This window comes from Notamacropus eugenii, chromosome 4 (genome assembly GCF_028372415.1).
Source record: "Notamacropus eugenii isolate mMacEug1 chromosome 4, mMacEug1.pri_v2, whole genome shotgun sequence".
Classification (NCBI taxonomy): Eukaryota; Metazoa; Chordata; class Mammalia; order Diprotodontia; family Macropodidae; genus Notamacropus; species Notamacropus eugenii.
In genome coordinates, this window is record NC_092875.1 from 183,575,870 (window position 1) to 183,864,227 (window position 288,358).

Genomic DNA, 288,358 nt, shown 5'->3' on the forward strand with positions numbered 1-288,358 from the left:
ACCTCAGATTCCTAGAGTACAGATTTGGTTCTTATAACCTTACAGGATGGCTTAGAGTCCACAATCAGTCAGCAGTATTCTGCAGCAACTTAGGAGAGAAAAGTAAAGCATCTCACGAGAGAGGGATAGAGAAAAAGTTGGATCAGCCAGATTTGAGTACTATATTTGTCTGAATGTAAAGTGCTAGAAAAAAAATATTGCTTAACACATAACACATCTCAACTTATATTCACAGTCATAGAGCACAGGGAATAAAGACTTAGGGTCCTTCATAGTTAGAATGGACAGACCATCCATCCACTTGTTTCAAGCTCCTCAGAAACGATGCCTCAGGGAGGCAAGAACAGGGATGTGAGGTTATACCATTTTTAAATCTGCTTTAAAAGGAGAAAATAGTAGTATTTGGAATGCAACTGGCAGAACTTATCATAAGAAAACATTCCCTGTTCCAGGGCAGGAGGCAAAGACAAATGATCAAATACATTTACAAGTTTGAAGTTTAGACAAAACTACAGAAACTCATCCAAGGACAGCAAGTAGTTGTTTCAACAGTGGATTAGACCATCTGCTTTACTATGTCCTTACATAGTTTGTTATATTTTATTCCATTTTCAGTAGAGATTGGGAAAGTTTCTAATATTAAGCCACCAGGTGGTTTGGGGGATTATTCCATCAAGATGTTGCAAAATAATTCTGGTTCTTATTTTCCCCAAAAATTGTATTCCAGGAGACCGATACTTAAAACTTCATCAGAAAAGAAAGTTGTTTCCAGGACTGCAGACTGTTTTTTCATTTTACCTTGGCTCTTCATAGCCTCTCTTAAAACAGGTTTCTTCTGGCAAACCATGCCAGCACTCAAGCCCATCCTTTTGTTAGCAGTTGACATCTCCAAGAGCATGGTGTAGCCACCATGCCTTCCTCCCCAGGTTTTCACTTATCTCTGAACAATAGGACCCAGAACTTTCCTACCTCTCAAAATCAAGCCTGGATACATCCATTTAGGGGTATATGTTCATTCAATCTAAGATTAGGAAAGAAGCAAAAAAGAGGTAGGCAGACCTGAGTCCCATATTTGTCTTAATATAAGTTAAAAGAAGGAGAAAAAAAAGATTGAAAACAATTTAAACACATCTCACTTTTATATTCATAATCAAAGTCATCCATAGTCATGGAATAAAGTTTTAGAGACCTGTGAGTCTTTAATGGCTAGGATAGACAAACTCTTGCCAATTGTTTTAAACTCCTCAAAAAAGATACCTCAGAGAGGGACAAAAAAACTGGGATGTGTGACTAAACCACTTGGAAATCTGATATACATACATATACACATATATGTACACACACACACATATACAAATTTGTACATGTATATTTCATATATATTTCTTCATTTTATAAATATATGTATACACACACATACATACATATACACATACACACTTGCTTGAGACATATATTGTAAGAAAACTCCTTGCATCAGTCTTCAGATTTGACTGAGTTTCTAGTCAGCATAGCCCAGGGCCTTAGTTAAGGATCTCTAAGCAGTGGGTAGAGACAGTCCAACTTCCAAGCCATGCAGGGTCAAAAAATGGAATATGGTTTTCTCACAATTCTCACAAGTGAATAAGTTTTCTCAGAATACAGAAATTGGACTAGACTCATAATTGAATAGAATGAAACTGAGCTAGCACTAGAATTGAGTCACATGACAGTCAGTGTGGTTCACTCAATTCCTACTACTACTTGCTATTCTTATTCCCTCAAATCCTTACTCTAATAGTTGCGACTTTTGATTTTGTAGAACCCTGTACTACTAAGTTGGTGTGCTTCTTTATGTTGTATACCTAATCAGTTCCACTGATACATCTTTTTTAAGAAAAACATGTTAATGCTTATTTTTTTGTAATAAAATTTGAGATCTGTTACTCATAGACCTCTTTGCACTTTTTTTCATTATTATGCTTGAAATTATTGACGTTTTATTCCCCCAGATGAATTTTATTACTATTTCTTGTTTTATAAAATATTCTTTTGGCAGTTTGGTATAGCACTAAGTAAATTAATTTAGATAGTATTAGCATTTTTGTTATGCTGACTTGACCTGCCCATGAGTAATTGATGGCTCTCCAATTATTTATGTCTCTATTTCTAAAAAGAGTACTTATAGTTAGATTCATTCATATCCTGGGTGAATCTTGTAAGATATTCTACCAAGTACTTTATTATTTCTGTAGTTATTTTGAATGAAATTTCTCTTTCTAGCTCTGTTAGCCTATCTTTTTTTTTTTTTAAGACCAATGCTCTTTGCAAGAGGATATATGGATGAGAATCAAGGAAAATTACAATCTGAAAAGAATAAACATCTCAGGTGATTCAAAAGGCATGATGTGTTAAATAAGCTGCATTCTAACATCAACAACAACTTGCATGTGAAAAGAGCCAGGAAAGACATCATCCAGGGGATATCTGTCCAGAAAAGGAGGTAGGCCAATTATGAAGGAAGAATGGGATAGAATACAAAGACAGATATAAAGTAGCTAAAGACAGCATAGGTTACCAAGGTAACCTAAGACATACTGCTATTTACAAAATGCCAAAAGTCCCAGAGGAAAACACCTAAGGGAATATGTGGAATATTTATGGAAAGACATCAACAAAAATCTTACAACATGAGAAAGCATAGATACATTACCACCTGCACCAGGGAGAGAGCTACCCACCATGGTGAGATCCCTGATATAATGAAGTTTTGAAGCACAATTAGATATTTTTATATTTAATATTTTTTCTGCTAATTTTTTTCTATTTCACTTTTTAAACATTTATTTTAGTTTTTAATATTCATTTCCACAAAACTTTGAGTTCCAAATTTTCTCCCCGTCTCTCTCCTCCTCCAACCCAAGACACTGTGCATTCTGATTACCCCTTCCTCCAATCTGCCCTCCCTTGTATCACACCCCTCCCTACACTTATCCCCATCTTCTCTCTTTTCTTGTAGGGCAAGATAGATTTCCATACTCTATTACCTGTATTTCTTATTTCCCAGTGGCATGCAAAAATAATTCTCAACATTCACTTCTAAAACTTTGAGTTCCAACTTCTCTCCCTTCCTCCCCACCCATCCCCACTGAAAAGGCAAGCAATTCAATATAGGCTATATATGTGTAGTTAGGCAAGATTTCCATAATAGTCATGTTGCTAAAGACTATATTTTCCTCCATCCTATCCTGCCCCCCATTTATTCTATTCTCTTTTGATTTTGTACCTCCCTAAAAGTGTTTACTTCTAATTACTCCCTCCTCCTATTTGCCCTCCCTTCTATCATCCCCCACACACCCCACTTATCCCCTTCTCCTCTACTTTCCTGTAGTGTAAGATAGCAAATTGAGTGTGTATGCCAAATGTGATGAGAGTAAGCTTCACTTTTTCCCTCTTACTTCCTCACTTTTCCCCTCCATTGAAAAACTTTTTCTTGTCTCTTTTATGTGAGACACGATTTGCCCCATTCCATTTCTCCCTTTCTCCTCCCAATATATTCCTCTCTCACCCCTTAATTTTATTTTTTTAGGTATCATCTCTTCCTATTCAACTCACCCTGTGCCCTCTGTCTATATCTATATAATTCCTCCAACTACCCAAATACTGAGAAAAGTCTCAAGAGTTACAAATATTATCTTTCCATGTAGGAATGTAAACAATTCAACTTTAGTAAGTCCCTTATGATTTTTCTTTCCTGTTTACCTTTTCATGCTTCTTTTGATTCTTGTGTTTGAAAGTCAAATTTTCTATTCAGCTCTGATCTTATATCATCAAGAATGCTTTGAAGTCCTCTATTTCATTGAAGTTCCATTTTTTTTTCCACTGAAGTATTATACTGTTTTGCTGGGAAGGTGATTCTTGGTTTTAATCCTAGTTCCTTTGACTTCTGGAATATCCCACATCCTTCAATCCCTTAATGTGGAAGCTATTAGATCTTCTGTTATCTTGATTGTATTTCCACAATACTCAAATTGTTTTTTTCTGGCTGCTTGCAATATTTTCCTCTTGACCTGGTCACTCTGGAATTTGGCTACAGTGTTCCTAGGAATTTTTCTTTTAGGATCTCTTTCAGGAGGTCATCAGTGGATTCTTCCAATATTTATTTTACCCTCTGTTTCTAGAATATCAGGGCAGTTTTCCTTGATAATTTCATGAAAGATGATATCTAGGCTCTTTATTTTTTATCATGACTTTCAGGTAGTCCCATAATTTTTAAATTGTCTCTCCTGGATCTATTTTCCAGGTCAATTGTTTTTCCAATGAGATATTTCACATTGTCTTCCATTTTTTCATTCTTTTGGTTTTGTTTTATAATTTCTTGGTTTCTCATAAAGTCATTAGCTTCCATCTGTTCCATTCTAATTTTTAAAGAACTATTTTCTTCAGTGAGCTTTTGAACCTTCTTTTCCATTTGGCTAATTCTGCTTTTTAAAGCATTCTTCTCCTCATTGGTTTTTTGGACCTCTTTTGCCATTTGAGTTAGTTGTTTTTAAAGATGTTATTTTCTTTAGCATTTTTTGGGTCTCTTTTAGCAAGCTGTTGACTTGATTTTCATCATTTTCTTGCATCACTCTCATTTCTCTTCCCAGTTTTTCCTCTACCTCTTTAACTTGATTTTCAAAATCCTTTTTGAGCTCTTCCATGGCCTGAGACCACTGCATATTTTTTTAGAGGTTTTGGATGCAGAAGCCTTGACTTTTATACCTTCCTCTGATGGTATGCTTTGTTCTTCCTCTTCTGAAAGGATGAAAGAAAATATCTGCTCACCAAGAAAGTAACTTTCTGTAGTCTTATTTTTTCCCCTTTTTTGGGGGGCATTTTTCCAGCCTATTACTTGACTTTTAAGTCCTTTGTCAAGTGGAGGATATGTTTTAGGGACCTGTAAATTCTCAGTTCCTCCAAGGTGGCAGAATCAAATATAAACTCCTCTCCTAGTGTGGAAGCAACTACAAGTACTCTTTTCTACCCTGGATCTGAGCCTCCACCAGCTCTACCACACCAGTGCTCTTCCTTACCCCAGGGTGGTCACTCAGGGCTGAGATCCAGATCAGCTGTATGATTTCCCCAGGGTCTTTAAGTTGAGGGCTCCAAAAATGGAAGCTGTGTTGCAGGGGCTGCCATTGACCTAGGGCCAGGGCTGGGGTTGAACCCTGCTCCCTTCTCACCCAAGTGAAAGAGCTTTCTCACAGACCTTTGAAGCTGTCTTTGCCCTTTCTGGGTGAGAACTGCAGCTGCTACCCAGGATTCTGCACCCTGAAGCCTGCTTCAGTCCTGTCCATGCTGCATGGCCCAGACTGGGCTGTGTTCTACTCCAAGCCCGGTGCAATAGACCTTTCTTGTTGGCCTTCCAGGCTGGCAGGGCTTGGAAATCTCTTTCACTCCACTGTCTTTTGGCTTCTGAGTTTGTTTAGAGCCATTTTTTACAGGTATTTTGTGGGTTATGGGGGGAGAGCTAGAGTAGATCCATCCTTCTACTCTGCCAGCTTGGCACCTCCCCTCTCTGCTAATTTTTTTTTAAGTGAGTGTCATTTCTTTGAAATAAATTATAGAGCATGCTACTTTGTGATTAACCTTAATCATCACATTCTTACTTCAATATTTCAAAAGATTCATGGCATGATTAGTGATGATATTCCCTCCACTGGAACAGACCATGACCTCATCTTTATCTCCTCATTCCTTGTAATTTTTGTCCATATTCTTTAAAAAAAAATCAAATAAAGCAGTGAAAAGTGGTGAAGGGGGGGAAAGTCTGCAGAAAGCTTTGTTGGAGCTTCCAGGAATATTTAAAGATGAAAGTGGAAGGGTGACCACATAAGCAAGTGAAATACAACAGATCTGCCAATCTTTCTATAGTGGTCTATTATTATCAATTACAGTGGAAACATTCCATATGTGTTCTTACCAACTCAGTAGCAAACCACAGGATCATAGTTTCAGAGCTGGAGGGAATCTTAGAATTAGACACCTCATTTTCATATGAGAAAACTGAAGCTCAAAGAGAAGGGACTTGGCTCAGGTCACATAGACAATAAGTATTAGAGCAAAGTTTTGAATCCACATCTCTTGACTCGAAATCCAGCACACTAGAGGCACTAAATAAGAAGGAATAGCACTCAAAAAATGAGTTTGAAAAAGCAGCAGGACCTGAACAAAACATTCAAAGGAAACTTGCAGTGGAGGCACATTCACCAAGTAGATTCACTTGCTCAGATACAAAAGAGCCTGTCTTAAGTTAATAAGAACACTCATGTGTCAGTTTTCAAAATATCTCAAAAGAGAAAAAATTCCAAAGTAGGAAAAAAGCCACAAAGGTATTAATATAAAAAAAAAAGATTATGGAGAAGTTATCACATGTACTGATTCATAGGTTTACTTTTTCATCTATGTAGATCTTTATGAGAACATCATTGTGTTTTAATTATATATTATGAAATATATAATGTAATATGAAATGTATATAATATGAATATAAATTTGTATCTAGAGTTTCTTTACTGAAAATACATAAAAAATAGGTAGACTGTGTAGACCTTGTTACCATATTGATAAAATTGACTAAGTATAGAAAATAGTAGAGGGGGTTGGTTTTTTGTTTTATTTTTATTTATTTGTAAAATTATTTTTAAAATTTTATTTATTTTTATTTATTTTTTTATTTGTTGATTTGTTTATTTGTGATAAAAGTATCCCAGCAGAAAATATATAGCATTTAAGATTCTCCTCCCACAAAGTATCTCCTATGACTATGCTAAGATCATAAATAAACCTTGATAGATATGATCACAGAAACAATTTTGGTCAATGATCTTCTGATTGTAAATATTAAGCTGGGCATATTAAAGGAAGATGTGTGTTGGCCAAATGTACATGATCCTGTCATAAAGGATATCCTGTGGAAGGCTTCCCTATATATAGTGGTCTTCAAGATGTTCATATGTGTGGATGTCATTATACTGATTGCATCAGGTCTCAGAACGACATATAGCCTGAAGTAAGTAAATATTTCTTAGTGTTCACTTCTGGTTTTGGATGTGCATTCTCTTGATTTATTGGTTAACTCTTTTATCTAGAAAATCAGAGACAGAAAGTGAAAAAGTTATAATTTTAAAAATTCTAATAGTACTTTTTTGTCTGAGTATCATAAAGGTTTACTGTCAGTCATCAATTAAATGTTCTTTTCTGTAAGAAAAATTAAAGCTAAAAAGGAATAATTTTGCCTATTATTCAAGATGAAGCATGAAAATGCATGGAGATACAGTATGTTGATTTTTACTGAATGGTGAAACTTTGTCATTTATATGAGACTTCCATTCAATGAGGTCAGAATCCATAGGAGCCTACAACTAAAAATTCATGATAATGCACAATGGAAAGACCTGCTCCTCTGCTTCAGAGCAAGCACAGGGGTTCTGTGACTATTTTCCTGTTGGCTTACTGCAATAGTGTTGAAGAACATTTTTAATGATTGCTGATCCCAAACTGAGTGACCACATGAAAGACTCCACTGCAAGAGTACTATGACTCTCTCATGAAACTTTTGAGTGGGAAGGTAAAAATGTTGGCCTCAACATTTTTCTTCTGTTTTTTCTGTTTCTTCTGTTTCTGTCTGTTTATTCTTCCTTGATCCTAGATGAATGTGTGTCAGAGCTACCTTATAAGCCTGCAAAGTAAGAAATGGTAGCATAAGTCCAGTGACAAGAGTGCCTAGCAGAGTGCAATAACTGCAGCACTGGAACCAAGAGAATTGGCAGCCCTAACAGACAAGCTGATTGGCTCAGCCCAGCACTAGTTTGTCCCCCACCCCCTTTTTTTTGCCTTTTCACTGAAATGTTGTGTCACAACTATAGGAGTGACATCCATCAACTGCGCTTTACTCAGAAGCAAACTGAGTGTGAGATTTTAAGTTTGAATCTACTTCTCCCAGGGGCCAGCCCAAAGGAAGAGGAGAGTGCTTCACGTTTAAGGGGAATGTTTTATAGCAACATCTCTAGTCTACTCTTCCAGGGATCCTGGTGTGCCTTGGTTTGGGGAGGCGGAGTGGTTTGTACTCTAATTCTTAATTAAATATACTTTTATAATAATATTAATTGGTTATCAATGATATCAAGGAAATTATCAACTGATTAAAATTATATTAGGGCACTAACCAGGGGTCAGAAATATACCCTAATCCCTCAAGGGTACCCTAGAACCATGATGGGAAATGTAGCATTGCTCTAGGAACAATGAGAGTGAGAGTGGGAGTTAAGAAAGTCAATTTAGAGTGTATGAGTGTGTGTATATACTCGCACATAAATGTATGTAAGTATACATATATACATACAAATATAATTAATATATTTTTATATAGGTATGCACATACTATATACTTCTAAATAGACAATTAACAAAAATAATTACATTATATATAATATACTACATGTATATTACATAACAATATGATATATATTATTTAAAATAAAGATCATTATGCTGTAAATATACAATCAAATGAGATAATATTTGTAAAGCACTTAGTATAGCACATGGCACATAGTAGGTGCTCGATAAATGTTTGTCCTCTTCATTACCCTTTCCTCCCCTTCCTTTTCCATCCCTAATAAAGAAATCACATTAGGATTCAAAGGCTCTAGGATATAAACATGTACACTTAACAGAAATATTTATAGATTCTCTGAGACTTTGACTATTGGGTACAATTCTGATCACCAAACCTTAAGAAATAACAAAGTAAGGGAAGTCCCAGACAAAGACTATAATAATGAAGAAAACAAGTGGCTTCTACGTTAAAGTGTGTTATGGGAAACACACTTGAACATAAACATACTTCCCATAACATATGTTATGGGGAAAGAAAATCCATTCTCATTTTTGGTCAAGTTGGAAAAAATTGTTCCAAGGATTACAACATTATGACATCGTAAGGACCAAAGATTTAGCTAGGAATTTATAGGTTAGTTCAGATGATAGTAAGGTTGGGTACCACTGATTCTATGCTGGGTAGATTCTTTTATATGAACTCTTGATTGGCTTCAAACTCACATCAGTCAGCAAGCATTTATTAAGTATCTATCATGTGCTAGGCATTGTGATTAGAGCTAAGAGATATACAGAAAAAAGAAAGACAGTCCCAAATCTCAAGGCACTCCTAGTCTAATTCACAGATTTATGAATGTATATATTCTTTTTTCCTTTAAAAGAAATTCCTAGAAAAATAGGCACTGAATTTTGACAATATGCTGGCAGGGGGAAGAAGGGAAAAGTGATAGGGTATTGGTGCTTTGGTGCCCAGATTCAGTGACAGAAAAGGGTGATTAAGTGAAGCAGATTTTTAAACCCAAGGAGTCTGGAGAGCTCATGGACTAAGAATTTCAGGAACTGAGTACCATGAATTAAGAGTTAGAAACTAGAAAGTTTAAATTATAATAAGAAGAATCACTAAGCCAACAACACAACTCCTTGGGTCAGTTCATCAAAGGCCTAAATCCTCAGGAAGCTGAGGTTGAGGATTACTAACTTCAGACAATTCTATATGAGAAAAATGTAGATACCAATGACTTCACCAAATCTGGAAACAGAATCCATGAATCCTAGAATCTTGAATTAGGAAGTTAACTTAAACGGAAAAAATACTTTAAATATCAAGTTATGAACTTATGCAATGAAGATTTAGATATAGGGGTCTTTAATAGATTATTAGTCATTCACCAGCTTTGTATTCAGCACTATGGGTTACAAAGTGTGTGTGTGGCTGGGGGAGGGGGTGGGTGTTTGTCCTTCATTGCTGAAGAAGACCATGTCATCAGAGAAATAATGACATGACTTGCACTTGACTGTTCTGAGGGAGGGAGGGCTGTGTAGGTCACCAGCCTCACTTCTCCTCCAGAGCCATCTGAATCCAGGGACCAGATATTCATCAGGATGAGGCAATTGGGGTTAAGTGACTTGCCCAAGGTCAAACAGCTAGTGAGTGTCAATGGTTACAAAGACAAAAAGAAGAATAAGCCATAGTCCATGCTTTCAAGCACCTTTAACGTCTAATTGGGAAGACAATAATAATATTTAACATTTACATTGCATTATAAGGCTTACTTTGATGAAGTACTATTCTAATGTTGTATTGTGACATAGTGGTTACTCAAATAGTGTCTCAGAAATTATACCAGAAGAGCAAAAGCTCTGGAAATTTCTCCTATTCTGGAACAGACTATATCAACTTCCTTTTCCCCTTCAAATTAAAAAAATTTTTATTAATATTTCTTTCAATACTTATGACATTATTAAGTCCACTAAACCATCATATCTGTCTCCACTAAAAACCATCTCTTGTAACAAATATGTTATAAATGAAAACAAAGAGAAGTCATAGCTAAATGGCTCACCAGTTTTCTCCAGAGAAACAAAGGGATTGATGCAATTAGTTTTAGCCTGAATTGCAGGCAACAAAAAATAACTTTTCATGGGACATTTTTTTCAATTCATATTGCAGCATTCATACTAAAGGTTTGGTTTACAAGATTATCATGAAAATGATTGTATCTTATGTACCAGCATCTGGTGGAGAGAATGGAAAGGTAGAGGAATTGTAGGAAGAAATCATTAAGACCCTCCAAATCAAATTAAAATATACTTCAATATTCAATGACTTCAACGTATAAATAAACAGAGAGGATGGTGAAAATATGTTGAAAAAGATGGTTCAGAAATAAGAAATGAGAGAGGAAAAAAGGCTTATAGATCATGCAAAAGTCTTACAACTATATATTATAAATATTTTCTTCCATAAAAGAAACAAGATATTGAACAAAAAACAAATAGCATACAGAAAAGAAATTGATTATATTTGAACAGGAAATGACTCATTACAGAGTCATGCTGGAATTAACTCTATGCAATCAGACTACACAGACTTGTTAGGGCAAAGATCAAAGTTATTGCAAAACTAGAAGAATAAAAATAAGAAAAATATACTGCAATAGAACTGTTATATCATTGATTTGGAAGTTCCCTCTAATGATGCAGACTTCAACTCATCCATATCTGTCTATCCTGTGAGACAGCTGTCTATGTCCTCCCATAAATTTGCCATAGGAAGTCCATCTAATGTAGAGATTTTCCTTACTTTCACCAAACATTACAAGGGTTTCAGTGTAGAACTCTGGTCATGCACATGCCAACCTTATCTCCTAACTCTTCTCATCATACAATTCCTCGATGAAATCTTTTACTCTTCTTCTTTGGTATTCACAATTGGTTACATGTTACAGCCTGGTTATATCTGTCTTCTATTACCCTCTATTTGATGTTCATTTTTAATTATTCAGAGATTATTTTATTTCATGCCTGGATGTCATAAAGAAACACCAATAAAATTTTGATATTAAAAAGATGGACCTTTGCTTTTTATGAGTAAAGTAATTTAACAAATACCTGAAGGCAATCCATCTCATTCTTCCTCCTCATCAACTTAAGGCCCAAATCACTATCCAACCTATATAGTTTATATGTATATATGTATGTGTATACACATACATATGTACTGATGGGTAAGCTACATAGAATGGCTATAGAAAAGCATTTTATAATTCAGACAAGAGACATTCTTTATTTATCTGGTTCTTCTGTGAAGACAAGAGAAAGATAAACTCCTTTAGAAACTACAGATCTCTTCCAAGAGGTTCTGCAATATTCTTGGGCTTAATTCAACAAGCACAGCATCATTTATAACCAGCAACATCTAGAGGATTTTACCATCTACAGGAATTCCCACTTTAACTTGGACTTCATGCTAGATGTCCTCTCTTACTGTGATAAGCATCTTGTTTTATGTTTCTTTTAAAATGTATGATCATTTGTTCCTTGAACAGTGTAATTTCTGCCATTATATCTCTTAAGGAATCTTGAATAGTCTTGACATATAAATGGGGGACACTATAAAGGAGCATAAAAGGCAACATTTTATTAAACCAAATCAGTTCAATCTTATATTCTCTAAATCTTTCAATTAATTGTGAAATTGTAAAGATTATTAAATATAACTTTTGAAAGCCTACTTGTTCCCTACTAAAACCTCATTAAGGATACTCTAAATATGTGTGTATATATATACATTCACACACATATACGTATATGTATGTACATACACATATACACATATATATATATTAAAGATTTTGTATACATGTGAGATAGGCTTATAGATCAGTAGTTATTGATGTTCCCTTGGTACTTGTATTCTCTTCTTTCAGATATCTTGTATACTGATACTTCAATGCCTTCATAATTCCATTATCTCCAGCACTGATTTCCTCTACATACATTGTATTTAGTTGTATATGTAGTATACTGTATACACACACACACACAAATTGTTGGCTTTTCCATCTTTGTTCTCTTTAGTGTCATTTCTTTCTCCTCTATAAACACATCTAAGACTATGATGTTAGAGTCTAAGTGTTGAGCTTCCACTGTCCTAAATGGAGAAAGCAGTTTATTTAAATAATTTTGACAAATCTTTTCCAATTTTGTCCTGTGTGTTTTCGTTATATTTTCATCCTTAAATGTCCTTGGGATGATTTTTCTTATTTGGATATCTTGCTATACTTTCTTTAAAATGGTTTTAGTTTTTACTGGTTCTCTTTGCTTTATGAGATGATACTCTTCACAATCATTCATCATCCTATTCATAAGATTTTATAAATGAGTTTATAATCTCAGTATGATCTTTGATAGCTATTTCTCTCCATTTGGCAAGTAAGTCAGATATCTCCTGCCTAAATCACTTTCTGATACAATATTTTTCTTTTGCAAAAAAGACACAACTTTTTTAGTCTCCTCAAAAAAAGATCAAAAAGCTTTCAAATGTGTTCCAGTCTTACCTTTCCTCTTTCTCTTCCCTTTTACCCTGTCACTCTTAGAAAAACAGGTGGAGGAGGGGGCAGGTGCTTGTTTTTACTCTATTTCATTTGTCTTCAGTTTCAGCTGCAGGTGATGATGCCCACCAATCAGCAATCAAGACATGTCAACTTTGAAACCAGAATTCTAGGTGGAATATTTCAGTTAGACTTTCTAAGAGGGAAGCCCTGAGAAGGTAGAGTGCCTGAGGCTTGAGCCCAAGAGGGTTTTAGACTTGGAACTGGAATTGTGCTGAATAGGAACTGAGCTAAACAATTACCCAATCGTTTTCCACTTCCCAGAGACTGAGGCAGCATAGGGCAGGGATTAAGCCAACCACATGTTGCAGAGTATGTCTGTATATTTGTTATTATATCTTTGAGGTGAATATTCCTGTGTAAAAGGCAATATGACTGTTACTATTTAAATGGGAATAAGGTGCAGGAGATGTAACCCCTATACTTGAGGGAACACCATGGGGGGGACTTAGAGCAAATGGTGGAGTCTATACCTCCCAAAACCTCTCCTAAGAGTACCAGAGAATACTGGGGGAAGGGTGATATGTAACATACCTGGACTTCAAGTAATGGGAGCCAATGCTACATATATATGTGTATGTATATAAATGTATACATACATGTATATATATCCATTTATATGTAACCTTTGTATGTATATTAACATACAACAGTTATCACTGCCCACAGCTAATCAATGATACGGATAATAAATGTTGGCTTTCAGAGGAAACAGAGATTATTTAAAGCTTGGGGGATCAGAGAAGAAAGGCTTCACAGAGATGCAATTTCATCTGGCTCCTGAAAGATAGGTAGAACCTGAATAAATGAAAAAGAGTAAGGGAAATTTAAAAGGGAGATTGTGATGGTACTAAAAATGTTGATGTATGAAAGTGGAAGGTTATGTTAGACAAGGAGTATTCTAGTTTAGTTGGGGTGGGAATTTATGTTTGAGGTTAATAGGAGATAAGTCTGGAAAGATAGGCTGAGGATGCTGTTGTAAAGGTCCTTAACTGCCATGTTAAGGAGTAAGACTTTATCCAGTAGTCAGGGGGAACTCACTGTTGATGTTTGCATCAGGGAGTGACATGATCAAAGTGGTATTTAAGGAAGATTAATTTGGTGGTAGTGTGCCAGATCAAGGGAAGATAGGAATGTTTGTGCTATAATACCTTTTGAAGTTGATGTAACAGAAGATAGTCATACTCTCCCACAACATGTCCCTTGTTGTTACTGTCAAAAAGAGAATATTTGGGCTTCAAACATCCTTGATCTGACCCAGAAAAGCCTTTCTCATATAATATAGGAGCAGTATGTTGGAAAAATGGTTTCCATTTTCAGGAAACTTTTGAAATACAAAGAAAAGTGACAAAAAATCCATATCATTTAGGGCAGGGGTATTTAATCTTTTTTGTGTCATGAAACCCTTTGACTGTCTGGTGAATCCTATGGACTCCTCAGAATAATGTTTTTTAAATGCATAAAATAAAATAATAACTTGGTAAAGAAAACTGATTATATAAAAATCAATTATCACTTTTTAAGGTTATGGATTCCAGGTTAAGAATCCCTCAATTTAGGTCTTTTGAATCCTAGGAATTAAAAACCCAAATGTTACAAGTGGGAAGGAAAGACAAATAGAGTCATGAGGAAAAAAACTTCGAAAGAAAGAAGCGATTTAGGTGGAAGTGATATCATGAATATGTGTTGGGTTACTGATATCTTTGAAGATGACATGTCTAAATTTAATCTCCCAGAAAAGAAACAATACCAATGTTAAAAGAGTAAGGTAGCATGGGCAGAACAAACTGGGGGGAAATGTTTGGTGCTTTTCATCCAAAGAATTCAAGGCACTTGTAAATATTAATAGTAGCAGCAATTTTAATTTAATTTAAGGGGTAGATATCAAAATTGCACAGCTTCAGAGAAAGTAGAGGGGAAAATAGTCCTGAGAGTAAGAATATGCCATTAACAAGAAGTTTAAAGGCAAAGGAGGAAAGGAAAGTAGGGCAGAAGAAAAGCAAGTAGGTACAAGCCAAGAGTTTTCAAGATGAAGGAAATGAATGCTCATTTAAAATGGAATTTAATTACTGTATAAGTGAAGAAAGAAATGAAGGTACCATTAAAGAAGCATGTGAGACAGAATAAAGGAGACTGGTTATGTATAATGGAAGGAAGGAAGGAGAAAGGGATTGGTATTTAGTCCTTTTATAGCAAATGCTATTTGCAGACAGCTAAATAAATATTAATTAGTCATTTCTTAAAACATCCCTTTGAGGTACATTAATAGTATTTTTCCTTACTTTATAAATGAGGAAACTGAACTGCTCGGCTCTTTTGCTCTATACAATTGCTTATGTTCTCTGTCCTTACTTAAGAACATTAAAACTACAATTTGAGAGCTTATAATAAATTTGGAATTTTGCCATAGGAAAATTTAACTTCTATTCTTATTTCCTATGAACTTGTCCTCTAATATTGTTTGACATAAAGATTCCACAAATGTATGAGTTAGAGGACTTTTCACTGGTCCATCTTCACTTTCTAATGTTACTAGATAGTCTCAGCCTTTTTTACATGCATAGAATGTTCCTACTGCATGTCCACAATTGTCACAGGAAAATTATAATTAAAGCCTGAAAAGGTAGGGCTAGGATAAGGCGGACTGGCTGTAGCTATTGGTTGGAAGAGGTTAATGCTCAAAGGCTAAGTTTTTTACAGGTGAAATCTAAAGCTATCATGGCAGAGCTCCACAGAGATTATTTAAGCCTTCTACGCCAACCTTGGTATAATGCTATACAAGTTTGAGTGTGGACATTTCTCGTAAACACAAAGTGAAAATTTTATTTTCCACTTAAAATTTTAAAATGAAATTAAAGCTTGTTTGTTAGAATAATATGTAATCACAGACAACGGTCATGAAATTTACTTATGGAACTTCTTTGTATAAAAATAGGTTCGGGATAAAAATTTTAGGAGAAATAAGAAGCAAGCTCTAAGAGCAAAGGTGCACAGAAAAATAAATTTAAAGTGGAAATTTAAATAGAAAAAAATCCCTTATTTAGAAGATACCCTTAAACAAGGGTATCTTGGACTAACATTGTGGTTATCTAAAAGTCCTGATTAAAAGCATCACAAAAAAGTTTTTAAAAGAGAGTGAAAAAGTCAAAGAAAACTTTGGTAAGGAATTTAGATGATTAGAAAATACCATGCTTTTGTAATGAAGTAAAGAGATGAACACATTTGCTTATTAGAGGTTTTCATCTTTTTTTTTTTTAACCTTCAAGAAATGTTTTAATTTGTGTAGAGGAGCAGACTATGGAACTTTTTGAGGGAACATAGTTACGAAACAGTTTTGTGATCAGACCTTAGGAGGGAGGGACTTTTTGACTCTTGTTACTAAGGATGGAATTTTGCAACCAGAAGTTCCATAACAGTTGGGAATGACAGTTGTGTGAGTAGCTAAGAGAAGACAAATGTGTGTCCTGTTACTCCTATCTCTTAAGTACTACATATCATGATTAGGCTTTAATTTTCTATCAGTAAATTAATAACAAAACAAAACAAATAAACCTTACATTCGTAACTCAACAGAACTTGCATACAGAAATAGCTGAAAATCCTATAAATTATGATTACATCCTTTTTAAGATAGACAGCCATCTGGATATCTCATATATGCATGTATCCCTTGGCTTAGATGCCTCATAACTTTTACTTTTGCTCTAAAATTTCTAGTATAAGCCAAGTTCAATGTCTTCTTGTTAACATTAACCTTATTAAGTGCAATGCCATCTTTATTATTGCTTCTTTCTGTAAGTGGCTTCCCTTTCTCACCCTTGCTCATCTGTTCTTACTCACTTACTAATGTTATTTTTCCTTTCCCCCTACTTCTGTTACTTCATTCTGTTTGTTTCTCTCTCCAACTTTTTCCAGGTGGTAGTCATCAGTTCATCAGTTTTTTCCCTTAGTTGTTCATCTCTCATGATTTTTATACTTGTCACTTCTTGGTTCTTAGGTCCCACCATTTCAATAATACATAATACAGTGCACACAGACATGCCTGCATACATGTACTCTCTCTCTCTCTCTGTCTCTCTCTGTCTCTCTCTGTCTCTCTCTCTCTCTCTCTCTCTCTCTCTCTCTCTCTCTCTCTCTCTCTCTCTATATATATATATATATATATATATATATATATATATATATATATATATATATATATATATATATATATATATATATATATACGTATAGACCTACATATAACGGACAGCGGCTGTATCAAGATGTCTTAATTTTCAAGGTCTTCCAAAATAAAATCAGAGCTATGAATTTGTCCAGGAACTTCACTGAGCAAAAAATCCAGAGACTGTATAGAGCAAGGAAAGCTCCCAGAACCAGGAAACTATGGCATATCAAGAGGATTTGTAAAACTTGCTACAGGGAGTAAACACCTGGATAGTCTTAGAAGCCAAGAGAGATACAAAGGCAGAATCTGGTAAGTTTTGGACATTGTAAGGGATAAGGTAGACATATAAGTTGAGGGTGTGTTTCTTGGAGGTATTCCTTACAGAGATGGATACGGGAAATAGATTTATAGAAGTGATATTTTATTCTTAGATACAAGAAGGGGGAGGGTGGTTGTATTTAAGGATCAAAAATCTGACATTGGAAATATTTTGTTGATGTTTCATGCTTTGATTTAGATGACAGGAAAGATAACTCTTGACCTCTAATATATCTCTCATTTGTTTATGATTCCTCAAATTCTACAATTAGACATTCATTACTTTAGTCTCTTTTAAAATATAGTTAGCTAACTCAAGGAGATATTATCTTAGTATAGCTTTTCACATATAGCTTAGTATGAATATATTAATGAAGTCCTTTCCGGGTCGTAAATATTAGTAAGAGCATGATGGTAGGGCCTAACTAAAGTAGTAAAGGACACCCTCTCCGCCTCCTCAAGAGGAGGTGATGGCCCTAAAATAAAATCTTTCTATTTAATAATTTTGCTTAGATTTCATTCTGCCTCTAGTGTGAGGACTGCCCTTCAGTACTAGATCAGTGAAGGCTAATTTGCTCTGCCTCCATGAGCTCCTGAGGCTGTGGATTTTGACCCTGTTAAAGTATATAACTCAAGATGAACAGAAGTATTTGTGATGAAAAAAATATTTTTTGGTTTCTTCAAGTCTTATCCAAGAGGGCACAGAATTAACATAGTGGAGTATCAACCGCTTAAATCAACAAGTATTTATTAAGTGCCTATCCCAGGGTGGGGAACCTGTAGCTTGAGGTCACATGTGGCCCTCTAGGCCCCCCTTAATAAAAAAGGATTTGTTCTGTGAAGTTTGGATTCAGTGAAAGGGCCACAGTTGAGGACGTAGAGGGCCACATGTGGCCTTAAGGTCACAGATTCCCCACCCTTGCCTATCCCCTCTGTCACTATGCCAGGATCATAGGACTTAGAGCTGGAAAGGGCCTTAGACATCATCTAGTTACAGGTTCACAGATCCAGAGACCATTGACTCCAAACCTTCATGTGTCTAGATAAGAAAATGAAGGATGCCCAAGTAGGTTGTGATTTGTCCAAGGTCATACTAATAGTAAGTAATCAGAGTTAGCATTTGAAACCATGTCCCCCATAAGTCTCCCTTCCACTCTGCCACACTGCCTTCTCATTTTTATAAATGAGGAACCTGAGGTCAGGAGAGATCTTTGTTCAAGTTATAAGAGACAGAAAGTGGCAGAACTGAAATCTGAGTCCATGTATAATTATTATTCAAAAATTCTTATCCACAGCAATTTGCTACAAATAAAATCTTCCTCCCTTTCTTTTCTCATCAACTTCTGCCAAGCCAATTTTTTTTTTGTTCCAAATATACATTCATAAACATTGAAGAATCCAGGCCTGGGAAAGGAAAGTTGACTGATATTGGAGGAGAGATGAAACCCTGGGTCTGGGATGACCCAGGGCAAGGATAAAAGGGAAAGGCAAGTAAGAAGTAGGTGGAAAAATATCAAGAGAGGGGGGTGGTTGGCTATGTAAGTGGATGAAAGGGAACTTGGTAGCTTGGAGAAGGGCTAGGAAAAGCAATAAGACCTCTGAAAATCAGATGGATGGTGTTTATAGGAGAAAAAAACAATTGGAGCTTAGGGAGATGAGTAAAATTCTTGGGGGAGTAACTGGAAAAAAGAGAGGATAAAATCTGGAAAAGCAAAAGTAATTGGGGTTTGTACCAGGGCTATTGATAGTGATTTGAGGCAGCCAGAGCTATAACTAAGTCAGAGCACTCAGTGCTTTGTCATGGGTCTGACATGGAGGATGGGGGACACATCATATCTGTATCATTCCTTCAGTTCACATCATGTACTACACTCCTTCAGTCTCTGCCAGCTCTGGATATCACACTCAGGTGTTATGGGAAGCAGTGTGGAATAGTAGAAAGAATACTGGATTTTTAGTCAACAGACCTGGGTTTAAATCTAGTTTCAGCTACTTGTTAACTTCATATAATTGGTAAATTGAGTAATTTTGTAGATCTTGGTTTCTTTACCCATAAAATGGAGGGAGCAGGATGGTTATACTACTCTACTACTAAGTCTATGAATGATTCCTGTCATTCACAGTGTACCTCTCTAGTCATTGGTCCTATCCCATCTCCCTTCAACATTGTCCCCCTATCTTCTGCCTCTCACTCTTTATCTTTTCCCAGTAGTTGGGCTAGAGACCAGAGTGTGAGAAATACACTAAGCTTTTTCCTAGTATAACTTGTCTTCTGTGGACACTCCCCCCACCCCAGCTGAATCAATCAATCACTAAACATTACTTAAGTGTTTTTTACATGCCAGGCATTAGGCTAAGAGCTGAGGATACAAAGAAAAAGCAGAACCAGATCCAGCCCTCAAGGAACTTCCACACAACACAGATATGTATACATATATGCATATTATATTCAAAGTTAACACAAGGTAGTTTTTAGGAAGTATAGTAGATAGAGTACTGGACTTGCAATCAGGAAGACTCATCTTCATGAGTTCAGATGCACCTTCAAACATTTAGTAGTTGTGTGACTCTGGGCAAGTCAACATTGTTTCCCTCAGTTTCTTCATCTGTAAAATGAGGTGGAGAAGGAAATGGCAAACCAGTCCAGTATGTTTGCCAAGAAAACCCTAAAAGAGGGTCATGAAAAGTCAGATATGAATGAAAACAATTGAACTTTTAGGAGGCATTGAAGTAGCAAATAGTTAGGGCCTGGAAAGGCTTCATGCACATGATAGCACCTGAGATGAGTCTTAAAGTAAGTCAGGGATTTGAAGAGAGAGAGAGAGAGAGAGAGAGAGAGAGAGAGAGAGCATTCTAGGCACAGGGAACAGCCTGGGCAAGAGACCCATGAAGGGGAGATCTATCATGTCACATGGAATAAACAACAGGTAAGACAGTAGTGCTGAATCAGAATATGATGAGAGGAGTAGCATGTAAGAAAATTGGAATGGTAAGAAGATCCCAGGTTGTGAATGGTCATAAATGCCAAACAAAGAAATTTGTTTTTGATCCTAGAGGTAACCAGATCCAGTCAGTCAACAAGGATTTATAAAGGACTCACTACTGGGGATACAAAGAAAGGCAAAAACACAGTACTTGCCCTTAAGAGGTCAGATTCTTATGGGGGAAACATATAAATAACTAGGTCCACACGAGACATATACTGAATAGATGGAAGGATGTTGTTGTTTGTCCTTTAGTTTTTGAAGAGGACTATGACATCAGGAAGGTGAAGCCATGACTTGCAAGTATATTGGATTTAAGTGAGGGAGGAAGGGCTGGGCAAAGTCACAAGTTTAACTTTCTCTTCCAGAGTCGTCTGGGCTCAGTGGCAAGACATGGATCAGGACAACTTGGATATCATCCCAGATGTAGGGGGAGACCTTAGCCTTTTTAAGCTAAAGTCTTTAAGAATTATTTAGTTGGCTAGCCTTACAGCAGCATTTAGTAAAGGGTATTTATTAGGGCAGCTAGGTGGAATAGTGGATAAAGCCAGGTGTGGTCAGGAAGGCTCGTCTTTGTGAGTTCAAATTCAGCTTGAGATACTTGTTAGTTGGGTGATGTGGGAAAGTTGCTTAACCCTATTGGCCTCAATTCCTCATCTGTAAAATTAGCTCTAGAAGAAAATGGTAGATAAAAGGTAATCTACGAGGTAAGGACCTGGAAAAGCCTCTTACAGAAGGTGAGGCTTGAGCTGAGTCGAAGGAAACCATGAAAACCAGGAGAGATGTGTGAAGAGGTAGAAAGCTACAGGAATAGAGGACAGCCTGGGCAAATTTTTAAAGTTCAGGTATTATGTTTGAGGAATTGCAAGTAAGCCAGGGTAGCTGAATGGCAGAGCACTTGGATGGAAATAACAGTGTAAGAAGATTAGAGAGGTAGGAAGGGTCCACACTGTAAATAATTTTAAATGCCAGACGAAAGAATTGAGCTTTGATCCTGGAGGTAACCAGGAGTCATTGGTGTGTATCATCAAACCTTGGGTATGAGTTACTCGTTACCACTGTAAGATAGATCTTTGAATAAAGCAAGATCAAGGAGTGGCTCAGCACTATTTAGAGGTGGATTATAGTTTATTCTGTTCATGGTCAGGTTATTACTAGAATTGAAAACACATCAAATCCTACAGCCCTTTAAGCAAAAATTGTTTATACGAATTGAACCAGTAAAATGTCATCATATGATTTAGAGCTAGACAGTGGGAGCTTGAAAATCATCTTAGTCATCACTTAATGATGCTGATCTCCTGGCTATTTTACAAATAAGACCCTTCCTCTGAGCATTTTCTTTGGCTGTTCCCCATGTCTAAAATGCTTTCCCTCATTTCTACCCGTAAGACTCATCTAAAATCCTTAACTGTACAGGAAGCTTTTCTTAACCTCTCTTCATTCCAGTACCTTCCCTCTTATTTATTCCTATTTGTTCAGTATGTAGCTTGTTCAATATATATTTATCTATTAATTCATTTTCTCCCATATTACATTGCCCTTGAGGGCAAAGACTGGCTTTTGTCCCTTTTTGTAACCCCACTGGGTGCTTAAAATTATTAAATGCCTATTGACTATATATGGATAAGGAAACTGTGGTCCAATTATACAGGTAGTAAGTAGCAGAATCAAGACTTGAACCTTGGACTTTCAGTGACAAATCCAATGCTTTACTAATTGTGAGACTAGATTACTGTATATGTAAAGATCTCTCTTTCTGGACTTTTCAAATTTAAAAAAGTAGACAGGTAACTGTCTGGAGAGTCTTATATGGAATTCTGACAGAAAACACATGGATGGACTAGAATAAAGTTCCTCTTAGTCCTAAGATTTAATGATATAATTATAAAATTAAGGGTGCCAAGGCAAAGAAGAAAAGTCAGGATTAAACAAGCCAATTCAGACTCATTTAGAGCTATGAAATTTGGAATTATCTTAGACCTCTATCAGTATATGTGAAAAGTAAGTTAAAATCTTTTGCAAGTACCTGGCATGCCCTTTTCCAGGGTCTTTAGATCAGGGTGCCATCATATATTTAAAAAGTACTATTAGTGCCTTGGATTGCTGCACTTGATTTTTCTATACTGTAGTTTCTTGAATTATATTATTATAGTGGGTGGGCTATTTTAAATTTTTCCCTAATTTTTTTTCAGCATGTTACTTTTGGGTACTTTTAGTGAGGAATAATTGGTCTACCCTGTGGGTTATCATGTGTATTCTCTCTTAATTGCCCTATAGTATATGTTAAATATTTATGTGCACATGGCACCAAAATCATAGGCTCATAAGATTTGGAGTCAGAAGGGATGTTAATCTAAACCCTTCTCATTTTATAGATGAGGAAACAGAGGTCCAAAGAGGTGAAATATCTTGAACCCAGGCCTTCTTAACTCCAAATTCAGTTTATGCTGGTAGGTACTAGGGAAGGAAGGAAGATATACAAAGGAGTGAATGATTTTCGTTATACATCAGTTTGACGATATTATTCTCTTGACCAGAAGAAGCGCACAGTAATTTTCAGTAGCTCCTCCTAATAAAGTCTTTTTATTTTAAACCAATGAGGAGGTAGGTGGTTGAAATGAAAGTCAGCCCATGCTTTTCCCATACCTTACTTGCTTTATAATCTTTACACACTGGTTTGGATATTCTATTCTTGCCAGAAAAACCTAGACAAATAATTCATTTGCTCCCACCTTCCAACCTTACTTAGCACATACCATTTCTCTTGCCTGGAATGCCGTGCATACATCTCTGCTAAATCAAAAACTTTTCCTCCTTCAAAAAAACCCTCCCCTTGAAGTTTTCTTGGAGCACTTAGGTAAATACAACCATAGAAGAAACCTTGCAACATTCAAGCTACGTAGTGTATAATTTGATATGCTCATCTGCATATTTTAATGTCTTTTTCTACACATTTTCATCACCTTTCCCTAATTAGATTGCAAGCTCCCTAAGATCAGAGACTGTGTTATATTGTCTTTATATTCTCCATAGTGTTTAGCATGGTGTCTAGCACATGGGGGGATGCTCAATGTTAACTATAGGTCTTGAGATACTGTAAGAAAAACATAAGTTATCATTGCTTTTATCAGTACTTACTGAAAACAATCTGTCTAAAAATACATACAAGTTTTGCTGACCCTGAGATTTAGCAAGGACAAATCTAAAAAAAAAAGTAGAATAGAAACTCCATATACAATTGGTGCTACAAGTGGAAGAGAACATCTCTAGTTATAGGATACCTCAGGAGACATAGAATTCGAGGATAGGAATAGGAAGGAAACTTAGGGCTATCCAGATCAATCCCCTCATTTTACAGATGACGAACTGAGGCCCAGATGATTTGACCTTCAATGCAACTGAATAAAAGTAAATATTTAAAGCATTTTACAATGATGTTTTTATTGTATTCAGAAAAACATTTTTAAAATTGCCAAATTGTGTCTAAGGAGAAATAATAGTTATCTTTTAAAGTGAGATGTTAAAAAAACAAAATTTTAGAGAATATACATCAAGATATTCAAATTTGGGGATGGAGATCGAACATATTTACGATTTAGTATGCCTTTTCTGTGTCTAAACTAAAAAAAAAAAATCTGATCTAATCATCCTATACTGTAAGAAGGGGGATTTAAATTTATCTATACTTAGACAACAAAGGCAAGTTCATGCTAATGTTCTCTCTGCTGCTTCCGAAGGATTCCTTTACCATTACCCACCTGCTTCTCTCAGTATAAAAGCACATAAATTAATAAATATATGTGCAGCATTCAGAGACAGAGAGCTGAAGTTATACAATGTAGGCGGTGCGATAGATAGCATCAAAGTCCCAGGCATGGGCCAGAAAAGGGGGGAGCTGAGGCAGCGGAGGGAAAGAAGCACCTCCCCTTTGCATTTCCTCTCACGCCCACTTTCAACCTACTAGGCTTTTGGTTTCTGCATTTGTTGTTTTTAAAATTAAAAGTTAAACCCAGGAACCTTTAGCTATGACTTTTGAATTGCACTTTGGGTAAGTTTTTTCTTTACTCTCTTTCTGACGTTTTGCTTTGAAAAAGCTGTAACATATAGAAGAGTTGGCATGTTTTGTCAGTGAGTTGCGGAAAGGAGGAGAGGATTAAGCTGATGAACGGGAAAACCCAGAGCTGGGGGAAGGAGGAGGGGACACGGCATGTGTGACCCGCCAGCGGCAGCGAGCAGGAACCTCCGGGATCTCCGTGTCAGCAGCCCTGCAAGCCCTAGCTCCGCTCAGTGGGCTGAGAGCTTCTGAGCTGGAGGGGCCGCTGCAGGGGAAATGCGAGTCTCCTTTTTTCGCGTTAAACTCGGAGATCCGTAGTTAGGGTGGCGAGTTAGGGGGAGGGTTTAGGAGGGTGCAGTTTAAAGAGAAAGATGGGGTCATGCCTGGAACTGTTCTGTTTCACTTTTCTTACGGAAAGTAAATTATAGAAATGATAACAACTTAATTTATAATCTCGGGCCTCCCCCTTCGCTGCCCTTCTTCCCCATCCCCCTTCTCCCGGGGAGGGGGCAGTTTGATTACTCTGCTTTTAGGAACGGTGGTGAATAAGCTAACTCTTTCCTTTTGGCTGGGGGAGTGCGGGGGAGGGAGAGGTATGAACTGTATGAACGTTCTCCCCCTTCCCCGCCCCCCCAGCATTGTGTCTGTTTCTGATGGTGAAATGTCGTCGTTAAGGAGGCCAACCGCACCTTCCCTTCCAGTCGCTAATGAAAAATTAAGAAAATTTCCATGTTTGGTCTGTATGCTGTAAAGTTTGAGGAAAATGTTTGGCTCGTTTTGTGGCAAAAGAAACACAAAAAACAAAAAAACCCCAAAACAAACAAACCAAAAAAACCAACAACCAGTTTAATGCCTATTTAATTGGCTTTTCTTGCTCTCAGATTACTGTTAAAATTAAACAGTAAAATTAAACAGAAAATATTGACTTTTTTTCACACATAAGTAACCCGAGAAAGGTAAACTCAAGTCAGATATATATGTACATATACATCTGTAAGCCAATAATAGCAGAATAAATTGTGCATTACCCCCAAAACTGCGTGGTGCTCTAAGAAAATTGTAGTTATTACAAGCAATCTGTTACAGACTTAAATGTTAATTTTTAATGCAATTCAAAATTGCAAGTTTGAATCACTGAATGAGTTAAATTTTCTTAGGAAGTCGAAATAACCCACCGAGTAGTCCTGTTGAATGTGTATATCTAGTCTATGATGACTGTCGTTATTTTAATTTTGTGTTTAAAATGTGATGACACAAAGCAGAATCAATGTTTCTATTTTCTGTTTTGGTTCATTGCAAATTGTTTTAATAATTAAAAAAGAATGCTCTTTGGAACTTTCAGATTATTCATTTTGGTAGGTATCTGCCTACTATTGTTACTGTATCCTATTCAACTCCATTTTGTTTCATTTAAAGATGGATTCATACACATGTATGAATGAGATAGTGATATATGTAGCATCCAGAGACAAATACTGTTACAAGGAAACGCCTTACTAGTTTGTACATTTAAAATGTGTATAATTATTGAAATGAGTGTTGGTTTTCACCTACTTCTAAATTCTTGTGTTAAAATAGTGGTTTCTTCCCCCTTCCCTTATGTATTCTGTTATTTATGCCTACTTGCTTACTTTTCTTGTTTATTTTACGTTTATGTTTTGTTTCTTTTGCTTTGAGCTTCTTTTTGGTCTCTGGAGCAGTTTTAGGTTTCACCTTTAGCAGAGAAAAAAGTCTGCACTAGGAAAGCTGCAGGGAACAAAATAATCCAAGCAAGTGTCCACAGATGGCACGCTTTAGAATTAAGTAGTGGATATCCTAACCCTTTTCATTTGGTTAATCTTGGATTTACTTTTTAATTGCAAAGAAGCCTCATCCAGCTCTTAGATACCTCAGGCTGCTCCTTTCTCACTTGTTAAGTTTGTGATGGCGGTATCTCTAGATCCAAATGTTTCATCCATCCATCGTTACCATCCCTGCCTCCTTGTATAATTGTGAAACATACTCAGAATCTTTGAAAATGATCCTTAAGACTTTCCTCGATTGTCCACTTCAGCTTTATTATACAGCTCAGTATTTTCCCGGCTGCAAGTTTTGCTCTACCTGTTTTTTTTTTTCTTTACTATTTTTCTATTTTTCTCAATCCTGAGCTGAAGTCAAACTCTGATCTAAATTCTTCTCTTCCGCCTCTTTTCCCTCCTTGTCAAGGCTGGATTTATTGCCCAGTCTTGCTTTTGGCCCCTAGAGAGCAGTTGTGACAGAGAAGTAGGCAGGTTGGGGTTAATCCCCCTTGATGCTTCAGCCCTGGGAACCACCAGCCAGCGCTTGGAGCGGGCCTCTGGAATAACCTTGGCTTTCCTCCCTTTTAATAGGAACATCCGCCACCACCAAAAGTGTGGTTTCATGGTTAATAATAATTCCCTTTCGTCTCTTCCACCCTCCTCTCTAGGTTTTTTTTTTAAAGTTGTTTTTCAAAGTTAATGAGTTTCAAGTTTCACAATGACTTTTCCCTTCCCTCTCCTCGTTGCTGAGGAAACCCCCTTGGGGTACCCCCTATTCCCTCCTTCCCCACCCCCTGTCGCTCTGCTCACCCTTACGCTCCTGCCCTACACCATCCCCCTCTCTCTCTTCCCCTCCCTCATTCAACCCGGGAAGGGGGCGGGGCCGGGAGACCCCATGACGTCACCCGCCCGGCCCACATCCTGCAATAGAAAGTAAAAAGACCTGGCAGCTCATACTGTTCCCGCCCCTTTCCCCTAAACCAACCGCCCTCATACCCGCGCGACCCTCTCGGCCCTGCCCCCGAAGCTGCCGTCGCCGCGTGACTTCACTCTGCTTCCCTCCCTCCCCTTCCCCCTGATCCCAGTGGACAGCCGGGGTGAACCGGCGACCTCCCTTTCCCTTTCCCCCTTCCCCCAACTCCCGCTTTCGCGGCGTCCCTCGTCTCTCCCCTGCCCCTCCTCCCCCCTGCTGAACTACGTGTTTCGTAGCCAGCGAAGGGAGCCACCGCCTCCTTCCGCCCCCCTCTCCTCCGGCCCCGGAGCGGAGAGGGGGAGGCGCCGCTTCCTGATCCCGCTGCCGGGGGGTGGGGGTGGGGAAGACCCCGTCCTCAAAGACCCCCTAGCCCCTTTACTGGGACGTGGTGCGGGTGTCCGACTTCAGCCTCCCCTCTTTCCTGTTCCAGACTCCCTGCGCATCGAGCCTCCACGGAATGGAGCTGTCTCCGCGCGGGGCACACAGCCCCGACAGTAGGGAGACTCTACTTCCCCCCTTCCCTCTCCCCCCAGGTCCTCGGCATGGCCCCGCCCCCTGGCAAGAGTTAGCCAATCATCGCATTCCCTCTTCCCCCCGGGGGAACCCCTGCCCGGGCGCCCCGCCCCGCAGCGGGAAAGCCTCCGGACCTTCCCCCGCCCCCGTCTGGAGCCGGCTCTCCTCCTCCGGCCCCTGAGGACATTGAGCGTGTCCTCCCTCCCCGCCCCAGAGGAGAGAGGAGGTAACCTCTCCCTCCCTCGGAGAGCTCTCGCCCCGCCCCCATTCTTCGCACACCCACCTCGGCCGCCCGCCCCACCCCCCGGGGGTGGGGGCAGAGCTACCCCCAACCGCGTCCAGGCTTCCCTTTGGGGAAAGCGGATCGCACTCTCTCTGGGCTCTTCCCTTTCACCCCGAGTCGTGTCCGTGCGTCCGTCCCTCCGCCCCTGTATCACTTCCTGTGCAGCTAATCCCTCCAGGGTGGACAGCACCCGTTCCCCTCCCCCGGCGCTAAGGTCTATCCTTTCCCCGGGTATCTTCTTCCCTCCTCCTCTTTCCCCCCGGCCAGGTCCCCGCGACGATCCTGTTTAGTGTTGAGAAAAGAGAGAAAAATATTGGGCGCAGACCCCCTGCGAGGTCCTGTCCCCCAGTCTTCTCCCCCCCACCCCCCACGGGGCCGCTCCCCAGGGTTGATATTTCAGTGCGGGTTGTTTTAGTGTCAGTCGCCGGCGCGGAGAGTGGTTGCTGCTGGGGCGGCGGCGGTGCTGGAGGAGGGGGAGAGGGAAGGGGGGAGGAAGGGGGAGGGGCAGGGGAGGGGAGGTCATGTTTGTGTTTGAGGTTGTCAAGTGAAGGAGGGATCCCAGGCGCCGCCGCCGCCGCCGCGCAGGGGTCGCGGTGATTCCGAGCTGCTGCGGCTGCTTTCCCCAGCGGCAGCCGCCATCAGCAGCTCCGGTGCCGAGCCGGGGCCGGGGCTAGGGTCGGGGCTGGCATCGGCGACGGCGGCGGCGGCGGCTCCGCAGCTGCAGGTTTGAAGTGGGCTCCGCAGCGGCAGTAACGCCGCAGCCAGCCCGGGGAGGAGGCGGAGCGAGGGGCGAGGCGAGGGAGGACCCACGGATAACGCGATCCCCGGGCTGGGGGTGCGGGGAGGGAGGAGGGAGCGTGGGTCCCCTGCGACCTGCCGGGAGCGGAGCCGAGAGGAGCTAGCGCGGAGGGGAGGGGAGGGAGGGGAGGGGAGGGGAGGGGATGGCGGGGTGGGGGGAGACACTTCCTACTAGTGAGCGCCTCAGCCCTGCTGCAGCCGCCAGAGCTCCGGTCTCGTAGCCCGACCAGGTAAAAGAGAAATCTCACCTCTCGGCAAACCTTTTTAGTGTCGCAGGCTCATTTTTTTTTTTTTGGGGGGGGGGGGGCGGGTTCGAGGAGGAAAGAAAAGAGGGGGGCGTGAGGAAGACCAGGCCTCAGCTTTCCCATCCCACGGCTTTGTGGGTTTCTCTTTTCCCCCCTTTCTTCTCCTTTTCCCCCCTCCTTCTTTAAAGTCCATGTTTACTCCCGTCTTCCCCCTCTGGATTGTAGATAAACGCATGCAGTAGTTGTGATTGGAAAGATGGGCTTGTAGTTGTGTTGGTTCGGGGCTTGCATTTCGGTGGTGCTTGCTAATGAGTTATTGGCTGTGGAAAGGAGAATGAAGGGGGGGTGTGTGTGTGCTAGCGGTGGGGAGGCTCGGATGCTGCCGCTGCTCTCCTCCTCCTCCTTCCAGCTCCATCGATCTCTCTTTTTCCTCCTCTTCCTCCTCCTCCGCATCCACTCTCAGGTCTGTCCTGGGTTTGCAGTTCCATCCCCACCCCCCCCAACCCCCCAGTCCTGGCGTATGAAGCGCTTTGTTCAGTGCAGCGTTGCAGAGGGGTTTTCCCAGGCTCCGCCCTCCACATTCATTCATGTTTTTCCCTTTGCAACTGTCTTTACGCTTTTGATCATGTCATGTTTTTGCTGTATGTAGTAATTTTTTTCCATAAAGGAATGATCGTACTGAGCTAGTGTAGGACTGCAGTCTTAAAAATGCCCATCTTTTCACATAAAGATGTTAACGTGGAATGGTAAGCTAGGAAGGTGGGTAGGCAGTGGTAGGGGTAGAAGGAGGAGATATTAACACGAAATTTACGTTTAAAATTTTGTAGTCCAAATCATGTTGAATTATGTAATTGCATTAAAATAAATTGAATAATTGAAGTTCACACTTTAGAAGTCTCAGGTATTGTGACTGTGTATAAAAGGAAATGTAGTTCAAGGAGCTAATGTTATTTTAAACTAATTATACTTAATTCTGTATTGGATAAATAAGCAAACAAGATTCCCTGAGTTGTGGCTTATAAACTACTACAGTATAGACAGCCTGACCATATCAGATGCCTGGCAAATCATTTAGCATATATTATGCCACGATGCTTTACATTCTTCCAAATATTCTTTTTCAGAGAGATTTATAAATATTTTAGTATGGTCATTAATGACCAAGCTCGAGGAAGGTAAAAGATATTTAATAGGTAGCTTTTGCCTTCTTTTTCTCAGCGACTTTCAAGCACCAATCCTCACATTTCTAAAAGCTTATATTACTGTATCACTGTTCCGAGACATGTCTTTTTCCCCACATATGCCAATTGACTTCCACTATTAGAATTATTTCTTAGCTACATGGTACTTGACTGTTTCAAATAATGAATTCCTAGTGACTGGCTCACTAGAAATTAAAAACATTTCAATTCCCCTATTTCTGGCTCTGGGGCCCTTGCATAGTGATCATGCTGTCCTATTAGAAACAGAGAAAATAATAGTACTTGATGTTTGTTTACCAACTGTCTTTCAAAGGAGCTTAATGAAAAAAGAAAAATCTGCTTTTTAACTGTAGTGTTTATTACAAGCTCTATTTAAGTGATTGGGAGAAGTGATGAACTTTTGTAGTTAATCTGTAGTTAATTCGTATTCTAATGCTTCATTGTGGTATGAAGGTGACCCTGGGTTTTCCATGGAGTTCTTGGTAATTCCTTTCCCTGGAAAGTCTTATTATGGGGCAGTGATGGACTTGACACTGTGTCTCTTTTGATGAGCAGCTTAATAGTTGGCTATCAGGTGATTATATATATATATATATATATATATATATATACATACACACACATACGTTATATATAAATGTATGTCATATGTACACATATATGTATATATACACATACATGCATATCTATTCATGAAATCCCCAGCTAAGGTATAGGTGGAAAGAGTACAAATATTCTTGAAATCACGGATCTATAAATTATTCTTGGAGTTGAAGATTACTGTATATAATAAATACATTTTACTGTCCTATTCACTAGTTTATATTTCTGATAATGTATACTTTCAGGATCCAAGATTTTATTAGTGTGGATGTACCTCTCACTAATGAAGAGTGCAACTGTTGAATTTCCTAGTAGATTGTAGTGGTGAGTTGCTGTGCTTGTAATAATCATCTATTGATGAAAAGTCTATTAACTTATTTGGTTCTTCTGTGACATAGAAGCCCAATATTTTAATGCATTTCGACAGGATAGGACCCGCTAGAGCTCGTACTCTTACTGGTAGAGCCTTAGAAGAACTTTTCTGGTTGTCTTCATGCCAAAATGAAGCATTGGAGGACTTTATTGAAATGTAATGATGTTTTTATAATTGGTAGAGTCATTTGGAAACTGAGGTGGGGCTGTTTTCCAGTTTTCATGTTAAGGAATCTCAGACCTGTAAAATAACTGGATTTAATCACTGCATTCAAATCCCACTTCTAACATGTATAACCATGGGCAAGTCAATCAGCCTCTCTGGATTTCTGACCTTCAAGTCAGAAAGACCTAGCTTCAAGCCCTGCCAATGCCTGTGTGACCCTTGGAAAAGTCACTTAACACCTCAGTTTGCTAGCCAACTCTCTAAGGTATAAATTGCACAACAGATGCCAATCTGTTCTGCATTGGTAGAGGGAACTTCCTCATGGGGGAGTGCCTTAGACCACTGAAATCAGGGATCCTGAACTAATACCTTTACCTGCCCTACCAGACCACTTCCTGAGGAGGAAATGACATAATGAATGCAAAGTACTTTGTAAACTTCAAATCTTGAGATGAACATGTCTGGTCTTACTGCAGCCATCCCTACTACAGGCCAAACTTGAATGGCAGATCAGTGAGCCATGAAGAGAAAACCCGCCCTCTTTGATGCCTGTTCTTGAATGTCGACTCCTGTCCTAACACTGGAATCTCAGTATATGTTCTAATTTATCATTTAGTAGTTTTGTTTTCATTTCCGCAGTACATGGATTAACTGACACATTTTGTGAGTTTATGGAGCTACCCTTCCTTGACCTGGTTATACCACCATTTCTAAGAGGAAAAAGTTGCTTGTGACAAAGAGAAGATGCCTCGGACGAAACAGATTCATCCCAGAAATCTGAGAGGTAAGAACCTATATAGTTTTCCTTCTAAAAAGAATACCATGTGTGAAGAATGAAACTTGCCATATATCTTGCAATGAGATGTCTTGAGTAATGAGAATCGGCAAGATTTGTGGAATGTAACAATGAAACTCAAATGGTTTTCAGTGGCAAAATGACTATGCTGTCATTGATAGACATATTAAAGGTCTAAATGTAAGCATCTCTTAGCGGTCAAAAGAAAAGTCTCATTTTGCCTTTGAATGAACTATCTCACTGACAAAAAGGGCTTCAGTCAAAGTTTTTTTTTTTTTTTTCAATTCAGGAGTTGTATCAGTGTCTCTTGTTTCTTAGGAAGTGCTTAAGAAAGAATTTATTTGCCTTGATATTTGTCTTCATGATTAGTTTACAAGTTAAAATGCCTGATTTTGAGGTAAAGAACAGCTAGTTCTGATTTTTAAGTGTTAAATTTGACATTTTTTTGATCTATTACTTACAAAACTTGAAAGCAATACATTTGACCATTTGACCATTGACATATTTCCATCAGGAAATAGAAGGTCTTTCAGTAGTGGATGGTACGTAATTCACATAAAAAGTGAAAATGAGTACATTTTTTCCTCTATTAGAAGAAGTATAATTTTAATACCAGTACTTTCCACCTTAAGATTTTAAATCACTTTTTTTTGTTTTTAATGTAAGTAAGGTAAGTGTTTCACTGAATTAGATAATGATCTGCTGAAGCAAACAAGGAAACAATTCTAAGCAGATTCCAAAAATGATCTTAGAGAATTTTACCACTGTGGATTTCTTGACTGCTCCCAAAAGTATAAAATGACTTAAAAATAGAACAGATTCACTGAAAAGCCCATTTGGGAAACGACAATGTGTGCAACTACTTTTAAGACCATAGGATCACAGATTTAGAGTTGTTGATCGTCTTATGAAGTATAGACCCCTCACGTTTCAGGCAAAAGCTTATGGTATTTTCCTCCATTTCTGAAAGCTATTTAATAAAACAGAGGGGGCACTCCATCTTTCTTTCACCCCCAAAATATATACTGGGTAAAAGGATTTTAGAACTGTTTCCTTAGCCCAAGCCAAATTGATATATACCCATGCATGCATGAGGATTTCTTTTTAAAGACTGAGTATCTGAGTGTAAGATTTAACAGACTTATGAAATTCATTTTCAGAGAGATTCAGATAATGTTGTAAATGATGTTTTACTTTTGCTATATTTCAATAAGGTTTTGAAATTGGTAGAAATTTTGGTAAAATATTTTACTTAAGAGAGGCACTACTTACTTAAGACTACTAATCTGGAGAATACAGGTCATAGGTTTTTTTTTATATCAAACATACTTTATAATTCAGAAATTAAAAAGGGAAAAATATTTTGCATTGTGTAGAAGTTATCAGTGGTTTTGAAGCTAACATATGTGAAACAATTGTCCATCATCCTACCAATGAGAAACTACCCTATTCTTTTACTTGAATAGTTAATTTTATTAACTGTTTGAAGCACAGGAGAGCAATTTACAGTAAATTAATGAACTGAATAATATTGATGACCGTAAGTAGGTTAATGACCTGCCAAAAGCTAAAGTTCTTGTTCTTGAATAGGATCTGATTCAGTAACTACATTCTTTTCTTGTAAATACAGAATAAAGATGTCAGAAATGTTACTTTAAAAAAGTAACATTTTATGTTAAATTAAAAAAGAAAAACTATTGAATGCCTAATTTCTAAGGATACTGCGGCCAGGGATACAAAGAGAAAATGGAAACAGTCTCTCCCCTCCTGGACCTTATATTTCTAGTGGGACTATGTGATATATACATAGATACATAATAATTTTCTTGTTTCCTGAAGCTCCTAGAAACAAGAAAGGAAACATTATAAATATTTTGACATGTTGACAAAATCTCTCATGACTATTTTATGGACAAGATGGAGAGATATGGACCAGATATTAGTACAATTACATGAGGTCCCAACTGGTTGAAAGAGTAGGCTCCAGTGACCGGTGATAAATAGATAAATGTCAATCTGGAGACACCTCTTGAGTGGTGTGCCAAAAGGCTCAGTTCCTAATGTTGTTCTGTTCAATTTTATGGCATAGATGACATCCTGAACAAATTTCTTTAATGATTTGAAGCTCCAGACAGCTGATATATTAGATAATAGAAATGGATCCAAAATGATTACAGTAGAATGAAGCAATGGTTTGAGACTAATAAGATGAAACTTAATAGCTATTGGAAATTTTAAAAAAACTAGCAATTCAGAATAAAGTTCACAGTGAACATATTCTTCGTAGTTTTGAGTAACACAATAGTGATCACTATTAAATGGCATTTTAGTAACTGAAGGATTTCTAGTTTCTAAGCTATTGATTCAACTTATATATTAATAAATGGAAGGTACTACACTTATTATTTTTGTTTAGCAATAATAACTTAGATATTAAGACCAAAAAGTGTTTTGAGAAAAACCTAAAAGCTAATTTAAGGCATGATTTAGCATCATTAGTGTTTAATGTGGGGATTGATTTGGACCAAAAGACTCAGAATTCATACTTGAGTTCTATTATTGAATTCACAAGAGCTCACTCACCTTCATCCTTCCATGCTTCATTTTGCCAAATACAGAGATTATTTCACAGCAAACTAACTAAAAAGGGATTTTTGAAGTTGAATGAGAATGTCAGCAAGCCAGTTTGAATACAGAAGAAAGTCACTATAAAATTTTGATTTAAGGGGTCTCAGAAAAAGACAAGCTATGTAGAACATAGAATTGAGCATGAATCTTTTTTTGAGGGGAAATTAAAGGAGCATTTCCTTAGTTAAGTTGTAGCTACAGTAACCTACCAGGTGTACTGATGTAATGATTCAGCAGAGGGATCAGAGTGAACAGATGTCTCAGTGGTATGCTTAAAGGTCAAAGGACTATTTTGATTATGAATTGTATCAAGTTTTAAAAGTGGTATTCTTAATTTTCTTTTAAATCACATAGCCCAATTGGTACAGAGTTTATGACCACCCCAAGAAATGATTGAAAGGTATTAATATTTTATAAAAGTAGTATACTGTAGCAATTAAGTTTAGCCACCTTTTTTGTTTTTATAGTTGGTGATATGATGTAACTTTTTCTTCATTTGCGACTAAAGTTGAGATAATCTGTTTTCCCTTATGTTAGTTTTTGGAGGAGTAAGGAGCTATGATTTAATCTGGTGTGGAAACTTCTGCTCTTTTCTCTATCTCTCCAACTGATGCAGATCATCAACTTCTCTGTAACTTAAAAGTTTTAGAGAGTTGCCTGAGGCTCTGATAAGTTAGTGAGTTGCTGAGGAACCTGGAAAGTTTTCTAGAAGAAATTAGGTTTAGGCATAGTATCTTGAAAACTACAAAATGGATACATGGTCTGTATAAAAAAAGGTCATATTATAAATACATTACTATAAAGAGATTGGAGATGTCTTTTAGTCAGTCAAACATTTATCATGTGCGGACTATGGTCAGACGCTGTGCATTCAAAGAAAGGGAAAAATCAATCCCTGCTTTCAAGGAATTCACAGTCTAACAGGGCAAACATGAAAATAAGCGTGTACAAATAGGGTACATAATGGATAATTGGAGATAGTCAGCAAACAAAAGAGGGATCAGGAGAGATTTCTAATAGATTTAAATAGATTTAAAGAAAGCTAGGAAACAGAGGTGAGGGAGGTAGAGAATTTCAAGTCAATTTCACTGGATGACCAGTGAAAATGCTGGAAATCTGGAGACAGAGTGTGTTTCTTGAGCAACAGAAAGGAGGCCAGTGTCACTGGACTAAAAAAGAGTGGGGGAAAATGGGAGTAAGGTATAAGAAAATTGGAAATGGAGGAGGAGACCTGCTTGTAAGCAGCTTTACATTTCAAAAAAGAGGATTTTATATTTAGTCCTGAAGGCAGTTTTCACAACTTTGGATAAGGGAAGAGTTCTTTGACTAAACAAGGGATAGAGATTTCTTCAAAAATAAAATGGACAATTTTGATTACATAAAATTGAAAAGCTCTTGCACAAACAAACTCAGTATAGATAGGATCAGAAGGGAAATGAATAAGTAGAGAAAAAATCTTTGCAGAGGTCTGATAGCCAAGTTATACAGGGTGTTCTAAAAGTTGATTAATAGCACAGATGCACTAAAACTTTAGGGACAGACTGTATAAGGACTTGGTACAAATATGTAAGCAGAAGCCTCCATCTTGAAATGATTAAAAGATTTGAACAAGCAGTGTTCGAAATCTGAAATGCAAACTATTAGCAGCCTCCAAAAATATTTTTAATTACTATTAATAGATGAATGAAAATCACAACAACTCCAACATTCTGCCTTACACCCATTAGAATGGTAGAGTTAAAACAAAGGAAAATGACAACAGAGGGGCTGTGGAAGGATAGACACGTTAATTTGTTGGTGGTAGAGCTATGTTGTGGTCAGAATATTCTATGAAGTAATTTGGAATTGTACATTGAAAGTTTCCAGTCCATTTGGCCCAGTGACACCACAAGGTACATTCCCAAAAGGGAGCTCAAAAAAGGAGCTCTAATATAAGTTTTCTACGTACCTATAGTTGTATGTACAAAAATACTTACAGCAACACTTTCTGTTGTAATAAAGAACTGGGAACAAAATAGATGCCCATCAGTTGGAGAATGGCTGATCAAATTAAGGTGTATGAATATAATTGAGTATTATTTTATGGTATGAACTGACAATGAGGACAAGTTCAGAGAAATCTGGGAAGACTTGTACAAGGTATAGAATGTATCATGTACTTGATACAAGCAGAACCCAGAGAACAATTTCTATAATGACTACAACATTGTAAAGGAAAACAACTTAAAGACTTAACTCCAATAAATATAATAACTAATCATACCTTCACAAAACTGATGAGAAGCAAACATGTTTCTAAACTCTTAAAGAGAGATGATAGACAAGAGGTGCAGAATGAGAATATGTTTTCAGACTGAGCTAATATGTCTATTTGATTTTCTTGACTAAACTTCATTATTTCAAGAGAAGCTTTTTATTTGGGAAGGAAGAGTTGTTGGAAGGTACTTGGTGAGTAGTGATCCTGGTGCTGTTGTTTTTAAAGAGAAAACTTCAGTGAAATATGTCGTGAACAGAAGGAAGTTCAAAAGGGACACAGATAAGGGGAGTTTTGTTGCTATATGCTTAAAAACCTAAACTGTCCATAGTAAAAATAGTTTCTTTTCTTTGCATGTTGAAATATTCCTGTTCAAGTCCATTATTAAAGATAAACATTTTCAAAAAAAGATGAAAAAAAGGTAAATGCCTTGTTTAAGGTTAGTACACTGCTCAAACATGTAAGAAGAAAGGTGAACCTCTAGCTTCTAGACTTTTAAGACCAAGCCTTTAGCCATTATTCCATGCTTTTCTGACTTATCTGTAGTAAAATTAAAAAAAGAATAGCATTGGGCAGAGATGATTACATTTTAACATCATAGGTTTGAAGCTGGAACGGATGTTACATGTTATCTAGTGCAATCCCTTCATTTTCTGATGAAGCAACTGAGGCCCAAAGCATTTACTTTATTTGCCCAGTGGTCATACAGATGTGTAAGTAGCAGATCTAGGATTGGAATCCAGTTCCTCTGACTCTAAATCCAGGTTTTATCCTGCACTCTGTCACAATAATGAATGTCACATTCTTCCTTATTTATTTTTTTCTGACTAGTCCAGTTTAGTTTTTAATAGATTGCACTTCAATAAACTTTTATTGAATGCCTATTGTATGCTTGGAATTGTGGTTGAGATTGGCAACAAAGAGATTAGAATAAAAATCTCTGCCCTCATAGAATATAACCTGATGTCAGAAAGAGAGGTAGGCTCAAACATATATGCAGAGTAAGTATGATACAAGGGAAAATTTGTTAGGAACAGAGGAAAAGTCCAAAGCAAGTTCTCTTAAGAAATTTATAGAAGGAAAGATCACTTTCATGGGGGGATGATGGGAAGATGAGGGAAGGCTTCTTGGAAGAATTGGTACTTGAGCTGGTCCTGAAAGCAAGGCAGGTTTTCAGCAGATAGGGTTGGGGGGAGGGGCGTAATGCATTTAAAAATGAGGGAAATGGTCTGTGTTAGTGCAGGGAAGTGGCAGAGGGCAGGATGAGATCAGAGAACAAATGACCTCCTTTACCCCTGGCCTCTGACAACTTTCCCTCACTTGTTAGTGGGCTCTTCCTCTTCAAATTACTTTATCTGTGTACATGTTGTAAACTACGAGTGTTTTGAGACAGGGACTTCTCTCTCTCTCTCTCTCTTTTCTCTTTTCCCTCTACATCCCCTCTTTCTGCCTTCCTCCCTTCTTCCTTCCTCCCTCCCCTCTTTTTTCCTACTCTTCATCACCCCTCCGTCCTTCCCTCCCCTCTCTTTTTCCTCTTTCCTTCTGTTCCTCTCTTCCTCTTGCCATTGTCTCTTTATTGCCTAGCAAATAGTAGGAGCTTAATTCATGTTTGTTGAATTGAACAACTAGTAGCATAGTTAACTGAGATTCAAGAGAAAAAGAAGAGGGGAGTAGAGTGAAATAAATTCTGGAAGATAAGTGGGAGCCAGATTTTTAAGAACCTTAAACACCAGGATTCTGAGTTAGTATTTTATCCTGTGGGCTTGTAAGGAGTCACTGAAGGTTTTTTTGAGCAGGGTTATGACATTTTGACGTGGGCATTATGATGATTTTGGAAGCTGTGTTATGATGATTTTGGAAGCTGTGTGAAGAATGGATTAGAGAGGGGAGATGCTGGAGGGAGGGAGATGGGATAGGACATTAATTTCAACAGTTTAGCATTGAGATAATGAGGGTCAGAATGAGAGTGGTTGGTGTCTGATTTGCAAGAAATATCAGGAGACATAGAATCTATAGGGTTCCCTACTCTCATTATACTTACTTATTTGTACATGTATTATATTCATCTGGTAGAACGTAAGCTTCTTAAGAGCAGACTCTTTTTTCTCTTTGTATCTATCTGCAATGCCTAGTGTAATGCCATGGACATAGTGTTTATTAAATATTTGTTGAGGTTGGGGTAACTGATTGGATATTGGAGTTAATGAAAAAGGAAAAGTTTGTGCTGAAATTTTGAGATGGGTGAATAGGAAAGGAGTGGCATCATCTTTCATGACAGAAATACAGAAGTTGGGATGGGGAAAAGAGATGATGAATTCTGTCTTGTACTTGTTAAGTTTAAAGTGCTAGGAGGACATCCAAATAGAGACATTTGTCAGACAATTGGAGCTACAGGAATAGAGCTTGGGGCACTTAGACAAATACCAAACAACTCTTAGGTGTTTTTATGATTTGTATATGGTAAGTGTGAAGTGTCAAAATCAGCCTCAATTTGAAAAAAATAGTTTTATAGGTATGCTGTGCTTTAAATATTGGTATAAGAAAATTTGGATGATCAGACTAAGTTAATTAAGTGTAATTAGTCACCTGATAAAAAGGTTATTTTTTTCATAATGGTTCGTAGTAGTAAAGAGTTAAATTATTGAAGTTTACTGTTGAGCACACTGGATTTAAAATATGATTTGATTTAAAACTTTTTGACTTATTCAGCTAACTTGCTTGCAAATTATGAGGAACACACTAATGTAAAATAAAAAAAAAGAGAATTGTGAGATTATTGTTACTTTTATTATTTCAAGATAGCATCTGTTTTGTAAAACAGAAGAACGTCTGTATTAAGCATTATGTTGTTTATGGTTTTGTACAAAGAGAACTACCTCTGTGTGCTAAGTGTTGATTGGTAATAGGAGATTGCCGTGCTTTTCTTTTGTTTTTTTTGTTCTGTTTTGTTTGTTTTATTTAAGTCCTCTTTAGAATAGTGAGGGAAAGTAGAGAAGGGCGATTCAAAGTGGAATTAATTCAGTGAGTATTTCTCTCATTTCAGTCCCAAAGGCTATTTGGGAGTTGTGGACAGTGTTTTTTTTCTTCCTTAAAATGGTTTGGATTAGGTGATTTCAAGGTTTCTTCTAGACTTGACACAGTGATTTCTATAAAAAGGGGTTGGATGAGTTGTGGACATGATTTCTTGCATTATTTTCCCAGCTAGTTATTGTAAAGCTGAATGTGTTATGCTATATAATACTTATCAGAACTGTATCAGAAATTTTGATGTATCATGGACCATAAGGAGCTTACAGGAAGTAAATTTGTCTACTCTAGTGTTTAAGGTTTTGAAATGGTAACTTCCTTTCATGCACATGTGTCTTTGTAGGAGAAAAGTTCAAACAAAAGCTTTCTTAAAATACATAAAGGAATTATCCGAACTGAAGGTGAATATTTCTTGTCAATATGCAGGATATGTCTACATCAACAACTTCACAGTAACTAGCCCAGAAGAGTCTGGAAAATGTTATACTTAATCAAATTCAGCCCTTACAGGGTCACAAAGTGTAAGTCTGGAGAAACCTTAAAAGTCATGTAATCAAAGCCCAATTTCAGTTAAGCTACTGTGCTTCTAAAACATACCTGGGTAAAATTTATATGGTGGTGTACTGGTAAGGTGAGTATTTGATTCAGAAGACATGGGTTTGGATCCTGGTTCTCACATTAACTCTTTGAGCCTATTTTCTCTTCTGCAAAATGGGGATAAAAATACTTGCAACACCTACCTAAATGGCTAATTTTGCAAACCTTTAAACCGTGTGTACTTTTGCATAGGTAAATATTGATAAATCTTGTTGAACCAAATGGATGAGTAGCCTAACCACTCTATGACTTGGTTTCCTCTTCTGTAAAAGGAGAAAGTTGGACCCAAAGACCTCTAAGGTGTCTCCCAATTCTGATTCCTATGAGCTATTGAAATCTGAGTTTTATATTTGTAATTTTTTTGTGAATTCAAAACTTAAGACTGTTGTTAGCCACAAAAATATTTATAGTACAGCTTTTTGTCATAGCAAAAGATTGGAAACAACATAAAAGCCTGTCAGTTGGGGAATGGCTGAACACATTGTGGTAGGATATGTGAATATAATGGAGTGTTAAAGTATTGTAAGAAAGGATGATGATGCAGAGGAGCATTGGAAAGATTAAATGAACTGATGTAAAACAGAATAAGCAGAACCAAGAAAACAATATATATAAGGACAACCACAAGAAAAATGGGAAGCACAACAGCAACAAAAATAACAACAAATCTAAATTAAATGATGCACATAAAACATTAAATCTTTTCAATGTGTTGGTTGATTTTTTTCCTGAAATTTTGTTTTCTCTTTTTCTTAAAAAAATTCTTCCTTACAAGGAATGGCTTTCTATAGATGGTGAGAGAAATGATATGGGGGGAAATCTAGGCAGTGTAAAAAGCTTTGAATAGAAATCTGTAAAAAAAGAATAATATAGAGTCTAAATAGTCTTATGCGATACAAATCAAATTTCCATGTTCAGTCAACATTCCCATTATAACAGTAGCCTTAAAGTTTGTGATAGGTCATAGAAATCTTTACTGAGAACCTTTCCCTCCTAACTGATCCTTCACAATTTTAAAATAATAAAGTAATAAATTAAAATAATACAGATTCGTATTTTGTGTCATACTGCTTTTTAATCAGGAAAAAATGGAAGACTGGTGTTGCTGTTGTTGGCATCAGTTTTATTATAATCATTAAAATTATTGTGTAAAATAGCTTGTTTTCATAGTAGTCAAACTGAGTCAAAGCATTTTATTTTTAAAAAAGCTGTAGGTTTATAACAAATATATAATTTTTTGTAGTTTGCTTTTTAGGTTTTATGTTGCAATCTTTTAATATCTTTATTTGAATATTTAGTTACTTTAAAGTTTTTCTTTTTGAAAGCAAGCACAGAATACAGTAATAAAGTAATGGTATAACTAATAAACAATCTAGTAATTTCACTTTGGAGATAAGTATATACTTATAAACTCTAGTTTTATCTTTCCACATAGCAAAAATATAACATGTAATATGTGAAATATATTACTAGCACAATAATTCAGATTTGTGGTAAATAGAGTCCATAGCTCATTAATTTAGAATTCTTGGTAATTCAGACAGAACTAGGAAAAACTTACCATCATAATGGCTGGGGGAAGGGGTGATATTAAGTACTAAAATTATATTAATTTTTGGAAGAAATGAAATTATTTTTAAGTACATTGGCAATGTGATAGTTAGAACTGATTTTTATGTATTTAGTTAAACCATATCATTTTATTAGTTTTGAAAGCAAGCATTTTTTTAAAAGGAAAATAAGATTGCTTTCCAAAGCCAAAGTCATTGTCTTATGTGAGATGCCTATTTGCCTTACATTAAAGCATTTTATACTTTACTGATTTCTTAGAATTTTAGAAGAAAAAGAGTTTTCTTGAAGTAACAAAGACTTTGTGGGGGAACTTTGTAGTACATGGAAAATGTTAAGTTTGAGCTGTAATGTAGATAATGAAATGTCCAACAAGAATTGTTGTGGTCAAGATTAAATGGAGCCTTTTTGGTCTTCCAAATATCAACCAGTGTCTATAATAATAAAAAACATATTTTGAGTTTCCATATATACAAGAAACTATGTTAGGTGTAAAGATGAATATGTTAGGGTCCCTGTCTTGAAAGACCTTTAGCTGTCATCTTTGACGACTGTCATTATCATTCTTAGTATATGTTTAACACATTGTACTTTTAAAAATTCCTATAGTTACTGTATTCTTCTTTGGAAGTTTGGATGGACCTGTGATCTTAATGATACAGGCATATCCCTCAACACTGTAAAACTGAATCTATCTACACTTTCTCATCCTATGCAACTCTCATTCTTGTCTTCCTTTGCATTATCCATGAGAGGTCTCTCTTGACATTGGGTGTGTACAAATGGACCACACAGGTAGTTCATTGATTATTTCTTGCTCAAATTATATGACCAGTGCACCTTCTTTTTCAGTCATATGTTATGCAATATTTTATATCATTTCTGCAGTGTAATTCTTCATTGATAGCATACTATGTCCTACTCATCTATCTCTCTGTTGTCCTTTCAGTGACCTTCCACCTCAGTTCACTGGAAATTGTGGCATTCTATGCTTTGCTGCCATGTGTAATAATAGTAATGATGATGATGATGATAACAGGTAACATTTATGTAGTGGCTACTACGTGCCAGACACTATACTAAACACTTTACAAATATCTTTTTCTATTCTCACTATGACTCTGGAAGGTAGGTACTTTTATTTCCCCCCTTTTACAGGTGATGAAACTGCGGCAAACAGAGGTCAAGTGACTTTCCCAGGGTGACACAGCTAATAAAAATCTGAGGTCAGATTTGAACTCAGGTCTACTTGTCTTCAGGACCAATGCTCTAACCACTGTACCATTCAACTGAAGAATATTAACATTTAAAAAAAAAATGGTCCTTTGTTTCAAGTTGAAGCTTGAGGTCATTAAAAGCATTGTTTGGTTTTCCAGAGACAATTCTCTGGGAATTAACCCACTCCCTTCTCACTCAATCTGGATTTATTTAATTGTTTATCTACAGTGTTTGTCTAAGATGTGTGTGCTGGTGGACCAGCTCGATTACCTATCTATCTAACTGCATATCCTAGTCTGGATGATAGACATGCTTCATCCATTTAACTTTTCTTGTGTTAGACAAGACTCTGTTGAGTGATTAAGAATCTTGTTTAGGAGATCCCATACCAGGGCTTAATTCAAGCAGCTCAATGCCATTCACAAATAGAACTCATGAGAACAGCAAACACCTTTATGGAGTTTCTGTCTCCCTGTCTAGTATCCTTTTTGACATTTATAACCAGCGTCTTCAAATACAGTTCTCTCTTTTTTAAGGAATCTTAAATAATTTTTTCATGAGGTAGAACTTGTGGAGGAGAGTTATTAAGGTGACACCTGTATTATCTGTGTATTTGTAGGTTAAATATGTAGGTAAGGCACCTTTTATTGTTTTAAGAAATACTGAATTTGTCCCACCCTTTATAGTGGTTTTGATACCTATTTTGTTAGGATCTTTAATGTTTATTAGCACTCATACTATACCAGGTGATTCTGCCTTAATGCAGTTACTTGTTTTTCTGGTTAAACACACTGTGCAGGGGAGAGGAGTGGTGGTTTAGGCCATACATTTTTCATAATGAGCACATAGAAAGGTGTACTTGGAATGGTAAGAGTTTGAGGTGTCTTTCTAGTCATTCAGGAAGTATATTTTGCCAAATCATAGAACAAACAGCTCTTGTTACTTAGGCCAGAGTATGAAGGAGTAATTGCACCTTCTCTTTCTCCTTTCCTCTCCCCCTTCTTAAGCTATCAAGAACATAACTTAAAATTCTTCATGTTTTTGTATATTGCTCTAAGTTTACAATACTTTTGTTAAATAATAAGCACAAATTCCTAAGGAAACATTGGTCTTTCAAAAATTCTTGGTTTGCTTTATTAATATAGTTAAAAGAAGGACAAAGTATTCAGTGTTGTTAATTGTTTCAGTTGTGTCCAACTCTTTGCAACCCCATTTAGGGTTTTCTTGGCAAAGATGCTGGAGTGGTTTGCCATTTCCTTCTCCAGCAACTTTTACAGTTGAAGAAACTAGACAAACAGGGGAAAGTGACTTGCCCAGGGTTGCATAGCAAATGAGAGTCTGAAGTCTGATTTGAACTCAGGAAGATGGTATTCCTGACTTTAGGCCCAGCACTCTATCTACTGTGGCCCCTCGTTGCCCAGATATTCAATAGGGGATCAGTTTTCAATGTCAGTATTAAATTTTGGACATAAAGGCTTAGAAAACATTTTTTTTAGCAGTCTTTCAAGCAAACTAATATGAAAACATTCATTTAGAATGTAAAGGTCCAGAGAAAAAAATTCTTTTTTTCTTTTCCAAGCAGTAAGTATAATAGAATGTAGAATATTTGCATTTAATGAAAAATGTACTTGTATTATGGTTATATATTTGAATAGTTCAGTGAACAATTACAGATAAAGAGTGAATGGAATCTTTTACTTAAGAGGTATTTGTATCTCAAGTCATTAATAACATTTTAGTTCAGAGCATTTTATCTATTACTCCTGTAGGATCTATAGAAATAAGACTTTCTGTTGCTTTCAAAAAGTTTTAAATTGGGAATACATGTTACATTCATGGAAGAGATTTAAGAACATTAAAAAAAAGATGAATCAAGAGTTTTACCCATCCAGTCAGAAAGAAAATCAGTGGATAAACACTGTCTATCCAGTCTTTGATATGCAGTTGAATAGGAATCTTTTAGAACTCATCCATCTCTGCTGTGTGTGTGTGTGCACGTGTAGAGTACATTACAAATCATCAGTGAACTAGGGCCAGAATTATAAAGGAAGGAAAAGGAGGATTAGATTGCCTTTGGGAAATAGTGAGGTTTTTAAAAATTACTCTAAACTTCTCCTAGAAACAAAAGACTGTCTTTTAAATACCAGTAGGCCTCCAGTGATGCTATTTGTGAATCATGGAGCACAACTGTCTCCCATGAAATGAAGCTGAGAATCATCCAAAGCACAGTGGAGAGGCCCAGGGATGGTAGGTGTGAATAGTCAGTAACACATGGTAAATAAGGAATGATGATAGAAAAGTGGCATAAGGGATGTCTTCAAATATGTGTGACTAGAAAAAAAGTTGTTGAGAATGAGGGAATACTGATAGCTAGCTAGCTGTTCTGTTGGTATTCCTGTGATGTCAAAGAAGACTTGAAGCACATGATGAGCTTATTGAGTGAGGGACTTCTTGTAATAAACTTGGGGAGGTCCTGGGGGAGGGTTGTACAGGGTGACCAGGCATATCCAGGCTGTAATCCTCAACCCTGGATGGAGACCTCACATAGATGAGATCAGATCTATTCACGTTGGAGTACAAAATCAGTAGTCTGAATTTAGTTTCTTAGTAAGCTGATTTCATGTTCTGCTAGGGGAGAATAGTAATGTACATTCATATAGCCAGTGTCTACAAAGCACCCTTAAAACAATCCTGTCAGGTAGGTAATGCAAGTATTCTCCCCATTCTACAATAGAGGAAAATGAAACTCAGAGATGAAATGACATATCTGAAGTCATACAGCTGGTAACTTTTCTGTATCTGAGATTTGCCTGGGAAATTAGAAAATTAAGTGTCTTGCCCATAGTCAGCCTGAATATATCAGAATTGGGACCAAAACCTAGGTTTTCCTGATTTACCAGACTGAGTTGCCACTCTCCTATACTGCCTCTCTGATATCCTTTAAAATGTTATTATTATTATTTATTATTAGTTTTTTATACATGTTTTCTTTCAGTTGACTAATGAAGAATTTTCATAGATAATGCTCTGGAAAAAGTTAATTTTTTTATCCACTGTATAGACTTTAGTTGCCATTATCCTGGACTGTTGACTTCAATGAAAAAGAGCATATCATATAACAAGTTCAAACAAATGAAATCATCCTTCCATATAGTGGACTCTGTAATATGGATAATTTTATTGGTTGATTGAAATTTCAAGAAAGATGGAGGCAGAGCAGATATTTTGGTAATTCCTATTAGCTCCTTTACCACTTCAGAAAAAATGGTTGAGCTTTTCTTTCCTGCTGTAAAGAATTAAGACTTATTTATTTTTGGAGAAATGATACATTAAGATTTCAGTTCTTAAGCCTCAAAGTAATGTCTCAGGCTGTTGATTGCAGACTACCTTTTCCTCTTGTGGTATTATTCTCCTCTGCTGTTCATCCCCCCTGCCCCCCATTCTTCTACCTTGTTTTTAACATTAGGTAAAGTAGGGAGTCAGTGTTATATTTCTATCAGAATTACCTTTGGAAGGTCAAAAACCAAAAATAGTCCTGGTTTTGAGGACAAAGTGACAGGTTCCTGGCTCTCTTCTCCATTCCCTCTTTCTCTCCAGGATCTTGTCAACTCTTATTGAATTACCTCTATTCAGATGACACTTAATTCTGAGCAAGTGACTTAATTTCTTTGAGTCTCAGTTTCTTCATTTATAAAATGGGGAAGAGGGGCAGAGCCAAGATGGCAGAGTAAAGGCAGGGACTTACCTGAGCTCTCCCCAAAAATCCCTCCAAATACCTTTAAAGATGACACTAAACAAACTCTAGGGTAGCAGAACTCACAGAAAGACAGAGTAAAACAAATTTCTAGCGCAAGACAACTTGGTCAGCAGGAAAGGTCTGTTGCAGCAGGGTGAGAGAGGAGTGCAGGTTACACCTGTAAAGACTGAGCCCCAGCAAACCCAGAGCAGACCTTTGTGTGACTGAATCATTGGCAGCAATGACAATTTCCAGACCTCTCAGCCCACAGATGCCAAAGACATCTTGGAAGGTCATGAGGAAAGATCTGTAGCACCTAGGTGAGAGTGGAGCATAGTCCCACAGTCCTGGCCCCAGGAAGCCAAGAGCAGGCCTTGGGAGTAACTTCAGCAGCAACAGCAGTAGCTGCTTCCAGAGCTCTCAGTCTGGTCAGAAGGAGGTGACAGGGGTCTTTTGGCTAGCACTGAGGCAGGACTGTGTTGCTTTGCCCACACTCAGATCCAGGTTGCAGTCCTGGGTGGCAGTGTCAGGGTAAAGATGAGCAGTAGCATATCAGCGCTTGTGGCAGCAGTGGAGGGGGTCCCTCCTCACAATTCCAGGGCAGAAAATAGTACTTGTGGTTACTCACAGATCGGAGCACAGGCCAGGATAGTAGTAAACACCTCTCCTTAGATCATATCATCTTGGAAGAACTGAAAACTTACAGGTCCCTAGAATATCTGAAAACGGCTTCCCTTGAAGCTTGGGACAGCTCACCCTTCACCCAGGAAGCAGAGCCCTACTTTAACAAAGAGTTAAAAGTGAACTAATAGACTGGAAAAATGAGCAAACAGTGGAAAAAGCAAAAACCCTCTGAATGTTAAAAGTTATTTTTGTGACAAAGAAGACCAAAACATGGAAACAAGACAACAAAATCAAAGCTCCTGCATCCAAAGCCTCCAAGAAAAATATGAATTGGTCTTAGGCCATGGAAAAGCTCAAAAGGAATTTTAAAAATCAAGTAATAGAAGTAGAGGAAAAATTAGGAAGAGAAATGAGAGTGATGCAAGAAAATCATGAGGAAAGAGTAGACAGCTTGCTAAAGGAGACACAAAAAATACTGAAGAAAATAATACCTTATATAATAGACTAGGCCACATGGAAAAGAGCTCAAAAAAGCCAATGAGAAGAAGAATGCCTGAAAAAGCAGAATTGACTAAATGGAAAAGGAGGTCCAAAACTCACTGAAGAAAATAATTGCTTTAAAATTAGAATGGAACAAATGGAAACTAATGACTTTATGAGAAATCAAGAAACAATAAAACAAAACCAAAAAATGAAAAAATGGAAGGCTATGTGAAGTATCTCATTAGAAAAATAATTGACTTGGAAAATAGATCCAGGAAAGATACTTTTAAAAATATTGGGCTTCTTGAAAACCATGATCAAAAAAAGAGCCAAGACATCATCTTTCAAGAAATTATCATGGAAAACTGCCCTGATATTGTAGACACACACAGGGTAAAATAGAAATTGAAAGAGTACCACCGTGCTACTCACTACATGAAAGATATCCCAAAATGAAAACTTCAGGGAACATTATAGCTAAATTCTAGAGTTCCCAGGTCAAGGAGAAAATATTAGAAGTAACTAGAAACAAATAATCCAGGTATTGTGGAGCCACAGTCAAGAGTAACACAAGATTTAGCAGCTTCTCCATTAAAGGATCAGAAAGCTTAGAATAGGATATTCCAGAGGGCAAATAAGCTGGGATTATAACCAAGAATCACCTACCCAGCAAAACTGAGTTTAATCCTTCAGGGGGAAAAATGGACATTCAGTGAGATAGAGAACTTTCTTGCCTTCTTGATGTAAAATGAGGGAGTTAAGTTTTATAACTTCTCTCTTCAGTTCCAAATATTAGGATCACAGAATTGTAGATTAAGAGCTGAATGGCACTTTAAAGGTTATTGATTCCAATCCCTTTATTTTATGGATAATGAAATTGAGGCTCATAAAGGTGAAACAACCAGGGTCATACTACTAAGTTTCTAAGCAGGAATTCCAGGTCTAGAACCCTAATTAATATGCCACGTGGTCTTTCTGTCTTTGATGCTGTGATTATTATATTCATTTCTCTCTTGAGTGTTGGTACTATATCACCAGGTGATTTTGGACATTTTGAACTAAATGTGTTCTTTAAGCATCTCAAACTCAGTGTGTCTAATAAAACTCAATATTGTTACCCTCAAATCTTTTCTTCATCCTAACTTTTCTAGTTTTGTCAAGGGCATCATCTTCCTTCTAAGCTCCCAGTTGTACAACCTTAAGAGTTATCTTGATGCCTTACTGTGAACCCTAAATGTCCAAACAGTTGCCAAATCGTAAGTGATTCTACCTTCACAGAATCTCTCCCATTTTATCTTTTTCTCTCCAATGACATCATTACTATTCCTGTTTGGACCCTCATCTCTCACCTGAATGATCATAATGACCTCTTAATTTTTCTCCCTGCCTCAAATCTCTCTAGTCTATATGAATGTCAACTTTGCCATCGTTCACTTATTCTGCCCTGCTTACCATCCCTATAATTTTTCAGACCAAAGTGCCCTTTGTGGTCACCTCTTCCCTACCTGTGTTATTTTCTTCATTAGAATGTAAGCTCCTTGAGGGTTGGGACTGTCTTTGTTTTTGTTTTTCTCAAGCACAGATCTAATCTTGTCATTCTGCTACTTAGTAAACTCTAGTGGTTCCTTATTACCACAGGGGTTTTGTGTTTGGACCCCATTGGCATTCTAGTGAGACTTGTGGATCTCTTTTTAAAATAATCTTTTTAAATGTGTAATATAGGATACATAGAATTACAAATTATATACAAACCACTTGTATTGAGATAGTTATCCTGACAACAACAACAATAATAACATCAATTTAAGGAAAAAACAAACTGAGTTCATGGACCCCAAATTAATACCCTTGTTCTAGGCCCAAATATACATTCCTCTTTCTGCCATTTAAAGACCTTTGCAACTTCTTTCCAGTTTATCTTTCAGACTTATTACATATAACTCCTTTTCACGCACACTTTGGATCAGCCAAACTGGCCCTTTTGCTGAGAATTCCATCTCTTATCTCTGTGCCTTTTCATAAGCTGTCCCCAATACCTATAAAGGATTTCCTCTTATAATCCTTATTTTGTTTCAGAGGTCTCAGCTCATGTGAACTCTCCTACATTTGCAATCCACTGATAACTTTTAGTACCCCTGTACCTCCCTACCCCAAATAGCACATTGATTTTGTGTGTATATATGTATATGTGTATGTCTATGTATATATGTGTATATATACATGCATACATACACACACAGATACACACATATATAGTATGTGGATAGGGGTTAGAGAACTGACCTTAGATCAGGGAAGACATGGGGTTAAGTCTTTTTTCTGACACCTCTGTTTATGTGACATTCAAATCACTTAGCCTTTCAGGCAACTCTTCTAAGACTCTAAGTACCAGTACTATAAGAGCCAACTTACATGGTAGAGAGAATTTCCTCATTTGGGAGTTCCCTATATCAACAAAATCACATTCTATCCTATTCTTTCTTACCCTATGTTTTGTATTTATTTGTATGTGGCTTTTGAAGCCCTTTACAATCTGGTCCCAACCTAATTTTCCAGTCTCTATACATTATTTCCCTTCTTGTACTTTGCAGACCAGTCAAATTATCTTTCACTCTGTTCCTTATTTACCACTCAGTGTTTCAAATCTCACTCTGAACCTTAGCACTGGCTGTCTCTGATGAAGCTTGGAATGTACTCACCTTTTAACATGAAGCCTTTTCTGATTCTCCCCAGCTCCTGATGCTTCTTCCTTAAATACATATGTACCTGTGCATGTATATGTATTGACATATATGCATATATTTAATATATACATTTACGCATATTTTATGTTCATCTTCCCAGTAGAATGTACGATCCTTTAGATCAAGAACTGTAATTTTTTGTCTTTGTATCTCTAGTGCCTGGCACATAGTAGGCAATTTAATACTTTTTAATTGTTTGAATATCATTAAAAGAGTGGTAACTCTCTACTTGTATCAGGAGAAAAGATTACTAATTATGTTTATACATCAACACTTGTCTCAAAGATAATATTAAAATCAATATTTCTTTATATGTTAGCTTAAGAAAAACTCTAGGTTTTACCAAGTCATTTATTGTAGAAAATGTGATTCATCCCAGTCTAGTTCCATCACAATCTTTCAGAAACATTTATTAATAACTAACAATGCTTAGTATTGCTAAACACCATACAAGTACACAGCTATGGATACTGTCCTCTTGGAAGTTTTAAATTTAAGATATTACTTACGTGGATAGAAATAAAGGTTATAAATAGCTGAACAGACACTACATAAGTCAAAAAATGACCAAATCCTATATTAACATGTACAAACAATAGGGAGAGTACATAGCAAGGGAGATGTGTATTAAAGATTTATGTGTGTTGGTAGTTGATCTGGGTATTGGTAGCGTATAAGCTATGTTGGTGATGAATTAATAAGTATTCCTGGGAGTAGAGTTAGAATTTTGGTTAGTTAGTTTGTATTTGGTTGAAATGTTATTTCATGAAAAGATTCCATAGGTCATGCCTTTAGGCAGTTGTTTGACTTTCAAGATCTTTCTGAGAGCGGTAGATTTCTTTGAAGAACTTGTTTTAAGTTCTAATCTTGAAGACTTACTTAGCACTGATGGAAAATCATTCTGTTTGTGTTTCAGAAAGATATACCAGATACTATAAATAAAGCTGAATTAGTGAAAAATGTTTACTCCAGAGATCATCTTCTCTTATTGTTTTAAATATTATTAATTATATTTTTTACAACTGGATTGCATCTGTTAATAATTCTTGACTAGTGTCAGAGTTGTGTTTCTGTGTAAGAATAGAGGTTTGGGGGAATTTGCCTTCATCCCATAAGCTACCTACTTGTGAAACTATTTGTAGAATAATTTTGCTTCCTTGAAAAATACACGTTTTCTTTATAAAATACATTTTGATTGATATTTCAAAAAAATACAAAAGTACTTAAATACATTTAGATTGAACATTATTTTGAAAGATATGCAAATATTTCACAGCAGCTTTTTGAAGGTTCAGTTTTAACTTGTCAGAGGTGTAGATTTTATATGTAGTATGAATATTGGGTTGGGCAAAAAGGACTTTAGCAGAAATTACCAGAGAGGCTTTAGTTTCATAGATATTGTTTGGCTCCCATTGGCATAAATCTTGTCTAACTAATCCCAAGATTTGTGTTTGCTCTTTTTTTTAGCCCCTCCTCCCAAGTTCTGATAGTTGCCTCTCGCTGCCAACTTTATGAAGCATTTGCTACCGTATTATTTCAAGGATAAAACTTTTGTTATCCGGCTTGTACTTTGTTGTTTATATATTTTAGGGTACAGGAATTGACCTGTGGTACATCTGAATCCATGTAATGATGAGTTGTGTTTTAATGTGATTCTGCAGTAGAGGTGCAATAAAAGTTAATAACCCATTCTTTCCACTGTACTTTTTATTAACTTTGAGAGCATACTCTTGTGCCAGAATATTTTGCAGTGATTTTTATTGAATATTCCAATGATGTGCCTTTGCTGGAAGCATTTAATGCTTTTCCTGAATAAATTGTGTACATCGTGATTGACAAACATTTAAAATGAGAAATTTTGAAACTGTTAAATATTGATAAACTTATGATAGTTTACCATAAAATGAATTTAAGAAATCCTTTATTATAGGGTGGAACATAAATATATTAAAGGTTTGTAACCAGGAAAAAGGGAATTTAGATTTGCAGAAATGACCAGGGTTTTCTCGAGTGGAATCTTATTTTATTTGTTGTGTGTACCAAAACAATATTAGTGTATCTGCTATTTTGATAATTTCATTAAACTTTGTAGTAAGCCAAAGTGCTGTAGTAAAGACTAAATTTTCTTTGGCATCTATATTAGTTCATAGTATCGCAGATTTAGAACTGAAAGGTAACTTAAAGACCTTTGAATCTAAACCCCCTCATTTTATAGATTAAAAAAAAAACCTGATGTACAGAAGTTAAGTAATTTTTCCCAGTTACAGAACTGGTAAGTATCTGAGGCAAGGTTCAAACTCAGATCTTTCCAACTGCAGGTCCAACACTCTACTCACTGTTTTATGTAGCTGCCTCAATAGATAGTTGGCACAGGTTAAGGTAAACACATCTTAAATACATGTAGATTCATGTCAGTTTGATCTTGTGCTTGTAAATCACAATTGAAATGAAGATTACCAACAGTTTGATTTACATTTTTCACATTGTTTGTGAGTTAAGCATGCTTTTTATTCCATTAGTATAATCATATAGATTACCTCTCCCCTCTCCTGCATTATTTTAAAGGCTGAGGGAAACAATAGTGGAAAAAAATTCAGAGGCAAAACACAGGAAGAACATCTTTGAGATACCAGACGTTGGGCTATTCCTGTGTCTTCTCTGTCTCTCCTCTCCTCCTCCTCCATTTCTGACTCCTTAAAAACCTAGGAAGGAGGTTGTAAGAGGGTTAGCTAGAGGGTGTTGCTTGAGCAGCTTGTGATTTCTCTGTAGCTTGTGTCATCTGACACATACCATGAAATTCTACTGAGGAAGAAACAGTAAGTATAAGACTCTTTAAAAAATATAGTAAATTCTTGGGCTAGAATAATAACTTTTAAGATTCTATGAAAACATGTCACTTAATAACACCTTCAATGAATTAAATGAATTACTACTGACACCTCATGGACATAGGTTATATTTTTAGCTAAAATGTAGGGTTTTTGCATATATTATATATATATGTATATAAATGTATATGTCTGTATATATAAAAATGAATGTAGTAGGTATACGTACACATTTTACCATCTACATTATCAAGAATAGTTTTTTGATTAAAAGCATGGAATTTAAAGATGTACTTTTTAATAGATTATATAAGTGAAAGAAATTAAGCATACTCCTTTTCTTATTTTTTATTTTTAGCAGATGGGGCAGGATCCAGACCTGTGAATCAGTGTAGGGAAATCTGGTGTGGCAATTCTGCCCATCAGTGCCAACTAGAACTTTTGTGACTTTTAATTTTAGAGAGTTAATTGGGACACTATGTTAAGTGTCTACAAGTTGCATAGCTACTATTTGTTAGAGACCGAGCTTGAACCTAGGATTTTATGACTCCTGAGTCTTCACTTACTAGACCATGCTCATTTCATTTCAATTGAGTTGTAGTGTGAATTTTCACAATTTAATCACAGCTTAGGTTGGTTATTTTCAGAGCAAATTTTGTCTACTTGTGTCTGTTTTGTGATGATCTAGGTGGATTATATTACTGTCACAGGCACTGTAGAATTTAACTATGTATAGAGTGACTTGAAGGTCAAGAAAAAGTGACATTTTAAACTTTGCATTAAATAAATGTAGGGTGTATGGTATAGTGGTGGAAGCACATTAGACTGGGACTCAAAAGACCCAGGTTCTCATTTCATCTTTTTTGAATCTGAGCGAGTCAAGTCACTTTACTTTTCTGGTCTTAAATTTTCTTAAGTGTCACTTAAAAGGCTTGGACCCTAGATGTCTAAGGTTCCTGCAGCTCAAAAATTATAAGTGATCATTGCTTTTTCAAATTGATTTGTATTAGCTGCAAAGAAAGATAAGTAAAATTGTTTTAGTAGAAATAATAAATTAAAAATAGAGAGAGGATGGATACTAAAGTATGATAAACACACTTTAGGACAGTATGTTTTAAAAATTACAGTATTTAAATTTTTAGTTGAAACTGGCGCATTTAATGTTTTAGTAGTTTCAGTTCACTTTGAAGCAGATCTTTGTAAGGTAAATCTTATTTTTTCATTGATTTCCATAATATTACCAAAGAGATGCTTCTAAAAACAAGAGTGCCTTAGTAGAGTGTCAAAAATTTTAAATTAAAAAAAGAGTATTTTGTTTTTAAGACATTTAAGGACTTTTCTACACTTTCCTGACTCCTACTCACATCTTTTCTTTGCTATTGTTCTTATGTAATAAGAATCTGTCTTAAAACTGGGAATATCTTTATTCTTAATTTAACAGCTTCTGGATATTAGCTCCTTTCTTTTTGACTTTTTATTCATAACTATCAACAGAAACATAGGTTCATAGAATTAAAACAAGAAGGGACTTTAGAGATTCTTATCTAGTACCTTTGATTTTGGGCAAATCAGTTAGCCTCTACAGATCTCAGTTTCCTCTTGTGTAAAATGAGGGAACTGGACGAGATTACTAATAAGGCTTGAAGTTTCTGTGAGCACTGGCATTTTACAGGGGAGGGAGCAGATATATGGAGAGATTACTTGATTTTTATTAAGGTCACACCTCTCTCTATTAGTAGACTTCTCACTGAAATATAGATGTTCTCTTGCCTAACTTTTGCAGGGCTGTATCCACTACCTTGCAGTAGCACATTTCACCAGTAGGTGCTGCTATGTAACGCACGATGCATTCTGTCCTACAAATGACCTAAATTAGAAGCTTTGCTTCTTTCACAATAAATTTTGCTATACTATTTTTCATCAGTTCTGTCATTCACAGTGCTCTAAGCTGAATTTATGGGAAACATGTGTTTCTAGGTTTTTAAAATTTTAATAACAATTCTTGAATAAGAACTAATTCTTAATTCATTTAACAGCAATTTTTATCTTGTAAAAGTAGCAGTTATTTAAAAAACAAAGATTGTAGTTTGTTTAGAATTGTACTAGAATTATGTTGATGTGCCAACTGTGTATCTTATAGGAGGAGACTGTGACTCACACTTTTTCTAAAAGAGATTTGGGGTTCACACCTTCTGCTCTGCTGCTCTGTGCCTCCATGTCTGGTCCTCTGAGGAAAGAGACACCATCATATGAGTCTATATTGTCTCCTTCTATTTTGAGTCATTGCTTTCTTTGAAGGTCAGCAGAAATGAGTATATCTCTGTAGGCAAATATAACAGTATTAGTTACAAAATAAGCTTTATTATCTATATGGAGAGGACCCATCATCAGTTTTCTTCCCCTGGACCATTTTTTTTCCCCATTTCTCCTCTCTCCCAATTTTCCAAATGCATTTTTGGAAATTGAGGTAAATTTTAATATTTTGTATGTAGCAAAGCACAGTAATGTAGTTGACAGACTGGAGTCTGGAGCTGTTTATTCAGGTTCTTGCTCTGTCACAATCTTGAGACCTTGGGAACATCGCTTAATGTTGATTGTTGAATGGAAATTGCCTCAAGATTGTGAGAGGAAAAAATGAAAAGCATAATTTTGAAAGTCCTTTTGCATAATATAAGGCACTATTCAATGTTACTATTAATATTAAATTATATCAATATTAAATGACAATAACAGCTTAATCAGAAGAGTCATTAGAGACAACTCTAGTTGGGGAAGTACCAAAATGGACATTTTGCCCTCATTGCAGAGCCGCAGAGCCTCCTGGGGCTGTCTCCTTGCACCTTCACTGCTCTCTTGGTTCCAGACAATGGAGAGCACAGTGTGGAAAGTCAGAGACACGTGTTATAAGGACCATGTGTGCAAAAGTCTAAAGGAGTGGAAATCACTTCAGTTTGAAGCAGAATAGATTCACTTTGGGCAGAATTTCTTGCCTGTAGTGAGAAAATCCTGAATTAAATTGTAGAAAGAACCTGAGATTTGGAGTCAGCTATGCCTGCGTTTGACACCTGGTTTTGCTACTTACTTGTCTGTGTGATTTTACGTATGAGAAACTCATGTTTGTTAGAGCACTTGACCTACCTGGGCCTTAGTTTTCTTAGCTCTAAAATTATACTCTTGGCCTAGATGGCCCTCAATACTCCTAGCGCTGAATCTGTAACTTTAAGCAGAGAAGACTTTGACCAAGCCAGAGTCTTTTGGAAATTATTAAAATATTTAAAAATTGTTTAAAATATTTAGACATATTTAAAATATGTCTACAGTTATTAATTGAGATAGTTTAGTGGAAAGGGCTCTGAATTTGGAGTTAGATAACCGGGGTTGAACACTGGAAAAATAAGCATAGTGGGATCTTATTTTTTTAATGTCATTATAGCTGTAAAGAATGCTCTACTGCAGATTGTCTATGTAACCTAGTTGGTAGAGCAGTGGTGTCAGTCCCAAGTAGAAATGGGGCCCACTGATTCATGCCTAATGATCCCCGTGGGTTGTTTTGTTGTATTTTTATTTATTTTGTTAAATATTTCCCAATTACATTTTCATCTGGCTTGGTTGTACTTGGGAGGATTGTGGACCTTCTTGTGGCCCAAGGATAGCATGGGACCTCTCTGTGGTAGAGCACTGGACTTTGTCAGTAAGATTTTGGGTCCCATCCTACCTCAGATATTTACTAGCTGCACAATGCTTGTAAGTCATTTAACCTCCCTATGTCTCTGTTTTCCTCATCTATTAAAGGGAAATTGAGGTTGGAATAGATGGTTTGTAAGGCTGCTTCTACCTCTAAAACTGTGATCCTATGATTATAAGTCACTTCAATTTGGCAGCTAGGTGGTGCAGTGGATAGAACACCAGTGCAGGAGTCTAGAGGATCTGAGTTCAAATCTCACCTCAGACACTTGACACTCATTAGCTGTGTGACCTTGGGCAAGTCACTTAACCCCAACTGCCTCATCCTGGGTCATCTCCAGTCATCCTGATGAATATCCGGTCACTGGATTCAGATGGCTCTGGAGGAGAAGTGAGGCTGGTGACCTGCACAGCCCTCCCGTACTCAAAACAAAATCAAGTTCAAGTCATGTTATTATTTCTCTGATGGCATGGTCTTCTTCGACAGCAAAGAATGAACACATGCATACTTCAATCCTGGACCTTAATTTCCTCATCTGTACAATGACAAGGCTGGACTAGATGTCCCACAAGAACTTTTCATGCTCAATTTCTATGATCCCAGGACCTTAAATGAACTGATGTGTTTCAGTCTGCTTTATACCCACATCAATAAAATTAGATTCATGGTAGAATCAAAATACTATCTTCAGGAGTTGGAGATCTTAGAAGAAGTGAATATACAACTCTCTTTGTAGATTATTCACCTGTTCAAAGGCAGTAAAAGAGGTCAGATGATCTCCTGAGACCTCAGTCATCTCTGCTATTTTACAAATAGCAAAACTTCTTTGCAGAGGTTATGCTTTTTGCAGGAGTCTTGAGAGACACTCGTTGAGGGTAATCTCCACAATTTTAGTTATTAGCAAAATAATGTGTTAGTCCAGCTTCTCTATACCCAGAATACTCAGACTTAGCTCTTTAGCTCTATCCCAGCCTCTCTCAAGAGTTGTAAAGACGCTTCTGGTTGTCTGGATACATAGTAAACAGAACAAATCTGTTTCTGTTTAGTAGGAAGGCAGATACTATTTTATGTGCATGTGTATTTGCTATAATGCTTAGCACTGTGGAGTCCCTTGAATGTTAATATGATTTTACTGAGTATATATGATGAGTCATTGGTGACACTTGTTGTTTTTGACTCCTAATTCACAAGACTTTCTTGCTATTCATAGTTTACTTCTGGGCTGCAGTTTGCTGCTGAGTATAAACATAGTTGTTGGCAATAACTTTTATGTGGTTAGGAAACAAATTTTATTACTTATTTTAAGGAGTAGAATATGTTTTTATATGAAATAAACTGTACTAATGTTTTATATTTTGTATTATTAAAGGTGTAAAAGTTTAATAGCCTCAAAGAGGAAGTGGACGAGCCCCTCTCCCTTTAATTTTCTTTAAAGCACTGTGACTTGTAAAAATCTGAGGAAAATTTAAATCTGTTTGTTTGAGATAAAGAATTCCCTGTATTTTGATGAGTTGTTAAAGTGAATTTGTTATCCTGTCAGTGTAATCTTCCCTCTCTTGCTGTAATTTATCCTTGCTTCCTGTCTAGTGTGATACTTTTCTTCAGAGTCTCCATGATGGATCCATGGAATATATTGGAGTCCTTCCTTTGCATTTTTGGACATTTTGTGGCATACATGGACTCTCCACCAGTGAATTTTCCTTCTTACTACATGACCAGCTTTTCACTTTTTCTGAGCATATGTGTGGTCATGCAAAACACCTCCAGAACAGTGATGTTGTGAAAGACTAACTATATTTTGCTCTATCCTGTTCCATCCTGCATTTATTTAATTCTCTCCTTTGACCTGTCCCTCTTCAAAAGTGTTTGCTTCCGATTACCCCTTCACACAATCTGCCATCCCTTCTTATCCCTTTCCCCATTGCTTTCTTGTAGGGTAAGATAAGCTTCCATACCCAGTTGTGAGTGTATATGTTATTTCTTCCTCAAGCCAAATCTAATGAAAGGAAGGCTCATTTACTCCCTCTCACCTTTCCGTTCTTCCCATATATTTTAAAAGCTCTTTCTTGCCTCTTTTATGTAAGATGATTAACTGCATTCTACCTCTCTGTTTCTCTTACTCTTAGTACATTCCACTCAACCCTTAATTTTCATTTTTCTATATCATCCCTTCATATTCAGCTCACCCTGTGCCCTCTGCTCTCCCTCTACATTCGTACATACATACATACACATGTATACACGCATATACATGTACATGTATACATTTATATTCTCTCCAACTATCCTAATACCGAGAAAGGTCTCATAAGTTACAGATATCATCGTTAGATGCAGGAATATAATCAGTTCAACTTTAATAAGTCCCTTTGATTTCTCTTTCCTGTTTACCTTTCCATGCTTCTCTTGATCCTTGTATTTGAAAGTCAAATTTTCTATTCAGCTCTGGTCTTTTCCACAAGAATGCTTGGAAGTCCTCTATTTCATTGAAGTTCTATTTTTTTCGGGTAAGTAATTTTTGATTTTGATCCTGTCTCCTTTGGCCTTTGGAATATCATATTCCCAAGCCCTTAGATTCTTTAGTGTAGAAGCTGCTAAATCCTGTGTTATCCTGATTGTGTTTCCACAGTACTTGAATTGTTTCTTTCTGGTTGCTTGTAATATTTTCTCCCTGACCAGGGAGCTCTGAAATTTGACTACAGTATTCCTAGGAGTTTTCCTTTTGGGATCTCTTTAAGGAGATGATCAGTGGATCCTTTCCATTTTTATTTTACCCTCTGATTCTAGAATATCAGGGCAGTTTTCCTTGATAATTTCTTGAAAAATGATGCCTAGACTTTTTTTTTTTTTGATCATGGCTTTCAGGTAGTCCAACGATTGTTAAATTATCTCTCCTGGGTCCATTTTCCAGGTCAGTTGTTTTTTCAGTGAGATACTTCACATTGTTCTCTATTTTTTTCATTATTTTGGTTTTCTTTTATAATTTTCTTGATTTCTCACAAAGTCATTAGTTTCCATTTATTCCATTCTAATTTTCAAGGAATTATTTTCTTCCGTTAGCTTTTGTACCTCCTTTTCCATTGGACCTTTCTGCTTTTTAAGGCATTCTTCTCCTCATTGACTTTTTGGACTTCTTTTGCCATTTGGGTTAGTGAAGGGTATGAGGAGAGTTGCTAAAACTTATTGCTCAGAGGAGTGACTGGGTCAAACATGTACTTTTGGAATACCAGCTGAGCAAATGTGTAGAAGAGGAAGGGTTGGCCAAAGAGGGAGTGGCTGGATGAAATGACACCACTTCGGACTCTGCTGCATTAGTCCAGGTAAGAGCTGATGAAAGTCTGAATTAGGGTGGTAGTGAGAGGAGTAATCACATTTACTTTTTTATTTGTTATTGAAATTAAAGATGGACATTGTGTATTTTAGACATGGTTTTTGTTAATACTTAAGTAATTGTGTGTCAACTTGATCTTAATATTTGTTAAATGCATTAAGGAGAACAATATCATTATTTATAGTGATGGGAACATGATTTCAGAACTATTTATTTATGGCAACGTGTTATTCCCAATATATAAATATTTTAGCCAGAGTTCATCCATTAAATAATTTTCTTTGCTAATTACTTAAAACACTCATTGGTCTAATCAAATCAGTGTCACAGGACCATATATTTAGACTGGACGTGATCTCATTGGCCATCTAGTTCAACTTTTTCATTTACAAATGAGGAAACAGTCCCAAGGAAATTGTAAATTTCCGAGGTTCTCATGGTGGTGGTTATTAGTAGGGGAATCTGAACACAAACCTCTTTGCTCCAAACTTCGGGGAGGTGGTAGTGGTGAAAACATTTTGTTTCCTTTTGTGTTTCTCCAACTTTTTTCCTCTCCTATTTTGAGAGAGAGGGATGGAGTAGGGAAGGGGTTTAACTTTAACTTTGCTCTTATTGGCCTCTGTCAGATAGTAGAATTGAGAGTTATAGGTAAAAACTATTTTAGATAACCAATCAGATGCTTAATTTTAGGTGAGACTGGAGTTGAGACCTATTTTCTTTCCACTCGGACTGCCAACATCCTTATTTTGCACTTTGTCACCTCTTATCAAAGACAAAATGAATCCTGTTTTTGTCTTTGATAAGAGGTGATGAAAGTCTGAATAAGGATGCTGGAGGTGCGAGTGGAAAGAAAGAGATGTATATGAGGAGATAGAATTGACACGATTTGGTTACTTTACATATTTGAGGTGAAGGGAGAGTCATTTGCTCCTGTTGGCTCTGAAACTCTGACCAGACCCTGGTCTCTTGCAACCTCAACTGCTAATTCTCCTTTCTGTCTTGAAACTGATACCAGGGCCAGTACACCTTTGTGAGCAACCACAAGCATTCTTCTCCACCCTGGAGTTGTGACCAGGGTCCCCTTTCCCTGGAGCCATAGGCACTAGTGTTCTTCACCCTGGAAATAAGACCCAGAAATATGTGTGGACAGTATAGCAGGGTCCTGTACCCAGTGCCAGCAAGGGGTAGTCCCTTATAAGCTTTCTGACCAGTTCTTCTCAGGAATGAGAGCTCCTGAAGCTGCTGCTGCTGCTGCTGCTGCTATAGTCACTGTAGCCACCTTCATGGCCTACTCCTGGTGTTGCTGAGGTAGGCACTCCAGGCCAGTCCCCACTCCAGTTCCCCAGATCTCTCTTGTTAAGTGGTCTTGGTTTGGAAAACTATCTGACCTGGACTTTTTGTTGGCTCTGCCATTCTAGAATTTTATTTGCGGTGTTATTTTAACGTTGTTTGGAGGGGGATATTAGGAGAGTTCAGTTGAGTTGCTGCCTGTTCTCTGCTATCTTGGACATATTGAGTTTTAAGATGTCTGTAGGACTGTCCAGTTCAAGGCAATTGGAGATGCGAGTCTGGATGCATGGAGTGAGGTTAGGACTGGCTAATGTAGATTGGAGAATGATCAGTATAGAAATTATCATGGAATCCATGAGTGAATCCATGGGAGCTTGCAACAGTAAGCATCCCAACATACACCAGGGGGGCCTGCTATCTACCACAGATTCATAAAAGGAAAGGCAACTTTTGAGGGGTTAACAATCACTTTAATCAAGCACATGTATCATTCCTTTAATCAAGTATAAACATCATTGACCTAGTTCACAGGAGTCAGCACCCTAAACTTCAAAGAAAACACAGAGAAATCAAAGATCAACAGACATGACTTCTTCTGTCTGACCATCAACAGACAGGTCCAACTGTCTGGCCATAGTTATCAGAGATGGAAGCACTGACATCTGGGTTTTCCAAGCTGAAGCGGGGAGCTCCTTAATGACTTCACAGAGTCCTCATCTGGCCAAATAAACACTTTCAGTAAGCCCCAAAATAAAACCTCACCCTCAGAGTGTTTATACCATTTTTTTAGAACTAGAGGGCATCCCAACTCTTGAGAACCAGTGCCTCATTAACAAAAGATATGGGCCTTCCTACAGATTTTCCCTAATCAGATTCGCCTTAATGGCCAGACCCACTAATGGGTGGGGAAGATCTTTAATCACATTAACAATACAAATACATACACTGTTTCTAGTTAAAGAAACTCTTGCTACTGTACTTGTAGTAGAGAATCTTGGTTGATAAAGGCAAGATTCAATCAGAGGCATTTGATTATGCTAAAGCAAAAACAGCAAAAGATCCCACTTTGCTTGCTATCACAGAACTAATGAGATCATCAAGCAAAATGGAATAGAAAAGAGAAGAGGGCCCAGCACAAGATGTCTGTGGAACAACCAGGGTTACTGAGCATGATCTAGGAAAAGAAACTGAGAAGGGGTGTTCAGAGAGGCAGGAAGAGGACTAGGAGAGAGTAGTGAAAGAGAAAAGAGTATCACAAAGAAGAGGATGATCAGTGTCAGAGGCTTTAAAGAGGTCAAGAAGGATGAAGACTGAGAAAAGGCCAATGGACTGGACAACTGAGATCATTGGTTACTTTGGGAAGATCACTTTCGGTTGAATGGTGAGGTCAGAAGCCAGAGTGTAGAGAGTAAGAGGAGAGGGACTGAAGGTATTTATTCTAGATAGCAGGAGGCAAGTAGATGGCTTAGTCAATAGAACACTGGACCTGGAGTCAAAAAGACCTGAATTCAAATGTGACATCAGACCCTTACTAGCTGTATGACTCCAGGCAAGTCACTTAACCTCTGTTTACCTTAATCCACTGGTTAGAAACACAAAACTCATGAGTTGGAACTGTGAAGCAAGGTGGTGGCCTGAAAGAGCTAAGGAAAATGGCTGTCTTCTCTATGGCAGTGCTTCTTAAACCATGGGTGGCAACTGCATATGGGTTTGACACCTGAAAAAAATTAAGAAGCCCTCTTCTTTGGCTTTGGGGGCCACCATATTTGGATAACAAACACTGAACACTTAGCTCTGTGCCTGCTCTGGAGGTGAGATTGGCAGACTAAATACAGTAAAGTTTGATATTTCTATTTCAGTTCTCTTTTTTTCTATGAACAGGACGGAGGTGCATCTCTGGTGCATCTCTAAGTTAGGGAGGGAGTAAGGTTAAGGTCAAGCCATAATGAAGTGTCCCTAGTCTTGTGTGACAGAGACACAGACACTGTCAATAGATAATCACAACTTCATGAAACTTACTTGAAAGGTAGGTTTATTACAAGAGAAATTGACATGCATGTAGAGCCCAAAGAGTTCATAGTCCATACAGAAGTTTTCGTATTTATGACATTACAACAAATGGAAGAGGAAAACAAATCTCCACCTAAAGGGGTGTGGCAGAGGAGGGAGAAAGGTTCAGTAGAGGTGGGAAAAGTACAAAACCTCTCCCAAAGGGGAGGAGTGAGATGCAGCAAAGCTGTGTTTTTCTTTTTCTTTGGGAATTGCTAGATCATGAATATATGATATTCTGCTTATCTATAAGGGTCCCGGCTGCATAAGCAGTTTCTCAGCCTGTTGTAGACTGACAGATGACTGTCTTTTCTCCCAAGGACACACGTGGAGTCCAGTTTGGGAAGCAAACAACAAATTATGTCAGTTTGGTGGGAAGCAGGAAGGGTGTTGTCCTTGACACATTCAGGAAGTTCAGGGGACCCCTTAACATTCCTTAAAAACAAACACCAGAGGACCAGAGAGAGGGAAAGACAGAGGCAGGCTTATATGTGTTCACAAAACACAAAGATATAAGCATTGATGCCAGAGAAATAACTAGGTGTTTCTGTGACTCTACCAGGAGGGCTAAATGATTTCTGAGCTGTACTTAGAATAATTACTTTTCTTATTAAGTTATGCTAATGTCTCTCTTTCTTCCAAGTACCTGGCAATTACCAGAGTTTCTAGTAATTTTAGTAGAATCCTAGGATCATCAAATATTTCCTGATTCCTCAAATTGTTAATCTCCTCCACCCTCCCCCATCATTGTGTATTTATTTTCTCTCTATTTATTTGTTTGTTTCTGAACATGTTATATCCCTTTTAAGTCAAGAATTGTCTCACTTTTGTATTTGTAGCAACAACACTTGATTCTGTTTCTAGCAAATGATAGGTCCTTAATGAATGCATATTGATTGATTAGTTCAATTAGAACCTGAAAAATAGATAAAGCATTTATGTGCTAAGCACCAAAGATACAAATAAAAGTAAGCAAGACAGCCTTTATCCTCAAGGAGCTTACATTCTAAGGGAAAGACAACGCATAAAAGGGAACTGGAAGAGAATAGAGTACTCTCTGTCCAGGAAGTGCTATGCCTGTCCATAGCACTGGGAGCATGTGATGTAATGAATGCCAAGTCTTCTTATATAAGTTTTAAATAAATGTAGTGTAGCTTACCTATAGAGGAATGAAATTGACAGTTCAGTAAGCGATATTTTACTTAGGACAAAAGGAATTTCTTATCAAAATAGGCTTTTTTTTTTGCACTTGACTGTACATATAACTTACTGAAGTCCAAAATATCATTTTGATTTTTCTCAAGCCAGAAGGTTACAGTATAGTTATTTCAGAAAAACACAAATTAATTTGATGCTACTGGAAGTTTCATTAATGCCAGAATTACCAATTTTTCCAGGAGGGATGCATTTCTTCGCTTAGCTTAGGTGGGACATAAACTCCTTGAAGGTAGGGATCCTTTCACTCCCTTCATCTGTCAGCATTGTGCCAGAAACATAGTAGGTGTTTAAAAAAAGCTTGTGGATTGAATGATCTTTAATTATGCCCCATGATCAATCAATACTAAATGGTACTTATGTGCATGGTAAAGCAATTTAAATAGACATAGCCCCTTCCAATAGCTGTTAACGTAGGAGATTTAGGCCTAGAAAGAAAATGATAGATAAAGAAAATAGAAAATGAAGCTCAGATAGGTTAAATGATTTGCCAGAGGTTCCATGGCAAAGTGTCCCTGGTCTTTTGTGGTTAGTAAGCCATAATAATTCATTATATTCTGTCACCTACTATGTTAAAGTTACTGTACTATAGGTTTTATGGGGTATATAGTGAATATACAGTTTTGCCCCTGGAAGAATTTACAGTTTGATTAGGGAGATAATTGTATACACACAAACACATATATACATGCATACATAAATAATTATGTTATAAAGTAGAATATAACATGAGAAATACAGAGAATAGTGTTCATGTTTCTCAGAAGAGAGAGCAGAAAAAAGGGGGAAGGACCTATATGTACAAAAATATAGCAGCTCTTTTTGTGTTGGCAAAGAATTGGAAATTGAGGGAATACCCATGAATTGAGGAATGGCTGGACAAGTTGTGGTATATGAATATAATGGAATGATGAGCAGGTGGATTTCATAAAACTTGGAAAGACTTACATGAACTGATGCCGAATGAAGTCAGTAGAACCAGGAGAACATTGTACACTCTGCGATGACCTACTCTGATACACTTAGCTCTTCTCAGCAATACAAAGACAGTTCCAAAAGCCTCAAGATAGTATATGCTGTCTACATCCAGAGAAAGAGCTATGGTGGCTGAGTGCAGATAGAAGCACACCATTTTCTCTTTTTTTTCTTTGTCATGTTCAGTATGATTGTGCATGTATAGCCTATATCAGATTACACGTTGTCTTGGGCATTTCATATCTCTGATCACTTGAGTTCTTCCCCACCTACTTGATGCATTCGCAGATTATATGCTTTGGGTGGTACATTCAATTTTGAAAGGGTATGAAACCTTGATTGTGAGGTTTTTTTACACCAGAAATGATATGAAATGTCTCTTTCATACATTGGTAGCCACTGTAAATGAAATGTAAAGAAGCTTGGAATGTGCAAAGTCCTTCAAACAACTTAATGTAATTAGAAGGTGGCTAGCCATTGCCTGACTGAAGGCTCAACCACACACCAGTGGCCTCAAGAAGTTAGGGAGAGCCTGAGGAGACAGTCTTGGAAGTCATTTCTGAAAGTCACCACCCATTCTCCTGCCTTATTCCTAACTCCACCCTCCTACCTTATTCCTAAATATATGCAAAGTAAGGGTGGAAGGAGCAATAATAACTGGGGAAACCATATACATGCAAGAAAAGCTTGCTAAAGGAGGTAGCATTGGAGGTAAATCTTGAAAGAGCCAGAAATTCCAAGAGGTGGAGGTGAGGATTAAATAAGGTGCACCTACTCTAGTTAGAAGAACACATAGTGTTGATGGACCCATCATGATTGTTCCGAAAGTTTGTGTGATGGTGATGTTGGCAACTTGTAAAAATTTGAGACATTATATGTATCTTTCATACCTCTACTTTTATATGCCTATATCTTGATGTTTATGTATGTGTATGTATGAAAAAATCTATTTAATGAACATATGAAGAACATTTGCTTAAAACAATTCATTTCTCTTGAATGGCTTTTTCCAGTACAAAGAATAGTGTCAGGTGCCACATAGATGCTTTTTCATGATGATGAATGCTTAAATATGCTAGAAATACAATATTTATGTCACATATATTTTATGATTCTGGTTGCATTTGACTTTCTACCAAAAGGAGTTAATCAAATATCAATTCATTAACTTGAATTTTATAAGCTTTGTAATTTGTCTCTTTAGAAAGGAATATGATTTTAAATCGAATGTTGTGCATCTTTGAAAAAACTGCTAAGTGAAGAGAGCAAGTAATTGTAATATAAATTTTACTGAATTCATTACAGAAACCTTTCTATTGAATTGTGAGTGGTTTCAGTGAAGTAGATGCAAGTGAAATTTCACTGCCTTTTAATGTTTGTCACTAATTGTATAAGAGCTCCATTTATAGGCTTTATAGGTTACAGTTTTGTGCTAAATATTTTTTAGTTATCTGAAAAGATATTGTGATCTTGAATGACCAGAATGCTAGTCTTATTATTTGGCAAAGTAGTAGTTTTGTATCAAATACATACGTAAATACATATGTTTATAATTAGATATTTAAGTGGATATGTGGATATCATTGATGTGGTTATTACCTATAACAATGCAAATTGTAGCCCATCCGTAGCTGCTTATTCTGTTTGGCTCTTAGACAAGTCTGCTCTTAAGTTTGCCACAATTATTCCACCTAGTGTTCTGGGGGCTTTCCTCATGTTGTCCAAGATATTGCTCAACCCATCATCTTTTTCATTCGTATGTCATGATATCTTTTATTTCAGTTATAACTCTCAGTGGAGGCAAAAGACAGAGAGATGTAGGTCTTCTCAAAGGCATTTCCCATTGTCATAGAAGAAACCTAGCGCAGAATCCAATTTAAAGAAGTATTTTACTACAGACAGTGAAGACCTCAAGATATTCCTGTTTACACATAACATTGCTTTTGGTTGGGACAATTCTTGTAACAACAGAAGGCCTTCTGAAAGAGATCTTGAACTACATAAAATTTGGTTGGCCTTGTACACAGGAAAGCCTTTATCTATTAACATGTTTTATTGTCCAAATTAAACTTACAATTATATGATAGCTGTGATAGAGCTTGTCTGTTAGTGTATGTACTGGGTATATAGTACAGATGGTCAATGATTTTTTTAGTACAGCATTAAACAGGATGTAGAGAGAGGGTAGGATTACATTTAGGAAATTACAAAGCTCTTCTGAAGATACCTAAATTCTCCCAGAAACAAATGTTTTTAATACCAACTTTCTACTGATGTTTTTTTTCTGACTGTAAGACATAGTGTAACATAATAGTCTCAGAAGAATTGACATTGAGTGTCCCTCTGGAGAGGAAGTTAGAGGTATCTGGTGAGTTTTAGCATTCTGCAACATATAGCATTAATCAAGCATTTTTTAAAAAAGCTAAATGTATGTTAGGCATTGTGCTGTCAGGCTTCTCAGATAGTTTTAGTGGCATTAGTCTGAAATAATAGTAATATAACTAACAGCACCTACAAAATGTACATAGTCATGTTAATTTGGCTTTTGGGATACATTTCTAAAGTGTAAAGAATATCTGCTATACAGCAGATATTTACCATTTACTATACAGCAGCTAGGTGGCCCAGTGGAAAGAACTCCCAGGCCTGGAGTCAGGAAGAACAGAGTGCAAATGTGGCCTCAGCCAGTATCTATGTGACCCAGGGCAAGTCACTTGTTTATTCTTGTGTTTTAAACATTATATTCAACCAGTCAGGAAGAATTTATTAAGCACGTACTGTGTCCCTGGCACTGGAAATATAAAGATGAAATGAAGTACTCAGGGATAGAATCTTTCCTCTGAAGGTTTAGCATATGATATTTCATCACTTGTTAGTAATTGTTTCTTTTCTTCTTTGACCAACTCATTATTTGGATTCAGTTAGGTCTATAAATTTTGCCATCACCTGTAGTAATCACTGATTTTATTGAGATATGGTCTTGACCTTAAAAAATTTTGCTGACTTTTTAATATTTACGTATAATTTTCCTGTGCCCTAGCTAAGGATATATTTTTGTAAAGGTGCTAATTGGTGCCGAGAAACATATATGATTTTTAATGGTCCCTTTGCAGAGATGCCACAAATCTTTAAAACATAACTTCTTCATAGTCTGTTCAAATATAACTCCCCCAAAAGTGTGTTCTATTTTATGTTTTCTCTTTTATTTTTCAGGCTAAAGAAAAACAGATTTATTAGTATCAATTTATATATGATATTAATATCAAGTTTTCAATTTATTTAGTTCATTTTTTGTAGTTTCTAATTAGAGCATCATATAACCTAGAAATAATAGTAATATTAATAAGAAATTTATTAATTATTATTTAGTAATGTTGCTCTCTCAGAGCTGGATAAATCTAAAAGATTTTTCTGGCTTTGGGAGAAGAGCATTAATATCTCCAACAATTATTGTGTTACTATCGCTTGACTTTTTTAATTCATTTAACTTTTATGAATTTAGATCAGAGGTCACAAACAGAAGACCTGGAAGTGGCTGCAAAACTCCTGAGAGCTGTTGGAACCATTTAAAAATGTAGTTGAGAAAAATTTAAGAAAATAAAAACAAATAAAATGCAATAAAGATAATGTTAATTTGTGGTTTTCTAAGTCAATTTGCAGCAGTAGGAATTCCTTTCTCTTTGAGTTTGGTACCACTGACTTACATGATGCCTACCATATGTTGCTTCTACATTTAATTGATATAATTTCATTCTTAATGTCATCTTTATGCATAATCTAGTTTCTATATTCATTTCCTGAGATTGTTAATTTTTATTTTTTGCTTTGTTTCATACTATAATTACAACTTTAGCTCTTTTGGTATCATTTGATGTATAGCAAATTTTGTGGTCCATCCATCTTGTTTTTATAAACAACTTTTTTTTACTTTTTAGGATTATTTATTTTGCTCCATTTGGCCAGTTTAAGATTGATTTTCATTCTCATTACATGCTATGAGACAGTATATTTAACTTAAGTCACTTTATGAAGTGCTGTAAAAGCAGGCCACCATAAACACTTATTTCATACATCTGTTCTTGTTTTCTTTTTGCTTTAGATTCCCAGGTGACTTCTTGAAGAGAAACTTAGCTTATTTTCTAAAGTGATTTTAATGTATTTCAAAAATAGAGTCTTGATATAAAATAGAAAAAAAGCTATGAGAAAGAATTTACATGAAGTTTCATTCCTGAGGGTGGTTGGATTTATAAAACTGATACAAATTGGAATGTTGAACAACAATAACTAGACAAATAGTTATCTTGTATTCGGTGGATATCCTCAGCTTCTTTGAATTGAGGGGTATAGAGACTTGACCTAGATCCCTGCCTATAATAGACTCCCTGAAGAAGACTGACCCCAACTAGTTTCTCTTTTCCATTAACTGACTCTGCACTGCTATTTTCTACCTCTTGTGAGTTAGGGGAAGGGAAGATTACTCCTACAGGAGAACCATGCACATTCCTCTATAATCCGACACTGGAACAGAACTCTGTGAGGTCTCTTGTGCTGGCTTTGCCCATGGACTTGGGAGTAGGGATGGAAACTTTTAAGTATTAAAGCTCCTCCAGTAGTATTTCATGAGGCACTTATTTTAAAAATATTTCTGTCTTAATTGTGACTTCATCTTTAAGGACTGCAGATTTGGCTCATGTGTCTTTCTTTTGAGGTTGAAAGGTTGGAGCAATCTATTGAAAACCACTTCTCGTTTTTCTGCCACATTGTCCCTCTCATGATTTCCCCAAATCTTGATACATTGATTTCCTTAGGACCACAGTGGAATATGCATGCATTCCCCCCACCCCAGGGTCTCTGTATTGTATAATTTTGTTACCACTTCCTTTTAGTTCTTGACCTAGATTCTAAATTCTGTAATTGTCTGCCAGAGAAGAGAAGAGAGAGATTCAGAAAGGTGAAAGTCTGTCACTGGGCATCTTTTAGTGTGCCAGTGGTGTCGAGCTATCAAGGGCCTTAAGAGGCCATATGGTACAATTTCTTCCTTTTATTGATGAGAACTGAGACCAGGAGAGGTAAAGTAATCTTCCTAAGGCCACATGATGAGTAAGTAGCATTTTGGGACTTGGACCCAGGTCCTCTAATTCAAAATCTAGCACACTTTCCACTTCTTTCTGTACCTTGTTGCCTCTATCTGGAACAAAGTGATGTATTTTTATGAGATAATTAGAGACTTGTTGTCATTGTTATTGTCTGCTCTTTTTATACTTAGAATTCACTACTCCATTCTACCTGATGAGGTTATTGAAGATGTACAACCTTCTTGTATTACATTTAAAAAAAAAAATCATGACAAGGTAATAAGTTCTGTAGATTTGGTGAAAAATAGCTTGAGGATGAAGCTAAGAGAAAAATGTTTTTATATCTGTAGGTATCATACTTTTCAGAGTATTATGTTTAATTATTCTAGTGGTAGACACCTTATATTATAAATTAACTTAGGGCTTTCTAAAGTAAATGAGTAAGTTACTCTGATGCAAGGTAACTCATCATCTGTACTTATTAGCAGTTTAAATGGGTTTGTTGTAAAATTAGAATTTACCTTAATAAAGTTTTGATTTAAGTGATGAACTCCGAGTGCACATTGAAGTGTAATCTGCTCATTTCATTTTTCTTTCTTTCTTTTTTTTTGGTGTGTGTGTATGATGTGGCTGATATGGAAATTTTGCATGATTTCCCCTTTTAAATTGATATCATATTGCTTTCATTCTTGGTAGGTGGGGAAGGTGTTGGAGAGAGAGGGAATGTTTGTAACTGAAAATTAAAAAAAAATACTAAAAATAAATAATAAATTAACAAAAATTTTAAAAAATCCTATAGCTTAGTAAGGATACAATAAAGGTCTATGAAAAAATTATGAAATTTTGTTCTGTATGCTACTTTCTACTGTGTATATTTTCCCTTTCCTAATTTTATTTATCCAATAATGATATTAGGAAAGTTTGGGGAGTATTTTTTATTTTTCTGATCATCAACTCTTTTACCTAAACTAGCCCCCTGAGTTATGGGCAGAATTGCTTTTGTCTGGTTTCAAAATAAGTTCAAACATGATATTTAGTAAGTACTCTCCAAATGATTATGACATTCCATCTTATGTGACTGGCCAATACTAATTTAACAGTATATAACAGTTATTGTTTCCATGTGAAACATGTCTTTTTATTAAAAGAAAGTATTTGGAAATCCTATTTTTTATATGTGTGAAAATTGAGCTATTTAAAAAACAAAGTGTTGTAACCATAGCAAAATAATAGTATATAACCTCATAGATCAAATGTTTATTTTTTTCTCCCCTCTATTCTGGATTATATATGTTTTGCTCAGCAAGAGAGACACATTAAAATAATATTGTGGGTTTTTCTGGAAACAACAAAAGCAAGCAAATTTAGGCTTAAGAGCCACCTAGGGAAAGCTTTGTGAAGCAATGATATCATTATGGAGGTTCTTGCCCTATGAAATGACAATATATTCTTAAACTATAACATCATTTTTGTCATCTGTTCAAATGAACGCCCCACATGTGCTGTCTACAGTCCATAAAATGGTTTACTGTTATATGTGACCTAATATGTTAAGGGTAATTGATTATTCTTTAGTATGCAAATTATTTTTAGCTCATGCTGTAAAGAATGACTGAGGGCTCTACATTTCATATTAAATGAACATACAATCATGTAGAAATTGTATTTTTGAACTTAATAGTAAATGTTCATGTAGTTTGAAGTGTGTACTAAACACTAAAGGAATTTTCTTTAAAACTTGTAATATGCACAGAGTAAGTCATTTTCTTAAGGTAAAGTGCCACTATTGGTTTTAAAATAATTTATTTCTCAGTATTGAAAATGTTTCATTGTTTTTTTTTAACGGGCTAAATGCCTACAAAACTTAGAAGTTTTTTTCGCCCCAATAACTTAAAAGCTGTTTATTTAATTGCTTTTTTTAAGCAATCCATTTGGGGCCAAGTTAGAAGAGTTACATTTCTCTAGTACATTGCGTTTCCTAGTCTGAAGAATAATATTTTCTTTTTGGTATGGAATGAGGGGTGGCAAACAACAAGGTATAAAGTGAATTTTCCTTTTACCTGGTTAGTTGTTTTCTATTTAATTTAATTCCACAGATTTTTTTTTAGCTCTTACAGATCTAAAAGATTACTTAGGCTGATATCACCATTTTACAAATGATAAACCAATGAACAGAGAACAAATGACTTGTCTAAGGTACCATAAGAATTTAATGTCAGGTTGGGATTTAGGAACGAAGTTTCCTACTTGCTTCCAGCTTCTTTTCACTATACCATACTGAATATACCCTTAGTCCCTTTGAAACTTAGTTTGCAGATTATTGCTTCAAATATTTTATTTACCTAACTTGCTTTTCTACTAATACAAAAAGATCGTTTTGATTTATACTATATTTAGGTGAGAGTGGAGACTTTTACCTCAGATGATCTAGGGAATAGATAACAGTATATGTTATTTTTACTAATGAACAATATGCATTCTAATGACACTGCTAGTTCTAGGGCATCAGAGGCCTAGTCCATCCTGTGTCTAATTGAACAAGAATAACCTTTTCAATATGCTTTAAGAGTCATTATCCAATAATCTGTGATTGTCAGCCTCTAGTGAAGGTAGAGATGACAGATAGTCTTCTCCTTCCCAATCGAGGCTATTCCACTTTGTTGTAGCCCTAATTGTTTAGAATTTTTCCTTCTATAAAGCCCAAATTTCCTTCTTTGTAGCTTCTATTAATTGCTCCCAGATGTGTCCCATTGGGACCAAGCACAATTATTTCAGTTCCCCATCTGTTTAATAGTAATCACAGAATGGAAGCTCCTTGAGGAGCAAAGATCATTTTGTTTTTGTCTTTGCTTTGTGGAATGTTTAGCCAGGTGATTTGTTCTTGAATTGATGGCAGCTACCCTATAGATCCCTTTGAAATTCAATTTCCATATTGTTTATTCAAATATTTACAGAAGTCCTAAGATGATAGGATCAGAGATTTAGAGCTGCAAGGAATTTTAAAGACCACTTAGTCCAACCCCCTTATCTTACAGATGGGGAAACTGAGTAATAGAGCTTATATTACTTATCCTGGGGCACAGAGCTAGGATAAGTCCAGACTCTTTCCACTGTGTGACCAAATTGCCTTCTCTTTTCCAATCAAATTATCCCACATTTCTTTAACTGATCCTCATTTGCTGTAAATTGATATTCCTCTTTTGGATGCTATTATGATTATTAATGGTTTTCCTAAAGTTTTCCTACTTGTAATACAGTATTCTTGGGCAGCTAGGTGGTGCAGTAGATAGTACACAGGTTCCAAAGTCAGGAAAACCTGCGTTTAAGTCTGGCCTCAGATACTTACTAGCTATGTGACCCTGGAGAAGTCACTTAACTGTTTGGCTCAGTTTCCTCATTTGTAAAATAAGCCAGAGAAGGAAATGGCAAACCACTCCAGTATCTCTGCCACGAAAACCCCATATAGGGTCATGATGAGTTGGATATGGTTGAAATGACTGAGCAACAATACCAAACATTAGTTTGGTTAAGGCAATATATAATTATACTGTCAACTTTCTAGTTCTATGTAACAGCAAGAACCCCAGCATACACAGGAGATCCTGCTGTACAGGTTCTTAAATCTGCTTTGCTAAAAGGAAAGCAGCTTTTTGAGGGGTCAACAACCACTTTAATCAAGCACATATATCATTCATGTAGTTCAGGGGTAAAGTCAGCACCTTCAACTTCAGAGAAAATAAAAACAGAGGGGGGAGGAGCCAAGATGGTGGAGTAGAAAGATACACATATGCTAGCTCCGAACTCACAGCCCATAAAATACCTGTAAAGAAGAACTCCCAACAAATTCTGGAGCAGCGGAAGCCACGGAACAACGGAGTGGAGGAGATTGCTGTTCCAGAGAGATCTGAAAAACTGACACCAAAGGTCCGTCGTGCACCGAACGCAGAGCAGAGCCCAGCCCTGCCTTGGCCACGAGGCACTGAGAGGAGCAGATCTGAGCAGGCCTCAGGGGGAGAATCTCAGTGGCAGCTCAGGCCCCTCCACCCACAGGCACCAAAGGCCCACTGAGAGGGGAGTGGGGTGTCTCCATAACTCAGGCCCCCTCAGGAGGCAGCAGTGGACAGGGGCTCCCATAGCAGGCAGGAGCTTGGATCCATTGTTGAAGGTCTCCACATAAACCCCCTGAGGGAACTGAGCCCCGTGTGGTGGCCCTGCCCCCACCTGAGCACTTGAACTTAATCTCACACTGAATAGCAGCCCCACCCCCACTGAAAGCCCTGAGGCTGGGAAGCAGCATTTGAATCTCAGACCCCAAGCACTAGCTGGGCAGATCTGAAGGTGAAGTGGGTGTGGAGTAACTGGCTGGGAAAATGCCGAGAAAAGGAAAAAAAAATAAGACCATAGAAGGTTACTTTCTTGGTGAACAGATATCTCCTCCCATCCTTTCAGATGGTAAAGCCTTACAAGGCTTTACCATCAGGGAAAGATACAGAAGTCAAGGCTTCTGTATCCCAGACATCCAGAATAAATATTCAATGGGCTCAGGCCATGGAAGAGCTCAAAAAGGATTTTGAAAATCAAGTTAGAGAGGTAGAGGAAAAACTGGGAAGAGAAATGAGAGAGATGCAAGAAAAGCATGAAAAGCAGGTCAACACCTTGCTAAAGGACACCCAAAAAAATGCTGAAGAAAATAACACCTTGAAAAATAGGCTAACTCAATTGGCAAAACAGGTTCAAAAAGCCAATGAGGAGAAGAATGCTTTCAAAAGCAGAATTAGCCAAATGGAAAAGGAGGTTCAAAAGCTCACTGAAGAAAATAGTTCTTTCAAAATTAGAATGGAACAGATGGAGGCTAATGACTTTATGAGAAACCAAGAAATCACAAAACAAAACCAAAAGAATGAAAAAATGGAAGATAATGAGACAATTTAAAAATTATGGGACTACCTGAAAGCCATGATCAAAAAAAGAGCCTAGACATATCTTTCATGAAATTATCAAGGAAAACTGCCCTGATATTCTAGAACCAGAGGGCAAAATAAGTATTCAGGGAATCCACTGATCACCGCCTGAAAGAGATCCAAAAAGAGAAACTCCTAGGAACATTGTGGCCAAATTCCAGAGTTCCCTGGTCAAGGAGAAAATATTGCAAGCAGCTAGAAAGAAACAATTTAAGTATTGTGGAAATACAATCAGGATAACACAAGATCTAGGAGCTTCTACATTAAGGGATCGAAGGGCATGGAATATCATATTCCAGAAGTCAAAGGCACTAGGACTAAAACCAAGAATCACCTACCCAGGAAAACTGAGTATAATACTTCAGGGGAAAAAATGGTCTTTCAATGAAATTGGGGACTTTCAAGCATTCTTGATGAAAAGACCAGAGCTAAAAAGAAAATTTGACTTTCAAACACAAGAATGAAAAGGAGCATGAAAAGTTGAACAGCAAAGAGAAGTCATAAGGGACTTACTAAAGTTGAACTGTTTATATTCCTACATGGAAAGACAATGTTTGTAACTCTTGAAACTTTTCAGTATCTGGGTAGTGGGTGGGATTACACACACACACACACACACACACACAGACAGAGAGCACAGAGTGAATTGAATTGGATGGGATCATATCTTAAAAAAATGAAATTAAGGTGTGAGAGAAATATATTGGGAGGAGAAAGGGAGAAATGGAATGGGGCAAATTATTTCTCATAAAAGAGGCAAGCAAAAGACTTTTTAGTGGAGGGAAAAAGAGGGGAGGTGAGAGAAAAACGTGAAGTCTACTCTCATCACATTCCACTAAAGGAAGGAATAAAATGCACACTCATTTTGGTATGAAAACTTATCTTACAATACAGGAAAGTGGGGGAGAAGGGGATAAGCAGGGTGGGGGGGATGATGGAAGGGAGGGCAATGGGAGGAGAGAGCAGTTAGAAGTCAACACTCTTGGGGAGGGACAGGATCCAAAGAGAGAATAGAAGCAATGGGGGCAGGATAGGATGGAGGGAAATATAGTTAGTCTTACACAACATGACTATTATGGAAGTCATTTACAAAACTACACAGATATGGCCTATATTGAATTGCTTGCCTTCCAAAGGGAAGGGGTGAGGAGGGAGGGATGAAGAGAAGTTGGAACTCAAAGTTTTAGGAACAACTGTCGAGTACTGTTCTTGCTACTAGGAAATAAGAAATACAGGTAATGGAGTATAGAAAATTATCTGGCCATACAGGATAAAAGAGAAGATATGGACAAGGGAAGGGAGGGATGATAGAAGAGAGGGCAGATTGGTGATGAAGGCAATTAGAATGCTTGGTGTTTTGGGGTGGGGGGAGGGGACAAATGGGGAGAAAGTTTGGAACACCAAATTTTGTGAAAATAAATGTTAAAAGTTAAGTAAATAAATTAAAAAAAAAAAAGAAAAGAAAAACAGAAATGAAGATTGACAGACGAGGCTTCCAGCTGGCTGACCATAAGCAATACATACATCATAAATCAACAGACAGATCCAGCTGTCTGACCATTAAGTACATACATAGTTACCAGAGAGAGAAGCATCACCATATGGGTTTTCAAAGCCAGGGGCTCCTTAGTGGCTACCCAGAGTCTACTCTGGCCAAACAAACACTTCCAATGAGTAAGCCCCAAAGTAAAATCTTACCTCAGAGTATTTATGCACTTTTCAGAGTCAGAGGGCATCACAACCTTTCAGAACCAGTACATCATTAGAAATTAACAAAAGGTATAGGCCTTCCTACAAAATAAATCTCCCTTAATCAAGCTTTCTGTAATGGGCATGTCCATTAATGGATAGGGAAGATTTAACTGTCATAATTGCCATTACATTCTGGGCCTTAGTCATCTTCTGGGCATAGCTTAAGGTAGTATTAGCTTTATCAGCTGCCATATCCTGCTACTTATTCAGCTTACTGCAGAATAAAAGTAGTTCTTTTTACAGATGAGCTCCTGTCTTGATGTGGCTGCTTAATTCAATTCAACAATATTGAAATGTCTATTATACCAAGGCATACAAGGAGTACAAAAATGAAAACAAAAGACCCTTCCTGCCTTCATGATGCTTGCATTTTATTGCTCTATACAAGTGTAAGACATAAGTAAATACAGGATAATTGCAATTGAGAGAGAGCACTGAAAATTGGAGGAAGGGAACAGGGAAGGGTTCTTGCAGTAGTAAGTGGTATTTCAATTCTCCTATTTTGTACTTGTGAAATTAATTTTAGATGCTGGCAGTTCGATTAGTATTTCAAACTAAACATATCGTGCAAGTCATTATTTTCCTGTACTAAACCTGCCCTCTATAAATTCCACATTTTTGTTGAAGACACCATTTGTTTTTTATAAGAATATATTTTTCTTACCATCTTTCCCCCTATTTTTATTCTTAATGGGACATGAAATATTATTATTAATAAAAAATTGCTAATTTTAAGAGATATTTCCCTTTTCAGTTCTTTACATAAAAAAACCCCAAAACAAAAAAAAATGTGCTTTATCTTAGGAAATAAAACTTATCAGGCATTGACAATTACATCACTTAACCTATATGCTTTAAAAAAATTTTTTTTAATTCTAAATTCTCCTGACTCCTCTCCTACCCGTTGAGAACGCAAGAAATACCATTATATACCAAATACCAAAACCCCATTATACATATTAAGTCCTAAAAAAAATTTCTACATTAACCATATTCTGGTTGAAGGGAAACAAGAAAAATAAAGGAAAAAATGCTTTGATCTACAATTCTCAATTCATCAGTTCTATCTGTAAATGGATAGCATTTTTCAACATTATTCCTTTGGAGTTGTAATAGATCATTGTTAACTCCATCAGAGTTAGCAAGTCTTTTACAGTTGATTATTTTTTCAATATTGCTGTTACTGTGTACATTGTTCCCCTGGCTTTACTCACTTTATTTTCCTTCAGTGAATATGAGTTTTCCAGGTTTTTCTGACAACATTCCCTTCGTTATTTCTTACAGCACAGTCATATTCTGTCACATTCAGATTCCATAACTTGTTTAGCCATTCCTCTGGCGGATGGGCATCCTTTCAGTTTCCAATTTTTTTTGCCACTATAAAAAAAGAGCTGCTATAAATATTTTTCTAAATAGGAATCCTTTTTCTTTTTCTTTGATCTCTTTGGGATTACAGATCTAATAGTGCTAATCCTGAGTTAAAAGGTATGCATAGTTTTTAAAGCTCTGTGGGCATAGCTCCAAATTGTTCTGCAGAGTGATTGGACTAGTTTGTAGCTCTACCAGCAGTGCATGATAGCAGTGTATTTTGCCACATACTTTCCAGCATTTGTCATTTTCCTTTTTTGTCATCTTGGTGAATCAGATGGGTGTGAGATATTATCCTGGAGTTGTCTTAATTTGCGTTATTGTAGTCATTAATAATTGAGAGTATTTTTCATATGATTGTTGTTAGTTTTGATTTCTTTTTCTGAAAACTGCCTGTTCATATCCTTTGTTGTTGTTGTTGTTGTTTAGTTGTTTCAGTCATGTCTGACCCTTTGTGACCCCATTTGGGGTTTTCTTGTCCAGCTCATTTTATAGGTGAGGAAACTCAGGCAAATAGGGTTAAGTGACTTGCCCAGGTGACACAGCTATTAAGTATCTGAGGCTGGATTTGAAGTGGGGTCTTCCTGACTCCAGACCTGACGAAAGTTGTCAATTAATACAAGTGGTTTTAAATTAACTTCCTAGGATTCTCCTAAGTAAATCATATCATCTGTAAAAAGTGATATTTTACTTCTTCATTGCCTATGCTCATTGCTTCAATTTCTTTTTCTTTTCTAATTGCTACTACTAGTATTTCTACTACAGTATAATATAATTAAGATCATGGAAATCTTTGCTTGATTCCTGATCTTATTGGAAACACTTCTAATTTATTCCTATTACAGATAATACTTGCTTTTGGTTTTAGATAAATGTCTTATTCTTTTAAGAAAAGCTGCATTTATTTTTATGCTTCCTAGTATTTTTTTAAATAGTAATAGATGCTGTCTTTTGTGAAAAAAGCTTTTTCTGCCTCTATCGATATAATGATATGATTTTTGTTGTTTTTGTTACTGATGTGATCAGTTATTCTTATATTTTTCCTAATTTTGGACCAACCCTGCATTCCTGGCATAAATCTACTCTGGACATAGTGTATGATCTTTATGATAAATTATCATAGTCTCCTGGCTTGTATTTCATTAATTTTTTTGCATCAATGTTCATTAGGGAGATTGGACTATCATTTTTTTTTTCTTTTTACTTACCCTGATTTAGATTCTTTCTTTACCTGTTTTTTCTAACAGTTTATATAATATCAGAAATAATTGTTCTTTAAATATTCTGTTGAATTCATTTGTAAGCCAACTGCTTCTGGTTTTTTTTTTAAGGAAGTTTATTGCTTCTTCAATTTTCTTTTCTAAGGTAGGGTTATTTCAGTATTCTATTTCCTTTTATGTCAATCTGGACAATTCATATGTTCTTAAATATTTATCCATTTCATTTAGATTGTCAGTTTTATTGACACATAGTTGAGCAAAATAGCTCGTCATAGTTGCTTTAATTTCTTTTTTCTTTTGATTAATTAATTTATTTCAGTCTTCAACATTCATTTCCACAAGATTTTGAGTTAATTGCTTTAATTTCATCTTTGTTGGTTGTACATTCACCCTTTTCATTTTTGTGACTGGTAATATATTTTTTTTAAAAATCAAATTGACCAGTGGTTTATCTATTTTATTATTTCCCCCCCCACCATAAAACCAGTCCTTAGTTTTATTTATTAGCTCAATGAATTTTCTAAAACTCTCAATTTTATTAATGCGCCCTTTCAGGATTTCTATTTTGGTGTTTAATTAAGGATTATCAATTTATTCTTTTTCTAGTTTCTTGTTTCTGTAGTTGCATACCCAATCCATTGAACTGTTCTTTCTCTGATTTATTGATGAAAGTGATTAGAGAGATACAAAGCACTACTTTGACTACATCCTACACATTTAAGTATGTTGTCCCATCATCCTCCTTATTTTAGTGAAATTATTGATTATTTCTATGATTTGATCTTTGACCCACTTATTCTTTAGGATTAGGTTATTTATGTTCTAATCGCTAATCTGTGTTTTAAAGGCCCTTTATTGAATATCATTTTATTGCATTATATTCCAAAAAGAGTGCATTTAATATTTCTGCTTTTCTGTATTTGGAGGTTTTTATGTTCTAATGCATGGTCAGTTTTTATGAAGGTGCCAAGTACTTCTGAGATATAAGTATACTCTTTTTTATTTCCATTCAGTATTTTCCAAAGTTCTGTCATCTCCAACTTTTCTAAAATTCTGTTCATCTCGCTGACTTCTTGTTTTATGTATAAATTTATCTAGGTCCAAGTCCTGCAGTACCTATAAACAAAGCATAGATCCTAATTTCCTAAATAGAACAAAGGTGATATAGTGTAACATGAGTAAATAATTTATAGGCATCAGAGAGATATCATTGTAGAACATATTATACCGTTAAACCTATCTTTTATTATGTGAAAACTTTTTAGTGTTTTATATGCATCTCTTGATGTGAAATTTAAAAATGTAAATTGCTATTGTCTTTTATTCACGGAATACCATGATTTTTTGTATCAGTTATGCATTATTAGACAGTAAAAAATGTCTTTTTGGGGATGGCAAGCGGTGTGAAGAGGGCTTCTTAAGAAGTCATTAGCTAAATTGCTCCTACATATTATGTGAAATTCCATGTCTTGTATAGTATTGAAGGCTAAGATATGTTCATACGTGTTGTCATGAGATGAGCATCCATATGTAGCAAACTATACTGTTCTGTTGTATGTTTTTATGTTATTTGATAAACATCATTTCTCTTTCTATTTTCTCATGTGCAGTTGGTGCACATTAAATTTCAGCATGTATTCTAAGAGTTTATGTTCTGAATATTTTTTATTATGTGTATGGTGAATTTAACTTTTAAATCTTGGAGAAGAAACTTTATTCTTTTTACTAAGAAAGTATATGAACTCTATTTTGCGTATAGCATTTGCTTGGGTCCCTCACTTTTATGGTATCCATAGTATTACATTTCTTGACTAGGTAATATAGTTTTCATCACATGCTATTTGTGATTCATGTGGTTTGAAGATAATAAAGAAACATTCAATTAATAACCATTTTTGCTTCATAAATGTATTAGGAGTTACCTACAAGTCAGTGCACAGTATCCAGATCTGCTATTACTCGACTGTTTTTTCCAATAATGTTTGATAATTAAGTCTAAATAAATATTTTATTTAAAGAATTTAAAAAATACCCCAGATGTCTTTACATAAGAGAATTTTAGTGGATAAAATGAGTCACTTAGAAAAAATGAATTTAATTAGCTTTAACATAATAATTATTTAAGGTATTACTGTCTTAAAATATTAGAATTACTATGAAAGAAAAAACACATTAATTTATTATATACAAACGTTTTCTATAGATACATTGAATATCTGAATACATTTTTACTCTGATTTTCTCAGATTGTTGTCTGATCTTTTAATAGGTTAATAAAAATTGAAATGTACCAAAATAGGAATATGACTATTACTTTAAGATGGAAATTAAATGGGAAATAAAAAGAGGGGATGTTTTGACTGCTGACATTTGTGGCCTCCTGGCTGTGTTTCATATTCTTTCCACTTGCGTAAGAGGTGGACTAGCTTTACTGTAGCTACTGTTGCCATGGAGAGATAGTGGGGGAGGATTCCTAGGATCTCTTAGCCTGTGAGAGATTACGTCTTAGAATTGTACCCTGACTGTAACGTGATGTGGCAGGGTAATTCAGGTGTGCCGTGGCACAGATAATGGGGAATGACCTGTCAGCTGGCTGGTAATGTGACTGTTAAAATACTCCCTTGGTTATTATACAAGCATATTTTAGAGGTGCATGTGAATTATCTATATGAGTAAAAGGATTATAATTGTTTTATGTACGTAGCATCTTGCACTCTCTTGATTGGATAAAGTGAATTTAAACATTGATCCAAATTTATGTCATTGATGAGAAATTGACTGTTAGTAGAGGATTTGCTCTAAATTTAATCTGCTGAGTTGTATAGATAAAAGAGATATGCATAACATAAAAGGAACAGGATATGTTTGCAGTGCAAACAAATGTAGCCCCTGAGAAAAATGTAATTCAGTAGACTGTCACTGTCGTGTCACCAGAAATGATTATGTTGCTGTCTATGTTAGTAAACATTATCTCCCTACTACATGCATATTATTGAGCACCAAATCTATTACAAAGAAAAACAATTCAGCTGAATAAATTTGCAGTGTGAACGGTAGAAGAAATCAGTGGTGTGTGGTTTTGCAGGTGAATGTGTTTACATTGTGGAATGGATAAAAAATTATTTTGATTTTTTTAGGGTTATTTCATGGTTTGTTAGGAGTGTCATATGAAATAAGTAATTATTGATAATCATACGAGAATCTTTGTTGTGCTTCATTAGCTTTTTTGGTTTCCTAAAAGCAGTTGTAAATTGAGTTTTATATTATTCTTTTGTTGCTTTTTAAAAAATATATATTATTTATATATATTTAAATATATTTTTATTATTATTTATTATTAACTATTAATGTTGATAAAGCCTCTAAGCATAGATTGGCTATTTTAACTTTAATTCCAGATTACTATTAGGTAAAATATTTCCAAGAAGTATTATTTTTAGAATTGAAAGTGTCGGTGTAATTTTTCAGATTTATTGGTATTATGTAAAGATATTTGTTAAGGTTTTTCTGAAGACATCTAAACACAAACTAAACTGTAATATTACTCTACATTAGGTAGGAAATGGGTTAGGTGAAATAAAATACTATACTCACAGAATACTATTATACATATATATTTGCATATTATCATTGTTTTGTAAACTTGAAATTAAATGCTAATTTATTTCAGGAAAGAATTTGTAGTCTAAGCAGATTTTCTGTAAAGATGATGTTTAAATCTGGGAAGCTTTGTTTTAATTTCTAAGCAAATTCTTCAAGTAGAGAGCTAATCTCTTTTTCTCTTTTTTTAGAGTTGATCTCTTAAAGAATTGAATTCTTGCCATGTATAAGTGACAGTTAATTTGTTATTGCAAAAACACTTCAACAATAATAAAAGTATCTAGTGTGTACAAGGCAGTTATCAGTATTAGCCTTGTTTTTTACAAAATTATTTTCTATTATAATTAAAGTATTGAATAGAAACCTTTACAGTGACTTTTCATAAAGACAACAAAGGTGACAAATTATTCTTAGATTGTGTATGTTACTGATGAAATTAAGTATAACTTAAATTTTGCTCATTTTTTTCTTCTTGCCCTCGTTTACTTTGTTTTTCTAAATCATGAAAATATTCCCATTTTAGTATCTGCATGATTATTCCTAATACAAAGGCTTTAGCATAGTGATTGGTTTTCATTGCTTTTTTTTAGTAGTAGTTTACAGATTAAGAAAAACCCTATACAATATGCTGTTTTTTTACCCTATGCTTATTTCCAACTGTTTTCCAAAGAAACACTGAGGTTAAATGTTTTTATTGTCTTATATATTCTTGTTAAGTCTGTATAGTCAAGTATGATTATGTATGTACTATAAAATAGTTCCTAGTAACAAGGACAACTTGATGACAGGGAAAGGAGTATAAATGTAGCAAAAATTGTTTTGCTGTTTCTTGGTGATGAATAATAATAGAGCTATATAAAATTTTTAATACTTGTCTTTTTTTTTTTCCTGAACTCATCTGCTTTTCAGTTTGTTCTTATATGCTGCTTTGAACAAAGGAATAGAAATTGAGTAGGTTGATGGCTTGAGGGGTGGGGACTTTTGGAGGAATGAGAAGTTCTGAAGAAAAATGCTATTTAGTAATGTACTGAAACACCTAATCCCTAATGGTCCAAGTATACTTTGCACTATGAATTAGGTATGTTCTTGAAAGACCCTAGTGTATAAAATTAACTTCTGCCAAATGGAATTATATTTTAGAGGTATAAGGAAAAATTAATATTTAAAAAATCCTTTTACTGAATCAATTTTAAGACAGTCCTTTCAAAATACAATAGTAATTATCTGTTCTGAAAGTGAATTTTCCCAGTGTCAGTCTTCTTGAAGTAGTAGAGGTGGAAATCATGCACAACTTGTTCACATAGTTAGTCTTTTAAAGTTTCTAATATGTTCTTAGAATAATTCCATGAGGCAAATGATACAAGTGTTTGTACTCCCATTTTATGGATGAGGAAACTGAGGCTGAGAGAGTTTCAGTGACCTAGTTTGTGTTAGTGATGAGATGTGAACTTAATTCTTCCATAACTCCAAGTTTAATGCGTTTTCCACTGTAGCATGCTGCTTGTCATAAAACTGGAGAACAGTAATATTGGATACCAATAATTTTCATGTGTTTGGTAGGATTTAAATGACAAGAGAGAAAGCATAGGAAAAACCAAAGGGAACTCCTTTCTACAAAGAATCTATTTCTTGAGACTAGTTCACTGAAGAGTCATCACTAATAGAACTTAATGATCTTTTAATAATAGCAGTGGGTAAAATCACCAAGAGGGTAATTGCAACTTAAATGGTAGTAATACTAGGTTCTGATGCCAATTACCTCAGCAGTGGTGCTGAAAACTTTACTATGCAAAATTATATTTGTAAAATGTTGGTTTTATTTATACTTAGCACAGTGCACAGAAAATTCATTTCCTGACCTAAATCTAGACTTTCAGTATGTTTTGGACTCCAATGGGAGGGAGAAAAAAGAATCTTTTGTCTTCCTTATAGTTCTCTGCAGAGTCTTTCCTACCTCCATTAATCTAAAACCCTTAACTATGCAATAGGAGGTGCTCAATAAATATCTGTTAAATTTAGTTCATTGGAAAAGGATCCCTTATTACACTTTATCTTATCCATAGGCTTCTATCTCTTTTACTCTGTACTTCTAGTGGACTTTTCAGCCATCCTGCTTGGAATTCCCAGCACAGTGAAACCCCGTGAAGTAATCTAGTCATTTCTAGCCTGTTTATTCACTCACACTGTTATTAATTCTGTTCAGTTGAACTGTGTAGAGGCTATGGGAGACAGAGAAGAAATAAGAGACAAATTCTCTGTTCTTAAGGACCTTTCAGACTTGGAAAAATGGGATTTATACACATGATACATTTATACACCAATTAGGGAATAATTTAGTAATGGCATGCAATAAAGTACCAAATCAAATACAGTTGAGTCCTCTATTACCCTGACGGTGTGCAGTGGGTAGACATGGAGGATGATACTGAAAATTTGCCTGTATGTGAGAGATAGAGTCAAAGAGAGAAGGGGAGGGGGGTGGGATGGGAAAGAGCACCTTTAGAGCATTAGGGGCAGCCCCAAGCCTTGTGCAGCTCTCTGAAGTGGATCTTAAAGGACTGGTAAGAAGGAAGGGGATGGGCATTTCCAGGCAAGGGAAGAATGAGCAAAAGAATGGTGCTTGGAATAATATTCTCTGTGTGGGAATGTTATGAGGAGAATATCCCGGCTCAAGTGAAAGGTGTGTATTAATTCCATGGGGTAGAGTTCTATTTATCATATACTCCAATAAGTCTAAGAAGGAATTAAATCTTAATAGACTCAGTCCAAAAGATGAATTTAGCCTGTTTTCATTATAATTTATTTCTTTTACACTTTGTAATGAAATTGAGCTAGAACCTATTTGTAAAGTAACTGGCAGTGGCTGATAAATTACTACAAACCTCTCTGACCAAATCTGTGTCTAGACCAAATCCATGCATTTATAATTGGAAGCTTAACTACTGTTTTTTTGAAAGTCTTAGAATAGGGCAGTCTTTATTTTTTTTTAAAATAAAGATAGTGACACATACCTGTTTGGATTATTGAGATTTATGTTTGAGAATTTATATGCCATCAGAATTCATTATGACTTGTATTCATTGTAATTTAATTCAGTAAATATTTATTGATATCCCAACTATGTTCCAGACACTGGGGTGAGGATACAAAGACAAACATTGTTAAAGTCTCTGCCCTCAAAGAGCTTGCATTTCCCTGAGAGGTATCAACCTGTGTAGAGATAATAAATAAATACAAAATAAACACAAATTTTATTCCAGGGGGAAGGGGTACAAGAATCAATAACATTGTTGGAGTGGGGGTAGGGTTGGGAAAGGTCTCTGGGAAGAGGAAACTCTTGAACTGAATCTCCAATAGTGAGAGGGATATCAGGAGACAAAGGTGAAAAAGCATGTGGTTGAAGGATGGAAAGTTATTACTGGAAACAGAAATTAGACCAAAATATTTAGAGACTGAAATTTTTATAATAAACAATCTCTTCCATTTGGAGTTCTTATTACAAGATGATAACACAGGAATCATACATAGTAAAAAATAGTAAAAGTTAAATGTATACATATGCATATATGTGCATATATACACGTAAAATATATAGTGTATATATATGTGTGTGTATGTATATATGTACATATACATATATATATATATATATATAAAATCAGATGGTGGGAATATTTAAAACAAGCTAAAAATTGTTGGAGGCATTTTTTGCTGTTCAGTATAATAGGCATACAGTTTCGTATTTATAAAATATTAATTAGCTTGCCTATGCTCAAAAAAGGTAGCATTAACATGTATAATCCAAAACAGTGGTTGATTACCTGAAAAGTGGTTTGTTCATTTTAAATTGATGTTTTTCAACAGACATTTTCTTTTAGTGTTTTTTCCCCTTAAATTTTGGTAATATGAAATTAGCAAAGAGCATTGAAATGTGTTTGTCAGAGGCAAAGGATGACATAGCTAACAGAACTAGCTTAGTTATTGATGTCTACGTTTCTTTCCTACCCACAGTCACACAGAATCACACATTTAGAGATGGAAGGGAACATTAGAAGCCATCTGGTCCAACTCCAACATTTTACAGATGAGGAAGTTGAGGCCCAGAAAGGTCAAATGACTTGTCCAAAGTTACTCAGATTATAAGTGCCTAAGAGAGTATTTGAACATAGGTCCATCCTCTGGTTCCAAATCCAGGACACTTTGTATATACTATGTAGCTTTTTCATCATCCATATTCCTGTTTTAAAGTAAATTTAAAGCAATTCAGCAAATATTTATTAACCTTTTATTATATGCAGAATTCACTATCTTAGCTTTTTTTCTTAACAGGATCTCTGAAAGATTATGAAACTATCGTTAAATATTTATTATATTTCCTGAATTTAAAAGATTTCAGTCAGTTACAAAAAAAGTACTGTAAATTATACTATGAAAATGGTTATCAATTATTTTTTTTAAATGTTGCTGTCTTCAGCAGCTCTTTTATTCAGAATGTCGTATAAGAACTGACCAAATGATATTAAATTTTGAACTTAATTTTCTAAGGTGAGCTTTTTAATTTGTCTGTTACTTAGAATTTTATACTTTCCCAGAATTTGAGTAGCATTGGTAAGTAGAGGATGTTTTGTTTTATTGAGTCACTTGACAATGTCTTTATTAAAAACAAACAAACAAACAAAAAACTCCAAGAAACCCTCCAACGTGATGTCCTGATCAAAATAGAAAATTCTTGACATTAATTAGAAAAAGTACATTTGTGTGTGTGTGTGTGTGTGTGTGTGTGTGTGTGTTTACTGGTTGAGGGAGTGGCAGAGTAACATGAGGTTTGGATGAACCTATTGCTTCCATTCAGAGCACTGAAATATTTGTGAACAGTGAAGGAATCGAGTGAACAAAGTCTAAAAAAGTATAGAAGCAAAGAACAGGTAATGCTGCAAAGCACTAAATGTCAGATTGTGGGAAAATATATTCAAGTAAAATTTGGAAAGAAGAAATTAATAATAATAAACATGGGAAATATGTAGAATTCAAGTCAAAATGTTGAAGAAATAATTTTGAGAGAATTAACATTTTATTTTAGCAAAGTAAGTGAGCAGTGAGTAGTTATGGAGGGAATTTTTGTTAAGATTTTGGCTGTACCAGATGTGGGGGAAGAAGAAGCAAGCATGAAAAGATACCATGTCAGCTTTTCCTTGTAATGTTTAGGAATTAGAAATAAAGATGTTATTCAGAAAAGTCTTGTTAGACATTTTATAGGTATTGAATAATGTTGTTTATTCTTTGTATGCAAAGATGGTAACGCTGATCCACCATTAATGCATTTGGAATTCTTTTTTTTTATACTGGTGAGAGGTCTTTTTGAACTAGCTACTCTTTTTTATCCTTTTTCTCTAGTGATAAATGATGCCTGTCTGTGAGTTCTGACTAAGAAGACAGTGAGTTGTGAAATAGGTTTTATTTTTTTCTGTACCAAGTTGGTCTTTTTCAAAATTCTAATTTAACAACCCTCTGCCCTTATTAGTGACTTGTTTTATTCTATAATACTTCCAGCATAGCTGAAAGAATTGAATTTACCTGTCACTTAGCTGATTTAGCAGAGAAGCAGAAGTCATAGTTGGTGCAAAAGTAATTTGTATTTGGCTTGTGTCTTTCTTATGGCATGCATCATCTTTTGTGTTGTAATGCTTTGTACACTTTTCTTATCCTTTCTTCATTCCCATTCCCAAACTGGGTCACAGACTCTTTGAGATATGAATAATCTTTGACATGCTTTATTCCCCTTACTGTAGTCCTTTGCAGTTATGAAGTTCCCTCTAAATATTTGTTGGATTGTATTGAATTGAATGCAGTCAGATTGAAACTCTGTCGTACAAATTGTATTGAGACACACACTGTTTGTGTACTCAGCTAGCTCAGTTCCCTCACTACTCAGAGCAACTTGAGCCTGGTGTAGAGACTGTGGGTAAAGTGAGAGTGGATAATACATATTATATATAGTCACCAGTTGATTATGTGAAACATTTGTTAATCCTGTTTAAGAAAAGATTACTTCTAAGATTTATGATTTTTTGACTGCAAAATGAAAAATTAAGCATTTTTACCATGATATTCAGCACTTTACAAAGGGAAAAGCATAAGAGAAAGAAGCAAAACATTTTATTGAATAACACAATTATACCAAAGTTATCAACAGAATGAAGAAAATTTGTGTTGATTAGGAGAGATTAATGTATTGATGAAATTCATTGAATATTCACTTATTGTGTTATGGAGTGTTGCAAAGAAGATGAAAGCCCCAGTCTTTGTTGTCAGGAATTTCATGATCTAATAATGCCATGTAAAATGGAGAGTGTTTTTTTTTTTTTTTAAGCCATGGTTTGTCCTAGTATTACTCCTTGAGTACAGTACAAATGTTAGTAATGTTAATGATAATTATAACCATGTTGTCAGTGTTAGATTCATAGGAGTCAAAAAGAAAGACTTTGATTGTGAGTATACCTAAGAGAGTTGAGGGTCTTTAGCAGTGGTCTCTAATTTGTTGTCTATAAAGCTCCCCCCCCTTCTCTCTCTCTCTCTCTCTCTCTCTCTCTCTCTCTCTCTCTCTCTCTCTCTCTCTCTCTCTCTGTCTCCCTCTGTCTTCTTGTTCCCCTATACATTTTAGCTACAAAAATTCTTTTGTCATTACCTTATATCCATTGGGAAGCAGCATGGAAGGAGCACTGACTTTGAAATCAGAGACATGAATCCATCTCCTATCTCTCCTAATTACTGCATGTCAGACATTAGGCTTGTCGAGTCATCGAGCATTTATTAAGCACTTAGGATGTACCAGGCACTGTACTAAGTGTTGGGAACGCTAATCAAAGCAAAAAGAAAGATAGTTCCTATCCTCAAGGAGCTTACATTCTGATGGGAGTGGGGAGAGACAAAACAAGGAAGCGGAAAAACCGGTGGTGGGAAGGTGGGGGGAAGGGAACAAAGAAGCCAAGAGAGGAGTTAGAGTGGGAACCTGGCTCACCTGAGCTCTCTGGGTTTCAGTGCCATCATCTGTAATGTGTGGAGGACATTGGCTCAATAAGGATGGTGATAACCATCAACATCTAGAGTAGGAGCTTTTATCTCCATTTTAGGGAAGGGAAAACTGAAACTCGAAGAGGTTAAATGTCTTGCCCAGTTCATGTGGGTAGTTTGTGGCCAAACTGGGATTTAGAACTAAATCCTTTGCCCCCAATCCATTGCACTGTCACAGTGTGGCTGGTAAAAGAGTGAATGGCTTTGAGCTGGAGTTCTGGGACCACCTCTGGGAAGGTAGAGCTCATAACAAGGGCATGAGTAGGAAACCAGGTGGTGAGTTACCCATGACATTTCCCACTGGGAATCTGTACAAAGATAGATAGCTAAGAGAACTCATTTGCCAGGGCACATGGTAATTGCTTGATAAGTACTTGTTTTTGTATCCTTTTTCCTTCCCAAAATATCCCTGTTTGTTTGTTTTCTCTATGAAACCTTTTGGACTCATCTGTACACTCATTATCAAGAACTTGCTTAATTAAGGTATTATTAAGTCAAAGGCAAGCTTTTGAAAGTGATGTTCTACAGTGGACCTTTCAATTGCCTAAGAGATGTAGAAAATGCAAAATTCACATAAATAAGAAAGGTAAAGTAGATGAAGTTTTCCTATAGCTGTTGCCCAGGTCGTGATATGCAATTGATTGGGCAATATGTAGTGCTTTACCCTGAGTACAGAAGAAATAAATGTATGACTTGGGCATAGAAACAACCAGGATGAGGAGAGTGGCCTGGATTTCCTCTAGCAAATTATAAAACCGTTTCAGGGACCCCAAACTTCTCCCATGAATAATAGCTCACCTTTAAAAAAAACTTGCCATTTTAATATTACTTGCATATCTCTTCCCCAGACCCTCTCTTAGAGCTAAACCAAACAATATATAAAAAAATTATGACCTTGTATGACTTGTTCCATATCCATGGACTTCCACCTCTGCAGAGAAGTAGAGGATGGTGGGGGTTCTTTCTCATATCTTTTCTTTGGGACTGAACTTGATTATTATGATTCTGTAGCATCCAGTTTCAATTTTTATTTATTATTTCCGTTGACACCGACATTGTATATTTTGTTTTCCTGATTCTATTCATATAACTTTTTATCAGTTCTCATTTTTCTCTTTTTCATCTTTTCATTTTCTTTTTACAGCATCATAATACTCTATTACATTAATGTACTATAGTTTGCTTAGTCATTTCCCATCAATGGAATGTTTTTAGCACTAACACATTCTACTGTTGTTGCTCCTTGGCTAAGACATGGAACATACATCTCTGAAGAACTAAAAATGGTTATTATTGAGAGGGTCATGGATGGGTACATTATGGATGTGAGCAGGTTGCAATATATAATAAGGAACTTTGGAGAACAGGAATAAAAGGTGTTAATTATCAGATAAATGTGACAGGAAGGACAGTCGGGCTGCTCATAGCATAAAGGTGAGGGATGACACGTGGATGGCCAAGTGCTCCATGAGTATCTTTAGGATATAAGAAGAAGCTGAGTAGAGCCTCCAGCATATCACTTAGACATCTGTGGTAAATTTATGGGAGGACATGGATAAGAGTCACATAGCATAGGCAGATATGGGGAGGGAACATTCATATCAATGACACAAAAGATGTAGATTTGAGTATATAATATTTGGTGAGTTTCTGATTTTCACTTCTTGTTTATCTTGGCTCCTTACTTGGTCAGTTCCATTTGACCATTGAATCAATCCCTTTTGACCTTATTGTCTTTAATTACCCACAGTTCTTCAACACTGGCTCATGTCTTCTGTCCCATTTCTCTTGTACTACTCTTGAGCTGCTAAATGATGATGGAAGACATCACACAACAAGTCCTTTGCCAACTAGGTATCCCCACTGATTCACAAAAATACATTCCTTCTTTCCTGATTGACTCTGTTTATCTTTATCACAAGCTTTTTTCCTAAATCTTCTCTTTCTTCAAGTCTCCAAATCCTTTCTCTTTCTCTCCCCTAGCTCTGCCCTCTAGCAGTTTTATTGAGAAAATTGAAATCACTTGACATGATCTTAGTAACTTATCTTATTCCTCATAATCTGTCTTACGTTTTGCTCTGTTCTTTCATTCTTTCCATCAGGCTTCAAGGAAGAGATTTTCCTCCTTACCAAGGTCAGCACCTCTACTCTTGGTCATACATCATCCCCCCCTTGTCTAGCAGTTAGTCCCATTGAATATGCTTTCCCTTTTCTTTCATCTTTAGTCTCTTTGTTGACTACTTTGTTGCTTCCTACAAACATACTCAGGATTCCTCATCCCTATAAAACTTTCATGTGATCATGCCATTCCTTAATGACTCTATATGTGCCCTCCTTTTCTTTGTTAAACTCCTAGGAAGAATTGTCTGCTCTCACTGCTGCTACTTCCTCCCCATTCATTCTATTCTCAATCACTTAAAATTAGACTTCTCAATATACCACACTCAAATGAAACTGCTCTCTCCAAGGTTATCATCAGTTTCTGTCAAGTTCAATTATCTTTTTTTTCAGTCTTCATCCTCCTTCATCTCTTCAGTTTTTGACAATGTTTATCACCCCTCCCAACTTCATTACTCTTTCGTGATTTCCATGGCACTGTTCCCTCCAGATTTTCAGACTAACCTGAGTATTCTCTCTTGTTCTCCTTTGATGGGTCATTATTTATTTCTCTCCCTACCTAACCATGGGCATTCTCCATGCTTTTTCTGGGGCCCACTTCTGTTTCCACACTTTTTTTCTTCAGTATGTTATCAGTTCTCAAGGATTTAATGATCTATGATCACTATTTTATGATCACTATGCAGGTGACTCCCAGATCTGTATATTTACCCATAATCTTTCTTCAGAGCTCTGATCCTCAGTCACTAGTTGCCTTCTGACATCTCTAGCTGGCTATCTCATTGGCAACTTAAACTAAACAGCTGAAGGTAGCTGATTTTCAGGACTTAAGGGAGCAAGAGGTTGGGGTTGCCAGTCTTAGGATGGGAAAAGAAGAATTATAAAGATGCTTGTCTTTCAGACCTCTGTAGTGACTGAGCACATGGTTCAGTGTGGGAAACCAGAATCAACTTTCATGACTGGAATAAAGGTATAGCAGGAAATATTGGCTAAACACTTGGGTGATTAAATTACCTGCTGATAGCATCCATTGGGTCGTACTAAGATCATAAACATAATAAACCCCCTCTGTGCCATCTCCTCCTTTCTGACTTATCCGTTTTTACGTAAATTTTACAAAGAGAATTTATTGGCCTTTTTCTTCTTTTAATATCTCGAGGTTATCGGTGCACTACTCTCTCTAGTTTTCCATACATAAATGTTTCTATAGACTGAATGCAGTGGAAGGCCTATGCCAGAAGGAAGTGAAATCCCATAGGATCCTTGAGCTTTAGGGATCCAGAAGCACTAGAGGTCCTGAGTTTTCTCAGGAGAGATCTCTCAGATTAAGAAAAGGCACAGGTAGCCTTCTCCATGGAGCAGACTATGGAAATATTTGCTTCTGTTATGCTTTGTATTGTCCTTTTTTGAATCATTCCATCCTTTCCGCCTCGTACTTTCTATCTCAGTTACTTTTATTAATTCCATAGAGAAATAGTGTGTGTGTGTGTGTGTGTGTGTGTGTGTTTGTGTGTGTGAGTGAGTGAGAAAGAGAGACAGATAGACAGACAGACAGTTACAGATAAGAGGTGGGAATGGATGGGTATGGTTGGGGATAGAATGGTAGAGAGATATCATACCTGTGTGTATCACTGAGGCAATATTCATAGCACTGGTGATGACTAAGAATATGCCAGCATAGTTCTCTTTTTTTTTTCTTTCTTTTTTTTAAAATTTATTTATTTAACCTTTAACATTAATTTTCACAAAATTTTGGGTTCCAAATTTTCTCCTCATTTGTCCCCTCCCCCCACCCCAAAACACCAAGCATTCTAATTGCCCCTATCAGCAATCTGCCCTCTCTTCTATCATCCCTCCCTTCCCTTGTCCCCATCTTCTCTTTTGTCCTGGAGGGCCAGATAACTTTCTATACCCCTTTACCTGTATTTCTTATTTCCTAGTAGCAAGAACAGTACTCAACAGTTGTTTCTAAAACTTTGAGTTCCAACTTCTCTGCATCCCTCCCTCCCCACCCCTTCCCTTTGGAAGGCAAGCAATTCAGTAAAGGCCATATCTGTGTAGTTTTGCAAATGACTTCCATAATAGTCATGTTGTGTAAGACTACCTATATTTCCCTCCATCCTATCCTGCCCCCATTGCATCTATTCTCTCTTTGGATCCTGTCCCTCCCCAAGAGTGTTGACTTCAAATTACTCCCTCCTCCCATTGCCCTCCCTTCCATCCTCCCCCCCACCCTGCTTATCCCCTTCTCCTCCACTTTTCTGTATTGTAAGATAAGTTTTTATACCAAAATGAGTGTGCATTTTATTCCTTCCTTTAGTGGAATGTGATGAGAGTAAACTTCATGTTTTTCTCTCATCTCCCCTCTTTTTCCCTCCACTAAAAAGTCTTTTGCTTGCCTCTTTTATGAGAGATAATTTACCCCGTTCCATTTCTCCCTTTCTCTTCCCAATATGTTTCTCTCTTACCACTTAATTTCATTTTTTTAAGATAAGATCCCATCCTCTTCAATTCACTCTGTGCTGTGTGTGTGTGTGTGTGTGTGTGTGTGTGTGTGTGTGTGTGTATAAGTAATCCCACCCAGTACCCAGATACTGAAAAGTTTCAAGAGTTACAAATATTGTCTTTGCATGTAGGAATGTAAACAGTTCAACTTTAGTAAGTCCCTTATGACTTCTCTTTGCTGTTTACCTTTTCATGCTCCTCTTCATTCTTGTGTTTGAAAGTCAAATTTTCTTTTCAGCTCTGGTCTTTTCATCAAGAATGCTTGAAAGTCCTTGATTTCATTGAAGGACCATTTTTTCCCCTGAAGTATTATACTCAGTTTTGCTGGGTAGGTGATTCTTGGTTTTAGTCCTAGTGCCTTTGACTTTTGGAATGATATTCCACACCCTTCGATCCCTTGACGTAGAAGCTGCTAGATCTTGTGTTATCCTGATTGTATTTCCACAATACTTAAATTGTTTCTTTCTAGCTGCTTGCAATATTTTCTCCTTGACCAGGGAACTCTGGAATTTGGCCACAATGTTCCTAGGAGTTTCTCTTTTTGGATCTCTTTCAGGCAGTGATCGATGGATTCCTTGAAGACTTATTTTGCTCTCTGGTTCTAGAATCTCAGGGCAGTTTTCCTTGATAATTTCATGAAAGATGATGTCTAGGCTCTTTTTTTGATCATGGCTTTCAGGTAGTCCCATAATTTTAAAATTGTCTCTCCTGGATCTGTTTTCTAAGTCAGTTGTTTTTCCAATGAGATATTTCACATTATCTTCCATTTTGTCATTCTTTTGGTTTTGTTTTGTGATTTCTTGGTTTCTCATAAAGTCATTAGCCTCCATCTGTTCCATTCTAATTTTGAAAGAACTATTTTCTTCAGTGAGCTTTTGAACCTCCTTTTCCATTTGGCTAATTCTGCTTTTGAAAGCATTCTTCTCCTCATTGGCTTTTTGAACCTGTTTTGCCAATTGAGTTAGCCTATTTTTCAAGGTGTTATTTTCTTCAGCATTTTTTTGGGTGTCCTTTAGCAAGGTGTTGACCTGCTTTTCATACTTTTCTTGCATCTCTCTCATTTCTCTTCCCAGTTTTTCCTCTACCTCTCTTACTTGATTTTCAAAATCCTTTTTGAGCTCTTCCATGGCCTGAGCCCATTGGATGGGTTGGGATACAGAAGCCTTGATTTCTATATCTTTCCCTGATGGTAAGCATTGTTCTTCCTCATCTGAAAGGAAGGGAGGAAATATCTGTTCACCCAGAAAGTAACCTTTTATAGTCTTAATTTTTTCCCTTTTCTGGGCATTTTCCCAGCCAGTGACTTGACTTCTGAGTGTCCTCTCCACACCCACTTCACCTCCAGATCTGCCCAGCTAGTGCTTGGGGTCTGAGATTCAAATGCTGCTTCCCAGCCTCATGGGCTTAGTTCCCTCAGGGGGTTTATGTGGAGACCTTCAACAATGTATCCAAGCTCCTGCCTGCTTTGGGAGCCCCAGTCTGCTGCTGCCTCTGCTGCTGCCTCCTGAGGCAGCCTGAGTAATGGAGACACCCCGCTCCCCTCTCAGTGAGCCAAAAAGGCTCTCTCACTGACCTTTGAGCCTGTGGGTGGAGGGACCTGCGCGGCTGCTGGAGATCCCGTCCCTGAAGCCTGCTCAGATCTGCTCCTCTCAGTGCTGCGCAGCCAGGGCAGGGCTGGGCTCTGCTCCGGTCCGGTGTGCGACAGACCTTTTGGGTCAGTTTTTCAGGGCTCTCTGGAACAGAAGTCTCCTCCACTCCGTTGTTCTGTGGCTTCTGCTGCTCCAGAATTTGTTGGCAGTTCTTCTTTCCAGGTAATTTATGGGCTGTGGGTTCGGAGCTAGCATGTGTGTATCTTTCTACTCTGCCATCTTGGCTCCTCCCCAAGCATAGTTTTCAATCACAAAGTGTAACAGACTCTCCACATAGAAGGCAAAAGAAAAACATTTATGCAGACACCAGAAAGTCAATTCCCAAAAGCAGAAAGCCAAATCCATCATAATAGCCAAGAAGTCAATACATGTTAGCACTGCAGGAGACAAAGCCATTCCCAAGCCTCCTCTCCAAGCCTGAGAGGGTTAAAATTCTTATTTTTTTACTTGCAGTGACCATTGGGGGTCATATGCTAATTAGTTGTGCCAGGATTTCTTCCACTTCTCCCTAGCAATAATCAAACAGACTACAGAACCTCCTTCAGTTTAAGGCAGAATAATGATCACAGTACCCTATTGGTGCTGTTTAGTAAAAACAGTAGCTGCCCTTCATCTAGATGACTATTAATTGAATTCAACAAATATAAAAAAGCAAGCATTTATAAAATACCTATTGTGTATAGCGTACCATGTTATGTATTGGGGAAGAAAGACAAATGAAACACTGTGCTTTCCCTACTCTAGATGAGGCTAGAGAATATAAAGCCAGATAAAAATAGTAGCTGTAACAATACCAGTGATTATATAAGTTGAGATTTCCAGATGTAATAGTAGGAGATATTCAAGGAGAAAAATACCAATTGTGCCTGGACATGTCAGAGAATGTCTCATGAAAGAGATGGTGTGATGTCTGAGATGAGCCTTGAAAGAAGGGGAAGATTTCAGCAAATGGAGAAGACATAATTCTTGGCATATGGGATGGCAGGTTCAGTGGTAAAGAAGCAGGGGAGTTAAAATAAAATCCAAAATGTTTAATAAACTGAATGATCCGAAATGTATATTATATAATGAAGGGGAGTAGTTTACCATAATTCTTAAAAGGTTGGAACCACATTCTAATCCAAGGCCTTGTCATAAGTTCATTAACTTGGAACTGGAAGTGACTATAGTTCTACTTTCTGATTTTATAGATGATGAAACTAAGGGCCAGAGAGGTAAATTAGCTTGCCCAAAGTCACCTGTGTAGTTAGGATCCACCTTCTCTGACACCAAGAACAATGTTCTTTTTATTGTACCATAGTGATCTTGTCCTTGGGTTTCCTTCCCACTCTGCCCTAGTTTTTCCTGTTCTTTTCCTCTAGTTCTTTTCCTCTAGTTCTAGTAGTTGCCCTTCCCTTCCTGTTTTCCAGGATTCAGGATGGGCTAGATTTCTATTGAATGGGACTTTGTTAGTTATCAAACTTTGGTCCTGTGTGTTTTAAGAGTCTAGGGCTTGAATTTAAGAGTCTATGGAGTTAGGTGGAGCCTAGAATCCTTGAGTTTCCTTGAAGACCATTAGGTCTTGACTTATTAAAATAGAGAGAATGAGGAAGAAAGGAGGAACTGTGTTAGTGGTCAAAACCTTTGGGGAATGAGGAGAGCTTGTTGGGATAAGGATGCTGTTGTGGGTACTATAAAAGCTAACATATAAATAATTCCCTTCATCTCTGTCCTCTTTGTGCTACCACCCAGTATAGTCACTGCAGGAAAGTATATCTTTTGATGTTAAGAAGTTTGTATTGTATTCTATAAATAATGAGGAACTATTGAAGATTCTTGTGCAGGGAAATAAAGTGGTTATAATTTTTCACTATTGGGAAACCTCATCATCCTGTAAGTTGGAATCACACCTCAACACTACTCTCTACCCTTGGGATTGGAGGGTGGAGTGATAGACTCCAAAATCTCTATTTTAGGATCCTAGTATAGCCATCTCCTCATTTCCCACTTGGCTGTACTACTTTTGGACTTCTCTGAATTTGCCACCATGCCCCAGTTGGGACCTTCCTGAGGTCCCTTCCAACTTGTGTGTTGTCTTTCCATGTTAGACTGTAAGCTCCTTTGCTTGTATTTGTATCCCTAGTGCTTAGCACATAACTTGACATGTAGCAGGTACATAATAAATGTTTTTTGCCTGACTGGATTAGGAAAGATATAAAGGCTACAAATTTGAAAAAAAAAAAAAAGAGAAGAGACTGGTTGGAGGGGGGTGGGGTGGTGGGTTAGATGGCTATTAAAACAAGTAAAAGGTAATAATAAAACCCTAAGGGCCTGACCTGGGATGGTGATAGAAAGTAGAGATGGAGAGTAGAAAGGAGAGATGATAAGGAAAAATATTCAAAAGATATAATTGACAGGATTTATCTGCTGATTGGATGTGGGGGCAAAGGAAGAGGAAAGAGTCAAAGATAATCCAGAATTTTAAAACTTGGGTAACTAATGTGTTACTCAAGAGAGAATAATGGTGCTACCAATAGAAATAGGCAAATTTGAAGGAGGGGCTGGGGTTTTTAGTTGTTGGAGACACTATTTATTAGTTCAGTTTTAATAATTGAATTTGGAGTGCTATCAGAACAGATAAATTTGTCCAGCACGTGTTTGTGGACAGACTCACTGGAGAAGTAGGAGCTAAAAATTGAGATTTAAATATTGTCTATAGAATTTCTGGAGGTGAAGCCAAGATGGTGGAGGAGAGAAGCACTCAGCCAAGCCCTCCCAAAATTCCCCTCCAAACAACTGTAAAATAATGCCTCAAATAGTATTTTAGAGTGTCAGAACCAACAAAAGGTCAGAGTGAAACAGTCTTCTAGCCCAAGACAACACAGGAGGTCAGAAAAAGAGATCTGATCCAGAGCCCATGTACATTAAGCATTAGTGGTAGAACTAGGTGGTGATGAAAGAAGCAGCAGCAGCTTCAGGAGCTCTTAAGTCAGAGATGGTAAGGGAACCTGGCATGTGGTCAAAAGGAGATTACAAGGTACCTCTCTGCTAGCAATGGACATGAACAACCCCTATTGCCTATACCCACTTCTAGGTCATAGTTCAAAGGAGCAAGAGGGAGTGGAAACTCTTGAGAGAGGTGGTAACACTTCTAGCCCCAAAGGATCAGCAAACTTCAGGAACAGTATTATTTCTGGTTCTGAGGGATGAGAGCCCTGAGCAGCAGTCTTGATTGCAATCCCAAACAATCAGGGGCTTTTCCTGGGTAAGGATCAGAATGCAGACCAAGAAAGCAGTGTCCACATTTCTCCCCAGATCATACCACTTGGAAACACTGAAAACTTCCAGCTCCTCAGAACTAGCACTGAGAAGAGCAGTGTGAAAAAAGTCTGAAGCTTGAGACAGAACCTCTCCTTCTACCCCCATGTCAGAAACACAGCCAAATACTAACATAAAGTTCCAAATCAAGAAATAGTGTGAAATATATGAGAAATCAATAAAAAAGAACATGACCATAAAAAGCTACAGTGGCAACATGGAAGATTAAGAGAAAATCAGAAGAAAATGAAGTGGAAAAAACAGTTACAAGCAAAACCCCCAAGGGAAAAAAAAGTGAATGGGACACAAGCCCAAAAAGAGTTCCTAGAATTATTTTCAGAGTTAACTAAGAGTGTGGTAGTGGAAACATTAGTTGAGGAAATGAAAGCAAAAGAAGAAAATTATGAAAAGATAATTAACACCTTGGTAAAAGAGGAGCAAAAAATACTGAAGAAAACAAAACTTAAAAAAAAAAACAGAATTAGCCTTATAGAAAAAGTAATACAAAAATTCACTCATGAAAATAAATTAAAAATCAAAACTGGGCAAATGGAGAAAGAGGTACAAAAGTTCACTGAGGAAATAATTCCTTAAAAATTAGAATTAGGCAAGTGGAAGCCAATGACTTCATGAGATGTAAAGAAACAATAAAACAAAGGTCCAAAGAATGAAAAAACAGAAGAAAATGTAAAATATATCATAGGAAAAACAATTGACTTTGAAAATAGATCAAGGGTAGATAATTTAAGAATTATTTGATTACCTGAAAGCCATCATCAAAGAAAGAGCCTATCATTTCAAGAAAGTATCAAGGAAAACTGCCCTGATATCCTAGAAACAAATTAGGATAGAAATTGAAATAATCTATCAATTATCACCTAAAAGAGAACCCCAAATAAACACTTCCAGTAATATTTTATAGCCAAATTGCAGACCTTCTGAGTCAAAGAGAAAATGCTTCAAAGTATGAAAGCAGCCAGAAAGAAACTTTTCAAGTCCTGTGGAACCATGGATCATACAAGATTTAGCAGGTACCATGTTAAAGTAGTAAAGGGCTTAGAATGTTTTCTGGAAAGCAAAAGAACTGAGATTATAACTAAGAATACTCTACAGAGCAATATGAGTATGATCTTTCAAGAAAAAAATGGGTATTTAATGAAATAGAGAACTTTCAATCATTTCCTATTAAAAAAAAGATCAGAGTGAAATAGAAAATTGGACTTTTAAATATAAAACTCAGGAGAAATATATAAAAAGGTAATTGTTAAAGAGAAGTAATCATAAGGGACTCAATAAAGTGTTTACCTTCCTGTATGGAAAGATGATACATGTATCTTCAAAGAACTTTATCATTATTAGGGGAGTTAAAAGGATTCTACTTAGAGAGAAGGTACTGGAGTGAGCCAATTATGTTGGGATTTTTTTAAATGAATATTTAAGAAGGAAGGATAACCTGGGAGAAGGGAGAGGAGGAATTGGGAAAATTATATCACATAAAAGTGACATACAAAATAGAGCTTTTACAGTGGGAGGAGGAAATGGTGGTGGAGGGCACAATGCTTCAACTTCACTCACACCTAAATTGTTTAAAAAAGGGAAATACGTTACATAGTCAATTGACAATAGAAATCTATCTGACCCAATGGGGAAGTAAGAGGAGGTGGAGATAAATCAGTAGCCTGGGTGAGGTGGGAGTAGAGGAGGAATAGAAGGAAGGGCAGATAATAGAAGGCAATGGTCACAAGCAAAACAGATTTTAGAGAAAGGGGCAGGATGAAAAAAGAGAGAAAGATAAACAGAAGAAAATAGGATAGAGAGAAATGCACAGTTAATAACCATAATTGTCATTGTGGTTAGTATCACATCCTCATGAAATGGAAGCAGATTGCAGAATGGATGAGAAACCAGAATCCAGCAGTGTTTGTTACTAGAAAACAAACTTGAAACAGGTACACACAGAGTTAAAACGAAAAGCGATAGCAGAATCTGTTAGGCTTCCACTGAAGTAAAAAAAAGTATGCGTAGCAGTCCTGATCTTAGACAGAGCAAAAGCAGAAACAGACCTAATTAAAAGGGATAAGCAAAGAAACCACATCTTGCTAAAAGGAACCATAGATAATGAAGTAATATCAATATTAAACTTAAATGAATTAAACTTAAATGGCATAGCATCCAAATTCTTAAAACCAAAGTTAAATGAATTATGGGAGGAAATAGTTAAAATTATACTGGTGGGATATCTCCACTTTCCCTTCTCAGAACTAGATAAATCTAACCATTAAATAAATAAGAAAGAAGTCAAGGAAAAGAATAGAATCTTAGAAAAGTTAGATATGATAGACCTGGAGAAAACTGAATGGTAATTGAAAGCAATGTATCTTTTTCTCAGCTAGATATAACACCGTCAGAAAAACTGACCATGTCTTAGGTGATAAAAACCTCAAAGAAATACAGAAAAGCAGAAATACTAAATTCACCCTTTTTAGACCTTAATGAAATAAAAATTGCCTTTAATATAGATTATGGAAGCTTAGGTTAAAAGCTAATTATAAACCTAAGAATTTAGTCCTGAGGGATGAGTGTGTTATAGAAGTTATAGAAACAATAATTTTGTTAAAGATGTTGATAACAATGAGACAGCATTCCAAAATATGTGGAATAAATGCAGTAATAAGTGTAGTACTTGGGAAATTTTACATCTCTAAACATGTCAACAACAACAACAAAAAAAACAGATCAGTAAATTTGACTTGCAGCTGGAAAACCTAGGGGGAAAAATAAAAATAAAGTTTAAATAAATATCCTCAATTAAAAAACAAAATGAAAATCCTGAGAATCAAAGGAGAGATTAATAAAAGTCAAAGTAAAAAAATAATTAAATGAAAAAGTAAAACTAGGAGTTGGTTTCATGGGGGTAAAAATCCAAATAAACTATTGGTTAATTTTGTTTCAAAAAAAAAGAAAGATAACAACCAATTAACTAATATAAAAATGAAAACGATGAATGCATCACAAATGAAGATGAAATTAAAGCAATTATTAGGAGTTATTTTGCTTAGTTACATTCTAGTAAACTTGACAAACTAAGTAAAATGGATAAATATTTTAAAAAATAAAAACTGCCCAGATTTACAGAAGAGGAAATAAGATTCTTAAATAATACTATCATAGAAAAAAGAAGTTGAAAAAAAAAAAAAGAAAAGAAAAAGTTGACCAAGCCATCAAAATCTCCAGGGCTACATGGATTCACAACTGAATTCTACCATACATTTAAGGAACGATTAATTCCAGTACTATATAAACTATTTTTTAAAAAAAGCTAAAGAAGGAGTCCCATCAAACTCCTCTTATGACACAACGATGGTTTTGATACCTAACCCAGGGTGGGCAAAAATAGAAAGAAAATTGTAGACCATTAAAAAAATGAATACTGATGCAAAAATTTGAAGTACTAGTAAGGAGATTACAGCAATATATCACACAGATCATAAACCAAGTGGAATTTATGCCAGGAATAGAGAGGGCTGATTCAAAATTAGGAAAACTATAAGCACAGTAGGCCATATGAGTAATAACATAACAAAAAATCATACAATTATACCAATAGATATACTTTGACAAAGTACAAAACCCATTCCTATTAAAAACACTAGGAAGTATAGGAATCAATAGAACCTTTCTTAAAATAAGTAGGATATATCTAAAGCCAAGAGCAGGCATTGTCTGTAACGAGGATAAACTTGAAGCTTCCAAATTAGATCAGGAGTGAAGCAAAAATACCCATTATTACCACTGTTACTCAATATTTTATTAGAAATGCTAGCTATAGCAATAAGACAGGAAAAAGAATTTGAAGGAATACAAATAGGCTATGAGGAAACAAAGCTATTGCTCTCTATAGATGATATGATTGTATCTAGCCAGTTCTCACTTAAGGTAAGTGGAGCACTTTGCAGTCCTTTCTAACCCCTCAAGGGGACACTGTGACCTCTTCACCATCACAGCTCTGAGGTTCCTTTAAGCAGGAGTGCTTTTGGTAGCTGGGCCCACCTCACAGCAAGAGCCTGGAGTCAGCCTACCTTTAATACATGCTGCCTCTGATACTGCCCCTGTGCTACCTGCCAGAAGCAGTAGTCTGAGCCCAGGCGAGCCAGCACTCCTGCTGCCCACCTACAGAAGAGTTGAAATTTGGGGTAGTTGGAATTTATTTAAAGTGAGAACTGTCTGTACTTAGAGAACCCTTAGAGAATCAACTGGAAAGTTGGTTGAGGGGGGCGGAGCCAAGATGGCGAAGTGAAGGCAACGACTCACCTAAGCTCCTGGAAAAACTCCTCTGGATATCTCTGGGGGGAGAGTCTGACCAGACTTTGGAGGTGTAGAATCCAGTGGGTGACGGACTTTGACGGATTCAGAGCCCAGGCTGGACCGGAGGGTCCACGGGAGGGATCTGTTCCGCGGGGGTAAGACCCCGGCACACAGCGCAGCGCGGTCAGCGCGGCAGGGCAGAGGGGACCAGAGGAGCCCGAGAGTGGCGGGCGAGACCAGCAGAGCAGGAAATAAGCCAGGCCGAGCCGGTGAGAGCCGCTGAGTGCCAGACATCAGCGCAGCAGCCCTTGAAATCTTCAGCCTGAAGACGGACTTCAGTGGGTCACTACTTGAACTTCCAGGAACTGGGATGGCAGAGTGATCAGTAAGTGCTCTCTCCTCCGCCCTGATGACCGTGAGGGAACCATAAAATTCTTCCCCAGATTAATCCTGAATCAGCGGGAACAGCAGAAGGGGGCGGGTGGTCTCATAACACCAGAGGCTGGAAAAGTGGCAAAGGGGGATTCTTCCTACGGTGGGGGAGACGGCTGGAGGGACAGACGACCCAGGGCAGAGAAAATTCGCACTGAGACCCAGGCAAGCCTCAGAGCTGGGAGACGAGCCCCAGGAGGGGCGGGAACACGCGTTAGCTTCTAGGCATGCCCCAGCCCTCCAGGGGAAAAGGGAAGACAATAGGGAAGCTGGGATCACCATCCCCTGACCTTGCCTTTGCCTCAAGTCAGCTGAGGAGATATCCTGAGACCAGACCACCCCTCCCACACACCTAACAAGCTAACCCCAGGGTTGATCGGGGAAAGAAAAAACAAAAGCCTGCTTTTAGCCTAGACACACATCAGCTCAACTTAAAGATCTGTACCTTCTGACTGAAAGAACCAAAAGCTACAACACTCAGCCAACATCATGAATCAGAAAAAGCAGACGAAAAGTGAAAAAACCTTAGAATCTTTCTATGGGGATAAGGACCAAAACACAAACACCAAAGAGGTTAGAGCTGAGACTGTACTTCCATCTGAAACCTCAGATGGGACTATGAATTTCTCGCAAGCACAACTAGATTACCTGGAACGTCTGAAGAAGGATATAAAAGAAAAACTGGCCAATGATTTTAAAACTATAAAAAAAGAATTCACTGATGAGAACATCACCCTGAAAAGAAAATTGAAGAAATGGAAAAGGAAGTTCAAAAATTAACTGGAGAGAATAATTCCCTAAAAGGAAGAGCTAATCAAATGGAAAAGGAAACCCAAAACCTAACTGGGAAAATTGGTCGAATGGAAAAAGAAGTACAAAAATTAAATGGAGAAAATAGCTCCTTAAAGGGAAAAATTGGTCAGATGGAAAAGGAGATGGAAAAGCTAACTGAAGAAAACACTACGATGAAGATTAGAATTGGGCAAGTAGAAACTAATGACTCAATGAGGCAACAAGAATCAGTCAAACAAAATCTAAAGAATGAAAAGATAGAAGAAAATGTAAAATATTTAATTGGAAAAACAACTGACCTGGAAAATAGATCCAGGAGAGAAAATCTAAGAATTATTGGCCTGCCAGAAACCCATGATGAAGAAAAGAGTCTGGACAATATCTTCCAGGAAATCATCAAGGAAAACTGTCCAGAAGTACTAGACTCAGAGGGCAAAATAGTCATCGAAAGAATCCACCGTTCCCCTCCCGAAAGGGATCCCAAACTCAAAACCCCAAGAAATATAGTTGCCAAATTCCAGAGCTATCAAGTGAAGGAGAAAATACTACAAGCAGCCAGAAAGAAATAATTCAAATATCAAGGACACACAGTCAGGATCACACAGGACCTTGCGGCTTCTACATTAAAAGATCGAAAGAATTGGAACCCAATATTCCATAAGGCAAAGGAGTTGGGACTTCAACCAAGGATCAACTACCCAGAAAAGTTCAGCATAACATTTCAGGCAAGGAGAAAGTCATTCAACGAAATAAGGGATTTCCAGAGCTTCCTGACCAAAACACCAGAACTCAATAGACAATTTGATCTTCAAATGCAGGTCTCCAGAGAATCATAAAAAGGTAAACAGAGGGGAAAAAACAAAAACAAAAACTTGCTACTCAGGGCAAACTGTTTACCTCCCTATAAGGGAAGATGATACCTGTTAATCTTGAGAACTGTGCAGCTATTATGATAAAAGGGATATATGTAGAGGGAATGGGCATAAAGTAAATGATGTCATGTCAAAAATATGATTTAAGTATGAGAAGGGAATGTAATAGGAGGTGTGGAAAGGGGGAAGCAGAAAATGGCAAATTATATCACAGGAAGAAGTACAAAACTATAGTAGAGGGAAGGAGGGGAGGGAGATGAGCATTGTTTGAGAGGTACTCTCATCTGATTTGTTCAAAGGAGGGAACAATAATCTTAAGCAGATAAGCCTAACTAGCTCCATAGGTAGTAGGAGGGGAAGGGGGAAGAAAGGGGAGGGTGGCTAAAAGGGAGGAAAGAAGCAATAAGAGTAAAGGGAACTAAAAGGGAGGGGGGTCAAAAGAAGGAGGGGAAGGCTGCAGGAGGAGGGGGAGAAAAGTGAATACTATTGAGGAGGGGAAGGGAGACGGGAGAGCTAAAAGCACAAATGGTGGGAAAGAGGGTGGAGGGAAATACACAGATTGTAATCATAACTGTGAATGTGAATGGAATGAACTCTCCCATAAAACGGAGACGGATAGCAGAATGGATTAAAAGCCATAATCCAACAATATGCTGCTTACAAGAAACACATTTGAAACGGGGGGATACACATAGGATAAAGGTCAAAGGATGGAGCAGAATATATTGTGCTTCAGCTCATGTAAGAAAGGCAGGAGTAGCAATCCTAATGTCAGACAAAGCAAAAGCAGAAATAGATCTAATCAAAAGGGATAAGGATGGAAACTATATCCTGCTAAAAGGCACCATAGACAATGAAGCAATATCATTACTAAACATGTATGCTCCAAGTGGTATAGCATTCAGATTCTTAGAGGAGAGGTTGGGGGAGTTGAAGGAAGAAATTGATAGCAAAACTATACTAGTGGGGGACCTCAACCTCCCCCTCTCTGAACTCGATAAATCCAACCTCAAAATAAACAAGAAAGAGGTTAAGGAGGTAAATAAAACTCTGGATAAGGTAGATATGATAGATCTTTGGAGAAAATTAAATGGGAATAGAAAGGAATATACCTTTTTCTCAGCAGTACATGGAACATTTACAAAAATTGACCATGTACTAGGACATAAAAATCTCACAATCCAGTGCAGAAAGGTAGAGATAATCAATGCATCCTTTTCAGATCGTAATGCATTAAAAATTACATGTAATAAAAGGCCATGGAAAGAGAAACCAAAAATCAATTGGAAACTAAATAATCTAATTCTAAAGAAGGGTTGGGTTAAAGAAGAAATCATAGAAACAATCAACAATTTCATTCGAGAGAATGACAATAGTGAGACAACATACCAAAACTTATGGGATACTGCAAAAGCAGTTATTAGGGGAAGTTTTATATCTCTGAATGCTTACATAAATAAAATAGAGAAAGAGGAGATCAATGACTTAGGCTTGCAGTTGAAAAAGCTAGAAAAAGAACAAATTGAAAATCCCCAAGTAAATACCAAATTAGAAATACTGAAAACCAAAGGAGAGATTAATAAAATTGAAATTAAGAAAACTATTGAATTAATAAATAAAACCAATAGTTGGTTTTATGAAAAAACTAATAAAATTGATAAACCTTTGGTCAATCTGATTAAAAAAAAGAAAGAAGAAAACCAAATTACTAATATTAAAAATGAAAGGGGTGAACTCACCTCCAATGAGGAGGAAATTAAAACAATAATTAGAAACTACTTTGCCCAACTTTATGCCCACAAATTCGATAATCTAAACGAGATGGATGAATATTTTAAAAAATACAAATTACCCAGATTAACAGAAGAGGAAGTTGAATACTTAAACAACCCCATCTCAGAAAAAGAAATTGAACAAGCCACCAATGAACTCCCTAGGAAAAAATCTCCAGGGCCAGATGGATTCACAAGTGAATTCTATCAAACATTTAAAGAATAGTTAATTCCAATACTACATACACTATTCTTGAAAATTGGGGAAGAAGGAGTCCTCCCAAATTCTTTCTATGATACAAATATGGTTTTGATACCCAAACCAGGAAGAGACAAAACAGAGAAAGAAAATTATAGACCAATTTCCCTAATGAATATAGATGCAAAAATTTTAAATAAGATTCTAGCAAAACGAATACAGCATCTTATCACGAGATTAATACATTATGATCAGGTAGGATTCATACCAGGACTACAGGGCTGGTTCAATATTAGGAAAACTATTAGCATTATCGATCACATCAACAACAAAGCTAACAAAAACCACATGATTATCTCAATAGATGCAGAAAAAGCTTTTGACAAAATACGACATCCATTCCTACTAAAAACATTGGAGAATGTAGGAATAAAGGGAACTTTCCATAAAATAATAAGCAGTATCTATCTAAAACCTTCAGCAAGCATTATATGCAATGGGGATAAGCTAGATGCATTCCCAATAAGATCAGGGGTGAAACAAGGTTGTCCATTATCACCACTATTATTTAATATGGTACTAGAAATGTTAGCTGTAGCAATTAGACAAGATAAAGATATCCAAGGAATTAAAATAGCCAAAGAAGAAACTAAGTTATCACTCTTTGCAGATGATATGATGATTTACCTAGAGAATCCCAGAGATTCAAGTAAAAAATTACTAGAATTAATAAACAACTTTGGCAAAGTTGCAGGGTACAAAATAAACCCACACAAATCTTCTGCATTCCTATATATTAGCAACAAAGTCCAACAGCAAGAGATAGAAAGAGAAATCCCATTTAAAGTTAGGGTAGACAGTATAAAATACTTAGGAGTCTACCTGCCAAAACAAACCCAGGGACTATACGAACACAATTACAAAACACTTTTTGCACAAATAAAGTCAGATTTAAGTAAGTGGAAAAACATTAGTTACTCATGGGTAGGCCGTGCTAATATAATAAAAATGACAATTCTACCCAAATTAATATACTTATTTAGTGCCATACCAATTAAACTATCAGACAATTACTTTCTAGAGCTGGACAAAATAATATCAAAATTCATTTGGAAAAACAAAAGGTCCAGAATATCAAAGGGACTAATGAAAAGAAATGCTTGGGAAGGTGGCCTAGCGCTACCAGACTTCAAACTGTACTATAAAGCAGCAATTATCAAAACCACTTGGTATTGGCTAAGAAACAGAGAGGTAGACAAGTGGAATAGACTTGGCACTCAAGATGCAGTAGGCAAGGAATATAGCAACCTTCTGTTTGATAAACCCAAGGACCCCAGCTTCTGGGATAAGAACCCATTGTTTGACAAAAATTGCTGGGAAAACTGGATAACAGTGTGGCGGAAATTAGGCATAGACCCATACCTGACACCGTACACAAGAATAAAGTCCAAATGGGTACATAATTTAGGTATAAAGATTGATACCATGAATAAACTGGAGAAGCAAGGAATAGTGTATTTATCAGATCTATGGAGAAGGGAAGAATTCTTTACTAAAGGAGAGATAGAATGCATTATGAAATGCAAAATGGATAACTTTGATTACATTAAACTGAGAAGTTTTTGCACAACCAAACCCAATGCAACCAAAATCCGGAGGGATGTAGTAAATTGGGAAAGAATTTTTACAGCTAAGCTCGGGGATAAAGGCCTCATTTCTAGAATATATAGAGAACTGATCCAAATGTATAATCATACAAGTCATTCCCCAATTGATAAATGGTCAAAGGATATGAACAGGCAATTTTCAGAGGAAGAAATTAAAGCTATCTATAATCATATGAAAAAATGCTCTAAATCACTATTGGTTAGAGAGATGCAAATCAAAACAACTCTGAGGTACCACATCACACCTATAAGATTGGCAAACATGACAGAACAAGAAAATGATAAATGCTGGAGAGGATGTGGGAAAGTTGGAACACTAATTCATTGTTGGTGGAGCTGCGAGCGCATCCAACCATTCTGGAGAGCAATTTGGAACTATGCCCAAAGGGCTACAAAAATGTGCATACCCTTTGACCCAGCAATATCGCTATTAGGACTATATCCCCAAGAGATCATAAAAATGGGAAAGGGTCCCACATGTACAAAAATATTTATAGCAGCACTCTATGTAGTTGCCAAAAACTGGAAGTCAAGGGGATGTCCATCAATTGGGGAATGGCTGAATAAATTATGGTATATGAATGTAATGGAGTACTATTGTGCCATAAGAAATGATGAACAAGAAGACTTGAGAGAGGCCTGGAAGGACTTATATGACCTGATGCTGAGTGAAAGGAGCAGAACCAGGAGAACTTTATGCACAGCAACAACCACAGTGTGTGAGAGTTTTTTCTGGTAGACTTAGATTTTTGTAATAACACAAGAACTTCTTACCAAAAAAAAAAAAAAATCCCAATGGAGGATCTCAAGGCAAAATGCCTGCCACACTCAGAGAGAGAAATATGGAAGTCACTCACATATTGTAGCAGATCATGTTTGTGTATGTGTATGTGTTTGTGTATCATGTTCTGATTTGTTATACGATTTCTTTCATTTATCTTAGTCTGACTACATAGCATGACTATAGTGAAAATATACTCAATAGGAAAGTATATGTAGAACCTATACAGAATTGTATGCAGTCGTGGGGAGGGAGGGGGCTAGTGGGGAGTAGGTGAGGAGGGATAAAATCGCAATTGTATGGCAGTGATTGTTAAACATTACAAAATAAAATTAAAAAAAAAAAAAAAAGAAAAGTTGGTTGAACAATTAGCAACATCTGCAAAGTTTCAGGAGATAAAATAAACACACAAATCTTCAACATTTCTATATGCTGCCAACAAAAGAGATAAAAAGACAAATTCCAAAATAATGACAGACAATATAAAATACTTGGGAGTGTACCTGCTTAAGCAAACCTCGGGATTATATCAACACAATTACAAAACACTTTTTGCATAAATAAAAACAGATTTGAACAGTCGAAGAAGTATTAATTTGCTTATGGGCGGGCTGAGCCAATATAATAGAAATGACAGTTCTACCTAAGCTTATTTATTCAGAGCCACAGCAATCAAATTACTGAAGAATTATTTTATAGAGCTAGAAAAAAAAATCATCTGGAAGAACAAAAAGTTCAAGAATATCAAGGATATCAATGAAAAGATGTTAAGAAAAGCAGCCTGTCAGTTTCAGATTACAAGGTATATTACAAATCAGAAATCATCCAGACAATCTGATATTGGTAAGAAAGAGTGGTGCATTAGGTTTAGGTACACAGTTGTTCAGTTGTGTCCAATTAGATGCTGGAGTGCTTTGCCATGTTCTTCTCCATTGTGTCCCCGTGTTATAGATGAGGGGACTGAGGCAAATGGGGTTAAGTGCCTTGCTGAGTCACGGCAGCTATTAAGTGTCTGAAGCTGAATTTGAACTCAGATCTTCCTGACTGTAGGCCCAGTTCTCTAGCCGCTGCACCACCTAGCTACTCTCCCTCCAGGTACACAATTGCATAGTAGAAAAATAATAATCTAGTGTTTGAGAAATCCAAAGATTCAAACTTTTAGGATAAGAACTCAACATTGGACAAAAATTGCTGGGAAAACTGGAAAGTAGTTTGGTAGAAACTAGGCTCAGACTAGCATCTCATGCTGTATACCAAGATAAGATCATGATTAATAAATGATCTAGACATAAAGGGTGATATAAGTAAATTAGGGGAGCATGGAAAAACATATGTGTCAGCTCTATGGATAAGGGAAGAGTTTATGTCCAAACAAGAGATAGAGGGGATTACAAGAAGTGAAATGGATAATTTTGATTACATGAAATTAATAAGCTTTTGCACAAACAAAATCAATGCAGCCAAAATTAGAAGGAAAGCAAGAAACTGTGGGGGGAAATATTTGTAGCAAATTTCTCAGAAAAAGCACTCATTTCTCAAATATATAATAAATTGAGCCAAATATACTCATAAAAGCCATTTTCCTGTTATGATCAGAAGATACAGAGAGTTTTCTGAAGAAGAAATTGAAGTTGTCAATAATTATGTGAAAAATACTCCAAATCACTATGAGAAATGCAAATTAAAACAACCCTGAGATACTTCTTTACACCTATCAGATTGGCTAATGTGACAGAAAAGGAAAATGACAAATACTGGAAGGAATGTGAGGAAACTGGAACACATATACCATTGGTGAAGTTGTGAACTAGTCCAGCCATTCTGGACAACAGTTTGGAACTCCACCTCAAGAGCTGTGAAACTGTGCGCACACTTTGGCCCAGCAATACCACTTCTAGGTCTGTATCCCAAAGACATCAAAGGAAAGAGAAAAGGACCTATTTCTACCGAAATATTTATAGCAGCTCTTCTTGTAATGGCAAAGAATTGGAAATTTGAAGGATACTCATTAATTGGGGAATGGCTCAACAAGTTGTGGTAGATGATTGTGATGGAATTCTGTTGTGCTATAAGAAATGATTTTGTTTTATTCTTCTGGATGATACAGGTTTCAGATTGACATAACTCTTTCTTTTTAGTACCCTCTAGTGGCAAGAAAGTATACAATTAGCATAACTAAAGTTTGGCTTTGCTTTATTTTCTCCAGTGCTATAACTAGTTCCACAGTGTCACCCACTGGAGTACCTTTACATAAATCCATGTAAGACTTTAATAATGGGCTTCATTTGTCATTTTGGTGCTATAATATTATTTTGGGGAGTTGGAGGATCAGAATTATAAGGAGTGTAACGTAAGAGAGAGAAGACTGGACTGAGTCAAGAGATCTAAGTTCTTATCCCGGCTCTACTGTTTGTTTTGTGACTGTTAGAAAATAGTGTTTATTTTTCTGAGTCTTAGATTTCACATCTATGAAATATTTTATATAATCTCTCTTGTTTCTTCTCATTCTAATGATTCTATTATTGTAACCCTACATATGAAAAATCCCATTGAATTCATAAGTAACATTTTAACAATTACACTTTTATTGAACCTTTGATCTTCTTTACTCAGCATTATTTCATGTTTTTCTTGGTGCAGCAAATAGGGTATACTTTACAAAAACTAAAACTCATTTTGATTTTAAAATAAAAGTTCTATTATATTTCAGATTTTTCAGTTTTATTATTCTGTGAACTTTTAGTTTAATTGATTGGAAAAAAATAAGCAAAGATACTAATATTTTCTTTTAGGAAATGTGGTAGCCTAATTATAAACCAGGGAACGTGCTCATTTGATATTTGATCATATTTATTTTATTAATTTTCTGTTCTCTTTTTAATGAGATTAGCTGTGTCAATTTTATTGATCTTTCTGAAGAACCAGCTTTGTTTTATCAATTCTGTTTTTTTTAAAAAAATTTAATATATGTTTCTCTTCTTTTGTGCTTATTCTAGATTTGTTTATCTGTTGGCTTTTAAATTTTTTTTAAAAATATTTTATATTCAATTAATTCTTTTTTTCCATTTTGTTAGTGTTTGTTTGTAAAGACACAATATTTCCCCTCAGGACTGCTTTCGCTTCATCCTGAAAGTTTTGTTGTATTGTTTCTTCCTTATTATTTTGTTTTACCTAGTTATTGTTTCTGTTATTTGTTCTTTCACTTACTTAAGATTTCGTTTTTAAGTCTCTATTTGAGTTTCTATGTTTTGTTTGTGGTCCCTGAATCAATTTCTGTTTTTATTATGGTATGTAAAGGATAGATTTGCTTTTTCTGCCTTTTTCATTTGTTTGCAGTATCCCTGTTTCCTAGTACATGGTTAATTTTTGTAAAAATCCCATGTGGTGCAGAGAAATATGTATTTGTGTGTATATGTAGACACACATATGTATATGTGTGTATGTATATATGTAGATATAGATATATATTTGCTGTCCTTTTTAGAAAATGCCATAAATATTTTAACTCTGGTTTTTCCAGAAATTTCTTTAATTCCATATTTTCCCTTTTGTTTATTTTTCTGTTAGAATTATCCAGTCTAATAGAGGGATATTGAAGAAACCTGTCACTATTGTGTTTACTGCTTATGTCTTCTTAAAACTCAGCTAATATTTCCTTTGTTAATTTGCATGTTAAGGCATTTGGAGTGTATTAGTTTATTACTGGTACTGTTTTATTGTCTGTGGTACCTTTAAGCATAATATAGTTTTCTTATTTATTCATTTCTGGTTTTTGAATGTTTGTTTTTACTTTGTCAAACAGCATGATTGAAGTACCTGCTTTTTTTCATTCACTTGATAGTCAGTTTTATTTGATGGTTGGCTGTTTTTTAAATGTTTCTTGAAAGCAATAGATTTCAAGGTTTTGTTTTCTCATTTAGGCTGTCACTATTTCTTTTTATTGCACTGTTTAATCTATTCACATTGGAAGTTATGAGAGGTTTTTATTTTCATGTATGTCTCTAATATTTTTAAGTTGGGTTTTTTTCCTTCTTCCATTACTGTAATACTTTTAGGTGGCCATGTTCCCACTGGCTCTTTTCTCCTCCCCTTCGATCTCTTCTCATGTCTGTTAATGATTTCGTTTTGAGATTTTTTTATTCTTTTTTTATTCCTGCTTTTACCTAGTTATATTCTTTTCCTCTCCCCTTTTCTCCTCTCAGTCCAGTAGATTTTCCCTCTTTTCCTCTCCTTCAGCTTGTCATATTCATTAGTTTTTTAATTTTATTTTTTGCAGCCCTGTCAAAAAAGGAATTCTCATAATCTCTTCATTATCCATCCTCTCTGTCGAAGCTTTTTTTCATGGTCTCATGATCACTATAGTTCATCTGGTTGCTCTCTCTCTCTCTCTCTTTTATTCCTCATGCAATCAAAGCTTCTAAGGTACCCATTCTAGGCTTTCCCCTCTAGACAACATTTTCTACCACCATCTTGTAGGATTTGCCCCACGGATTTCCCTTTTTCATTGTGTCTCACTCCCATGTTGTAATGTAGCACCACAAAACAGACATTTTTTCACCTCTAGGCGGTGTGTTATCAGGTTCTGTGTAAAATGCCCCATTTTCCTCTTCTCTCTTAATCTCTCCTAGATTTCCACTGATACCCCTTCTTGTATACATCTAGATGGAAGTCTCTTACTGGTCTCTTTGTTGTCACTCTACTGCTTTTGCTATCCTTTGTTACTGCATTCATTCACTACTGCATTTCTGATGTTTGAGGTGTTTGAGAAGGAGATAATCTATTCAGTTCTGAAGGCCCTGTTTCTTTCTATTGTTACTGTTTTTCCTACTGATTTATTTGTTTGTGTCCAGGATCTTTTTAGTTTTCTACTTCCTGAAATCTTTGTTTATTTCAGTTTTTATTTCCCTTAATTTTTCCTCTTGCTTACTTTCTGACTCTCCCTCTGATTGTGGTTTCCTTGGTTACTGGATCTCAAAAGAAAGATTTTGAAGGTTTGATGGAGTACTGCACCTTTCCCTCTCCCCCACCTCCTACCCCCACATGGTGTCTTGCCCTGGTATCCTGTCCTGGTCCTCTGTTCCTTAGTTCTTTGGTGCATTACCAGCAGTATTGAGTTTTGTAGCAGTGGTACTATAGAGTTGTCTATTCCAGAAGTTGGAATTCAGAGCTTTGCAGTGCTGATATTTCAGGGTTGTGGATCCTGGCTATCATTAACCACTGAAGGTCTTTGCTCACCCTACTACCTTTTGCAGCCTTGGCAAGTTTTAGCAGCCTGAAGCCAGGATATCCATGACACTAGAAAGAGGGAGGAAGGACTGGATTGTAGCTGCCAGTGGCTTGGGAAGTGGGGAGAGGTATTAATTGAACTTGAGGTCGATGGATTTGGGGGTTCTTTTTTAACCTTCTTTTATATTCTGAGTGTCCTAGATTGTAGTTGCTTTATCTTTCACTTTTCTGAGAGTCTGGTAGGATCAGAAAATATGTCTAGTCTTATAGTTGCCTGTGTGACCTAGAAGTCCCTCATATATCTATATCTAATCTGTATCTATACACATATATAAATATGGATACGTCTATATCTATATACGTATCTTCTTTTCATCTTGTTGTTGGTGTATTAATACCTCATTAGACTGTGGGCTCCTTGAGAGCAGGTACTACTTTTTTTTACCTTTCTTTGTATTCTTGGCACTTAACACAGGGCCTGGCACATAGTAAATATTTAATAAATGCTTGTTGACTTGATTTGATTTCTACTTGTGTGACCTTTTGGCTAGTCACTTGACATCCATGAGCCTCAGGTTCCTAATCTATGAAATGAGGATCTTGGGCTCCATGGCCTATGAGATAACTTCTGGCTCTAAGTCTGTGATGCTGTGATCCTACTCAGTGCCAAGCTTTTTTGCTGCCTATACAAATGTAAAAATAAAACAATCTGCTCTCAGGAGACTTAGGTTTTGTTGTTTTGAGGGAGGGAGGAGACATCATGTTCACAGATAAGGAAATTTAGGTTGTATCTAAAATAAATACACAGAAATTTCCTATCACCAATAAGTAGGGGAAGCCAAAAAGGCCTCTTTTAGGAGGTGGCCCTTGAATTCAACCATGAAGCATAGATAGGGATTCCAGGAAATGGATGAAATGAGGGAGAGCATTCTAGCCATGCCAGCCCAAAAGCATGTAGTTGGGAAATGGAATGTGGGAATATGGGGAATAGCAAATCAACTAATTGGGCTGCAGTATAGGGAGGGAGAATAACATGTAGTCAGCCTGGAAACAGTTGAAGTTGGATTGTGAAGGGTGGTAAAGGCCCCTCCCCCGCAAAAAAGAGTTTCTATTTTATCCAGAGGCATGGAAGCTCCTGAAGCTTCTTGAGCATAGGAGTGACGTGGTTAGACCTTCATTTTAGGAATGTCAACTTTGTACTTAGTAGAGGACAGCAAGGATTGAGATTAGCCCTTTAGGGTATGATTACGCCATTAAAATAGTCCCCATGATTGCTGATATATTGTCTCAGTTTTCTTAAAATATGTAACTGGTAGGTAAAGATGTTTCCTTCAGCCTGTAAATCAAGACTGAAATAAGTCTTTGAGTATCAGCTTTTAATCTTTCATTGTAAAGAGGGTCTATTTGCAACACAAGTAAATAGTTATATGTATTTAAGCTTTTAATTTTTTTTTTTAGCATTATGTCATTGTCATACATTTGGTTTTATTGATGATTAAAATATCTACTAGCAACTAACATTAAGCTAGAACGCTCTTGCACAGATGTATAATGAGTGAAAGCAGGAGTAATGCTTTATTCAGTGGTATAAATAGTACAGTCACATATGGTAACTTAAAAATTCAGATGGTGATTCAATAAACACCAGGCTCCTTTTTACAGTTCATTTTAAAAACAGTTAATAAAAATTTTATTGTATAGATTTTATGTACTTGAATCACTTCAATATTACTTGTGAGAAAAGAATAAAATGAGGGTGCATGGAGTAAGGAACAAGGGAGGTATCTTCAGTAATATAGTAAAAGAAAATGATGAAGCTTTGGAATTCAATTAAGAAATACGTAGATGGTATCTCTTTTTGCAAATCACATTTGTTGTAATATTCTGTTCATATTTTTGCACATTATTGCCAAATATTTTAATTGCTTCTAATTATAATTTGTGATGAAACATGAGATTTATATTTGGACGTCACGTTTGAGATCTATTAGTCATAGGATCTTTGAGATCTGAGGAGAAAGCAAGGAAATAAGCATTTATATAGCACTCAGTGAGAGGCACTGTTACAAACGTTATTTCATTTAATCCTCACAACAACCCTTCAAGGCAGGTGCTATTATTATCTCTACTTTATGGCTGAGGAAACTAAGGCAAACAGTGGTTAAGAGATTTAATCAGTGAGAGTCTGAGGCCAGACTTGAACACCGATCTTGCTGCCCCTAGGCCCATCAGGGATCTTAGATTATCTAATCCAAACCTCTCATTTTATATTTTAGAGAACTGAGACCCAGACAACTTGTAATTTTCTCTGGGTTACATAGGTAAGATTCAAACAGACTTTCTGACTTCAAATCCAATCTTTTCGTCATATTATAGCTGTTTCTAATGAAAACCTTGTATTGTTATACTCTCACTTGAGAGACTAGAACATTAGTTTCTCCCTGTAAAAAATAAGTATAATATAAAATTTAATTAATTCAGAATATACATTCAGAATTTTCAAGTCTGGCAGGAGGCTGAAGTTTAGTTTTGTGATCTCTATGTTAAATGAGTTGTGAAGAAATTTTTAACCTAAACGTAATTATGAGTGGTGTCTTAGCCTACTATAATCAGCTAACTATTTTCTGTATGATTTCTGTATAAACTATTGCTGTTTTAATTACAAATAGAGCATTGGATCTGGGGTCAGGAAGATCTGAGCTCAAACTTGGCCTTAGACAGTAGCTCCGTGCCCCCTGTCCACTCCCTTAGCCTCTTTTTGCCTCAGTTTTCTCAACTGTAAAATGCAATACAAAATGTAAAATAGGACCCACTTCTCAGGGTTATCATGAGGACCAAATGTGATAACATTTTACAAGTGCTTTGCTAACTAAAGCACTTTATAAATGCTAATTATTATTATCTACTAAATATTAATGCATATTATTGCCATCATTACTAGTTCCTGTATTTATTTAAAAATAAAACTTGATTCTTTTTAAAATCTTCTAATAACTTAAAAGAGGCAGTGACTGAGACAGCTGTCTTCAAATTAATCAGTGATTTCTTTATTGCGAAATCTGATTGCCTTTTCTGTAGTATTTGACCTCTTCTTTTTAGATAGCTTCTCCCTGGATTTTTGTGACATTGTTTTCTTCTCTTCTCACCTGGCAGGCCTAGTCCTTTTTTGTCTCCTTTTCAGGATCATTATCCCTTCAGTAAATGCATGAATGTACTCTGTGATTTAGGCCTGGGCTCATCTTTCTCTTTCTTTACATGCGCTCTCTCTCATTGGTCTCATCATTTCCCATGAATTCAGTTTATCATATCCTTAACAAATGATTTCTAAATCTATATGTCCAGTCCTTATTACTCTCCTGAGCTCCAGTACCACCTCTCCAACTATCCTCCTGGATATCACCAGGATTTCCACATGCGTCATAACAGCATGTCTAATGAGCTGTTGCCCTTTTTTCCTTAAGTGATTCAATGGCAGTTTATTCCCTTTCATAGTATAAGACACTTAAACAGAAAAACACAAAAAGTTCTTCCCCTTACAGATGCAGGGAGCCAATACGGTAGAATAGGCAATGGGTACTAGGATCCATGAGATCTGTAGTCCTGACTGTACCACGAACTAAGTGTATATGATAGTGGGCCGGTCATTCTCCCTTTCTGTGGTTTCAGTTTCCACATTTATAGAATGGGGCAGAATGTCTGATGGTGATCTCTAAAGTTCCTGCTCTAAACATTCTCTTAACAAGCTTCTGTTTGCTTATTCCTCTTGCATCCTTTCACCTGCTTCACTATTCAGGATCTCAGTTTATGATTATTTTAACCCCCACTTGGCCCATGAACAGAAATTTTTTCTCTAGCGTGTAGCTTAGTCCTAACAAATCTTAAGACTTAGAACCAAATAGTGTGACCTTGTGTTTCGTATTAGTCCTGAAGAATAACTCCATTGAACTCCCTGCACTAGACTAATTTTTAAAGAAAAAACTTTGTTAGTTTAATTGAAAGAGTGATTTGATCCAGAAAGATAAGGGACTGCAGCCAGTACCTCTTTTGAGCTGACCTATCCAGGATTCATTTAAAAGAGGAAGGAGAAAATTTAGAACTGGGTCCAATGTTGAACTTATTCAGGAACTCTACCCAGTGAAGTTAAAGTGAATGCAAATTGGCTGAGAAGATCCTGCATGACTAGAAGGATGGCTACAGTCTCTCCTACATATTGTCCCCATTATCTCTCACCACTCTGTCTGATTTCTGTTGAGACAATCATTACTGTTGTTCCAAGTATGAACCTAGGAGTCATCCTTGACTCTCTGCGCTTACGTTACCCCATTTAGCAAATCAATTGTGTTAGGTATTTGTGTATTTTTATATGTGTTCATGCTGTCACATTGTCCTTATTGTTGATTATGATCAAAGGCTTCCTTTGTTAGATTTCTTGCTGCCTTACAGGCTCTTTTTCAACAAAATATCTCTCATTCATACTTTAAAAATAGTTCAAGATTCACCAAAAAATATAACAGATGTAACCTTATTCAAGGAAACACTGATAAAAAAAACAAAACATCTGGCAAGGCATAAAATAGGAAATTGAATCCTTACCAGAGATGATTACTATTGTGATGGAAAAGATCCAGCCCAGAGTCCAAACTGAAGAGTGATTTCCCACTGAGTGTTTAGGTTTTTCAAATGCTACTGGGATATGACTGACATCAATCCCTGGGATAGTACAGAAATTCCCAGAAGACATTATTCATTCACAAGTAGTTAGACTGACCATCCACAAAGGAAAGACCCAAGTGAAAGAATGTATTTTGTTAAAGTTATGACATATATTTGGATAGAAAATCTACAGAACTTTGTCAATATGTATATCTGATATACAGCATAGATGGACAGTTGGGTCAAGAGTTGAACAGGAGGAAAGAGGGCTCTCTTGCCTTAATGCAAAACTCCTTCCATGGTTCCCATGGAAAGAAAAGGCCATTTAAAAAAATATTGTTATTTTATTTATATTGCTGTTTAGTAGTGAGACGTAGAATATAATAATTTCTCAAGAAATAAAAATAAACACACAGAGGACATGGGAGAAACATATGGTAGATGTGAGCAGACTGCAACATATGACCAGTACAGATCTTTAAAGAAGAGGAATAGAAGATCTCATCGAGGATATGTATGATTGAAGAACAGATGAGCTGTCTGGTCTTGTGATGAGAGCAGTGGCTGACAGAAGGATACCCAAGTGCACCACTGGCACACTAACAACAAAAAAATAAAAACTGAGTAAGACTTGCAATATATTAGAGAAGACCTGGGCAAATCCTGTTAAGATCTGATCTTTGGAGGGAAATTCCAAATTGATAAAATTGAAGATACTCTGTGCCCATGGTAGGCACTTAATATTTGTTTATTGATAGTTCTCTTTGTTTGTTTGTTTATTGATAACCTCTCTTGCTATTTCCTTCTCACCGTACAACCTTCCTAATCTAAGGGCACTATTGTAATAGTAGCCTAATTAGTCGTCTTCTAGCAGTTGGTCTCTTCCTCTCCAGTCTGTTTTCCAAAAAGGGTCAAATTGGTATTCCTAAAACACAAGTTTGACCATGTCATTTCCTTGTTTGAGAAACTTCACTGCCCCTCTCCTCCATTTTCTCTGGGGTAAAATACACATTGCTCTGTTGCTACTTAAAAGAGTTTCATAGTCTGACCCAATTTCTCTTTCCAGGCTGATTATACATCCCTCCTTCCCCCAACTTTATACACCTAGATAATATGAATATAGAACCTTAAAATGTAATTTCTGAACCCTAATTGTGTTTATATTAACAGTTTTAATTTGTGCTAGATAATTTATTCTTTTTGTTCTTTCCATTAGATTAGGATAGTGTTCCCTGGCATTTATTTTACAATCTATGTTTAAAACACTATGCTTAGACTTTTTAGCCTACGGTACCTGAACTTGGTATTTTTTTAAAATAGTTGTTTTTAAGTATAATTGATTTCCTTGGTAATTCTGTATAGTTCATTTTATGTATTTGAAAATATTCTGAGAAAAGTTCATAGACTTAACCAGCTTTCTAGAAGTCTATGACATGGAAAAAAAGGAGTTTAAAACTCCTGGTACAGGCTAACCTCATCTTTTGTTTGTTTATTAACCTCTGGCTTTGTTATATGTAAATTATAATAGAGAAAATGACACTATCTCATTATAGTTTATTACTAAAGAGATGAATAAAATTAGATACTCATAAAATTTATCACAAGAACTCAAATTCCTAAATTATAAGAGATTCTGTTCAGGGTAGTTATGCCTTATAAGCTATTCCTTATAGCTTTCTTTCTTTTTTTTTTTTTCAGCTGAACTAAGACTAAAAGGACTTTCACAGGAAAAGGGATCTTATCCCCCAAATATTAGCATGAGGTAGTGGAAAGACTTTTCATACTTCCAAAAAGTACTATACATTTTGTTATTTAAATAAAGCATATAGTGAAAATGATTCTTAACACACTATTTGACAGTTATACCCTTCATGCTTATTTCTCATTTGATGAAAGAATGTAGAGATTGTAATGCTGCCTTCCTTTTTTTTTCTTTTTAGCAAAATGCTTTGCTATCACTCTTAGCTTTTATTTGTCATTTCCCTACATAGCCAGCATTTTACAAATGAGGAAAGTTCCATTGCTTTAAGTCTCTCCCAAGAGTCACAGATTGGATTAATAGCAGAACAAGGTATATAAGTTTAGTAACTTAACTCTATTGTTTTTTTCCACTAGGTAGTTATGATTTTTAAGTAACATCATACCGTAATACATATTCTACTGAATCAAGTCCTTCCCAGATAACTGCTATAGACTGAGTACTTTCTATGAAAAATTGCTGTTGTTGTCCAAAATGGGTAACAAGACCTCACAGATAAATTTTTGTTAAGTGAATGAGTCTTTTAGTTCCATTGCAATATTTTTTAGTTCTGCTGATACATAAATCCCCCAAATTCCTCAGATCCTTTTAATCCCTTGATGTTCCTTGTTATTGTTTTGTATAGCTCAGTCACTTTTCACCCTGCTTTTTTTTCTTTTTTTAAATTTATTTTTTAGTTTTGAACATTCATTTCCATAAGATTTTGAGTTCCAAATTTTCTCCCCATCTTTCCCCTCTGCCCCGCCCCAGACAGCCTGGATTCTGATTGCCCTTACCCCATTCTACCCTCCCTTCTATCACACCTCTCCCTTCTCTTATCCCTATCCCCTCTATTTTCTTGTAGGGCAAGATAGATTTCTGTGCCCCATTGCCTGTATATCTTATTTCCCAGTTGCATGTAAAAACAATTTTAAACATTTATTTTTAAAACTTTGATTTCCAACTTCTCTCCCTTCCTCCATCCACACTCATCCCCACTGAGATGGCAAGCAATTCAATATATGTTATACATGCATAATTATGCAAAAGACTTCTATAAGAGTGATGTTGTGAAAGACTAACTATATTTCCCTCCATCCTATCCTGCCTCCCATTTACTCTATTCTCTCTTTTGACCTTATCCCTCCTCAAAAGTGTTTACTTCTAATTACTCCTGCCTCCCAATTGCCCTCCCTTCTATTATCCCCCACACCCCACTTTTCCCCTTCTCCCCTACTTTCCTGTAGTGTGAGGTAGATTTTTATAGAAAATTGAATGTGTGTGTTATTCCCTTCTTAAGCCAAATGTGATGAGAGTAAGGTTTACTCACCTCTCTCCTCTTCCCCTCCATGGAAGATGCTTTTTCTTGCCTCTTTTATGTGAGAGATAATTTACCCCATTCTGTTTCTCCCTTTCTCTTCCCAATATATTCCTCTCTCACCCTCTAGTTTTATTTTTTTAGATATCATTCCTTCCTACTCAACTTACCCTATGTCTTCTGTCTATATGGATATAATCCCTCCAACTACCCAAATACTAAGAAAAGTCTCAAGAGTTACAAATATTATCTTTCCATGTAGGAATGTAAACAGTTCAATGTTAGTAAGTCCCTTATGATTTCTCTTTCCTGTTTACCTTTTCATGCTTCTCTTGACTCTTGTATTTGAAAATCAAATTTTCTATTCAGCTCTGGTCTTTTCATCAAGAATGCTTGAAAGTCTGCTATGTCTTTGAATGATCATTTTTCCCCCCTGAAGTGTTATACTCAGTTTTGCTGGGTAGGTGATTCTTGGTTTTAATCCTAGCTTCTTTAACCTCTGGAATATCATATTCCAAGCCCTGTGATCCGTTAATGTAGAAGCTGCTAGATCTTGTATTATCCTGATTGTATTTCCATAATATTCTAATTGTTTCTTTCTGGCTGCTTGCAATATTTTCTCCTTGACCTAGGAACTCTGAAATTTGGCTACAATATTCCTAGGGGTTTTCTATTTGGAATCTCTTTCAGGAGGTGATTGGTGGATTCTTTCAATACTCATTTTACCCTCTGGTTCTAGAATACCAGGGCAATTTTCCTTGATAAGTTCTTGAAAAATGATGTCCAGGTTCTTTTTTTTGATCATAGCTTTAAGATACTCTGGTAATTTTAAAATTTTTTCTCCTGGATCTATTTTGCAGGTCATTTGTTTTTCCAGTGAGATATTTCACATTATATGCTATTTTTTCTTTCCTTTGGTTTTGTTTTATAGTTTCTTGATTTTTCGTAAAGCTTCCATCATCTGCTCCATTGTAATCTTTAAGGAATTATTTTCTTCAATGAGCTTTTGGACCTCCTTTTCCATCTGGTCAATTCTGCTTTTTAAAAAAGGGCATTATTCTCTTCATTGGCTTTTTGGATCTCTTTTGTCATTTGGGTTAGTCTATTTTTTAAAGTATTATTTTCTTCAGCATTTTTTGGGTCTCCTTTAGCAAGCAATCGACTCATTTTTCACAATTTTCTTGCATCACTCTCATTTCTCTTCCCAGTTTTTGCTGTACTTCTCTTACTTGATTTTCAGAATCCTTTTTGAGCTCTTCCATGGCCTGAGACCAATTCATATTTTTCTTGGAAGTTTAGATGGAGAAGCTTTGACTTTATTGTCTTCTGTTTATATGTTTTAGTCTTCCTTGTCACCAAAGTAAGATATTATAGTCTGATTTTTTTTTCTAGTTTTTCTCATTTTCTCAGGCATTTACTTGACTTTTGAGCTCTTTGTCAAGGTAGAACTTTGCTTCCAGTGGGGGTGAGGGTGTACTGAGTGTCAGTTGCTCTATTCCACCACCATCTGTGGGCCTAGAGCTCCAGAAACAATCACTGCTGCTGCCCTTTCTGGTACTGTGAGTGCTGTGGATTCCTCCAACCCCTTCCCCCTCTGCCACCCTGGGACTGGGGCCAGACCACTCCACTCTTCCTGACTTGTTCCACAGACTTTTTCCACTGACCTTCCTATTTGTCCTCAGAATTCTGGGGTTGTGAAATCTGGAAACCACCACAGGTACCTGAGATTCAGTCCTTCCCTGGCCCCCAGGCCTACTCAGTGTCTGTCTGTTCCTGTGCTCTGCCCCTAGCATGGTATGATAGGCACTTCCCGGTGACCTTCAAGGCTATCTAAGGATGGAGATTTGCTTCACTCCATCATTCTATGGGTTCTGCAGCTCCGGAATTTGTTTAGAGCCATTTTATACAGATATTTGACTGGGCTTGAGGGAGTGCTCTAGAAAGTACCTGTGCCATTTTGGCACTACCCCCTATCCTTGCCTTTTTTTCCATGAAGAAGTAACTTATGAATATGAGATAATTGATTTCACTACTATGTATTTTCTTGATAATTGTACTTATTTCCCTTTCTTGTGCTTTTATTGGGTATTTGCAATTGGAGTAATCTACTCTCCTCTGCATTATTTATTTGTTTGTTTGTTTTTGGAATTACTCAAATACCTTTCTTTTGTTGAATATTCATCTTCTTTCATTGAAGATAGCCTGTTTTATAAGGTGTTTGCTTTGGAGTTTCTGCTTGAGATCTATTCACTTTGGGATTATATTATTCAATCCCTGCTCTGATTTCCCATAACTGTAGAACAAGTCTGTTATTTGATTTGCTCTTCCTTAATATTCAAATGTTTTCCTCTTGATTGCTTGCAAAATTTATTGTCAATAAAATTATTCAGTTTAACTACTACAATTATCTTTGAATTTTCCATGCATGGGTTTAGTTTTTTAGTAATGATCTGTGAATTCTCTCAACTAATACCTTGTTGTCTGTATTCAGAAATTTTAGAAAGTTATCCGCTATTGTTTCCTGTGTTATGGTTATTCAACTATGATTCTAAAATATAAAAATGGTTATTTAACAACAATTTGTATTTTTTTAACAATGAAGGTATAGAAACATAGTATTTGTTTTTAATTGCCAGTGTTTCTCTACTTATGTATGTTTAATGATTAATATCTTTTTGTTTTGCTTAGACAAAATTGAAGAAGCACAGAAAGAACTTAACGAGGCAGAAGATTCACAAAAAGGTGAGTCTACTTCAGGTGAGCGCAAAAGGAGCAATTACACAGTGTGGCTCCTTTAGCCAATTTTTTTTTTTTTGAGGAGTTAACAATCACTTTAATCAAGCACACATATCTTTCCTTTAACCAAGTACATATATCATTCACCTAGTTCAGGGGAGTCAGCACCCTGAACTTCTAAGAAAATACAGAGAAATAAGAAGTCAACAGACATGGCTTTCTCTGCCTGACCATCAACAGAAAGGTTCAACTGTCTGACCATAGTTACCAGAAGGGGAAGTACTGACATCTGGGTTTTCCAAGCCCCTCCTTAGTGGCTTCCCAGAGTCCACAAACACTTCCAGTCAGTAAGCCCCCAACCAGTTCTTTAATAGTTTGTCCTTAAAACTGAAGATGAACATCCCTTAAAATCATTTAGTGATAACAAAAATGCATGGTTATGCTTCTGCATTTTACAAGGCTACCCAGATTTGAAAATGTTACCATCTAATTTGAAAAATAAGTTTTAGAAATCAGTTCCTGTTTGATAGTAACAAACCACAATTTGAAAAACTCTCATCATCAGAATTGAATCTGATCCCTGAGGGCAGAATCTGGCTCTCCTTTCACTTGTATTTGTATACCTTGTACAGAAGAAGTACCTGATAAATGCTTGTTGCTGGCCTAATATTGAGAGAAACAAATCTTTGTTTGATATGTTAGCTGTCTTAATTTGACTGTGTTACAGGCCAGTTGTTTTGTTTGTTTGTTTTTGGTCATTTATTTCTGTAATGATAGCATTTATCCCACTTTTCTTGTATAACTATATTATAGTTTGCTCATGCCTACCATGGGCCTTTCTGTTGCCCTTTGAGTGTTCTGTTGTTACTGTAGGGATCTCTGATGTGTAACTGTAACATCAGACAAATATTGATAATAGATTATTTGTTTCAGGAAGAAGTTTGAATCTATTAAAAAGATGTGTATTTTTCTCAGAGGCAACTTAGACTGTTCTATTCCATTCTGGGCCTGGTTCCTGTGATGTTTGTACCATATTTGTGTATTGATGGATGAACTCTACACTTTTCCACATAACTTGTATCATAATTTGGATAGCCAGTGTTCTTCAACTCTTTGTTTTTCCTTGCATGCATAATTAGGCCAAACTCTTAAAAATATCTTAGGTCTCATTTTGGAGGTTCTACGTTGTTTCTAGCCTTGATGCAATCAATGCGATGTACTCATCTGAAAGCCAAGGCATGTAGAGGACTTTTTCATCTTAGGGAATCTTCTTACATCTTCTGTTATTTATTCTCCATTATGGTGGCAAAAACCTTTTGTTTCATGTTTCACTCGATGTTAATAAGTAGGGAAATAATGTGGCTGAGGTGGAGTGGAGGTCATAGGATTTAAAGAAGCAAAGGAAGTGGGAAGTTAGTGAGTTTGGTTACATCAGCATTGGATATTGAAATCCCCCAGTGTAAGTGCAGGATTTGTGGAGAAGAGAAAAACTTATCTTTCTGAAACCTATCTCAGAGATATCACCAACTCCCTAAAGACTTAACTATTGTCTCTATGCCAGTGACTCCCAAATCCATATATCCAGCCCTGTTGTCTTCCCTGAATTTCATTCTAGCATCATCAGTTGCCTTTGAGCCATTTCAGACTGGATATTCTGGAGACAAGTCAGGCTCAACTTGTCCAAAACAGGAAGTCTTTCTAAACCTCCCCTTTTTCATCCCAAACCTTCCTGTTTCTGTTGAAAGCAACATCATTCTTCCCAGCTCCTAGGTTCATAAACTCAGTGTTGTTCTGACTTCGTTACCTTATTTCACTCTACATATCCAGTCATTTGTCAAATCTTGCCATTACTACCTTCACACTTCCCCTGATTTTTATCTTTCTGAGTTTTCTGATAGTGGCATTACTAATCTCCCATATTAATAATTTGAAAGTCATCTTTGATTCTTCTCTCTCTTTAGTCTTACATACCCAATCTGTTATTATGTCCTGTCTATTCTTCCTGCAAAATATGGGTGGTTTTTTTGGGGGTTTTTTTTTTTTGGCATCTGTCCTTCTTTCATACTGGAGTCACCCTAGTCTCAATTCTCATTTCTTCTTCCCATGACCATTTTAGTAACCTCCTTATTGGTTTTTCCTATTAATTGATTTTTTACTTTTCTCCCATTCATCTGTCATATCCAGCATTCTTATCATGTCCCCACAGTACTACAAAGAAAAATCATGTAGAAGTTCCGTATTGCAAACTCTGAATAAATATAAACATTTTATCTTAACATGTCTTCATTGACTGCTTCTAGCCTACATTTCTGAATTTATCTCAGACAAATCTTCTTCATGTAGTTCATTTTCCAGTCAAACTGAACCACTCTCTGTCACACACCTTTGTGATACCCTCTTCTATCTCTATTTCTCTCCACATACAGACTCCCATGACTAGAATGGACCTTTTCCTAACATCTCAAGCACCTTCTTTCAAAGCTCAATTTTGTTTCAGCATCTCACTTAAGCATTTCCTTGACCCCTTTGCCCAGCTGAAAATAATTATTCCCTCTGAAAATTTCCTAGAGCTTTTTGGATGATTCCTTAGCACTTGGCATTCATTCTTGAATCAAAGTTATCTAGGTGCATATCTTGTGCCTGTTAATTCCACTTGCAACTGATAGGATCATAATCAAGTTTTATTGTATTTGTGGATTGACAGCAGTATCTTTAGCATGTTATTGTGGGGATAAAGTGGAACTGGGAGAGAAGCCAGATGTGCCATTTCTTTTAGGAAACAAACACTTTGGTTTTTCCTTAAATGTTATTAGTTCATTGTTTAAATGCTATGTTTTAAGAAGTCCTAAAATCAAGGTGTGCCTAATAATAAATAGTACTGTGGATTTGTAATCTAGGGGGAATGATAAAGAGACAATTTAATGTTACTTAAATACCTATTGTAAATGACTTCTGCTGTCAAGGCTAGGAATTTTTGTAAGCTTAGAAAAATCAGAGATCTGAAGATCATTGTTTCGATTGGGGGAAATTTCCTTAATGATAGTCTATACCACATGATGATAACAGTAATAATAACAATAATAATAGCTGCCATTTATATTGTGCTTCGCGATTTACAATGCCTTTTGCATACATTATCTCATATAGTCCTTACAACAGCTCTATGAGGCAGGAATAAGTGATAGCTAATTTAAATAATTCTTACTGTGTGCTTATCTTTGAAAAAATATTATTTTATACAGACGAATCTTTAGCTGTTTCATGATCCTTATCCATGGATCGATATTCATGATTTTTAGCTGTATTTCTTTTATTTTTCCATTTCTGTTCTGTAGTTCTAGTTGTTTCCCCATCCAAGATAATCCTTTCTTAGCTGAACATGATTGAAAGTAGTACCATTTGTCTTAGACTAGAAGAGAAATTGAAATGCTCAATGTTTGTTAAATTTTAATGAGCCCTGGAGCTAAAAATGGATTATATAGGCTGACAGCAAAAACAATAGTTTTTATTTTATTTTTTTTATATTATCCTATTCTATTTGTGTCCCTATGTTTATTAAAAAAGAGAAAGTGGATGTTGTAATAATATCTGAGATGGGTAGCTCTAACAATTATTAAAAACAGAGCTAGGGAGCTTTATTTTGTCAGTTTTCTGTTGGATTCATGGATGAATGATAAGAACAAAAAAAATCAAATAAATTTATTAATCTTTTCTGTTTATTTTTTACAAGAAATTCACATTACTGTTCTCTTCTGCATCAATCAAGGATATGACTCAAGAGATAAGGAGAGTCCATCGTTTGAGGTTTCACCTTCTTTCCTGCTCAGCTCAATGTTAGCAGTAAAATAAAACTGATAACTATTTGTCTATCAAGATGCCTGAAAGTTTAGTGCCCTTTCATATGATCATTTAAGTACTAACCTATTTGCCAGTCTGTCTTTGTGAGAGTGATCTATATAAACGTTGAGATTATCCTTGTGGAAAATATATAGGTAGACTTTTGCAAGAAATTTTTTGTGGAAAATTTACCATGAAGTTCTTCAAAGTGGAGTAAGGAATGTGGAGTAAGGAATAATCTCTAGAGTAGAGAAATATGTAAATTTCTTTTTTTAAACTGATTCAAAGAACAAAGCAGTCTCCCTGCTGGTGGCTTTTTAAAAATACTCTTAAAATAATATTTTCACTTTTTGTGTTAAATCTTTGTGTGCTTTGTTTTGTTAGTAGTATTCAGAGTTTTATCTATTATTTCTGTTTTGCTAATCTCAAGTAGAGGACCATAGCAACTTCTATGTCAGTTTTAACCAGTTATTCTGTGCTACTTATATTAAATTTCAGTATTTCAAGAATTTGTACTAGTGAGTTTTTGGACAGCACACTCCCAAGTCTGCAAATTCTTCATTATTAAGAAGATACAAAAATAATGTTAACAAATAATTCCCCTCTAGCCTTAATGATTGACTTTCAACAAATTCCAAGCATTGTCTTCAAAGCTATATTTCTAATGTTATAACAAGATTGGAAATCATGGACAATGCCTTTGTAATAGATCATTCCTAATATTTAATATTAGGAATTATGACCTCATTTGTAAGTTGAACCTTTGAGGTAATATTCATATGTAAAAAAATAGTTTAAAAACTCTCAATAATTTAACCACATTTCTTTTGGGTAAGCTTTATGCTTAGTTAATCAGAAGAATAATTTCACCATCCTTAATTAAGTCAGTAACTTTTAAAGTTTATTTCACTGAAAGTGATAGTAGTTATATGGTGTGTACCTTGAGAGCAGAAACTGTGACGTTTTTTGTGTTTTTGTTTTTTGCTTTGCATTTAGCTCAGTACCTAGTTGACTAAAGTTGAATAAAGGTTAAAAAAATTGATGAAATAGTTATGGGAATTTCAAGTCAATCATATAAACCCTTTTAAACCACATGATTCAACCTAACCATGAATTTATTGTATTTATAATAAATGTAAATGACACTTTTTACATATTCACAATATATAAAGTAGTGTAACATTTTCCACATTCTAAAGCTTTCATTTTATGAAACTGAAAAGCTATACTGACACATGCAAAAGTGTCACCCTGTCTTTCTTTTGCTTAAACCTCAGTATGCTAGCTTACTGGTAGATTTGAGGGCATAATTTGACAAGCGTGCCCGATTCCATTTCATCAGCATTATACTGCCCTACAATGATGACACAAAAATAATACTGAAAAGCATTTAGTAGGCATTTAAATGTGGAAGCAGCTAGGAAGTGTGGACGATGAAAAAGATTTCAGTCAAAAGTTGTGATTTGAGGTGAATCTTAAAGAAAGAGATTCTAGTAGATGCAAGTAAGGGAGGAGTGGCAATTCAGGTTTTTGGAGACAGCTGGTAACAGAGTCTTGAGTCTTGAGAAAGTATAGTTGGATTCTGCAGAATACTCTCTGATGCAGTGATCCAGTTGGATTGAAGGAGAAGAACCAAGAGAGAGAAGTGTTATGAAAGGCCAAAGAGGAGCAAGGTTCCAAGGGACGTGATCATCAGTGTCAGATGCAGAAAAGAGGTTAGCAAGGATGAAGATTGAGAAACGGTCATTAGATTAGACAAACAAGAGATGATTGGTAAGAGAGCAATTTCAGAAAAATGATGAAGTAGAAGCTAGATTGTAGAGGTTTTAGAAGTGGAAGCAATGAGTATAGATAGTTTTTTCAAACAGTTTAGCTGAGGAGAGGACACAAAATGACAGACTGTATCTTTGTGGGCATTAGGGAATGAAACAATGGCAAGGGAGATATTGAAGATTAAAGGAAGGGCCATAGCTGGATCAGTCCACTGAAAAAGATGGGAAGGGAAGGGGGTCTCAGGGTATATGCAGAGGAGTTAGTCTTGATAGAGAGACAAGTCTTCTCTTCATTAGACATTAGATTGAAGGAAGAGATAGTGGAATTTGATAGCAAAATTTGAGATGAGTAGAAAGAATGAAAAGGGAGCTCACAGCAGATTGATTTTTTTTTTCCAGTGAAGTATAAGTTGAACATTTTATCTGTGATGTTGGGAGTTGGAGGCATTATTGGTCGTTTGAAGGAAAAGGAAAGGATTTAAAAAGCCAATGTAGGAAATGGTACTAAGAATCAATTAGGGAGGAACAAAAGAATTTTCCTGCACTAGTCAAGGCTTAGTTGAGATTAGATAACCTAGAATTTTAGTAGATATGGCACAGTTGTAAAACTTTGTCTTGATTCAACTGCATGTGAGTAGGAATAGATGGGATGAGGTTTGGCAAAGTATGACTCGAGGAAGGGATATGACAGTATTTTCATTTTTTAAAAATTAGATATTTTTTCAATCAGCAAAAATCTGCCTTATCTCCCTCCCACCCTCTATTGAAAATGGAACAAAAGCCAAACTCCTGTTATAAATATGTATAGTCAAGCAAAACAAATTTTTGCATTTGCTTTGTCCAAAAATATCTAGACCTTCACCTCCAGGAAGTGGTAGTCAGTAGAAATATGGCATTCAGGTGGTGCAATGATTCTTAATTTTTTATCTCCTCGATCTGTTCTCCCCTTGTGACAAGATATATTTTCTTCTATTTTTTCAGACTTTGTTCTAATATTTCTTGTTGCCTTATGAAGTCATTAACTTCTCTTTGGTCTATTCTAGTTTTCAGGGAGTTTGTTGTTTGTCAAGCTATTAATTCACTTTCCAGTTCTTCCATGACTTATTTTTTTTTCCATTTTTCCTCTATCCCTCTAATATTATTTAGAAAAAAATATTTTTAAAAATTTCTATTCATTTTAGACTTTTAAATACAAAATGAGGAAAAAAGAACGTTTCTTTGTATGCACCAGAATATAAGGAGACAATTCAAAAACCCTCAAAATTTCCATGTTAGACTATTTACTTTTCTTTTGAAAAATTGTGTAATAAATACTACACATTGTTTTCAAAGCCACCCAGTTTTTCTATGCTTTTCTCTAATTTTTTTTTGGTTCTCTGTTGTGCACTTTTTAATTTTTTCTCCCTCTCCCCCCTGCCCTAAAGAAGGCTACAATTAAACATGAATGCACACACGTATGTATTCACACACATATACACAGATGTAAAAGACCATACTCTGCATATTTTTATTTGTCAGGTTTTTCTCTTGAGGTAGATAGAATTTTCCTTCATAGATCAAGTAATATAGATCAAGTCTTTCCATATTTTTTTCTAAAATCAACCAGCTCATCATTTCTTATAGCACAGTAATATTCCAGATTGGCTCAAATGAGATGCCCTTCAATTCAGGAATGGTTCAACAATTCCAGATATCTGAGTGAAGTTTTCCCAATAAGTACAGATCAGGTGATATAACACTTTTCCTGATTCCGACTCTCTTCTACCTGGGATTTCCTTATATTAACTTATCTGAATATATGTTGTATTCCTTCCAGTAAAATACCAGCTGTCTAAAAAGAGCTCTTACTTTCTTTTTATATCCTTACCTTCTGGCAGATGCCTAAGAAATGAATTAAGGTTATATGGTATATTACTTAGCATCCAGACAATGAACATTTATTATGCATCTGTTTTGTTCCAGGCACTTTGCTAAGTCCTGGGAATACAAAAAAGGTAGAAGATAGTCCCTGCCCTCAAGGAGTTCACAATCTAATGGGAAAGACAAAAAGCAGATAAATATGGTAGAAACATGCTATATACAGGATAAATAGAAAATGATTGAGAGGGACAATACTAGGATTAAGGCATGTTCTTTGGCCTGAAATTTAAATGTTTACAATCCTTGGACTTCTATATTAAAAATGAAGAATGACTCTTTAAATAAGAGTTTTTCTGTACAACATGTTAGTGATTATGTTACTTTTCTCATTAAGCAAATTCAGTAAGCATTTTTTTTAAACTTCCTACTGTATACTTAGCACATATTCATAAGCCACCTGAGTGGTACAATGCATAGGTCTCTGGACTTGAGGTTAGGAAGACCTGAAGTCAAAACTTACTGCAGATACTTACTAGCTAGGTGACCCTGGGCAACTCACCAACCCTCTGTCTACCTCACTTTCCTATCTGTAAAATGGAGGTGATAAAAACCCCTACTTCTGCTGCAAGGATCAGTAAAGTGCTTTGCAAACTTTAAGGTACTCTGTAAGTACTATCCCCTTTTGTTATTATTATTATCATATTCTCATATACTGGTTAACATTTGAGTTTAATTCCCATGGCCAGAGAAAACTTGGAAATAGGTACCTTTGCCTTTTTGTCTTCCATGACGGGGTAAGTGAATATAGAAGGCTGCATATGCTGTCATAAGGCCACTGTGCTGGTTGGTGTGGCTGAGCTATCCTTTCTTTGCAAAGGAAGGCTTGCTGGGGACAAGAATGATAGGGGATAATACTCAGACATGAATGCATATTTAAAAACAAGCATGAATAACATAAAGCAAAGTAACAAATTTTATTGATATATCATTGATATATTTATGCAGCCATTTATGCAGTATTGAAAACAGATATTTTCTTAGAGATATCTTTTGGAATAGTCATTAAATATTATCTTGGTAGTTCTATGATTTCTGTTACATATTTCAGGCATTAACTAGGTCTATTAATATGGCTAGCATCCATGTTTAGAGTGAAAGAAAGAGAAACAGATAATTTAATACGGCTCATTCATTGCATATTCATGTAGAAGTGTTATAACTGGTCTCTCTGTGTCCAGGCTCATCACCTCTGATGCCTCATGAATGACACTTTGGAACTCATCTTCCTTAAGCCTAATCATCAAATCCAGTTAGTGGCTTTTCTGTTCTAGTCCTCCTTTACCTCTATGTAGCGTTTGACACTATTGGCCACTCCTTCCTTGTATTCTATTTATTTATGACTGTGCCTCATGAGATCATTCAGGAAAATAAGAATTTTTTTTAGTAAGCTTCATAACCCTTTTATTTTATTTTTTGAGGTTCAACGCTGTATTTTTCTTTTAAAATTTATTTTATATATATTAATAATCTGCCATTCCCCCTACCTGTTTGTTGAATCAAAAATAGAAAAAGAAAAGAAAAACCCTCCTCATAAACATGTGTGGTCCAGCAATACAAATTCTGACATTAGGCATGTCAAAATGTATCTCTCTATTAATTTTAAGTTTATCCTCCTTCTGGTGAGAGCTGTGTAGCATATGTTTTTCTTCAGTCTTCTGAACTTCTTGCATTGATTAATGTTCTAAGTTCATTTGGAGTTGTTTTTTATTCATGTAACATAATTTGTTTAGCTATTCTTCAGTAGCAGGATAGACCCATAGTTTCCAAATTTTGTGGGTTATGAAAAGAGTCACTATAAAGATTTTTGTATGTATTGTTCCTTTTCCTCTTTGATCTCTGGGATATGAGCCTAGTAGTGTTATAGGTGCAGCAAAGAGTATGCACAATTTAGTGAGTTACAAATGGTTTTTTTCAGAATGACTGTACTAATTCACAGCTCTACTAGCGATATATTAATGTGCCTGTTTTCTTAACAACTCCTCCAACATTTCATTTTCATTTTTGTTGAGTTTGCTAGTTATATGGATCTAAGGTAAAACTGCAGAGTAGCTTTAATTTGCATTTCTCTAATGTGAACACTTCTGAACTGAAGCAGAGTAAAGTATGCAGAACCAAAAAACAAACCCCAGTATCCATAATAACTATAGCTATGTAAATAGAAGAAAAAAGGAAACTGAACGTTATTAATGTTCATTACTTGAACATTGTAATGTTAATTATAATGACCTAGAAGTTTGATTCCACAGATTTGAGAAAATGTACCTTCTTACCTTCATTGCAATTACAAGGGATATGAGTATGGAATATTGGACATCCTTTCAGACATGGATGTGTTAGTTGGTTTTGCTACACTGCTTTTGTTTTCCCTCTTAATCTGTGTTATAATGCACGAGCTGCTAGATAGGTGAGAGGAAAGGTATATATTTAGAAATTAATATAAAACAAAAGGTCAATAAGATAACATTTTGAAAAAGTGAGACTTAGCAAAGTACTAAAGAAAGAAAGAGCATTTTGAGTATGCTGGAATCAGTGAAGACTTCATTTAAATAGATGAGAAGAGGAGCTTGATGAGAGAGGAAAACTGAAGGTACAAGAAAGAGATGGGATAATCATTGGTGGTTTCACATAGTTGCTGGTGGAGCCAGGAAGATATAGAATTGAGCCCAAGGACTGAACTTTGAAACTAAGAGGTGGATTAGCCTTTGAAAAGAAGAGGGAGATACTTCCCCTGAGATAGAAGTGAAGGAGGAAAAAGTGTAGTGAAAAGACAGAGGTAGAAGAGAAATCTGGTTGAACTCGTGTAAAATGGTATTAAGCTTTCAATGAAATAAGTGAAGCCATCTAATAAGTATGATGGTATCTAGGATATAGTTGGGAATTTGAGGAGAGCGGGAAAAGATTTTGCCTTGGGTGATAGTTAGGAGTTGAACAAAAAGATCTAGGCAAGAAAGATAAACAGCATCAAATTTTAGTGGACCGAGTTAAACGTGGCTAGATCCCTCTAGTGATGATTGCTCTGTGAAGGGAATGGAGAAAACATGAGCATTTCTCAGTAATGGACATTTATAGCATGGCCACAGTAGCAACTGAAGGGAGCAAGTTTGTGGGTCATGAGCAAAAGGTTTGTTGAAATGGCTGTTGATATACTGTCAGTTTGGATCTGGAGCCAGAGATAAAATAGGAGAATGAGGAAGATTCAGAGAACTAGAAGCTATGATAAAGGCTGTACAATGTAGGGATTGGGAAGGTGACATAACAGTGGAGGTTGGGAGGTATTAACTTTTATAGTTCAAGATCTTAGAGACAGAGAAATTCTGAGGGATAATGAAGTATGGTCTTGCTGGAAAGTGGTTAAGGAGAAAAGTAAAATGGAGGTAAAGGTCCTTGAGCTTGAGCAGCTTGTCTGTGAGGCTGTAGTTTCTTTAGAACATTGAAATCTGTGCTAAGGAGTTGGAATAGAGGAGAAAACGATATAGCAGGCACTGACATTGGGAACCATGGGAATATATGAACTGGAGGGGTCTGTAGATAACAAAGATAAGGAAGGAGGAAGAAGGGAGGAGTGCTTTAGGGCTAGGATTCATTTAATCATTTAAATTTTTTCCATAACACCTATCACATAGGTGTCAATTAAATAATTGAACTATCTACCTCTAAGTGATTGAAATTTCCAGATAGGTGAAATATTGAATAGAATTCTACACTTAAAGTCAGGAAGACATGAGTTCAAATTCAGCTTCTGATACTTACTAACCAAGGCAATTCACTTAACCTCTCTTTGGCTGTTTCCTTATCTGTAAAATGGGGATGATAATCCCCATATACTCCATCTGCTATACCCTTGCCTTTGCACTGGCTTTTCTGCTCTTCTCATCTTTTGCTTCTTAATTTCCCTGACTTCAGTGCTCTGCCCAAGAACTTGATATGCATACATATATACATGTGTGTATTATATTATATTATTTCTACTTAAGTAACCAGTTCCTTCTTGTTGGTCCAGAATTTGCAATTTGCTTTTCTGTTTCCTCTTGCTTTTGAAGGATAATTCTGTCACTGATGTGTGCAGCAATTTAACTGCATTGGTTTTTGATAGAAAAAAAAAATCCCCAGAAGGTATTCAGATAATTAGCACCTACCTTTACTACAATATTTATTTACTTTACTACAGTATCATGTTTTCTTGCCAGTTAATGGCCTGTTTCCCAAACTGATCAAATTTGTTCCTTTTCTCCAAATAACATTACATCTTCAGTTTCTTCCTCTACTGATCCTCTTTTTATTTCTTCTTTAGCATATTTTCCCTTTAATTTCTAGGATTTCAACTCTCATGAGTATGTCTTGTTCATATACAGTGATGTTCCACTCTTCTTTTATCTAGTCTCACCCTTTTTCTTTTCACAACTGGCTGTAATGCTTTAGGACTTCTCTGACTTGCCCACTTTGCACCAAGAAAGCCTAGCAAGATCTTATCAGCCTTGGTATTCCACCTTACCATGACCTTCTATCCCTCTGATTGGAGAGTGGAGCCATGAACTATAAAACCTTCATATAAGGAAGGAGCACAGCTGAGCTGCCCTCATTTTCACCTGGCTGTACTACTTTGGGATTTCTCTGATTTTTCCACCACAACACCGTGTTGGGTCTCTCCTCTTCCCCTCACTTTTCATCTACCTTTTGTGTGTTATTTTCTCCCATTAAACAGTAAGCTCCTTGAGGACAGGGACAGTCTTTTTGAATTTGTGTCTTAGCATAGTGTCTGGCATATGGTATGTTCTTAATAAATATTTATTGACCTTTTAAATAAATACACTAATCAGAGCAATGTTCTAGTTGTGACTGCCATACTGCCAATTTTCAGTGATACCTGTGAGGTCAAATTTTCCTCCTTGCTTTGCCAATTCTGTTCATTTATTTTCTAAACTTTTTTTTATTTGTATAGTTGAAGAAGTAGGTTTTAATTACTCTTCCTTCTTGGGTAGTATCTTGTGTGAATTATAAGTCCCATGTTCTACTATTTTTAATATGTACTTACTACTCTCTATGGTACCAAGTTTGTCAGATTCATGTGGAAAATTTTGCCCTTTCCCTTCAATTTTCAGTTAAAGCCCTCTTGATCAGATTCACAAGATGCCAGAAAAATGGCTGTTTATCAGCTTTTTTTAGATGAATTCCTTCTCTGATCAAGAACCTATTGTTTCTAGATTTTTAAGCAATTCTGTAGAAATCTAAACTTGTCAGATTCTATCATCTTTACCAGCTGATCACTTCCCACATCTTCCTATTTCTTCTGACTCCCTTCCCTTTAAGTAGCATTAGTGATTAAATCTCTACAGAAGTCTTTATTTTTTGCCTAAGACCACATATCCTTGGCAGTATTGTCTGTGTTCTTTGAGGTATGTCATTTGTCCACAAATGAATCATCAGAAATTAATAGTGGTTATCAGGTCTGATTCGTCTTGGGAGGGTCTTTCCCACATCCTCATGAACATGTCAAATCTTCTGAAAGAAAGCTGGATCTGGAGTCAGAAAGACATGAGTTTGCATCCCACCTCTAACACTTGTTAGCTTTGTGTCCATGAACAAGTCATTTAACCTCTGTGATCCTCAGCCACCTGCTTTATAAAATGAGGATTATAGCTTAACTTCACTAAGCAGTTGTAAGACTTAAATGAGGTAATGCATAGGCATTTTGTCCCCTAACAAAGACAGGATAGTATTATGAAATAAATTAGCATTTTAAAATTACCACCTTAGCAAAAAATGACTCACCCTGAATTTAGTGGCTGTTCTGACCTGATTGATTAAATAAGCTTAAAAAGGAATTCAGAATGCATTTCTGACTTTAAAAATTTTTTTTTAAATCATTTATTTTCACATCAGTCCCTTGAGATAAGTAGTAGATAGGCACATGTTAATCTTTTGTTTTCTTTGTAAGTGAATAAAGTGAAATATAGAGAGATGGTTGTCTTTACCTTGGAATTCCAGAATCTTTGCCTTCAATTCCTGGGGAAGTTAATTCCCTTACCTTGAGAACTCAAACTTTACAGTTCTACCCAGGAGATATGTGACTGAGTACATATTAGCCCATATTAGCCCATTGTATCTACTAGTTAATACCAGAAACCAGATAATGGTCTGCCTTCACGTCCCATCTAGCCATCCACCAAAGCCACTGTACCATTTCCCTACTTCTGTCTTCTTTCCCCTTTACTGTACCCGTCCTCCTCCTTTGAATTTCCTTATTACTATTGAAGGCATTTCCAACCTTCAAGTCATCCAACCTTGCAACTTCAGTGTCATCTCCAACATCTCACTCTCACCCTCCATCCCAGATGGCAGACATTTGCCAAATCTTGTTATTTCTCTCTCCACAAAATCTCTTGCCTCTGTCTTTTTCTCCACTTACACAGCCACCACCTTAGTCCTTTTCACTGCTCCCTGGATTATTGCAGTAGTCTTCTGATTGGTCTCCCTATCTTGTCTCTTTCCTTTCTGATCCATCTACAGAGATTCCAAAGTGAATACTGCTCAAAGTGTGGATCTGATCATGTCACTCCCTCCTTACACATAAAATCCTTGGGCTTTCTACAAATATTTATCTTTATCCCTTTTAAAATTTTAATTTTTGCATTCATTTTTTTAACATACTGGGTAGTTAGTCTGGTGGTAAATGTATATAATTCATAAATAAATACAAATATATATGTATATAATTATATTAAGGTTATGTATTCCTTTTTTTAACTGATAAGTGGGTCTAGTTAAAAAAATATGGAGATCACCACTGCTGTAGCACAGTAGTTCTGTTCACAAAGATCATAAGAGTACTGTGAGTTTTAAGAACTGTCAAGAATATTAAGAACTAGCATCATTTGCATTCTGCTTGGATTTTATCTCTTCACAATTTTATTGTGTTCTTCATTTTTGTTGTTATTATAGGAGGTATTTTAAAGTCATTCCAATTAAATTTTTTTTCTGTTTCCCCCCACAGAAATTTTAGAGACTGGTGTTAAAGGAACCACAGACACAGTTAAAGGTGTGAAACGGAAAAAGATTGTAACTGAAAATCATCTGAAAAAAATACCAAAATCACCCCTGAGAAATCCTCTTCAAACAAAGCTCAAGGAAAACACAGAACAATCTTTTAATGTGCTTCATAGGACTTCAGAATACCAAAAGGAAGAGAATCATCTTCCAGTAGAAAATGGGAAACAATTTACCAAACAAAATGGGGAAACACTCATAGTAACAACCAAAGCCTCAAAAGCTGAAACATCAGTGCCCTCAAAGAAGTTGTCTTTATCACAGCATTCCTTGGAATTACGCAAGTGGAGATCAGAAGGCTCTGATTCAGGAGAATTAAATTTGCCCGATGAACAGTGTATCTCTAGTTCTATGTCAAGTATGACTAAGACTGACAACAGTGAATGTATTACTTTTAATTGTAGTACTACTTCATCTTCCTACACAAGCACTGCATTTGATGTCTTATTGAAAGCCATGGAGCCAGAACTGAGTACCTTATCACAAAAGGGGCCTTCTTGTGCTATAAAGGTAGAAAAACTGAGACCAAATAAAGTTGCCCGATCTCCTTCTAAACTAAAACACAGTCAGAGTATTCCAAATCACTCCTTGTCACACCAAGAATTTATTCCTGATTCACAGGTTTCTCCTTGTACCTTACAAACTGTACTTGTGTCTGCTGCTGGCAAGGATGAACAAGCACCAGTTCTGTCAGTTTCTCCTTCTCATACTATCCATGAACAATTTGTTTCCAAATCTGGCCAACATAATCAGCAACTTTCCGTATGTCCAGGATTTACTAGATCACTTAAACATCAACAAAGTCAAGATAATCCCCAAATCCCACACGTATACAATATAGCAGTAACAGCTTCTATAAATCATACACCACCTTCTAACGTATCTCAGGTTATTCCTCAAAACCAGCCAGTGGATTCTTCTTCACCAATGTCAGTAAGTCCTACCAATCCCACACAGTTACCTATAGCCCCAGCATATAATTCAGCTCAAGTTGCTTCTATTGTTAATCAGAGTGTGGAACAAATGTATAATCTAATCTTGAAAGATCAGAAGCCCAAAAAGCAAGGAAAATACATTTGTGAATACTGCAGTAGGGCTTGTGCAAAGCCTAGTGTTCTTCTAAAGCATATTCGCTCCCATACAGGAGAAAGGCCCTATCCTTGTGTGACTTGTGGATTTTCATTTAAGACTAAAAGCAATTTATATAAGCACAAAAAATCTCATGCACATGCTATCAAACTGGGACTTGTCTTACAGCCAGATTCAAGTGGTTTATTCCTATCACATGAATCAGCTAAAGCACTTAACATTCATTCAGATGTTGAAGAAAGTGGTGAAAGTGAAGATGAAGGTACTGCTGATGAAAGACAAGATGACCAAGGTTCCATAGAACTGGAGTCTACACAAATAATGAAAATTATATCAAATTCTGAAACTTTACAGAAATCAAGTTGTATTCCAAGCCATTCAGATCATGTATTAGGTGACTTGTCACTACAGGAAACATCTTCAGAAACACAAGGAAGAACAGTACTACCTAAAGTAGTAGTTCACCCAGTGAACATTTCCTCCTTAAGAACAGATAGTCCAAAAGTTATGGATTCCATTCTTGAACTTCCCAATACACAAAAACCAAGGGACATTCAAGTTACAAATCCAAAGTCAAGTTTAGATAATGTGTCTTCCGTAGAGACTGATGATAAGCCCCACCAGAAAGGGAATGTCTCACAGTTGGAAGAAAGGCAGGAATCTCACATAGGACCAATACATGCACAACTACAAAGGCAACAGGCTACTGATTGTCCCCAAGAGCAACAAGGAAAGCATTTGCTGAGTCCTCGAAGTTTAGGAAGCACAGATTCAGGTTACTTTTCACGTTCTGAAAGTACTGATCAGACAATGAGTCCACCTCCTCCCTTTGTAAGAGTGTTACCCACCACTGAAAAAGATCCAAATAAAAATAATGGACCCTATACAATTCCTGTCAGTACAGCACCATCTTCTGCTGCACAAACAGCCTCTGGTGAAAAAACGTTGATTTTATCTGGTCAAATGCGTCCACCAATGGCAACAAAGACCCTGGAAGAACGCATATCAAAATTAATATCAGATAATGAAGCCTTGGTAGATGATAAGCAACTAGATAGTGTGAAACCAAGAAGAACCTCTCTCTCTAGACGAGGCAGTATAGATTCACCAAAATCATATATATTTAAAGATTCTTTCCAGTTTGACCTAAAACCTATGGGAAGGAGAACTAGCTCAAGTTCTGATATACCAAAGTCCCCTTTCACACCTACTGAAAAATCTAAACAAGTTTTTCTTTTGTCTGTACCTTCCCTCGACTGTTTGCCTATCACCAGAAGTAATTCTATGCCTACTACAGGTTATTCAGCTCTACCTGCAAGTATTATACCCCCTCCTCATCCACTAAGAGGAAGTCAGTCATTTGATGACAAAATTGGCTCTTTTTATGATGATGTCTTTGTATCAGGACCCAATTCTTCAGTACAACAAAGTGGACATCCTCGTACTCTTGTGAGACAGACAGCAATAGAAGATTCTTCTTCAAATGAAAATCATGTTCTTGGAACAACACAGTCTTCAGATGAAGGCTATCTTGGGTGTAACGTTTCTAATGAAACTTTATTGCCAAGAAGTAAGTCATTTGCACAAGGGTCAAATCTGGAAAAAAAGAAATCCCATCAAGGCCGAGGAACAATGTTTGAGTGTGAAACCTGTCGAAACAGATATAGGAAACTGGAAAACTTTGAAAATCACAAGAAATTTTATTGTTCAGAGTTACATGGACCAAAAACAAAGGTAGCTATACGAGAAGCTGAACACAGCCCAGTGTCTGGTAGTACACAACCTCCAGTCCTGCACTATAGAATGGGTAGCTCATCTGGGGTCTGGGAACAGACACCACAGATAAGAAAAAGAAGGAAAATGAAAAGTGTTGGAGATGATGATGAGTTTCAACAAAATGAAAGTGGAATTGCTTCAAAAGGTTTAGAAGGTATCCGGTGTCAGAATATTTCAGGAAGTGCGAGTTTGTCTAAACATAATGTTGACACAAGTGGAAAACAGTCTGGATGTGTAACATTGCAAAAATCTCAAATTCAGCTTGTTACTAGGAGCACAGAACAGACTATTGAAAGCAAACTCTCTTCCGTTGTGGAAAAGCAAATAAATTCATTTACCCAGGAAAAGATAGAGCTGAAAAGACAAGGGACTGGAATTTCAGTAATACAGCATACCAATTCTCTAAGTAGACCTACTTCCTTTGAAAAATCTGAACCTTTTGAAAGAAGTTCCCCAGTTTCTTTTCAAGAGTGTAATAGATCAATGAAGCATGGGCCTCTGAAAACAATTAGAATTATTCAAGAGGATGGATGCATTTCTGGGAGTGCTGTTTACCACCCCCAACTTGTGTTGTCAGATTCATCTAGAATAGAATTTCAAGAAAGTCCTAGAGTGGTTTCAAATGAAAGAAATCTGCTAATACAGTCAAGACTGGTTCGCCAACATAATATACAAGTCCCTGAAATACTGGTCACAGAAGAACCAGATCGTGACCATGAATCCCAAAGTAATGATCAAGAAAAAACAGAAAAATTTAATTGGCCTCAACGGAGTGAAACTTTAGCAAAATTGCCAACAGAGAAGCTGCCACCCAAAAAGAAAAGAATCCGTCTAGCTGAGATGGAACACTCCTCTGCTGAATCGAGCTTTGATTCTACCCTTTCTAGGAGCCTAAGTAGGGAGAGCAGTTTATCACATACTTCAAGTTTCTCAGCTTCTTTAGATGTAGATGAAGTTTCTAAAATTGAGAATACCTCCAAAAATGAAAGTATAAATAAATCAGAACTCCTTATGATTCCAGCTGGCTCACAAACATTGAGTGTGCCAGGAACTCCTTACAGGGAAATGAGACGAGCTGCTTCAGAACAAATTAATTGCATACAGCCATCTATGGAGGTCTCTGACTTTAGAAGTAAATCTTTTGACTGTGGAAATACATCTCCATCTAAATCTGTTCCACTTGTGGAGGTACAGACTCTGAAGTCTCCTACTGGCATTGGAATTACAGGACATGTACCTCTTTTAGAAAGACGGAGGGGACCACTTGTACGTCAGATATCTCTAAACATAGCTCCAGATAGTCATCTGCCTCCTGTAATACCATCATCTTTCTCGAATACTCTTGTTTCAGATGCAACCACAATGACATTTCATAGATCTCAGATCTCTAGTAAATCTGTAAATAGGGACTTGAAACCAGCAGTCTCAAATTCTGTTTCTACTACTCCCCAGCAGCTTTTAGGTATCAACTTAACAAATCAAATTTCTTTTACCCCTGAACACCCAAATGTGCAAACTTCTTTTGAAGTGACCACGCAAGGTAAAAAATCAGATACCGTCTCCACCATACATTTGTCTTCTGAAAATGAGGATTGCTTTGCTCCAAAGTATCAACTTCACTTTAAAACTCTGCATTCAGTTCAGTCACATTCAAATTCCATAAATGCATTGTCAAGTCAAATTCATCCAAATTTACTTAGTGTGGACCAAAGTGTGACTTCATTAAAAATACCTAGTATATCTACTTCTTGCCCTTTGCCACCTCTAAAGCCTGGACAGTTGTGCAGTCAAATGCAGAAGACATCACCTTTTGTGATTCCTGTTCATATTCACGGTAATGTACCACCCTATAGTTTTGCTACTGTTACATCCCTTCCACAAATTTTAGTAACCCAGGATCAATCAAATCAGCCAGTTTGCAAGACAAATATGGTTACAGTGCCAACATCAGAAAGTACAATTCAGATGCCAAAATCTCACCAGGATCTCCAGAATGCTTTGCCAAACTCACAAAAACAGCTTGTTAACGAAAATGTATTTTCTGAGATAGGCCAAAATTCATCACTATCAGAGTCCTCGACTATAATTCAGAAAATCCCCATCAGTGGTCTTTTTCCTCACCCAGAAGCATCAGCATCAAGTAAAAGAATGCTTTCCCCAGCCAATAGTTTAGATATTGCCATGGAGAAACAGCAGAAGCGAGCTAAAGATGAAAATGGTGCTGTTTGTGTAACAGACATTCGATCATTACAACTGTTGAATGTGAAAATTAGTGATTCTAATAAACACAAAAAACCTGTTTTGGTGAGACAGGTTTGTACTACAGAGCCCCTTGAAAGTGTTTTATTGGATCAGGAAATTATTCCACAACCTGGAAATAGCAGTGACCCTGGCAGTTTGACAGATGGTTTACCAGCCAATACCTCATCAGGAAATTTGAAATCTGAAATTGTAGAACATATAAAAGAATTGCCAGAATTAGGAAACATTAAGTCTTCTATATCTCTAAATTTTGCAGCTAGAAACACACCTGCGTCTTCTCCAGAAAATAGTCACATTTCTTCTTTAAAGAGCACAAACAGTAGCCAAGAAAAGAATTCCCCAGTGCTTAAGAACAAGTGTAACAAAATGAGTATCCAGGAGCTAGCTACTGCTTCAGCATTTCATTCAGAAGATGTACAGCTGCTATCCTTTCCAACCCTAAAGACTACAACAAGTTTTACATGGTGTTATCTTGTAAAACAGAAGCCATTACATTTGCCTCAAAATGATCAAAAAACTTCAGCATATTCAATGTGGAACATTAGTTCCAGTAATCCAAATCCACTTGGTTTGCCTACAAAAGTTGCACTTTCTCTCCTTAATTCAAAACAGAAGTTTGGAAAGTCATTATATAGTCAAGCAATAACTTCTCATTCCAAATCAGATGTATTGGTCTATTCAAGCAAATGGAAAAACAACTTAAGCAAGGTACTTCACATGTAATTATTTTCTAAAAACGGTTCATATAATTAATTTCTTTGTACTTCTAAAGTGTTTAATGTATTTTCATTTAATCTCCTGAAATCTGCCCTAATTATGCAGGTAATTAAGCAAAAGGATAACATTTGTCATAATATACTGCACTAAGTAACTATAAGTTTTCAATACGTCCATCTTGTTACATTTTCTGACACTGATAATTTGGAGAAGCTATCATCTTACCCCAGTGAGTGATGTTAAAGACTTGAACTGGGCAGTGGCAGTACAATAGCACAAAAATGAGATATTGTGGAGCTAAAATCAGTAGGTTGGTAACTGAATATGTGAGTGTGAGATTAAGGAGGAAGGAAGTACAAGGTGATTCAGGTTGCAGTATCTGGTTAATGCTATAAATAGAATAGCCAATGGGAAAAACTGAATGGGGAAGTAAAGGAGGTGGACAGCAGGTGACAATTGTGAATTCACGTTAAATATGTAGAGTTTATGTCCTGCTTGGGCCAAGTGAAGCTGTTCAGCTAGACTTTTGGAAGTATGAGTCTGGAGCTTGGGGAAGGCAGTCTAGGCTACAGCTAAAGGTCTGGGAAATCATCCACATAAACATGATAGCGTAATCTACTGGAGGAAAGAAGATCTAGATAAACACTCTAGGAAAAAAAAGAGCCCCAAACACAAAACCTTAAAGAATGAGCTCATATAACAGGCAGAAAGAGGAAGAGAAGATATGAATGATAAGTTTGTAATAGGAGAGGTTTATGAAAATCTTGACTATCAGAGTTTTCATAGAATACAATTTAAAAGGATGAGGTATGAGGGCTTCTCTTCTTCAAAACAAGTTATTTTGCTTTAGAATTATCCCTCGTTTAAAGAGGGTACTTTAAGGACATTCCCTATCAAAGTAAGATATGTTAAAGTTTATGTTTCTGTAGGGTGTTTGTTGTTACACATTTGACTTTAATCTTGAGCTGTTGTTGAATAGTTTAAGAAAATTGTTAGTCACAAATAAAAGATACCTCAGATACAGAAGACATCTCACATATAAAGACATTTCAGAATGAAACTATAGGATGGCTACTTTGGGAGAATTTGCATGCCCTTTATTCAGTGCCTATCTCTGAAAATCAGATGTGACATTTTTTTAAAGCATTTCTCTTGAACAATGTGTGTTGAATTGCTGTAGTTAGTGGCTGCAAGATTTCTTTTTTTTAAAAAAATGTCTCTCTAGAACTGAATTCTAACTATACAATATCTCAAATTGTTTTTTTATGTTGGTTTTGCATTTTTGAAGGTATTTACTTTATAATCTTTTATTTTCTAACACCGTAATGAATTTATCAGATTTGCTTTGTGGGGAAGGGATGTATGATAGCATTTAGAAAATTGAATATACTGCATTTTTTCTTTTTTAATAGTCCCCCTGTGGATAGGAGACTGTAGTTGTTTCCACACTGTCATTCATGCTTCTAGAGCAAGAATTTTGACTAGAAAGGTATCAGAAATTGAAAGACACTCTTCTGATAATCCTGTTTCTTAGATATTTTCAGCTTAAAGGTGTATATATACCTTTCTTATATTCAACAATATGATTCAGTGGGCAGAACTATAGATTGAAGATTAAGAAACAACATTTTCTTTAAATTTGAACAAAAAGATTGTGAAACCCTTATTTGGCTAATTTTTTTCTTTAAAAAAATTAAGCATTGTACAAAAAATAAGAAGACACTGTTTAAAGTCAGCAGTTCGAAATTGGGAGATAGCAAAAAGCAATGGATAAAGGTGGCCTTGGACTTTTCCTGGCTGTTAGTGATATGACCCTGGGCAAATCACTTACTCTTTCACTCTCTCAGTACCCCTCAGGCAACTCTTAGAAGAGTAGTTGATGGCTTGTATTGTTGAAAATCACATGCCTGGTACCTTTTCTCTTCCCCCCCAACATTCTAAAAGATTTTTATTAATTAGTATTAGTTGCTTGCTGCAGAATTACTGGTACCAAAGAATAAAACACATACACTCTCACACACAAACACAAAAGAAGCAGAGTGGTCCCATGAAAAGAGCAATAGATTTGTTGTCGGAGGACTTCAATTCAAATCTCTTCTCTTGTATGTGATCTTATATGTGATCTTAACTAAATTGCTGAATATTTCTGGGCCCCGGTTTACTCATCTGTTAAATGAGTAAAGGCAAGTTTGGAGCTTGGGGGAAAGGAGGTTGAACTGGACAGCATCTGAGATCCCTTCCATTTCTAAATCAGTGATCCTGTGATCTATTAGTCATATGTGTGCACATTCACTGTATTCTGAGCAATGAAAATAAATGCCAGATTTTACCTCTTTTTTCTTTCTCATTTTGCGCAAGAAACACAATGTGTAAACAGTTCAGATGTTTTTTAATGACTGCCCTTCAAATCTCATTTTGTATTGTGAAAACTCTTTTCCTGAAATCATCATCCTTCATCCTTTAAGGAGAGTAAGTCTTTATTAAGCACCAACTATGTACCAGGCACTAGAGCACTTTACACATATTATCTCATGCAATTCTCACAACAACTCTGTGAGGTAAGTGCTTTTGTGATCCCCCCCTTAAACTTCAGGAAACTCAGGCACACAATGGTTAAGTGATTTGCAAAGGGTCTAAGGAGTATCTGAGACTTGATTTGAACTAGGGTCTTCCTGACTCCAGGCCCAAGACTCTATCTGATAGACTGCCTAGCTGCCTTAGCCTTCTTTAATAAAGAAACTCTTGAAATTTATTGTTATATTCAAGAAAATAATTATTGAAATGTATGATTATCTGCAGAAGAATTTGTAGCAGAAATAGTTTCTTGAGAAGGTTGCTTGGGAGGAAACATCTGTTTGGACAGTTTTCCTAACAAAAGTCCTTTTTTTCCCCTCTTTCTGACCAAAGCTCTTTTCTTCATTTACAATCCAGAGTCCCTTGACATCATTCCCTGTACTCTCCTTTTTCTTTACTTAAGAGATGGTGATTGTAAATGTCAAGGCCAACCATTTTCTTCTCCAGATTATTTCCCCTAACATCCCTTTCCTTTCTGGGGAAATTTTTTTTTGTGACTTTTTCTCATTCTCTCCTTTCACTTACACTGTCATAGTTCAGGCCCTCATCAGCTTCTCACCTGTACTATTTAAGTAATTTTGTAATCTTTCTTCTTCCTCCAGTCCATCCTGAGCTGCCAAAGTGATTTTCTCAAAATGCCATTCAGTGTCACCTCTAAGACAGAATGGAAATTCCTCTGTTTGCCATTTAAATACTTGGGCAGCCTGTTCCCAAGACATATTACATATTTGCTCATATAAATATATAATACATACACATATACATGCGTATATACACATATACATATATATGTATTTATATATACATATGTACATATAAACATATACATTAAACCCATTGTGCACTATTTTTCTAGACAAACTGGCTTTCTTACTGGGTATTCTCTCTTCTGACTCCACCTTTGAACTGGCTGTCCCTTGTTCCTGAAATACAGTTTTTCCTGATATCTGTCTCTTAGATTCTCTGGCATTATTGTGGCCACTAATTGTGTATGTTGTTTTCTTGGTTCTGCTTACTTCACTTTGAGACAGTTCATACAAGTTTTCCCATGTTTTGCTATTTTCATATTCATTGATTGTTACAGAAAATAGCATCCTTTCACATTCATGTACCATGATTTGTTTAGCAATTCCAGAATGCTGGGCATCAGTGGTTTTTAGTCCCATGTAAATCATTACTATAAATGATTTGGTACATTTAGGAACTTCTTAAAGTAGATGCCTAGCAGTGGGATATGTGGGCCAAAGAACCATGGGCATTTTAGTCACTTTAATTCCAAATTTCTTTCCAGAATGGTTGGCCCAGTTCACAGTTATACTTTGGGTATTGTGTCCACAATCCTTCTAAATTGTTTATTGTCCTCTTTTAAAATATTTTCCAATTTGATAGTTATGAGGTGAAACTTGAGAATTATTTTGGTTTACCTTTCTCTTTATCATTGGTAATTTGGATCAAGCTTTCTGTTAATGGTTTGCACTTCTTAGGACAACTGTTTGTTCCCATTTTTTGACCACTTATCCATTAGGAAATAGCTTTTGGTCATACATGTCTGCATTGGCTCCCTATATTCCTACGCATCTTCAGTATTAGAACTGTGCTTCAACTTTTTGATTTAGTTTTTTACCAGTCCACAGCTTCTCTTCTAATATTAGGTATATTGTTTTTATTCCTATGTTGTGTATCACATCATATTCCTATAAAAACTTTTCAGTTTCAGATTTATCATCAGAGTTATCCGTTATATCTTTTGTGATCATGTCTATTGCTTCATAAGAACGTAGGATCTTAGAACTTTTTGGAAGAGAATTTAAAGGTCATAGAGTTCAAGTCCTTTATTTTTTACTTTTAGAAACTGAGACCCAGAGAAACTAAGTGACTTCCTAGGGTCTTATAGCAAGTAAGTGCTAGAAGCAGGATTCAAACCGAGGTCTTCTTGATTCCAGGTTTAACACTCCAACCATCTTTGAATAAGAGTTCCCAACTGTAGCAGTAAAAATTGCTCTATTTCATTCTTTTCTACTTTTAAAAGTAGACCTTTAATATTTAGCTTTAGCATCCTTTTTGAATTACTTGTAGTATATGATGTAAGGTGCTATTTTAAACCTAAGCTCTAGTAAAGTGTTTCCTAATTTTTGAGTCTTTCCCCTAAATAATTTATATTCTTAATTTTTATCAAATACTGAGTGTTCAGTTCACTTGTTTCTGATTTTTTCCTTTTCTTATCTGTTCTACATTAAAAATAATAATATTAAATAGTTTTGATAATTTCTGCTTTATGGTAAATATAGTTTTAAGTCTAAACATGGTGTTTCCCCTTCCTCCTTTTTTTTTTTTTTTGCATTTTCCCCTTAATAGTCTAGATATTTTTGTTCTCCAAACAAAGGCATATTTTATTTTGTTCTATAAAGTAAACCTTAAGTAGTTTGATCAACATATCAACAACAACCACAAAAATAAACAAGTTAACAGGTTGATTTGATGGCACTGATGTATTGCCACTACCAAAAATCTGTACTATTGGTACAACCCAACCAAGTACTGAAAGGCCCTCCAGTAATTTATTTTTTCTTTAAATAGTATTATATTTATTTCTTTAAATAGTATATGTTATTCTTTAAATAGTATTAAATAGTACTTTGTCTATGGAAGTCCTGAATAGCTTTGCGAGATTGATTGCTTGGTATTTTTTTGCAATTGGTTGGTATTTGGGGGGATTTCCCTTTATATTATTTTCTCTCAGGTTTTGTTATTGTTATATAGAAATACTCTTGATTACTGTGAGTTTCTATTGAATCTTAATACTTTACTGAAACTATTGCCACAATTAGCTACTTTATTGATTGTGCGGGGGCATTTTGTTTTTTAGTGTAATTATTTATGCTTTTTTTCTGACGTAGAACTATCCTTGTACTCTCATTATGAATTCATTTTGATCATAGTGGATAATTTTTTAGATTAATGTTATCTTTCTGGCTAGAATTTTATTTAAAGTTTTTTGAAGCAATACTCTTTAATGATATATGGTCTTCCTTTCCTTTGCCTTTTATCTTTAGTTTAGATATTTGGACAAGATTCATCTCATAAGAGGAGATAATGGCTGAGTTTTTAATTAATTTTAATTTCTTTTATTCTGCCTAAGACCCTTCCCTTGTGAAAAGAAAATAGGAATTGCCATCCTCCCTCTGTTCACCCACAGACTTAGCAGGGGTACATCACTTGTTCTCTTCTGTCCTCCAACTTCGGTCTTCATTTATGAAACTCCCACTTCTCTTGTTCTCTCTCACAAAAGACACTGATTTTAGGCGTCTCAAAAGATTTAATTCATAGTGCCTCAGTACAACAGTTCTGCTTTAACTTCTCCAGATTCTTATAATTTCCAATTCAATTTTTAGCCCTTTAGGTCATCTATCTCTGTAACCTCGTATTTCATACTTTCCCTTTAAAAAAACAACAATCTTTAAACATGAGATAATTGTTTAGACTTTTCTTGATAATTGTGTATATTTGCCTTTCTTGCAAGTGAAATATTATACTTACCTCTTGTGGGTATTTTTTTTAATCTCCAAGAATCTCTCATATACCTCTTTTTTTTATTTTTTGAGATGGGGGAGATGAACATCCATCTTTCACTGATTATTTTAATGGCTCAGTTTTCAGGATGTCATTTTGTGTTTCAATTTGAGTTCCTTTGCTTTTTGGAATGTACTATTCCAGTCTTTCCTCTTATTTTTCTTGAATGTGGGATAATCATATGTTATTTGAATTGCCTTTCCTTCAAATTTGAAGTTTTTATTTGCCACTTAAAAATTTTGTCATGTGTTACTGAAATTCTTAAGTGTCGCCACTACATGTCTTTGAAGTTTAATGTACTTGATATATTTACTTTGGTAATCTGTGGATTCTCTTATCCTTGGTTGTCTATATTTTAAAGTTCTAGACAGTTTTCCTTTAGTGTTTCCTTCATTTTGATATTTAGATATTTTTTGATTTGTAATGTTCTTCTAGGAAACCTGTGTTACTTAATTTTTTTTTCTGCATACCCTGTCTTCAAGGTCAGTCTCTTTGACTTGGATAAAATTCATGTATCTTTAAAGTACTCTTTTGCTTATCTTCTTCCAGATTTTCTTACCTTTCTGCAAATTTGTGTTTTAAATGTTATTCTCTCTCACATGTTTACTATATGGATAGATTTTTCTGTCATGTATTCAGTTTTTCCCATTGTACTAATTGTGTTCTTAAGTTTTGCATTTATAACTCTAAAAACTGGTCTTAATTCTTTCCTAATCACTTCTTTTGTAACGTTCATTTCTCTTTTGAACCATTCTGGAATTTCTTGTTGTTCCATGTTTCTGGGAAGTCCACAGGATTCTGTCCTTTACCCAGCAATACTGTTTTACTTTTCTTCATATTATAATATTTGTTTAAAGTGTTTTGGTTTTACTTCTTATTCTTCTTTTTGCTTTCATGATCCTCTCTTTTGGTTTATCTGCTTGTGATCTAGGCTTTTATTAAAAATCTTGTCTCCTGCTACTGTGTTCTTTGAGCTATTCTTATGTATTTCTGGTCCTTCTCTCTTTGACCTCCCTCTTATGATTGTGCCGTGTCCCATGCATGGGCTTTTGGATGATCTCACAGTCCTTGCATTAAGAAAAGTGACAGTTAACTGGGCTAGGGTTCTGCTCTTAGTAATATCCAACAGAAGAGTAACTCCCACTGATTTCCTAGCCCCTTTCCTTAGGGTTCCATGCTTGTCTCTTCTGTAGCTTCAAGCTTTGAAAACCATAATGTTTCTAACTCATCCAGTTGCCTTCATCCTCCTCTTTCTTTTCCTTCATGTAGTTGGGCAGAATTTGTGTCTCTGTGTCTAGTATTTCTTTTAATGGGTGGGGGTATGTTTGGGCTGATTCACCTCCATAATGGATCCCTAAACTTTTTTTAGAGTTTTGTTTTTTTTTAATGCTCACTAATATAAGAGCTTGATTTGGGGAGAGGTATGCTGAGTTGGAGCTCTAAGTAATTAAGTTCTCTAGTGTTAATTCATGCATTTTATTTGTTTTCTACTTTATGTATGTGTGTCAAAGGAAGATGAATTGTTTTCCTGTGGAATCAACTTGTATGTATCTGGTACATAATTACTTTTTTTTTTTGAGTTCAGACATTTAAAGAGACTGTTAAAAAATTATTTCACTATCTTTAAAGAAGCTGTTCAATGTTCATGTCTATCTTTTCTCTTCTGAGGCTCATAACTTTAGTCGGTAGCAACACAGAAGAAAAAGAAATACTGTGTAAAAAACTGTCTTCTGCTCAAAATCACCTTTTTTAGGCCCTTTCTCCCTCTCATGGTGATAGCATTTGCTCCCATATGAATCACTAGAAGTACATATTCATTATTAGATTTGACTAAATATTGTCAGCATCATCATTGTTCCACCAAAGAGAGATAGCTATTCACTCTTCAGAAGTTGTCACTTATGGATAAGAACCTTGAATATCTTTAAAAAAAAAACTGGATTAGCAAGTCTGTATTCCTTCCTTCTTAATAACAATCGGTGATATTTTATTTATATGTGTGTTAGAGGGATTAGTTCAAAGTACTTCAACATTCTAAAACTACTGCCAACATGCACGTAGGTGAATCTTCCTAAAACATTTGCTTAGATCTTCTCTGTTAAAAATCCTTTAAAGGGCATATCCTGGTGGATAATATAAAAATTTTATATTTTATAGCTTAGTAATCAAAGTTGGTCAAAATATATTTTTACTTACCTAATTCCCATTTCTTCAAAACAATCTATTTACAACAAGACTTTATTCCCTTTATTCCCTTAATCCTTTATTCCCTTAATAAGCCATGAACATTTCCACCTCCTTGCTTTTTTGTTCATGCTGTTTTTCTGGTACAAAATTCTCTCCTTTCTCCTCTCATGAGACAAGCTTAAATTCCATTTCTGCCTTAAATCTTTCCCAAAGCTCTTCAGCTTATACTGGAATATTATCATTGCCTGACATTAATTTTGACACTGAATTTGTTCTGTGTGTGTTTTGAACCCTATCCCTCTAACACACACATACACACTTAAACTGTTATAGCTAAATTCTGCTTTTGTTATCAGTGCAATCTTATGCGGGTTCTACACATACATTCTTATTAAACACTTTTTCACATTAGTCATGTTGCATAGAAGAATTAAAATGAATGGGAGAATCCATGAGAAAAAACAAAACAAAACATAACAAAACAAAAATAGTTTGGTTCATTCTGCATTTTCGACTCTATGGTTCTTTCTCCAGATGTGGATGGCATTTTACATCAAGAGTCCTTTGGAAATGTTTTAGGTCCTTGCATTACTGTGAAGGGCTAAGTCTATTAGACTTAGTCCTCGCACACTGTGGCTACTACTGTATATAATGTTCTAATGGTTCTGCTCATTTCACTCACATCAGTTCACATAAGTCTTTCCGGGTTTTTCTGAAGTCTTCCTGTCTGTCATTTCTTATAGCACAATAGTGTTCCATTACATTCATATACCACAACTTGTTCAGCCATTTCCCAATTGATGGTCATCCTCTCGATTTCCAGTTCTTGGCCACCACAGAACGAGCTGCTATAAATATTTTTTTACAAGTGAGTGCTTTTCTCATTTTTACGATCACTTTGGGATTGCCCTAGAAGTAATATTGCTGATTCAAAGTGTGTGCATATTTTTATAGCCCTTTAGGCATAGTTCCAAATTGCTCTCCAGAATTATTGGATCAGCTCACAGCTCCACCATCAATGAATTAGTGTTCCAACTCTCCCACATCTTCCCCAACATTTATCATCTTCCTATCTTGTCATGTTAGCCAATCTGATAGGTGTGATGTAGTACTTCAGAGTCATTTTGATTTGCATCTCTACTCAAAGTGATTTAGAGTATTTTTTTGTATGACTATAGATAGCTTTATTTTCTTCTTCTGAAAGCTGCCTGTTCATATCCTTTGACCATTTATCAATTGAGGAAGGACTTGTATTCTTGTAAATTTGACTTATTTCTCTATATATTTTAGAAAAGAGGCCTTTATCAGAGACACTGGTTGTAAAAATTCTTTCTCACTTTTCTGCTTCCCTCCTAATCTTGCTTGCAAATTGGCTTTGTTTGTGCAAAAACTTTTCAATTTAATGTAATCAAAATTAGCCATTTTGCGTTTCATAATATTTTCTATCTCTTGTTTGGTAATAAATTTCTCCATTTTCCATGAATCCATAAATACCTTGCTCCCCAATTTGTTTATAGTATCAGCCTTTATACCCAAATCATGTACCCATTTGGACTTTATTCTGGTATACAGTGTCAGGCATTAGTCTGTGCCCAGTCTTCACCTCACTATTTTCCAGTTTTCCCAGCAGTTTTTGTCAGACAGTGATTTCTTATCCTAGAAGCTGGGGTCCTTGGGTTTATTGAACACTGTAATCATTGACTACTGTGTCTTGTATACATAACCTATTCCATTGTCCAGCCCCCCTATTTCTTAACCAGTACCAAGTGTTTTTGATGATTGCTGTTTTATAATACAATTTGAGATCTGGTATGACTAGCCACCTTCCGTGGCATTTCTTTTCATTCCCTCGGTATTCTGGATCTTTTGTTCTTCCAGATGAATTTTGATATTATTTTTATAGCTCTGGAAAATAATGTTTTGGTAGTCTGATTGATATGGCACATTAATATTAATTAGGTAGATTTTAATTTATTTATTTAGGTAGAGTTGCCATTATTATTAAATTAGTTTGGCCTACCCACAAGCAACTGATGTTTTTCCAGTTATTTAGATCTGACTTTGTGTGAAAAGTGTTTTGTAATTGTTTGCATATAGTCCCTGGGTTTCTTTTGGCGGATAGTCTACCAACTATCTTATAGTGTCTACCATATCTTTAAAGGAAATTTCCCTTTCTATCTCTGCTGTTGGGCTTTGTTATTAATATATGTAGAAACACAGATGATTTGTGTGGGTTTATTTTGTAACCAGCAACTTTGCCAAAGTTGTTTGTTATTTAAGGTATTTTTTTACTTGATTCTCTGGGATTCTCTAAGTATATCATCCTATTGTCTGCAAAGAGTGATGACTTAGTTTCTTCTTTGCCTGTTCTAATTCCTTCTATTTCTTTTTCTTCTCTTATTGCTAAAGCTAACATTTCTAGTACCATATTGAATATCAGTGGTGATAATGGAAATCCTTGTTTCATCTTCAATCTTCTTCTCCTAAGATTTTCAACCTTAGTATTTGTACCTTTTGGAAGAAGAAGAGTTGAGAGATCATTTAGTTAGGACACTCATATTTTAGAGGCAACTGGGTGGTACAGTGTGTAGTATACTGGGCCTGGAGTCTGGGAGACCTGATAAATTTCCTTCTTTTTCCTTTCCTTTCTTTCCCTCTTATTCCCCTGCCCTGCTCTTCTATCTCCTCTTTTTAGAGATGTGATAACCAAAGCTGTTAAATAGGGAAAAAAAGGTGGATCAATCCTCTGAGGAGAAGTGTAAAGAGAATGGAACAGAATCACAGTGTAATAATGAGAAAACTTACAGAATAAATACTAGACTATATAAGTAAGAGAAAGAAAAGTCAAGGAAAGAATGGTTGGAAAAGACTGGAGAACTAGAATAATGTATGGTTCTGAATTTGCCTTCAGATATTCTATAACCATTGAGCAGTAGGTATTGGGGATAAAAGAAGGATTGGAATAAGGTAGAGTTAAGGTGGGGGGGGCAGGAGGGGGATAGAATAGCTGACTGTGGATCCCTAATAGCTAATACTTGGTAAAAAAAACATACACACAAAACAACTCAAATTCCTGGTCAGCCTATGAAGAAGTTTGTCCACTCAGGTCAAATTAATTAGAAGTGAGGATTGGAGGAAGGCTGAAGCCATAGGGAGCAAGCCCTAAATTTAAAATCATAGAAGGAAACTAATGCTGAGCGATGATTTATTTCAGAACATAGTCATCCTGGTGTGGATTAGAGATTAAGATCAATTGAGTCATCAGAGGTAAAGAACTGTCATGTGAAGGCGTCGGGTGAGTCATCACTTTGAGTGCTGATGACCCTAAAGAACTGAGGGTTGCAAGAGAAAGCTGTAAATGAGGTACTAATATCACCTAGAAGTTGAAAAAATGCTTAATAACAATAGTAGCTTTTCTATAGCACTTCACAGTGTGCAATTTACTTTACAAATAATCATTTGTCTACACAATAAACCTGGGAAGTAGGCACTTGTATTCTCTCTGTTGTGTAGAGGAGGAATCTGAGCAGGCTGAAGTTAAGCGATGTGGCAATAATCTCAACACTACTAAGGATCTAAAGCCAAATTTAATTCAGATTTTCCTACCTCCAGGTCCAGCACTTTTTCTACTGGTTAACCCAGCTCCCTTGATATCTTCATCCTGAAAATAGTTGTCACTTAGGAAAATAATCACATGCATGAATTATGCTTCAGATTTACCTTTAAAACATTCATGTATGTTAACTGTGTTCTCTGTAGATGTTGTCCTCTATTTCTGATGTCATGTCACTTGACTCCCTTTTCTTTGTTTCTTCAAATTTTAAAATATTTACCTTTTATTTAAATTTTATTCTTCCACCAACTGGCATGCAGAACTTTCAGAAAAATCTCTTCTCCTTTAGATGAATGCTTGGTATAACTCTAGTGTGAAACTCCCAGTAACTCTTCTCTTAACCTGCTGTGAAAACTCTATAAAACACAATATTCTTATCTAGCATTTTCTTAACTCATGTAAAATTGCTGTATTTATGTTTTTTAAATTCAATTAATTTTAATTAACAAAAGTCTCTCTCATTTCCTAATCACTATTTAAAAAAAAAAAAAAGAAAAACAGAATCCTTGGGGGAAAATATATAGTAAAGTAAAACAAATTGCTGCATTTTTTATGACCAAAAAATGTTTTATTCTGTATCCTTAGTCCATCTCCTCTATATTCAGGAGGTAGGTAGTATGCTTCATAATCATTCCACCTGAGTTTTGGTAGTCATTGTGTTGATCAGAATTCTTAAGTCTTTCAAAGTTATTTATTACAGTTATAATATCATCTGATTTCGGGAATATCACAATCCAGGTTATCTCCTCCTTTGTAATAGTGGCTGCTAATTCTTGTGTAATCCTGATTGTGGCTCCTCAATACTTGAATTCTTTCTTTCTGGCTGCTTGCGTTATTTTTTGTTTGACCTCGAAGCTCTCAATATTGGATGATGTTCTTGGAAGTTTTCATGTTAGTATTTCTCTTGAGAGGCTCCCAGCGGACTCTTTCTGTTTCCACATTACTCTAAGGTTTCTTTGATGAGTTGTTGAGATAAGTTGTCTAGGTTCTTTTTCTGGTTATGAATTTGAGTGTAGCAATTCTTAAATTATCTCTCTTTGATTTGTTTTCCAGGTCAGCTCTCTTTGCTATGAGATATTTTTCCCCAGATTTTGACTTTGCTTTACTATTTTATTTTTCACATGGAGTCATTCACTTCTTTTTGGACAGTTGCCATTTTCAGAGAGTTCATTGCTTGGGTAAAATTTCATGCTTATTGTGCCAATACTTGAAATACTTCAAATTATTTCTTCCATAACTCTCATTTTTTTCATCTTTTTCATCTAATGTTCTCATTTCATTTACAATTAAGTTTTTAGCTCTTTTAATTTTTTTTTTTTTACTTTTGCTTCATCTCTTTCAGGAATTCTAGTTCAGCTTGTTGTTTTAATTTGAGACTTTGCTTTCAGTTGTTTTGAAGTCAGTATCTTCTGAGATTTTTCTTGAACATCCTTGTTACCATACTATCTCTTTATAGCATTATTCTATTTTTGGTTTTTTTTTTTCTTTACTCATTCTTCTAACCCACTTCCTGAGTTTGTACTTGTTGTTAAGACTTAACTCTATATACTTATAGAAAGAATGTCCAAGCTGAGCTTGTATCCTCTTGGATCCTACTGTTTCTTTCTTGGGCTACTGTGTTTTTCCCAGGATCTCATTGACAACTTAGACTGGGGACCTCTATATTATCGGTACTCCCAAACTGGTCTAATCTAGAGGTAAAGTCTGATTACTACTGTCCTGGTTTGAATTCTGCATATTTATGGGCTTGCTCCTCTTTGGAGTTCCAGTAGACTACTGTTGGACTTGGCTACTGTCAGTCAGATGAAAAGTTCTGGTTCAGAGTGACAGAATTGCATGTTTCCCTTTTTATTCTTGGTTTCTAACCCTAGTTATTCTGCTTCAGGCTTCAGACTTGAGTGAATGCTAGAGCTGAGACCTCACTCAGCTCCTGTCATGTGAACCACACTGCCACTACTTGCTTTGAAACTTGTTTTCCGCTCATTATGTAACAGTGCCTGGGACCACCCCTCACCCTGGAATACCAGCCCTAGACTCAGGTCCCTTTTCTGTTGCACAGTGGATTTGTCATCAGGTACTAGGTAGGCAGCTACAGAACTGCTGGTTGACACCTGTTTCTGTATCTTGCACAAAGTTGAACTGTCTTTGTGGGTCCAGAACTTACTTATCTGCACTGCAGCAGCCCTCTTTCAGTCCCTGTGTTGGAATGGTCCAGAATATTCCTGGATTAATCCAATTCCCAGTGTCTGCAGATCTTTTTCTTCACTTTCTTTTGTCAACCTGGGCTGGAAAAACATAACTTGCTATGATTTTTTTTCTTGGATTTACCAGTTAGGACTTGGTCTGGTGCATATTTTAGATCTTCGTTTTTGTGTTTGAGAGATTGGCTATACTTACTTCTACTATTTTACCATCCTGGATCTTCTTCCTTCTCTGTTTTTATTTACAAATTTACTCTTCTTGTTTTCTCTCTGTGTCTCTTTCTTCCTTTTTAGCATTTTCACCTCTCTTTGAAGTGTAAAATAATTTTGATTGCACTCTTTTTCTTTTAAATACACGAGAGGTGATTTTTTTTACTTTGAAGGCAGAAAATTTTAAGTTAGAGCATTGATGTAGAGTTGGGAAAGACCTTGTAGGCCATGTAATCCAACTTCTTCATTTTACAAATGAGAACACTGACACTCCAGGAAATTAGATAGTTTGCCCCAAGTCACATGGGTAGTATCAGAGGAAGAATTTTAACCCAGGTCCTCTGACTTCATGGTAACATTTTTTTCTACTTTGTCACTGACATTGTCTCTGAGGATCAGATTATAATCCTTGCTCAACTCTTTTTTTTTTATTAACTACATATCCTTAGACAAGTCCCTTGAGTTTCCTGAGCCTCAGCTTTCTGACCCACAAAATGGGGCTAATAATTTCCATGACTTGCCTACCTCATAGGATTTAAGATAAAGATAAAGTGAAGGACATAGGATTGGTTTGAAAACTTTGAAAATTTGTATTCATTCAACTTTGGGAATATCGTTGTTTTAGCTTCCTAACATCTGGGAGCCTTTTTTTTTTTAAACAAGTGCTATTCTTACCAAGGCCACTAATCCACAGGAGGATTATCAGTTGATTACATAAATAAAAAGAACTTACTTTTGTTTAATGTTCTTTTTTTGCTTGTTAAAGAAATATAAAGTCATCATTCATTTTTAATAAAAATCAAGCAGGGAACATAAAATCTATTGTAAATAAATCCTGGGTTATAAATAATAGTCCATCAACCAGAGCTTAATATTAAATATCTAGGCACTTATGTTCATGAATCATTTTTGGAAAAATCCAAGAGAGATAACCTGGTATAATGGATAAGAGTGCTGCCTCAGAGCTTGAAACACCTAGGCTCCCAATCCTGCCTCTGGATTTGGGGTAGATCTCTGGGTCTCTCAGAGTTCTAAGCAGTTCTCCAACACTGCAAGTTGAAAAAAATGTGTTGATCTCCATTGGCTGAAGGGGTTTCCTCATCTAAGACTTCTCTTTATCAGTGAAATTACAGGGCCAGTATCTATCATTATTCCCCCTGGAAAAACTTACTAAAATAATCAAGGTCATAAGTACTAATACTATGGGAGACATATTGAATTTATATGACAAAATATATCCAGGTAATTGAGACTACTTTAAAATTCCTATAAAAATATACCTACACACCACATTCTTTATTGTGTAGGGGTATGGGACCCAAACAAGCATACAAATTGCAAAATTGAAACGTTATAAAAGTTTCCTAAACATATTTCTCCTTTTGCTCTCTAGTATCCTGGCAGCTTTGGTCTGGGCAGAAGTTGGACTCCCCTCAGTTAGAGCATGTGTTCTTTGGCCATAATAAAATATAATAAACAAATAAACAAACAAAAGATTCCCGGGAGAACCAGCTATCAAAATTGTGCTATACCCAGCTACAGAAATGTAAGGACTAAATTTATAATTGTCATAGGCTGTGTCAACATTTTTGATGAGTCATAGTTACTATCATAGGAAGGTACCAGTCTCTCTAACTGCATCTTCTGAGTACACCATCTGATTGCTGCCTACCTTTTGCAAATGTGTAACATTTTACACATGATAGACAGTATTTAAAAGTAACCACAAGTGATCTCTCAGTCTAATCCATTTTATTTTTCCCAAGCTAAGACAAGGTAAAGATAGAAGGACACAGTGGGAAAGGGGCACCACTAGGAAAGGTGTGTAGAATGAGAGGCAGAGATATGAGCAGAGACAAGCACACAAGGAGAGAGATGAAATTTCATTCAGCAAACATTTGTTACATACCTAGTATCCTAAGGTATGGTTGTTTCCACGTGTAGTTATGTTAAGCACGGGATGCAGAAATGGCAAAGTCACACAACCCCTCTTCTTGAAGATTTTACAGTCTAATAGAGATTATAATATGACCATACCAGTTATTGTGATATGAAAGAAAATGTGGTAAAGGCAAAGTAAGAATTTAAACAACTTTTTATAAGTATTTAATGTGAAATGGGTGTTAGAAGAGATTTAATGGAAGAGGTAGTATTTGAACTAAATATTCCACAGACGTAGATAGCGAAATGCATTCTGGGTCTTGCTGGTAATTTATGCAAGCCCAGGAAAAGGCAGAATATAATCAAGGAATGGCTTACGTAAATTTGTATAGAATTGTAGAGGGCATACAGATGATTGAAGTGAAATGACATTGGAAATCTAGGTTGAAGCTATATTGTAGAGGTCTTTACATATCAAGCTAAGGAGGTTGATTTTATCTTATAAACATTGGAGGAATCATTCACTTCTATGTGTTACAAATTGTGTTTTACCAGGTATGTGAATGCTGTATTGGAGAATGGAAAGAGTAGAGGCAAGGGAACTCATTTGGAGATATCTACAAGAGTCTATAATCAGAAGCAGTAGAACCCCAACTATGGTGGTGCTTTTCATTGTGAGTGAATAAAGAGAATATGTGAAAGGGGTTGGTAAGGCTGCCTCAACAGGTCTCAACTACTGATTGAGTACAGGAGTTACTTGATTGAAGATGACTGTAGAGTTGAACCTAGACAACTAGGAAAATGGCATATAGAATTAGAGAATTTGCAAGGAGAGAGGTTTTAGAAAGAAGATGAGTAGTTCACTTTTCAGCGTATTGGCAGGAAATCCAAGAATTTTTGCAGGTCATGGGTAATGTGGGGCTGGAGATCAGGGGAAGAAATGGAGAGTTAGATTTGGAATTCATTTGCCTCACATAGCAGCTCTTTGAATACTTGGAGACGGATGTCTAACTCTGTCTCAAGTCTTCTCTTTTCTGTTCTAAACATCTCCACTTCCTTTAGCTGATCCCAATGGCATGAAATCAAGGCCACTCAAGAGTCCAGATTTCCCTGTGTCAATGTCCTTCCTAAAGTAAGGCACCCAGAACTGGAATCCAACGCTTTAGATGTGATCTCCTTTGCTTGTTGTTCTCATTTCTTCCTTGGCCAAGATATTGCATCTTTCTTAGCACAGCCCAACTCATTTTAGACTATTGTATCACAATAGTAACTCATAATGAGATTATAGGCTATTAACTCTCCTAGGTCTTTGTTTTCCAACACAATGCTTTCTGGCCACATCTTCCCATCTTGCGCTTTTGAAATTGATATTTTGAAGTCAAGTGGAAGATTCTTAGAAGGAAGATTCTTTCTCCTTTCCAGAGGTGCAAATCTCACCTTGAAGAGGTGATGAAACCTCTCCTCTTCTTCAAAATCCTTTGGTTTTTAACCTAAGGTTTATTTAATCAGTAAACATTTACTGAACAGCTTACTGTGCTTCAGGCACTATGATGAGCACTGGGGATAAGAAATTTTGGTGTTTGGACTGGAAATTTAACACAGTCAGCAGTGTGGTGTGTCAGGTAAAGAAGTTAATTTAATTTTAGACTTCATTAAGAGAGGCATAATGTTTGTTTAGAATGTTCTGAATACTATATTATTCTGTCCCTGTCAGACTAAATTTGGAGTATTATGCTTAGCTCTGGGTTCCACATTGTAGGAATGGCATTAATAAGCTAGAAAAGTCAACTGGATGGTGAAGGATCTTGAGATCATGCCACATGAGAATCAGTTGAAATTGGAAATGTTTAGTCATGAGCAAAAAACAGGATAGCAGTGTTCATGTGTTTGAAGGACTAACATTATTAGAATAGTCCCTGGCATATAGAAGGTGATTAATAAGTGTTGATTGATTGATAGCATATACAAAAGAGATTTCATTTCTTAGGATTGGCCTCAGAGCCCCATGGAAGGCCAGATTTCCCAAGAGATAGAATATTCAACAAAAAAAAGTGATATCTTTGGGGATTGTTGGTTCTTACAATGGAGGGATCTTTAGGATCTTCAGGCCCAGCTCAGTGCTCACTTGTTAGAGAGATGTTGCAGACTGGATTTTTATTCAGGTGAAGGGTAGACTATTTGAACTGAGGTCTCTTAGAATGGAGATTCTGACTTTAGTCACCAAAGGATCCCTATGACAGCTTCTGAGTCATGCCTTCTGAAATCATCTCACCAGTTTTACTTGCTGGACAATCTTTAATTGGCACAAGTTTTTCAAATCCACTTGCTGAAAACATTAGTCAGATTAGAATGATGTAATCTCTCAATTGTACTTATAGCAGGCAATACACAGATTAGTTTGTCAATTCTCTTTCTGTCATGCCTCAGTACATATGACCCCATGTATTGCTCTGAACCTCAGGTAGCCTCTCTGTAGCAGCCCTCAGAATTCACTGAGTCCTGACATCAATAGAGGCCCTTTCCCAAATTTCTTCTATTTCCACATGCAATTGTGTTCACTTGCCCAGAAATGCTTGCAATTTTCTTTAAGAATAACTTCATATTATAGAATTTAGACTGGGGGTGGTGCAGCGGTGGAGGAGGGAACTAAGGGATAACCTCAACTAACCTGTTTTCGTTTTATTGATCATGTCATGTCACCCAGAGACAAGTCATGTCTCCCTGGCTTGTCCAAGGTCACATAGCTACTAAATAGTAGAGAACTAGCTTGTAAACTCAGGTCTCATGCTTTTTCTAGTACATCATGTTATAGCTATAATTTAATTAAAACATATATCTTAGTTATTATATTTTACTCTTTGTTTATGTAAGACTTCATATTGCATAGTGTATAAGCAGTTATTTTGTGGTTAATGTGGTACTCGCAACCCTTTCCAGGGCAATTGTGGCAGCTGGCTTTTGTTGAGGAATGTAGCCCCTGTTAGAAGTGTTTCCATGAGGAAATTAGAGTTGACTTATGTTATTCCTATACATTTATTTACAGCCCTTTTTCAGGAATATAACTTATCACAAGTTTTAAGACTGCCTATATTGGTTTTTCAATTCAAACTATATGTCAGACTTGGAAAAGGGTTCCTTGGTAATTTACAGTGCTGGAAAATAGAACTTATGGTAAAAGTTTAAATTTGCTGAAATTATTTAACTGAGGGATTGGGAGGTGAGTTGGAAGTATTCATGGGAGAAATATAATTACATGAAAGATTTTAAAGACTCAAACTACATGTTAAATTTTAAAGCTAGATATAATGAAGAACTTTCTTAAGAATGTTATCATATAACACTTAACCCAGGGATGAGGAAACCTGGAACCTTGAAGCTACCTGTTAACTGAATCAGGTGTGCAATGACTTACAGACCTAAAGGTCCACATGTGGCCTCGAGGCTGCAGGTTCCCCACCTCTGAGTCCTAACCTACGTATACTTTGAAGGAAATTGTGGAATCTTAATTTTAAGAGCAAGGAGGTACTATTGGGAGCTTTAAAATATTACCAATCTTTATTATGCGTGGTTTAGGTATACATTTTTGTTACTGACAAGACAGGTTAAATGTGATTATGTGAAATTAAGTTTATTTACAATCATGCGCCTCTTTGCACTAACTACTGTAAATTATAGTCTCCACTGAACATTAAAGGGTATTGTTTTCAATTCCTTTAAGGTTGAATTTCTCTATTTTTTTCAGAGAGCATTAGGTAGTCAAAAATCCAAAGTAGTTGAATTCAGCAATAAAGACACCTCTGAAATTAGCAATGAACAAGATAAAGAAAATTCCATAATGAAAAGTGAACCAAGAAGAGTTAAGATATTTGATGGAGGGCAAGTACCAATTTTATTTTTTGAACTAGCATTTTAAAAATTAATATTCCTTGTTTTGATATTTTAAAATATGATCATTATTTTCTGATTTTATGTTGTTAGCCTATATAAATTCACAGATGTAATTCAACATTTATGCAGAACACAGCCCTTGCTGCAAAATTAGCATAGAAAAATATTTATTCAGTTTACTTAATTCTGTTTAGTGAGGGATCAGAATTATAATTGTTTATATTTGCAGGAAAAAAGAACAATAGTAATTATTAAGTAACAGGGAGGCACTTGTGAGTGAAGTCTCTTTGAAGTTTGAGGTTTCATATCTAGTTGTATAGCAATAGACCGTATCTTTCAGTATCTTGAAAGTTCTATTTATTTAATTTGCCTAGTCTGAGAAAGGTATATTTGAGATACCCACATCTATTTTGATATACAATATGTTGCTTTATGAGCTGTGGTGTAATAGTGATATGGAGCTGGTCTTAGGTTCACAGAGAGCTCATGTCAGGTCCATCCTCTAACACCTACTAGCTGTATGACCCTAGAGAGTTAACTTGTCAGTGCCCCAGGTAATAACCTTGTAAGAATATCATTTACAGAGAAGAGTTGATAGAGGGAGTTTTCTCACTAGGAGTTCCCTATTGTAAAGGAATCCTAGACTTGGACACATACACACAGACACACACACACAGACATACACACCTCACATATGCATATATGTATATATAAAAAACCACATTGAACTTTAAGTTGTAGTGTAGTACAAAGTGAGAACAACACACAATGAAAAAGCAGCTAACCTTGAAAGGAGGATTTGAATTCTCCCTCAGTCATCTTCCACCTAAGTGAACTTGGGCAAGTTACCTCTTTGAGTTTCCATTTTCTCATCTGTAAAATAGGGACAGGAGTAATTGCATTAATTACTTTAAGTGTTCTTGTAAGGAAAGTGCTGTATAAAACTTAAAGCACATATAATGTAAGCTATAATTATGTAATACTGTTTGTGTGTATGTGTGTGTGTGTGTGTTTAGAAAAAGCACTGAAATCAGTACTGAAAAAGAGAAGAGTTAGAGAGGATTTCAAGCTGAATTAGAATTAGCTCCTAGTTTATTAGATGTTTCTTAATATAAAAATAGACTGATCACAAATGCACAAAAGCCTTATGTTTTGAAAACTCTAGTTGTGCCATCATTTGTTTTATTTCTTTGGGGATTGTATTTAATCATTACTTTCCTATTCATATTTCCTTCTTTAAATTAGATATAAATCAAATGAAGATTATGTCTATGTTCGGGGTAGAGGAAGAGGAAAGTACATCTGTGAGGAATGTGGAATACGCTGTAAGAAACCTAGTATGCTGAAGAAACATATTCGCACTCACACAGATGTTCGTCCTTACCACTGCAACTACTGTAATTTCTCCTTCAAGACCAAAGGTAGAACATAAGTTTTTTAAATTTGCCTTCTATTTATATATAATTAAAGTTGCTAAGCATTTTACTTTGAATATCCTTATACACACAGACATACATACACATACATACAAAACACATACATACATATACATATATTTGCTTAATAAGTGCAAATTGCCTTAGAGATTGTATCTGTTTGCTATCTTAACAATAGCATGTCCACCTCCTCCCCCTCAAGGTATTTATATCTCTTTCTCTAGATCCTGTGGTAGGGGTGGGGTAGAGGGAACAGACTCTATATAATCTTTTTAAAATATCATAAATGTAAAATTTTAAAATTAAAGCAATAATTTCCCCCTATGCATAATAAGTTAGATAGCTCTGTGGCTAACATTTTTAGAAGTAGTCACTTTGATAGTGAGGAGATAAGTAAGAATATTGTGTTATAATTAATTTTATTAGTAACCTTTAAAAGATTAAGAAGAGGTTCAAAATGAAAACCACAATAAGCTTTTGAGAATTTATAAAACAATACTTTTATCTAATTTTTAGTCCTTGAACCCATTTCTCTTTCCTCCATAACATCCACATATATGAATGCTGTCAAATCTTAACTTGTGACAAGAGTGTCCTGCTTCCTAATCTCCGTATAGTTTGTTCATAAATGTATCTCAGAAGAAATCAATGAAATTATACCTATTATTCCCTTAGCTACTATATGTATAATTTTAATCAAATCATAAGCATTCCCAGCACTGTTAAGATCGTGACAAAATGCTGGGTAAATTATTACTTTTGTTAACACTCCCTAAATTCGCTGCTATAGTTAAATGCTTTTACTAATATAAAGATGAACAATTTCTTATTCAATCGCACTTTGTCGAGAATAGCAATACAAGTGGAGGCTTCATGAATAATCTCTTTGAGTTTTTTTGTTTATTAAACATTTATGTTGGAAACAGTCATATTAGAAAATCATCTATATAAAAGAACAGTATGAACCTTACACTATGCAGGGACATTATGTTATTAAGGAAATGTTTGTTATTAGTTTCTCCTCTTATAATACTCTTCTTATCTTTTCAGAACTTTTTTATCTATTTTTAAATTAAAATATTTGTTTTCTTCTTTAGAAGTTTCACTTTTTCAGTGACATTTAATATTTCACAATCTAGAAAATTTCATTATTTCAGTGGTATTCACTTTATTTATAGTTTGCCATGGGGATGCATGAGATCAACAAAAACACATGGGCCTCAAGGCTTGTTTGGGTTTGCTTGTGGTTCCCAAGTGACAGTGATAGAGTAGCAGAAAGTGGACTAAGAATTGCCCAGACTATCAATAACTATTACAGAATTTCAGTCCCTGTTTGAAGAACTCAGAGGAGGAGAAGGAGGGGCTCACTGATTCTGGAGACAGCCAGTTCCACTTTTGGAGAGCTCCAGTGATTAGGAAGGCTGTTTTTATATGGTTTTGGAATCTTCTTCTCTTCAGCTTCTACTCTTTATTCCTAATTCTGCCCTCCAAGGCTAAGCAAAAGAAATGTTTTTTTCTCTTCCACATGATAGCCCTTGAAACATATGATAGTTAACATATCTCTCCTAAGTCTTCTCTTTTCCATACTAAACATTCTCATCTGTCATAAGTTCTTTCACCTCTCCATCCTGCTTGTCCCCTAGTCGATCTCTAACTTGTCATTGTTTTTCCTCCGGGTGGTACCCAAAACTTCACACAGTACAAGAAGTATCATCTGACCATGATTTGGCTAGTATAGCAAGGCTGTCACTTGGCCTATTTTGGATGCTATGCACTTTTAAACCTATCATTTCTCCTTTAAGTATTCTGTCCTTACTAAAAATCCTTACTTACATAAAGACTTATCACATGATACATTCCTGAGTGTTACAGAGTTACATAGAATTGTCCAGAGTATTCTAGATTGGCAGACTAATTGTATAGTTACATTTGATGGTATCTGATACCATACTTCTGTTAATATGAGAGTTTCCACATCACACTAACTCAAATTGAATTTACACTCTACTTAAATCCCCAGGTGTTTTTCACATGAACTCCTTTCTAGTCAAGTCTGCTTCATCTTTTGCTTGTACAGTTGATTAAAAAACAAAACCAAAAACATTACAATTGCATGTGGTTTGATAGAAAAAGTGTTGGATAGGGATTCAGAAATTCTGACACTAACTCTCTTTATAAACTTTATAACCTTGAGCCAAGTCATTTTTCCTCTCGACCTCAGTTTTCCTATCTCTAATGAAAGGAGCTGGCTAAGATATCCAAGTCCTCTTCTATTTCCAAATCCATTTATGCATACTTCTCCTTCTGCCTTGTTATCTCTGTTGGAAAAAAAAATCTTTTTCTCCCATGATTATAACCTTGTGGTTATCTTTGACTTTCCCTTCTTTTTTGACCTTTCATATCCATTCACTTATCAAGCCTGATTAGTAGTAACTTTGCAACATGACTTAATTCCATCCCTTTCTCTTTCCACTGCTACCTCTCATAGTTCACACTCTTAAAAGCACCTGCCTAGACCACTGCGGTATCCTCTTTAAGTATTCCCATTACCCCACTGTGTTCCAAGTCATCCTTCATACAGCAGTATATCAGAATAATCTTTCTTATATATAGATATAATTTTATCACTCTTCTACTCAGAAATTTTAATTGCTATTCTATGTACCAAATTCAAACTTTAGCCTGATATTCAAAGTTTACTATAATTAGGCACCATGTTACTCTTTCCACACTTGTCTACACTTATCTCATGTACTCTCTTCAATGTACTCTTAATGCTATAGCTAAACTAGACTATTATGTTCCTGACGAACATTCGCTACATTCCCCCCTTGCATCATGCTCACACAGTTCCATATGCCTGGAAAGTCTTCTCCCTACTTTTTGTTTAATTCCAACACAACCTTATAGCTCAATTCAAAGGTCACTTCCTCTAGAAATCTTTCCCTTGTTTTCCTCTACCCAGTAATAATTCCTCCCCACATACCCTTTGATCTCATCTAGCATTTTGTTTAGCAGCTCTAAAGCATTTGACATGAAAGATAGTATAGTATAGTTACCAGTATTCATGTCATTCTTCCCTACCCCATACCCCTTTAGCTTATACACAAGCACTGTAGCATGGTATAAAGAGAGCTGGCCTTGGAGTTTGGAAGACCTGGTTCAAGATCCCCTCTGATACATACTGGCTGTGTGATACTAAGTGAGTCACTTAACTCAGAATTAGTGCCACAACACTCTTAAGATTATAAGTTGCAAGGGAGTTGCTGATCTGCATTGGTAGAGAGGAGGTTTCCTCATCGGAATTATCCTATACAAAATCACAGGACTGGTTAAAAAAACAAGTGGAACAAACAAACCTCCTTCTAGCTTGTGAGTTCTGAAGAGAGTAGGAATTACATCTTATTTGAACTGTTTTACCCCATATAGTTCCTGCAATGGGTGTCTGCGCACAGTTGGCATTTCAGTATTTATTGAATGAATTTATCCCAGTTGCATCTTATTGTCTTTTGTCACTCTAACAAAGTACTCTTTCACTGCCTTATGATGGCCTGGATGAAGCACTGGATTCCCAAAGGCTATGCCACCAGCAGAAGGTATGGCAGGTTTTACTAAGTACAAAGACTGTTCCAGGAGCAGTTTATCATGCAAGGGATCACCATTTGAAATTTGTTCAGTGGATGATCAATTCTTTGGTCCTGTCAACCAGTGGAACAAACAAAAAGGTGTAATGGCTTCCAGGCTTGGGCAGCTTTCTTCTGCTTAGGCTTCTGCAGTGATAGGTGAAGAGCAATCGAAAAGGAGGAAGAAAATGCTAAGAATCACACAGTGTTTATACTAGTCACAAGTTGGTCATACTCCTAAGAGCACTGAACCAAATGGTGATAGTGACATTCTCAACTCTAAATGAAGTCGAAAGCCATACTGAAGTTGCCACTAAATAGAAAATCGACTCACAGGTTCTCCTTGAATAATTGAATTTGCAAATTGATTACAGAATGCACTCCAAGCAATGAGAAAAATCATTTCATGGGATTCTTGATCCTCTCACCTTGAAGTACTTGTGATGGCACATGCAAAAAAGATCATAATGAGATAATTACAGCTTATATACCATCATCTGATGTAAAGATTGAAGAGACTGAGAAAGTCTGTGAAAAACTCTAAAGTATTCTTCAGACCACATCAAAGCATACAGCAACATTCATTGCCCTCATTGTGATGCTAGGCAAAAGGAAAGACCTCGAAAAACATAATGGAGAATATGATTTATGTTTAAGGAAGAAGTAAAAGGCTTATAGACTACTTAAGAGCCTCATGTCTTTATATCTTAAATGCTTGCACAAATAGTAGAAGGCATTGGGATTAGTGAGGATTGAACAACAATAAAAAAATGACATCGAGTGTGTTTTAATAGACAAAAGTTACTGTACCCAGGACGTCATTCAGTAAGCACTTATAAAGGACTTACTGTTTCTGAATCAGATCTTTGTACAGTGAGACCATCTACTTGCCGCCCTATACTTGTTAGAGCAAAAATTAGAATGAACAGTAAATCAGAAGAATGGAAATGAAAAGATAAGACATGCAAGTAAATGTACCTAATCTAATTTCATTAAAATACTAATGGTTAACTTGGATAGTTTATAAATGAACTGAAATCAGTAGGTACCATCATCATTTCCTCTGTACATTTAACTAATATCAATCCAAAAGGAGACTAAAAGAGCCCTAGAAGCACCTCACCTAGGAAATACTTGAGCTCTGTGTTAAATAGGAATATATGATAATTAAGGACAATACCTTTGTAGAATAAAAACACATGTAAAATCATATGTAAGGAAATATTGTGAGATTTTGCACACTATTATCTTATAAAACAGTGAAGAATAGAAGAAAGGGAAATGTTTGCAAGAAACCTCTTGTGGGACCATACTTGAGTTAGTTTATCATAAAGCAATTTATAGATAAGGCTGGAAGGAAGTAAACAAGCAAACAAAAATTGAAACCTATTATCCAGTGTTTCCTTAATGATCTATTTTCATTGTTAATGACAGTGGATTTAGTGTGTTTGGACTCATAACCTCAGTCCTACATGGACTATGCATGTGGCATGTATAAATGTCATGCAAGAAGATCCAATGAAGGAGAGCTGCTGGATCAGACAAAGTATTCACAGAAGAAAAAATAAAAAAAGATCCTTGTAGAAGGTTATACAAATTTGAAAGCATGGAAGGAGTAAATAAAAAGATACCTGAAACATGAGAAGATAAGAGACAGTAGGACTGGGATTTGAGGCAGGGGAAGATACATCTATTATTGTTGTCAGAAAAAAAAAGTAAACTGGAAGATATCAATAACTATAATTCATATGCCTATTTTCTTATCACTGTAAAATCCTTGAAAGTGATCTTTATATTTAATAAGCTTACCCTCATTGAGGATATGAAAAAGTGACCCAAAAGGTTTTTGTAAATTATTTTCTGTGGCAAACCACATCTTTAAAATCAATAGACTGGAGAATAAAGAAGATATAAGATTCTATAATGTTTGTTGCTTTTAAAAATAACTTGAGGACTCGTCCTTTAGTAAAATGCAACTTTAAAGGCTCCCCTCTGATAAAATTTCTCTCATACATATGCTAATATCTAACACAATGCCTTTATAGTTATGAGCACGGAGATAACTTTATCAGTCCTCTCAACATTAACTCTTTCAATGAGCAGAGATAAAACAAGACTGTGTTCTACGTTGAGTCCAAGTTGAAGAGGATTTTTCCTATAAAAAGAGATTGTGTCATATCTCAGCACATTATATTGCAGGGTCATCTGAATGAGCTCCTTTGAGATTGGTTGATGTACAGACAGGAAACACTATTTGGATGGAGTGCCCATTGTCCAGACTATAAAATGTAATTTGGACAGTAAATTGAGCTGGCCATGTGTGTGTGTGTGTGTCTGTCTGTCTTGGGTATACATGCAAATGAATAATGAACTGGGCTCAATATTGAAAAAGAAAACAGACTAGAATGCATTTTGGAAATAATGTAGGAAATAATGAACTCTCAGTAGTGTCAAGCATTTCCCTGCAACAAAATCTCATTTAAAAAATAAATAAATATTTTCTCATTGAAATTATATAGCTGTGAATCATGGAATACCAAGGTCTCCAAGGACTCAAATTGTGGTCATCTAAAGAGAAATGGAGAAACATACAGTGTTATGTAAGTGGGTTATAGCATAATACCAGTGGTGACTTATGCAGAAGAAATGGTGTAAAAAACCAGGAAACATGATCAGAAAAGGTGAGCCTGTCATAACAAGAGCAAGGAATACTACACAAGTGCTACAGTGGAATGGAGAGTATGTTCAAAGAGCCCAAGAAAAACTTTCATCACATTAGACAGCTCTGCGATCTACACTGATGGAATAAGCGTCTGTGTTGATAAAATCATCAACCCATGGAGACTTCTTTTTTTGAATCCTGACTTTTTTTAATCCGTTGCCTTAGCTATCCCTGTCAACTTTCTATCATCTGTAAATTTGATAAGCATTTCGTCTATGCTTTTTCCAAATTCTTTGTACCTTGCATGTTCTTTCATACCCTACTTCATATTATTATCTAATTGTGTGTCTCTCTCTCATTATATAATTTACTTGAGAGAAAGAAATGGATCTTAATCAACTAAATTCAACATTTTGTAAGCACTTGTTATGTGCAAATATAATTTATTTTATTTTATTTGTTTTATGCCTCACTTGAGATGTTCACCACTGTTATAGAAGAGATCCAGCAGAGTCCAAGTTGAAGAAGGATTCCTTGTAGATGGTGAGGTCCTCCAGATGATCCTGTTTGTGGATTCTATTTTGTTGATTTCATCAAACTCCAAAATATTGCAGAACCTCCTAAATGAGATTTATGATTACTCAAAAGAATTTGACCTAACCATTCAACAGGCATTTATTAAGCGCCTACTGTGTATTCTGGCACTGGGAAAACTGGCTGGGAAAACAAAGACAAAAACAAAACAATCCCTGCCTTCAAGGAACTTAGATTTGATTAGGGGAAACAATATGAACACCAATAAATAAATATACATGTAAAGTAATTTCCATGAGGGAGGACACTAGCAATTGAGGGGAATCATCTTAAACCTTGAGTAGAAGGTGTCATGTAAGCTGGCCCATGCACAAAAAACTAAGAGATTGAAGAAAGCCTGTTGTCCAGATTATGATACAGAGTTGGATGTCCAGGCAGTTTATAGAATTATAGAACTCATCCATCAATTCAGTAACTAAAAGTGTCCTTGATTGCCTTTAGGAAATTACAAATTTCTTTTAAGGACCTCAGCTTTTCCCCAAAACAGAAGTCCATTTTTTTTTTTTTGAACACCAATATGCTTCCAGTAATGATGTGTGGCTGGGTATCTTGGAGCACTGTAGTCCAGATGAAGTAAAGTTGAAGATCCCAAAGAATATGGAAATGTGCATGGTGGGCATAAGCAGGAGACAACAGATTGCTAACAAGAAGGTACAAAGGAGAAGCGGTGCAAAGGATTTTGTCTAAACCTGTGATTTCATTGGTTTAGGGAACTGCTGGTGAAGAAATTCCCTCAGCCAGTATGGATCAGCAGCTGTTCTCCTTAGAGAGTAATTTAGAGAGTTGTTTGAAGGCCCCAAGAGATTAAGTGACTTCCCCAGGGTCATACAGCCGATAGATAAATAAGATGGAACTTGGACCCAGGTCATCCTGACTAACAACAAGCCTCTAATCACCAACCTACAATGCTTCTCAGTATAAAGGATTTGATCAAAGAAATGTATGATTGAAAAAATAAATTTAGTAGTTATGTGGTAAAAATGAGTGACATGACAACTTCAAGTTGGTCCCTGTGATGAATTATATGAGGACATGGGTAGCCATGAATGGGTTGATTTCCCCATCTTTGGAGAGAACAACCACATCAGGGAGAGCACAGATTGATTGGAGTATAGCATGCAAGCAGCAGTGTTAGCCGCTTTGTACCTTTTTCAGGGTACAAACAGTGCTTTGCATAGAGTAGGCACTCAATAAATGTTTGATTTGAATTGGCATGCTTTACCTGGTCAATTCTATATAACCACTGGCCCAAAAAGTATAGTAGTATTACTGAACATTGAGGCTAAAACTTGCTTTATCACTTTAAGTTTGAAAGTGAAAATTCTTCTACAACTTCTCTTCAACCCAGGGACAATTTTTAGTAATTAGGGTTGTGTATATAATATAAAAAGAAAAATATATTTGCTTAAAAATGTATTTGTTGCTATTAGATTTAATTTTTTTCATAATTTTACCATCACAAAGGTTCTTTAAATCTTCATTGGAGGGATAGAAAAAGATCAGAAGAATCAAGTTCCATTTTGGTAGCCCCAGTCTATATTTCTGTTTGAAAATAGTTTCTTTTTATAATAAATATATCAGCATAATGTAAGTTTAACATATTTTTCCCCTTTAAGGAAATTTGACAAAACATATGAAGTCTAAGGCACATAGCAAGAAATGTGTGGATTTAGGAGTGTCTGTAGGTGTAATAGATGATCAAGATCCAGAAGAATCAGGTAAGATGTTTATCTCATGTTTTATTCCCATATATGATTTTTAATGTCATTGTTCATCTTTCCAAACAGTTCTGTTTTTTAAGATGAAATTAAATTCAAATTGAATTGAATTGTATAATCTGAAAGCCAGAAAGCCAATCAAGAAAAAAGATCATTAATACTATCTGATTCACCAGGACTATTAAAAAAGTATTTAGCATTAGCAAACAAGGAGCTATCAATTAACTTTTTTTTTAACTTTTTTACCCAAGGGTTTGATCATAAAACAAACAAAAAAAGATGAGGCTTCCTTATTATCATTGAGTTATCCTTATTTCTTTTGTAAAATTCTCTGAATAAAAACTGTACCTTAACTGTACTAAATGTACTTGAGTTTGTTACCTACACAATTTGCAAGAAGAAAGTGGTAAAGAAATTATTTAAAATGGGGGAAAGATTAATGCTATTTAATTACACTTGACAACCAATAATAGAAAAAGTAATTAACTGGAATTTAATTCTAAATATACTGGAACAATGACTTTCAGGTATTACAATTGATATGATTAATTATTTTAAGCCGAAGAAATATCTGTCTTTATTCTTTTTTGAAGTACAGACTAATTTCTGATTTCCTTGAAAGTGAAAGCAAAAGATAGCCGTGTAGTCAAATAACTGAATCTCAGACAATATGTAGAATTTTTTGAGTTATTGGATTTTTGGTTACTTTTTTAAAATTCCATGTAGGGCTGGGATTAGAAAAGTATGCTGGAAATAAGGAGGGATAGATCCCTTATCATATATCAGGATCTTTGGGTATTCATGGCCTAGATTTTAGGAATACCAGATCCAGGCAAGCTCCAGATGACCATACTTTAGTAATCATAATGGCACAAATACCTTATATTTGCATATGCTCCCCTGTACATTTTCAGATTTGATTCTCTCAACTGCTATGAAAAAATCCATCCAAAAAAATGGATCGAAACTCCAAGAAAAGCCTATATAAGCACAGGAAACTGTTAGTTTTTGTAAGGTACCTTCTCATCTTGGATCTTTTTTATTCTGTCATTTGGCATCTTTCCATGGATATGCTCTAATGTATAAGTCTTAAGAATTATTTTACTAAAGTTAGTAAAATTATTGAATTCTTCCTTATAAATACCTTAATGACAATGAAATAAATCTAAGGCCAATACCTTTCCTTAATGATGTTTGAAGATTTTATAAAATAAATATGAATATAATTTTGTATCTAAATAGTTAACTAGTTAAAATCAGTTTGATGAGTTGCAATTAAATTAACTTTTATGTGAAAAGGAAGTTCTTTTTAGTATTCTAGGAAATTATTTAACAGTGATATATTAGGCAAAGTGTGTAACAGATTCAGCAAGAAATGTCATTGATTTTAATAACCTGTCATCCAGAATAAAATCAAAAGGGATTTTTATCACTCTTTGTATTGGGTTTGTCATCATTGGGTATTAGTAAATCCTTTTTAGTTTTCATCCTTTGTGTCAAAAATTGCCCCTCTAGCTATTTGATTTTTGTGTCCTGATCCAAGGAATGTTTTTGTCACCAAAATGCTACTTACAGTATAAGGAATGTTAATATATTCCTTAAACTGCTGGACCTGGTGAAGCATTTAGCATGATAAAATGCAACTGGAAACATTGTTCTTCGCATATAGTTGTTACTGTGAAGACAACTTGAAAGCACAGAAAATCTTAAATTCTTTTTTTTATCATTTTAAACTTTATAACTAATTAAAACTAGTTACATGAAATAATAACAATGAGTTGATTACATGAATAGAGCTACATTCCTGAACCCAATAAAAACATGTCCTTTAAGAGTATTTCATTAAGAACATTCTTAAAAAAAACTTCAGAAAAATTATAATTTTAAATATTTTTTGTTTTCCGCTGATATAAGTAGATTAAAAAAAACAATAAAATTAAGTAGTATTACTATAGCTGAATAATTAGATACCAGTAGGACATGTTTGATAGCCTTTATATTTTAATCACAGAGGAAGCAAATATTAAGTTTTTTGTCACATTTTTCAGCAAGTTTGTTTTCTTTGTGTGTGTGTGATATACATACATACATATATACATACACATACAAGTGAATATATGTATGTGCATGTTTGTGTGTGTATATATATATATATATATATTTGGGGCACTTTGGTTGAGTGAGTTTTAAAAATATTTTATACATACGATTTTAACATATCTCAGAAAATCTCTGAACTCTTCTTAAAGAGGAGTTATGTGTGTTTAAAGATAAGGTCATATGGATATCAGGTATATTGTAAAAGAATATCTAATACCAGTCGAACATCTTTGATTGTATTTAGGTTGAGCTCCTCCCAGTAGGTGTCACTGTTAAGCAATGCTGATAAGACAAGACTGGTTTGAACTGCAATGAAAATTGTTCTTGAAGATAAACTATGGACTTTGAAAATCTCATACTGTATTATTCTGTTGAAGCACACTTTCTGTCTTTGTAAAACTATGTTGTTTAAATATGCACAATTCTGTTTCCTTCATTAAAATCCAAAGCAGCTTTCTTGCTAGATTAGTCCAGCTATTTAGTGAGTTATAGTTCTATAAATACATAAAATTTAATTGAATATTTTTGGAAAACTTTAATATAAAATTAACAGATGAAGTATTAAATATTCAGATTCATCTGAGCCTTGTAAGCTGACTTTTTCTTTCAAAATTCAGCAAGTATTGAACAACTATTATGTTTACTAGGCAGTATCATAGGCTGAATACGGGAAACAAGTTAAAAAAGAGTAAAAAACAAATACTCACCAATAATATGAGTGTGACATGAGACATGATGTGTTAAATAAGTGATACAGAAACTAAGTACTATGAATTTAAGAAGGGAGAGATCAATGTTCAAGGAAGGCTTTGTTGCCTTATTAAGATTGAACTGGACTTTGGAGGATGAGAAGTTGTGTGGTGTAGGAAAAAGAACCCTGTCTGGGTTCTAGTTCTCATTTCACAATTGGCTAACTTTCTAACCTTAGACAAGTCATGTAACTTCTAGGACTCTTAGTTGCCTCATTTACAAAATGGTCATAATTGAGAAGTAACATGATGTAGTAGAAAGACTACTGGATGTATAACCAGATGGCCTGGGTTGAAAATTCATCTCTGACTTTTGCTAGCTTTTTGGCTTTGGAAAAGTATCTCTGAGCTTCAGTTTTCTTATGTGAAAAAGGAGGACAATAAAACTTGTACTAACTACCTCACAGAATTGTTGTACAAAAAGTAATTTGTAAACGTTATAACACCACATTAATTTAAGTTATTCCTTATCTGCCTGATAGCAGAATTTTTGCCCCTGGTATCTTTGAGATCCTGTCCACTTCTAAGATGTATGATTTTATTAAAGAAAGATCACTAGAAGAACAATATTCCATGTCTAAAGGTGAAAGTGAGTAGAGATGGTAAGAGATAATAGGTAAGCTAATCTAGCTGAGTTAGAAGGTTTCTTTAAGAGTATAGGAAAAAAGTTGGGGCTGGAATAAGGAAAGCCTTAAGGCTAAGGAATTTATCACCTGTAGTTACCCTGTAGTTAGCAGGGATAAAGCCTTCTTCCCTAATTAGGACCTGGCTGCCTGGTTAAGTAGTATGGGAGTGGAAGAGGAAGCAAACCATGAGGTATGACTAGTGGGATTTAGGCCTTGTTTCATTGTTGTCCTGTCTTTGATATAATTATATATTGTCTCTATGATTTGCTTTTTTGACATACTATTCTTTATAAAAAAAATAATTTATTCTTCACAGTTGAATCCTTTCTTCAAAGGTCATTCACTGTTTATAGTTTTTATTGTATGGTAGTTAGTAAAGAAAATATTTGATAATTTTGCTTGACTTTATTTTTTACATATCTGTCAGAGGTGTAGGGTATGTCCAGGGAAGAATAGTATCTCTGGTGAGATGGTTGCTGAGCCCTTTTCAGGGATGCTTTCCACTTCTGGTGTCTACCTGTTTCACTCATCTCTTATCTGTGGCTCCAAAAAACTGTAGCAAGCACAGTGACCACACCCTGGTAAACCATTTTGGCAGACAGGCTGAACCAGGTTGAAGGTAACCAAGGAGTCTTAAACCCACTGGTGAGTTAGGAGAGTGCCTACCGCAAGCATGTGAAGACTTCCCCTGATGGGATGAGTGGATGAGAACTTGGTTAGATATTGAAGATGCCAAAGTCATCCACTGCATCCTGAACCATCACCAGTTATCTTGATTCTATCCTGCCACTGCACTGTGATGACTTTGGATTTGAAGGTGAGGTCGATGACTTTGTGTAACTCTGCCTCACTTAAATACAATTTATACATGAATCAAAAGATATCACCTATATCATTTTGCCATTGTACCTATTTCAGAGTCCTTTAGCAATATAACAAAGGACAGCAGGTACAGATACACTGGGAGCTATAGTCACAATCCTGCACACAAGTGGCCCAGGCTATAGGGTCTTTTTCTCACTGTAAGCAGCAGTGGAATTCGGCAGCCCCATGCGTGTCTAAGTAGCTTTTTAAGGATTTCACTGCTCACCACCTGGAGTGAGGAAGGGGCTAGAAAAGGTGCCCTGAAAATTGTCTGCTTACCTAACCTTGACCTGATTACTGCAGCAGGCAGGGAATCCCACTCTGCAATTGAAGCACAAAAAAGGTACAAAAACATCAGTAAAGAAGATTCCACTCACAATTGGCAACATGGAAAGTGCACACACTTATAGACAACACAAAATCCAGTAGACATGAAAGTCTACTTTCTCTTGTGGCAAGAGCACTCAGCAGATATCACATCGAAATAACACTGAATGAAATAAGGCTGGCAAATGAAGGACATCTTCAGAAGGTGGAGCTAGACATACATTTTTCTGGAGTGGCCACGGTGAAAAGGAGTGTGATGAAGATGGTGTAGGTTTTGCAATCAAAAGTAATCTAACCAACAAGCTTGTGCGCCTGCCAAAAAGAGTGAATGACAGTCTCATGACAATGCAATTGCCACTTTTAGGAAAACATCTCTCCACTGTCATCAGTGTCTGTGCTCCCACCATGACCCTGATGAAGTCAAAGAAAATTTTTATGAGGACCTGAAGATCTTTATCATCAGTGTGATGGTAAAAGACTACAGATTTATAATTCTGAGTGACTTTAATACTAGAGTAGACTTCATCTACCAGACATGGCAGTGACTCCTAGGGAAGAATGGAATTGGAAATAGCAACATCTCCGGTCAATTACTAATGAAGACTTGTGCATCTTATGACCTTCTCATCACCAACACTGTCTTCCATTTACCTAAAGACAATAAAACTTCATGTATTCACTCTTGCTGCAAACATTGGCATTTAATAAATTGTGATTCTAAGGAGAAGATCCAGCTAGGATGTGAGAATGATGAAAGCAATGTGTGGTGCAGAGTGCTGGATTGATTATAGACTTATCCTGTCCAAGTGAAATATTTTCATTCAACCAAAGCAGCGTCCCTAGGGCAAAACAACTACCAGAAGAATGCCAACAAATTAACCTCTTCTCTGAGCAGGAACAGTTTGTTGCTAACTTGGAGGGAAAGTTGAGCCAGTACACAGTTGGCAGCAGTGGAGCAGAAAAGGAGTGGGCAGCTTTCAGAAATTTGGTTTATAGCACTGCATTTGCTTATCTGAGTCAGAACAATTGCAAAGACCAAGACTGATTTGATGAAAATAATGGGGAAATTCAGAAGCTGCTAAATGAAAAAGAGAACTCCACAGGATTTACCAGCAGGATAGTTCATCCATTTCTAAGAAGGCAGCATTTAATTCCATCAAAAGTAAAGTACAAGGGTGGAGACAATATGGCAGAGTAACATCTCCGACTTTCTAGAGCTCTCCCCCCCAAACCTAGACAAATACCTGTAAAAAATGACTCTAAACAAATCCTGGAGCTGAAGAACTCACAGAATGATGGAGTGACACAAATCTCCGGTCCAAGGCAGCCTAGAAGGTTGACAGAAAGCATCTGTCACACCACTCTGGGAGCAGAGCACAATCCAACATTGGCTGCACCAGCACAGATGAGAATTGAGCAGGCTTATGGAGACTGAATCTCAGGCACCTGTGGTTTCCAGACTTCATGACCCCAAAACGCTGAGGACCAATTGGAAGGTCAGTAGAAAAAACCTGTGGGACCTGTGTGAGAGAGTAGAGTAGTCCAGCCCCAGGCCCAGAGTAGCAAAGGGGGAAGGAGCAGCTGCAGCCACTATTTTTGGAGCTCTAGGCCCACAGATTGTGGGGAGATACAGTGGCTGACAGTACACCAGCACCCCACTGGAAGCAGAGAGCTACCTTGACAAAGAATTCAAAAGTCAAGTAAAGTGGTTGGGGAAATGAGCAAAAACCAAAAAAAAGAATCAGACTACAGAATCTTACTCTGGTGACAAAGGAAGACCAAAATATGCGAACAGAACACAACAAAGTCAGAGCTCCTACATCCAAGAAAATTATGAATTGGTCTCAGGAAGAGCTCACAAAAGATTTTAAAAATCAAGTAAGAAAAGTAGAGCAAAAATTGGGAAGAAAAATGAAAGTGATGCAAGAAAATCATGAAAAATGTGTCAACAGCTTGCTAAAGGAGACCCAAAAAAATGCTGAAGAAAATAACACTTTAAAAAATAGACTAACCCAAATAAAAAAAAGAGGTCCAAAAAGCCAGTGAGGAGAAGAGTGCCCTGAAAAGCAGAATTGGCCAGATGGAAAAGGAGGTCCAAAAGCTCACCAAAGAAAATAATTCCTTTAAGATTTGAGTGGAGCAAGTAGAAGCTAATGACTTTATGAAAAATTAAGAAATTATAAAATAAAACCAAAGGAATGAAAAATAGTAGACAATGTGAAATATCTCATTGGGAAAACAACTGACCTGGAAAATAGATCCAGGAGAGATAATTTAAAAATTATTGGACTACATGAAAGTCATGATCAAAAAAAAAAGAGCTTTGATATCATTTTTCAAGAAATTAGCAAGGAAAACTGCCTTGATATTCTAGAACCAGAGGGTAAAATAAATATTGAAAGAATCCACCAATCACCTCCTGAAAAAGATCCCAAAAGGAAAACTCCTAGGAATATTTGTAGCCAAATTCCAGAGCTCCCAGGTCAAGAAGAAGATATTGCAAGTAGCCAGGAAGAAACAATTCGAGTACAGTCAGGGTAACACAAGATCAAGCAGCTTCTACCTGAAGGGATGTGAGGGCCTGGAATATGATATTCCAGAGGTCTAAGGAGCTAGGATTAAAGTCAAGAATCACCTACCCAGGAAAACTGAGTATAATACTTCAGGGGAAAAAAATGTTCATTCAGTGAAATAGAGGACGTTCAAGCATTTCTGATGAAAACTGAATAGAAAGTTTGACTTTCAAACATAAGAATCAAGAGAAGCCTGAAAAGGTAAACAGGAATGAGAAATCATGAGGGACTTACTAAAGTTGTTCAATATTTGTAACTCTTAAGACTTTCCTCAGTATTAAGGTAGCTGGAGTGATTGTATACATATAGACAGAAGGCACAGGGTGAATTGAATAGGAAGGAAAAATATCTAAAAAAACAAGGGATGATAGAGGAATATATTGGGAGGAGAAAAGGAGAAATAGAAAGGGGCAAATTATCTCTCACATAAAAGAGGCAAGAAAAAGCTTTTTCAATAGAGGGCAGATGAGAGTCAAAAAGTGAACCTTACTCTCATCACATTTGGCTTAAGGAGGAAATAACATGCTCACTCAATTTGCTAGGAAAATCTATCTTACACTATAGGAAAGTAAGGGAGAAGGGGATAAGTGGGCTGTGGGGGGGATGATAAAATGGAGGGCAAATGGAAGGAGGGGGTAATTAGAAGTAAATACTTTTGAGGAGGGATAGAATCAAAAGAGAATAGAATAAATGGGGGGCAGGATAGGAGGGAGGGAAAAATAGTTAATCTTTCACAACATGACTTTTATGGAAGTGTTTTGCATAACTACACATGTATAACGTATATTGAATTGCTTGCCTTCTCAGTGGGGATGGGTGGGAGAGAGAAAGGGAGAGCAGTTGAAACTCAAGAGTTTTAAAATTGAATGTTAAAAAATTGTTTTTACATGTAACTTGGAAATAAAATAAACAGGCAATGAGGTATAGAAATCTATCTTTCCCTATAAGAAAATAGAGGGGATGGGGATAAGGGAAGGGAGGGCAGATTGGGGAAAGGGATAATCAGAATGCCTGCTGTCTTGGGGTGGAGAGAGGGGAGAGATGGGGAGAAAATTTGGAACTCAAAATCTTGTGGAAGTGAATGCTGAAAACTAAAAATAAGTAAATTTAAAAAATAAAAGTACTGACACCATTCTCAAGACTTAATTGTTTGGGAGTTTAAGGAGCTACATTTATGTAACTTCTCAGTTGCCTAATTACAAAAGCCATTGGCTCAGGAGGGAGAGGCTTCTCAGGCTTGAAACATGCTTCATGGCAAATATCGTAGCTGGGAAGGTGTGCCCAACTGAATCATTGCTAGGATCCTTGATGTGCAACTTTTCCACATTATTGTAAAGTAAACCTCCTTTTGTTAACTTTTTAAAAAAGAGTAAAGTATAAGCAAAGCTTAGAGAGATTCAGGATTCATGGCTCTGTAAGAAGGCAGATGACATTCAGTTTTATGGTGATAGTAATCATCCAAAGCTTTTTTATGATGCCCTGAAGGCTATTTATTGGCCAAAGACCCATGGTGCATCTTAGCTACTCAGTGCTGATGAAGCCAAATTGATTAGTGATAAGGATGGGCTAGAGAGATGGACTGAACACTTCCATAGTGTTGTCAACACACCATCATCAGTCAATGCTGAGGCCATTGATCATTTACCTCATGTAAAAGTCAACTCCTCCTTAGTGGAAGCTCCAACTGAAAAAGAAGTTTTGAATGCCATTAGGGTCCTTTCATGTGTCAAAGCGCCTGGTGCTGATTGTATTCCAGCTGAGGTTTACAAGATAGGGGGCCCATTGCTCATACAAAAGCTAACTGAAATTTTTCAGCTTTATATGGCTAAAGGAGGTTATTCCCCCAGGAGTACAAGGATGCCTCCATTGCCCATCCTTATAGATGCCTCCATTGTCCAACCTTTGTAGATAAAGTAAAGGAAATAGATTGTCCTGCAACAATCACAGGGTCCTCTCTCTCAGTCACTCCTGGCAAGATTCCTGCCAGATTTCCCCTTAATAGGCTGATCCCTCACCTGGAAGATGGTTATTTATCTGAGAGCCAATGTGGCTTCGGAAAGAAACAGTTGATATTGGTGTTTGCTGCCTGACAACTCTAGGAGAAATGCCAGGAGCAGAGCAGAGGTCTGTATACAATGCTTGTAGATCTGACCCAGGTCTTTGATATTGTTAGTTGTGAGGGCTTATGGAAAATTAATGTCAAAATTTGGTTACCTAGAGAAGTTCATCAGCATTGTACGTCAGCTTCATTACAGCATGCTGTCCCAGGTTCTAGATAATGAACAATGTTCCTGTGCCTTCCCAGTCACCAATGGAGTGAAACAAGACTGTGTGCTTGCTCCCATGCTTTTTATAATGATGTTTTCAGCCACATTGTCAAATGTTGTCAGTAAGGATGAACAGGGCATCAAGGTCAACTACCACATTGCCGAAGTGGAGGGAGTGTTGGTGCATGGTTTTCTGTTTGTGGATGATTGTGCACTCAATGCACAGCTTCTAAAGATGGATCAGTTTTCTGCTGCTTGTGCTAATTTTGGCCTAATAATTTACACCAAGAAAACATGGGCTCCATCAGCCACCACTACGCTGTCTTTATGTGGAAGCATCTATTATAGCAAAGGGAAAAGTTCCGAATGCTGTGGATAAGTTCACTTACCTTGGAAGTATACTTTGTATAGTACATATTGATATACACATTGTTAATGTACACATTGATAATGAGATTGATATACGCATTGCCAGAGCTAGATCAGTGTTTGGGAGGCTCCAAAGGAAAGTATCAGAGAAAAGAGGTATTAGACTGGCTACTGTACTGAAGGTCTACAGAGCCATTGTGCTGACCTCATTGTTGTATGCCTATAAAACCTGGACAGTATACCAACATCATTCCAGTAACTGAATTGCTTCCATTTGAATTCTCTTAGGAAGATTCTGAAGATCACCTGGCAGGATAAGGTACCAGAACCTGAGGTCTTTACTCAAAATAAACTGCCAAGCATTTACACTCTGCTTCAGAGAACACAACTCCCATGGCCTGGTCATGTTCAAATGTAAAATGCTTGCCAAAAAGACTGTTTTATGGAGAAAAGGGCAAGCATTCGTATCATGGTCAGAAGAAGTGATACAGGGATACTCTCAAGGTCTTGCTTAAGAACTTTTGATTTGAGACACTGATACAGGACTTATCAGCATGGCGTGCCCACATCAGAGAAGGTGCTGTGCTCTATGAGCAAAGCAGAATTGAAACAGGATGTGCAAACAAATTATTTGTGCCCAACCTATGGTAGAGAATTCTGAACTTGTATTGGTCTGATCAGCCACAGTCAGACACATTAAAATGTGACTCTAGCACAGTGATGCCATTTTGGTCCTCTTCAAGAACAAAGGAAAGAGCCAACCAATGTATCTGTCTGGTTGTGCTGTCCATATAGCTTATATATGTACACTTACATTGTGTAAATGTGGCTCATGGAAGGCATTGATAGGCTCCTCATCTCCAGAATCAAATGCAGAATCATATGTTTGATGTTCAGAACCCTTCATCTCCCCACCACTACCATGCTGTTTCATAAAGGTTGAGGTTGACAGTTTTACTAACGGGTGCCCTAGCATTTTACAAAGGTTTTGGTGACACATCACGTACTATGATGTTCATCCTGCAGTTTGTTTGAGTGAACATGCTCAAATTCTGCTCAATTATTTACTGTCATGGAAAAAAAAAACATTTCATTTAAAATTTGTCATAATCAAAAGCATTTGGTAGTGGTAGTGAAAACAAATACCCATTTTCAAGTATCAAATGCTGATATAGAAGGAATGAAGTCTTATTTTAAATTATTCAATGACTAGTAAACCAGCTTGTGCATTACATATGCCCCATATTTTGTTATAACCCCACTCTTTCCCTTTCACTGTTTTTTAAAAAAAAATTATTCTAGTTTATAGTAGACAGACCAACCAAAGTGAAAGGTAGCTAGGCAGTACATTGGATAAAACACTAGAAGTAGAGTCAGAAACACCTGAGTTCAAATCCAGCCTCAGGTGCTGGTTGTACAAGCATTCCTTTCTATTTTGAAATCTTTTCCAGTTGCAAATTGAATGAGCTTGGAAAATCCATTATTAAACTATTTACCTTTATATTTGTTGATAACTACCAATGCAGCACATTGTTTCGTAGATTAATATGTGATGATGTTTTTGGCCATGGCAACTCCTTTGGCATGTAAGGCTTCCCTTCTGAATGAGTGGCTAAAGCACCATGTTGATGACATCACAGAACTTTGGAGATATTGAATTCTCATTTTATTCAAGAAATGAATAGGTTTGTGTCAAAGAGCACAGACTGAGAAAATAGGAATTTGAACTTCTAGTAAACATTATAAGTCCAGACTTGCTCTGTTTCAAATAAGAGATCATCCTAACTTTATTATATTTGTTATCAAAAAGCATCTACTTATTAAATATTGATTTGCATGTTTCATTATTAAAAACTAGGTACCAAATAGACCAAATTAAATGTTACCCTTTTTGACAAGGAGCTTATAAGATAAGAAAGGTAATCTGAAACAGAATTATAAGCATTACAGACAGCTAAATTTTTAAGCTTAAATAAAACTGAACAAATGTAAATATTGACATTTCAAATAAGTAATATGGAAAGGCACTTTGTTGGACTGTTGGCTATAGATGTGAAGCTGGAAGGGATCTTGGGTCATCTAGCTCAACTCTTAATTTAACATATTAGGAAACAGACCCAGAATCAATAAGTGATTTACTCAAAGTCACACAAGTATAAATGGCAGAGCTCGGTTTCAGACTGAAGTTCAGTCTTCCAAGTTTAAGACTTTTTATTTTACTGCACTGACAACTTGAAAGTTTAGTTGAAGTTGGATTTCATTTCAGGAACCACTTGAACAGTGGAAGAGAAGTGGATTAGCTAGCTGTAGCTACCAAAGTGTGTTTGTGCTTCGTTACCGAAGAAGACCATGCCATCAGAGAAATAATGACATGACTTACACTTGACTTTGTTTTGAGTGAGGGAGGGCTGTGCAGGTCACCAGCCTCACTTCTCCTCCAGAGCCATCTGAATCCAGTGACCAGATATTCATCAGGATGACTGGAAATGACCCAGGATGAGGCAATTGGGGTGAAGTAACTTGCTCAAGGTCACACAGCTAGTGAGTGTCAAGTGTCTGAGGTGAGATTTGAACTCAGGTCCTCCTGACTCCTGCACTGGTGTTCTATCCACTGTACCAGTGCAGTACAGTGGATATCCACTGCGGGTGGTGGCTAGAGCACCAAAGTATTACTTTGTAGAACCAGGAAAAAAAATGATGAAATTCATAAGAGGGAAAATTTTTTAAAAATCTGAAAGGAAATAATGAAGAAGAAGTGGGAACTAAAGGGGGCTAGTCTAGCACTGCCAGATTTCAAACTATATTACAGAACAGCAGTTCTCAAAATGATTTGATACTGTTTTAAAAAACAGATCAGAACAAATTAGGTATGCAACATATAGAAGCTAACATACTTAGTACCCTGGTTCAATACATATCAAGACCCAAGCTGTTGTGATAAGGACAGGCCAGTACTTCATGCCTTTTACTGTGATAAGTGCCAGGTGAAAAAGGTTATGTCATAAAGGAATTAGAGAAACATGGGGGAAAAAATGACTTATCAGATCTCTGGATAGGAGAAAAATTTGTGACCTAGCAAAGGATAAACAGGGAGGCTCACAGAAAAGAAAGTGTATAATTTTGATTGAATAAAATTTTTAAATTTTTGCAGAAACACAAAAATTTAATAAACCTAAGAGTAAAAGGAAAATAATTAACTGGGGAAAGAGTCTTTCTAGCATGTTTCTCTGATAAAGGTCTCATTTCTAAGGTATATAAGGAGTTGCTCCAAATTTATAAGAATAAAAGCCATTCCCCAATTGATAGAGCACAGATAGGAACAGGCAATTATCAAAGGAAAAAAATCTAGGCTATCTACAGCCATATGAAAAAATGCTCCAAATCACAAGTAATTAGAAACATGTAAATTAAAGCAGTTCTGACATTCTATTTCACACCCAGCAGATTGGCAAAGATGATAGGAAAGGAAAATTATAATGGTTAGAGGGGCTGTGGAAAAAAACAGACAAATTAATATCCTCTTGGTGGGCCTGTGAATAGGTACAGCTATTCTGGAAAGAAAATTACAATTAAACACAAAAAGTTACAATGCATGCCCTTTGAGCCAGCTATACCATTGCTAGGCTAATTCCCAAAAGATTTCAAAGGAATAGGAAAAATTCCAACATGGCCAAAAATATTTATAGTAGTTCTTTTTATGATAGCAAAAACAAAACAAAACTAGTTTGAAGGAATGATCAGATGATGAATGGCTGAATAAATTATGGTCATATGAATATGACAGAACACTATTGTCCTGTAAGAAATTAGGAAATAGATGATTTCTTAGAGATGCAGAAACATTTTTATGAATTGGTGTAGAGTAAAGCAAGCAGAACCAAAAGAACAATTTATCCTGTAACACTTAATAATATGAAAGTGAAAAATTTTGAGGACTTTTACAAACTGATTAAGAATGAAAGGATCAGAACCGGGAAAACAATATCAACACTGTAATGACAAAAAACTTTGAAAGCTGTAAAAACTATAATGACTATCAGTGGTTGCAGAGGACCAATGATGAAACATAGTGTCAACTTCCTGACAGAGGTGGTAGATTTAGAGGGCAGCATGAAAAAAAAATATATATATTTATATATAACCAGTGAGGAAATTTGTTTTGCTTTTCTACATATATATATATTTTTTTTTTCAAGGAATTTGTTTCTGTTTTTTTCAGTGGAGTTTGGGTCAGAAGGAGAGAAAACATTTCTATTCATTAAAAGAACAGAACGGTGCTACAGATTTGGAATGTTGTATGCACTTTCAGTTGAGGTCACTGTCTTGTTAGTTTTACTTTGTTAAATGAGAGCCCTCCTGGAATAGTGGTACTCCAAAAAGGTTTTTTACATTAGTAAAAACACAAAACACATCAATAAAACTTGCTTTAAAAATAGTAACTAAGAGTAGGAGGCTTAAGTGATAAGAAGTGTGGAGACTGGAATAAGAAAGGTCCTGAATAGGTTCTCATGAATGGGATGGAGATCAGAAGAGAATGGAGTGAGATGTAATAGCCCTGGATACCTTGGTGATGGGTGTTGAAGTAGAACAAGAGCTGTCTATGCCAACATAAATGTGACTTCAAGGTTTTTGTTTTCCTGGCTCCTGTTATCCTTGTTATTTCTGTCTCCCCTGCTCCCCTGCCCCGGCTTCCAGTACTCCTTTGTTTTATCTTTGAAAGGCTCTAGTAAAACTCATACTAAACAAGTTTCAATGGATGGTTCTCTCCTCTGTTTGTATTTTTAACTAAAAGTGAAAGGAAAAATTAGAGGAATAAAATCTCTTACTTGTTAAGTTTGTTTCATTATCCATCCAGTAGTTGGAAGAGAAAGAGAGTGAAATTATTTATTAGCCATATATTCATAATGCCAGTCCAAAATCATAAAATGAGAATTTCTGTCCTCTTTGACATTTTTAATCTTTCAGGAAATATTTATTTTGGTTTTACTGTGATTCTTCTATGGAGGATTTGTTGAAAGATGGCTAAGAATGCACAACATGAGTGATCACAATTCCTTGAATGCTTCTGAAACTGAATTTCTGTTCATTTCCTTTCTAAATTGCTTTGATTGATTATCAGAGGGCTATGTATGTGTGTTTTAAGAGTGCTACATCTGGGTACAAAGCAGCCCTTCAGTAAATATTTGACCAAGTCCTGTAGCATAGGTGTTAGTCAGAGCACTTAAAAAAAAAAATTGTACAAATAAAGCCAATGCAACCAAGATTAGGGGGGAAGCAGAAAAGTGGGAAAGAATTTTTACATCCAGTGTCTCTGATAAAGGCCTCAATTCTAAAATATGTAGAGAACTGAATCAAATTTATAAGAATACAAGTCGTTTCACAGTTGGTAGATGGTAAAAGGATATGAACAGGCAGTTTTCAGAGGAAGAAATTAAAGATATCTATAGTCATATGAAAAAATGCTCTCAGTCAAAATTGGTTAGAGAAATGCAAGTCACAATAATTCCTAGCTACCACATCACATCTATCAGATTGGCTAACATGAAAAACAGGAAAACTATAAATTCTGGAGAAGATGTGGGAAAATTGGAACACTAATGCATTGTTGGTGGAGTTGTGAGCTGATCCAAACATCTTGGAGAGCAATTTGGAACAGTGACTAAAGGGCTGTAAAAATGCGTATACCCTTTGACCCAGCCATACCACTTCTAAGGCTGTATTCCAAAGAGATGGAAAATTTAAAAAATGGACCCACATGTACAAAAATATTTATATCAGCTCTTTTTTGTGGTGGCAAAGAACTGGAAATTGAGGGAATACTCATCAATTGGAAAATGGCTGAACAAGTTGTGGTATATGAATGTAATGGAATACTGTTGTGTTATAAGGAATGATGAGTAGGCAGATTTCAGAAAAACCTGGAAAGAACTGATATATATGAACTGATGCTGAACCAGGAGAACATTGTACACAGTTTCAGCCACAATATGCGATGACTAACTTTGATAGACTTGGCTCTTCTCAGCAATGCAAGGTTCTAAAACAACTCCAAAAGATTCCTGATGGAAAATGCTATCCACATCCAGAGAAAGAATTACAGACTCTGAATCCACATTGAAGCATACTATTTGATCTCTCTCTATTTTTGTGTTTAGTTTCTTCTTTCTCATGGTTCATTCCGTTGGTTATAATTCTTCTTTGCACATACTAATGTGAAAATGTGTTTAACGTGAATGTATATGTTTAGGGAGGGGGGGTGAGAGAAATGGGGAGAAAATTTGGAACTCAAAAGCTTGTGGAAGGGAATGTCGTAAACTCAAATAAATAAATATTTTTTTAAAAGATTATAAAAATCCAAATGATAACCTTAGATCCAGTGCTTTATAATGTAAAGGTTATATTGAACAAAATTGTAGCAATTTTTAAGCAGTTTAGTCTTACAAGAAAAAATAATTCTTATTTGTTTCTTAAATGATTTCCTTTTACCTCCCTCCCCCTTTCAAATACATGCCACTGTTAAAGACAGAAACAAAATGACTTATTTGCCTGTATTCTGATATTTTAGTGTCAAGGGTCTTAGTATACATATGCTTATTGTGGGTAGAAAGTTGCATATGACCTTAAAAGAAAGTCAAATCAGTTCAGCAAACATTTATTCAGCATATCCTCTGTATGTTAGAGAGTTTGTGTTAGGCTCTGGAGATGCTACATAAAAAAATTAACGCAGTCTCAGTCCTCAACAGCTCATAATAAGGCAGACTTCATTTAGCCTTTTCAGGTTCTTCTTTTTGCAGAAAAATTATATGTAAGTTTATGTAAATGTTGTGGTTTAGGAGAGGTCTCTGGAAACTAATTTTGCAGTAATCCTTGATTAAATTAGCTTATGCTAATCTCTCTTCTGAATTCTGAACATATTTAGTTCTGTACAATTATTCTCCACTTGTTTCATTCATGTATCTTATGTCCTCAACTATGTTGCATTGGGATCTGTGTTCGCATTCCCACAAAGAGGAAACACTACACGTGCTCAAATGTTGATTAGTTATTTACACTCTATTCTCGAAGCACTTTTATAGCATATCAACTTTGGGTTCTTTTTAACAGGTGAAAAACAAAGGTTTGGTTATGAGCAGTCAGGATATGAGATTGAAGATTCTGATGGTGCCGAAGACGATGAGAATGAGGAAGATGATGAAGACAGCCAGAGTGAATCAGTTCTATCTGCGGCACCTTCAGTTACAGCCAGCCCTCAGCACCATCCATCCAGAAGTGGTCTTCAGGAGTCTCTAAGTGCTGATGAGGAAAGTAGAATGACAGACTGTTTTTCTGTACTACATTCAGATCCTATGGATGCTCTGCCTAAAGCCCTGCTCACAAAGATGACTGTACTTAGCTCAGTACAGTCAGACAGTAGGAGCTCAAGATCCCCAGTGATAACGAGGCAGCAAAGTGCAAAAGATGAGACTTCACGAGACAATGTAACTAGTGGAGATATGACTCAGTACCCTGAAGCTGCTCCCAGATCACCGTGCCGTCAAATGTCTATTGACTATCCTGATGGCGAAGTAGAAAATGCTACAATAGTGCCTACCAGTGGAACACAGGTAAATAGATTATTTTTGTTTTCTGATTATATATTGAGTTTTTAAAGTATATCTTAAGCATAGAGGAGCAAAGGCCTCAGAATAATTAATATGCTATCCAGGTTAATTACTGATGGTAATATTGGATCAGTTGTGTGATTTCAGGAAAAGCGTTTATTAGAGTTCGATGCAGATTATTGATTTTATTTGTTCCCTCATTGTTGTCATCTATTTTAATCATGTTTCACATCCTTTATTTTCTTTATTCTTGTGTCTAAACAACTACCAAACGGTTCTTCAGAAGTTATGTTAGTTTGCTATTATTTACTGTTGTTTTTTGACTTTATATATGTTACACTGTAGCAAAAAAAGAGAACAAAAACTGTAGCCAGCTGTTTGCCTTTTGCCGTGTCATGTAGCCTCTGGGAACCTGCTTCCTTGTTTGTATAATGGAGATATTGTTCCTTGAATTACTTATATATTGTTTCGAAAAAAATCTTGAAGTGTTAATATGAATTATTGATAATAATCATTTAAATGAAGACTTGGAAACTCTCCATTGCTAGTTTCTCAAGCTCTCAAGCCTCCATTCTTAACCTCTTCTTCCTGTATCGGACTCATCTCAATCAACAAGCACTTATTAAATCTTGTGCAAGGAACTCTGCCAGGTGCTAGGGATACAAATACAGAGAATAAGCAATGCCTGCTCACAAGAAGTTTACATGCTAACAGAGAAGAAAATAAGGACATAGATCAGTGTTTTTAGAATAAAGAAAAATGCATACAGAGGGGATGGTGGGAAGGGTTCTGCATAAGTGTGGTTTGGAATAAATGGCTTCTGAGATCACTTTCAGTTCTGAAATTCTGTGATTCTAGTTCACATGATGTTCCACAATTTGTGATTAGCCCACTTTAACATTATCATACAGTGATTATCCCTATGAAGCATCTATAAATATATAAATGCCATAGTGGGACTCACCGAAAATTTCAGCTTGAAACATGTTTTAGTTTATATTAGGTTAACACTAAATAAGAGGAATAGTTCTTTTGGAATTTGTTTCTCCAGACATCTTTTAACCCAACTAGTATATGCTTCATTTATACTGGGGAGAGTCTTCTTGTCCAGAAAACAATTGAAAGATTATAACAGATAATGAGAAGAGTCACATATTTGTAGTCAGGAAACCTGAATTCAGATCATGACTTTGCTGCTTTGTACTTGTTTGACTTGTGCAAGTCACCTCAACGATTTGGGCCTCAGTTTATCACCTAAATTACCTCTAAGGTCTCTTGTAGTTCTAAATCTATGAATAGATCTCTAATCTTCTGTGGGAGATAGGACCAGATTGCCCCTCACTCTGAGGTTCTTTTCATGATTTTATGACTTATCCCCAAAGTTTATCTTCTCTTGAAGTCTCCCATGCCTATAGTCATATCCTTGTGACAGTAAATCTGTTAAAATGTTTGATGAAAGATTTCACTGCAATTTGGCAATTTATTTACTAAATTAACTCTTTGCCTTGTGTTAATTTGTTGCCAGAAACAAAGAGAATCCACATTATCTTTTTATAAAATTTGAGTTTATTGTCACACAAAATATTACAAAAAGGTGAAGTTTTATTTCTCCATCTTTATTTTTCTCTTTTTTTTTTCTTAGAATATACCCTCTCTGCAACTTCCTTCTCCATCAGTGGAGCATGGCACCCAGACAACAGTGGTGGTCCCTTCAGTGGCTTCACCTTTTCCTAAGATCCAAGAACAGAAACAGCAAATACCTCTGCAGCATATTACAGAATTGATGCCTCCTCAGACTCATTTGTTTAGCCATCTTCCTTTGCATTCACAGCAACAAACTAGAACACCCTTTAGCATGATTCCAGTTGGGGGAATCCATGTAGTTCCTGCTGGCCTAACTGCATACTCCACATTTGTACCAATTCAAGCTGGTCCCATGCAACTTACTATTCCAGCTGTCGGGGTGATTCATAGAACTACAGGTCCTCCTGGGGATCCGGCCACAGAAGTTCCTGGCACTACAAATCCGACTAGGGTTGCTGAATTAAACAACGTCGTGCCGTGTATTCCCATTGGGCAAATTGGTGTCCCAGGCCTTCAGAATCTAAGTGCACCAAGCTTGCAAACTCTTCCACCATTAAGTATGGAAACTGTAAATATTTTAGGCCTAGCCAATACAAACATCACTCCCCAAGTACATCCTTCAGGACTCGCACTAAATGCTGTAGGTCTGCAAGTTCTGACTGCAAATCCTTCCACCCAAAGCAACCCTAGCCCTCAGACACACATTCCAGGCCTACAAATATTGAACATAGCACTGCCTACCTTAATTCCTTCAGTTAGTCCAGTAACTGTAGATGGACAGGGAGTTCCTGAAACACCAGCTTCCCAAAATAAAGCATGTGAAACTCAACCAGAACAGACTTTTGCAACAGATCTCAATCAGATGTCTGCTGCTGTATCTCCTCAGGGGTCACCTAAAGCCCATCGGTACAATGGAAAAGACTCATCTGAGCCCACTCTTACAAGAGAACATGGAAAGCTTGATGGCACAGGTAAAACTGACACTGAAACAACTGACTTGGTGAATCATGGGATGCCAAAGCATGAAACCACTTCTCAGCAGGGCAGAGAGGGCTGTAGCTCCGAGCCCCTCCTGGGAGTGCAGGCTGAGGGTGTGGCAACAACGCGAGGCCATCAAGCAGGCTCTCCAGAGAGGCAGATGCCCAGGCCCCCCAGCCTACCCCGCAGGCAAAATACAGTGCAGTTTAGTGATGTCAGTAGTGATGATGATGAGGACAGGCTTGTAATAGCAACCTAAATTTTTTTTTTTTATAACACTTAAAGGTTTCTTTGCAAACCTATCTTTCCTTAAAGCACATTTTTTCTGACAAAAATTCATTATTAATCTTTGTGCAATCATGAAATTTTGACCAATAATTGTTGTTTCTTGTCAGCTCCAACCATTTTTGTACATGTTGTATAGACAATTGTGCCTTTTTGGAGTTTTATGTTTAGAAACTTGTACAGATTGTTGAAAAAAAAATCTATATATAAAATACATATTATATATGTATATGAAAACCAGGTAGCTGCTTGTGTTTAGTAAGTAAAACATCTTATGTCAAATCAAATGATTAAATTATATGTTGCACTGTTAAATGTAAATTTTTATGGTTGTAGGGGAAAGTTTCTGTGTACAGATTGGTATGTAAAACTCCATATTTATTGTGTCCATATTGGTCTTGGAAATGGGTCTCTCCATCTTGTTGTGTAAGACAGTAGCTTTACACTTCAGACAGAATTTTTCTGTGTTATGAAATGTTCCAGTAAAATTTTATTTACTGACTTTACCATTGTTCACGTTGTGCCTTCTTTATGCCATCCAGGGATTGGGGAGCAGCAGACTTACCTCATGCTTAGGTCTAGTGTGCTGCCACCCTCTTTTTATGAGTAGCAAATTGGGGAGGGATGTAATAGAATTATTGTTTTGCCATTTGGAACTAAAGTTAATACCATCAAGAGAATTTTTTTTTAATCACTGGCAGTATTATATTATGCTTGGTTATTTGACAGAAGAAGCCTTTCTAAAGACATCTTTGCACTAAGTTACAAAGGCAAATGGAATTTAGTTTAAAATGGGCATTTCAGTTGTAATTTCAAAATGTGAACGTAAAGATGTTTTATAAAAAATAATAAAACAGTACAAAATATTTTGTATTTCAAGAGCATGGTTTGGATGCAACCAATGAAAACACTGAAAATAATGTTTACGTAGGATTTATTCTTCAGCAAGTTTTTCATTGTCCTGAAGAATCTTTTCCACTTGTAACGCAAAGCTTTCTGCTAAATTAAGAAGACATATCAGGCTTCAAGAATACCTAAATAATACTTCCCAATAGTCACTTTTTACAACTTTGTTTCAGGAAATGTTAGCTTCCAGCTTTAAGAAATTTAATTTCACTACGTTCTTTCACGATAATAGGATAAGGATTTGTTGCTCACCAATACCTGAACAAAGAAGTTGCATTTATTTGTCACAATGCCTCCATAAGATAGGTTTTGAAGAAAAGAATTTTTAAATACCGTAATTGAAAGAGGCTTGATACATGGATAGGGAAGCCTTCATTGAATTCTTTAGAAAGCCCTAAAATGCTTACTCCTTGAAGGTTATTGATATTTGAAGTTGATGTAATGTTTAATGTGCAAATTTAATTTTTCAGAATTTAATATAATGTAGCATGAATTATAATCAACAATTTAAAAATCAGTTAAACTTCAGCAAATTAAGGATCAAATTTTATCAAAATAATAAAAACTGACTTTCCACAATTATGTGTTTTGCTTATTATATGTTACAATCAGTGACTGAAGGATTTTTTAATAATCCTAGAACTATAATGTGACTGCATTATCTTATGAATGTATTCCTTAAATAATCCTAAATTTTTTTTAAAAGCCACATTTAACAATATGTATTGCCTACATATCAACCTTTTATGCTTTAATTGTCTGGATTTTCAAAGAAGTTAACAGTAGTATCAGTGTGACCAGACATTTGAAGAGGCTGAGACTGATGAATCTCAGGCTCTGGAGTTCTGATCTGGAGTTGGTCGTGCACTAAATTCCAAGTCAATATCATGAACCTTAAGAAGCGGCGGAGGCCACCAGCTTCACCTGAGGAGCAGACTGCCAGCAACTGATCAGTAGTGAAATCAAATCTGTAAGTATCTCCTGTGCTTCTAGACTGGGTGAGATGGGGAGACCCATTCTTTAAAAGAGAAAGTAGGTAGGTAGGTAGACAGACAGACAGATAGACAGGCATACCTACATATTGTATATATTACATATACATGTAGGATGTATATAAACTTTTATATGTCTATATATGTTCATATACACATGCTTATACATGGCAAGAATATGTCTGAAAAAATGAGATTTCTCCAAATTTGAAGGCAGTGAGATGTAAGTAGCTTGCAAGATGATGCCTAATGATTCAGAGTTGATTTTTCATGTTCAATTTTTGTTGAACTTTCTTAATGTGAAATATTTGATATGTTTACATATTCCTTTGCAGACTTAGAATGCAAGTCCAATTACTGTGAATAATGACCATTATGTGGTCACATTATTTGAATTTGCACTATCCAAAGGTATAATTATGAATAAAATATGATAATTGGTTCCAACCCAGTGGAAATATGCAATCAATTTTTAAAATAACTTCTTGGGAGCCAAGATGGCTGAGTAGAAAGACACACATATATTGCCTCTCCCCGCCAGCCCATAAAATACCTGTAGAGAGAGACTTTCAATACATTCTGGAGCAGCAGAAGTAGAGAAAAACAGAGTAAGGAGATTTCCAGCATAGGGTGACCTGAAAGGCCAATGGGAAATGTCTCTTGCACTGGATGCAGAGCAGAGCCCAGCCCAGTCTTGGCTGAGTAGCCCAGCTCTGGGAGGAGCATGCCTCGGGGGCAGAATCTCCAGTAGCAGCAGCAGCAGTTCACAGATCCCTCAACCCACAGGCACCAAAGGTCAGTGACAGGGATTTTTCAGCTGGCCTAGAAGGGAAAAGGACCTTGCCACAGCTCCAGCCTTAGGCAGTGGCTGCAGAGGCCACATCTGGCAGGCAGCAGTAGTTCCTACAGCAGCCCCTATAGCAGGCCACATCCATTGTTGGGTCATAAAACCCCTGGGGGCACTGAGCAGCTGATTCTTACCTCAGCCCTGTATAGAGGCCCTGCTGCAGCTGATCTTTATCTCACACTGAATGACAGCCCTGCCCCTACAGCTTATCTGAATCTCAGCCCCCCAGTGCTGGCTTGGCAGAACTGGAGGCCAGGTGCCTGTGGAGGGGAAACTCTGCTAAGATTCTGGTCACAAAAATCTCTTCCTTCTCCCAGACCAGCGTACATGCTTGATTGTGCCACCTTGGAGGAACTGAGATCTTACAGATTCCCAAAGTATACACTACTCTTGACAAAGGACCCAAAAGTCAAGTAACTGGTTGGGAAAATGCCCAAAAAAGGGGAAAAAAATAAGACTACATAGAAGGTTACTTTCTTGGTGAACAGATATCTTCTCCATCCTGTCAGATGGGGAAGAACAATGCTTACTATCAGAGAAACACATAAAAGTCAAGGCTTCTGTATCCCAAACATCTGAAATAAATATTCAATGGTCTCAGGCCATGGAAGAGCTCAAAAAGGATTTTGAAAATCAAGTAAGAGAGATGGAGGAAAAATTGGGAAGAGAAATGAGAGAGATGCAAGAAACGCATGAAAAGTGGGTTAACACCTTGCTAAAGGAGACCCAAAAAAATGCTGAAGAAAATAACACCTTTAAAAATAGGCTAACTCAACTGGCAAAAGAGGTTCAAAAATCCAGTGAGGCGAAGAATGCTTTAAAAAGCAGAATTAGCCAAATGGAAAAGGAGATTCAAAAGCTCACTGAAGAAAATAGTTCTTTCAAAATTAGAAGGGAACACATGGAGGCTAATGACTTTATGAGAAACCAAGAAATCACAAAACAAAACCAAAAGAATGAAAAAAAGGAAGATAATGTGAAAGATCTCATTGGAAAAACAACTGACCTGGAAAATAGATCCAGGAGAGAAAATTTAAAAATTATGGGACTACCTGAAAGGCATGACAAAAAAAGAGCCTAGACATTATCTTTCATGAAATTATCAAGGAAAACTACCCTGATATTCTAGAACCAGGGGGCAAAATAAACATTGAAAGAATCCACTGATTCACCTCCTGAAAGAGATCCAAAAAGAGAAACTCCTACGAACATTGTGGCCAAATTCCTGAGTTACCAGGTCAAGGAGAAAATATTGCAAGCAGCTAGAAAGAAGCAACTCAAGTACTGTGGAAATACAATCAGAATAACACAAGATCTAGCAGCTTCTAGGGATCGAAGGGCATGGAATATGATATTCCAGAAATCAAAGGAACTAGGACTGAAACCAAGAATCACCTACCCAGCAAAACTGAGTGTAATACTCCAGGGCAAAAAAAAATGGTCTTTGAATGAAATAGAGGACTTTCAAGCACTCTTGATGAAAAGACCAGAGCTGAAAAGAAAATTTGACTTTAAAACACAAGAATCAAGAGAAGCATGAAAAGGTAAGCAGGAAAGAGAAATCATAAGAGACTTACTAAAGTTGAACTGCTTACATTCCTACATGGAAAGACAATATTTGTAACTCTTGAAAGTTTTTTCAGTATCTGGGTAGTTGGTGGGATTATACACACATATACACACACACACACACTCTCACACACACACAGAGCACAGGGTGAATTGGATGGGATCATATCTTAAAAAAATGAAATTAAGGGGTAAGAGAAATATGTTAGGAGGAGAAAGGGAGAAATGAATGGGGCAAATTATCATAAAAGAGGCAAGTAAAAGACTTCAGTGGAGGGAAAAAGGGGGGAGGTGAGAGAAAAAACATGAAGCTTAGTCTCATCACATTCAACTAAAGGAAGGAATAAAATGCACCCTCATTTTTGTATGAAAACCTATCTTACAATACAGGAAAGTGGGGGAGAAGTGGATAAGCAGGGTGGGAGGGATGATGGAAGGGAGGGCAATGGGAGGAGAGAGCAGTTAGAAGTCAACACTCTTGGGGAGGGACAGGATCAAGAGAGAAAATAGAAGAAATGGGGAACAGGATAGGATGGAGGGAAATGTAGTTAGTCTTACACAACACGACTATTATGGAAGTCATTTGCAAAACTACACAGATATGGCCTATATTGAATTGCTTGCCTTCCCAATGGGGATGGGTGGGGAGGGAGGGAGGAAGAGAAGTTAGAATTCAAAGTTTTGGGAACAACTTGAGTTTTGTTCTTGCATACAACTAGGAAATAAGAAATATAAGTAATGGGGTACAGAAATTTTTCTTGCCCTACAGGACAAAAGAGAAGATGGGGATAATGAAGGGGAGGGATGTTAGAAGGGAAGGCAGATTGGTGATAGGAGTAATTAGAATGCTCAGCGTTTTGGGGTGGGGGAGGGGAGAAATGGGGAGAAAATTAGGAACTCAAAATTTTGTGGAAGTGAATGTTGAAAACAAATTTAAATACAAAAAAATTTAAAAAATAAAATAGCTTCTTTACCTATTAATATAACAAAGGGTAATAAAAATATGTTTCTAATACAGATTTATTACAAAGTAATAAAATACTCAATTGAAAGCAAATTTTTAAAATGTTAACATTACTTAATATAATTCCTGAAGATAAGGCTACATATGACAAAAATGTTATTATTGATGTCTAAAATATTTCAGCAGTATATTGAACTGCCTTCTCTTTAAATCTTCATACATATAGCTGACAGGTGCAGAGAACTTTATGCACATCTTGGTGAAATTTGCCATCCTCAATCAACAGGATCAGCATCCATAATTTTTGACTTCATGACTTCTGCAGCTCAAAAACAAAATCTTTGAAGTGAGAGTGAACTGCTTTTGTTTGCAAGCTATCTGCTTCTTTAGCATAATTGTCAGTTTCTTGAACACTTTTGCATCTTCACAAAATGAATCAAGTGTAATTGGATCACCTGAGACGTTATCTAAAATTAGTAATTCAATGTGATCTATCCAGTATTTTTCAACATCCGGGCTAAAATATCTTGAAAACCAGTCTTCAGAAACAATTTCAAACACCCAGGCTTTCTTATTTGGTTGCCAAAGAACTAGAAACTCTCAGAGCAGGAGGATTTCAAGCCTGATAAAAAAAGCATTGGTTGTCATTTAAGATCTTCTGTTTTACTTCCCAATAAAAGTATCAGATCATCCTTGGACACTTTAAATGCAAGGTGAGGTTTTTTTCTCCTAAAGATGTATGTTTTGAAAAGTATCCATTTCATCAACATTATTAGTATCCACCTTTGATTATTTTCTTCCAAATATCAAGATACGTAATTGCCATGCCCACATCTACACTGGTTACCTCTCCAGTGATTTTAACAGTTGGCAATGGAACTCAATTTTTAAGGTGATTTACCAACCAAAATTTACAATAAAAGTTACTTTAGTGTCCACTCCATTTCTATTTTCTTTCACTGCCTTAAATAATTTTAAAACTTTAGTCTGAATCACGGCTATGATTAGAAGAATGTTTTTTATTGCAGTCTTAATACAACTAGAAGACATTTCATTTCAATCATTGCAACCCTTTTATTCCTCATAATTGTTTGCAAAGCAAAAAAAGATAATGCAAATTTGTCCTTATTCTTTTATTTCTCCTGCATGTTTCATGATATTTTGTGCCATAGATTCAGGCATCCCAATATCTTATCCTCTAAGAGTTACTTTAACTTGTTCATGCTGTTAAACAACATCAAATTTTTATTCTAAAGTTTTAAGCTTCTCGTTTCTGCATTGACAGTGTTTCTATCTGAAGTGTTCCTCCTGTTATCCATTTTTAAAGGTTCTTTAAAAAGAATTAATGTAATTGTTGGCAATAGGGTACATAGCAGTATGTCACATCCACAGGAGACATTAGGCAAGTACAGACTGATGATGTACTGGTGTGTTAAAACCCTTCAGTAGCTCATGTGTGGTGCATTAATTTATTCTTGGCTCACGTTAAGTGCAATTTGATAATATTTTATAATTCAGATAATCTCATTTTGCATTTTTCAAACATAACGTAACTACTTTTGTTAAGGATTCTTGGAATTGGTGGGATTAATTTTAATGGCAGTATCCTTAAGCATTATCAAAAGAATAAGACTTTAATATTGATTATTTTTATTTCTCTAGAAATTTCAACTATTAGCTTTTAATTTTAGGTGTTGTTATTGGAATAAGAAAATATGTTAATTACGTATTGTGGTATATTACTTATTAGAAATGTAAGCAATATAGACATTTGAACCATCACTTTTTAAATGAAAAAAATCATTTGCAAAGTGGGTGTTATAATTACTATAAGTAAAGTTCACCAGCTGCTTTTAAAGTTGACTTTTCTTCAGGAAATACTGTTTTTCCTTGATCTTCATTCTCAATGTGAGTAAATTATAAATAATGAAATATAGGGAACTACTAAATTGGACAGAAATTGTTTCTGGGTGTCACAAAATGTCAAGGTCAGTGGATAAGTAGCATATCCTAGAGAAATACAGTGCAAATTTATTAAGTGCCAACTCTGTGACAGGCACTGTGCTAAGTGCTGGAAACAGGCAAAAATAACAATCTCTGTAACTCACTGTCTAATGGGGAGATAACATGCAAACAACCATGTACAAACAAACCCTATAAGATAAATTGGAAACAATCAACAGAGGGAAGATATTAGAATTAGGGGAACTCAGGAAAAGCTTCCATTGTAAGATGGGGTTTTAACTGGGACTTGTAAGAATCCAAGAGGCGGAGATGAGAAAATAGTCTAGACATGGGGGAAAAGCCAGTGAACTTGTACTGTTGAGAGATCGAGTATCATGTGGGAGGGATCATAAAAAAGTCAATGGAAGGTAAGGGGGGCGGGGGAAGGAAGTGACGGTTTACTAGGGGTTTGAATGTCAGAAAGGGATTTTTTAAAATTGGATCCACTGGAGTTTATTGAGTAGAGAAGGTGATATTGTCAGACTTGCACTTTAGGAAGATCCCTTTGATAGCTGAATAGAGAATGGAGTGGGGTAGGAAGAATTGGGGTAGGGAGAATCCAATTCTTTTTCTACATGAAAACCCTTCAGATGCATAAAGATAGCTACTTGTCCAGCCTACACACACACACACACACACACACACACACACACACACACACACACACACACACACACCACACACACGTATACATATACATATATATATATATATATAGTCTGTAGTGTACTTCAGCTCGAAAATATGGCAGCCAGTACTGAACACACTATTCCTGATACAGTCTGATCAGAACAGAGCATAGAAGGACAGTAACCTCATTCTGTATACAATGCCTCTTTTAGCACAGCTGGGAATAATGTTATGTTTTCTTTCTTTTCATATTACCCTATTGATTCACAGCCAGCTTACAATCGAGTGAAACTCCTTAGATCTTTTTACACATAACTTTTTCTTGCTCACATGCTCCTTGTCTAGTAATTGTGGATTAGACTTTTTATTTATTTTATTTTGAATATTTGTTATTTATTTTACTAAGAAATAATAAAGTATTTCCGTGAGAGTAGAGTAGAAAAAAAGATGATTGTACATGAAATTGCAGATCTATTGTGTACAATTTGTTATTCCTTTTAAATATATATCAAAGTTATCATGTAACTTTTTTTCCTTTTTTCTTTCCTCCTTCCTCTCTGTCCTAGAGATGGCTACCTTTAGACATAAATTGTGTGTGTGTGTGTGTGTGTGTGTGTGTGTGTGTGTGTGTATACACATAAAATCATTCTATACAAACTTCTATTTATCAGTTCTTTCTCTGGATGCAGATAGTGTCTTCCTTCATAGTCCTCTGTAGTTAATTTGGGATTTTAACCCAAGTATATATATGCCTTTGCATTGATTACATTAGATTCTGACCATTTTTCTAGTCTATACAAATTTTCTTGCATTCTGACTCCATCCAGCAAGTTCATTATCACTCCAAGCTTCACATCAGTAAGTTTAATGATTAAAAACTGTAAACTGCTCAGAGTCAGAGATTGTTGAAGCATAACATTAAACCCCTTTCTCCACAATGGCAGCGATTCGTTGATGAATACTCTTTGTGTCCAGTTATTCAACAAGATTCTCAGTTTACATAATGTATTATCATCCAGACCAGAGGTCAAACTCATGGCCCAACAACATGTCAATTGTGGCCCATACCAAATTAAAATGTGATTGGAAAATATTTAACAAAATAAATAAAAATACAATAAAACCTTCATAGCATTTCACTTTAAAATTAAGTAAATATGCAACCCACAGAGATCCTTATGTAGTGGCCCCTGGTTCTGTTTGAGGTTGACACCATCGAACTGTACCATATCTTACTATGCTATCAGTAAATAATACATGAAAGACTTTATCAAATGGTTTGGTGAAATCTAGGAATATATTTACTGCATTCCCCTCGACCTACCGGTCTAATGATACTATCCAAAAGGAAATGAAATTATCGTATCACCTAATCTTGATGAAGCCATGATGTCCTTTAGTGATCACTATTATGAAACAAAGTCAAACTTGTAGTTTTCATAATCTACTCTCTTCCCTTTTTTGAAAATTTTGGAAACACTCCCCTTTGTCTCATTCTAAAGCACCTCTATTATCACCCATAGTGACTTAGCAAACATAGCTGTTCTTTCAGGACCCTAGAATGTACTTCCAACAGTTAGGTGGCACAGTGAATAGAGCACTGGGCTAGGAGTCTAGAAGACTTATCTTCCTGAGTGCAACAGACACTTAGTAGCTTTGTGATCCTGGGAAAGTCACTTAACTCTACCTCAGTTTCCTTATCTGTAAAAGAAGTTGGAGAAGGAAATGGCAAACAATCTAGTTTTGCCAAGCAAACCCCAGTTAGGGTCATGAAGAGTCAGACACAACTGAAAAATGATGCAACAAAGAATATAATTCATCTAGACCTGTTGCCTCTTAACCTTTCCTCACTGAAACCCTGGACACCACTTTTAATCTAGCCTCCCCAGGTGGAAGGCTATCTCACCAGCATTGTGGTCATTGTTCTAGGTGCTGGCGCTATTGTTTTTGTTTTGTTTTTACATAGTGACATGGCCCTTGGTGAGGAATAATATTTTAAAGGTGGATTCTTCAGAAGATTCTGGAATCCTTTTAATTTAAAGATACACTAATTTTATTACACACACACATACACATGCCCTTTTTATATCATAATAAAGGAAAGAGACAGCCTGTACAAATCCTGAAATGTTTGAATGGTATTTTGAAATTAATTTTCACTGTAAACATTCACTGCCTAAAGATAACTTACCTTTTCTCAGTTATATAAATTATTTTAAACATAATTCCTACTGTGTTTGCACTTTGAGATTATGCTTAGTTAACATGATAATCATTAGTTTGCAATATAATATGTGTATTTATAATGTGTAATTATAATATGTGTATTTAGAGGAGTTTGTATTTGCATCCACAAAACATCTCATTTGTTTTCTTCTGAAATCAGAATGGGTGGTCTGATAGCATGCATATTTAGAGAGATAATATGATGATATTACATGCATTTCTAAATAATCACCTGAGAATAGAGATGAAAACAAATGTTCAGTGAATAATATTGTAAGTATAAATACTGTAGACAAAAGTAGAATTCCTAAAACTAAAGTTTTAATTGGTTATAATTTCTGTTTAATATCTATATTAATTAGGTAAACTTCCACAACTCATTTTAACAAAAGCCTTATATTCCATTTCTGATCTTTTGGCAAAAATAGCTAGATTACTGGAAAAAGAGTAGAGTGATGTTAGATTCTTATCATTCTTGGAACAATTCCAATTTAACATAATGAAATAAAAGTCTTAGGAAGTCATTTTAGGAAGTTACTTCCTAAAAGAATGCACTCACATTTATATATCTTTGATAAATAAGGTAATTCTTTAAAGAGTACTTGCATAAAAGGGAAAGAAGTATTAGGATTCTGTTTTCCCTACATGTGAGAAGTGAAATAGAATTTAGAAAAAGCAATAGTATGAATTTAGGAGGAAAATGAAACATTTATATATTCTACTTTACATAAGATGGTGGTGGTTACAAATGAAAATTGTGAGATTGTCCATGTTTCAGAAACAACTTTCTAAAATTGTACCTGTCTTAATCATTTTCATGTTAATCTCCTTCCTACTAATTCCTGAATAATTGATGTAGAAAATGAGATATAATTAGACATATCAATATCTCACAATACCTTTAAAATTATTTAGTGAAGACTAATAGCCACTTATGGAACTTGGTAGCTAATGCAAGGTGCCTTATATTAATTCATTTTTAGTTATTTGAAAGGGAATGTTTTTTAGTTAATTAATTCTATGACTCTTGCTAAATGAGATATGCTCAGGAACCTGTATTAGGTGCAAAATTAAAAGGCTGTTCGTTCCTAGTGTTTAGTCATGGAAAGAAACTTTCTTGAGATCAATCAATTAATCAAGCATAGTTAGTTTTCTTTGACAATAGCAAGTGTATTTTATCCAACAAAGTCAAATGTTAAGATTTATTTGGATTCAGAAGTTGCTTCCTTTGAGATATTTGGATTCAGTTCTTTTTGAATACATCACAGCACATTTAGGGTTTTCCTCTTTAAGTACATCCTTATTACTAGAAGTTTTAGACTGTATTTGTAAATTGCAACTGGGACCTTGTACACTTCATTTGCATTAAGTCCCCATTTGTTATTTATAAACATAGTTTAAAACTTGTTTATATAGCCTAAATATATTTTAGGTGTTTTTATAGATAATGAGTCTTGGAAAGTAGACATGACAAGGCACGAAGCATTCATTAAGCATTTTCTATGTGCTAAGCACTGTGCCAACACCTAGGGATACAAAAAGAAAAACAATCCCTGCCCTATAGGAGCTTACATTCTAATGAAAGAAGACAGCACATAGAAAAGAGCTAAAAAGGATTGATGAAGATATCTACTCAGGGGCATAGCTGTAAGGTCCAGAATGCCAGGAGCAGAGCAGTGCATGTAAAAATAACCATAAATACAAAACAAAAAAAAAGTTTTGCTTCATTTTTTCATTAAATAATTCATCTTTATGTAGAAACCATCAATTTATAGATGTGTCTGTTGTATTTGCCTTTTGAATTCTTGCTAATATTTTGTTGAAAATTATAGATAATATATTTTTGTTATATTATTTGATTACTTTTTAAAAGGAGGAGCAGGGAGTAGTCATAGCTAATATGTATAGCACTTAATGGCTTATTGTAAAGCACAGTGTATATATAATTTCCTTTGATCTTTACAACATCCCTATGAGGAAAGTGCTATTTTTCTTCTCATTTTACATGAGGAAATTAAGACTAAGAGATTAAGTGACCTTTACCCAAGGTCATATTGGATGTAAGCATCTAAAATAAGCATCATCTTGATTCCAAGTCCATCACTCTGTCCACTTTGCTGCCGGTAGTCCTACCCATGTCCCCTAAGTGAAGTATCAGTGTATTGCAGAGGGGCTTACAGGCAGAGCAACATAAAGGAGGGAAAGGCAGATGTCTCCAGCACCCCAAAATTCCATTTGAAGTGTTTCTGTATGACAGGTTCTGCCTCTGAGTTTCCTTCCTCAGAATCTCCCTCTGCTCTTCCTGCTACCTGCTTCTTCATCAGCCTAATAATTTACTTATTTAGGGTCCCCTATATAGCCTACAATTGGAACTAGGGGCTATGTTTCATGGACAGCACCACAATTCTTGAGTCCAAGAAGGGATAAAGACTGACACTTTGGTAGGTGGAACAGAAAATAGGAACTGACCCTGTGGTATCATAAATATAGGAAACCCTCAGTGAGGAAATACCCTCTACCAAGGCAAATTGGCATCTTATCTTCAACTTACAGTCTTATGGAGTTGCCTAGAGTACTGAGAGGTTATATGCCCCCACAACCAGTATATGGTAAAGGCAGGACTTGAATCCAAGATTTCTTATATTTACAGCCAGTTCACCATGCTGCCTCTCAGAATGGGAATAGTGGGTAGTTCATTATAGGAAACAGTTGACTGATATTTTTAGTAATGGGGTTGTATAATGAGACTTTTTTTCCATAACCCATATGGGGATTTTTTTCACTTGACTTTGCATTTTCATAAGAGTTTTTCTTTTTCCATTTCTTTTTTCCCAGTGGTGTGAAGAGAGGGTTTTAGGAGAAAGAGAAAATCAACTTCTGTTAACTGAAAAAATATTTTTAAGAGAAAAAGCCTCAAGTTCTCCTTAATAAGCAAAGCCTAAGTTGAATACCAGACTTTCAAGAAACAGGGAATCTTCAAGCATACCCAGGCCAGACTAAAATTCAGCATTATTTTACTCATCTTTAAAATGAGCTGGAGAAGTAAATGGCAAATGATTCCAGTATCTTTTCAAAGAAACCCCAAATGGGATCATGAAGAGTGAGACATGACTGAAATGACTGAAACAGAGTTTCACTGCTATGAGTTCTAGGAATGAGTTGAGCAGTATCTCCTAAATTCCTTTGCAAAGATGAACAGAAGACTATCCTAGAGAAGACTGAGACATTTCCAAGGAAGCAGAATGTGGTGGGATGGAGACCTTAATTTTCACAGCTCCTCATGTGATGACATTGTTGTCAACCAAACTTCTAAATGAATCTGACCCTTTGCCTATTTCTCTTCTCTATCTTGAATAGTTGATCCTGTCCCATCTGCAGAGAGTGACCCAATGATACACTGATCAATTAACCACATTCACTTCTCTCTCTCTCTCATGATTAATTTTCATCTGTGTTTTCATCACCTAGCCTTACTGTAACCTAATCCCACTCCTATTACTCAGACAGGCTATTTATCCTTTATATCTGGCCTATTTCTTATGAAGCCCTTCCCTTTTTCTATGAATTCCCCCCCGACTCCCCTTCCCGTTTTCCTCCTCCACTCTCCACTAGAAGGAACTGGATAGTTTTACTTCAGGTCTTCCTTCATGGGTTAGACCTGCCCACTTTTGGTAGTGTCATTAACAGAGTAATACTAAAATTGCACAACTCTGGCCTCCAAACAATGAAAGCTTGCATTTTTTTTTCGATACTGGGGTATTTTGAGAACTTCCTAAAAGACAAAAAGTCCTCTCTTAGTATGTGCTAAGATGGGGAAATCCAAACTGGAATGTTATTTTCTCCCAGGATAATTGCCTGGAGAAAGAGAGAAATTTCTAACCTCACATTTATTACCACAGTCTAATGATGCTTAATGGAAAGCTGAGTATTTAGCTTAGAAGTAATTTCACTTACATTGTTAAACAAAGGGCCAAATCATTTGGTTATTTAATTAGACTAGATTGAAAGTGATTGCTTCCTTTTCATACTCTACCCATGAATATCACTCTTTTCACATAAGTGGAATGTTCAAACACAAAGAGTACACCAAGACAGAGTTAATATATGTAGTGAAGCTCTTTGCATTCTAAGAGAAACCATATTCAATATTAAAAAAAATAGTGTCTTCTAGAAGAAGGATCTTCCAGAGGGACTTAAATACCAGTAAATTTTAGACAAGTTACACTTGACCTATCTTCCCTGTGCTATAGGCATAAGATTAACTATCCCACTTCTAAATATAATAAAGATTATTAAAAAGCCAACAAAATTCAGATGTCATTGAGACCTCTTAAATGCCACTGAAAACCCCAGACTTGAATTCAAATTATCTTTTTCAGCAATTTATCCTTCAAACGATGAAATTTAAAATATATCTAATCAGAAACTTTGTGCCATCAGAATCACTAACAAAAGCATCTTTTCATACATTTCTGTTTGTTACTTGCCTTTTGTAACTTTCAACAAACATCTGTTAACACCTACTGACTTCAAGGAACTGAACCTACGCTGAAGTTGTAACCTCTGATCACCAAGAAAGGTACATTTAACTTCAGGGACTATTCATAGCAAAACTTTGTTTCAGTTGTATCCAACTCTTTGTGCACCCATTTGGAGTTTTCTTGACAAAGATACTGGAGTGGTTTGCCATTTCCTTCTCCAGCTCATTTTAACAGATGAGGAAACTGAGGCAAACAGGGTGAAGTGACTCGTCCAGGGTCACATAGCTAGTAAGTGTCTGAGGCTGGATTTGAACTCAGGAAGAGGAGTCTTCCTGACTCCAGATCCAGAGCTCTATCCACTGAGTCACTCATAGCAGAACAGATTCCCATTAATGATGAGACAAGCTATATCACTAAATTTTATATGTTTGTAATTCTATCTCAATGATATTTATGTGTGTACCCATATATTGTTTATAGGGTCACTCATAGAATTCATGATATGTTAGGACTTGAAGGTAAGTCATATTCAGAGTAGGACTTGGATCTAAGATTTGGGTTGGACTCCTGGCTCTGATACTTAACAAATTGTATTACCATGGCTAAGTCGCTTAAACACTCTGAGATGCTGTTTCATCTTACAAAATAAGGAAAATGCTATTTCCACTTCCCATCCCAGAGAGTTGTTATGAGGCAAGTGCTTTGTGAATTTTAAGTTGTATTTAAATACAAACTATTATTATTGTAGTGATCTACTCTAACCCCTAGGGCAGGTTGGTGGTGCAATGGATGGAGTTCTGGGCCTGGCATCAGGAAGAACTTTCTGAGTTCAAATCTGGCTTCAGATACTTACTAACTATGTAACCCTGGACAAGTCACTTCACCCTGTTTGCCTCAGTTTCTTCATTTGTAAAATGAGCTGAAATAATTGAATAACAGTAGCAAAATCATCTCATTTTACAAATAAGGAAATTATGGCATAGGAAAATTGAGTGACTTGTCTAAAGTCATCTAGCTAGTTAGTGACAGGTTTCCTGACTTCTCCAGGTCCTTCTGCCCCACCTGGAAACGAAGGGGATTTGTTCTGTAAAGTTTGAATTCAGTCAAATGGCTGTACTTGAGGACCTAGAAGGCCATATGTGACCTGGAGACTGCAGGTTCTACTGTCCTGATTTCATCTGTTTCCTGAGGCCCAAAGACTATCTCTTGTTTGTCTGAAATTGCTTAGATTAGGGATTCATATTTTTTTTTTTTTGTCATGGACACTTTGGGCAGAATGGTAAGGTCTGTGGAACCCATTCTCAAGATTATGTTTTTAAAATGCATAAAATAAAATATCTAATATTTCAAAGGGAGGAAACCAATACTACTGAGTAAAAGAGCAAGTTTACACACCCCAGTTTATGAACCTCTGACTAAGATCCCCAATCTCTGACAAATTATTTAACCTAATTTGTTTCACAGGTAAGGCTGACTCAGAAAGGATTCAAAATAGTCTATTTCAACTTGCAAAAGGAAAACTTTCCTGTTCCTTGAAATTGCTACTCAATTAGTTGACTGGGTATCCTTTCTAACCCCTATGCCAACTTCTCTGGCAGCTAGGTGGCTCAGTGGATAGAGTCAGGAGTCAGGAAGACCTGAGTTCAAATTTGACCTCAGATACTTATTAGCTTTATGACCCTGGGCAAGTCACTTAACCTTGGTCGCCTTGGAAGCAGCTAGATGGCTCAGTGGGTAGAGTGCTAGGTCTGGAGTCAAGAAGACTGAGTTCAAATCTAGCCTTAGAAACTTACTACCTATGTGATCCTGGGTGAGTCACTTAATGTCTGTCTACCTCAGTTTCCTTAACTATTAAATTGGGATATTAATAGTACCTACCTCTCAAGGTTATTTTGAGGATATAAAATGAGATAATATTTATAAAGCACTTAGCACAGTGCCTGGCACATAGACAACTCTATATAAATGTTTGCTATTAGTATTATTAATTTATGGGACTCAGTCTATCAATCAGATTATCACTGCTAGACTCTTGTTTGATCTCATTGAGAACATGGTTGTCTCTGGACAATCTTTGATTCCATTGACTGGTACTACCAGTGGACAAAATTCTACATTCTCTGTATAGTTGACAGACTAGTCAAGTTTCTTCAAAGTCTTATCAGAGAACATAGAAACAGCCTGATGCAGTGGAAAGGGAACTTAACTGAAAGTGTTGAACCTGTTAGAGTTACAGGATCTCAGCTCTGCTACCTACTCTCTGTGTGACCTTGAGCAAATTACTTAACCTCTCTGGGGGTCAGTTGTTTTTTGTTTGTTTGTTTAATCAATAAAATGATTAGCATAGATAACCTCTAAGATCTCTTCTAGGTCCAGATCTATGATCTTATGCTAAATGTACGTAGATGAATTTTCATTCCAGATGATGCAAAACAACCCTGTGTTCTGGCATCAAATCCTGGCTCTACCATTTATGATCTGTGGGACCTTGGACAATTCGTTTCCTTTCTCTGAGCCTAGTTTTTTCTTCTGCAAGGAACTTGGACTACATGAAGGTCCCTTCCAACTTTAAAGTTGTGATTTTATTATCCTAACCTTGGCCAAATTCAATTAAAAGGTTTTCTCCTTTGTAAAATGAGGAAATTGGACTAGACAATGTCTAAGATTTCTTCCTGATTCAAATCTACAGATATATAATCATAACTTATGTTTATATAACCTAATATAGCTATTAGATTAATTGTATACATTCTCTCAATCTATGGCAAATAGGGAGACCTATATCTTTATGTTGAGAACGTAACTGTGCTCTCACAAACTATGGAACATAAAATCATTTAGAATATTAGGGCTGTAAGGAACTTTAGACAACATCTCGTCAAATCCCTTAAATTTGCAGATAAAGAAACTGAGGCTAATAGGAATAAAGTGTTTTGGGTAAGCTCAGGAGCCTTAACAGAAGACAACCTATGGACTATTGTCATAAGAAGTGCCATAGCATCACATATATTAATATATTAGCTAACATTTATTTATATATCAATTAAAACTTTACAAACACTTTTGAACATATTATCTCATTTGATTTAAACCAAAATCACCATATTCTCTCACACACAGAAATATGATTTTCTTTCATCTAAAACATGACCATAAAGCTCATCTACTCAACAAACTCTAATTGGTCCTTATTCCTCCTATACTATCTGACTACTGAACTGAAGGTCTGCAGAGCCATTGTGCTGACCTCATTGTTGTATGCCTGTGAAACCTGGACAGTCTACCAGCACCATGCCAGAAAACTGAATCACATCCATTTGAATTGTCTTAGGAAGGTTTTGAAGATCACCTGACAGGATAAGATACCAGATACAGATTTGAACTAAACTCCAGGCATTCAAACTCTGCTTCAGAGAGTGCAGGTCTAATGGGCTGGGCACATTGTTCAAATGCCAAACGAATACTTGCTGAAAAGACTTTTATGGAGAACTCACACAGGGCAAGCATTCACATGGTAGTCAGAAGACATGATACAAAGACACTCTCAAGGTCTCTCTTAAGAACTTTGGAATTGATTATATGACATGAGAGACACTGACACAGGACCATTCAACATAGCATGCCCACATCAGAAATGATGCTGTGCTCTAGGAGCAAACCAGAATTGAAACAGCTCAAGGAAACACAGGATGCACAAATTTAGAGAATCCACCCCAAATGTTCACAGAGACTATTTGTGCCCAACTTGTGGTAGAACATTCTGAACTTGTATTGGTCTGATCAGCCACAGTCACACACACTGAAACTTGACTCTAGATAGTGATGTCATTTTGGTCCTCCTCAAGAATGAAGGACAACAGCCAACTTCCTACAATCAAATATGAACTGTTCTTCACAGTCTATCCCCAGTCTATCTGTTGAGCTTCAGTCTAAATTAATCCTCCTCCCAAACTCTATCATCTACCCAAACTAGCTGTTCTCTTCACATAATACTCCATCTTCCACATCAAATATTTGTACTGGTGGTCCCCTACACCTAGAATGCGCTTCCCCTTCCCAACTGTCTGATAGAATCCCTGTTTCTTTAAAACACAGCTCCAGTACCATCACACCATTACCACTGTCATCATCAGTGTTGTCATCATCAATAGTTATAATAATAGCTTACATGTATACAGCACTTTAAGATTTGCAAAGTACTTTACATATGGTAACTCCTACATGAAGATTTTACTGATCCCCCCAACTGCTGGGGTCTTCCCTTCCAAACTTCTTTGTATTTATTCTCTTTATATTTACTGTATATATTTTCATGTGTTTCTATGTTTTCTCTGTTAAAATGTAAAAGACTTACAAATAGGAATTACATATATACCTACATGTATGTGTGTATGCATATGTGTATGGATATAAGTGTGTGTATGTGTATGTATATAGATATATGCATATGCGTGTATATCCTCAGGGCTTATTATCACAGTCCCTGACACAAAATAGGCACTTCGTTCATTTTTATTGATTAATTTGAATGGACAATGTTTTGCCCAAATATGATATCCAAAGTCAATTAACTCAGCTTCTCTGGGAATATGTTTTGGAAGTAATTCATCCTACAACTTCAGAACTCTCATTTACATAATTCTTGATGCCTTAGATGTTTTAGAATCATTGGCTCAGGATTTAGGGCTGGAAGAAACAAGAAATCCTCTTTTTTGATTTCGTCATTTTACATATAAGGAATCCTAACCATCTGGCTAACCATATATGTTATGGTCCCCAGATATGTGAAGTGTATTACAAGGAACACACATAGTATGTAGCAGAACTAGGGTCTGAGATCCTATTTCCTCATCCTTGTCTATAGAAAGTCTACCCAGCACCTAAACCAGGAAGAGCTAAAACAGAAAGAAAATTATAGATCAATTTCTCTAATGAATATAGATGCAAAAATTTTAAATAAGATTTTAGCAAAAAGAATACAGCAACTAATCATGAGAATAATACATTATGATCAGGTAGAATTTATATCAGGAATGCAGGGTTGGTTCAATATTAGGAAAACTATTAGCATTATTGATCATATCAACAACAAAACTTACAGAAACCACATGATTATCTCAATAGATGCAGAAAAAGCTTTTGACAAAATACAACACCCATTCCTATTAAATACACTCGAGAGCATAGAAATGAATGGAAATTTCCATAAAATAATAAGTAGTATCTACCTAAAACCTTCAGCAAGCATTATATGCAATGGGGATAAGCTAGATGCATTTCCAGTAAGATCAGGATGTCCATTATCACTACTCTTATTCAATATGGTACTAGAAAAGTTAGCTGTAGCAATAAGAGAAGAAAAAGAAATTGAAGGAATTAGAATAGGCAAAGAAGAAACTAAGTTATCACTCTTTGCAGATGATATGATGATATACTTAGAGAATTCCAGAGATTCAAGTAAAAAACTACTTGAAATAATAAACAACTTTGGCAAAGTTGCAGGTTACAAAATAAACCCACACAAATCTTCTGCATTTCTATACATTATGAACAAAGCCCAAAAGCAAGAGATGGAAAGAGAAATACCATTTAAAGCTAGGGTAGACACTATAAAATATTTGAGAGTCTACCTGCTAAAACAAACCCAGGGACTATATAAACACAATTACAAAATACTTTTCCTGCAAATAAAGTCAGATCTAAGTAAGTGGAAAAACATCAGTTGCTCATGGGTGGGCCAAGTCAATATAATAAAAATGACAATTTTACCTAAATTAATTTACTTACTCAGTGCCATACCAATCAAATGATCAGATAATTATTTTGTAGAGTTAGAAAAAAATAAAATCAAAATTCATCTGAAAGAACAAAAAGTACAGAATATCAAGGGAACTAATGAAAAGAAATGCTAGGGAAGGTGGCCAAGCTCTACCAGATCTCAAATTGTATTATAAAGCAGCTATTATCAAAACTACTTGGTACTGGCTAAGAAATAGAAGGGTAGACCAGTGGAATATGTTAGATACCCAAAACACAGTAGTCAATGAATATAGCAATCTACTGTTTGATAAACCCAAAGACCCCAGCTTCTGGTATAAGAACTCACTGTTCGACAAAAATTGCTGGGAAAACTGGATAATAGTATGGCAGAAACTAGGCATAAACCAATGCCTGACACTGTACACAAGAATAAAATTGAAATGGGTACATGATCTAGGTATAAAGATTGATACTATAAACAAATTAGTGGAGTAAGGAATAGTGCATTTATCAGATTTATGGAGAAGGGAGGAATTTTTGCCTAAACAAAAGGGAGAAAACATTATGAAATGCAAAATGGATAATATTGATTACATTAAATTGAAAAGTTTTTGCACAAACAAACCCAATGTAACCAAGATTAGGAGGAAAGCAGAAAACTGGGAAAGAATTTTTGCAGCTAATGTCTGTGATAAAGGCCTCATTTCTAAAATATATAGAGAACTGAGTCAAATGTACAAGAATACAAGTCATTCTCCAACTGATAAATGGTCAAAGGATATGAACAAGTAGATTTCAGAGGAAGAAATTAAAGCTATCTATACTCATATGAAAAAATGCTCTAAATCACTATTGATTAGAGAGATTCAATTCAAAACAACTCTGAGATACCACATGACAACCATCAGACTGGCTAATGTAACAAAACAGGATGATGATAAATGTTGGAGAAGATGTAGGCGAGTTGGAACACTAATTCATTGTTGGTGGAGCTGTGAGCTCATCCAACTATTCTGGAGAGCAATTTGGAACCATGCCCAAAGGGCTACAAAAATGTGCATACCCTTTGACCCAGTAATACCGCTTCTAGGACTGTATTCCCAAAAGATCATAAAAATGGGAAAGGGTCCCACATGTACAAAAACATTTATAGCAGCACTCTTTGTGGTGGTCAAAAACTGGAAATCAAGGGGATGCCCATCAACTGGGGAATGGCTGAATAAATTGTGGTATATGAATGTAAAGGAATACTATTGTGCTATAAGAAATGATGAACAGGAAGACTTCAGAGAGGCCTGGAAAGACTTATATTAACATGCTGAATGAAAGGAGCAGAACCAGGAGAACTTTATACACAGCAAGAACCACAGTGTGCGAGGATTTTTTCAGGTAGATTTAGAACTTCATTGCAATGCAAGGACTTAAAAAATTTCCAGTGGTCTCCTAAGGCAAAATGCCTTCCACATCCAGAGAAAGAACTATGAAATTCAATCGCAGATTGTAGCAGATCATTTTCTTTTATATTATGTTTTGGTTTGTTATATGATTTCTTCCATTCATTTTAATTCTTCTATACAACATGCCTATGGTGAAAATGTATTTAATAGGAATGTATGTGTAGAACCTATATAAAATTGTATGCTGTCTCAGAGAGGGAGGGGGGAGGGAGGGCTGTAAGAGGAGGAGGGAAGGGGAAAAATCTAAGTTATATGGAAGTGATTGTAGAACACTGAAAACAAATAAAATAATTTTTTAAAAAAAGAAAGTCTATCCAGCAAAGAAACCATTTTCTCCGTAAGCCTTCTGTAATGTCCCCAAGTTGATCTTTCCTTACTCTGTTCTTAATTTTAATCATGTTCTACTTAGTATGGTAGTTCCTTGTGGATGTATCTAATCTCAACTAAGTTATAAGTTCTCTGAGGACAGAGACTGTTTCTAATTCATTGTGCCTTCTAAGAGAAAAGATTATTTAATAACCAATTATTGAAGAGATCCTGCAATACCCAGCAAGTCTACACACAACTTGCATCAGTGTCTGAAAGCATAGTTATTTCTTTACAGTTATTTTGGATGTGTCTTTTTAAAGTGACTAGCCATTAGTTTCTAACTTATTTCCAGAAAATTGAGGGCTACAAACCCATCAGATGAGATTTCTTCAAAATAAAATAAGAGCATTTCTCTAAAATGTCTTTTTTTAAATTCTTCAGTATAATTTTCAATGGCATTAATATTTACTCAAGAAATATAAGGTTATTTTCCCAAGCTCTAAGGCCATCACTTGGTTATGTTGCAAATAAATAAGCTTTTTTAATTACATAAACCAAATTATTATGACTTTGCATAAAAATTTGCAGCAATTCAAAATTGTGGATCATTATCAGCAGAGGAAAAACAATCTTTATCTTTATGAAAGCCTAGTAAACAATAATGATCAACATCCTCTATATTTTAGTGGAAATAAATATCTATTTACATAAGCCATTTAATGATCAGTCACTGGTCCCCTGAAATTGTTAGTCTCTGAAAAAATTTACCACAGTTTTTCTTACCTGATAATTATAAATTTACAACGACAAAAACATGCAGGATTTAATAAGTATCATCAGATTTTCAGTTCACCAGAAAGGTCTTCAAATGGGGAGATAACTCTATTGTGTACTTTGTACATGTGGTTGAAAAAAAAGCATCCCTTGGGATAGTCTCATATGTTTTGTACCCCTCAGTTTTACTCTCCAGTGAAGGGAATTTAGCAAAATAAGAAGTATGAAAATGCATGAACTCAATTTTGATTTTCAATTCTAGCAGAAGAAATTTTCATTCTAGGGACTATATAATGCTAAATAGATTTGAAATAACATAGCAGGAAGAGCATAAGTATCATTTGGCATCACTAGAATATATGGAACACACAGTGTTAAGGCAGAACTGAAATTTTTTTATTCTTTTGTAGTTTCTAAGAGCCAGTAAAGATATGGGTGAGTTAGTAATAATTGACATTTATATGGCAATTCAAATTTGGCAGGGCACTTCCTATACATTATCACCTAGTGGTTTTATAATACCCCTGTGAGGTAGGTACTGTAAAGGTTGTTATCCTCATTTTACCAATGAAATTAAGACCCATAGAGGTTAATTTACCTGATGCTGTTCAAGTGTCAAATGTTATATTTGAATCACAAACTTGTGGGGGAAATGGTTTGTACCAATTGTTGTCTCTATATCTCCTTTTTGTCTTTCTGATTGCATGTTCAGTGCTCTAATCACCATACAAAAGTGAAGGGAGGTTGAGTTCTTCTAATTTTGCTAGGTCCTTCACATTTGACTTCATTCTAACTCAGAAAGACAAGTCCTATACTGCTATATAAAGCTCCTAATGCAATGTCCAAAGAAATGTTTCCAAATGCTGATAGACTAAACTCCTGTACCGAGGTTGATATACCTAAAATCCCAATGACCATGACCCAGGGAATTGTTATGATGAAGTATATTGAACGGTGAAGGAAAAGGCTATGTGGGTAGGCAGATATATCACTCCAAAGCAAAAATCCCACCCCCACCTTCCAATTGATGCCTATTACTTGAAAAATACCAACCCTAATCTTTTAGAAGATGGTGGAGTAGAAAGATGCACATACACTAGCTCTTCCCCAACAGCCCATAAAATACCTGTAAAGAAAGACTCTCAAAAATTCTAGAGCAGCAGAAGCCACAGAAGGATGGAGTGGAGGAGATTTCTAGCCCAGGGTGAACTGGAAGGCCAACAGGAAAGGTCTGTCAAACTGGACTCAGAGTGGAGCTCAGCCTAGCCTTGGCCTGGTGGCACAGCTACCAGAGGAGGGCCCAAGCATTCCTCAGGGGTGGAATTCCCAGCAGCAGTAGCGATGGGATGCAGATCCCTCAACCCACAGGCACCAAACGTCAGTGAGAGGGTTTTTTCAGCTGGCCAAGAAGGGAGCAGGGTCTTACTATAGCTCCAGCCTCAGGCAGCAGCAGAGGCTGCATCAGGCTGCAGGAACACTGACAGAAGCCTGCATCCATTGTTGGATCTTAAACCCCTGGGGGAAATGAGCAGCTTATCTGAATCTCAGCCTCGAGTGCTGGCTTGGTGGAACTGGAGGCCAGGTGGCTGTGGAGAGGAAACTCTACTACTCACAGATTCTGGGCACAAAAGTTTCTTGTTGCTCCCAGATCAGTGTGCATGCTTGACTATGCCACCTTGGAGGAACTGAGATCTTACAGAGCCCCAGAGTATACCCTACTCTTGACAAAGGACCCAAAAGTTGGGTAACTGGTTGGGAAAATGCCCAAAAAAGGGAAAAATAAGACTATAGAAGGTTACTTTCTTGGTGAACAGATATCTTCTTCCATCCTGTCAGATGAGGAAGAACAATGCTTACTATCAGAGAAACACATAAAAGTCAAGGCTTCTGTATCCCAAACATCCGAAATAAATATTCAATGGTCTCAGGCCATGGAAGAGTTCAAAAAGATTTTGAAAATGAAATTAGAGAGGTGGAGGAAAAATTGGGAAGAGAAATGAGAGAGATGCAAGAAAAGCATGAAAAGCAGGTCAACACCTTGCTAAAGGAGACCCAAAAAATGAAGAAGATAACACCTTTAAAAATAGGCTAACTCAACTGGCAAAAGAGGTTCAAAAAGCCAATGAGGAGAAGAATGATTTAAAAAGCAGAATTAGCCAAATGGAAAATGAGGTTTAAAAGCTCACTGAAGAAAATAGTTCTTTAAAAATTAGAATGGAACAGATGGAGGCTAATGACTTTATGAGAAACCAAGAAATCACAAAACAAAACCAAAAGAATGAAAAATGGAAGATAATGTGAAAGATCTCATTGGAAAAACAACTGACTTGGAAAATAGATCCAGGAGAGACAATTTAAAAATTATGGGACTACCTGAAAGCCATGATCAAAAAAGGAACGTAGACATCATCTTTCATGAAATTATCAAGGAAAACTGCCCTGGTATTCTAGAACCAGAGGGCAAAATAAATATAGAAAGAATCTACTGATTACTTCCTCAAAGAGATCCAAAAAGAGAAACTCCTAGGAACATTGTAGCCAAATTCCAGAGTTACCAGGTCAAGAAGAAAATATTGCAAGCAGATAGAAAGAAACAATTTGAATATTGTGGAAATATAATAAAGACTTTCAAGCATTCTTGATGAAAAGACCAGAGCTGAAAAGAAAATTTGACTTTCAAACATAAGAATCAAGAGAAGCATGAAAAAGTAAGCAGCAAAGAGAAATCATAAGGGACTTACTAAAGTTGAACTGTTTACATTCCTACATGGAAAGACAATATTTGTAACTCTTGAAACTTTTTTCAGTGTCTGGATAGTTGGTGGGATTACATACACACACAGATACACACACACACACACACACATACACACACACACACACACACACATATATATATATATATATATATATATATATATATATATAGAAAGAGAGAGAGAGAGAGAGACACACACACACACACACACACACAGAGACAGAGAGCCCAGGGTGAGTTGAATAGGAAGGGATCATATTTAAAAAAATAAAATTAAGGGCTGAGAGAGATATATTTGGAGGAGAAAGGGAGAAATGGAATGGGGCAAATTATCTTTCATAAAAGAGGCAAGAAAAAGACTTTTCAATGGAGGGAAAAAGGGGGGAGGTAAGAAGGTAAACATGAAGCTTACTCTCATCACATCTGACTCAAAGAAGAAATAAAATGCACACTCATTTTGATATGAAGACCTATCTTACAATACAGGAAAGTGGAGGGAAGGGGATAAGCAGGGTGGGGGATTATGGAAGGAAGGGCAATGGGAGGAGGTAGCAATTTGAAGTCAACACTCTTGGGGAGGGATACGGTCAAAAGAAAGAATAGAAGAAATGGGGGGGCAGGATAGGAAGGAGGGAAATATAGTCTTACACAACATGACTATTATGGAAGTTATTTGCAAATCTACACATATATAGCCTATATTGAATTGCTTTCCTTCCCATTGGGGATGGGTGGGAAGGAAGGAAGGAAGAGAAGTTGGAACTCAAAGTTTAAGGAGCAACTATTGAGTATTGTTCTTGCATACAACTGGGAAATAAGAAATACAGGTAACGGGGTATAGAAATTTATCTTGTCCTACAGGACAAAAGAGAAGATGAGAATAAGGGAAGGGAAGGATGTTGGAAGGGAGGGCAGATTGGTGATAGGAGTAACTAGAATGCTTGGCACTTTGGGGTTGGGGGAGGGAAGAGATGAGGAGAAAATTTGGAGCTCCAAATTTTGTGGAAATGAATGTTGAAAACTTAAAATAAATAAATAAATATAAACCTTTTTAATCCTTGCTCTGAAAGTTGCTCTGAAATTCTGAAATATCCTGAGATGTGACACCATGCAATCATCTTTTTCTGAAACAATTCCCTCAATAGATTAAAAACTTCATCATACTATAACATGTTCTCAGCTATCTGAAAGGGAATTAGGAGATGAGTCTGAGTTGAGGGCAAAAGTTTGTATTATTCCTATATTAAAAATGTAAGGCAATTAGGCGTAGACTAACATCTTATACCACATTCCACAATACTTTCAAAATGGACACATGACTTGAATGTTGAAAGTCATAGCATAAAAAATTAGAAGAGTAGATTATATACCTTTCATAGCTATGGATAGGAGCTGTAGTCTTTACCACACATGGGAGAGAGGCTGTTATAAAACAAAACTTAATTTGATTAAATGAAATTAAAGGGCTTCTGCAAAACAAATTAAAGTGTTTAGAATAAGAAATAAGAGAGATGATCAGATGGAAAGATCTCTATAACAAAATTTTCAAATGTAAAGTTTTAGTATCCACAATATATAGAAAATTAATAGAAATATATCAGACCAAAAACTATTCCTCCATAAATACGTCCTCAACAGTTATGAACAAAGAGTTCTCAAGATTAATTGCAAACTCTTAACAACCATATGAAAGCATGCTTTAAATAATTAATAATAAAGTAAATGCAATTCAGAACAAGACTGAGCTTTTACCTCACATCCAGCAAATTATCAAAGATGGCAGAATATGGGAAGAGTCAATACAATTCCCTTCAATCCAGAGATTCCACTACTAGGCATTAACCCCAAGGGAAGTCACTGATTAAAAAAAAAGTCCTCCTGTTCACCAATACTGCTATAGCAGCATTTTTTCTGATAGGAAAGAACTGGAGACAAAGTAAATGCCCATCAGTTGGGAAATGGCTGAACAAATCATGGCACATTCATGCAATGGAATATTACTATGCTGTAAGAAACAGCAAATATAATGAATACAGAGAAGTAATGAAAGACTTAGATGAACTGATGCAAAATGAAGAAAGCAGAACCAAGAAAACAATGTACGTAATGACCATATCATGTAGGTACATGTGTACATATACATAGATGCTTGTGTTTATATATAAAGTTGGATAACGATAGGGGCAATAGAGATAGAGATGACAGGGACAGGGATAGAGATAGAAATAGAGATAGAGATACATCAGCCATATCCCAGTTTCCACTTTCAGAGACTAATCTCAGATCCCAGAGGACACAGGGGGATTCTTCAGTTCAGTAGCTTTGTGACATTCCCAGTGCTCTCTCCAAAATTATCAGTTAAAATCATTTCAGTCAGTCAGACTTAAAAAAGTTTTAGAAAAGGGTATTAAGGTAGTACTGTAAAAACAGTTGGTACAAAATATTATCACAAAGCTCTGTAACAGTCTCTCTCATACAAGTACATACAGAAGGCAGAGGAAAATGAGGGTTAACTTAGAGAACACATGTAGAAAGGGGTAACTCAAAGCTAAAGTTTTTTGGAATTCTTTTTATCCTGTCCATGGGGAGCCCAAGAAAATCCCCTTAAATATGGTAGACTTTACTTTATGGGCTTCTTGTAGAGCTATGAATCTATATCCACTCTATACTTGGCAGTCAATGCAAACATCATCAGCTGATCTAGGGACACTGCTAGGACAGGAATGGGATGATGGAAAATAAAACATTTTTTAAACACTCTTGAAGTTTACAAGATCCTCCTCTGAATAAAGGGAAGAAGGAGGAGACCTAGAAAGTTGCTGAACCCAAGGTTTTTTTTTCCCTTCTGTCCATGAAGTTTCTCTTCATGGAAATCTATGCTTGCTCCATCTTCTTGAATGGTTCAGGTTCTAGACCAACTTGATAATTTATAAACAATTACATACAACTTACATGAACTGATGCTGAGTGAAGTGAGCAGAACCAGGAGAACACTGCGTACAACAACAGTACATTGTGTGATGGTTAACTATGATAGATTTAGCTCTTCTCAGTAATGCAATGATCCGAGGCAACTCTAAAAGACTTGGGAAGGAAAATGCTCTCCACATCCAGAGAAAGAACTATGGAGCCTGAATGCAAATCAAAGCATACTATTTTCACTGTTTTGTTTTTTCTTTCTTATGGTTTTCCCCTTTTGTTCTGATTCTTCTTTCACAACACAACTAATGTGAAAATATGTTTAACATAATTGCACATGTATAACCTATTTCAGATTGCTTGCTGTATTGGGGAGGGAAGAGAAAGAGATGGAGAAAAATTTGGAACTCAAAATTTTAAGAAAAATATGTTGAAAACTATCTTATTAAGGAAAACAACAACAATTCCAGGAGCTTTTCCTGGCCTATCCAAATCCCAGGCAATTGCAAGGATGAATTTTCCTTGACCTATCCACAAACAATTTTGGAGCAATGTCGCTCCAGTTTCAAGGACCTTCCTTACATATTCTAAAGTCTATGAGGACAGCATACCATACTAGGCACTGAGAGAAATGCAAAGTTTAGTTACAAAATGATCACCGGTATCATGGACTTACTAGGAGATAGGTCAAAAACAGAGATAAAGAAGAAAAATGCTATGAGAACAGGATCTTGGAAACAGTGGGGTGCTGGAGCCAGTTTTAGTGCAAGCATTTATATCTTGGAAATTGGAAAATACTATATGCTGCCATTGGGTTGGATTTTGTTGTTATTATTGTCTGTCTAGATTTAAGAAAGTGATGGAGAATATGTTAATTAAGCAGGTTAAATTTTACAGTGTGTCATACACACATTTATCCCCAGATTGTTGGTTGTTAAATGTTTATCAGCACACCTCTGCTTGGAGACTACCAACCCTGAGAGGTCAAGAGATAGACATAAAGCCATCAAATGAGAAAAGGAAGCTGTTCAGACATAGGAAAGAACTTGGAGAGTATGAAATCGTTAATGTTAAGGGAGGAGAGACTATTGATTGACAGGGGCAAAGGGAGGTGATCCAAAGTGTCAAAGGCAGCAAAGAGGTTGTCAATACAACGTATATGGAATCTTTAGTCTTCTTTTCAAACCCTATTTGTCAATGCTTTCCAGCAGTGAAGAAAGTGCCATGGCATGATGAAGTTTATTTATCTGGGTTATTGAGGGTTTTTTGGGGGGAGGGTTTCTGGCATGTTTCAATCATCAAAATATTGTCTCACTTAAGGCCTTATGCCTGATCACTGACCAACAATATTAGTCTATTTGGGAAGACTTAAGAGCTAGTGGAAGAAATTAGCTCCATTTTTTCAACTTTCTTTGGCAGTAGTAGACAGCACAAACTAAATGGAGGATGTGCAAATTTGGAGTATCCACCCCAAATATTCACATGGACTATCTGCCCAACCTGTGGTAGAGCATTCTGAGCTAGTATTGGTCTGATCAGCCATGGTCGGACACACTGAAATTTCACTTGACAATGGTGATGCCATTTTGGTCCTCGAGAATGAAGGACAACAACCAAGCAACCAACCAGTAGACTTTCAAGCCAGAAAATGTAATACAGCAATCTGATGGTAATAGTGAACTAGCATGAGGATCTGCACATCAAGAGATCAAAGGCAGAAGATATTCAAGTGACAGATATTTAAATGACAAATCATGGAACTGCATAGTCTGAGCAAGGAGGTAAGTAAGAACTAGTACGGAGGAGGTGGACTGGGAGAATAGGAATGGTTCAGGGAACTACCATGATGGGAAGATTTAAAAAGAGGCTTAGTGTGGACAGAAAGTAGAAGTGAGAAGAGCAATTGGTGGTCAGAAAGTAGAATTTCAAATGTCTAGGTATTAGAGGTGATAGAAGTCAGAGAAATGGAAACTAGTTTGAAGCTCAAACTTGGGGGTGGGGAAGGAGACGGTTAGATTTCAGGAGGCTGAGGAAATGTGTAATGACATCATTCAATTACTGTCATGAGCTGTCATGATACATCTACACTGAAGTCTTCAGGCAGATGATGGGGATAAGGGAGAGAAAAGAGAAGACTTTAATTTAGGTGTCAAAGTCATTGACAAAGTTCTGACAGTGTCTAAAAGGTTGGTAGAAGATGGCAGTTAAAAGGAATGATAATTTAGGGCTGGAGATTGATGAATGATACTAAGTGTCAAATAGGAGCAAGAAATACACCAAATCCTCCTCCTGGCTATGAACTGGAAGAAGTGGGGAAAGGAATGACCTTCGTTTGCAAGGCAATGTAGACCTCTTAGCTTGTAGTAAAGTAATTGGGAAATTTTTAGCAAAATAGGTAACGAAACAATACAATAAAACCTAGATGATGTTAAAATGTAATTTTCTAAGTCAGATACAGCTTGCAGGAAATGTCATGTATGGATTAATGGTGCCCATTTCCATATGAGTTTGACACCACTGTAGTACAACACTCCCTCCCCCCAACTCTTACTCCATAAAAAAAGCACACATATTTATAATTTTTGCATTTTGGAAACTTTCAGCTATTTTTAAAATTGGGAAGAAATAGTCAAGCGATTTTCACTTAGAGGTGCTTTGTAGAGGATATGATATTGTTACCTTTGCTATGAATGAAAACTTCAATCTGAGTATCTTTCACTTATGGTCTTAATCTTGGCTCTCTTTCTCCCATTATTAAAAATCCTGTACACCAGTTCTCCGAATTTGGGTCCTGTCTTGAGATTACTTTGATGTCTGTGATGCCATCAATGAGCATGCTTGCTTCACTGAAATAGACTTCAGCCCACCCATCCATGCCTTCTTAACCATGCAATTATTGTTCATACAATTCATATACAGTATCTTGCTCAAGATGTGAGAGGTCTTTTTCTTTTGTCAGTTTTAAAAAAATAATATTTTGTGGATACTAAAGCATCCCTTAAGCTTCCCATTTGCTGTCTCTCACTTCACCACATGAATGACCTACCTCCTTCTCCATTCATGCATATCCATGGTGATGATCCATTTCTCATGCACAAGTTGTCATGAGTGCGACCTACTTACACTGAAAGGTACTTTCCAGCATCTTTTGGGTCCCTAGAATTCTGATTTTGACATTGTGCTGTTCTATAATTTGTAGACATAGAGTATTAGTGGAAAGTTTGATGTTAAAAATATGGTATCTTGCAGCAGGGCGGGTTGGGATCTCAGTGTGCTATACAACTTCCCAAACATGATACAGTCTGTTCTCCTGATTATTTTTAATTTTGAGTCCAGCTCATTGAGGAGCTGGAGTGATTACTGATGGTCTGACTACCCTGAGGAGTAACCTTATCCAGCTCTGGGTCATACTCTTGGTGCACTGGTTCACACAGTTTTCCCGTGTGAATGAGTAAGTTAAAGGTTTTTGAGTGACTGTGCATCTGATTGAGGAGTGGAGTCAAGTCAAATCAACAAGTATTTATTAATTATGATCAATTAATTATAATTAACTAGTGCCAAATGTTGTTGTTCAGTCATTTTCAGTCATGCCCAACTGTCTGTGATCCCATTTGGGGTTTTCTTGACAAAGGTACTGGAGTGGTTTGCCATTTCCTTCTCCAATTCACTTTACAGATGAGGAAACTGAGGCAAATAGGAGTAAGTGACTTGCCTAGGCTCATAGGGTTAGTAAATGTCTGTGCTCAGATTTGAACTCACTTCTTACTCGAGGCTCAGTTCTCTATCCACTGTGCCACTGAGCTGCCCTACTATGTGTCAGGCACTATTCTAAATACTAGTAATACAAATACACGCAGAAAGAAAGATGGTCCCTGTCCTTAAGGAACTTACATTGTAATGGGAGAAGACACAAAAGGGAAAAAAAGTTAGGGGGCATAGGGAGAAAGATGAAAGTCCACACCTGCATTGTAGTACACTACTATTGTAGAAAAATTCCTGAAATAGGCTAGAGAGGAATGAAGATGTGGCTTCCTCTTTAAAAAATGAAGTTCTGGGGCAACTATCCAAATAGAGGGAAAGGTCTGGGAGGAGAAGGAGAAGGACACTTCAAAAGGTGAATTGCGGGGGCAGAGCCAAGATGGTGGAGTAGAAAGACGCACATATGCTACCTCCGAACCCACTGTAGAGAAAAGAACCACCGGCGAATTCTGGGGCAACAGAAGCCACAGAATGGAGCTGACGAGATTTCTGCTCCAGAGAACCTGAAAACCTCTCGCAAAAGGTCCCTCGCACCCCGGACCCGGCGCAGAGCCCAGCCCTGCCTCAGCGGCACAGCGCCGAAGGGAGCATATCCAAGCGGGCTTCAGGGACGGAATCTCCAGCGGCCCCGTGGGTCCCTCCACCCACAGGTGATGGGGGTAGGTGAGAGGGTCTCTTTGGCGGGTTGAGAGGGGAGTGGGGTGCCCACGTGTCTCGGGCCCCCTTGGGAGGTGGCAGCGGAGGCGGGGGCGGACCAGGGCTCCCCAAGCAGGCAGGACCCTGGATCCATTGTTGAAGGTCTCTGCATAAACCCCCTGAGGGAATGGAGCCCATGAGGCGGCCCTGCCCTGACCTGAGCACCTGAACTTAATCTCACACTGAACAGCAGCCCTGCCCCCGCCCAAAGCCCTGAGGCTGGGAAGCAGCATTTGAATCTCAGACCCCAAGTGCTGGCTGGGCGGATCTGGAGGTGAGGTGGGGGTGGAGAGGACACTCAGAAGTCAAGTCACTGGCTGGGAAAATGCCCAGAAAAGGGAAAAAAAATAAGACTATAGAAGGTTACTTTCTTGGTGAACAGGTATTTCCTCCCTTCCTTTCTGAAGAGGAAGAACAATGCTTACCATCAGGGAAAGACACAGAAGTCAAGGCTTCTGTATTCCAGCCCACCCAATGGGTTCAGGCCATGGAAGAACTCAAAAAGGATTTTGAAAATCAAGTTAGAGAGGTGAAGGAAAAACTGGGAAGAGAATTGAGTGAAATGCAAGCAAAGCATGAAAAACAAGTAAACACCGTGCTAAAGGAGACTCAAAAAAATGCTGAAGAAAATAACACCTTGAAAAATAGGCTAACTCAATTGGCAAAACAGGTTCAAAAAGCCAATGAGGAGAAGAATGCTTTCAAAAGCTGAATTAGCCAAATGGAAAAGGAGATTCAAAAGCTCACTGAAGAAAATAGTTCTTTCAAAATTAGAAGGGAACAGATGGAGACTAATGACTTTATAAGAAACCAAGAAATCACAAAACAAAACCAAAAGAATGAAAAAATGGAAGATAATGTGAAATATCTCATTGGAAAAACAACTGACCTGGAGAATAGATCCAGGAGAGACAATTTAAAAATTATGGGCCTACCTGAAAGCCATGATCAAAAAAAGAGCCTAGACATCATCTTTCATGAAATTATCAAGGAAAACTGCCCTGAGATTCTAGAACCAGAGGGCAAAATAAATATTCAAGGAATCCACAGATCACTGCCTGAAAGAGATCCAAAAGGAGAAACTCCTAGGAACATTGTAGCCAAATTCCAGAGTTCCCAGGTCAAGGAGAAAATACTGCAAGCACCTAGAAAGAAACAATTCAAGTATTGTGGAAATACAATCAGGATAACACAAGATCTAGCAGCTTCTACATTAAGGGATCGAAGGGCGTGGAATATGATATTCCAGAAGTCAAAGGAACTAGGACTAAAACCAAGAATCACCTACCCAGCAAAACTGAGTATAATACTTCAGGGGAAAAATTGGTCTTTCAGTGAAATAGAGGACTTTCAAGCATTCTTGATGAAAACACCAGAGCTGAAAAGAATATTTGACTTTCAAACACAAGAATGAAGAGAAGCATGAAAAAGTAAATAGCAAAGAGAAGTCATAAGGGACTTTACTAAAGGTGAACTGTTTACATTCCTACATGGAAAGACAATATTTGTAACTCTTGAAACTATTCAGTATCTGGGTACTGGGTGGGATTACACACACACACATGCATATGCACATGCACACACACATAGAGACAGAGTGCACAGAGTGAATTGAAGAGGATGGGATAATATCTTAAAAAAATGAAATCAAGCAGTGAGAGAGAAATATATTGGGAGGAGAAAGGGAGAAATGGAATGGGGCAAAACATCTCTCATAAAAGAGGCAAGCAAAAGCCTTATTAGTGGAGGGATAAAGAGGGGAAGTGAGAGAAAAACATGAAGTCTACTCTCATCACATTCCACTAAAGGAAGGAATAAAATGCACACTCATTTTGGTATGAAAACCTATCTTACAATACAGGAAAGTGGGGGATAAGGGGATAAGCGGGGCGGGGGGATGATGGAAGGGAGAGCATGGGGAGGAGGGAGCAATTTGAGGTCAACACTCATGGGGAGGGACAGGAACAAAAGAGAGAACAGAAGTAATGGGGGACAGGATAGGATGGAGGGAAATATAATTAGTTCTTACACAACACTACTATCATGGAAGTCATTTGCAAAACTACACAGATTTGGCCTATATTGAATTGCTTGCCTTCCAAAGAGAAGGGGTGGGGAGGGAGGCAGAGCAGATTGGCAGACAGGGACAATTAGAACGCTCAGTGTTTTGGGGTGGGGGAGGGGACAAAAGGGGAGAAAATTTGGAACCCAAAATTTTGTGAAAATGAATGTTAAAAGTTAAGTAAATAAATAAATGAAAAAAAAAATGGTGAATTGCAGGTGTAAAGTGAGTTTCCAGGATAAAGAGGTTACTGGAGCATTGTAGAAAAAATCCAGGAGAGTGAGGTCCCCAGCCTGAACCACTACTGCTTTAGGTTCTTCCCTTCATCATAGCTGCTTCCCATCACTCCAACTGGGAGATCGCATCCGACTCCCCAGATTCTTCTGAAAAGGGGTCAAATGACACCATTCTGTCTGGATGAATTCCATAGCAACAACCCTTGAAGTCACCGATTCCTGCTGGACTCCAGCAGTTCTCTTTTAAAATGACGAAAGTTTAATGGAAATGTTATGTAACAATATATTCAGATTTTAATGACTTGAAGAATTTTTAAGAAAAATGTCAAAATTTTCTGTCACTTCAGCACAATGACATTATCATCAGCTTAATTACCTTGTATAAAGCACTCTTTCAATTTCACTATTACTGTGAAGCAAAAAGCCAAATCTATTTTGACCTTTTTCTTGTCACTTATTCAACTGACATTCCCAAGTGATCCCACCTTGTAAAGCTTTATTTATACTTTAATTTCATTATTAACAGAACAATGAGCCTGCTGATAGCTTTCCCCCATTTTCTTTTTACAAACTCCTGAGATATCTGAACTGTGTCCCTTCCATGCATCAATCTGCTATCAGCAGACAGGGTTTTTAAAAAATGCTATTTGCTGTTGCAGTCAAAAGAGTGAGAATAGCAAATCCACTTCACACTCTTAGGTTCTAAAACTCATATGTAAAATCTAAGTGGCAAGAGAAGATACGGCTATGATTTAATCTGGTCATAAGCTTACGGACTAGATAGAAATACTTTTGCATTTGACATATTGTAATAACATTACAGATAAATTTTATAAAAGTAAGAAATCCAAGTAAGAAATATCTCTGGACTGCTATTAATTTTCGAAGTGAAAAGTTGTCAATGCCTCTAAAACATCAATATTTAAATCCTGGAGCAATTAAGAGACAAATTACATACCTATACATATATACATATATGCCATATACATAAATAACATGAATAATGCATGTAAAATATTGCTACATATATAATTTTTCCACAATAAGTGGTTTTTCTATATTAAGTAATATCATAATGAAGTCATTGATTGTCAAAAGTACAGGAAGGTTCCGGTTAATGAACTAATGCTGTTATTAAAACTTCTTTGAAAGTTAGTTGTTTTTAACTTGGAATATTTTTGCATTGAAACAATATTTTCAGTGGCGGCTTCCCAGGATTGTCCATAAAATCACATTTACTTATAGACAAAACAATACTACTTTATGAACCTATTATACTTGTGTATGTTACGCATTCTTTATAACATAGTTGCATAATACTAAATAGAACTACCAATTGAATAATATACCATAATAGAATTATTCTGTAAAACAATAGTATTATTATAGAGAACTACGTAATAAAAATGATTTATTCATTTACCAAATATTTATTGTTTAGCGGCCAGGCATAAGGCATTAGGGTCCTTGGGCGAATCAAAGAATAAAATAACTTTAAGGAGCATGTTAATATTGGATGTAAGGCTAGTAAATGAATAACTATTCTATTCAAAAGTCTTTAGTCATTTCCTATTGCCTCCTGAATTAAGTACAAACTCAAGACTCTGATGGAGCCCTCCTGCATACGGAGCTAATCTAGCTAAATAGCTTTACTTCTTACTGCTCCCCTTCAGATACTTAGTGGCCTGGATCAGAACCTATTCCCAATTTGTATCCTGCCCTCTCCTATCTCCATATCTTTGCTCCCGCCATCCTAAAATGAACTCCTTTCTTGCACTCCTCCCTTCCACCTGCTGAAGTCCCTTCCTTCCTTGTTGTTCTAGCTGTTGCTTGTCTTCATTTTTGAAGAGGATCAATGACATCACAGGTTGATGTCTGGAATTATTTATGACTGGATTTAAATGAGGCAGAGTTGCACAGAGTCATCAGCCTCACTCTCTCTTCCAGAGTCATTGAAGTCCAATGAAGACAAAAGTTAGGAAGACTGGCAATGGTCTGGGATACAGTGGATGCCCTTGGCATCTTTAATATCTGCCCAAGTTCTAAATACTCCTCAGTACCTATTTCAGCTGCCTTCACAGTTGCTGGAACAAATTGTTCTCATCTGCCTGTTCTGTCTTCAGAGAAGTCTTCAGATTCTTGGGGTAGATAGTCTATAACTCACCAATGAGTTCGAGGTCCATTGGTTGCCCTTTACCTGGATTATCTAGTCAGCTGAGATGCTTCGTCAGGGTATGACTACTGTTCTTGGAGTCACAGGTGAGAATTGAGTGCCAGGTGGACACTAAAGGTGGATGAGTGGCCCTGAAAAAGGGTTCAGCAAGCCCTCCCACCAGAGATGCTAGTCCTTCTTGAACAACTCATGGCACAGTGGATAGAGTGTTGAGTGAGGAGTCAGGAAGACTTCATGAGTTCAAATCTGGTCTCAAGCACGTATTAGCTATGTAACTCAGGGCAAGTCACTTAACCTGTTTGCCTCAGTTACCTCATCTGTAAAATGAGCTGGAGAAGGAAATGGCAATCCTCTCCATTATATTTATCAAGAAAACTCCAAATGGGGTCACAAAGAGTTGAACACAACTGAACAACAACCCTTCATTTCTTAAAGTTCAGCTAAAGTGTCACCTCCTCACCTTCTCTGAGCCTTCCAGGCAAAAATACTCTTCCTTCACACATTTCCTTTATCACTTTATGTAAACCTCTCATTTATATATATCACATTCTCCCATACTTACTTACATGTCACATTCCATCTCCCATTATAATTTACACACAGTGTAGTCAGAGAATGAATCATTTTTAATGTTTTTATCCTCAGTTACTGACATGGAGTCTTGTGTGTAGTAGATGATTAAACCACAATTATTAAATTGAATTAATATGTAAAAGTTCTATCATAGAGTGTTATGGTAGTTCAGTGGAAAAAAGAGATCACTTGCAGCTATGACCATTAAATAATTCTTGGCAGGTGTTGGAGGTGGGATTGATATTGGAATTGAACAGGTGAAGCTAGAATAAGAAGAATAAGCCTAGGAGAGGGAATTGCAAAAGCATGACACTGAAGCCAGAGCAGAGCCATCAGCACAGTGCATGATCATGTGAAAGTAAGTAGTCTATGTTGGCTATTGTACAGACACCTATGACATAGCACAGGACAAATATTTGTATGGGAAGATTATAAATTGTGTGCTCTTAAGTCAGGCAATGCCTGTTTTCTCATAATCAAGATGACAGATGGTCTTGTCCTTGCCTGATCATGAATTCCCTTTAATACCATCCCTAATAAGGGGTGATATAGCCTGCGCTTGAAGACTTCCATGGAAAGAGAGCCCACTTCCTCTTTACTGCCTCCATTTCCTTCCTCACCCTAGCCCTGACTTTCTGTTCTTCAAAACATTGTTGGCTTATCCTGGAACTTTCCTCAGCACCTGGAGCCTCCTGACCCTGGAACAGTTTACTCACCCAGAAATTTTCTCTGCAAGGTCCACCTCCCTTCTAACATTGGAAAGTTCCTCTTGTAGATTCCATTTTGCAGAAAGGTTCAGGCTGGTTTGCCTTCATTCTCCTCCTGGCCCTATTTCTAACTTTCTAGACCTTAAAACCATCTTCTTCTCCCTTGTTCTTCAGGTCCCTTTTACGTTTTATGCCCTGCCATCAGAAACTAAATTCCTTGAAGGCAAGGACTGTCTTTCTTTTTGCTCATGTTTGCATTACATTGCTTAGTACAGCACCTGGCACATAGTAAGTACTTAATAAATGTTTGGTTTTTTTCCTTTTTTAGGCAGTCCATTCTGGGATTGGGGCAACTAGATGATGCAGTGGATAGAGTGCCAGTGCAGGAGTCAAGAGGACCTGAGTTCAAATCTCACCTCAGACACTTGACACTCACTAGCTGTGTGACCTTGGGCAAGTCACTTAACCCCAACTGCCTCATCCTGGGTCATCTCCAGGAATCCTGATGAATATCTGGTCACTAGATTCAGATGGCTCTGGAGGAGAAGTGAGGTTGCTGACCTGCACAGCCCTCCCTCACTCAAAACAAAGTCAAGTGCAAGTCATGTCATTATTTCTCTGATGGCATGGTCTTCTTCAGCAATGAAGGATGAACACACTACATTCTAGGATTGCATTAATTTTACAGTTCTCTTTCTTCACTGATCTGATAGTTAGATTATCTTAGCTTCCTGTGTCTAGCAACATGCCAGATGAACTTTTAGCACGAGACAACTACAGGTTTTGTAAATAGCCAAGGAAGCCCTTCAGACAACCATGGCCTAATCTGTAACAGTTAAAATCAGTGCCATTAAAATTCTGGAAGAAGATCTATTAACTGGTATATTTTATAAAATGCAAACTTTGAGGCACCCTCCATATCATTCATGTACCTCAAAGTCACCCCAGGTTCAAAGCATTCCATGAGTTCACATCTACTCAAAAATCAAATGTTTTATTGCTTATTTTGTAACAAAACCAGTATTGTAACAAAATAAACTATTCATTAAATGCCTTTACTTTGAACTAATATGTCCAGAACTCCAAGTTTAATGTGACACTTTCTCCCTCTAGATTTTCGTGTCTCCTCCACCTTTCATGAAAGGTAGGATTTCATCTCAAGTCCAGACACTTTCCAGTTTCTTTTCTCATACTGAATCAAGCTCCCTCATGATTCTTGTCAGATTTAAAATTCACATAATAGAAATGAAATCTCAGCTGTCAGCTCTTTTCTTTTTTCATCTTCTCCCTGGCAGGTATTGTTGGCAGTCTTTTTTCAGTTGCTGCCATTGTAGCAGCTTTGCTCTTATGCACTTTATCCTTAAAAGTTGAAGTTTATATGTGTGTGTGTGTGTGTGCGTGCACACATATTTAGATGTCTGTCTAAGTATCCATATACATCTAAGTATCTATATACATATGTATATACGTACATATTTAAACATATGTACATGCATATGTGAATAAATGAATTCATATGTATCTGTATAAGTATATATATTTAATAGAAAAAATCATCAGTGACATGATGGATGTACAAAAGCAGATATGAAGGCTCAACCTTTAATACTTAAACTGTTGTGGAACTCTGTGACCCCATTTCGGGTTTTCTTGGCAGAGATACTTGAGTGGTTTGCCCTTTCCTTCTCCAGCTCATTTTACAAATGAGGAAACTGAATCAGTGGAGTAGCAAGCACCCTTGGCCCAAAAGTTGAGCAGTCAATATATCACAAATTATTTTGTTTCCTTTACTTTTGTAAAGTGTATTTTATAAAGTTGCATTCATGTAGTTTTTGTATATATATCTTGGTAGGTAGACTCCCAAGCATTTTATATAATCTGTAGTAATTTTGAATGAATTTGAATGGTAGATGAGTTTTGTATCTTGCTATGTACTGAATCTAGGGGCAGGTAGGTGGCTCAGTGGAAAGAATGCTGGACCTGGAGCCAGGAAGACTCATCTTCCTGGCCTCAGATACTTATTAGCTGTGTGACCCTGGACAAGTCACTTAACCCTGTTGGCCTCAGTTTCTTCATATGTTAAATGAGTCAGGGAAAGAAATGGCAAACGACTCCAGAATCTTTGCCAAGAAAATCCCAAAAAGGGGTCATAAAGAGTTGGACATGAATGAAAAGGGCTAAACAATAGCAAAAATTTACTGAAGCTTTTGTTTTGATTAATTTAGGATCTTCTGAAGGTTCTTTAAGTAAACCATTCTGTCATCTGGCAAAAGAAATAACTTTGTTTCTTCTTTGTATTTATTCCCTAATTTTATTTATGTTACCTTATTTTTGCAGTTAACATTTCTAGAACAATATCAAATGACCGTGGTAACAATGGGTGTGATCTTATTTGGTTTTTGTAAAACTTTGTGAGGTGAAGAAAGCAAATTGTATTATATTCATTTTTAAGTCAGGAGAAGTTGAGGTCCTCACAAAGTAAAAGGGCCTAATCAAGATCTCATAGCTGCCAAGTAAAGGCTAGGAACTAGGAGTGAGATCTCTCAGTTCTTAACCCAGTACTGTTTTTTAAAAAGTATGATTTTTGTCCTAAATGATCCCTGGGAATTAACTTCTAGAACGTACTTTTATTTTAATAGGTAAGAAAAATGCAGTCCAGAGAGGTTACATAATTTCTGAGGTTCATTTACTCATCACAAACCAATGTACTTAAGGGACATGGACAATGATAAGAAGCCTGATGTTTCTTAGGTCCAAATGATTTGTACTTGAGGTCAAAGCTTGTGGGTCATGGAGTGAAGAGAGAGAAGGGAATGCTTCAGCCTGGGAGGTGTGGTGCAGCTGTTATATCTTCATTATTTGGTCCTGAATCTCTCCTCTTCTGTTATTGTGGGTTGTTTCTCTTGCTTTCACTTGAGAAGAAGGTGCAGTCCAGAGGGGTTACATAAATCCAGTTAATTAATGAGTAGCAGAGATGGAATGAGAACTCAAGACTCTTGGGTTCCACTCTAAATGCACTTTCTGTGTCAGTATTGTGATTCTCTCAGAGTGCTTCTGAAACATGCTGACTTCAAACAAATGAAGGTTCCACGGTCTTTATCAGCTTAAAATTGTTTTTTCTTTATTACTTCTGAATTTCCACAGTGTTTTGTCTTTTAAATTTTATTTTAGACTCAAACACCAGAACACAAATACAGAACAGAGAAAAGAAACAAAAACATATCATGAACTTAAATATTGGAATTTAAATACGAAGTGAGAAAGAAAAATAGCATGTCCCATACATAGAAGAACATAAAAGAGGATTCAAAATATGCAGCAATAAATTTTCATTTCAAGAAAGCGTGTATGGTAAATAATATACTTTGTGTTGAGAACTGTCCATTTTTTTGCCTCCTTGTAAGTTTTCTTTTGTTCTCTTCTGTGCACTTTTTATTTTGTTCTCCCCCTACCCCAGAAGGCTACAATTAAGCTTGGATATGTTTCTCTATAGTTATAGATTACATGCACAAATACATATATATATGTATATATGTACATATATAGACATACTTTCCCAAACAAATTCTACTCCTAATCTTTGTTTTTGTCTTTGTGCATATCTCTTGTTTCCTATCCCTCCAGCCTCCTCTACTTCTGCCTGCTACCTTGCCCTCCTATTCCTTGCCTACCCCCCTCCAACAATCCCTCCCCTGTTCTCCCATTATCATAAATCTAAATCCATAAAACCTTCTATATCCCCCTTTTACCTATTCCCTCACTCTCCCCTCTAAAGATCCCTCCTTTGTCCTCTCTCCCCTCTCTATGCCCCTATCATTTTATTTCTTCTGAATTTAGATTTTAATACTCATTTGTATGTATGTATGTATGTATTGTTCCCTTTTAAACCCGTTTCTGATGAAAGTAGGTTACCAGAACTACCAGTCCTCCTCCCTGCTCTAATTTCTCTGTATTGCTTCTTCCTCTTGCACCTCATTTGTGTAAAATAATTACTCTGTATAGCTGTTCCTAAATGGTTTTACTTTTAAAATTCATATCATACTCAGGTTTTCCCCAGTTTTTCTTATGAGCTACCCATTTATTAAAAAGAATCTTAGATATACGCTTTACATACATAAAAAGTAAATGGTCTGTCATTATTAAATTCCTTATAATCAGTCTTTGATATGTACTTTATAATTCTCTTGGCTCTTGCATATCAAATCTTCTATTAAGTTCAGATTTTTTTTAACAAAGTCTTGCAAGTCTGACAGTTGATCAAATGTTCACTTTTTTTCACCCAGAATTATGCTTAACTTTTCTGGGTAAAAAATTGGTTTTAAAAAGGTTAATTCACCATTTTCCAGAAGTGACAGAAAAAAACCACTTGGTTAAAACAGTGATGTTACAAACACTTGAGAAGAGTATAGTCTGCAATGATTACTGACACCCTTGTTTCATACTCTAAAACAGTTCAGAAGATTTTGTTCAGGACTCTAATGAACAATGCCAAGGAAAGGAGAAGGCAGAAAGGTTCTGAAAATGATACAACAATCCCAGAGAACCATTAAGCTCAGAATATAGTATAAACCCTCTCAGGCAGACTTGGTTTTAGATCTGAGGTTAAGTGGCTTACGTTCTTTATCATAGCATGACAAAAATACTATTTTTTTTTAGATCGAACACACTGAAAAGAAATCATAAGTACAAAGATAAAAGGGAACAATGATGAATAGCTTTTGTACAATGAGTCCATGGAAGCATTATAACCTCAGCCTCAAGGAGAGCAGGTTTTTTAAAAGTCAGGCATGCATGGTTCTGTGGCTTCAGATGAGGACATGCCATTAGGGAAAGGATTCACTGAAAAAGGAAATTTTTTGCTTTATGACTACAAATTGTCCCTCTAAGAGGAGGGAATGTTAGTTGTATAATAGGGACAATGGTAAAAGAAGTGGAAGGGAGTTCAGAAGGTGACTTGAAGGCATATGGGAGATTGCCACACAATGCTTTTGCCTTACCCAAGGTATTGCCATGACCAGCTGGCATCAATAGCAGCTTGTTCTCTAGCTCGTCAACTAGGGCACTTAAGGGAAATAGACAATGGGAAGGAGGCTAGTGTATACTTACGTTATACTGACATACTTGGGGTTGAAGATTGTGGGTCCTGAAATGAAAGTAGGGAAGATAATGCTTCAGATTGGGAGGTGCGATGCAGTTGTTGCATCTTCATTATTTGGTCCTCAGCCTCCTTGCCTAATGTTATCATGGGGCATGTGGGTTGCTTCCTTTTCCCTCTTCATTGCAGAGTCATTCCTTGTGCTACTTTAAAGTCCACACTGTCCTTAGCTGATTGATCTTTCTTATGCGTAGACTGACCATGTCACTCTATTGCTTAGAAATATTCCAAGATTTCCACTTGCCAACCAAATAAAGTTTAGAATGCTTTGTCTGGCATTCAAGGCCCTCCACAACCATTACTCTAATTTCCAGCCTTATATTACTTTACATCATCCATCTCATGCTTTTGTATAGTCCTTACAGAATATCTGAAACCTTGCACTTTCCTAACAATTTTTTCCTTTTTTCACGCTATTCAACATATCTGAAGTGTTCCAACTACCCCTATTAACTGCTATCGGTTCTTCAAAGGTCAACTCAAATGCTACGTACTCCATGAAGCTTTAATACAGATCAAAGTATTTTCCAAGTAGCTAAATTATAGGAAAATCACATCCCAGTGTCTATAAGGAGCTACTTACATATTTCTGGGACATATATAGGGTTGTTTGCATACATTTCCCACTGCCACCAAGTCTACACAGCAACATCACCAAAAAAAATTCTTCATTTTGGTGGCACTCTCATGAGAACCGCAGATATGGACATGAAAAGCAAACCTGAAAAATTTCACAAAGAACAGTTCTGAAAGAAGGGAATTTTAAGGAGAATCAGTTTTGAGAAAAGTCACTTCCGATCTTGATAGATGTAAGAGATTTTACACTCTGTAAATATAGCTTTAGACAAGTAATTGTTACTGAAAATGCAATCTTGAGATAACAGTTTCAAGGACTGAAGTGAAGAGATAGTCAGTGAGCGCTGCAAGAGGAGAATTATGCCTGTTAGGATGTCCTTAGGGAGAGGAAGGAAATTCACACATGCTGAGAAATGAGTGCGGAGAAGTTGTTTAATGTGAAGGCACTGGTAAACATGGAAGAAAAGAATGACGAAATCAATCAACAAATATCTATTTCCTGTTATGTGTTCATCTCTGTATTATATCCAAAATGAATAAAATATGTGCTTGTCCTCATGGAGATTATAATCTACTGGATGAAACAAGAAAGGTACACAAAACACTTAAAAACAAGGTAGCATTGATAAAGGGTTAATCACGTGAAAGAAATTGATGAGAGAAGATTGCGGTACCCGAAGACATCATCTCAGCAGACGGGGGACTTGAGTTACACACTTTGATGCTCTCAGGAGAATGCTACCAGAATCAATGATGCCTTTTCTGTGATTTTCCACATAGACTTTGGGGGAAAAAATAAATGAGAAGAAATCCATATATGTCCCACACATAGATAAATAGCTCCCTATAGACGCTGGGATGTGATTTTCTTATAACTTAGCTACTTGGACCATACTTTGATCTCTATACTTGCTAGCATTTCTTCTGAGTGAAACTGCAAGTGGATTTCAACATTATGTAGGACTGAATTTTTCTTCTGTCCAATCATATATAGCCCATTATTTACTGTTTTGTTCATTTCAGAGGTTTATGCCAAGTCAAACCTTTTGTATTTATTTCTCTTCCTTTTCACAGGGATTTTTTTTTTATTTTATAGAAAACATTTAAATGATATCTCTTTTAACTTGTTACAAATATTATTGTTTTAAGTGTGGTCAGTTCTGGAGTATACATTTGTAATGTTTATATCATATGGGTTAGCTATATAAATATGGTGTATGGGATTTCTACTTTTATGGATGGGGGAGGGACATCTCCTTGTATTGCAAATCCAGTACTTTAATCACTTGGACATTTAAATTCTACATTCTATTTACTATGGAAGCTGGACAGAGCTTTAAGTCCAGTAATATGCCCTTCAAAAACTCAGGGTAACTCGAAAGCACCTTAAGACATCAGAATAGGGCTCCTATGAAGGATTCTCAATAAGTAGTTTACACACTTTTTCTATGTTTGCACTTTGATCTTTCAGTCCTTCAAATCTCCTTTTTTTGTTAGAAAAATGTATACAAATGACTAACTGCTCAGCAGTTTCATGCCTGTAACATATTATGCAAAATAGGTGCCTAGCACTGTGCTTTACATGTAGTAGAGTCACTTAATAAATATTTCTTTATATGAAGTGAATCATAAATACTCCTAGAGTGATGGAAGTGTTAAATTTGGAAAAACGTCACAAGAAATGAAACTGAATCACAGGTCTGAAAATTTGCTTATGTTCTTGAAGGAAGAGTGATAGCTCTAAGTATTTAAGTCCTACGATATGATTTCATGAAGATTTTTTACCCTCTGCTGTATTCCTATCTTCTTATCTTGTGGATTTGACTTGACTTTCTTGATAGTTGCTTCATTATTTTTTTCCTCTCCAAATTTTTTGGGCTGCTGAAAGCTGCTACTACTACTAGCACCACTACTACTATTGTTCTTTAGTTTTCCCCACTTTTCCATTGCCTTTTAGGTTATAGTTTTGATTCTTCAGGTATATAGCTGATCTTCCATGATTTTTCAGCTATATACAATCACCAGGAAAATGTTGATATTAAAAAGAAAATGTACTCCTATGCCTGGGAGCAACTTGGCATGATTATGGTTTCTCAGTGGCAATCCAACCAACTTTCCCCCTCATTCAATTTTGGGCTTGACCAATTTTTCTTCCATGGGATGTTACCAAGTCTCTTAATGTACTCAATGACCATCCATTGCTTTTAAGTTGGCAATTTCCTTTTTTTTTTTATCCATTTAGTTTTCCCTGTTGAATTGCCCAGTACCAATCTGTTGAGTCATGAATTTCATTGAGGAACCTCTGTTCTGGGATCATAATGTTAACTGAAATCAAGAGAATTTTAAGAACCTCTATAGAGATCTTCCAGTTGACAACTCATTTAAAGAGATCATCCACAACTTTAGAAAATCACTTATCGATTTGAGCTTTGTCAAGGACAACTGTGATACTGGAAAATATCTTTGGTAAGCATATATCTGCTTGTTCTTTGTTTTAATAGATGCAAACAAAGAATCATTAAACAAAATTAGACTTTTTGCTGCATTTACCAAAGAATTCTATAAAACTTTAATGATTACTTGGGAGGCACCTGGCTGATGAAGAGCCTTTGACACTGCCTTTTACTGTATTAAGTCAAATGCTTTCTATAATGAAGAAAATGAAAATATTGCAGTGTCTTTCATTCACTATGCTGCTCATTCTGTCACGCAACTGTAAAGATATTGTAAAGTTAAAAATCATTCATGAAAGCCTTCCTATTTCCATTTCATTTTTCATCAAAGATAGCCTCCATCCAAATGTATACCATTCTCAAAATGATGTCATAGAGATGGAAAAGTAGATACATTCTTTGGTATCTTCTCAGTCAACTGATTTTTTTAAATTAAAAATTATGTCATTCATGACTTTTTCATTCTTCAGAAATCTTTTCTTCTTGTCCCTACACTAAATATCTTGGAAATAGACCCTAACTTGGTGACACTGAAATTCTGTTGCCTCCGGCGTACCCTTGTTTTGTTCACATTTAATGAGGTCCGGACACTTTAACTCAGCTCCATTTCCTAAAGGACTGTTTCTTAAGATTCTGTGATCTCAGTTAAGTGGGCACTTCCTCTACCTACTCAGATGCTAACTTCTCTAAGATTTGTTAGGTTGCACATTGGGCTTGGAGTCAAGATCTGAATTTATATCCAGTTACAATTACCTACTAGCTGTGTGGACCATGGTCAAGTTACTGAATCTAATAATAATAACACCTACTTTCCAAGGTTTTGATGATGATCAAATGAGATGACCTATGTAAAGTGCTTTGCAAACCTTAAAGTGTTACAAAATTCTAGCTTTTATTAGTACACAATCTTTAAGAATCAATCAATCAATGAGCATTCATTAAACATTTATTATGAATCAGGCACAGTGCTAAATGTTGGGAGAATTGTTTTAATGAAATAAATGGTCATCATGAAGTCAGTATTTTGAAGAACATTGGTTAATTTAGCTAGATTTTTCTCCAGACAGCTAAAAACTCTTGGAAGCAACTTGTCATCAGACCTATATTCCAAGTCTTTCTAGCTTGGTAGAATCAGTCAGATTCAGTCAGACCTTATACTCTTGGAACATAGTTTCTGAGGACTCAGGATAGCATATGCTTTTTCTACCTCAATGAGGCATTGGAGGAGGAGTTTAGTGGGCACATACACATGGAGATGCCATTTACATAGATCTTATAGGTTACAAAGCATTATACCTATATTACCCCATTCGGTCCTTGTAACAACCCTATTAGATAGGTTCTACAAATACTGTTTTTACCTATTTTAGAAATGAAGAAACTGAGGTCACAGAGGTTAAGCAACTAGGCAGAGATGGCATTTGGGTCCAGATCTTTTTGACTTGAAGTACCATACTCTATCTTCAATGAAACACAACTTCTTTTACGTGTTATGTGTCACACACATATATACATTTGCATATTTTTCTGTTTTTATAAAAGTATAGAATATATATGACTTTGTATAAGATATCTATATTTTTCTATATGAATGCACACATATACACAGACACAGAGACAGAAATGGAGACAGAGAGACAAAGTCAGAGAGACAGCAAAAAAGAGATAAAGGGACAGAGACAGATAGGATGAGAGACAGAGATACAAGAAGTCCCTCAAGTCTTAGTGCTGTTTTAAGCTTTATAGCTTAAGGCTTTACTGACTTTTGGAATACTTTCTATCTATCTATTGTCAGATTTATATAAATATATATTTATTCACAATTATATATCTATCTATATAGATAGATGAGAATCTTCATAAAACTCTAGAACCAGGGTTCTTAATTTGGAGTCCTTGGACTCCTTGAGTCTGTGAAGAGATTTTAGAGGGCCTGTGAATACAGATAGGAAAAAATAGGTCTTTATTTTCATTAACTTTGAGTGAAATTTGTATTTTCTTCAATTATGTAAAAAATATTATTGTGAGGAGGGTTCCACAGACTTTGTTGTTGTTAAATCATTTTTCAGCTGCGTTCAATTCTTTATGACCCCATTTGGGGTTTTATTAGCAAAGATAATGGAGTGGTTTCCCGTTTCCTTCTCCAGATAATTTTATAGATAAAGTGACTGAGGCAAACAAGGTTAAGTGACTTATCCAGGATCACACAACTAGAAAAGTGTCTAAGGCCAGATTTGAACTTGGGAAGACAAGCCTTCCTGACTCCAGGTCCAGCACTCTATACATTATATCACCTACCAAACTACCAAAAGTGTAGTTTGACACATAAAAAGTTAAGAACTCCTGCTTAGAAGGTATTTGTGCAACAAATAAAGGACTTTCATATCTTCAAAGAACTTTGGAGGTTTTTGGTTGCACAGGGTCAATTACCAGGTTAGCAAAGAAAGGCCAAGTACCGTATTTCACCTCATAATCATCACTACTGCATAATTGTTGCACCCTGTTTTCTCAGTTCAAAACTTGGTTTATAACTTTTCATCACATAATTGTTATCTGTTCGTCATGCTGCTTAAAAGGTAACCAGAGCAGCAATATGTTCACCAGTGGCATATGGATACACATTGATCTCTCAAGCATTGTGAGCTGCAAGCCTAGAATTTTCCGTGCATGTGCTTATGAGTTTTCTACGTACCCTATTCGTGCATCAAAGACAGTTTAGTAATAAATTCTTTTTAAGTAATACCAACACAATACTTCTTTAAAAGCCTTCACATCATTGTTGCACCCCACATGTTTGCAAAAAAAATTTAGCATGAAATCCGTGATGATTACATGGTGAAGTATGGTAACTTCCTCACAGGCACAGATAGACTTTTTTTTCTTACCTAATATCCATTTTATCCACATCTTTCAAAATGTAGGCATTCAGAAGATGAAATGAGAGAATTTCCATTTTTTTAAAAGAAAGTACTAATCTGAAACAGAATTCCTGCAAAAAAGAGTTATCATTTCACCCAGGTTCAGGAGAAAAACAGAATTCACACATAGGCTTCTAACTCAAGTGTGACTCTGATTGTCTCCCCATTTATATCTCTTGCTATCTTTCAGTCGTTGTCATTGTTGTCTTCTTCTCTTTCTTCTTCTTTTTCTCTCTCTGTCTCTTATCTCCTCTCTCTTCCTCCCTCCTTTTCTCCTTCCTTCTCTCTCTGCTTCTCTCCCTCCCTCCTTTCTTCCTCTCTCTCTCTCTCTCTCTCTCTCTCTCTCTCTCTCTCTCTCTCTCTTTCTCTCTCCCCCAATTCTTCTGGCTTGAGATATTATCATGCCAGTTAAATGCTAGCCATTTTCCCTTTACATCACATTGAAATCACTATTTTCTCTCCTCTCCTCTCATTGAAGAGAGATCACACTTGTACTGCTTGGCCCTAGATGTCAGGATCAGCAATAATGGGTGTAAGGTGTAAGGAAGAAGATTTGGGCTAAATATAAGGAATAACTGGCTAATTATTAGAGCTATCCAAAATTCAAACGAGATGCCTAGATATATATGTTTTTAGATGATTACAGGTCTTTGTGCATAACCTGGAAATTTGTAGATATGATTCATAATTCACAGAGGGGTTGGATTATATGTACTCTGAGATCTTTTTCATATTCTATGATTAAAAAAGAAACTTTTAAAAATAAATTGCTTTGAGGCATCAGTCCTTTCCCCATCCCAATATCCCCCACACATTATCCATATCTGAATATCCTCATATAGACTGCCTTTAAGACAATATTTTTAAAGGTGCCATACAGGGGAATAAATACATTGATGTAGCAGAGTGATAGGGTATGCTCACTGTACTTCATAGCATGTATCCCACATGGGATGTTAAATAGACACTTGGTCCACCCAACATTTTGACCACTGCTACTCTATCCCCGATCCTGACCTTTGAGAAGAAGACAGTGAAATATGAAGCACTTCTGCTGAAAGAAGAAATCTGTGCAATGGAAACAACCTTATATAGTAACCCTGATTTAAGCTCCCTGTTGCTGTAAAGAGTTGAGTGGAATGTGGTGACTTTTAATGCTGATAACAACAATCCCTAAGAGAATGGGAGGGTCTAAGCAAAGAAAAGCCCATTAACGCAGTTAACAGATTTTTAAAATTTCAGCTATATGATGACAGTCGTCTCATTCTGTTTTCTTTATAAATAACTGAAATGTCCAAGCAAATAATTGAAATCATTTCCTTACAAAGTGAAGTTTGGTTCTGTGACCCTATCAGAGTAGTTGTTTATTATTATTGTAACAGGCTCTGGCACATAGTATCACTGACAGGTCATTGTTTGCTTTAGACAAGAACAGTTTTGAGAGAAGAATAAGTCCTTCAGAGAATGACTTTGTGACACTTGTTCAGCCCAGTGGTAAAATGGGTCAACATTAGACTGTACCAGTTGCCCCTCTAGACAAAGGTACCTTTGAAAGAAACTGTTACACGCAACTGATATCTGCTAATGTTTCCATATTTTGTTTTGGAGGAGTGGAACTGAGGAGCATAGAGAAAAATCTCTTTTTCCTTATGAATGAAGAAGAAACAATTAAAGCATTTGAATCTCTTACTCTGAGATGCAGGCAGGCAGACTGACAGTTGTGCTTCTCCTGCTTGATCCAAGGATAACATTACATTCCTTGAAATTAAGGTCAGGGGTGGATTTCATGGCCATTGATTCAGATGGGATTGTCAGAGGCAGGGTGACTTTGATATGCTAAGAGAGACCAATAAAATGGAGAATGAGCAGTTTTCTCCTATCCTCACTAACTCTCAAACCTCTCAAAAATAGGAACTACATTCCAGAGATAAATCAGTTTCAACTCTTTCCATGATCTAGGACCCCAGGACCCCAAACAAGGTAAAAGAAACTCATTTAACTAGCAGCAGAGAGGACCAGTAATCCCTCACCCCTAATTCAGGTTACTCAACACTTACTCCTTCACTAATCCTCACATCCTTGGCTTCAGAGCTGCAAAAGTCTACCCACTGAATACACACAAACTCAACTCTACATCTGGAATCACCCTACTTCCCCTCCCAGTATAGACTCTAAATGGTAGAAATTTGCTCAAGTTTCAGTAGTAGTATAGCAGTGCTTTGTGATGCTGGGCCAGAGAACTGATTAGCAGAGAGAACATTACAGGACATGTGTACGGGGGAGGGGGAAGGGGAAGGGGTTTGAGGATGGGGGAGATGTGGTTCTCCACTAAGCCTGAGGGAAAGTGTTCTGCATTCATTTAAGAAAAGTACTGCACACACATACCCCCAATCAGAAGTCATTTGAGGCAGAGACCTAGTTGGGTGAACTGTGAATTTTGTAGTATGGGAGGATGCTAAAACTCCTTGTCATCTAACCCCCAGAGAAACTCCATCAAAGGGGAGGGAGTCAAAAAGAGGGCAACAGAAAAAATAAGAGGAGTGGGGTGAGTGAAATTACCAAAGATCTCAGGAGGAAGAAAACTCAAAGATCTTGAGGGTAAGTAGATAAATCAATAGAGAAGATACTAATAAGAAAAGGAAATGTGGCCTCCAGATCAAGTTAAGGCATCTATAATTAAATATTGCAAGACAAAGGAAAATGAATAAGTGCCAGGTGAGGCAGAAGTCCTTGTGGAGTCTAAAGAGAATATGGAACACCAGAGTGTTTCTGAATAGCTAATAAGAGGAAGAATTATAAAAGCAGCATCTGTTACTTGAACAGCAAAAGTAATTGACAGAATAGAAAGTAAAATCAAAGGCAACCTTAAATTCCCAGTGGCAAGTTCATTTAAGAAACAAAAGGGAAAATAATTGATTAGAAATATTAATACATGGAAATGAATAACAATCTAGATCAAAATAAGCAAAACACAATAACATTAAAAGAAAGAACAATTTCCATACTAGAATAATATATTATCTTGAAGACAGGAGACAAAGAGACAACATCAGTAGTATAAGTCTCCTGGAAGAACATGACAAGTTAAAAAACCTGCACAGTTTAATGCAAGAAATAATACAAGAAAACTTCCCAGGACTCCTGAACATGGAAAACAAAGTGTCAAATAAAAGAATATATAGATTGACCCCCAGAAACTTCCAAATATATGTAGACATGCTACAAGGGGACGCATCTTTTAAACAGTACTTCAAAGCTTCTATCTCATTGATATGGATGCTTCATCCAGCAATAGAGAAAGCAACCTATTCATGCTATGGAACTCCTCATCATGTTCTCCTATAAATTCTCCCCAAGAGAGTCCATACAATACTCTGGGAGTCTTGCTCTGTTTCTCTTGACCCTGCATGACTATCAGTATAATACATAAGCTGTTTATGGGCTATTCAATGCTCTGACTATGTTACTGGACTGTTTTCTTTTGTAGTCAGGCATCTCTGTGATGTCACCTACTCACAGACACCATGTACTCTCTGGTCTCTGGGTAATACACAAATTTTCGAAAGAGTGAGATACACCATCAGTCATAAACATAGAGCTGCAGGCATTTTCCACAGTGAAACAGGAAGAATAAAAATATCTCATTTTTAAGGTTTGTAATATTTTAGCTAGAATGTCATCTCCATGAGAATGGGGACTAAGCTTGAGTGCATTACTTTGTTCATAGCTCTTTCATGCATGATTCTCGAACTTGATTTTCCACTAGATCATTTGGGTTTCATGTCCTTAGGAGATAGAGGGAGATGAGTTATTACTGATAATACAAGTGATACAGTTTTGTTTTGTTAAATTACCTTAAATATTTTATATCCCCTAACTGTCTCATCACTTTCCTAGTGGTGACATATCTTTGTATCATCTGCTTACCTAAGTATTCCTGAGCTATACATGGCTTGGGTATTGTCAAAGCTTTTTTGCCCATGAGGCAGGTGAAAAGCTGGAGCAGATCATTTATAATTCAAGGTGATTGCAAGTATGAATGATCATGCAGGCTTCTGAAATGCGCTAATTTCCTTCTATAATTAACTTGTCAACACTTCCTGTTAATGTATGCAGGGGATTGCCATCATTGATAAAATAAACATTAAGAAATTTGATCTATGGAAAAAATGTCACATCAAGAAATAGGAAATAGGCTTTTACCCCTACCAATCCTACTTACTTTTAAAGTACAGGGTGACAAATTGTCCTTGATGAGTGTAGATTGCTGGCACCTGGGCAGTTTGGGAAATGCATTTTTTTTTTAAATCTACTTGTGGGGTTTCATCTCAGCTGAAGATATTAACTCCAGTAAATGGTTTCCACGTGAGGCAGGTTGAAAAGAAAACATTTTTGCTGAAGTGGGATTTGACACATGCCACTGCCTTTAAAAAGACTTAGCTAGTAGGGTCTACAATATCACGTTGAGGTCTATGGTGGCTTAATAACCAGACTCCATTTACCACAATTTATATTTCCTCTCCACTTTATCCGTTTCCCTCCTGGAGTCTGTAAATTGCTAAGGTTCCCAGTGTATGAAGTCTCCATCATTTTCAATTTGTTCTTAGAAATATTTGGTAAATAGCCCCAGTAGTTTGTGTGTATGTATGCATGTGCATGTGTGTATGCGTGTGTTTATGCGTGCATGTGTATATCTGTGTGTGTGTGTGTGTGTGTGTGTGTAACTTTTATATGCACTGGGAAACTAAAAAATGTGTGTGACTCACTTTATTGTGATATTTGCTTTATGTGGTGGTCTGAAACTAAGCCTGCAATATATCTAAGATACATATTCCTGTATTTTCTCAGATGGTACTCCAAATATTATTATCTCCGTTTTGTAGATGAGGAAACTGGTGCTTAGAAAAGTTAAACATTTTCCCAAAATCAAACACCTAGTATGTGTCACCAGCAGGATCTGGACCCTTGTCCTTGCGGATGCCAAGGCTAATGCTGTTTCATTACATCACTGAGGTACTTCAGATCTGGAATTTTAGGTGAACCTAGTCCAAGTGTGGGAATCTGTTGATTTTCCCACCTGCTTAAAGGTAATTGCTTTTGTTAGGTAAGGACACTTATTGATTGAACCAACCATTGAGAACCCCTGTGAACTGAGCTTGTATGTCTTTGAATAAATCAAAGCTACTTTATCAAAGACTTGGTAATACTTTCAGGAATTTGTATTAAAGTAAGGAAGTCCCTCAACAGCATATCAAGACTCTAAGGGTATAGAACAGAAGGGTTGGAGTAAGCTTGGCCTTTTAGTATACTTCTAAGAAGCAAGGATGGGACTGAACTGTGCAGAGAAGACGCATATTGAAGTTCATTGATTTCTACAGCCATCTTCAAACCAAAGACTCAGGTCACAAGAAAAGGTTGACTATTTCCCAGACTTCCCCTCATAGTGCCTGTCTATCCAGACATTATGATATAATCTCTTGTTTCATTATCCAGTAAATTTTGCCTCATCACAAAGAGTGCAGGGATTAAGCTGGGGTAGACAAATGCACATAACCTTAGTCAGAAATAATGTTACTATATTATTTCATTTATCTTCATTCTGTATCCTGTAAAGTGAACAAAAGGCGGTACCATTGTCTTCATTTCATACTGGGAACCTCAACAAAGGAGCCCAAGTGACAGCCTATATAACAGTGATTGAAAGATCTGGGATGTGCCCATGTCTCATCATTGTGAGCATCATTCTGGGCCACCCTATTGGTTATTCTCTTCATGGCATATTTTTCAAAACAAGTAGATGATTAATATAGGAAACTGGTTAATTATTTAAGCATATATTCAGCACTTATTATGTTTAAAGCATTCTAGTGGATTTTATTATGTGTAAAACATTCTAGTAAGGGAAGGATACCAGTGAGATAAAAGCAATAACCCTTGCCTTTGAGCAGGAGAAAGACAATTCTAAAATAGGTTAAACAAAGAGCAAACAAAATCAATTGTAGAAACCATACCATGTACAAACTTTTCTACCTTTTCATTTCGTTTTATTTCTTTTTTTTATCTTTTCATTTCTTAAGGGGAACAATAATAGCTTGCATTTCTATAGCACTTTAAGGATTGCAAAGTGTTTTATAGATGTTATTTCATTTAATCCCCCCAAATAACCGTATAAAGTAGGTGCTGTCACTATCCCCATTTTATAGATGAGGAGACTGAAGTTTAGAGAGGTTTAGGTTTTTTCATAACCTGCCCCATTCCTACTTTCCAGCCTTCTTATACCACTCTCCTCTGCACACTATATGATTCAGTGATATTGACCTCCTTTCTGTCCTTGAGCAACACATTCCATCTCCCATCTGTGCATTTTCACTATCCCCTATGCATGGAATTCTCTCCCTCCTTATCTTTACCTGTGGTTTCGCTGGATACCTTCAAGAAGAGCTAAAAATCTCACCTTCTATGAGAAGAATTTGCCAATCCCCTTTAATACTAGGGCCTTCCTTCTTTTGATTTCCTCCAGTTTTCACACATACAAACACACACACACACACACACTCATACATATATACATGTATATATGTGTATATAAATATATAATCTTATTTGTACAAAGATGATTGCATGGTATCTCCCCCATTACATGGAGAAGGAAACAGCAAACCACTCTAGTATCTTTACCAAGAAAACCATGAATGTACTCATGAAGAGTCAGACACCACTGAAACAACTGAATAACAACCCCCCATTACATTGTGAGCAGGAACTGTTTTTTACCTTTCTCTTTTCCCAACTTAGCTCAGTGATTGATACACAGTAGGTGCTTAATAAATGCTTGTTAACTTGTTGACTTGAAGGGGCCAAATTGGAAAGAACTTTAAGTGTCGAACATGGGAATTTATATTTGATCCTCAGAGCAATAAGGAGCTATTGGACTTAAAGGAATAGGGGACAGGAATCATATGACCACACTTGTTTTATGAAAATGAATCTAGCATCAGTAGAGAGGATGGATTAGAGGAGGTAAACACTTCACTCAGGGAGATCAAGAAGGACTGTTGCAATAGTCTAGGCTAGTTGTGGTGGTCTAAACTAAGGTGGTTGCCATATGAGTGGAAAAGAGGGATTTATGCAGGAGCATAAAATCAAGATTAAGCACCTGCTTAGATATGTGGGGTGAATAAGAGGGAGGAAACAAGGAGGATACTAAAGGTGAAAATTTGGATGATTAATATCATCTATAAAGCAATCCCTAGTCAGTGTGGGTGGGTAGTGTTTTAGACAGTGGGGATATGTGGAAGAGGACAGTGGGGAGGGAAGAGTGGTAGAGAAGATAATGAGCTGAATCAAGATGCTCATCGGACATCCTACTTGAAACGTCCAATACAGAATTGGAGATATGTCACTACAGCACAGGAGACAGGTTAGAAATAGATATAGAGATCATGGCGTCATCTGCATAGAGATGATCGTTGAACCTATTTGAACTGATAGCTATTATTGTTCCCCTTAATAAATGAAAAGATTAAAAAAAGAAATAAAAAGAAATGAAAAAGGTAGAAAAGTTTGTACGTGGTATGGTTTTTACAATCGATTTCATTTGCTGTTTGTTTCAACTATTTTAGAACTTTCTCCTGCTCAAAGGCAAGGGTTATTGCTTTTATCTCCCTGGTATCCTTCCCTTACTAGCATGCTTTACACATAATAAAACCCACTAGAATGCTTTCTCTCAACAAAATAGAGAGAGGAGAGAAAAAAAGATGAGGTCCAGGATAGACCCTGGGGGTGGAGCCGGTGTGGGCACACTGATAAGTCAGTTAAAAAAGGAGACAAAGGAGGGGGCAGACAGCAGAAGAAACCAGAGATTAGAATCCTAAAAATCTTGAGAGGAGACAACATTCAGGTGAAGGATGTGGTCAGTCATTTCAATTCCAGGAGCAAGGTTCAAGAGGATAAGGACTAAGAACACATTACATTTGGTGTTTAGCAGAGAGATCATTGGTGACTTTGGAGGAAGCAGTTTTAGCACAGGGCACGGACTGAAATAAAATTGCATTGGTGGAAAAGAGTATAAAAAGAGAAAAAGTTGAGGTACCTATAGTCATAAGACACATTTTCCAAGGAGTTTGGCTGAGAAAAGATAGAAATATATAGGATGGTAATAGGTATGGCAGCATCTAGTGAGGATTATTTTGAGAATAGAGGAGACTTGGGTGTGTTTGTTGGCAGCAGGGAAGGAACCATTGGCTAGGAAGAGATTGAAGTTTAAAGATAATGCATATTTTGGCAGAGATTAGATTGATAAGAAAATGGCTATCTTCTGGAATAAAAGAGAAAATGGTGAAAGACGATGTGAAAGGTTGAGATATGAGATTTCAGTAGAAGAATAGGAGAGAAGAAAAATTCTTGGCACATAGCTTCCATTATTTCCCCAGTAAAGTCCAACAGTAGAGTTTCAGCTAAGAGGGTGTATGTGTGTGTGTGTGTGTGTGTGTGTGCATGTGAGTGTGTGTATGTGTATGTGTATTTGTAGGGAATGGGTGTACCATTGGAGACTTATGAAAAGTAGAGAAGAAACTGGGAAGTACAACTCAAAACAACTACAAAATGCCTGTGACTAAGCATACCATAATATACTTAAGATATATAAATAAAATTTAAAATGTTCTTTCAAGAAATAAGAAATTAATGATAATTGGAAGGATGCCTGGATTTTACTCATAATAAGGATCATATTAGTTGAACTAATTTTCAAATTTAGTGTTATACCAAGCTATCAAAAGTTTCCTTTGTAAAGATAGACAAAAGAGCAATGAAGCTCATTTGGAGAAACAAAGGGTCTAAAATTTCAAGGAAAATAATGAAGAAAGTAGATATTGAGAAGTGACAGCACAAATCATGTTATGAGGCAATAGTCATCAAGATCATTTTGCACTGGTTAAAAAATTGAAAAATAGATTAATGGAACAGAAAGAAAGGGAAGAATAGAAAGAAATGGAAGATCAGAAAAAATGGAATGTTTGACTCTAACCCAATCATAATTGAATCATGTTTGATATTAAATAATAATTTAAGAATGCTTGATAAATCAGAGAATAGAAATTATTAACAAAAAAGATTCCCTCAGACAAAAAGTGCTGGGAAATCTGGAAACAAGTTTGACAAGAAAATAGGTATAGATCAACTCATTAAATACATAAGACAGTTTAGGTGGCATAGTGGAAGGATGGTTGAACTTCTCAGGAAAATTCAGCCTCCAACACTTAGTAGTTGTGCGACCATGAGCAAATGACTTAACCTCTGCCTGTCTTAGTTTACTCAACTCTAAAATGAAGGTAATAGCACCTATCTCCCAGGGTTGTTGTGAGAATCAAATAAGAATATTCATAAAACACTTTGCAAGCTTTGCTATATAAATTCTAGTTATTATTATGAGTTATTGTTACATGACTGCTCCAAATGGATACTTCACTTAAGTATTAAAGGATATTTTGTACCCCCCCAAAAAATAGGAAAACAGGTGGAGGTGTTTTCTACAACCATAGTTAATGGAAGAGAAGTCTTAATATAATAGGGCTATGAGGCATGTGTGGGCTCCATCAGCTTGCTCAGATTGTATATTCTCATGTGGAGAAGGCTGGGAAGATGGCATCTTGGAGAACTGTGATGATGTACAAAGGAAGTGCCTTAAAGATACTAGAGTGTACATAGAAAATATATAACTGGTTCTGATTGGCTATCCATGTAGTTGGGGAGAGCCTTTTTTGGTTGACTCTGGCTGGCTCTATTGACTTCTTCAAAAAGACTGGAGTCGGATTCAGTCATCTTCCTTTGGTCCATTTGCATCTGAGGGAGCACAGCATCCCTCACAGTCACAGCATCCAGTAAGAGATCTCTAAGAGGAAAGGCCTGAGGCATTTTTATCCTTCTGAGGCTACATAGCCTTAAGAAATAAGCTTATGTCATAGGCCTTATCATTCATTCTTTTCCATCCTAGGTGCAGGAAGTGGGGTCTCCCACTTGTTAGGGAGAGCAAGACGCAGGAATCTGGAAGTTGGAGTCCTTGCCAAGTATTGCACATAGATCAACATTGATGCCACAAAGAGCAATCTTTGGGAGTGATCTTCAAGATTTCAGCCCAGAAGGACTTACTAGGTGGTCATGCCACATCTGGACATGAACTTAATGAGACCTATGCTAAGAAGGTACTGAGATAAGTGTTGAGCTTACTCCTCCAGAGACTCAGGTGGCATAGGGAGAATACATCCTAGAGGTATTGGGGAAATGGTTGTATATTTGATCTTTCTATATCTTTGAAGTACAAGTTATCCAAAGTTAAGTGATTAAATGGCATTGGGATCCCAGTAACTGGTGTCTTGATTCCTGGTTTCTTCTAGCATATCAATCCTGTTTTCTCACTCTCCTGATCAAGTCAGAGACCCCTATTCCCTGCACATGAAATGGAAAAGAATAAACCAAAAAAGGTCAAGAAATCAGGAGTGCTTTTTCAGGGATCATGTGATCTCATAATGGAAAAAGGCCCTGAGGCCTTTCTCCTTACAGTAATTTGTCACTGGATACTATAAGTAGAGTCATTATGTTCCCTGTGATGTGAATCCAGCAAAAAGGAATGACAACTGAAACTACCCTAACTAGTTGAGGAAACAGCCTCCTCAAAATCACGTGATTAACTGACCAGAACAAGTTACAGAATGTCTATATATGTTTCATAGTCTCTCCAATGCACTTTTCATAAATGTTATCATTATACTCCCAGAAGCCATCTCCTTATCATTTCCCATATAGATAGATGTCATCTGAACAAACTGATAGACGCTTCACATGCACCAGACCCCCATTATTCTGACTAATACTTAGTAAATGTCTGATTGATTGAACTTGAAAAGCTTTTTCACAAACAAAATCAACGTAACTAACAAAATAAGAAAATCTATCAACTGGGAAAAACATCTTGGCTCCATATATTTTTTATTAGAGTCTAATAGTCAAAATACATAGGGAATTAACATAAATATAAAAGATCATGAACCATTTCCTAATGGATGGGTAGTTAAAGGATGTAAACAGTTTTCAAAAGAACTGCAAACTCTTAACAACCATATCAAAGTCTGCTCCAAATAACTAATGAGAAATATAAATCAAAATTACTTTGAGATTTCATCTCACACCTTGCAAATTAGTAAAGACGGAAAAAGATACTGGAAGATTTGTGAGAAGAAAGGCACATCAAATCTTGGTAGAATGGTAGATTGGTCCATCAATTCTGGAAAGTAATTTAGAATTATGTTTTAAAAATTATTAAAATGTCCAAACCCCTTGACTTCATGATCCCAAGTGTTAAGCATATACTGAAAGGAGATCAAAGATAGAATGAAATGTCCTAAATACAACAGAGTATTTATACCAGCACTTTTTGAGGTAGCAAAGAGCAAGGAGTAATGTAGATGCCCATCGATTGAAAAATAGTTAAACAGATTGTAATACATGAATGTAATGAAATGTTATTGAACTCTAAGGACTGAGAATATGATGAATACAGAGAAGCTTGGGACAGTTCATGTAAACTGTTGGAGAATAAAGTACCAAGAAACCATGCCAATAAAAATACAAAATTCTAAACAAACAAACAAAAACCTTAAATGCTATGTAATTATAATAACAAAGCTTTACCCTGGAGATGGTGAGAGAATTTACTTCTCCTTCTTTGTAGAGTTGAAGTACTGTGGGTGCAGAATCTTGTTATACTTGGTGTTAATATCAATGAAATGGGTTTTTTTCTGTCTTTATTTTTATTCTTTATCATAAGGAATGACTCACCATTCAGGAGAGATGATAGGAATATATTTAGAAATGAGTGTGATTTAAAAACAAAAAATATCAATAACATTTAAAATTAAAAATAAGAAAAAAGAAAACTACTTTACTTGAGTGCTCTCATTTCCATTCAAGTATTTTCTTAGAATCACTGAGCTTAAATTATCAATGTTATTATACTTTGTAATTCATACTTGCCTGATTCTTGAGCCTAGTTGAAGTAGTTTATAATGAATGAGGTCAATTATAACCAGCACAACTGCCAGGTTACACATTTAAGTAGAAAAATAACTGTAACAAGGAGCAATAGCTTGAAACTATAACAAGTGCTAAAGAGCTACTTTTGGCCCAGGATATATATTTATCATCTCCTGGGCTTTAGTTGTTATAGTCTGTCTTGAGAATTTAATAATTTAGTGATTCTATTCAATAATACTCTAATGAGTCTATAATACAATTGAGTTACTCCTTCCATTCAGATTACAAATCAAACACACTTACCCATCCTCTATGACGCTTGTACATGTTTTTCTACAAATTTACCACAATGTGTCCATCCAGTGTGTTTAGGTCTTTCCTTCTGTTTTCTTGACGTTACATAGATACTATTAGAATATGTGATCTATTTACTGGTTATCTTATACTTTCACTATGTTTCCATCCCATTTTTTTATGTCATATATATGGCTGATAATCCTTCACCTGGTCTCTCTTGTAATTCTTCATTTGTAATGTGTTATAGCTTGTACACAACACTCCCATGTTGTTTTCCATTGACTTTGGGTTATTTTCAACATTTAAAATCATGCATCTAATAATTCTTTTACTTTTCTGAGGTTGCAACCTTAATAATATCTTCAGTTTTTCACTATCTCTTTGTCTACATATGTGATCAGTTGTCAAATCTTTACTCCCTCTGTAATAATCTCTTGCTTTCACTTACCTCCTGTTGTTCATGTAGCTACTGCCTTACCTTAGAACCTCATCACCACCAATGGCTTTCTCCTGGTCTCACTGTCTCGTCTCTCCACGCCAGTACATCTTCTACTCAAAGGTCCAACTGACCTTTCTAAAGCTCAGGTATGACCAGGCCCTCCCTTTGATTTAATAAATTCCAATGACTCCTCCTTACCTCCAAGATCAAGTTTAAAACCCTCCGTTTAGATTCTAAAGCCCTTAATCACCTGGTCCCCATCTACCTTTGCTGTCTTCTTATACCTTACATTTCTCCATATACACTTTTCAGAGACAGCAGCCTTCTTCCTGTTCTTCCCACATGATTCTCCATTTCCTACTTCAGTGCATTTTCTCCGGCCATCCCACATGCCGAGAATTTCTCCCCCCCCCCCCCCCATCTCTACCTCCTGGCTTCTCTGGACAGCTTCTAGTCCCAGCTAAAATCTCATCTTCTACAAGAAGCCTTTTCCCACTCTCCCTTGTTATTAGTTCCTTTAGTCTGTGACTTTCTCCAATTCATCCTGTCTCTATCTTATTTGTACATAACTGTTTTCATGGTGTTTCCCCACATTAGACATGAGCACTTTGAAAGAAGGGACTGTTTTTCCCTTTCCTAATGTTGCTAGTACTTAGCACAGTGCCTGGCACATAGTAGGTGCTTAATAAATGTTTGTTGACTTGCTAATATTTGCTTAATTGGGTGCCCTACCTCAGTTTACTCTCTATTCCAAGCCATGCAAGTGATTTTTCTATCACCATGTCATTCCTCTATTTGATAAACTCTACTGACTGCCTATGGTTTTAAAAATAAGTTATAAATTCTTTACTTTGTCTTTTACACACTTTTGTGTTACCTTTCATGATACCTTTCAGTCCTCATGGACATCAATTTTCTTATCATACTCTGTGATCCAACCAAATTGTATTTCTTGCTGTCCCTTTCCCATGGCTGGCCATCTCCTATCTCTGTGCCTTTTTTCTAGCTGGCCTTCATTCCCACCTCATAAAGTCTCTTATACCTTCAAAACTCAGCTTGTTTTCTTTTTCCTTTTACCTAAAACATTTTTTCAGATCTCCCAAATGCTAGTGAACTCCCACTGTGAACTTTCCTGTAATTTTTTTTTGTTTTAGCATTTATTTCTCCCTCCATAGATTGTATGCTTCTATGAACAAGGACTGTTTCAATTTCCTTTTGGCAGTCTGAGTCCTGAACACAGTGCCTGACATATAGTAGATGCTTAATAAGTAATAAGTGCTTATTGATTAGTTGATAACATCCTTGAAAGAATAATTAAAAACATAAGACTTTGTTTTAGGGAAAAGCTTAGGGTCATAGCAAGAATTATATAATTTCCTAAAAGCAATCCATCCCACTTGTCTCCTCTTCAGTTATGGGCCCAATTCATTGACCATTTTGGATATATGTCCAAGAGATTTGTGCTGTTAAACAGGCTCTATGGACTGTGCATCCTCCTGACTATTGTTGATATCTTCCTCTATGTTTTTCAATAATTAAATAATGATAACAATCAAATTATGAATAATATAACAGAAAAGTAATAACTAAAAAACCACACAAATGAAATACAACTCCCTGAGAGATTACTTGAAGATCATGACCCAAAAGAAACCTAATTAGATATTTAGGGTAATTTTTTCCTATTATTTGTTTGGAAACAGATTGAGAAATATTCTCTAATTTAGTTATGGTTTCTTTTGGAATGACCCTTGTACCAGAAGGACTATCAATTTGCCAATACATACGAAAAACAATAGGATCCTTAATTTTTGGCAAATTTGTGGTGAATAAATGATGTTTCTTCAGTTACCTTTCATATTCCATAGGAAAAAAGATCCTTGGAAAGCATTTTTGCAGGTTACTGATGTTTGGAAAAAATACTAAAATACTCATTAATTCAATTGAAGATACATGCTCTATCATGGGATTCTTTCACAGTGACACTTGAGAGTAGAAATTACTCAAATAGTACTATGACTAACAATGGTGGCCATAACAAAGTCATTTCAAAACTGATTGGAGTTTTACAGAACAGAAAGTGTTACTAAGATACTTTGCCTTTATATGTGACTTCTGTTGACATTTTAAAGGAAAAGATAGACAAACAGCTATATTGAGTGCACACAAATTTCCTGGGACCAGGGAATAAATTTGATAAGCTTTCCAGGATATTAAAACATAGGAAATGTCACTTTAGGTCATGGCCCTCTAGGGTCAGTATTCTTTTCTGTTAGTGTCATCAAAGGCCATGTGGGAAGAGAGAATAGCTATGAAGTCAAACAATGATTCATATGCAGCACCAACATCTATCATCCCTTGATAACTCATTATATATCTCTCATTCATAATTAATCTATTCTAGAACTCTTAACCACAAAGATCAATAAGGGTACCCTACCATTCAACTCCAAGTGAGGGACCAAGCAGTTGTCTCCAAGGCTAGAAATGTCCATCTCAGGATCGTTGTTTGCTAACATAGCATAGAAAAGCTACATGCTTGACTTGGACTGTGGGCAAATTTTTAGCATATATTATTTAATAAATGGTGAGGAAGCCTCTAGAAAAGGACATGCTGATGATAAAGAGACTACATGGCTTCATGAAGTCTAATCATAACTCCTAGGGGCATTAGACTAGGAGAGCCAGAAAATGGTCTAGATATGCTGTGGTTGTGACTGTTGTTGTAGTTGGAGTGTTGTTCAGCTGTGTCTAACACTTCATGTCCTTATTGATGTAGTCCATGGGGTTTTCTTGCCAAAGACAGTAGAGTGGTCTGCTATTTTCTTCTCCTGTCCCAATTTTACAGAGGAGAAACTGAGCAAATAGGGATTAAGTGACTTGCCTGGAGCACACAGCTAGTCTAGGTCTTAGGCCAGATTTGAACTCAGATTTCCCTGACTCTAGCACCAGTGCTCTATACACTGAGGCACCTAGTAGAACACTATTTTATTTTATTTCTATAGAAGAAATTTTATTGGTGCTAAACAAATGGAAACAAAGTAGATGTCCATTGAATGAGACATGGCTAATCACATTATAGTACATGAATGCAATGTCATGTAATATTTCAGTCTAACAATAAGAATCATGAAAATATGGACATGAACTGATATAAAGTAAACATAACAGGTGAACACTGAAATATGATGATCACCACAACATAGACCACAAATGGCATAGGATCAAAAATGATAACATAACAATAAAAGTCAAATACTGAAGAATTATAATGACTAAGCTTGGACCAGAATAAGAAACATGAGAAGACATTTCCCTTATTTTTCTTTGCAGAAGTGAGGGACCAAGAATTTGAACACTGAATATATTGCCAGAATTTTTTAAAAACCACAACATTGACCCTTCCCTACCCTATGATACTTCTGTTTCCCATTTATTTTCAAGGATTGTGTCTCAGCAATCATTTCTGCCAATTCTTTCAGTATCTGAAGATATTATCTGTTACTATTTCTTTACTTGTCTTATTTTACCCCTTAATCACTTTTGTTCTATCATTTCCATTACAAAGATTATTTTCTTTAGTAGACAAAAAAAGATAAAAAAAGTTGATGAGTGCTGCCTTCTCTTTATTTTCATTTAAAATCATCCTTTCAATTCCAAGAACTTATCCTATTTGATCTCTGAACCTCATTTTTCTCTCCCATAGAGCTATCCATGTTTCTCCTGAGGCTACATAGATTCAACTTTGTTTATTTCTTTTTGAATTTATTTAGTATTTTATTTTCCCCCAGTTACATATAAAAATTTTTAACATTCATTTAAAAACATGTTTAAGTTCCATATTCTTTCCCTTCCTTCCTTTCCATCTGCCCCTGTTGTGAAGACAAGCAATTTCATATAGGTTACACATGTGTAGTCATGCAAAACATTTTCATATTAGTCATGTTGTGAAAGAAAACGTAGAGAAAAAGAATCAAGAAAAAAAGAAAATAAAAAGTATACTTTAATTTGTATTCAGATGCCTTCAATTCTTTTTTGGGGGATGGATCACATTTTTTCTTTAGAAGTCCTTCAGAATTGTCTTGGATCATTGTATTGCTGAGAATAGCTAAGTCACTTATAGATGATCATCTTACAATATTGTTGTTACTTTGTCAATAGGACATTTCACTTTGCATTGGCTTGTGTAAGTCTTTTCAGGTTTTTCTGCAAGCATCCTGCTGATCATTTCCTTTTTTTTTAAATTTAAATTTATTTATTTTTAGTTTTCAATATTCATTTCCACAAGATTTTGCATTCCAAATTTTCTCCCCATCTTTTCCCTCTCCCCACCTGGCATGCATTCTGATTATCCTCCCCCCAGTCTGCCCTCCCTTTTATCATTCCCCCCTCCTTATCCCTTTCCCCTTTACTTTCTTGAAGGGCAAATTAGATTTCCATACCCCATTGCCTGTATATCTTATTTCCCAGTTGCATGTAAGAACAATTTTTTAACATTTGTTTTTAAAACTTTGAGTTCCAAATTCTCTCCCTTCTTCCCTCCCTACCCACCTGCATTGAGAAGGCAAGCAATTCAATATAGGTTATACATGTGTAGTCATACAAAACACTTCCATAAAAGTCATGTTGTGAAAGACTAACTATATTTCCCTCCAACCTATCCTGCCACCCAATTATTCTATTTTGTCCTTTGACCCTGTCCTTTTCCTAAAGTGTTTGCTTCTGACTATCCCTCCCTCAATCTGCCCTCCCTTCTATCACCCTCTCCCTTATCCCTTTCCCCCCTACTTTCCGGTATGGTAAGATACCCACTTGAGTGTGTATATTATTCCCTCCTTAAGTCAAATTCAATGAGAGTAAGGTTCACTCATTCCTTCTCACCTCCCCCCCCATTCCCTCTATTGTAAAATCTTTTTCTTGCCTCTTTTATGTGAGATAATTTACCCCATTCTATCTCTCCCTTTCACCTTCTCCTAATATATTCCCCTCACCCCTTAATTTTCTTTTTTAGACAGCATCCCTTCATATTCAACTCACCTTGTACCCTCTATCTATCTATCTATCTATCTATCTATCTATCTATCTATCTATCTATCTATCTATCTATCTATCTGTCTATCTATCTATCTATCTACCTATCTATTGAAAGGCAAACTAAGTTGGTACAGTGATGGCTCAGGAGGAGAAAGTGAGACTGGTGACCTTACACAGCCCTCCCTCCCTCAAAACAAAGTCAAGTGCAAGTCATTTCATCATTTCTCTGATGTCATGGTCTTCCTTGAAAACAAAGGATGAACTCAAGTATCTATCTGTCTGTCTATCTATCTATCTATCTATCTATCTATCTATCTATCTATCTATCTATCGCTTCCAACTACCCTATTACTGAGAAAGGTCTCATGAGTTACAAATATCATCTTTCTATGTAGGAATGTACACAGTTCAACTTTAATAAGTCTCTTATGATTTCTCTTTCCTGTTTACCTTTTCATGTTTCTCATGAGTTTCATATTTGAAAGTCAAATTTTCTGTTCATCTCTGGTCTTTCCATCAAGAATGCTTGAAAGTCCTCTATTTCACTGACTGTTTATTTTTTTGCCTGAAGGATTATACTTAGTTTTGGTGGGTAGGTGATTTTTTGGTTGTAATCCTAGCTCTTTTGCCTTTGGAATGACATATTCTAAGCCCTCCAATCCTTTAAAGTAGAAGCAGCTAAATCTTGTGTTATCCTGATTATGGTTCCACAATACTTGAATTGTTTCTTTCTAACTGCTTGCAATATTTTCTCCTGGACCTGGGAATTCTGAGATTTGGTTAAAATATTCCTAGGAGTTTTCCTTTTGGGATCTCTTTCAGGAGGTGATCAGTCAATTCTTTCAATTTCTCTTTTACTCCCTGCTTCTGGAATATCAGGGCCATTTTCTTTGATAATTTCTTGAATGATGTCTAAGCTCTTTTTTATCATGGCTTTCAGGTAGTCCATTAATTTTTAAATTATCTCTCCTGGATCTATTTTCCATGTCTGTTGTCTTTCCAATGAGAAATTTCACATTGTCTTCTATATTTTCATTCTTTTGGTTTTGTTTTATTGTATCTTGATCTCTCATAAAGTCATCAGCTTACATTTGCTTCATTCTAATTTTTAAGGAATCATTTTCTTCAGTGAACTTCTGGACATCCTTTCCATTTGGCCAATTTTACTTTTTGAGGAGTTTTTTCTTCAGTGAATTTTTGTGACTCTTTTTCCATTTGGCCAATTCTGCTTTTTTAAGATGTTCTTTTCCTCATTGGCCTTTAATACCTCTTTTACCATTTGACTTCATCTGGTTTTTTAAGGTGTTATTTTCTTCAGTATTTTTGTCTCCTAAATCAAGCTGCTTTTTTTTATTTTAATGATTTTCTTGCATCACTCTCATTTCTCTTCCCAATGTTTCTTCTGTCTCTCTTATTTGATTTTCAAAATCCTTTTTTTTTTACTTCTTCTATGGCCTGAGACTAATTCATATTGTTCTTGGAGGCTTTGGACATAGAAACTTTGACTTTTTGGTCTTTTTCTGAGTGTGTGTTTTGATCTTCCTTGTCACCATAAAAACTTTCAGTAGTCAGAGAATTTTTTCTCATTGTTTGCTCATTTTTTCCAGTATATTAGTTGACTTTTAACTCTTTGTTAAAGCAGGGCTCTGTTTCCATGGTGGTATTGTTCCGAGCTTCTGGGGTTTTGGACAGTTATTTTCAGAGGTACTTCTAGGGACATGTAAGTTTTCAGTTCTTACAATGTGGTATGATCTAAGGAGAGGTTTATTACTCTCCTGGCCTGTGTTCTGGTCTGACCACAAGCATTTTTTTCTGCTCTGGGACTGTGAGGAGAGTCCCTGCTCCACTGTGGTATCAAGCTCTTGTTGCTACTGCTCCTCCTTACTCTGTGACTGCCACCCAGGACTGTGATCATGATTTGAGTATGGGCAAAGCAACAGGGTACCACCTGAGTTCAAATCTTTCCTCAGACACTTACTAGCCTATGTAGCCTGGTCAATAATCTTGTTTGTCTCAATTTCCTCATCTGTAAAATGAGGTGGAGAAGGAAATGGGCATCCTCTCCAGTATCTTTGCCAAGAAAACTTCAAATGGAGTCATGAAGAATCAGACAACACTGAAGCAACTGAACAAATATGATAAACTTGTTGAATGTCTGTATCCAAAGAATAATTGTTGATTCAGTATCAATAGGTGTTTAGTGGAGTACTTTAGGGATCTCTGCTTGCCCTTGTACTGTATCAGTTACTTGTATACAGGCACAGATACCACACTATTTTTGAAAGAACTAGCACACTGGCCTCTCGAGTCAAACTGCAAAATGATCTTGACAGGTACGGACATAGAACCATATTCAATTTGATGATTGTTTTTTTCAACTTGACCTGAGTGTTAATCAATACTGAGAGCTCCCAGTAAGGAACTCTGTCTATCATTGATTTCCAGTCTCTCAGCAATCTGATGTTAAATGATTTGTCTAAGGTCAAATAGCTGGTGTTAGAGATAGGATTTGAACCAAGTATTTTCTGACTCCTCATGCAGCATTCTAACCACAATCCGTACTTAACTGTGATAAATAAAAATGTTGTGGAGTAACTATTTGGCTTTAAATCACAATGGTACATAAGAAAAGGCAACCCACACAGATCATGTGTGACATATTTGCAACTCTGTGAATGGAGACAGTATGCTAGGAAGCATGGACTATGGAGTTTCAGTTCTGGTGCTGACTCTTACCAAGATGTGGCTTCTTTGGGTCTCATGTTCTGCATCTTTAGAAAGAGGATGATGATACTTTATTTAACTATTGAACTATAGTATTGTTAAGAGGAATGTACTTTGTAAACCATGACATACTACACATCACCTGAACTCTTATTATTCTTTCTATCTTGGTGGTAGTCTAAAGTTATTACAATCCAAAGTTATTACAGTTATTATTAGACTTTGTCTTAGGGCACTAGGTGGTGCAGTGGATAGAGCACTGGGCCTGGAGGCAGGGAGACTTACCTTCCTAAGTTCAAATCTGGCCTTAGACGCTTAGATGTTTGACCTTGGGCAAATCACTTAACCCTGTTTGTCTCAGTTTCTCCATCTGTAAAATGAATTGGAGCAGGAAATGACAAACCACTCCTGTATACAAAGAGTAACATACAACTGAAATGATTAAAGGACAACAGGCTTTGCCTAACTAAACTGGGATTCCTAAACCTCTGTCAAAATCAAAGGAAGAGGACAGGACTGGAATGATTGCACTATATAGCTATCTAAAACACATTGTGAATCATAGAAATTCTTTGGCTAAAAATAACTTGGTAGAGTCATTATAGGCGCAGTTAGCCAAAAACAAACTAACAAGTTTCTGTATTGCATTCATTATTTGGGTAGCGACAAATTGAACTTTTAAAAATAGTGCTTATCTTCAAGGAGTTTGTAATCTTATATTATAACAATATGTAAACAAATAGTGGTTGCCACTGCAACCACTCATAAACAAATAGTGTTGGCCCTAGGAAAAACTGTGAAGGTAAAATTTTTCTCTGGTTTCTCATACATATCATCCTTTCCATCCCCATCTGTCTGTCTTCTTAATTCAGCTCTTAGAATTATGGGGTACCCTCTTTTAATTCCCTGACCCCTTTTCTACCCAAGGCAAGTTGAAGTTGAAGGCAAGAATTAACTATTTTTTTCTCATATTAAATCTTATGCCTTATTGGCACTTACCATGTGTTTCCTTGTGCGGTTAAAGTGGGTTTTGTGAATTTGATAAATTAGATGTCTAACAACTTGTCATCCCCCACTGGAGTATTAGAAATGAATTCTAAAAGGGACCTCAGTCACTATTAAAGTCAACTCTGGTCTCCATATTTTATAGAGAATTGGCCATAAAATCCTCAAGAGCAGGGACAGCACCTGTTTTTATGTCTTTGAATTTCCTATAGTGTTTAATGCAGGCAAAGCAGAATTACAGTAGCTCAAAAGAAATGTGAGATGTGAAAATTTAGAGACATCTACACTCCCAATGTTCATATGGACATTTGTGGCCAACCTGTGGTCGAACCTTCTCAGCTCATATTGGTCTGATCAATCATAGTAGAACACACTGAACCCTGACATAGTGATGATTTTGGTCTTCTTTGAGTATGAAGAATAATAAGCAGTCTAGTACAGTCCATGTAGTAGTGACATACTAATTATTCATTTGTGGGTAAACATCAAATCCAATAACCAGCTTGATTTTGACCCTTCAGAAGAAATTTTCCCCCTTCTCTTCTGTCAATAGAATCTACAAAGGCTATTGCTGAGAGCAAATTTGTCTACCTGACTCTTCTTTCCTAAGGGAGGAGGTTTTGCAAATTTGTTAAGCAATTTTCTCTTACACCATGCAGCTTCATTTAACTTGAGAAATGCCCTATAGGTCAGTCCATGAACACGGTCATTCTATTTTGAGGCAAGTTTCATGGACAAGGTACAGAAGTGTGTGTGCGTGTGTCGGTGTGTGCGTGCATGCATGCTATATTTAATAGCATAATAATGGAAAAGCAATGAAGAGGTAATCAAGAGGTCTAGGCCCTCATCCTAACAAATGTGTTTTTAGTATTTCTCTAGCCCTTCTAAGGATTGTAAATTGCTTTATAAACATTATCTCATTTTATCATCTTCACAACTCAGAGAGATAGATATCATTATTATGTGCCTATTTTACAGATGAGGACATTGAGGCAGCCAAGGTTAAAAGACTTATCCAGGGTCATGCCACTAGAAAATGTCTGAGACCAGATTTAAACTCAGATAGTTTAAGTAATGCAGATGATTTCTGAAGTCCTTCTTAGTACTAAAATTCTACACCTTTACTATACTGAAAGCTAAAATTGTTTTGGACTCTGAAGCTATGATTCCAGATTTATGTCAGAGAAGACAGACAAAATTCTGTATCCTATTTAAACCCTTCCTAGAAATTTAAACCCTCCCTAGAAAATCCCAGGGACAATGATAAGACTCTTTCACTCACAGAGTTGTTTCAAGGAAAAAGTTTGGTAAACGTGATAATGCTATCAAAATGGAAAAATGGGATATATGATTTTTCTTTTTCTTTTCTCCTACCTTTTTCTCCCTTTTCTTCTCCTTTCCTCTTTCCCCTTCTCCCTACTCTCTACCTTTCTGTTTACCTCTCCATTTACTTCCTTGCTTATTTTATTACATTACTGTAGATTGTAAATTGGATTAAATCTTGCAAAACTCCAGCAGAGAGTGAACCCATTTAAAAATATATTAAATCATGCATTACAGAAGATGTATAGAAAGGGAAAATCTGCTTAGAAATACCATTTGTTGAAAATGTAGAGCATCCCATACCATTTATCTGTGCTTTAGTTTTAAGGTTATATAATACTCCCCTGTTTTCTCCTCCTATTTTCCTGTGCCCCTTTTTTCCCCATTATCTTCAGCTAGGAATTTCACAAGTAACACCTTGGGGATGAGCCTCCTCCCTCTAGTAGTCACCCATTCTTGCTGAGGCACATTATCAGCTTTGGAAACAGCTGCAAACACAGCTCTCCCAGATGGAGCCCAGGCTGAACTAGATCATTTGATAGAAAGAGATGAGAATAAATTAAGGAAAGCCTATTATGAAAACAAAAGAACAGGAAACTTATTCTCCATGAGTCCAGTTGGATACAGTTCAATATTTCAAATTTGTTATTACCTTGATCCCCAACAGGATCCATATATCCATTTAAAAAAATCTATTTCTCACGTGTGGACATCCAACTATCTCTTGCTTAGACAATAGTAAATGAAAAAAAGAATCTAGCAGTTGGTGGTCAGAAGAGAGTAAGAGGTAGTGATGAAATAGGATAAAAATAGACATTCATGGAGGCTACAAACCAGGGAGGAAGTAACCACTCAACACCACAACCTTCCAAGGAAAACAGCTTTCCCATGGAAGATAGCTGTCAAATACAGAGGAAACATTTCTTTTAATATCTTGAAGTTGTAAGAAATCAGGCCATACAAACAACCAAACAATGAAACTTGGACACATGTAAGTAAGGTTTGCTGTTCTAGTCAAATAAATTTTATAACAAAATTAATCAGGGTAATATTTAAGGATTTATGAGATCATTATTATGGTACGTTGTAATTAGCCATAAGTAGTAAACAATTCATTCAAATGGCAATATTTAGAGTTACTTTACATAGCAAAATCAAATGTTTAGCTTTTCCCTTTTCATTTTATTATTTTTTCCTGTGCTTACAGTCAGCATAATAGCACCAGTTTTCCTATTATAATTGGCAATGAGGGTAACCAGAGTCCCCTTTTGGCCATCTCTCTTGTGCTAGCTCCTTAGGTAGCTAAAAAAACTACCTTCATGAAGCATGCTTGGAGCTGAGCTGAGCTCCCTTGGCCACTTTCAAAGACATGTTCTCAATACAGAAAGGCTCTGGGATAATGTAATAATCCCTCCATTCCACTGATGGCAGGAAGGGGGTTGGTGCTGCTTCTAATAAGACTGACCACTGAAGGGGTGAGGTGCTGCTTAGTAGATCCTAAAATGAGCTGCTCTACTCTCTGGAATTTTCTCTTTCTTCTCCCTTCAGAATTTGTGCATTAGAATTCTGACCTTCCTCCACCCTAGGCAGCTTTGTCTCATGTGATAACAAGCATGTGTGTTGTTTGGCTGAGCCTGAATCTGGACCTCAGGCCCTTGGTATCCCTTCTTCTTTGTATTTCTTTCCTTGATTATAGAATACCAAACAGGGAATCGGAGAAGGATGTGTCTAGTCTTGGAATCAGCCTTGTGAGGTGAGGAGGTCAGCAGCTTTCGGGTTTCTCATTTGAAGCTGAATAGTAGGAGGAATAATTTTCTGCTACTATCACCTGCTTAAAGAAAAATGACCACCCTGTTGTGACTTGCTGGAAGATATGGACCTGGAGAGAGTTACTTGAAAATGCAAAGTCAAGATGAAGATATAATGTCTATTCAACAACTCCCCAAAATATCTCCTTTTAATGTTTTAAGTAACATGCTTCTAAGAGAGATAATAGGAATTGTGAGTTACTGTTTCATGTTTTAAGTTTTTTGTCAAAGCATATCTATGATACTTCAGCATTGCAAGCATTTCTTTTGAGTGGGGGAAATAGGTGTCCTTTACTCATTGACAAGGCAGCTAATTGGTACAATGGATAGAATGCTGGGTCGGGTGTCAGAAAAGCTCATCTTCCTGAGTTCAAATTCAGCTTTGGACACTTACTAGTTGTGTGACCCTGAGTAAGTTCCTGACCCTGTTTGGCTAAGTTTCTTCATCTGCAAAACAAGCTGGCAAAGGACATGCCAAACAACTCCAGTGTCTTTGACAAAAAATCACCAAATGGGGTCATGAAGAGTTGGACATGACTAAAATGACTGAACAGCAACCTGTACTGATTGTATTGTACCTTGATTATCACACCTGCTACCATCCACAGTAAACTACATTTCCTCTCTGTTACTTCAAGGATCAAACACAAAGTCCTCTGTGTGACCTTCAAAGTACTTCCTAATTTGGCCCCTTTTATGTTTTCCAGTGCTCTTATAACTTACTTATCTTTAATGTCTAGCCAAACTCTAAGCACTCAACAACACCTGCTTCACCAGACTTCATGGCCAATGGAACAAGTTGTTCTCATTCATCCATTCCATCGGGGGAAGTCTACACATGCTTGGGGTGGATATCCCCCTAACTCACTGATGGTTACCCACTGTGGAGTGCTTAGAGCTTGGTCAGATATTAAAGATGCCAAGGTGAGCCACTGCATCCTGGGCCATCACCAGGTGTCCTGACTTTTGTCTTGCCACTGAATTTTGATGACTTTGGAAGAAAGAGTGAGGCTGATGCTTGGTGCAGCTCTGCCTCAATTCAATCCAGTTCATACTCAAGTCAGGACATCACCTCCATATATCATTGGTCCTCTTTGAAAATGAAGGATGAGCAGCAACTCCCTTCTGAGTAAATTTTAAACAGGAGTCAACAAGTTTTTGTTTTTTCAAAATGTCTTTCTCTGGATCAGTTAAATAGGGGCATAAGAAGCCAGAGACAATGAGGAAGAGTCTGATCCTTCTCTTTCGAGATTAGGCTCCTTTAGAGCTGAATTCAGTCCCTGTTTTTTAGCCTAGAACTGAGGGGCCTTTTAATGAGACAAGGTGCCCTGGGTGGCATCAATCTGTTGATGCTATGTGTGTGTGTGTGTCTATATATATATGTGTGTGTGTGCAGACACTTAAACACAGCAATTAAGAAGCATTTATCAAGTACCAGCTCTGAGTCAGGTGTTACGTTAGGCATCAGAGACAGAAAGACAGAAATGAAATAATTCCCACCCTCACTGAGCTTTTACATTTTTGGGAGCAACAATATAAACAGAAGTAAATATATGCACAATAAACACAAAGTTTTTTGTCTGCTTTTCATCTCGGCTATTGAGGAAAAGCTTTAGGCAGAAAGTGCTTCTTGAGAAGGCTTGAAGGAAACAAAGAGGAACAGAGGTGAAATGAGAGTACATTCTAGGAAGGGAGCTGAGAGATGAAATGTTGGGTGTGAGGATCACCTTGGAACAGAGCAGAACAAAAAAAGAGAGAAAAACTGAGCTATGCTTCCCAACAACTGATGGCTCTCCTTGCCTCTCCTCACATGTTTCCTGATGCTCCAGGGCTCAATGTCTCTATTACCTTTCTACTGTTCCCTTTCTATGAATACTTCTCTGTGTTTCACACTCAATCACTTAAGACTCCCTTTAGCAACTGTGCAAAATACTCCCTTCTCTAGGTATCGATTTGATTTCCTGCCATGTTGGAGGATTGAAGGTAGCAGAAATGTGGGCCATGAAGATGTAGTTTGCCCACCTAGCAGATGGCAGCTGGTTCACCATGCTTCAGAGAGAAGAAAGGACAAGCACAAAACTGGTGGTATAGAAGTAGGGAGTAGTAGGCTCTGGATTCTTGGCATCAGGGAGGGGTAGAATAGAGGAATTATTATTGAGGGAGGTAGGAGAGTGGATTACTTAAATATCTTACTTTCCTCTTTGATTGAAGCTCCTCAGGCACTTTAACCAAATTCACCAGCTTTATCTTTAGATCTTTCCAACCAACCAAGCCCTCAACTTCCATGTCATTTTTGATTCTTCACTGAACACTCACGACAATATCCAATTTGTTGTAAAGTCTTGTTTTTTTCTACCTTCACAGCATCTATCATAGTCATCTTCTCTCTAATTGCCACCATTTTGTAGAGCTCTCATCCCCTGTGTAATAGTTTTCTAATTATTCTTCCTGCTTTATGCCTTTTCCCATTCTAGTCCATCATCCACTCAGCTGCCAAAATGATCTGCCTAAGCACAGTTCTGACTATGCCCTCCTTCTCACCTAGTAAATTCCAGTGGATCTCTATTACCTCTAGGATGAAATATAACTTCTTGTTTGGCTTTTGAAGTCCTTTGCAATGCAGACTCTTTTTCCCTTTCATGTCTTCTTACACTTTACTCCCCTCAATATACTCTATGATTTAATTTCTTTGGACTCCTTTCTGTTCCTTACACAAGATATGTTCTCTCCAAACTCCACAGCATTTCACTTGTTGTCCCTGGTATCTACAATGCTTGCCCTTATAACTCCTATTTCTCAACATCTCTTGCTCACTTTAAGACTCAACATAAAAACCCACCCTCTACAAAAAGCTTTCCTGGCCCACCCCATTGCTGGTGACTTCCTTTTGCATTGTATATATCTTAAATGTACTGTCTTTTGCATGGTGTCTTCCATATTAAAATGTAAGCTCCTTGAGGGCAAGGATTGTGTTTTTGTCTGTTTTTGTATCTTTTGTGCTTAGCACAGTGCCTGGAACATAGTAAGTGCATAAAAATACTTGCTGATTGGTCATACAAATTACCCATTCATCATGTTTGACTATCTGGTACTCACCTTGCCCATGACCTATAGTAAATCTTCCACAAAGGGTCTACCCAATGTGTTGAGATGCTACTTTCCCCTAGATCTTTTGACTGTTAATTCCAGTATACAACAAAGACTTTCTGTTGGTTCTCCCTCTTGCCATGTGATCAGTCTACCTTCTTTCCACTCATGTATGTCTGTGCTGACATTCTACACACAGCTACTTCTATATAATTCCTTGTTGGTAACAGGTTGCAGCCTGCTCACACTCCTTATATGACTCTCATCTATTGCCCTTTGGGTTACCTGCAACTTCAATTCTTTGGAGACCATGGTATTTCTTGAATTGTCACCAATGGCATCCCCAGAATATTGTTGTTTAAAAGATTAACCTGTGTTTTAGAGAGAAGTTTGACATTAAAAGCATTTCCTAGTTCCCCAAAGGTAACCCCAGTTGCAAAGAATTAATGATGGCGTCCAATTCCCTCCTATTTCAGGTGTCACTGAGGTTAAGAAAAGGGGCAAGAAGGCAGCAGAAGAGTCATTGAAGAGAAAGGAGAACAGAAAAAGGAAGCAGGAGACACTGAAGGCTAGAGACTCTTTAGTTACAGTCACCAATGTCATAGTTTTCACAAGTTGACCTTCATCGATACGCAGCAAATGCAAAAAATAATCAGCTTGGTACGTATGATCTAGCTTATGTTTCTAAGTGATTCAATTCAATTCAAAAAGTCATTATTAAATACCTTTCAGGTGATAGTTACTGTGCTAAGTGTTAAGGATGGCAAGGCAAAAACCAATGGTCTTTGCTCTCAAGGAGTTTACTAGAAGGAGAACGCATATTGTCAATAAGTAGACACAAACAATGTACAAAATAAAATACAAAGAAATTTAAAGGATGGCCAGGGACTGCTAATAACTGAGGGAGTTTTTTTTAAAGAGTCTCTTGTAGGAGTCAAGTTTCAATGTGTTCGACTATGGCTGATCAGACCAATCCGAGCTTGGAATGCTCTACCACAGGTTGGGCACGGATAGTCCATGTGAACATTTGGGGTGGATACTCTAGATTTGTACATCCTGCATTCCTTTGAGCTATTTCAATTCTGCTTTGCTTATAGAACACAGCACTTCTCTGATGTGGGCAAAGCATGCTAAGTGGTCCTGTGCCTGTGTCTCCCATGTCACACAATCAATTCCAAAGTTCTTAAGTGAAACCTTGAAAGTGTCCTTTTATTGCTTCTCTTGACCACCATGTGAAGGCATGCTCTGTATGAGTTCTCCATAAAAGTCTTTTTGGCAAGTGTACATTTTAGAATCAAACAGTGTGGCCAGCCCATCGGAGTTGAGCTCCCTGAAGCAATTTGAATGCTTAGTAGTTTAGTTCAAGTATGTTTATATATGTGTATATACACATACATACATATATACTTATGTACGTACATATATTCTCGTGTGTGTGTGTGTATGGTATACATATGTGTGAGAGAGAGGATTTTCTCAGACAAAGTTATAGAATCAAAGCAAAGGAGCTTGGTGCTGACAAATATGCATAATAAAAGAAGAAATGCTAGAGAAGTAGAGAACAATAACTCTATCTCCTCAGTTTACCGTTTGTGGTGGTTCAAATTCATTTACTAAATAGGAAAAGATCATAAGTGTGTGTAACCCTAAGTTAGATAGTTATGACAAAGGGCTTTGTCCTCTGCTAAGAAATAGAAGTTGAAACATAAAGAAAAAGAGAATAATCTTAGTAGAGGAATATTCTCGTTGGCTTTTGTTGTTGCTTATTTCCATCTAACTCTTCATGACCCCATTTTGGGTTTTCTTGGCAAAGAAACTAGAATGTTTTAGTAATTTCTTTCTTTAGCTCATTTTTGGGATGTGAAACTGTGACAAACAGTTTCTTGTGACTTGTCCAGGGTCTAGTAAGTGTCTGAGGCCATATTTGAACTCAAGAAGATGAATCTTCCTGACTCCAGGCCTACTGCTCCATCCACTGTGTCACCTAGCTGCCCTGGCTTTTGTTAGTTGAGTCTTTTGACTATTGCTAAGCTACCAACTTTCTCCTTCCAGAAGGAGGTATTAGCCACTATATTTTAGCAGAGAAGAGTTAAGATGGATGGGTGAGGGGAGGCTGGCCCTCAAGGGTTGAGTCAAGAAGTCAGAAAAGGGGAACAGTACCCAGTAGAAACTATGAGCAATGCTCACCAGGCACCACCAAACCAGTGAGTACTATGAGGGCAAAATGCATAACAGACATACCAAATCCATGAGGAACATACACTTTTCCATGTTCTCTCATTGCTTTGTTCTGACCCAATGAATTCAGTCTATCCTTCGTTCCTGTACACATTTTCTTCTCTTGAAAGCCTTTTCTTCTCTCAGAGCCTGACTCAGATGCCTCCACCGTCATGAAGCCTTTTTGTATTGTCATATCTGAAGGTGATTTTGTTAGGGGTCACATGGCACACCTAATCTGGCCTCTGACACACTGGCTGTGTGACCCAGGGTTTTAATCTTTTGGTGCTCTTGGAATTTTCTAAGACTGTAAATTTCAGAGCAGGTGTCAATCTGTGTTGGTAGAAAGGGTGCCTCCTCATCTAGGCATTGATTATATCAATAAAATTATAGGTGTGAGAGTTTGCTGAGCCCTTCTCAGGGCTGCTCATGTACTTTTAGTATTTACCTGTCACTCAACTTTCACCTGTACCTCCAAGAATCTATATCATTTGTAGCCACCATAGGCCAGTAAAACCATTTTGGCAGATGAGGTAAGACAGGCTGAGGATATGCAACAGACCTCAAACGTATTGGTGAGTTAGGGGGATGTCTTCCCTAAGCCTGTGAATTCTTTGCTCAAAGAAATGGGCAGATGAGGAAAATTCATTCCAATGGCCATGAAGGTGATTGAAGAAAGCAATGTGGAGTGCTTAGAGCTTGTTCAGACATCAGACACCAAAGTCATCCACTGCATCCCAGGCCACTGGACTTTGATGACTCTGGGAGAGTGAGTGAAGCTGAGGACTATGCAACTTTGCCTCACTTAAATCCCAATTCATCACAATATCATCCCATAATATCATTGGTCTTCTTAGAGATAAAAGATCAACAAAAATCAATGAAGTCATAGCTGCAGTCTGTATGATAAATCTTCATAACACTTTGCCTACAATCCTCCTTTTCCCTTACCAAATTCTACTTTGTTTCAAACATACTTCTGAATACATTTTATTTCCCATATTGGTCAGCCATTAAGTTGTGTCACTCTTTGTGGCTGCATGGATCATCCTGTCCATGGAGCTTTCTGGACTGGTTTGCCATTTTTTTCTCCAGTGGATTAAGGCAAACAGAGGTGAAGTGACTTGCCCAGGATCATACCACTAATAAATATCTGAGGACAGATTTCAAGTCAGATGTTCCTGATTCCAGACTCAGTGCCCTATCCACAGTGCCACTTAGCTGTCTCCTATTTATTTCCTGTATTGGATTATATCTTTCTGAAGGCAGGAGCTATGTTGCTTTCCAATCTTATATCCCTAGCACCAAGCATGATATTTTGCATATAATAGGTGCTATTAAAATGATGTTGAATTAAAATTTGAAATAATATTCATTTACAAACTTAAAACATGAAAATATACACTTATTTCATTAAAAAAATCCTAAAGTCCAAACCCAGACACAAATTTGTTTGGGAATCTTAGAAAACTGGAAAAGCTCCAATGTTCTGAGGCACACCATTAGAAAGCTGTGTTAGAGTGTGTTATTCTCAAGTGTTATGTCCATGATCCTTGTATGGTCTTATGCAGATGAGCACTATACAGACAAAAGTTCCTCCACAGACATATAGCATTGCCCTGACCTGGACCAGTCATTTTGTGAACGTAGACCATTTATAAAATCGCTGAGATTAAAGAGAGCTGTTTTAACCATCATCTGATTTAACCATCTTGTTTCAGCAGATGAATCTCTCAGTCATTTCAGAAAATGTGCTGAGTTTTCTTCTAGAAGGGCTCAAGAAATTCCTTAAGTAATTCATTCCAATCATCAGGCAAACCATTATTACTTATACCTGGTAATAGCCTTCTATTTGTTCCTCTGTGTGTTCATCCTTCGTTACCAAAGAAGACCATGTCATCAGAGAAATAATGACATGACTTGCACTTGACTTTGTTTTGAGTGAGAGAGGGCTGTGTAGGTCACCAGCCTCACTTCTCCTCCACAGCCATCTGAATCCAGTGACCAGATATTCATCAGGATGACTGGAGATAACCCAGGATGAGGCAATTGGGGTTAAGTGACTTGCCCAAGGTCACACAGCTAGTGAGAGTCAAGTGTCTGAGGTCAGATTTGAACTCAGGTTCTCCTGATTTCTGCAGTGGTGCTCTATCCACTGCACCACCTAGCTGCAGAAATGGAGAATCACATATATATATTCACACACACAGACACACACAGACACATATCTCTTTATTTTTTCTACATCCCCCATTCCAATTATCTTTTCTCTCAGTACTTGATTTGCCAGGTCTTAGAGAGGTTGCCCCAACTACAGACTATACCACTAAAATGAAAACCCACCTAAGTGGAAAAAAAATACACATCTGTCTGCTGAAAACTTACTGAAACTATTGGTCACATGAGGGAAAAGTGCAACTTATATTCAAATGATTACAGAATTTTTCACTGTTCTCACAATGTTTTGATGATCCTCTCTGAAGTCACTCCTTCCTATTTTCCTTTTCTTTGTGTTGTTTTAATGTTAATATCACTTCTTCAAAATGAAGTAGCCGTTAAACTCAGATATTTGTATCCTTTTTACCAAATGGACAGTTAGAGAAGGTAAGGAAGGAGAAAATGAAATGGAAGGCAAAGCAATGCAAATTTCATTGAGGGACTGATGAATTTAATAAATGCTTGGGAATGTACTTTGAGCTCTCACTTTGCAAACATTCCTTTGGTCAGAAGCTTTCCTAGTGTGAAAAATTGCTTGCTGTCACATGCAAGCTTTGTTACCATGTAAGAGTAATTATCTCTTAATAAAAAAAAAAATAGATTTATGGACAAACTATAAGCCTTAAGATTTAACAGCCCATCAGCTGCTATGAACTTTTAGCCTTCAAAACCTGACTTTCTTGTGATGGCATCAGGGCAGTTTTCCGTCCCTGGGTGGATGAACACCATTAATGAAGTGAAATAACAAGATCTAGTGTGTGTAACATACTTTGCTTGGCATTTTAATTTTGGAGACCAGTGATCCATCAAAACACCAATTCAATGAATCAAAACTCAAATCAATACTCCACATGAAAAGATAAAGTCAGTGACTTAAAGCAATGAAACAAATTTGAGAATTACTCAAAACCAAGACTCGTATAGGAAATTTATTGAGCACATGCATTTTATATGATGCCTATTCGTTATTGTTATCAAAGCCATTTTATGTTTGACTTTGTATTATTTTTTCCCCCTTTCTACCATGGCGCACTATAATTTGCCTCTTGGCAACCTACAGTGCAGTGTTATGAATAGAAATAAATGAAAATATTTCTGTTGATTAGATTGGATGACTGCTGTTAAAGAAAATACATACTTATCTGAATGTTTGTTGAATCGAGCAAAATAGTTGTGGGTTAAAGTATATGCATTTTTATTGTTGGGCATGAGGGAATAGTGAAATTAAAAGATCTGTTTATAGTTATACTACTTCCCTGATTTTTCTTGAAATGCAATTAAAATTCATAGTTATTTTATTTTATTTTATTTTTTTCTCAGCTTATAAAACTATTATAAGAGTTCCCACTTATGTTGGTGGATAGCATAACCACATGGATGGAATCATGGAACTTCTCAAGTCAGTCCCTAGTTAGTACTGTTCTTAAGAAAAACAACAACACTTGTGTGCAAGAACTCCTCTTTTTTCTAATGAACTCTCACTTCCTACTGAATTGTATTCATCCAGTGAGAACCTAAGATTAAAGTTTTAAAGAGTCATTTCACTAGGGAAGCAAACTGCAATAATGTATTTCTCCAGCTGTGACATAACCCAAAGACTCAACATGCATATATTTAGAAAGCTGACATAGTTAAACACGCCACCTGACCATCTTTGGATGGAGAAAAAGAAGGATGGGGGAAGGGGTAATGTAAAGCAGTTCTCTACATGCAGATTTTGTTAGGATTACATATTCAACTTTTTCAGGGACATGTCCTTTTCATTGCTACATATTTCTGGTTCAGTTGTCTCATATGGCCGATGTATAAATATTTAAAATAATCAAGATTATTATTTAGCAGACAATAAAAAGCACAATATGAACAAATAATGTCCATATGCTTCCCATATGAGATGACCAGAATTGCTCGTAAACTAAGAGAAGCTGAGTCAGACTGGTTTCAAACGGAAAAATGCAAAACTTCTCCAAATTCTTAGTAAGTCAGGATGTTTCACGCTTTCTTTTTTCATTTTTCCTAAAGTGAGCCTTCTGATTTTGTGAGGCTAGTCTTTTATCTACCCTGCTCCTTTCTCTCCAAAAAGTAGATTTCCAATTTCTTAAACAAACAAGTAAATGAAGTCCATTGAAGTGAAATTAGCCCTAATCAACACTTTCACCCATAATGTATATGGACTAAAGAATTGTCTCATTAGGAAATGCTTTAATTTTATATTTTGTTGAATTTAGCTACTTGTGATTTATATCTCACCTTCCACTCTTCATTTTATTAGGAAGGATCTTAAGAGTAAATTAAAAAAATGTTTAGGAAAGGTTGCTGCCCGACTTCCTTTCATTTCTCTACATATGTATTTGTAAAAAGAGGAGATAGGTCAATTTCAGAAGGATTAAAAGGTCAAAGAATTTAGTGCAGGGAAGTAAAACCAAGTCTACACAAAGCTGTTATCAGGGGATCAGCTGAAAAACAAATCCTCAAGCTAATCCTTTAGCTTGATGAGAGGAAAATTGGGTAGATTGTTAAAGGGTTTTTGCCTTCACAGAAGATGCTTTCTGCAAATGAACCTGTTCTGTTGTCTTTGTCTTAGTGTGTCTGAAGATTCAGGAAATCATTTTCCCCTTTCTTCAATTCCTGCTGACCTCTTAGTCTTTCAAACTTTTTGCTGCTCTGTGAGTTTTTTTTTAAGTTCTCCCGCTTTTTGTGATTGATCATTTTACTCTATCCATTTTTTAATCAACTCTATTTAGTTGACATCTGTTTGTCTTTTCTTCCCCATATATATATATATGTATACACACACACACACACACACACACACATATATATATACATATATATATATAGTAGATAGATAGATAGATAGATAGATAGATAGATAGATAGATAGACAGACAGACAGACAGATAGATAGCTTGGCAACTGCCCCTGCAGATGCTATGACCACAGCTATTGAAGCCTCAGAAATTAAAGTTCTTGCCATCAACAATAGAAAGTACAGTGCCAAAGTCCCTGGTGCTGCAAAATGGTTCAGACTAGAAACTAGTATCATTTTATCAGAAATGACAATGAAGATGAGGCATTAACATCTGCTGTGATGCTGCCACCTTTCGGAGCATGCGAACTTTCCATTAGACTTGTAGCTGAAATTTTCCATATGTTGTCTCCCCCATGAAAATGTGACCTCTGGAGCAAGGACTGGTCGGCTCTTCTATGTGTATCCCCAGCCTTTAGCATAATTACTTTGCACATAGTAAACCATCCCTTCTTTCCTTCCTTCCTTCCTTCCTTCCTTCCTTCCTTCCTTCCTTCCTTCCTTCCGAAGTCCCAAAGTGCTATTTAAGGAACCTTGTGATGTCACCAGGGTGGTTCTGCCATACCATTCTTGACAGACACAGGTAGGGCCAAGGAGCTTCAGCCTGGGGACTCCTTCACTCTAGTCGGAATCAGCTAAGCAATTGCAGATGAACTGGGATTGGGTCGATGATTTTATTGTTATATAGAGCTCTCAGGTGAGCAAATTCAATGCAGGTTGGCACCTTCTTGATGAATGTATAGTCTTAAAGAATTGCCCAGAACACTGAGAGGTTCAGTGACTTGCCAATGTCACACAGGCCAGTGCTGAGCCCAGTGCTTGGCACATAGTAGGTATATAATAAATATTTGTTGACTAACATGGTGTGTGTCAGAGAGAGGACTTGAACCCATGATTTTCTGGATTGAAAGCCAGCTCTCTGTTTATGAATGACACCATGCTACTATATATAGTGAAAAGTGAGGAGTCCAGAGTTACCTGAATCTCTGGGATACCCATCAATGTGCAGGTAGGGGAGAGTAGGGACTTTGCAGTCACCTCCACAGCACAGCCTCTTTGCCCATCCTTTCCTCAGTATTCTTACTCCTCCTCATGCACTGACCCCTTGTTTTTTAAGAGCTGGCTAAACTGAAAGAATAAATTGAATTGTAAGTTTGACAGGAAAAGAAACAAGAACAAAGGTTTCAACATCTTTGTACCTCCCCCTCCCCCTTTTCTCTCTTATCCCTCCCCCCCAACCATGAAAGGTTGCAGCTGCTTGTTTCACATCTTGCTTTCTTCTGTCATCAATCAGAGGGTGGGTGGGTGGGTGGGGGGCGGTAAAGAGCCCATTTGAACTGTTGTACAAGAAGGAAGGAAGGGGAAAGATTGAGTCTGATGATTTCTGCATGTTTCCTTTTAGGTATTTCTGTAGTACCAGCCTTCTGAAACCAAAATTTAGAGGAAAGCACCACCTTGTGGCTAATTGGGCTTATTGAAGTTGAAAGGCTGGCAGGGAAACTGTACTCTTTCAGCTGGTAATGAGGACCCCAAGGATGGCTAAGTACAGAGTAACTGCATCCCAACCCTTAAGCTTCCCTGCAGGTAGCTTCCCAAATGTCTGGGAGAAAAGCTAGATTAATATATAACTTCCATTGCTGATTTCTGCTTCTAACATCCCATGCTTGTGGGGGCAGGTTGGACAGGCCACCCTGTTGGAGTCTGCTGTTCTTTTGAACAGTGGGCTCTCAGCTCCTGAACCCATGATTTTCTGGACTGAATCGGAACTTCCTAAAACCCTTCCATAGTGGTCTAGAATGCAGGATTCCTTTGCATCAGGAAAACCTGAGCTTATAGTGGTAACATTCCTGTGCAGTTCTCTTCTCCTTAGGTCTACTCCCAAGCTAATCCACACTACCAGCTGCCCCTATCCCAGAGTTTTCCCAGTCTCTCAGGTTTCAGTCAGGGGGGAGCCCAGTATCTGAGTCTTATATCCCAAAAGAGGGTTTTTCTTTTTTTTTGTTTTCTTGTATGTTTTCCTTGGAGCCAGGAAGGCCAGGGTTCAAGTCCTCTTTGTGACACATACAGGCTATGTGACCCAGGACAAAGTGCTTAACCTCTCAGTGTCTCTGTTCAACTCTCTAAGACTGTAAATCACAGCAATTTTGAGCAGAGGCCATTTTTGGACAGAGGGAACTTCTCATTTGATAGTTTCCTACATCAGTGTGTAATTTCGGAAAGCACAGGTCCAATTTCTATTTTAAAAAAAATTATTTAAAATGGAATAATGCTGCTCCATGGAGTCCTAGAATATAATCACTAACAACATTGTTGGAGGAATAACATCAATATCAAGAAAATCACATTAGAAAGAAATGTGAACCCTTTTCAGCAGTTCCTAGGAGGAAAGAGACTTCGGTCTTAGTTGCAAGTCAACCATTTAACTGTGCCTGTGTATTTGTGGACAAATCAACTATTTTACCTGGGCCTCAATTTCCTTATCTGTTAAATGAGGGGTTTGAATGATCTAACTGATAAATTCCTTCTCACTCTAAATTCTACAAAATTATGGTAGACAAAAACAGACATAAGGGAAGTACATTTTAGATAACTTTTTCTCTTCCTCTTGATCACCCCTGTACACACTCTTTCTTAATCTCATTTGTTTAACTAAAATTTTTAATGAGCAAAAATTGATACCTTCCCCCCTTCTTCATAATTCTTCATAATAAATATGTATAGTCAAGCAAAACAAATTCCTTCATAGGCATGTCTTATTCTGCACTCTGAATCCTCCAGGAAGGAGACTAGTAGTTCATCATGGGTCCTCTGGACTCACAGATGATCATTGTGTGCAGCAGAATTGCACACCTTTCAAAGTTGTTTTTTCCCCCCTTTTTTATAGTGTTGTTATTGTATAAATTATTTTCCTGGGTCTGCTCATTTCCTTCTTAACCACTAGAGGTGCTACAGAACCTTCTTTTACTGGTAGTAGCAAAAGACCTTGTATATTATAAAGATGAAGAAATATCTCTGATGTTGAAAATTTCATTTCATTTCAAAGTATAACTGGTAAACATATTTCTCTTTCCCAATATCTTTAAAATACAGTCAAATAAAAGAAAGAAAGGGGGGAAGAGAGAGAGGTGAAGGGGAAAGGCTAAGATAGATGTATATTTCACTAGAATAGATATCATCTAAATGCTTAGATCCTCATGATTATTTGCGTCACTCATAGCTTCTTTCCCAGTCTTTTTCTTTTATATTTTTCTGTTGCTCTATTTTAAAAATTACTTTTACAAGTAGAATTGAACACTGTCATAAGATGGTTATGATTTTCTTATGCTATATGACTTAAATCATGTCCTTCAAATCAGAACTATAAAAAAGCCATACGTAACAGGGTTATCTTTATCTAGAGTTATAAAAGGCTAATCTACTTCCAACTTCTTATAAGTAGAGACAATCAGGAGTTTTAACATGGCTTCATTTTGTTATAACAGTGTGTGTATGTGCCTGCTATTGATACTAAGATGACCCAGGACATCTGATCTTGAATTGATGATATCAGATTGATCATGTTGTCACAACTTTAGTTAGTTTTCTGTCACTTGAGAATTATTTTTCACTCCATACACAGCTGTTTCATGGCTACTTTTATTGTCTTTAATTCTATGATTTATAAGAACGGCTATTGGTCCAAGGAAACATGCAAGTATGCTCTTTAAAAAGCATGCTTCAATGTCCATTAGAAATATTAGAATGGCAATCAGTGTTAGAAAGTCAAATATTCTGAGGATCATTCAAGCCAACAATCAAGCATCATCAGTTTCAACTATGAAGGAAAGTGTGCTTGAAGATTAGAAATAACACCTAGAACTGACGAAGCATTGCCATGAAACTGGCTCATCAATCCTCAGAAAATTAGCAGAGATCTTTGAAGGGATCTGGCAGCTGGATGAATTATTGATTTTTCTTGGTACATAGTAGACTTCTTTAAGATGGAGGAACAGACAGCCAGAAAACAAACAAGCAAAAACTTACTGCTAACTTTGGCTATGGAGAAAAAAAGGTGTGTCTTGGGCAGACAATACAAAGATTAGTGTACCAAATGATGAAGAATGGCTATTTTAATGACTAAATTCATTTTCTTAATTAAAGGTTACAGCAAAATTATTGTCAGAAGAATTATAGGTAAGCCTGTTACATCTGAGCATCTTGACTGGACTGTAAAAATTCTACCTAAAAAGGTTTTGTATTTGTTTTTTACTTCCGGTAAATTAGAAAATCTTGTCTCAATGAAAGAAATGGTGATAAATATATTGTTATACCAAGATTCAGAATTGTTCTAAGATTACATAAATTCCCAAATGGAGGTAGAATAATGCAGTGCCAACACATCCTGAGAAATTATAAAGTTATCCTGGAAATGGAGATCTTCAGCAGCCCAGGAACTCACTTGATTTGGGGGAGAGAAGAGACAAGAAAAAGCCTTCCAGAGAAGGTGTGATGTGAGTTGAGTCTTAAGGAAGTCAGAGAAACCATGAGACAGAAATAAGGAAGGAGAGCATTCTGGGTATGGGACAGACAACAAATGAAAAGGCACTGTGTCAGGTAAGTTTGACTTTTTTCAGGTATTTTTTCACATATTCTTGATTAATTAAAGAACATGTGAGAAAAAAATCATCTGAACTAAAGGCCACATTAAATAAGTTATTGTAGCAAAAGGAGGACACTTTGCATATTATACAGGTCTTTTTAAAGATATAAAATATTGTAAGGTTTCTGCCATAATGTTTTCCAGTTTTCCTAACAGATTTTGTCAAATAATGAGTTTTTGTTCCAAAAGCTTGGATCTTTGAGCTTATCATACACTAGGTTATTGTGTCATTTACTGTAATGTAATGTGTACCTAATCTATTCCATTGATCAACCACTCTGTTTCTTAGCTAGTACCAGACTGTTTTGAGAGTGATGGATAGAATTTGGAATTAAAAG

At 36.5% G+C, this 288,358-nt stretch overlaps 1 protein-coding gene across 6 annotated transcripts; it reads left to right on the top strand.

The window, feature by feature from the left end:
* The first annotated feature begins 17,233 nt into the window (after positions 1–17,233).
* On the top strand, positions 17,234–198,993 carry HIVEP1 (HIVEP zinc finger 1). 6 transcript variants are annotated; one of them, XM_072603829.1, is made up of 10 exons: positions 28,997–29,076; positions 31,142–31,220; positions 32,074–32,218; positions 127,543–127,596; positions 142,111–147,998; positions 167,986–168,119; positions 169,377–169,552; positions 178,063–178,164; positions 195,144–195,643; positions 197,283–198,993. In XM_072603829.1, exons 3-10 carry the CDS (start codon positions 32,179–32,181, stop codon positions 198,459–198,461), a joined length of 8,073 nt encoding a protein of 2,690 aa, XP_072459930.1. In that variant the 5' UTR covers positions 28,997–29,076; positions 31,142–31,220; positions 32,074–32,178; the 3' UTR covers positions 198,462–198,993. The 6 variants fall into 6 exon arrangements, with proteins under 6 accessions (XP_072459931.1, XP_072459928.1, XP_072459933.1 ...); XM_072603830.1 differs by lacking the exons at positions 28,997–29,076; positions 31,142–31,220 and adding an exon at positions 17,234–17,451; XM_072603827.1 differs by lacking the exons at positions 28,997–29,076; positions 31,142–31,220 and adding an exon at positions 24,372–24,495.
* Positions 198,994–288,358: the final 89,365 nt, after the last annotated feature.

What these genes read in the sequence shown, in the direction of transcription:
- HIVEP1 (XM_072603830.1), top strand. Translation starts at nt 32,179, where the DNA reads ATGCCTCGGACGAAACAGATTCATCCCAGAAATCTGAGAG. An exon ending in TCATCCCAGAAATCTGAGAG is followed by an intron (nt 32,219 to 127,542) that starts GTAAGAACCTAT and finishes TGTTTTGCTTAG; the next exon opens with ACAAAATTGAAGAAGCACAG. An exon ending in GGAAAAACAACTTAAGCAAG is followed by an intron (nt 147,999 to 167,985) that starts GTACTTCACATG and finishes TATTTTTTTCAG; the next exon opens with AGAGCATTAGGTAGTCAAAA.